This window comes from Manis pentadactyla, chromosome 10 (assembly GCF_030020395.1).
Source record: "Manis pentadactyla isolate mManPen7 chromosome 10, mManPen7.hap1, whole genome shotgun sequence".
In the NCBI taxonomy this organism is placed as follows: domain Eukaryota; kingdom Metazoa; phylum Chordata; class Mammalia; order Pholidota; family Manidae; genus Manis; species Manis pentadactyla.
In genome coordinates, this window is record NC_080028.1 from 74,713,838 (window position 1) to 74,930,874 (window position 217,037).

Consider the following 217,037-nt stretch of genomic DNA (forward strand, 5'->3'; position numbering starts at 1 on the left):
TTCATCCCTCCTTGCATGGCTAAGGCCCCAGGCACTCAGCAGATGTTAGGAAGAAGTGCTATGTAGCCAAACCTGGGTTGGAAAAGAAAGCCCTGGAATCCTCTAACATAGCATATTTGTGAGGATCGAAGGAGGGAAAATATGGCTTCCTCAAGAGAATTCCTCAAGAGAGCTCCCCAGCTGGTCAGAGACTCTTTAAAAAGATGTGCTAGGCCATTGGCTCTGAAATTTTCTTCAAAATAACAGGGGCCAGACCTCTCTGGTTTTTTTTTTTTTTAATAGCTAGAGTGCTGTGTTTACTTATTTTTATTTTTTATTTATTTTTATTTTGGTATCATTAATCTACAATTACATGAGGAACATTGTTTACTAGACTCCCCCCATCACCAAGTTCCCCCCCACATACCCCATTACAGTCACTGTCCATCAACATAGTAAGATGCTGTAGAATCACTACTTTTCTTCTCTGTGTTGTACGGCCCTCCCTGTGCCCCCCCACATTATACATGCTAATCATAATGTCCCCTTTTTTCCCCAACCACACTTATCCCTCCCTTCCCACTCATCCTCTCCAGTCCCTTTCCCTTTGGTAACTGTTAGTCCACTCTTGGGTTCTGTGAGTTTGCTGCTGTTTTATTCCTTCAGTTTTTTTCTTTGTTCTTATACTCCACAGATGAGTGAAATCATTTGATACTTGTCTTTCTCTGCCTGGCTTATTTCACTGAGCATAATACCCTCTACCTCTATCCATGTTGTTGCAAATAGTAGGATTTGTTTTCTTCTTATGACTGAATAAGATTCCATTGTGTATATGTACCACATCATCTTTATTCATTCATCTACTGATGGACACTTAGGTTGCTTCCATTTCTTGGCTATTGTAAATAGTACTGTGATAAACATGGGGGTGCATATGTCTTTTTCAAACTGGGCTCATGCATTCTTAGGGTAAATTCCTAGGAGTGGAATTCCTGGGTCAAATGGTATTTCTATTTTGAGCATTTTGAGGAACCTCCATACTGCTTTCCACAATGGTTGAACTAATTTACATTCCCACCAGCAGCATAGGAGGGTTCCCCTTTCTCCACAACCTCATCAACATTTGTTGTTGTTTGTCTTTTGGATGGTGGCGATCCTTACAGGTGTGAGGTGATATCTCATTGTGGTTTTAATTTGCATTTATCTGATGACTAGCAATGTGGAGCATCTTTTCATGTGTCTGTTGGCCATCTGAATTTCTTCTTTGGAGAAAGTCTGTTCAGCTCCTCTGCCCATTTTTTAATTGGCTTATTTGCTTTTTGTTTATTGAGGTGAGTGAGCTCTTTATATATTTTGGATGTCAACCCTTTATCGGATCTGTCATTTATGAATATATTCTCCCATACTGTAGGATGCCTTTTTGTTCTATTGGTGGTGTCCTTTGCTGTACAGAAGCTTTTCAGCTTGATATAGTCCCACTTGTTCATTTTTGCTTTTGTTTTCCTTGCCCGGGGACATATGTTCATGAAGAAGTTGGTCATGTTTATGTCCAAGAGATTTTTGCCTATGTTTTTTTCTAGCTGTTTTATGGTTTCATAACTTACGTTCAGGCCTTTAATCCATTTCAAATTTACTTTTGTGTATGGGGTTAGACAGTGATCCAGTTTCATTCTCTTACATGTAGCTGTCCAGTTTTGCCTACACCAGCTGTTGAAGAGGCTGTCATTTCCCCATTGTATGTCCATGGCTCCTTTATCATATATTAATTGACCATATATGTTTGGGTTAATACCTGGACTCTCTATTCTGTTCCACTGGTCTGTGGGTCTGTTCTTGTGCCAGTACCAAATTGTCTTCATTACTGTGGCTTTGTAGTAGAACTTGAAGTTGGGAAGCAAGATTCTCCCCCTGCTTTATTCTTCTGTCTCAGGATTACTTTGTCTATTCAGGGTCTTTTGTGGTTCCATATGAACTTTAAAACTATTTGTTGAAGTTCATTGAAGAATGCTGTTGGTATTTTGATAGGGATTGCATTGAATCTGTAGATTGCTTTAGGCAGGATGGCCATTTTAACAATATTAATTCCTCCTAGCCAAGAGCATGGGATGAGTTTCTATCTGTTAGTGTCCTTCTTAATTTCTCTTAAGAGTGTCTTGTAGTGTACAGGGTATAGGTCTTTTACTTAGCAGAAAGAGAAATCAGGAAAACAATTCCATTCACAATTGCATCAAAAAGAATAAAATACCTAGGAATAAACCTAGCCAAGGAGTTCATCATTGGTGTATAGGAAAGCAAGAGATTTCTGTGTGTTAATTTTGAATCCTGCAACTTTGCTGAATTCAGATATTTGTTCTTGTAGTTTTGGAGTGGAGTCTTTAGGGTTTTTTGTGTACAATATCATGTCATCTGCAAATAATGACAGTTTGATTTCTTCTTTACCAATTTGGATGCCTTGTATTTCTTTGTTTTGTCTGATTGCCATGGCTAGGACCTCCAGGACTATGTTGAATAACAGTGGGGAGAGTGGGCATCCCTGTCTTGTTCCCGATCTTAGAGGAAAAGTTTTCAGCTTCTTGCTGTTAAGTATGATGTTGGCTGTGGGTTTATCATATATGGCCTTTATTATGTTGAGGCATTTGCCCTCTATACCCATTTTGTTGAGAGTTTTTATCATGAATGGATGTTGAATTTCGTCGAATGCTTTTTCAGCATCTATGGAGACGATCATGTGGTTTTTGTCCTTTTTGTTGGTGTGGGGGATGATGTTGATGGAGTTTCAAATGTTGTGCCATCCTTGCATCCCTGGGATGAATCCCACTTGATCATGGTGTATGATCCTCTCGATGTATTTTTGAATTCGGTTCGCTAATGTTTTGTTGAGTATTTTTGCATCCATGTTCATCAGGGATATTGATCTGTAATTTTCTTTTTTGGTGGGGTCTTTGCCTGGTTTTGGTTTTAGAGTGATGCTGGCTTCATAGAATGAGTTTGGGAGTATTCCCTCTTCTTCTATTTTTTGGAAAACTTTAAGGAGAAAGGGTATTATGTCTTCTCTATATGTCTGATAAAATTCAGTGGTGAACCCATCTTCTAGATTTTCCAGCTTGTTAGCATATAGATTTTCATAGCCTCTCTGGTTTTTAATATTACTATTCTTACCTTCCAATTTGGCAAACCATTTAACGGTGCCCCACCTGACATCTCCTGATTCTCTTCTGCAGTGCTACAGAGGACATCCTACTTCTTAGGAGCTGAGTCCAGGAACAAATACCCCTCCAAGGACTTCCCATGGGGGTGAGATGCATTCTTGCTCTTCTCTGAGACGGCTGCCCTGAGGCTGCAGTTAGCCTTCCGTGCTTTCAACTGCCTCCTCGGTTTGAGATTTGCAGGTTGCGCCTCACTGTCTTCTTGTACTAGAGATATTTTGTTTTGTCTTCAATACAGCCTCCACCAGCTGTCTTTTGATAAAACATCACTTCCAACTTACTTTTGGGAAACCATCATAAAAGCCAGGATGCTCAGTCAATTTTGCCCCTAGTAGTAGGAGGTCTCTGAGGTGCCTCCACATATTCATACCCAGAAGACAGTCCGCTAGTAAAAGGCCAGTAGTCAGTAAGTGGCTGGTGGGATTATGGGAGTTACAGACACACAGACACACACACACACTTTGTATATGTTTTTGTAGTCCACATGCATGTTTTATAATGAAAAAAGTAATCCTATTTTTAAAATGGGCATACATTTTGAATGAATAATTCTACTTCTAGGAATATATCCTCAAGAAAACATTTGGACTTGTGTACAGAGATGCTTATCACTGTATCTGTAATAGTGAAAAATCAGATGCAATTAAAAAAACTAACAATTGGAGAAAGGTTAAATAGATTGGATGCATCCACACAATGGGATCCTATGTTTCATTTACAAAGACTGTATGGGTGATACATACTTTTATGGTTGGTATATATATTTATTGTCTTTCAACTATCTAACATCTAGATCTCTAAAAATATCTATCATTTCCAACCATCCATCTTTGCATCCACGTACCCATGCACCTATCATTTATTATTTATCTATCATTTGTCATTCATCCATCACCTATCATCTATCTATTCCATTCCCCCTCTTTCTCTCTTTTTCTTTCTCTGTCTCCCCCTCTGTCTCTTTCTCCCCTACCCTCCCCCACCCTCTTGGATTATTATCAGCCTTGGTTGCCTGGCTTCCCTGCCCACAGTATCTCAGCAGTAACAATCTAGAAAATATGGGGGATTCTGTGGGCTGTCAGAGACTGGCACAGTGACACCCAGACATGATGACAGGGGACAAAAATACCTGAAATAGATGCAGCCCACATGACCCTGAATCATCAAGAAAAGATTAATACCCTTGAGTATCATCTGTTTAAGGAAGCAGAGAAATGTATAACACAGTTTAGAGAGAATTACATCCCAAGTGAAAAAAATAGAGATAGTTACAATGCTTGAGGGATGAGTTTTAGTTTTCTGGGAAAGTCACCTATGCAGAACTCATTTCCCAAACCTGCCTGATAAATCACAGAGTGTGAAGGGACTGTATCTCTGTTTCACAAAGGTGAAAACTGAAACTCAGAGAAGTTAAGCCACTTCCATGAGGTCACAGGATAAGTGGAAGTAGTAGAATTTGAACCCATATAACCTTTTGGATTCCAGATCTGGTACCATGAAGATGCACCATCCACGTCACTTGTCAAGGAAGAGGACAGAAGGGCGACAGCTATACACAAAGTCACACCCTTTCTAAGGAAACCCACATCAGTGACTGAGTCAAGTATGGGTCTGAAGGCCAGGCCATTTTAAGCCCTATGTAATTCACAATGATAGCCAATATTTGCCCAGGATCTCCCTGCCAGTTTGGCTGATAATTTGCCATGCCCCATCTCAGTTCAACTCCTTCCTCTGCCTTCCCTTCACAGGTATTGACTCCTGATAAACACCTTCTACTCTAAACTCTGTCTCAGTGTTGCTTCCAGAGAACCTAATCTAGAACCACTGATACCAGGAGCAGTCTGAGAAAGCAGGTGACACGATAGGGCTTAGGAACAAGACTGCTTCCCTCCAGGCTGGCAATCAGTGGTTATAAGTAGAACATAGACAGCCCCTGGCACAAGGTGATATTCAATTGTTCAAACTTTCATGGGATGATGTTATTATACATAGAAAGGCCTAAAGACTCCACTGAAAAGCTATTAGAACCAATAACTGGATTCAGCAAAGTTGCAGGATACAAAATTAATACACAGAAATCTGTTGCGTTCCTCAAAACAGCAGCTGACTCACAGACTCCAAGAAGGGACTAGTGGTTACCAAAGGGAAGGGAAAGACCAAAATGTAAGACTTGAAACCATAAACAGTAAACTAGGGAGGGTAGGTGGGGAGGGAGGGAGAAGGGGATTAAGGGGCATTATGATTAACACACATAATGTAGAGGGGTCAGGGGAAGGCAGTATAGCATGGAGAAGACAAATAGAGACCCAATAGAATCTTAGTATGCCGATGGACAGTGATTACATTGGGGTGTGGTGGGGGACTTGATAATATGGGTGAATGTTGTAACCACAATGTTGCTCATGTGAAACCTTCATAAGATTGTATATTAATAATACCTTAACAAACAAAACAAAAGATCTGTTGTGTTCCTGTATACTAACAATGAACTATCAGAAAGAGAAATCAGGAAAACTATTCCATTTACAATTGCATCAAAAAGAATAAAATTCCTAAGAAAAAACCTAATTAAGGAAGTGAAAGACCCATATTCTGAAAACTACAAGACATTCATGAGAGAAACTAAAGAATACACCAATAAATGGAAATACATCCCGTACTCAGGGATAGGAAGAATTAATATTGTCAAAATGGCCATCCTGCCCAAAGCAATTTATAGATTCAATGTAATCCCTATCAAAATACCAACAGCATTCTTCAGTGAACTAGAGCAATAACCCTAAAATTCATATGGAACCACAAAAGACCCTGAATAGCCAAAACAACACTGAGAAAGAAGAACAAACAAAGCTGGGGGGATTACACTCCCTGACTTCAAGCTCTACTACAAAGCTACAGTAATCAAAATAATTTGGTTCTGACAAAAGAACAGACCCATAGATCAATGCAACAGAATAGAGAGTCCAGATATAAAGCCACACATATATGGCCAATTAATACACGATAAAGGACCCAAGGACATACAATTGGGAAATGACAGCCTCTTCCACAACTGGTATTGGCAAAACTGGACAGCTACATGTAAGAGAATGAAACTGGATTATTTTCTAACTCCATACACAAAAGTAAACTACAAATGTATCAAAGACCAAAATGTAAGACTTGAAACCATAAAACTCTTAGAAGAAAACAGGTAAAAATCTCTTGAGCATAAGTATGATCAATTTTTTCCTGGACACATCTCCTCAGACAAGGAAAAAAAATGAAAAATGAACAAATGGGACTATGTCAAACTAAAAAGCTTCTGTACAGAAAAGGACACCATCAGCACAACAAAAAGGTAACCTAGAATATGGGAGAATACATTTGGAAACAATTTATCTAATAAGGGCTTAACACCAAAATATATAAAGAATCATATGCCTCAACACCAAAAAATTAAAATTAAAAAAATGAACAGAGGACCTGAACTGACATTTCTCCAAAAAAGACATACAGATGGCCAGCAGGCATGTAAAAAGATGCTTCACATCACGAATCATCAGGGAAATGCAAATCAAACCCACAGTAAGATATCACCTCACACCAGTTAGGATAGATACTACCTAAAAAATGAGAAATAACAAATGTTGGCAAGAATGCAGAGAAACGGGAACCCTCTTACACTGTTGGTGGGAATGTAAATTGGTGCAATTGCTGTGGAAAGCAATATGGAGGTTCCTCAAAAAACTAAAAATAGAAATACCATTCGATCTATTAATTCCACTTCTAGGAATTTACTCAAAGAAAACGAAATCCATAATTTGAAAAGATATATGCACCCCTATGTTTATTGCTGTACTGTTTGCAATAGCCAAGATATGGAAGCAACCTAAGTGTCCATCAATAGATGAATGGATAAAGAAGATGTGATACATATATACAATGGAATATTATTCAGCCATAAAAAGAAAAGAAATTCTGTTATTTGCAACAACATGGATGGGGCTAGAGGATATTATGCTCAGTGAAATAAGCCAGGCAGAGAAAGAAAAATATCACTTATTTGTGGAGTATAACAACAAAACAGAACTGAAAGAACAAAACAGCAGTAGCTCATAGACCCTGACAAGTGACTGGTGATTACTGCAGAGGTGGGGTTGGGGTGTGTGAATGGAGAGAGTGAGAGGGATAAAGAGGCACAAAAATTCTCAATCATAATATAAGTTGGTCACAGGGATAGTAGTGCAGCATGGAGAATATCATTAGTGATTCTGTAACATTTTCCTATGTTGACCAACAGTAACTGCAGTAGAGGGGCAAGGATTTAATAATATGGCTATTAAACTACTGTGTTGTATATCTGAAACCAATATAAGATTGTACATCAATGATACTTCAGTTAAAAAGAAAAACTTTCATGGGATGAACTGGGAGGGTGTACCAGGGGAAGGAATACACGGGCAGGTGGGTGATGAACAGAGAAAAATAAGACTCAGCAATGAAGTGAGATGGGCTGGCTATTGCTACATGGCTTGGTTGCTCTACAGAAAAATAAACAGCCAAGGACAAGCAACAGGCACTTGCTCCAGGAGGGAAAGCCAAAGAGCTTCTTGTTTGTAGACAAAGAAGTTCTCACCTCTTGCAGCAGGAGGGCAGACCAAGCTCGGGCCTCGGAGTGACAGAACTTCAAAGGCAGTTAAGTTTCCAAGCAGGGTAGTGCCTCATCCTACAATCAGGGACCCTCACACGTGGTATGAGCTCATCTGGGTGGTGTCCCCAAAGATATTTCCACTTTTTGGACTCCTACGAATAATGCCGCTCTCACCATTCATATTTGAATACCTGTTTTCAATGTTCTTGAGTATACACCCAGGACTGGGATTGCAGGGTCCTATGGTATTTCTATCTTAACTTTTGAGGAAGCACCAAACTGTTTTTCAGAATGGCTTCCCCATTTTACATTCCCACCGGCAACCTAGGAGTTTGGTGGTGTTTGCTTTCCTTCGGGGAACCACCCTCATCTTCGGGCCTGTGTGGTTCTGATGCCAGCAACGCGCATCCAAGCAGGGTCCAGCCAATCAGCATATGCCAAGATTACTGCTTCGGGAATAGGCATGTGACCTGAGCCAGGCCAGTGAAATTCAACCTTGAATCTAGAACAACCCCTGGACTTCTGTTACTTGTGCCAGTAAATCCACCACCCCTTTTCATTTATTAAGCCAGTCTGAGTTGGTTTTCCTATCACTTACGACCAACTGACCACACTCTGCATTATTAAGATTTGCTTGCTTAAAATCTCTGTCTGGGAGATTTATCTCCTCTGTGTTTTACATTTATTGAGTGTCAACTCTCCACTAGGTACAACTTCACACCAGACAGTTTTGGAGTTGTGCTCACTCTGAGAGGGCAGGACTGATCAATAAATTGTCAGAGATGTGATCTTGCTGACAAAGGGGAACTTTCAGGTGTCATCATTTTATGACCTCAGAGCTGTGAGGGGAAGCAGAGAATCTGGGTGAAGGCCCACCCATCACAGTAAAAGTAACACTACCACCCCACTGGAGTAAAAGCCCTCTCCAGCAGGCCTCTTGTCAACTGGCATCCCTTCCTTGCTGACGCTTGATGAGGCTGCTGCCCAGCCTTACTCTCTCTAAGGCTGTCTCTGACTTGCCACTGTGGAGCATAGGACAAACTTCACCCAGAGGCTTGGCCCGGCTCTGGCTACCAGGCTCCAGGATGGCCCCTGGGATAGCAAGTCACTGTTATGACCCTCCCTCTCCTAATCAGGAAAAGAAAAAGGAGCAAAGGGAAAGTAGCAGTTGAGTGCTTGGATCTGGAGTTCTGTAGATCTAAGTTTGAAACCCAGCCTCGCTACTTGCTGGCTGTGTGACCTGGAGGAACCACTTAACTTCTCTGAGCCTGGTTGTCTCATCAGCAAACTGGGAATATTAATAGTTTTTACTTCCCAAAGCTGGTGTGAGGAGTGCTGAGGTTGTGAATGATGATGGTAGTGAGTGCTAGCAGCCCATGTGAACCACTGCATCCACTCTAGGTATGTGACCTTCTTTTTCCTTCACGTCAACCTTGTGAGTTAAGTAACATTAGCCCCATTTTGCAGATGAAAAATTGGAGGTACCAAGAGGTTAAGGTGTTTACCTTGAGTTACGTAATTAATAAGGGGTGGAGCTGGGCTCTGACAAGGGCATTCAGCTCCAGAGTTGCCACTGTACTGTATCAACTGTGCACCCTTTAATCCGGAGGATAGCCCTGAGGGTAGGAAATGATGATTAAATCCATTTTACAGAAGGTGAAATGGACTCTGGGAGAGAATAGGTGATTCCCTACACGGACACAGGCCAGGATTTGAACCTCTGTGTACTCTTTTCATTGCTGACACCTCGGTGCTGGCCCAGGAGCATAAGCCTAGGGTACAGACTTGAATTTTGGTGTACCAGGTTGCTGATACAGAAGCAATGTCCTTTGCAAAGAAAAAAAGTCCTCTTTTTCCCCATGCTTCTACCTCTAATGTCTTTTCATCCAAATCATAATCTGTGTGTCAACAAGGCACCATTAAATACTGTTTAAAATGTATCCACTAAGAAAAAAAAAAAATGTATCCACTAAGGAGAACGGGAAAGCCCCTTATGTCTACAGTGACCTAATTCACCAGTCTCTGGTGATGCCTGGCATCTCCCCAGCACCCATGCAGGAGCCTTGGTCTCAGGGACCCTCACTTCTGGTGGGTCGGTACCATATCTGCACACAGTTCTCCTCTTCTGGGTCTGCACAGACACTGTCATCTGGCCAGCTCGCATCCCAGTAGCTGTAGTCATAGGATGAGCTGGCAGCCCATTCAAACTGCCCTTTGGTTCCATCCTGAGGCAAGGAAACAAGCCAGGGAGAGAAGGAGTGGGCATCTGGGCCCGCTCCAGCTCAGGGATACTATTCTAACACCTCCACATCCAACGGTGCAGAAGTCCTTGCTTTTAATCTGATATGCTGCTATTATTAGCACCATCACTAGGTGCCATTTGCTGAAGGCTTATTATGTGCCACGCCAGGTACTTTACTCATTTTCTCCTCACTATTCTACAGTGAAGGCACATCAACTCCATTTCAAAGATGATAAAACTGAGATGCAGACTGGTCTGCCAAATTCACAGAGCTAATGAAGCATTGTACTTGATTTAAACCCAGGTCTGTCCGACTCCAGTACCCAACACCCCAGCTATGACTTTTTTTTTTTTAATCCACCAGTGGATGGGAGTCACCCTTCATCTCTTTTTCTTTTTTGTCCAAATACTGTGTATTTTTCTTGCCTGATGTGGAACTCCTCTATCCAATTGCAAGAAAAGTCCTGTTGGGAATTTGACTGGTGTTGCAATAAATGTGCAAATTAACTGGGCAAAGAACTACATCTTTGTAATGTCCTGGAACAAAAGCCATTTCTCCATTAATTCAAGTTTTTAGAAAAGTCTCCCCAGAGCACTGATAATTATGGAGGCCACGTCATATAAAGGAGACAGCATGCTACTTCTGACAGAGACTGGAGCTTCAGATTCTAGCTCCATGCAATTCTTGCTTTGCAATCTAGACAGGTTACTTAACCTCTCTGAGCTAATGGAGCTAATATCTCTCCCAGAGAGCTATTGTGAGGTTTGAATTTATTAAAGATTGCAAAGGACTAAGCTAGTGCCTGGAACATTGTGCCAAGTGCTGAAAAGAAAATTTCAAAAACCAGCCCTTTACTGTATTGTCTGTTATGATTAGCCTTAGGTCTTACTATACAAGTTCCTTAAACTCATATTAAGTATTCATAATTCAACTTTAAAGTTACTATTATAAATGAAAATTTTGTGCTTAAAAAATTTTTGTATTACAACTTCTATATGGGTTTTTGCCAGGTGAATTCTGTTGATTCAAAAAACAGACCTATACTGAGTCTGGCCACTACTGATAATTCAACTTCTACTGCCCTTAATGAGCTCTCACAGTGTGCCAAGCACCAAGTTAAGCCCTTTACATATATTAGCTCATGTATTTTTTATTAGGCACTACTATTATCATCCCCAATTAACAGTTGAGGAGACTGAAGCTAAGAGGGGTAAAAAATAAATTACCCAAAGTCGCCTACCACCCAGTAAGTGGAGGAATAGGAGCTGGAACTTGGCAGTTCCCTGCAGTGCTCTGAGGCAGGCCTGGTAGCACCTCTGCAAAACAAAGACACTATGCGGTTTGCCCAGGGAAAGTTTGGGGACAGAATCTCCAGGTGGAGTCGGCTGCGATATCCCAGGTATGAGATCTGTTCCATGCTGTCCTCTTTGGTCTTCTTCTTCCTGATATTCCACCTACCCCTGCCCCACTCTGCATCCCAGATACACTGGTCTTTAATGTCCTTGAATGTGCCTCGATCTCTCCACTTCAGGATTTTTTGCCCATACTGTTCCCTCTACCTGGAATGCTCTTCCTCTGGATAACTCCTAGTTATCCATTAGATTAAATGTCTGTAGCCCAGGAGGCCATGGTAGCCATGGATGTACACTGCTTAGAGCTCTCTCCGGAGGACCAGCTGCAGGGAGCACAGCTGAGGGGCAGCCTTGGCTCCCCCGCCCCTTTCCCAGTGAGACCGTGCCTCCTCCAGGCTGGGCCCAGTCAGTGACTCAGCAAGCCGGGGGTACTAGCGCCGGCCCATTCCTGCCCGGTACAGGATCCTGTAATGGGCATCCTGTGCCTGGGCTTCCCACTCACCTAGCCAAAACTTTCTAGAGCTATCCTGTGACCTGAGGCTCTTCCTACCCAGTCCTGCCTTCCGCTCCCCTTTCACGGGTCTCAGACCCACATCATTGTCTAAAGACCTGTCCTGCCTGCTTGTGGCCCTGCCTCCTGTTTCCTTCACAGATGTTTCCCCTCAGACATCTCTAATCATGTTTTCTTGCCTGCTTTTTGGATCACCCAAATCCAAATTAGAGGCCTTCCCTAGCCATACTGTATGTCCCCACCATATCCTCTGTAACTGCATGTACCATATTCTAACTGGGGCAACTGGGGTCTGATTTCTCTCAGAATGCTGGGCACACAGCAGTGAGCTGACATGTAGGTTCCATGTGAAAGGCTGGTGAAATTGAAATGGAATAGTGGCTGGAGATTCCAAGGGCGCCTGATGGCCACTGCTTCCTTACCTATGTATGATCGCGGAGTCCTGTCCAGATGTCAGCTGGAATCCCAAGAACACAGCTGTTCACATGGTCACGCACAAAGACGTTCCTCCTACCACTATGAATATAAGAAACACAGTGGCTTGTTACTTGTTACGTCTTTCAAAGGATAAAGTCGAAAATGGAAAGCAACCCTTATTACCCTTCCTGGACCAAAGTAAAAAGAGGGTATGATGAAATCTTTTTTCCTCTTTTTCTTTGTTAACCAGGCCACCCATATGCAGCTGTCCTTCCATGGCACCTTTGGATTTGTTCCATGCCAGGTCAAAGCAGATCTCAGCACTGCTATTCATCCTAAAAATTCAAATCTACCTCAAAAATGCTAGCAAAAAAAGGTGGATTATATTGCAGGTATCATGAAGAGACAAAGAAAGGGGTTTACATGACATTGCACACATCAGATAACTTACTCAAAATCTCCACCAGACATTTTTGTTCTCTTTCAAAAGTCCTCCTTAGCTGCCAGTCCTGTACATCCTCCTTTCTCACACACGATTTATAATGTCTTTTTTTTTTTCCCTGGAGAATTAATCTCTGGGCTTGAACTTAAACTGTCCACTCAGCAAAATCAAACACTGCAGCTAACAGATCACCCTCCTTAGAAAGTATCCTAGTCTGTTCAGGCTGCTGTAACAAAATGCCACAGACGGAGTGGCTTATAAACAACAGAAACGTATTTCTCATTGTTCTTCAGGTGGGAAGTTCAAGATCAGGGTGCCAGCATGGTGGGGTGAGGGCCCTCTTCCAGGTCTCAGACTTCTTGCTGTGTCCCCGTGTGGTAGAAGGGGCTGGGGGGCTCTGTGGGGTGGCACTGACCCCATTCATGAAGGCTTCACCTCCCAAATGTCCCACCTTCTGATACCATCACAGGGACATCAGGATTTCAACATGAGTTTGGTGGGGAGCACACAAATATTCAAACCATAGTAGAAGGCACTGGTGTTTTCTTGGGGGCTTCTCACCTCCTATTTCAACTCGCTGATAAAATAGTTCATTTAACAAAAGAAACCAATGGAGGACTCTGAAGGCAGTCTGCTGCCAAAAACAACAAAGAAATAGAGATGGACAGATGGACAGCCACATAAACAGACACACAAGAGATTTCTGGGAGGTCATTAAAATGTTCCCTGAGCACTGATTCCATGCCAGATACCATACTGTTTTGCACACATGACCTCATCTCATCTTTACATCACACAGGCACTGGGACAGACACTACTGGTGGCCTACTCCACAGCCATTTCTAACCCCTTTGCCTGTTGCTTACATTAGAATTTAGGAGAGTCAGATTTCACTCTCCCAGACTCCTTTGTAGCTAACACTGGCCAAATGGCCCAGTTCAGCCAATTGGATGTTAGGGGAAGTTTACATGGAAATATTCTCCTCCCTGGAGAGAGGTGTGTAGAAGAGGCCCCAGTTTCTACAACTGCCTTTCCTCCTTAGGTTATAGTTGTGTCTGTGAACATGATACTTGGAGCTGCTACATTAAAGACCACAGAGGAAGATACCTGCTCAGCCAGGGCCCTGATATCAATGAGCCTGGAAAATGTCATTTGCAGAGGTTAGAAGAGTGGGCAAGGGTTGTGAGAACAAATGGACAAATAAATATTATATAAATGAAGATTCACTCTCCTTAATTGTGTTTGTGGGAGACATTACTAATCCAGAAACACTCAGAATTCTGGCACTCAGAATCCTTCTCAACACAGTGCTCTAGGCAGTTACATGAAGGCAGTTGCTTGAGAGATACCGTTATGGACTAAATTTTGTGTCTTTCCCCAAATTCATGTTGAAATCCTAATCCTCAGTGTGATAGTATTAAGAGATAAGGCCTTTGGGAGGCGATTCATTTGTAAGGGTGGAGCCCTCATGAATGGGATTAGTGCCCTTATAAAAGAGACCCTGGCGACTCTCTCACCCCTTGCATCATGTAAGGATGCGGTGTGAAGATGGCCATCTGTGAGCCAGGGAGCCAGCCCTTACGAAGGGCCTGACCATAGTGGCCCCTTGACCTCAGACTTACAGCCTCCAAAACTGTGAGAAATAAATTTCTGTTCCTTATCAGCCACCCAGTCTGGTGTTTTTATTACAGCAGCCTGAACGGACTAAGACAGATACTACTGAAGGAAACGGAGAGGAAAGAGGGTGAGTGAGGCAAGGAATGCTTATCCTCAGGAAGAGGATCAGACATGGGGATGGTAAGTAAGAATTGATCTCCTAGAGATACCTAGAATTATAATCAATAAAAATATTAACAGTTCCCAACTGAGCATTGAGATAGCAAAGCTTTGTGTAAGAACTTCAGATACATGATCACCCTTGAAGCCCCATGAATTTAAAAGGCTAGTGCAACTATTGCTGTTACCCACTTGAGGACTCTTTGGCTTGGAGAGTTTACGTTTCTTGGTCAAGGTAGGAAGTGGTGGAGCCAGAACTAGCCTAGGACTGTCTGACTCTAATGCCTTTAGTCAATGCACATAAAACCTCCCAAGGCTTCTTCATTTGGAACATCAAGATCCTGATCCAGGACCAGTTCTTCCAGGAAGCCTTCCATGAGCACCCTTTGTCCAATCCTTGACCACCTGAAGCACAAAGTTTCTGTTCTTCCAGGAGCTGGCTGGTTGATTTAGCTCTCTACTTCTCCAGGTCTGGTCCACCCCAAAAGGGCTGCAAAGGACCACACAGACCAACATCACCTCTTATTTCTTTTGACATCTTCTCTCATGCCATCACCAAGATCTATTCAATGTTGATGATCTAAGAGTATGTATTCTATCAATGAGAGTGGTATCATTTCTGAGAACAAAGTGTTCTTCAGTCCAATGAGTCTCTGAACTTGGTCCTACCCCAGTGAATAAGCACTGACACCCCTGAATGCTACCTCACATGCTGAACATGCATTTTGAGCAGTCATCCAATGGAGTGGATGCCTCGGCATTTTAGTGCTACCACCATCTCTGTTCCACAGTACCTGCTTTGGAAACTATTTTGATATTTTATTGCATTTTCCTCCTATATGGTCAAAATAAGGAAAATAGGAAGGCCTAAAGTGCTACTGCAAGTGATAAGGAGCAGAATTCAGATGAACTTGATTCAACTGTCACTTGAAACAAAGAGGGAGATTATGAGGCAAGTTGAAAGTATGAGAATCTTAAATGTGAATCAGATGCTCCATGGATATAAGCTGATTGAGCATTTTACTGTGAAGGAAAAGAATAAAATTAGAAAGCATGAAGAAAATACCAGAAATATAAAGTTGGGTTGTGTCTCAAAGACAAGATATAATTGGAGATTTTATATAGTGCCTAGCTTTATGGGAACTGAACCTCAGTTATAATAAATTTATTGTCCCAACTCAACTTTTCCACATGTTTTCAGAAAAGTATTATTTGCTAAAGTAGAAAACCATGCATGAGAGTGGAAGGGAGAGAATGTTAGTATTAAAGAGGAAAAGAGGGACATCAGGAGCATGGAAGGGAGAGAGAAGCCAGGGTATTTCTTTCCTCTTTGCCTGGGAGTTGTTGACAGGAGCTGAGACCCTACCACTGAGAATATAGTGGGTGCTCACTGTATCTGCTGGATGAATACATGGGAGGATTCAAGATTCCTCTGGAAGCTAAGATAGAAGACCCCTTCTCTGTTCTTAACAAAACTCAGTGACTCTAAAGCATAAGGAACAAATTATCTTTCTAACTTCAGGCCTGAGATTCTTCAAAAACAGAGGCAAGATTGTGAATTTGTAGTTTGGGCACCAATGCAACATATCACATCTGGCTTCACGGCACTGCCAAATCAGCAAGGAAGTTGTATGTGAAAACAAATAATTTATTGGGATGTAGGAAGTGCTCTAGGAGAGGTGGGTGAGTGCAGTTAGGGGGCCATGGAGTCAGGGCAACTTCAGTGGAGAGATATCAGAGCTGTGTCTTAAAGGCTGGGGAGGTATCTACCTGGAGAAAATATGGATGGGCCTGCCAGTGAGGGAACAGAATGTGCAAAGGTATGGAAGAGTGAAAAGGCTGCACCATATTGGAGAACTTTGACATGGCCAGTGTGACTGGGGCTTAGGAGGCACAGAGGAACACAAGGAGGCCTTGGTGGGTGGGCTACTGAATTCCACTGCTCAAGTTCAAATCCTAGCACCTCCACTTGATAGCTCTGTAACTTTGAGCAAGTTACTTACCTCCTTGGTGCCTCAGGCTCTGTACCGGGAAAGTAAGTATAACTCCCCTAATATGGTTTGATGGAGCTTTCATATGATGATGCGTATAAGCACTTAGCAAATCAATGTCAGTTATAGTTCCTTATATTATATTCTTCATATGTATATTATATGAGTCAAACTCCCTGAAATATGGAGCAGGGCACAGCACAAGATTGGCACTTGTAAAGATGGATCTTGAGCATGCTATTTGCTACTCTTGCTAAATGCCTTGCTTTCTACTGCCAAGGACAGTTTCGGCGAGAAACTGGGCTGGATAAAAGTTAGTTTCAGTTACCAAAAAGAAACCCCTTTCCAAAGTGGGTGCTTGGTTGCATGATGGAGGACCAGGGAGTCCACTCACCTTGGACGGAGGCCAGTTTGGCAGACTTCCTGCCAGTGGAGAACTCAGAACAGTAGAAGTCAGCTGTGGCCTTTGAACTCTACCCGGAACAGTGGAGCAGCTCGGACACGGCTGCGGACAGAGAGAAAACAGATTGGGAGGAAAGGTGGCAGTACAAACATTGTGTCTGTAGCTCCTGACATCTTTTCAAGAGTGAAATCAAAACATGCCTTTTTATGATTAATGCAATTCTATACCTGAAGCCCAAAAAAACACAGGTATACCTAAAACTTCCAAAATAAAAAAGTAATAATGCTCCAAATAGAACACTTGGAAAATGTTACTACTGCTGGTGTGTCTTTCTTTATGTCATGCATGACTGCAGTGATTTTTTTCAAAATGCAATTATTATTGTACTATACACACCTGTCAGTATTCTGCTTTCTAAATGTTAGAATATAAGTATCTTCCCCACGTCATTATAAATTTCTGTAAACATTGTTTCAGATAGCTCTTGAATACTCCAGAGTGCCCCCCCTAGAGTTTAATCATTCCCCTATTTAAGGATAATTACATTGCTTCCCTTTTTAAAAAAAAATTACACATGATGCTGAGAGGAACAGCCCTGTGCATAAAGCTTTTTCAGCATTTCTGATGATTTTCTGAGGAGAGATTTTTTTTTAGGGCTTTGGTACAATTTGTGAAATTGCCTCCTGAAAGCAATTTATCCTCCCACGGGATCATCTGGGAGTGCCCATCTCATGGTGCCCTTGCCAGCGCTGAGTTTCCCCTTTAATGATGATCTTTGCAAATTTTATAAGCAAAAAAAAAACCCCAAACAAATGCTATCTTGTTGCACTTGGCAGTTCTGGGCTCTCTGGCAGGGGTGGACATTTTCCCACTTCTTTACTGACAAGCTATAGCTAAGAATATGTATGTCGTGAGCCCATCAAAACTACTGGGGTTCAGGATTTGTTCCTAATTCTGAAAAGGCACACATGAAAACCCATGCTGGCTGGGGGAGGAGAGCCTTCCCTGAACTAGGCTCGGGGGGGCTTGAACAGGTGAACTTGGTCGGACTGGAGTCAGGAAGCCTGGGTCCCTGCCGCCAGTTCTGCGCCTGACATGCCTGTGATGATGGCACATTCTTCCCTTCTCAGCTGTCAAACTGACTGACCTTTGGGGTCCCTTTTGTGGCCACCCACAGGAATGGAATCTTGCCTTGTGAGCTGCTATACTAGCTGGCTGATAAAGTAACAGGCAACATTTATTGGGCATTTATGACATGCTAAGCACATTTAGGGAAACTGAAGCTTGGACAGTTTAAATGACTTGTTCAAGGTCATCCTGCCAGTAAGGGGCAGAACAGGAATTTGAATTCAGACCTCCAGACACCAAAGCCTGATGGAAGGGTCCACATGATCCTTCATCGTGGGAAATCAACAGGACTGAGAATGGTTAATAGTCTTTGAGCACCTACTTTATAAGGTTGGTAGGCCAACAAATTAGACCAAATTCATTGAGCGCTTGGTACACAAGGATTGTTCTGCAATAGTGTAATTAATGATGATGAGCTCAGGGTTTCATAACCAGGGTTGATGGGCTTTCAGGGGTTCAGTGAATTCCCTGAAATTAAAGGCAAAATCCAAAGTGTGTATGTCTACAGATGTTCACACTTGCACCTCTGTGCATTTTTCTGGGGAAAGAAAGGGACAGTTGCTTTGATCAAGGTTGCTATGCTAAGCAGGCAGGTTCCAGGCCATGCTTCCTGTCACGGACCAGAGCCACTGGGCTTTTGCGTTTGTCCAGACCAGCTCTTCCCTGACCCCAGGCAGGCGTACTGATCGGTCCAGGTCAACTGCCTTTCAAGGTTGGCCGTGTCCAAACTGATTCAGGATTTGCTCCCGGAACTCTCCTCTTTATGGCAACGAAGGAGCTCTGCTTGAAGAGTTAGTTGGTCTGTGGGCTCAGGATCCTTGGCCCCATGCTGCAGCTCCCCCGTTTTCAGTTGAGAGCATTGGTCTAGGTGGACACTGCCTTGATGCCGATGGGGCTGAGGGTTCCCTGGCCATGCCGGGTTCCGCTGAGCTCTCTGTGGGAGCTTTGGCACTACATTCTACCCAGACATTAATTAAATGGGGGCCCAGGAGGGGAGAGAAGGGGCCTTTGGCTTCTTGGGCCAAGGCCTCTCCTGGGTCCTAAAGCCTGTCCTTTGTGGAGAACAGGCCCTCTGAGGTGGGGCCTCCGCAGAGCTGTTTATTCCCCATCCTCTCCTCTCCCGGACCTTTTGATTTTCTCCACTGAGCAAAGGGCGGTTAAGGATGCCTGGGTGGACTGTGCCAGAAAATGGGGCTGGGCTTGGTCACTGTTCAATTACTCCCCTTTCCACCTAGGCAGGCAAAGTCCTTTAATTGGGAGGATCTGAGAGGCAAAAGGAACCCGTGCCTGCACTGGGATGATAATGACCTCCACCCTGTCTAGCATCTCCCACCCCGTTTCCTCTGAAATTTTAGAAACTGGGATGAGGAGGATCCCAGGGGCCTTTCAAACCCCAAAGTAGCCTTTGCTAATCTGGGTCTACTACTGAGTTGCACTATTAATTCATTTATATTGAATTGATGAATTGATTCAACTGAATGGAATAAAAATTCATTTAGTCTTTATACACCCTGCAAGGCAGATAAATACTACAATCTATCTACCCACTTTACAGATGTAGAAACCAAAGCACAGAGAGGTCCAGTAACTTGTCCAAGATCACACAGCTCCTAAGTGGAAGAAGTGGCTGTGAAGCTAGGCTGTACAGCTCTAGAACTAATTTAGAGATTCCTGCTGCACTGAAGCTCATTTCCTTTTGTCTTGGTCTCGAAGGTCTGGTCCTTCCTTCATTCCCTTATTCATTCAACAAGTCCTATTTGAACATGTCCTTGGTCTCAGGCTACATGCTGGAGATACGGTGGCAAACTGCACAGAGGTGGCTTCTGACCTCATGAGTCTCATCATCAATGTAAGTCTATGTTGGTGGAGACCAACATTAAGAAAAAGGAGCACTGAAGTAATGTCATTCATAGGTAATTTGTGGATGTGTATCATGCTGACAAAAACTTGAAGGAGTAGCCCCCAAATTATTTTGGAAGCTATTTTCCCCCTTTATCTCCCTAGTTGAACTGGTAACCACCCCAACTTGTCTTCAAGGATCCCACAAGTGATTATGATAGGGCACCAGAGTCCCCTTCCTAGGCGGAGGAAATACGGGGTATTGCCACAACACCTAAAAATGGCACATAACCCTGATGGGAGATTCCAGAGGCTTTCTGGAGAGGATGATATCTCAACTGAGATCAGAAGGATAAATAAGAGTCAGATAAAGTGTTCAAGGTGGAGGGAAAGCATGTCCAAAGGCCCAGAGGTGTGACAAAGAATGGAGCATTTAGAGAATTGCAGATGGTTCAGTCTGGCTGGGAATCTGAGAAGAGAAGGAGGCACAGGAGGAGGTCAGAGGTGATGAAGGGAGGTGGGAAAGAGAAGGGGGAAGAGATGCACAAAGGAGCTTGTTGCTTGGAAACCAGGAGGCCAAACTGCATGGTCTTCAATTAGCCGCACCAAAGGCCCCCCCCAGGGTCTCCCAGCTGGGGTGGGAGTCAAAGCCTTTGGGGGCCCTGAGCTTATTAAGGAAAGAGAACACATTAGTGGAGTTCAGGGCTCATTTTCTCCCCCTCTCTTTTTAAAAGAATAAGTTGTCACCTTCCCACGCAATCTGGCTGCTCAATCCCCTGGCCGCAATCCAGCCAACCACAAATGCACCACCCTGCCGCCGCCTCCTGCCCAGATCAGCCTTGGGAGCCAGCCAGGGGAGGAGGTTGTTAACGCTCAGGGTCACATCTGTCTTACCCCGCAGCCCCCCAACCCCACCCCAAATGCTACTAGGCCCAGGATGTCCCAGGGTATTGAAAGTTGGTGTCTCCTAGTTACCCTCATGGCCTTTGCTTCCTGCTGCCTTTGTCAGTCGCATTGCCAGACCGGCCTCCCTCCCAGTGGGACCTGGCCTTGGTGAGCTGACTGGAAGCCCCCGGCATCTCATGCTGAGCTTTGCTTTCCCTTCTCTGGGCTGCTCTTGTGGCCAATATCTTATATTGCGAATAACAGTGGGCATTCATAGGGCGGCTGGCATGCAACTGTTGAGACCAACCTGTGAGGGGGGGTATCAGTATCACCCCCATTACAGATGAGGAAACTGAGGCTCAGTTAAATCACTTGCTCCCATGGCTAGCAAATGGCTCTGGGGTCAAGATGTGACTCAGGTCTATGGACTTGGAGATTCCTAAGCACTATGGTGCCTCCAGAAAACATCTTTATCTGGTGTTGGTGTTCTCATTTGTAAGATAAATATATTAAACACCAAATGTAATAGTTACAGACAGAATATTTACATCTCCCCTGTGAGAAACACACTCACTGGTCCAAATTCAGTAAGTGGACACAGAGACAAAGGGAACAGCGGAGTGAGGCTTTATTGACGGTCTTGTAAGATCGGGTGTCTGGTGGGCAGGCACACCTGGGGAGTTTGGTACCAAAAATTTGTCTCCTAGTGCGAGAGTCCCTCCCCTGGTTCTTCATTGGCTGAGTACTACAGGGTTCACATTCTTTCCCTTACATTTGTCTTAATCTCATTCGTAGGTTTAAAAAAACTCAAATCAAACAGGTATAGCCAGGCTCTTACCAATTCCCTCACCACCACCCCCACTCTCAGTCTGAGCATCTTCCTCCATGTGGCCCTTTGCTAATACTTTACTGTTAAAATGTTTAAACATCCTGGTGGGAATAAATCACATCTAGGTTTTATGCTCTTCCTAACAGTTCCCCCTCTTTTTATTTAAGGATTTCTAATTTTATTCCAAATGTATTTTAATTCACGCTTGATCTTTTCTCAAACTTCTCTTAATAGATTTTTACTCTTCTTTATGTAAGGCTGGAGGTACCGGAGGAAGAAGGGAGAGGACAATGCTGGCAGAGCAGAGACAGCACCAAGTAGCTCTGTGCCCTATGGGGAAGGAACGGACAACTCTTTCTGGATTCCAGTCCCATGACATGCCGACAAACCCTGGATGCAGACCCCCTCCATCTGGAAGGAGGAGACCTCTGGCTGTCCATCACCCGACCCTGAGCCAATAAAAATTCCCAACATACCCTTAGCATGGCCCACTTCCCCCTCACTTCCCTGTTCTCTTAAAAACTCCCACCTCCCCTCCTGGGCGCGACTCCCCAGCCTGTGTTACAGACTGGTGAACCTTGACCGGGAATTGCACTCAAATAAACTGCCTGGCCCTTTGTTGCCTCTCGTCGCCTGCTTATTTCAGTTAGAATTTATCTTACATTTGGTGCTGAAACCCGGGAAGGAGCGTGAGCATGGGGCCCCAACCAGCCACCGGCGGCCCTGCCCCCTCCTTCCCCAACCCAGGACCTCAGCCTGATCTCTGCTGCATGGACTATTTTCCGGTGAGTCCCTCAGTTTCTCCTGGTCTGTTTCCCTTCCTAACCTGTTTTCACCTGGTCTGTTCGAAATTGTACCTACGCCCAGGTTGGGGCATCCAGCCCGCCCCTGGCCCTGCAGTGCAGGAGACGTCCCTAACCCAGGCCCTAGGATGTCTGCGGTCATCCAGCCTGCCCCTGGCCCTGCTGTGTGGGAGACATCCCTCACCCAGGCTCCCAGAATGTCTCCCCTAACTTGGCACGCTTGGGACGCTGGGTGCTCCTCTCAGTGGGATTAGTTGGGGAGGTGACGCAGACAAGGGGAACCATCCCTCAAAAGTGGAGGTTCAGACCCCGTTTCGGTGTCTCATTTCTAATTTGGCTACTCTATATTTGTCCTGGGAAGTTCGCAAACGGAAGCTGGTCTTTCTTTGCTCTAAGGCCTGGCCTCAGTATCTCTTGGACAATCAATCTCACTGGCCCCTTGAGGGAATTTTCTATTTTGGCCTCCTCACCAACTTGACTAATTATTGCCACCGGAGCGGAGAGTGGAGTGAAATCCCATATGTGCAGGCTTTTTGGACTTTGTGTGCCTGCCCAGATCTGTGTGTTAAGTGTACTCCTTCCCAAGTTTTGTTAGCCCAGGCCTCCGCCAAGGACTGCCGATCTCTACCACTCCTATTACTCGGAGGCTCTTCTCTGACGGACTTTGTAGAGGATCTCAGCTACCCCCTTTCCCGCTACTCCAGGCCCACTACGGGGGCCAGCTCCCTTCCTCATTGTTCATGTCCTCCTTCTTGTTCCCCTTCTGGTCTCTGCACCACCTTGTTCCCCTTCTCTTCCAGTCTCTCCACCATCTTGTTCCCCTTCTCTTCCGGTCTCTCCACCATCTTGTTCCCATTCTCTTCTGGTCTCTCCAACATCTTGTTCCCCCTCTCTTCTGGTCATGCCACTGCCTTGCTCCACAGGTGCCGACTCCACTTTGGCTAGAATGGATAAAACTCCCCTATATCTTAGTCCCCAGCCTTCAGGTTCCGCATCGATTCCCAGGTTGTATCCCCCGCTACCAGTGTCGCCTCCTCCAGCCCCTCCTTCAAACCCGCCACCATCCTACTCGCCGCAGCTGGCACCCAAATGGTCTAGCCCTCCCGTAACCCGCTCTAAGTCACAGTGGTCTCAAGCTCATGTGATAGCTCCTCTGAGGGAGGTGTCAGGGGCTGAAGGGGTGGTCCAAGTTCACATTCCCTTTTCCCTGGCAGACTTGTCCCAAGTAGAACAGTGATTAGGGTCCTTCTCCTCCAACCCCATAATGTTCACTAAACAATTTAAATATCTCACTCGAGCTTACAAGCTCACCTGGCACAATGTACATGTAGTCCTCCAATCCACTCTAACCCCAGAGGAATATGACCATGTCACGGTGGCGGCACAGCACTGTGCCAATGAGGCTCACACCACAGATGAACAGGAACCGATGGGCAGCGAGGCTGTACCTCTACAGGAACCCCTGTGGGATTATAATTCTCCCGAGGGTGAGGTGTGCCAGGATCACATGGTTCGCTACTTGTTAGCAGGTATGAATTCAACCACCCAAAAGGCCATCAATTACAATAAGCTTAGAGAAATTACCCAGAGGCCTGATGAAAACCCATCAGAATTCCTCAAGTGCCTGAAAGAAACCCTAGGGGCTTTTACTAAGATTGGCCCGGTCTCCGCATTGGGTTCCTCTCTCCTGGCCATGCATTTTATAACTCAGTCGGCTCCCGACATCAGGCACAAACTTAAAAAAGCTGAAGATGGTCCTCAGACCCCTCTAGGAGACCTGGTAGATATGGCATTTAAGGTTTTTCATGCCCAAGAGGACAAGAGTGAGAAGAGGTCAGCTGCCCAAATGGCGGAACAGACTCATGCCATAACAGCTGCTCTGCGACCGGCTCGTGGGGATCGTCAGGGTGACCCCGAAGATTGACTAGAACCTCTGGGCCCTTGCTTTCAGTGCAGTGAAGAAGGGCACTGGGCACGGAAGTGCCCCAACCAACCACGCAGACCAACCAGACCATGCCCCAGCTGCGGTAAGTGAGGTCATTGGAAAGTAGACTGTCCACTAGGGGGTGGTCCTCTTCTGGCGGCAGAGCCCTGCGGGAGTGGACACCCTTGAAAGACTACCCTTCAGACCTACTGGGCATCCTCGAAGACTGAAGTTGCCTGGACACGGACACCCCGGTCACCCTCGCTGAGCCCAGGGCCAAGCTGTGGGTAGCAGGTAAGCCCATCTCCTTCTTAGTGGACACGGGAGCTACCTACGCTGTTCTCCCCTCCTTTAATGGGCTTTTATACCCTCCAGGGTCTCCGTAATTGTGGTCATGGGAACCCTCTACAGGCCTTTAGAGATGGGTCTGGTGGTCTGCACCTTTCAAGGCATCCCATTTACCCATTCCTTTCTGGTCATGCCTTCCTGTCCTACCCCTCTGTTAGGACAGGATCTGCTCTATAAGTTAGAAGCCCCTATTTCCCTCCCACCTTTTGAACGCTTAGGTTCCCTCATTGCTTTAGTCGGCAAAGGAGGGTTGGACGACAGAGACCTGAGTCTCCCAACTCCCTGGACTGCTGTCAATCCAGTCGTGTGGGACATCTCCAGCCCTGTAGTGGCAACCCACCACACCCTGGTTTTAATACAACTTAAAGACCCATCCCACTTCCCTTCTTGGCCTCAATTTCCTATTTTGCAGGCTCACCTAAGGGGACTACAGCCTATAGTTAATCGTCTGCTCTCACAGGGGCTTTTAGTGCCTGCTAACTCTCCATGCAATACTCCCATCTTGCCGGTAAAAAGCCTTCTGGAGCGTATCGCCTCGTTCAAGACCTCTGAATAATTAATGAGGCTGTTATTCCCTTACACCCAGTAGTGCCTAACCCATATACTCTTCTGTCTCGAGTCCCTTATGGTACCTCTCATTTTACTGTACTGGACCTTAAAGATGCCTTTTTCATTATACCTCTCCACTCAGACTCACAGCCGCTATTTGCCGTCATGTGGGAGGACCCTGACACCTGCTGATCTAGACAGTTGACCTGGACAGTTCTACCTCAAGGTTTTAGAGATAGCCCCCATCTTTTCCGACAGGCCCTGGCGGAGGACCTCTCACAACATTCAATGGGCGAGAGTACTCTCCTTCAATATGTAGATGATCTTTTACTTTGCAGCCCCTCAAAGGAGGTCAGTTCTAGACACCACATCTCTTCTTAATTTCCTGGCAGACATGGGATACAGAGTATCCCCTGCCAAAGCACAGCTGTCTCTACCCCAAGTTACATACTTCGGGCTAACTCTAACTCTCCCACCACTAAAGCCCTAACAGTGGACCGAGCAGCTGCAATTAAAGCTCTCTTGCCACCTACTTGAGGAGCCGAGATACTATCCTTTCTAGGATTGGTAGAGTTTTTCAGACACTGGGTGCCTAACTTTGCCCTTCTGGTCAGACTACTTTATGCGGCTGCCACAGAGACTCCTACTGGGCCGCTAACTTCACCCACTGAGGTGGCTTCTGCTTTCAGTCAATTGCAGGATGCGTTGCTCTCATCCCCCCCATTAATGCTCCCTGACTTAACTGAGCCCTTTACCTTATATACAGCAGAGAGGGCAGGGGTGGAAACCAGAGTGCTGGTACAGCCAGTGGAGCCAGGGTACCGTCCCATTGCCTTTCTCTCCAAACAGTTGGATACCACCACCAGGGGGTGGCAGCCTTGCCTCCAAGCCCTGGCAGCTGCAGGAAGTCTGGCCCAAGAAGCCCTGAAATTAACTCTCCAACAGCCCATTACTGTGTATTCCCCACACTGGTTACAAGATCTTTTGAGTCATAAATCCCTAGCCTCCTTGAGTCCTTCAAGGGTACAGGAATTTCATCTTCTGTTCATTGAACATCCACAGGTAACCCTACAAGTCTCTCCACCCCTTAACCTAGCCTCCTTGCTTCCCATCAGCGATCAGGCAGATCAGCCCACTCATTCCTGTGTAGAAGTTGTAGAGGCTCTTAGAAAACCAGAGAGGGCCTACAAGATGTGCCCCTCAAAGACCCTGACTTGACTTTTTTCATGGGTGGAAGCTCGGTGAAGGGGAGTGACTGGGTGCGAAGGGCGGCCTATGCAGTGGTGACTCTGTCACAGGTGACAGAAGCAAACTTACTCCCATCTGGGACCACCTCCAAGAAAGCCAAATTAGTGGCTCTTACCCGAGCATTACAGCTGGCAGCCGGGAAGAGGGCCACAATTTATACTGATTCTAAATATGCCTTCCTAATTACACACACTCATGCTGTGATTTGGAAGGAAAGGGGCTTCCTTACCACTAAGGGAACCCTGATCATCAATGGCAGGGCTATCAGCCACCTGCTACAGGCCCTACAAGACCCCAAGGAAGTGGCCATCGTGCATTGTAAGGGACATCAGACTGGAAACGATCCAGTAACCAGGGATAATGCACTAGCAGATGCCACAGCCCGACAGTTAACATCCGGGTCTAGACAACCCTCTGTGCTGTTTCTTTCCCCCTCTCAATTGCCCCAATACCCTGATGATGCACAGCAGCTACTTCTACATCAAGAGGGCACGTTGAGAGATCAGGGATGGATATACCTCAGGGGATGAATTGCACTCCCCCAAGCCCAAGGCAGAGATATCATATCCAAAGTTCATCAGTTTCTACACATTGGGCCGGAGGCCATGCACCAGTTTCTCTCCCCCATATTTGCCCCTTATGGTCTCTGCAAGGCAATAGATCAGGTGCACCAGACCTGCACTACTTGTCATCACGTCTCATCTCAAGGTGCTCTGAAGACCTGGATGGTCTTCCACCAGATGAGGGGAATGATCCCCGGACAGGACTGGCAGGTCGATTTCACCCATATGCCTAGGCATAAAAAGCTCCGGTATTTACTGGTTCTGGTTGATACCTTTTTAGGGTGGATCGAGGCCTTCCCCACCTACCGGGAGACTGCATCAGTGGTGGTGCAGGTGCTGGTGGAACACATCGTTCCTCGTTTCAGACTCCCCACTTCACTCCAATCCGATAACGAACCTGCCTTCATCTCCCGGGTCACTCAGCTAACAGCCAGGGCTCTCAATATCACCTGTAACTCCATATACCCTATCACCCACAATCGTCAGGTAAGGTTGAAAGGGCTAACGGTCTCCTAAAGGACCAACTAACTAAGCTGTCTCTGGAGGTAAAGCTCTCCTGGCCCGATCTTCTTCCCATCGCTCTCGCTCAGCTGCATGCTGCCTCCCAGGGACTGGCTGGACTAAGCGCATTTGAGCTAATGTATGGCAGGCCATTCTTACTGAATACAGGCCTGCCTGCTACCTCTTTCTTTAGCCTCCTACCTTCCTTACTTTTCACTGTTGAGACTTCTCACGGAACATGCAGACCAGCTCCTACCCTAACTACGTCATCCAACAACCCAGGAGACGCAGTGATCCTTCAGCCAGGGGATGAGGTACTTCTAAGAGAACTCCAGCCAAAATCTCTCCAACCCTGCTGGACAGGGCCTTATACAGTAATCCTCACTATGCCCTCAGCAGTCAAACTACACAGGCACTCTTCCTGGTATCACCTTTCTAGGGTCAAATGGGCGCCCAGACACGATGATTGGGTGTCTTGTGAGGTGGGTCCTCTTAAGCTGTGGGTTAGTCATGTCAAGTGCAACCAGCCAGATGAATAGCCCAGTGGTCTCCAGGCAGAGCTACTCTGCATGGAAGTTTAAGCTCCAACTAGCTCTTCCTCATGGAACCAAAGCCTGAGAAGTAGGCACCCAAAGTTGCCCTCGTGTGAGTTGTCAGACACCGGTTCAAATACCAGTACACACAGACATCTTAAACACCTTCTCAAACCCAATGCTGTGCTTCCCATATGACCAAACCTCTCCTACATGTACTTTCCAGTCCAACATGTATGGGGGATGTCATCCTGAATTAGACACATGTAGGGTTCATGCAGTAGGAGATACAGCAAGAGGAGTCTCTGACACCATGTTCGTCAGAATACAAGATAGGCTATACATTACCATTAGTGACTCATGGGATCAACACTGGGAGAAAGGAGTACAGGGCAAGCTATATGATAGTTACCAAGCCCAGCCACAGGGCACAGTATACATCAAGAGGGAATGGACCACTGTGAATCCCACTCTCACGGAGGTTCTAAACACCCAGGTACAGGTATCAAGTAATATTCTACAGACAGAACAGGCACTAAAACAGAGGATTCAGTCGGACACCTACCTCCACTCCTCACGACCAGCAGAAGCACCACTTTCCTGGGCCAGAGTCATTGGAGAAACAGTGCAGTTTTTTAATGCTTCACATATCCTCAGCAATGTGTCTGATTGTTTCCTCTGCCCCTTCCTCCAACACCCCCTGGTGGTGGTGGTCCCCATTAGTTTCTTTCAGGCTCAGCCAGTAAACTCCTCTGAAAAGGACCATGGCCTCCTTTTGAGCAAGATACCGATGTGGAAGATGAGCCTCGAGCCCAGGGCTCGACATAACTCTGGGGCCACCAAAAAATGGCACGAAGAATCATCGTCCCCGCTGACCTGCTACCTGACCCAGCATTCCACCATCTCGGGACTGTCAATGAGAAGCCAATGCCGACAACGAGTGACCATAGACACTCTAATTTCCCTTCAAGGGGGCGGGTTTTTCTGGTGCAACAACACACTTACCCAGTGTATCAGCAGCACCATGGTAGGACCCTGCTTTTCAGTGATGCTAGTTCCCCAATTGACGCTATACAACAAACCTGAGGTAAAACAGGTGCTAGATGGATGGTCTATGTATCCGAGAGCTAGGAAAAAGAGGGCTGTCTTCCTACCTGTACTAGTAGGAGTAAGTCTAGTCACCATAGTAGCTGTGGCCGCCACAGGAGCAGGGGCGTTAGGCCATAGCCTAGTCAGCTCTCAAGGTCTCACAAGTCAACTGGTAGCATTACATGATAGAGTAGCCTGATCCTGGGAGAAACCTCAACCGCTCTTATTTCCCTCCAGTAGCAACTTACTTCCCTTCTCCAAGTCACCCTTCAAAATAGGTGGGCTTTAGATCTGCTTACCACAGAAAACGGCAGAACCTGTATTTTCCTACAAGAATGCTGTTACTATATCAATGAATCTGGGACCATAGAACAAAGCATTAAAAAATTATAAGAACTACAAAAAGACCTCCACAAAACACAAGTACCTGAAGGCAGCCCTTATGGGTGGCTTCAGTCCCCCATGATAGCCTGGCTAATGCCTCTACTGGGCCCCTTAATAACGGTTTGTGGTTTATTCTTAATTGCCCCTTGTATCTTCAAGTTCCTCCAACAGAAGCTAACTGAGATGACCTGGGTCACCACTAATCAGATGTTGCTCCATTGTTATGCACCTCTCCCCACTAAACCCTCTCCTTCGGCCTAATACCAGCCTCAACCCCCCCCCCACAACACCCCTTGTCAGCCAGAAGTAGCCAGATCGAGTCATTGCCCATTGTGACCAAAAGGCTGGAATGTAAGGCTGGAGGTACTGGAGGGGGAAGGGCAAGGACAATGCTGGTGGAGCAGAGACAGCACCAAGTAGCTCTGTGCCCTATGGGGAAGGAACGGACAGCTCTGCCTGGATTCTAGTCCCATGATGTGCCGACAAACCCCGGATGCAGACCCCTCCATCCAGAAGAAGACCTCTGGCTGTCCATCACCTGACCCTGAGTCAATAAAAATTCCCCACATACCCTTAGCATGGCTCACTTTCCCCTCACTTCCCTGTTCTCTTAAAAACTCCCTGCCTCCCCTGCTAGGTGCAACTTCCCCAGCCTGTGTTACAGACTGGTGAACCTCACCCAGGAATTGCGCTCAAATAAACTGCCTGGCTCTTTGTTGCCTCTCATCGCCTGCTTATTTTGGTTAGAATTTATCTTACACTTTACAGTTCAATTTATATTTTAATAACATAAGATTATCTTGGGTGTAGGTCACAGGTATTTGTTTATTGCCCTCTCTATAAGCCTCTGAGTCAGGACTCTCACACAAGGGACGATACAGCATCCTACAGCAGTTACAACTACCGCAACTGTAACAAGGGATATTAAAACAGAGGCGACCATACATTTCTATTTTCCAAACCATCCTTCCAACCAGTCTGTAAAAGGGTCACTGATGCTAGAGGATTCAGCTAATTCATTAGCTAAAGTGGTGAGTCCCTGTAGAGCTTTAGTAATAGTACCCGTCAGGGGCAGTGTTATTTGGGACAAAAATCCAACATTTTCCTCTCATATAAGACTCCTCCTTTTTCCTGCTAACATCACATCTAATGCTATCCTATTTTCCCAGGCCATCCTGCTGGTAGGGTTCCAATTGGCTAGCTACTCCTTGAAGTGTATGCCTGGCATAGTTAATAAATCTTTGATTATAGTAAATACAACTGACCAAATTTACCTTTTTGTTGATGGTGGACCACCAAAATAGTGCTGATTTAAACCTTACAGCTATTTCGTTTCTAGCTTTAAATTAATTAGGGACTCCCCTAGGGACTCCTATTGAGTCAATGAATACATTTGAATCAAAGGATCTTTGTAATGATCTGCAATTTTCATGAAAAATTTTTTTGTTGGGTGTGGAGAGAAATGCCAGGGTAAATGGAAAGGCCAATTGGACTAAAGCACAAGTCCCAGTCCAGTTGGGTGGCAACAAGTAGTGCAGGTTCCCCTTTCCACAGTACCACCAAACCATCTGCTCAGGGGATTTGTAATTTCAAGAAATTGCCCTCTTTGGAGACATTTAGGATTTGGATACAAGTCAGTAAGTTCCCCACAGGAGTTGTGAAACCTTCCCCTTACCTAGAGAGGCATGAGGAGTGATTCATCTTCCCTATGGAAAAAGAGGGGACTGCCCTCAGGTCTGACTTCTTTAATGCATGAAAGAGTAAAGACAAGCCCTTGCAAGTCTCATTTCCCCAAGCATCATTGTCCTGATACAGGGCCAACATGCAGTTCATTCCAGTGGCGTCTGTGTCCCAGGCGAGAGGGAACAGGAACACCTGCACCTATGGCCATCTAGCAGCACATGCATAACAATCACTTTTATTTAAAGCTAGTACTGAAAATGCAACCCATTATACTTGTAAGATAAATTCCAACCAAAATAAGCAGGCAACGAGAAGCAACAAAGGGCCAGGCAGTTTATTTGAGTGCAATCCCGGGCGAGATTCACCAGTCTGAGTTAATACAGGCTGGGGAAGTCGCACGCAACCAGACAGGTAGGGAGTTTTTAAAGAAGGTAGGGGGAGGCAGAGCACAGATTTACAGTGGTGCGAGGATTGGCTAGCTTAAGGCACATTTTTCAGGTTGGGAGGGGGCAGCAGCCGGGGACTTCAGCACATCATCAGTGTCAGACGTGCTCACCCTTCCCTCCGGTGCCTCCAACCTTACATTCCAGCCTTTTGGTTATAATGGGTGCTGACTTGATCTGGCTACTTCTGGCTGAGGAGGGGTGGTGCAGGTAGGCTTGAGGCTGGTGGGAGGCCAGAGGAGGCTTGGAGGGAAGGGGTGAGTACTGATGTACCCACATGGTCTTGTTCACTTCTATTGTCTGACCTCTCTATTGGTGGCCAGAGTTTCTAGCAGATATGTTGTCTTCGTCTCTCAGGACAGAAATCTAGCATGATCACTCAGGCTTTGCCCTATCTAGTACTGTAGTCCGGACAATGAGAGACAGACTGAGGCTTGTTCGTAGCAGGCAGCCTGGACGAAAGAATGGAAAGACGAGCATTGGGCAGGACAAGGGGGTATCTTTCTTAGGAGTGAGAAGTAAGGTAGGTAGGAGAAGTGTCCAGGGGAACTTGAGATAAGAGAGTATAAGGGTTAGGGACAACTGGGTGAAGAGGGACTACAGCTTCTTTGATTATCTGCAGGTCTTGAACAAGCTGGTAGGCCCCTGATGGCTTCTTGACTAGAAGGATTGGAGTGTTACAAGGAGAATTAGTTGGTACCAGAAGCCTTTGGGAAAGAAGATGGTTAATGATAGATTGGATGCCCTTGCGATGGGCTTGGGAAATAGGAAATTGGGGTCTAGAAGGAGAGGAGGATGGGTCTTTGAGGTGGATGAGGACTGGAGCATGATGGCTCGACACTACAGGAGTGGAGGTGTCTCAGACTATCAGGTTAACACCAGCCGATGGTACAGGAGGGTCTGTGGAGGCCTCAGGGCTACAACTAATATTCGCTAAGATGATGAGTGAGCTCGGTTGGGGATGACTAAGAGGCAGGGAGATAGAGGCATTAAGCTTGGAGAGGAGATCTCTCCCTAACAAAGGGAAGGGACAGGACGGGATGACTAGAAATGAGTGGGTAAGAAGATGGCTCTCAAACATGTAGGCTACCGGACCTGTCTCTAGAGGCTTAGAGGGGGTTCCCGTGACACCCACAACCAAGACCTGGAAAGGATGTAAATGCCCATGAAAGGAAGGTAAAACAGAGTAGGCAGCCTGTGTCCACTAAAAGGAGATGGACTTACCAGCTACCCACAGTGTGGCCCTGGGCTTGGTAAGGGTGACAGGGGTGTTTGAGTCTAGGCATCTTCAGTATTTGAGTAGGTTCAGCATCCCTCAGGGGGGCCTGCCTCCCAAGAGACTCTGTCACAGGAGGATGACTTTCCCCAACTGGGCACTCTACTTTCCAATGACCTCTCTTACCACAAACTGGGCAGGGTTTAGTTGGCTTTTTGGTCAGGTTGGAGCATCTCTTTGCCCAGTGGTCTTGGCCACACTGGAAGCAGGGTCCCAGAGGCTCACGAGCTCCGGACTGGTCTTTGGTGTGATGAGACCCCTGTCCTGCCGGCCACAGGGCTGCCGTGAAGGCTCGGGTTTGGGACACTGTCCTCCTCTCATGTTCTTCATCACGGGTATTAAAAACTTTGAAGGCCATGATTACCTGGTCACGGAGTGGAGTCTGGGGTCCCTCTTCTGCCCTTTTAACTTACTTCTTATGTAACTAATACTTGTTCTGGTGAAATCTAGTTCTTTACTAGTTTGGGAGTAATAAAAATGTGACTATAAATGACAAAAGACTTACAAATGACAATGGTTAAAGATCTGATGAGAGCTTACTGCAAGACAGTTGACATAAGGAAATTTGGATATTTCTCCAACACAAAACATTCAGTAACAAAGTTTAGCATTATTTTCTTTGACAGTGCTTTCTAGGTAATTAAGCAGGTAATTTTATATCAGATAAATAAGGTAAACTGGCTAAATACTTTCTATAATGAGAAAAAAGTTCTTCTGACATGTTCCAGGGGCCCTCTGGAAAATATCAGAGTTAACTAGAGGTAAAAGCACCTTTTTGAATTTGATTTTGGGAAGCTGTTAAAGTTTTTTTAAGGCATTTGTCTAAATAGAATCATAAGTTACTATGAAACAATACTTTCTATTTAACCAGAATGACAATAAAAGATTTTAAAGGCAAATACAGAAGGTTACAGTTATTAGCAAAGCTTAGCTTTCAGTTTTTTTCATATTAAGATCTTATTATCTTAAATATTCAGACAACTCATTGAGACTTTAAGCATGAGAAACTGTTTTGATAAAACAATTAGAGAACTCTGCAATCTTTCAACATTAAGAGCAGACTAACAGTTAAGAAAACTTTCTTTTTAACTGAAAACAATTTTAATTTTGCTGTGTACTTGATACTGAGATTCATTTGCTTTAATTTTATGTAGCATGACCATATTAAATTCTTCCACAAGGTTTCTACAACTTTCCTTTTACATTCAGTGTTCTCCCTCTTTAAATAAATAGCTGTACTTTAGAACAATTAACTTCTTTAACCCTTAACAAAATGAGTTTCTATTCTTTATACTTTCTCTTATTAAAACACACACCTTTTTAGCAAGTAGAGATGTTTTCTTCTTTAAATAGCTTTAATTAGACCTCAAAACCATTAGGAACTTTAATTTTCAGTGAACACTAAGAAGTGGGCTATTGTAAACCATTGCACTAGCATTCTTTAGATTAACAAATTCATGAACACACTTTATAATTCCTGACACCATGTGCTTTACAGCATAACCTCTAAGCACAAAAATATGTCTACTTAACTTAGCAAAACCTTAAGACTAGGTCACCACAAAAAACTTTCAAGCTGCAGGCAGGCACACACACTGCAATACACAATCACTAAGATGTTCACTTGCTACACCTAGCTCACCCACTCCCAACCATGCCAGACCACTTACAAAATGGTGGGTGTGGGGTGTAGGGTTGGGAGAGAAAGGAGGCAGGTCTGTGCTGGGAGGAGTCTTGTCCATGGCTTCCAGAACAGGAGGGCGGGAGGAGCGCGTTCCGGTGGGGTAAGAGGACGGTGAAGGCAGAAGGAGAGGGGGAGGGGTGGTGCAGCCACCGGAAGAGGAGAGGAGCAGGAAGACGGCATGGTTGAGAATGTAGGACTTTTAAGATGGCAGCAACACAGGGGATGACAAAGAACTTAAAGATGGTAGCGGAGAGGGGTGGGGTAGCGAGCTGAGAGAGGTGGGAGACCAAGGTTCTCCAGTGGATCTGAAAAGGAGGAAGGACTGGGCAGAGTAAGAGTAAGAGGCTGACAATCTTTAACTGGAGATCGGGCCAGGAGAACCTGAGTCATTGAACACTTAACATAAAGGTCTGGGTGGGAGCACAAAGTCCAAAAAGCCTGCACACATGGGATTTCACCCCACTCTGCGCTCCGGTGGCAATAATTAGTCAAGTCGGTGAGGAGGCCAAAATCGAAAGTTCCCTCAGGGGGCCAGCGAGATTGATTGTCCAAGGGATACTGAGGTCTGGCCTCAGAGCAAAGAAAGACTAGCTTCCATTTGCAAACTACCTGGGACAAATATACAGTAGCCAAATTAGAAATGAGACACCGCAGAGGGGTCAGAGCCGCTACTTTCGAGGGCTGGTTCCCCATGTCTGCACCACTTCCCAACTAATCCTGCTGAGAGGAGCGCCCAGTGTCCCAAGCGCGCCAAGTCAGGGGAGACGGCCTGGGAGCCTGGGTGAGGGATATCTCCCACACTACAGGGACAGGGGTGGGTATCCCGGATGCCCACAGCGGATGGGCCGGATGCCCAAACCTGGATGTAGCTACGATTTCGGATGGACCACATGAAACGGAGTTAGGAAGGGAAACAGACTGGGGGAAACTGAGGGACTCACCAGAAAATAGTCTACACAGCAGAGAGCAGGCTGAGGTCCTGGGTCAGGGAAGGAGGGGGGCAGGGCTGCCGATGGCCAGTCAGGGCCCCGCGCTCATGCTCCTTCCCAGGTTTTTTCAGCACCAAATGTTAAGATAAATTCTAACCAAAATAAACAGACAACAAGAGGCAACAAAGGGCCAGTTTATTTGAGTGCAATCCTGGGTGAGGTTCACCAGTCTGCATTAATACAGGCTGGGGAAGTAGTGTGCAACCAGACAGGTGGGGAGTTTTTAAAGAAGGTAGGGGGAGGCAGAGCACAGATTTACAGTGGCACGAGGATTGGCTAGTTTAGATCTGTTTTAGATCTTTTATCTGTTACAGTAACTAGTCTAGGGTCATTATGGGGAAGCTCTGGCTCATTATTTCCCTCAGGATCAGGGGTGGCCACTATGGGTGAAGTCTTGTCTTTGATTAAATTAAGACCAAACCTTCCTACAGGATTTACTCCAACGACATCTGCACTGAGTCCGTAAACACAAGGAGCAATCACAGGGTCTAAGTTTTGAGGTTTATGTATAGTTAATAAGAGGGGGTTACACTGTTTGTCCTGGAAATTATCAGGAGGAATTCCTTTAGCTAAGTGGAGCTTTCTTTTTAAAGATTTTTCTGCTGCATGAAGGGCTGTCCACCCTTGAAACTGGGTACTCCACCAAACATTGCTCCACCCCGGACATGGGGGCCCACTTGCCTTTTTTATTCTGTTAACATTTGTCCATTCAGAACAGATATACTTATTATCTCCAGAAAGCTGTCTGTGGTCATTTCGATCACCACAAGAGAGAACCTGACAAGCATCAAACCTAGTGGTTTGGAGGCTTGATGTTTCAGTAATATTGATTACCAGTTTGACAGGATAATCAGGAGTTCCTTTCCATTCTAGGGCTCCCTGTGACTTGCCTGTGAAATACTGAATTAGAAGGATAATAGTTAACATTTTAGGTTACTTTTAGTTTCAGCCGTAAAGGTTGGTTAGCCACCTGGGACACTGGCCAATTTTCTGTTTTGTCCCCAGATCCCTCAGTTTCTTTACTCTGGTGTAATGAGTCCAACCCTTTTCAGCCATCCTCACTTCAGTCTCTGTGGTCAGGAGCACTTGATAGGTGCCTTCCCAGCTGGGCTGGAGTCCATCTTTCCAGGACTTTACTAACACCAAGTCTCCAAGCTGGAAGCAGGGAGCGAAGAACTCAAGTGGGGGAGTCTGGGTGAGGAGTCCTTTCAGCCTGAGAAGATAAGGTAGAAGACATGGCCAGCACATATTCCCTCAAAAATTGATTTTTTGTTTCCATAGTGTGCAAATCTGTTGCTCTTCTCAGATATGGTAGCCCATATAATAATTATTCCCTCTAGTACTTTTGAAGTAAAATGACTCACGTTATCTGAATCAACATTTTTTTATTAACCTAAATCTAGGAATTACTTGCTCTAAAAGTATCACTGATCCTGATGTTGCAGTTGTTAATGGGTGGGCCTCCACCCATCCAGTGAGATGGTCAACAATCACTAATAAATATTTAAGCCCCCCCACTTTTGGCATCTCAGTAAAGTCAATTTGGATACTTTGGAACGGTCTTATTCCTGGGGTTGGTGGGGGTGTCTTTCTCCAGGTACTGGCTTTTTCATACACTTCTTAATTCTTTGGCACATTACTCAACTCCTACAAACCTTTTTAGCAATGGTGTCAAAGCATTAAACATTGCCTGGGGACCCCAGTGGCTCCCTCTAAGACATGTTCATCAGCTCTCTCATAAGTCAGCTGATCATTTGTCTCCCATCTGGTAAAGTCCACCTCTCTTTCTCATCTCAAGATGCCCCCACCTCCTGTAGCTTCTTAATTTCCTTTTTTTTTTTTTAGAAAACTTTGGGATAAAGGAAATTTTAGGGATATTAGGTGTGAGATTTAAAAGTCTAATTTCATCTTCAGATGTAGCCTCTTTAGTGGCTGCATCAGCAATTCTATTACCTGTTGCTTCATAAGAATTTCCTTTCTGGTGACCATTCACATGCATTATAGATATTTCAGCTGTAAGTAAAAGATTTTCTAGAACCTCCTTGATTAATTCCCTATGAATTAATTCCTTTCCTTTACTGTTTATGAGACCTCTTTCTGTCCAAATTTTTCCAAAGGCATGGATTACTCCAAGTCTGATATTCTATGAGGTCTATGTAACTATGGCTCAATTCTTATTGGCCTTCAGCCTCCCCTGCACATAGGAAGCTGCTCAGATTGAGACAGGTGTCTGTGGTTAAGATCAGGTCATCTTTTTCAAGTAAACTTGCTTATTTAAAAATTTGAGAATCTACTAGCCAGTGCCCAGCCCACTGATTAAGTATGACCCGAATCTGGTGAGGAGTACTGACTGTGAGGGTTCCTCCAAGTTAGTTTCCTGCTCTCTTCTACCAGTTAAGGCCGTGGCTGCGATGGCCTGAACGCATTCAGTCCATCCTCGAGAGACAGGGTCCAATAGTTTAGGCATAAAGGCCAATGGTTGTTTCTTTCCTCCCCAGGCTTAGGTCAAAACCCCTACAGGGAACCTTGTTCAACAGTAACAAACTAATGAAATGGCTTCTCTAAAGATGGGAGTGCCAGGACTGGGGTGGTGACTAAGGATTGCTTTCAATTCCTCTAGAATTTGCAGTTCTCCTGGGGTCCATTGGAGAGGGTCTGGCTCTCCCTCTAACAATTTGAAATACAAGCTTCTAGCCTCTCTTCTAACAAACGCTTTTTGAGCTTCTCTCAGTAATTCCTCTATAGGTTTCTCATTCCATCCATCTAAATTTTGTAATTTCTTAGCAATATCTGGCCAATTTTTGGTTACAAAATTGACTTTTAAAAGATCCTGTCTACCTGAGCTTCTGTGCCAAGTCCTGAATACTTTCTCATCTGGTCTCTGAGTCTCTGTGAAAATGCAGTTGGGGTCTCTTCCTTTTCCTGTTGGACTTCAAACACCTTAGAAACATTTTGAGATCTTGGGACCAATTCCATAATTCCCTTTATAATTAGCCCTCGAAGATCCTGCATTTTAGTTCTATCCCCTCGATTACGATTATCCCATCTAGGATCTACATTTGGGAACTTATGTTCCGCTGGCTGGACATCCTGGCCCAGTGGGTGTTTTTGTTCCTAAATGGACACAGCAGCTCTCCTGATCACCCCCCTCTCACCACCAGGGAATGGGATATTCATGATGGACATTGGTTCAACCTAAGTATATATATTAGGACCCAGGAATTGATTTAGTTGGTCCACTAGGCCAAGTGGACCTTCTAGCAATGCTTAAAATTTCTCACCTCAGGGCGTGTGAGGGGAGCATTAACAAATTTCCGGTTGTCCCAGTGGGATCTCTCTCAATGGAAACATCTTGGGATTCCTGGTGGCCTCCCCAGAAGGCATGGGGAAACTCTAAGTCCTTCTTACATTGTTAAGTCTGGGGAGAGAAAATCCTGGGGCAAAATACTTCTAAAAACTGAAATCAGTCAAAGGGAGAAATAAAGTTTAAAATATATTTTGCTCACAAGCTGCAGTCTGGAGCTGTTTCTCTCTTTCAGATTCTAGCATCAGCCAAAAACCAGCCCTCCCCCTCACCTCTCAGGTACAGAATAGCCCTCTGTTGCCCAGGTAATTACACATTGATATGGAGATGAACTTCTCTCCACCCGTGAGGAAAGATGCAAATACACTAAAGCCATACTTCCGTCCACCTTTGAACGCCTGTTGATATGCAGACGTACCAAAGCCAGGTGAGATATTCTGGAAATGTTACAATTTTACCCACAGGAAGGGAGACAAGAAAGTGGGTCCCAATGTTAAATAGATATGAGTGGGGTGGAAAGAGAAAAAGACCAGGAAAATCCACTAAAAAGACCCAGAATTAATTAACTAAAGGTCAAAAAGACAGGAGCAACTTGGCCTGGAGTGTTTGAATACTCCTCAGATAAAGGAGGTACCTCAGCATAGTCTGTATTATGTTAATCATACAGTACCAGCTTCTTCTTTTTTTTTTTTTAATAACTTTACCTGTGTTATTTTTTTCTTTTCTTTTTTTTTCCTCCGACCCCAATCAAATAGTCTGCAATCCAGGCAGTCAATTCAGCACGCAGACGTAACCGTAAACAACATAGCAGAAGGCAGGAAGGATTCCACCCCAAAGATTGCATTTTAATACCCAGGAGGTCAAGAAGCAAGACTCTCAACTTACTCCTTAGCAAACAGACAATAACTCTGCGCCCCCCCCCCCCCCCCGGAAGAAGGGCAGACAGTCCTGGTAAGCTTCCAAACCAGGAAGCTGCTATCCTGGGAGGGGACTAAAAGCAGTAAATTTCTTGTGTTAAGCTAATTTTGAAGAATTATCTAGAGGACTAATAAGAAATTTAATGTCTCATCAAAGATACTTGAGACCACCTAATAAGTCTACACCCCCAGCCCCCGGCCACACTTCAAAAGAATCCTTAAAAAGGGGAACCCCAACCCCTGAGGTGCTCCTCTCTCCAAGGCCACCGGCACCCTCAAAGTACACAACCTTTTAACTTCAAACTTCCTGTCTCCAACCTCCCTGGATGCCCCTCTCTGCTGAGGCGGCCCCACTTTGTCTCTCCCCAAGTAACTCCAAACAAAATTCTTACTCCGCCTCACCGCCATGTCCCCACCCCTCAACTCTCGCAGCGGCGGCGGGGACAAGGACCGAGGAAAACACACAACGCCCCCCCAACACCAGGGCTTGTTGTCCTGGGAAGTCTCTTGTAGTTAGTTCCTCCTCCTTCGCTTTCTCTTCTCTGGTGTTGACGGGAAATACGGGAAGCGCCCTTGGTAACTAACAGATTTCTCAGGTGAGCTGGAGGCTTTATTACTTATCAAAAAAAAATAACTTAAACCTGGCAAAGCTAGTTTTCATCTGACCGAACTTTAATCCAGACAGAACAGCAAAATTTGATTATTTTCTGTTTGTCCTTAACCCGGTAGGCTATCTAGGGGAATTCCAAGGGAGCTCGTCCGGTTCCCTTTCCCTGGTTCCCTGGGCCTAGAATTTGAATTTCCCATCTTCAGGCGGTCCCTGTGTCTGAGTCCCCCGTGTACTCAACCCCCCATAATGGAAGTTTCTTGTACACACCCCGAGATTCACTTCGTTTGTCTCCGGCCATTTCCCTCGCGGGAGACCAGAACCGCGGATCGGGCTTTCATACTCGCTTCATATCTAGGACACATCTCAGCCACACACACTCTACCTCCAAAAGATGCCAAACCACCAAGGCAGTACTTACAGCCCAATTTTCCTACCTTGGCTCGTGCACGGGGTTGCCTGGTTGCTGCGGTGCCTGCATTTTCTCCCCTGCGTCGGTCACGCTGTCTCCGTACAACAATCTCTGGCCTTCTCTCGGCTTCCCTGTGAAGGCGAGAAGCGCAAACAGAGCGGGCCGCCCAAAGCCGGGCAGGACGCGTCTTCTCACTCCACTTGGGCCCCCACCTCACACAGGCAAGAGGATCCTGGATGAGCCCCCAAATTGTGAGAAACACACTCACTGGTCCAAACTCAGTAAGTGGACACGGAGACAAAAAGAACAGCGGAGCGAGGCTTTAATAACGGCCTTGCAAGATCGGGTGTCTGGTGAGCAGGCACACCTGGGGAGTTCGGCGCCAATAATTTATCTCCTAGTGCGTGAGTTCCTCCCCTGGTTCCTCATTGGCTGAGTACTACAGGGTTCACATTCTTTCCTGGACGTCACCTAAGCCAGTTATATCTTTCCCTTACATTTGTCTTAATCTCATTGGTAGGTTTAAAAAAACTCAAATCAAACAGGTATAGCCAGACTCTTACCAATTCCCTCACCATCACCCCCACTCTCAGCCTGAGCATCTTCCACCACGTGGCCCTTTGTTAATACTTTACTGTTAAAATGTTTAAACATCCTGGTGGGAATAAATCACATCTAGGTTTTATGCTCTTTCCTAACATCCCCCACCCCTGCAAATTCACATGTTGGAGCCTTAACCCCCAGTGTGATGGTGTTTGGGGGTGGGGCCTTTGGGAAGTAATTAGGCTTAGGTTAGGTCAAGAGGGTGGGTGCCCTATGACAGGATTAGTACCCTTATACGATGAGGAAGAGACCAGAGCCCTCTCTCTGTCATGGGAGGACACTGCAACAAGGGGGCCATCTGCAAGCCAGTAAGAGTTCTCGCCAGGAACCAAACTGGTCGGCCCTTGATCTTGGACTTTTCTGTCTCTAGAGCTGTGAGAAATAAATGTCTGTTGTTTAAGCCTCCTAGTCTGTGGTATTTTGTAATAGCACCCTGAGCTAAGACTAGCAGTTAATTAAGCAAACAATTCAACATTTCCTGGGTGCCTCTGTGGCTTGAGGTCTGTGCCTTCAAGTTGCTCACAGTCTGAAGGGAGGAACACATAACACACACAGCAGTAGATCCTCATATATTGAGATATTCTAGAAGTATGCAGACGGCTCTGTGACCATTGAGGAGGGGTGGGGAATGGGCCAGAGTGTCCAAGGGCCACTCTAGGATCTGACTCTATGAACTGGACTCTGAGGTATCTTCCAGGAAATAGACACATCCAGTTGTCCAGGCCTCTGTGCTCCAGCTTAAGAGCTTGGACCCTGGAGTCAAATGGCCCTAGTTGGAAACTCAGCTCTTTGTGCCTCAGTTTCTTCATCTGTAAAATGGGCATGACAATAATGCCTACTTCACAGGAAAGCCACTGGCTGCCTCATAGTAGGCATTCCAATGAACATTAGATATTCCTATAGCAGAAACAGCCTGGGCCTTGGAACTGTCCTGGAGCTGAGAGTGCAATGCCAACTTCTTGGAGGGGAGAGGAAGAGGCTACGGAACTTGACTGACTCCCCCTCCTCTCCCATCCTCCCCTCTGATACCCACCTTTGCAGAAGCAGGCCCTTGAAAGGGTATCTCACCGTGACCCTCTTTCCCCCAAACAACTCAGGTGACACAGGCCCACACAAGAGATTTTATTATCTGAAAGAGAAAATGGCTGCCCCCAGACAGTGGGAGCAGCAGCTGGTGGGTGAGGAAGCACGTTTTTAAGGAGTAGGGGTAGGGTGTGTTCTGTGTTGGTGATTGGATCTTAAGGGATGGGCGACCATCTGGTCTGTGGTGATTGGATCTTAAGGGGTGGGGGGTCTTAGCGCGCCAGAATTTGCCTTCAGTCCTGAGCTTCAAAACGCTTTGCTAGAATTTCCTTTGCTGCAGAGAGTTCTTGGGCTCAGGAGCCTGGGAAAGGAAACTTTCGTTGGTTATGGTGGAAGAATCATAATAGTAAATATTTATGCAGCTCTTACTAGGTGCCAGGCACAGCTCTAAACACTATACTCATTAATCCACTTAAACAATGTAATTAAAGCCAGGTTAGAGAAAAGGTTTTGGGGAAATGCTCTAGTCTGGCTAAATCCTACCTGCTCTCTCAGCATCTAAAGGGCTTTTCCCAAAGCAAATCTAGGGGTGCAGCTGAGTTGCACTATTTACATATATTTGCATGTTCAAGGAAGGTCAGAGCAGTGCGATGATGATGGAATGACCCACGCTCTGTTCTGCTTTGCACCTAAAGTCTGGGGGTATCCAGAAGGCCATGGTCCACAAACCCGTCCCTCTCTCAGTGAGGGCTTTCGGCTGTGCACCCAACTTCATGGTGTGCAAGAGCCCCCCAAGACCCTGGATAAGCTCTCCCTAGTCACACTTCAACGTGCACACCATGCTCAAACACACACCCAGTGAAACACACGCACACACCCTTACACTGATGCATTCTCCTCTGGGTTCAAATCACTTTCCTCTGGAGGACCTGTCTGCTCAAACTCAAGCTGGGTTTTCTGCAGGGCTGGGAGCCTGGGGAGCAGGGCTAACACTTGGACAGATGACCCTGGCCAGGCCCTTTGGCTCTGCAGGGCTGTTTCCACAGGTATAATACAGAAGGTCTGGGCCAAATGGATTTCCAGGACCCTTCTTCCAGCTACAAACTCTGAGCTTACCAAGGCTGCTGGGTTTGAAGTGATCTCAGTCCCTTTACTGTAGAGGGGAGATGAGGCATGGGAATATACCTCAAAGTTCTCTTCTACAATGGAGGCTTTTTGTCAATCAGAGAACTGTGACTCCTGGCCAATTCTATCACTGACATCAACAACCGCTGTGGCAGAAGTGGTAATAGTATTAACTTTCACTTTCCAGGTCCTAAGCACTTCATCTGCATGAGCTCATGGAAGATCCCCAAAAGGTCTGGTAGGCACCATTTCTGTCCCCACTTTCCAGGGGAGGAAATTTGAGACTCTGAGAGAGGTCCTGTGGTTATGAGCTAGTAAGAGAGAAGACTCTCCTGGTCGTCCCCAATCGCACACTCAGCCTCAGGCCCTTCCCACACACACTGGGCAGAAAGGCAAGACTGTGGGTTATACCAGCTAGTCTGCAGGGATATTCCAGCCTTCTCTCTCCTGCCTGCCCATTGCACAGATAAAGAACTGAGACTTAAGAGCAAGGATGCAAGATGCTTTTATGGACTGAATGTGTGCCCCTGAAGTCACATGTTGAAGCCTTAAGCCCCAATGTGATGGTATTTGGACTGGGGCTTTCGAGAGGTAACTAGGGTTAGAAGAGGTATGAGGGTGGTGCCTCCATGATGGGATTAGTGTCCTCACAGGAAGAGGAAGAGAAACCAGAGCTCGCTCACTCTCTGCCATGTGTGGAAGCAGCAGGGTGGTGTCTGCAAACCAGGAAGTCAGGGAACCAAATCAGGCAGCACCTTGATCTTAGACCTCCCAGCTTCCAGAACTATGAGGAATAAATGCCTGTTGTTGAAGCCAAGCTAAGTTGCTCAGAGTTTCTGCAGAACCAGATGGAGCTCCTGACACTTGCCTGAATGAACTAAGACTACCACTCATTCCCCACCACTAGGTTTGTCAGATTTGGACAAAAAAAAGGATACCCAGTTAAATCTGAATACTAGATAAACAACAGATAATTTTTAGCCTAAGGACATCTCATGCAATAAACATACTTACACTAGAAAATGATTGTTTATCTGAAATTCAAATTTACCTGGGTATCAGGTATTTTATCTGGCAGCCCTATCACCCCACTGTTTAAATTCACCCGAACACTGTGACAGCCCAATAGTGTGACCCTAAAGGGAATCTTACAGGTATTTCATTATCAGTTTTAAAGGGGATAAAAATAGTAGCTCTGCCATAGAGTTACTGTGAGGATTAAATGAATTTATTTATGAATTTATATATGAAAAGTACTTAAAACTGCATGGTGCATAGGGAGGGCTATGCAAATCTTATATTGTTGCTACTGGTATTATGATTATATTTTTTAAACAATGTTTGGAAAGAACCTTTAAGGTAGAGGTGACAGGCAATATCCTCAGCCATGAGGAGATTGCAAGATTCAGGATTCCGCTCAACTAGACAGGGTACCCCAGAGTTAGCAGCCTTGCCTCCCCACTGCAAAAAGGAAGAAATTGAGCCCATTTGAAACCCCGAGCCTTCCAAGTGGCTGATGGGACCCAAACCCTGGGGACACAGAAAACCCACAGAGCCAGTTGTTGCTAGGCCAGGCTGCCAGGGAGGTCACTAGAGGGACACCTGTGTCCTCCTGCATGGCCAACCTCTGGTGGAGCAGCAGCAGGTCTGTAAGCTCCCTGGGAATGGCTGTCACAGTCAAGATAGGGGTTGGAAGCCCAGATGCTAAGTCCCTAACAAAAGTACCATTTTAAATCTTCTGTGGTGCCAAGCACTGTGCACTGAGCACTCTCCCATGTAATCTCATCTCCCTGTACAGTAGCCACAGAGGGTGCCACTGTGACCACCATTTCTCAAAGGAAGCTGAGGTTCAGAGAAGTTAAGAAACTCAGGCCAGGTCACATAGTTTCTTAAGTTGAAGGATTTAAAACCGGGACTCTTTGGGTCTGACCCTAGGACAGTGCCCATGAAGTTGTGGCAGGGAGAGGAGCTGTCAGGAGGTTCCTTGGCTCAGGCAGGCCTGCGGCCCTGGCAGCCAGGCCTCATGGATAGAACCTCAAGTGTCTGTGGGGCATCCTTGCTCCTGGGTCCAGGCCCCTGTGCTTACCTGGGCTGATGTTGGTGTTGGTCCATGGAAGGGCCTATGGAGAGAGGAGGGTCAGGACAGCCATGGCTGGTGGAGGAGAGATGCCCTTCCACGGAGCTCTCCAGGGAGCAGACAGGGCCTCCAGGAGCTCAGGACACAGTGGGCAGACCCCAGTCTCCTCCTCCTCCCCTCCCTTCTCCCCTCCCTTCTCTCCGCACCACTGGACAGCTCAGAGTGACAGCTGGAAAGCTGCCCTGGGCCAGCCCCCTTTGGAGAACTGAAACTGCAGCCCTCTTCTGAGCTGCTGTGTGGCCTTGGCCATGTGCTCCCTTCTCTGCCTCAGTTTCCTCCTCTTTAAAATGGGATAATAATAGGGCTCCATCCTGGCCTGCCACAGGACATAAAGCATCTTAGCCCTTCAGAGGAAATATGTCCCAGAAGGCAAAAATACAAGTCAGTGCTGAGCGCAGAGCCAAGCCAGCTCCCCCGTGGATGTGATTTGTTGGGTCCATGCCATGCTTTAAAAAATTTTTTAAATTTGTTGCCAGGGAATAAAATCATAGTTTTAGGTGTTAAGTCCAAATTTCTTCCTTCTGTTGGAAATGTGAAGATCTGACAAGACTTAGGCCTCCTTTGCATGTGGGAACAATTGCAAGTGGAGCCTCAGGTGTATCCTGCCCACTTGGACTGACCCGGCCTCCACCCTACCTGCCTGGTCCCAGAGGCTGAGGACAAACCGAGAAAGGGTAGGTGGGTGGGCCTCCTCCCCTTTCCCTTCATCTTCAGGGTCTCTTAGGGGTTAAAGGAGGCACTGGTAGAAGATTCTCAACACAGAAAGTATTAAAGTGAAGCAAATGTTATCATTAGTCCAAATGGGTGGTTTGCTCAGACTTAAATGTTTTAAAATCTACTGTGCTTCATTGGGATCTCATTGTATTTATGAATTAATTATCTGTAGAAATTGGAGTCTTTCTGTCTCCCGCTTTGTGTCCTTTGCCTCTCTGAGCCTCAGTTTCTTCCTTTATTTAACAGAGGATAACAGTAGAACCGACCTCACACAGGTTAAATGAAGTAATTTGCTTATAATTCTTAGCATAGATGCTGGCAAGTCATAGATGTTCAACAAATGATAGCAAATTTGCTGATTATCGGTGATCCTGGCATCCCCTGCACGCTCCCCAATTTGCCTCTCCCAAAATGCTCAGTCAAGTGCCCTGACACTGTGTGTGGCTGGCATTCACAGGGAGGCCTCCAACTTGTCCTAGTCACTCATTTTCTCTCTGCAACAGCTCCAACTATGCCTGCGAGAAATCACTTAACTTGTGCCACAGTGTGCATTACCCTGATGGCACTGGGCCAAGACTGACTCAGGCTACAGGCTACAAGCACAACTCAGGAACAGTTTCTGCCTGCAGCATGCCTGATGTCTACCAGTTGCCTCAAAACTCTTGTGGTGCACACCCTAGAGCATGCACATTTATTCATTTGTAAGTGACATACATTATGTGAGTGATGTGCATGAATATGTCCTGTACTAATCTATCATGTCTGCTATAAATATCCCTCTTCCAAATTGACGTTTTTAAAAAAGTTGATACAAAAATACATAGGAGAAAGTTTGGATATTTTCTCCCCATGCCCCATCATCTGGTGCACTGCACTTTGGGGCATCCTGCAGTCATGGAAATCAAACCCCCTCTGGGTATGAATGTACTGAGAGGGGAGAAAGAGGCCACTGGAAATCCTTTTGAAAAGTGGAGGATCCTTTGATTTGGCAAATAAGCCTCCTAAATGATGTGTTGGTAGTGTGTTCATATGTGATGGCTGAAGGTTTTGGTAAATGCGTTCATGCCCTGCTCTGATGGAAAGACACAGAGTATTTGTTACAGGCTCAATCTCAGATATGGTTTGTGGACCAACAGCACCAGCATGTCCTGGGACTTGTTAAAAATGCAGAATCTCATGTCCTACTCCAAACACCCCGAATCAGAATCTGCACTTTGAGTAGATCCCCAGGGTATCATGTGGGCATTAAAGTAAATGAAGCATTACTCTAGACAGGGGTAGGCAAACTTTAAAAAAAAGTTGTTTTTAATAATAAAAATTATATATATTTAAGGTGTACAACATGATAATTTGATATATATACACACACACACACACATAGTGAGATGCTACTACAGAAAGCTAATTAATGTATCGTCTCCTCATGTGGCTACCTTTTTTTGGTAATGAGAGTGCCTGAAATCTACTTTCCTAGCAAACTTCCAGTATTCAGTACAGTATTAACTACAGTCATCATGCCACATATTAGATCTCTGGATTTATTCATCCCACATCACTGCAACTTACACTTGTTCTCTAAAAGCCAGGGAGTAAATAGTTTATGCTACTCAACTCCACCCAAGGCCATAGGAATGGGCCCAGCTAGGTTCCAGTAAAACTTTATTTACAGAAATAAGGAGTGGGTTGGATTTGGCTCAAGGGACAGTTTACCAACATCTGCTTGATACTTCACATTTACCAGCCAGAAAGGAGACAACTTTTTCAGTTTCTTTGCTAGCATTTGGAGGTTGTAGCGGTATCTTCCTAACAGTATGTTTTCTGGCTTCCTTATGTATACTTAGCATGTGATGGCATGACCCTCCCCCCACCCCACCTACCTCATACACATGCACACACTCCCCACACACGCTGTGCTCATGGTAGCACGGTGGTTCAGTGATCTAGTCTGCCTATCCATCATCTACTTATCAATCATCTCCTTTAGGTTCTTAGCTTTTTAGAAATGTCTTTCATTTACCAATAAAACAAAGTCCCCTGCCCCCTTGACACCATTATAAGGGACAGTGGAGGCTAGTTCATTTAGTAGCTTTCAATTCAGGCACCTGTATTCAAATTCCAGACCTGCTGCTGTGTGACCACACAAGGGTTATTTAACCCCTCTAAGCCTCTGTTTCTCCATCTGCAAAATGGGAAGAAATTAATATTTCCCGTCTACAAGTGCGCAGAACAATGCCTGACACATGATAAGCACTTAATATGTCAGCTACCATTGAATCACAGTGGAACCTTTGAAAGTATTGTTTGTATAGAGATAAAATTGACAGCTCAGAGGTTCGCCCCCTCCACCCTCCAGGGCATTTATCTTTCAGTCATTTTTTTAAATGTGTTTTTAGTTTTTACTTAGTGGTGGTCAATCCTGAATTATTTTGAATGGTATTTTTGGACATGAAAAAGGGCAGGTGTCCCATCGGCAGGGGACAGGCCACCAGGAAGGAAAGGAACCCTTCCTTCCCCACTCTGATTCCCAGCTTGCCAGGAGTGACATATCAGTGCCCCAAATAGCTGTTCCTGAACATGGCTGGGCAGAGGTCATAGCTTCTGCCAAACCCTGGGGGTGGGGGGGACTAGGATCCTGAGGGGTTCCGGGGTCCCCAGAGACGGGAGGACTCAAAGATTGGCCCTGGGAAAACAGATGCAGCTTGAAAACTTCAGACACTGCTCCAACTTTCCCTCCTTCCTTTGCACCTGGGTCCCAGACCCCAAAGAGGGTGTACAGGTGGCTCAGGCATCTCCTTTCCCACCTCTCAGCTGAGAAGGAGGAGGATGCTAATTAAAAGCATGGGTAGGCTCTTTACCTAGATGTTGCCTGATCAGAGAGGCCCTCCCTGACCACCCCATTTTCCCTGCTTTGTTTTTCCTTCCATCTCTTACTGGCGTTATAGTCTGTATTTTTCAGTTCATTTCTTGCCTGCTTCCTTCCTCTAGAATCTCAATTGTGAAGGCAGGGGACTTCTGTTTCATTCTCTGCTGTATCCTTGGCACCTTGAAAAGCCTTGAGATTTTTGCTATGGATCGTCTGCTGGGCAGACCTCTTCTACTCTTTCTGGGAAAGAAGTTGGGGCAAGTTCCTGGCCCCAGTGTTTCTGGTCAGCCCAACCCTCTTGGGCGTCACCATGGTGCTTGCTACCTTTTTAATTCAGCTTGAGAGGAAGAAGGAAGTCCAGTCCTCAGGGATCATGCTCACTTTCTCGCTTATAGTCCTACTGTGTGCCCTTGTCAACCTGAGATCCAAAATCATGATTGTCTTAAAAGAGGATTCTGGAGTCCATGTGTTTCGTGATGTCACTTTCTACATATATTTTTCCTTGTGCTGATTCAACTCGTGTTGTCCTGCTTCTCAGATCGGTCACCCCTGTTCTCTGAAAGCATCAAGGACCCCAATAGAGACCAGAGGACACAGGACAACATCCAGACCACATCCACACCTGCGAGAACCCAGCGCCTCACGAAGGGGGTGGCGATAATTGTACAACAAGTTATTCCATATAACTGTTTGAAGACAAATACTTCAGAGAGATCTCTGCGTGTTTGAGTTGTTGTGATATGAGTATGGATTCATAAGAAAAAGTGACTGGAAGTGGATCACTGCAGAAACCTCCCATCAAGAATCTCTGACAGGACACAGATTCGTAAAAAATAAAAATAAGGTATTGAATAAGAGCCCCATTCACATTGCCAGAGGACTGAGACAAGTGAGGTCAAGAACAAACCCCTTTGGCAATACTTACTCTGCTCCAGGGAAACACCAACAAATCCCTCCAACACACACCCTGGGTTTCAGGGGAGCCAAGAGTGAAGTCTACCCCCATCTGTCATGAAAGAGACTGTGAACAATGCTGTACAAAGTGACCTTCCATCCTACCACTCCCCAGGCCTATGGAAGCAAGTGTGGTAAGTTTCAATCTCCACTCAAGTGATTTTGGTGAGGCCAAACAGGAAACCAGTCTTTCTTCCTCAGTTTGGCAAATTAGAATGTACTCCAATTACCCCACCAGGTTAATTTGGGTGATGTCCAGTTGCAAGATAATCTTCTCCCACACTTAGCAACAATGAGACTTTACAGGTGGTACAAGGTGAGGTTAGTCACCACTAGACCTCCCCTCCCCCTCCCCCACCCAATATGTCAGTAGGACCTAACAGAGAGTTGGGCCTCCACCCACGTGCAGCATTAAAAGAGACTGAACACAGATATGTAATTTGGAGCTTATAAAAACTTCACTTTCTCCCCACTACTGGTGTTAAACAGGTCCAATCTGGAATTTAACTTATATACCCACCTGCCACCTAGTCAAAGAGACAGAAAGATGTACTGGGAAGATGTCATAGTGACACTCTCTGCTCCCCCTTATAGTTAACAAATTGATCAGTTCCACTAGGAACAGATTTCCCCACTTCCTATAGCAACAAAATGGAATAAACTATCCCTCATCACTCCCTTCCCTGGTGATGGTGAGGCCCAGCTGGGAGGTGATCATAAGACTCTACGATCAGAGGCAGTGAAGCTATGTGAGTCACTCTCCATCTTTCACTGGGGTGGTGTCAGTGAAGCTGAGGTGGTACCTGATATTCCTCTCCACACATCTGCAGTGAGGCAATATGATTTCAGTGCACAATTTTATCAGGTTGGTGTTGGCAGAGCTGAACGTGAAGCTGACCATGAACATCCACCCAGTCCTCATGCTAAACCTCAACAAAGTGCCTTTTTAAAAAAGAATATTAAAATGGATCTAGAGTCTTATAATATAATATCCATTGTGTCCAGGATATAATAAAAAAATCACTTGTCATAGGGATAACAAGGAAATCACAACACACATGTGAAGAGGCAACAAATATAACATTAGGATGAATCTGTAAAAATGGGATTTATGTGACAAGGATTTTTAAAAGCTGTAATAAAATGCTTCAACAGGCAATAACAAATTCTCTGGAAACAAACATACACACATAATCTCTCCACAAGGAAAAAGAGATTATTTTTAAAAATCAAATTTGATTATAGTATTGTAAGTAAATAGCCAAGTTAAAAAAAAACTTGTTTATGGGCTTAATAGTAGAATAGATGATCACATGGGAAAGAATAGGTGAGTTCAAGTATACGGTTACTCAGTTTGAAAACCAGAAAGAAAATAGAGAACTAAATGAGGAGAATTTCAGAGACCATTTGGACAATAACAGTTAATATCCCATAATCAGATTTCCAAGAGAGGAGAGTGAGTGGGAATTTGAAAAGTGTATTTGTAGAAATAATGGCTGAAAAATTCCCCAAGTTGGCAAAAGACATGGTATTATAATTACACTCTTAATTACTGTAAAGATTATGTTACCAACAAACCTGCCCTTAAAGAATGTTCCCAGATTTAAAAAGAATACTAGAAAATGTATAGCTAATAGAACTGCCCCACAAGAAACACTGAAGAGAGACCTTGGGAATGAAGGGAAAGGACACTAACAATAACTTCAATCCACACAAATTAAGAGCACCAATAATAGTAAATACATAATATATAAAGGACAATGTAAATTATGTTTCTTTTTGTAACACTTTTTTTGCCATCTGATTTAAGGCAATTGCATAAAGCAATAATAAAATTGTGTTGCTGAGCTTAAAAAAAAAAAAAGAAAAAGCATGGGTAGCCCACGCCAGGGCACCTTAGGCCCAGGTTTCTATAGAAACAAAGTCATTCCGCCACCTTTCAACACACTTCCCATATCTCCTGACAAACTGTCCCTGGACTCGCGGACGGCTCTGACATCTGCCCTGGTACTTGTTCCCTGTAGTCAGCCAGCAAACATCACCTGATGTGTGCCTGGTAGGAATAGCCACAAGGGCTGGGTGCTAGGACTCGCGGGCATTGCTCCAGCTAGTCCTCACATCAGTCGCACGGGGTAAGAACTGTCACCCTATTTTCAGATGAGATGGCCAGCAGAGCAGTTAGTCACACCCACTCTGTATTAGCTTCCTAGGGCTGCCAAAAGGTGCCACAGACTGGGTGGCTTAAACAACAGAAATACATCATCCCACAGTTCTGGAGGCCCGAAGTCTGAAATCCTTCTGAGGGCTGTAAGGGGAGAGTCTGCTCCAAGCCTCTCTTTTTGGCTTGTAGATGGTCTCCTCCCTTGTCCACACTTCATCTTCCCTGTGAATGACTGTCTCTGGGCCCTAATTTCCCCTTTTTATGAGGACACCAGTCATATTGGATTAGGGCCCAGCCTGATGAACTCCCTTCGACTAGATTGCCTCTGTAAAGACCCTACCTCCAAATAGGGCACGTTCTGAGGTCCTGGGAGTTAGGACCATCTTTTCTGAGAGGGACACAATTCAGCCCACAACAGCCTCTAGAATCAGGCCTGGGCTGGTATTCTAGTTCTATTGCTTACTGGCCGCTTAGTCTCATTAAACCCTGGTGTTCTTTGTGAAGGAGAAATAACACCCCCACGGGGGTTTCTGTGTGAGGACTAAATGAGATGCTTGGCACTGCATGGGGGCTCAGCCAGCTCTCTCATTACTGAGGGTACCAGACACTGGGGATGCCCCAGCTCATAGCCTCAGTCCACCTGGGCTCCCCTGCGACTGCAGTGGGCCAGCCATGCATGTAGCCAGCTTACCTGGTCCAGCACCTTATTCTCTGCCCAGGGGATTTCTTGGTGCTACCGAAGCTTGCTCAGCCCACAAAGGACAGTTCTAAAGTGCCAAACACTTAATGTCTCTTAAAGGATAAGGGTCAGCAGTTAAATACTCCAGCCTCCCCAGAATGATAATTTTTAAGTGTATTCTACAGTCCCCAGCATGACTGAGCCCATCGCCCACAATGCTAGTAAATGCAGCCTTTCTCTGCTTTCCTCCTTATTAACTTCTTCCATTTATACTTCCTGGGGTCACCTCCCAAACCTACCTGCACCCAAGTCTTTGCCTCAAGGTCTGTTTTTCAGGCATTCCAACTAATGAGGAGACCAAGGTGCAGAGAAGTTATGCAGCTTGTGCAAACATACACAATAAGGGACCAGTGGGCCTGGGGTTTGAACTATGGCTTCTTTGGCCCCAATCACTGTATTACCTCATCTCTAGTCCTGAATGCCTGTTAGGTACGAGTCTTCCCTCATTCTGTTTATCCCTCGTGTTTTTATCCTCCTCTGTACAACCATGGCAAGGAAGCCATTTTATAGAGAAAGCATATGCCTTCTTTCCTCTCCTGAGAAACCTAGCCTAACCGAGCCGTCCTGCTTCCCCCAAGGCCTCCACGCCGCATCAGTGCTTTGAGTGGCTGGGATGGTTTGTTACGCAGTAGTAGTAACCAAAACACCCTCACATCCTCTATGCTCTGCGTTCATGAAGAAAGGATAACTCGAATGCATGGCACTAATAATCTTTAATTTAAATAATAGCTCCCCATGATGTCAGACAATATGCTGTGGGAAAAGATACAGAAGCATCCAACAGAGAAAGATCTATTCTAACTGCACTAATTCCTTAGCACAAGGAAAACGACTTTGGTTCAACACACACACACAGAAAGATCTCAGAGTATGACAAGGAAGGGATTGTCTTGAACAGGGGTGCCAGGTGTGGCGGCCACTTTAACCCACATAAATGTCTTTTGTGGGTCTTCCGTGAGTCACAATCACCACAATTTGGTCAAAAACTGTCACGTTGCTCTATGGTATTCTATTTACTTGACATCATGCTACTGTTACTGAAGGTGGGGTCCTAACAGACAAGAGGACGCTGGGTGGAATTACTTAGATGGGAGAGGCAGAGAGGAGGGAGTGCTCAGGATCGAGGTCCTGGCCCGCCACCTTGCTCGCCTGGACGGAGGCACACACACGTTCACCCATAAGGGTACACGCATGAGAACATCAGCATCCACACCTACAGGGTCCCTGGGAACGAGCAAACACAAGGCAAAGTCAGTGAGGCCAGCGGACGTTTCTTACACTGGACTCTTTGTTGCCATTGGGTTTCTCCAAATAGTCTTACCTATTTATCACATCCACTAATGAGTAGACAAAGTACTTACGCTTTTGGGGAAAGGTATCACGTTTGAAGAACCTCAGGGAACAGTGGCCCATTCAGAAGTCACCCCGTGGGTAAGTGTTTTGAGCTTGGGAGTTGGGCCTCCACCCACAAGAGTCTTTCCCAGACTCTTGGAAAATTTCATCTCAGTGGAGGTTGGCAACCCCAGGAGGCCCTTTCTCTGGCCTGAGGGTTGAAAGGTGCATTTTGGGGCAGGGGTGTCAATGAGACCAAGCACTGCCTCTATGTCTCACAGCAGAGCCCACTCAGCGCGTGACGTATGGATGGGGCTTTGGGAAAGTCCTCAGGCCTTGCTCACTGAGGGTGGTCATTTTGTGATCAATACACAGCTTGCTCTCCATTTTCAGAGGATTTTGGGGTAGGGGACACAGGGGATTGTGTATGCAGGTGTAGACATAATAGGTACGTGACACATTTTTTCTGTCTTTCATTTTCTTCCATTTTTTTTTTTCCTCAAACAAATGAAAGCCGCCTTCCCTACGGCCCTCAGGTGACCTCCAGCGAGGCAGGAGACACGCGGTCACATTCAGCCCGCGACCTCAGGCTGTGCCACTGCTCCACGGCCGTGCGGTGAGCGTCGAGCACCCGCCGCCAGTGGTTGGATTCAGAGGGCCCCGAGGAGTACTGGCCGATGACGATCCTTCCGATGAAGTCATTGCTGCTCTTCATGTTGTGGCCAAACACTAGGGAATCAGAGGGGCCAGGGTAGGTGGGGAGGAGGCAGGAGGAAGCGGGGCGATGGAACAGGGAGGCGGGAACAAGACAGAGGCCATCAGTCTACATATTCCTCAACCACAGACAAGAATCCTCGTTTTTAGGATGTTGTCTGTTCCTTGTAAATGGTGAGAATCCCCTCATCTCCTCCTCCCCGGGGTCCTCTGCTCCAGTTGCACAAGGCTTCCTGCTTCCCTCACCATGCCAGGCACGTGCCTGCCTCCCAGCCTTTGTACTGGCTGTTCTTTCTGCCAGACAGCTGCAACCCTGCATATGCTTATGTCACGTCGCCACATCACACTGCCTAGAGAACATGACAACTGGGTAGGTCTACTGGAACTGTCAGCCACCACGGGAGTCCAGTCTAGTGGTTACACACCAGTGTTTCTCAGTCTCGGCACTGTTGACATTTGGGGGCTGTACTGGGCTTTGCAGAATATTGGCAGCATCTCAAGCCTCTATCCACTAGATACCAGTTGTCACAACCCAAAATGTCTTAGACATGGCCCAGTATTCCCTGGGGAGGCCAGTTCAACCTGGATAAGAGTCTAAGTTAACCTTTGGGCCATGGGGCCAAATATCCAAGGTGAGTCCTGGCTCTGCCCTTTGACAACTCTGGGACCCTGAGACGATGAAGCAACCTCTCTGTGACTCAGTTTCCAACTTGGTTAAGGAGGAGTCTTAGTAGTATTTTACCTCGTAAGTCATCATGAGGTTTCAATGAGATGATGTGTCTAAGGCTCTCAGCACACAGTGCCTCGCACTTGATGACTGCTCTATGAATGCTATACTGCTATTTCAATCCCAAATTTCTGTCTGTTGATCTTTTACGAAAGAGACCTCATGTTTCCTCTGTTCCAGGAAATGGAGGTTCTCAGGAAATTCCAAGTTTCCTGAGAAAAACGGCTCTGGTGATTTCTTCCCTCCCTTATTCTACTGCATGTGTCTTTGGAAGGCTTCTCCGTTAATTCCGATGCGAGCTTAATTTGCGTCTTTCAAGCCTAATGAGATGGTTAGCTAGATTTATCTTACCAGCCAAGTTCCGCCTAATTCTTTATCTGCATGTGGGTAGTCCAGGCATGCCATCTCGCTAACGGGAAAGCAGGCTGTGTCTGTGTTATAAACGAAGGACTACAGAATGGGAAATATCACAGATTCCCCCAGCGTGAGCCCAGCAAAGACAGCCTAGATCCCAGGAGGGATACTGATTATCACATAAACCAGCTAAAACATGCAGCCCAAAATAGAGTTTGAATGCTAATAAGCCTCTGTTCTCCCCTGTGGGGTTCACATCAAGAATTCCAAATGATAAAAGTGGGGTAAAAAAAAGAAAAGTGGATAAACAAAAACCCTACGTATTGTCTAGAAACCAAAAAGACCCAGGGTGAACTAGTCTATGTGAAATGCTGTGCTGTCTCAGTTAAGCGTCCAGTACCTGTCAGCTCCATGGGCAAACACTGACCCATGTATATTTCTTGCATAATTGGTAAAGTACTCAGTATGCATATGTGGACCTCATTTACCTGTTCTGAAAATCCCTTACAGAAGGGAAAAATTAGGAATAGAATCTTTGCTTAATGAAGGAAATTGCCAAGGGGCTCTCTGATGCATTGAAGTTTTCCTTGACTAGGTAACACTCAGGACTCTTTTGAACCACACCTCGTGGGCAATATAAGGTTTGATCTCACCAGATGAGAACAAATTACTACAGTCCCCTTCTCTGTGGGCCTCAAATCTAAAGAAGATACTATCCTGAGGCCATTTCAGGCCCCATTTGGTTTTCTTGCTTGGGAGCAAAATGTTCTATCTTCCTCTGCCTTTTCAAAGCTCAAGAATGAAAATGTAGAAACATCCCAGTATATGAATATAGGTTTTACTTCCTTGGGAAAGGAGTTTTAAGAAAGGAAATCTCAAATATTCCCAAGTACTCTTGGTGAAAGAGGAACTTGTTTCAACTTTTGGGAGAGGTTCACAGCATCTGTTTAAAATAAAAATGTCATAACTCATGATTCAGCAATTCTACTTCTAGGAATTTACCCCATAGAATTACCGGCACAAATGGCCAAAGATACACATATGAAGATATTTTCTACAGCACGGGTCAGCAAACTAGATCTTCCAAGCCACATTCTGGCCTGCCACCTGTTTTCTTATACATCAAGTTTTATTGGAACCCAAACATACTTGTTTACATAATGTCTGTGGCTGCTTTTGCACCGTGGCAACAGAGCTGAGTAGTTGCAAGAGACTGTGTGGCCCACAAAGTTGAAAATGTTTACTATCTGGCCCTTTATGGAGAAGTTTGCTGACTCCTGCTTTAGAACAGTGGTTGTAAGAACAAAAAATGGAAGTGAAAAAATGTCCATGAAGTAAGTACACCTGGAGGGGACCCACAGCTTCTGCAGATAGTGTCCTACCTTGAGCACCCACATGTCTCTGCCGAGGCCACACTAGGCTATGCTAACTGTGGGATGGGTGGTGGGCTCTTGGGTCACTCAACAGCAGTGTGACCTCCGAAGGGGCTGGAGACTAGCATCAGCCACACAGCCAGGCAGCCGTGCCTGTGTGACTGGTTCTCAGTCAATATCCCAGGCACCAAGGCTTAAGGGGGCTTCCTTGGCTGGCAGTGTTTCGAGTATGTGGCCACACATTGTCACTGGGAAAATGAGGTGCTGTCTGTTCAACTCCAGTGGGGGAGGACAGCTGGAAGCTCATGCTTGACTCTCTTGGACTCGACCCCACGTGCCTCTTCCCTTTGCTGATTTTAGTCTGCATCCTTTTTCCATAATAAACTGTAGCCATGAGTGTAACAGCCTTTCTGGGTCTGTTGAGTCCTTCCAGCAAATCACTAAACCTGATTGATGGTCTTAGGGACCACCGAAGCTGCAGTTACCCACTCATCAAACATCCCTGATTGGCTTGCCCCCCTTTCCTGTCTCAATTGCTCACCGTCTTATCAGTGCTTCCTGGGATCACCTCCCTTGTAACCAAGTTGCATCCAAGTCACTGTCTTGGGTCAGCTTTGGGAAGCACCCAGACTAAGACTGGAGGGGACTAATTCAATAATTTCTGATGTAATAATGCCATGAAAACCAATGTTGCTGCTAAAAATGAGAGAGACCTATATATATGAAATGGAAAAACCTCCAAGACATATTGCTAGGAGACAAGAGCAAGCTGCAAAACAGTATATGGTATATGTAAACACAATCTCTTTTTGTTAAAAAAAGAAAAGTTAATATATCGAATAGAAAACAGTATCTGGAGGCATGTTCACTGAACTGCTAAGAGTGGCTCTCTCTAGGGAGGGGAATTGGGGAACTTTCTGCTCTCTGTATTATGTAAGTATGTACAGTTTAAACTTACAAGTACATATTATTTTGGAAAGAAAACAAGAGACAAAAACAAGTTGTTATTAGAGAATCCGTATCTAAATTGCCAGAAGGGGAAGAGGACAAAAAGGAAATCTAACATCCTACTTCCTTATCCCAAACTGCAAAGTAAATTGGCTTGGTGAATCACTTGGCCCTCAAACGGTGGGAGCTTCAAAGTGACTCAGCCTTTCGGCTGGGAAGCAGTCGCTGTTATGGACATCTGAGTTAACTGGCAGGCTTTGGCACTTGCAAATCTCTTGGTAAAGTTATGGTAATCTTAACAGTCTTTTAAACACCAAACATTTAAAATGCAAATTATAATAAGCTGAAGCTGAATAAAACTAATGACGTCTATTATAAAAGTTGCCTGGGAGAATATCAAGATTTGCCATCACTGTAAATTCTAGGCAGTGTGTTGATGGAGACAATAGGGAATTCAGACTGGGTACTTAACACAATCCAGAAAGGGGCTCAGAGACAGTGGGCCAGATATCCCTGTGCCCTCCACTTTACAGAGAAGGCGACAAAGTCACTGAGCTACAGGGTGATAAAACTCACAGTATTCGTAGCAAATAATCTGTAAAGGAAGCCAATTCCTCAGAACGAGATCCCTACATTTCCTCCTCTTTAGAAACAGTCACCGCTAGAAAGTATATTGTAAAGCACCCCCCACAAATATTCCCCCTTACTGTTATGGGGACTTATTCAACTGCAGTCACCAGTGTAGTACTGGACAATGTATATACCCCAGTGTACCCCAGTCACCTGGAAGCAACTTCCAGAGAGTGAAAGCATCTGAATAGTCAGAAGAGATGTCACAAAGTCACTAGCCAAAACCCCTGAACAGCTCTTCACATTTTTTCCAAGAACCTATTTTCTATTCATGGATTTAGACATATTTTGAGTAAACTCAGTTGTCTGGTCTCCCCATCTACAGTAATTCAAATTAACTTAGTGGATTATGACTACCAGACAGAATTAAGTAGAACGGGGCCATTTGGTGAAGTGGCAAACATTCTCTACTCCTTCACAGACCAAGGGATATTCACTGTGAGCATTTATTTTTACAATGATGACTGAATCAGTAAGGAAGCTCTGTTCCAGTTAATGGGTCAAAGGAGGTGTGAAAAGTGCTCTATCAAACAGTCAAAAATTTAAGGCCTTTTTCAAAGCTTAAGGGGAAAGTGTTCAGCAAGTGGAAAATTTACTCACAAAATCTCTTCGAGGCCCCTGCCCACTGGTCATGGACTAGAGCAACCACCTTGCATGGGGACGCACTCTGTTACTTGTCACACTGCGCTCTCTCCCCAACCTCAACAGATCTCAAGCACCCTGCTGACGACAGTCTCGGAGGACAGCCCGCTGTGCAGACAGGAGCACCACCAACATCGAGTTCCATCTGCAGACAAGCCATGGACACACCTGGCGTATCCCACTTTCTAGGATTTTGGACTCAACTTCTCTCTAAAGAATGACCCACTTATCTGCTGTTTCTGTGGAGCCACCAACTGCCATGGAAATTCAGGTTAGGGAAACACACTGGCAAACCGGAAGAGTGATGAGGCACCCACTGAGCCCAAGGATCAGGCTTTGAGGGGGCCTGGAGGCTAGTACTGCCTCACCGAGCACCTACCGTACAGACGGCCCGGGGCTAAGCATGTCGTGTGGATGAACTCACCCTATCTGCACACCCGCCAGAGCGGGGATTTCTCACTCTCAGCACTACCGACGTTTGGGGCTTAATCGCTCTATGTGTTGGGGGCTCTTCTGAGCATTGCGCCTCTGCCCACTAGATGCTATTAGCAGTCCTCTCCCAACTGTGGCAACCTAAAGTATCTACTGACATTGCCAAACATCCCCTAGGAGCATAATCTATGCCTGCCCACTAAATGAGAACCACTGCTCTAAGTTGCTTTCACTGGCCCATTTTGCAGCTGGGGAGCCTGAGGCCCAGGGAGACAAAATCCAGGTTCCCTGAGTGAGTCAGAGGCAAGCTGAGGCTTTCACATGTTGATATTTGATGCAAAAATGAATTTTTTCTTTCCTGCAAGAGTTACACTCTCTGGCTGCTAATTTAGTTTTGCCAAGACAGACGGTTCTGGAAGGGAAGCTGGATGACTTAGAGTGTGGGTGTGATACACACTGCAAATTGAAAGGAAAAAAAATCATCTCGATCTTTACCAACAGGAGCAAATGTGACAGCTCCCCATTCTGCATGTTTGGTTCACAAGGTGCTGCGCCCATATGGAGCATTGAGCCTGACAGCACAGCACAGCGGTGCCCCCAGGTCATGGCTAGAAGCCCCTGTCATCACTGTCCCCCACAATCAACCTCTTGGGAACTGCACTGAGTTGTTCCTCCACTTCTGAAAAAGTGCATGAAGCCAGTAAAACCCACCCTGGGCTTTCACAGTCCCCCCAGTTCCTCGGCAGGGAGGAGCCCTACATTTCATCAGGATGTTCAACTCACCCTTGGAGCCCCAGCGCAGTCTCCACATCCCTGTTTTCTCTCTCCTTCCTCCCCAGGGCCACCTCTGACACATCCCAACAGAGGTACCCATTTGCTTTCCAACTTTCTTAAAACTTCTTCTGACTACAGCATTCCCTCTTTCTCCTTTTTCTCTCTGAAGCCTAGAAGCTGTTTCAAGTTTTTCTTCAAAACAAGGTAAATCATATCCCTTCCCTGAGCCTGTTTTCCCATTCATACAATGGGTGGGTACACATAAGTTTTAAGGCCCCTTTCAGCTATGGGACATTTCTTTGCTTCTAAGAAGTTTTATCCATGACTTAAGGGGGATGTTTTTCAAGCTTTCTTGGCTTGTTTTGTGATTCATAGCAGCTGCTCAGGCAGAACTTTTTTCCCCATGTTTTTCTTTGCAACAGTCATAATGATAATTTAGATAACAGTATCATAATAATTAAAAATCACCAATACCAAATCCTGAGTTCAGTATCCTAGGCACTGAGCAATGTACCTTATATGCATTTTTGACCAATTCACACCACAATCCTATTAGGGAAGGTACTACTTACATCCCCATTTTGCAAATGGGGAATTAGAGGCTCAGAGGGCACCGGCTGAGTGCCAAGGTCACTTAGCCAGCAGTAGGAACTGAAACTAGAAGCTTGGCATTGTTTATCCTTCTCCCATCTCAGACAGGAAAGTCTCACCCATTCCCCCTTCCACTGACCCTGACATATGACAAGGACAAGATTAGGAGTAGAAATATTTTGTGTATGTGTATGTGTGTGAAGGAGAGCTAGGTCCTCAAGCCACCATGTGGCTCAACAGGTGTGCTTAGCACCTCAGGGCAACAGGTGCTAAGGGTCAGAATGGCCCTGGGAAACTGCCATGCTGGAGACTTTCTCACCATCTCTCTGGGGTCCAGCAGTCAGCTTTGTCTCCAACACCTGAGTGGATGGCTGCTTCCTTGGATAAGCAGCAGGAAAGGAAGTGGTCTTATGTTTAGAGATTATTGATATGAAAACTCTTAACAATGGCACCTAACACTTATATGGTGCTTACTATGCATGTGTCAGCCCCCATCTATGGATTTTCAATACAATAAATGACTTAATCCACACACTTTTACTTACAAGGTAAGTACCATTATTATCTCCTTGCGTCTAGAGGTCACACACTGGTATCATGGCCTGCTTTCCTGAGGATGGACCAGAGAGAGCCCTTGAGTAGGCCTGGAAAAAGGCTTGGGCCATTCAGGTAGGAAATTCTGGGATCCCAGTATTTGGTGACCTAGGAAGGAAGGTGTGGGCTCCAGCTGGCATGTCACCTTGACTGCAGACTCCTTACCTGCAAGACCCCTCACTCATTTTAAAGCATGAAGCCCAGGGGAGAGGCCACTTTCACCCAGATTTACAGGAAATACCAGCTTAGTGTGAATTGTTGAATCCTTTAATGCAGTGGTTCTCAGCTAGGCCAATTGTGCCCACTGAATTTGGCAACATTAGGTGACATTTGGACTGTCACAGTCAGGGAAGGGATGCTGCTAAAAATACTGCAATACTCAGGCGAGCCCCACAACCAAGAATGACGTGGCCCAAAATGTCAACCAGGGGGTTAAGAAGCCCTGCCTCAAGGGAAAAGCGTGAGTCTAGGGGTTTCCCTTCATCAATCTGCCCCCACAACCTGGGCAGCGGAGACAGAGGCTTCTGAGAAACTGTTGCTGTAGCTTACGAACTAGATCTCCTTCTCCTTCCTCAAGGAGTAGAAGTCAAGATTGAAATTCCTTTTACAATTCCTTGGACCACTGCTGGACATGTCTTTACTCCTCTGTGTGTGTGGAAACAGAGCCATGTGGAGCCTGCATTTATGAAGGCGACATATGGGCTGAAGATTCACTTTCAGATCTGTGTGTGAATCACATTGTCTAGGAGGAAGCATTTAAAGTGTGACTATAATGTAATGTGCTTGTTTTTACATGAACCACCAAAATATATACATCTGAAAGAGGATCATCTTTGTACATTTGTTTCTGAAATGCAGACATTGCTCTGGGGGAGATGTTCGCTACAAACTCCAAATGTTCAGAGGCAGGTATAAGATGCCTGCTGAAGCTTTAGGGGGCTAATTAACAAAACCGTTCCTCCTCCATCTTCTAAAATACTCAAGAAATAATTGAGAAAATAAAGGAGAGATATCAAAGCATGCCAGTCCCTTGGAAGGCTTTTAAAAAATACCAGATTGCGTTGATTGGTTTGGGGGTGGGGGACTGGATGCCAGTCGTTTTCCAATGCTCCCCAGGTGGTGCTCATGTGCGGTCAGTTTAGATACACTGTGTTAGATGCAGATGTCCAACTGGTGTCTTAACCGATTGTAGAAAGGGGCTTGACCCTCCTATTTGCCCTCTTTCCTGACCAGAAACCATGGAGGTTTTGTCCCTGGAGGGTTCAGTCTGACCAGCAGGCTCACTGAAAGAAAGAATTACATAGAATGCTGCCTGTTGTGGGTGGGTAGGTCCCAGAGATAGAAGGAAAGCCAATTCTTCTCTGGGGGGAGTACATAAGAAAGGGAATAAATGAAATAATAAAAGGAATAAAAGAGAGCCAGAGGTGTTACTTTAGGGTGATGGTAGGCAAACCTTTCCCATAAAGGGACAGACAGCAAATATTTTAGACTTCAGGGACCACCTACAGATTCTGTGGAGACTACTGTTTTTGTAGCAGAAAGCAGTCACAGACCACATGTAAGTGAAGGGGCACAGCTGTTTGACACAGTAAAAATTTCTATTTGGTCTCTGCCCCCGCTTCTTGACACAGAGCTCCTTAAAGCCTTGTAATTTCCTGAGTGGTAAGGCTGATGGGAGCATTTTTGTTATAATATTTGGTCTTAGTCCCAGGTTTGTGACATAAGTGCTTCTAAGAATCCTGGAATCTTGGAGTGATAAGAGGGTCTTCCTGTATGCTAATGAGATGACTGGGGGCTGGGGGCTCCAGACGGTTTCAGGTGGGAGCTGGTTGCCAGAAAGACCGGGGTATGATTAGATGGTCGGAACTTTCAGGCCTCCCCCACCAACCCTCCAGTGATTGACTTAATCACCAATGGCCAATGATTTCATCGATCACACCTATGTGATTTTTCTTTTTTTTAGGATCTTTCACTTTTTATTCTACTCTCTCCTGTATGGTTGTACTATACATACATATACACACACATATATGTGTGTGTAAATATGCATCTTCTATAAAGGTATTTAAGAGCCATCAGCTTTCCTTTTCCCATGATAGCACTTCAAGTCACCCAGTGGAGGTGATGTGCACCCATGAGCCACACGGTGGGTAGGAATAGAGACCTGATTCACAAACACTCCACTCATCTGCCCAAGAAGGCTCCCCATCCCATCTCTTGCTGAGCCAGGCAGCGGTCCATCTGCCCAGGCCACACCACCTGGGAATGGGGCTTGTGTGCTGAGCAAGATGTTTCTGTCTGCCCCTATTTTTATGAGTGGACACAGGGAGGCCAACTGAAATATCTGCATAGATGAGCACGAATTCACTCAACAGGCTCTGCCCAGAATTCTTCACACTCAGGCATCTAAAGAGAAACCCTGGGGAATGAGGAGAGGTTAAAATGCCATAAGTAAGATAAGCATGCCTCAAACGGGGCATCAGGGAACGGACTGGCTCACAGCCCACACCAGCCTTACCACTGCTCCTGGTGGAAGTCATCGCCCCACCCCACAAACCCCAAGGCCAGCAGATACACCGCTGTAGCTCAGGGGGTGTCACCCTCAGCACCCTGACACTCTCTGTTGGGTCGGCTGTCCATGCACATAGGATGTTTAGCAGCATCCCTGTCCTCTACCCACCAAATGTCAATAGCATCCTCCAAGCTGTGACAACCGAAAATGCTTCCAGACATTGCCAAATGTCTCCTGGGGAACAAAATCAGCCCAGCTGAGGCCCACTAACTGCTTTTCTACATCAGCAGGCGCCTGGGGCATGGCTGCCAAAAGGTATTTGATTCGCTGTTCATGTCAGGCTGAATTCCCAGAGCTTGGGATTTGGTGGCAACGGATGCCCATGTTGACACTGACTGGGAACCCAGAGGCAGCAGGTGCTCAGGGAGGCAGTGGGTCGGGCTTGCTCAGGGCCCATTGGGGTCCCTGTGGCCAAGATGGCTGTGAGGTCCCCAGAGCCTCTTCCTGGACAAGCAGCTTGATTACCTTCCCCAATCTCCCCTGCAGGGCACTGTAGCCAATACAGTCTACCTGGAAGTAAGTGATATTCATAACTTCCAGGCCTGGCCTACTAAAACTTCCCACGCAATCCTCAACTCCCTCTCCCAACTACCAGCTGGAAACAAAACCCTCCAAGACCTGAGAAGACAGCAGAGCCACAAGGTAGAAGGGGCCTGGGTCACTGAATTGCCTCGCAGAGGTCACTCATGAAAGGACTCACAAAGGAGCAATGTGCAAGCGAGAAATAAACTTCTGTTCTGTTAAACCATAAAACCTTGGCAGCTGACCCGTTATGGTGGCCAGCCTTACCTTAACTGTAACAATGGTGGCTTGCAGCACGTCCCTGGAGCTCTCCAAGCTTCAGTTTCCTCCTCTGTGGAATGGGGATAATATTAATACCCACCTCATTTGGTTGTTGTGAGGGTCAATTGCCATCAAGCTTGGCACAGTGCCCAGAAGGTAGGAAGCCTTAATAAAGGTTGGCTATTATTATTAGTGGGAAGAGGAGGAGCTACCCCTGAATTCCTACCATTGCCTTTTGTGTCTTCTTTTCTGATAACCTGGAAAAGAATGATTTACCCCATTCCTCAAATGCCTAAGGGACACATTAGGTTTTAGGGATACAACTTGGAATGAGGCTGGGGACCCTTATTTTATCACATGGATGTCTAGACATCTTTGCCAAAGAGGCCACTGAGAAGCCAAGGTAACCCTCCACAAGGATGGAGAGGACCCCGCCCACAAATCATCCATATGTGCCTCTTCTCTGCTTCTTTAGCCCCCATGAGATTAAACAGAACACAACCTGAAAGCAGACACATAATGGGAACTTTGGCGTCAAGCCAGTGGACATACTTCTAGGCCTGCTCTGTGACTCATGATCCTAAAGGGAGCAGCTGAGAGTTGAGTCCTGAAGATCCTCCCTCCCCTGGCCAGTGCGACAGTGGGGAGGCTGGGCCCTTTGCTCACTCTGCTTCTTCTTCGTCTACCTGTTTGTTTTGTTTTTTTCAGGTAAATAATGCCCTTGCCTAAGGTCATCTGTAGAAATGACTGCCATTAGAAGCTAAATACATTCTGTCCTGCCTTAATGCAGGGGGTGAAGGTTACGCAGAAACCCAGGGGAACAGTTTTCATGTCAACTTATAAGCAGAGAAAGACAGAAAATCACACTCACTGAGCATCTGCCATGTGTTGTGCCCCTGTGCGCATGTCACCTATCCCACCCTTCCTGAGGGAGGAGTCATATTTGTTTTGTTCACTTGTTTCTCCAGTGACTAACAGTCATAGGCACACAGTTGGTGCTCAATAAATACTTATCCTGTAAGCTTACCATGGACCCTGCTTATTGCATAATTCACCCCCCTTGTTAACTATGCTCTGGCTACTTTCACCACCTTTCTCTTCTTTGAACAAAACAAGCTTATTCTTGCCGCAGGGCCTTTGCACTTGCCATTTCCCTTGCCTAGAATGTTCCTCTCCCCCCTCTTTGCTGGCCCTTTCTCACCTTATTATTACTCAGCTTAAAATAATGCTCCTGGCCCTCTCTGTTACCTTACTCTATTATTAATTTAGGTATTTATTTCTTGTGTGTCTCACCCAACTAGCAGGCCAGCAACAAGAAAAGACAAATTATTTCTGTCTTTCTGCTATTTCTCCAGCAACTAGTACAGCCTCTCAACATTTTGGGACTTGGTAAGTATTTGAGACTGTGTAACCCAGTGACTGAGGGCCAAGATTCTGTATCTGGTCTCCAGGATCTCAGGCAAGCTACTTACCCTATCACTGCCTATTTCTTCACTCATAAAATGATAATGATTCCTACGTCACAGTGTTACCATGGGGATGAAATGAGTTGATTCATGTAAAACACTCAGAGCCATGCCTGGCATGTAGGAACTGCTGTACACATGTTTGCCATTACTATTATTAAAAACTGAACAAACAGCCTCAAGGCAGATTTTATACATGTCTGAACGATGGAAAACAGAGGCTGAAAGATATTAAAAAGATCCTGCTTGAGATTATACGGCAACCAAGCTCTGGGGATCTGGCTTTTTGATTTCTAAGCCAAAACTGTTTTCACTACAGCAACAGGTTTTCTTGAACAGCAGGGAGACCAGTGACATTACAGCTTGTGTCCTGCCAGCCTTAGCATTTTAAAGGTTAAGTCTTCTCCCGCTGACTGGAAGCTCTGGGTTGGTGAAGTTAAGACAAGGCGATGGACAGAGGGGATGTCAGGGAAAGGTTATTCTTGGTTTCTGATTTTACTCCATGCACAAGCCTTCATCTTGCACCTACCCAGGTGCTGGCCTCAGCTGCTGAGCCCAGTTGCTTGTAGCCAGCACTAAGGCCCAAGGCGAGGCTGAATCTGACCCTTACTGGCTCCCCTTTCCCACTGCATCTAGCTCAGGCTCTGCAGGGACATGGATGGATGGATAAAGTCCCAGCCCCCTGATACTTTCCCCATGGGGATTTGCCTGGAATGAGGCTCCCTCCAAAGGCACCAAAATCATTAAACAGCCATGCAAATGGAATAAAAATCCCCAGGAGCCCTGGCAGCCGGCCTGATCTTGAAGGCTTCCATTGGAGCCCAGAATGAATGTTTAAGATCCAGCCAAGTTTTACCACCTGCGTGGACTTTGGCAGGGGCAAGAAGGAAAAGGTGCTCCTGCAGGTGGGGCTCCACTTCCATCTCCTCACTGCTTGGCTGGACCTCTGCCTCTGCCCACCTCTAGGCTCAGTGCTGTGATCCACAGAGCCCTCCCTGTGTGCCAAGCACTGTGCTCAGCACATTATAGACATCATTTCTTTTTGTCCCCAGAATCTCCTTGTGCTGGGGATTGAGATCTACAGACAAGGAAATCCTGGTTCAGAGGAGGTAACCTGCCAAAGTAGGGAATGGTCCTTTACATCTAATCCACCCGCACATTCTGTTAACTCTGCCTCCAATATTTATGTCCACTGAGTTACTTCTCTGAAACTCTTCTGCCAGCTTCCTGGTTGATGCCATCATCACCTCTCCCCAGGGTAAGAACTGTACGGCCCTCCTTCTTGCTTTCATACAACTCATTTTCCACTCAACAGCTGCAATGATAGTTTAAAATGTCATACAGATCATATCACTTCCTTGGTCAAGACCCTCCAAAGGCTTCTCAATGCAGTCTGGAAAAAAATACAAGCTTCTTATCCTACAGGCTCTCTTGATCTTCCCTCTGCTATTTCTCCAAACTCACACTGACTTCTGTGTTCTGGATGTATTGGGGTAACATGCAAGAACATGAGAGAGGAAGGGTCTTCTTGCTATTTAAGTGTGGTCCTCAGCCAGCATTGGTGTTACCCAGAGCTTATTAGAAATACAGATGCTCAAATACCAACAGCACTCTTCAACAAGCTGGAACAAACAGTTCTAAAATTCATATGGAACCACAAAAGACCATGAAGAGCCAAAGCAATCCTGAGAAGGAAGAATAAAGCTGGGGGGATTACACTCCCCAACTTCAAGATCTACTACAAAGCCACAGTAATCAAGACAATTTGGTACTGGCACAAGAACAGACCCATAGACCAATGGAACAGACTAGAGAGCCCAGATATAAACTCAAGCATGTATGGTCAATTAATATACAATAAAAGAGCCATGGATATACAATGGGGAAATGACAGCCTCTTCAACAACTGGTATTGGCAAAACTGGACAGCTACATGTAAGAGAATGAAACTGGATTATTGTCTAACTCCATACACAGAAGTAAATTTGAAATGGATCAAAGACCTGAATGTAAGATATGAAACCATAAAACTCTTAGAAGAAAACACAGGCAAAAATCTCTTGAATATAAACATGAGCAACTTTTCCCTGAATATATCTCCTTGGGCAAGGGAAACAAAAGCAAAAAGGAACAAATGGGATTACATCATGCTAAAAAGCTTCTGTACAGCAAAGGACACCATGAGCAGAACAAAAATGCACCCTACAGTATGGGAGAATACATTTGTAAATGACATATCTGACAAGGGGTTAACACTCAAAATATATAAAGAACTCACATGCCTCAACACCCAAAAGGCAAATAACCCTATTAAAAAATGGGTGGAGGATATGAACAGACAGTTCTCCAAAGAAGAAATTCAGATGGCTAATAGGCACATGAAAAGAAGCTCCCCATCACTAATTATCAGGGAAATGCAAATTAAAGCCACAATGAAATATCACCTCACACCAGTTAGGATGGCCAACATCGAAAAGACTAGGAACAACAAGTGCTGGTGAGGATGTGGAGAAAGGGGAACCCTCCTACACTGTTGGTGGGAATGTGAGCTAGTTCAACCACTATGGAAAGCAATATGGAGGTTCCTCAAAAAACTAAAAATAGAAATACCATTTGATCCAGGAATTTCACTCCTAGGAGTTTACCCAAAGAAACACATTCTCAGATTCAAAAAGACATATGCACCCCTATGTTTATTGCAGCACTATTTACAATAGCCAAGATATGGAAGCAACCTAAGTGTCCATCAGTAGATGAATGGATAAAGAAGAGGTGGTACATATACACAATAGAATACTACTCAGCCATAAGAAAGAAACAAATCTTACCATTTGCAACAACATGGACAGACCTAGAGGGTATTATGCTCAGTGAAATAAGTCAGGCTGAGAATGACAAATACCACATGATTTCCCTCATTTGTGGAGTATAACAATGAAGCAAAATTGAGGGAACAAAATAGCAGCAAACTCACAGACTCCAAGAAGGCACTAGCAGTTACCAAAGGGGAAGGGTGGGGTAGGGCTGGTGGGGAGGGAGGGAGAAGGGGATTGTGGGGTATCATGATTAGTGCACATGGTGTGTGTGGAATCACAGTGAAGACAGTGTAGCACAGAGAAGACAAATAGTGACTCTGTGGCATCTTACTACCCTGATGGACAGTGACCGCAATGGGGTATGGGGGTGGGACTCCATAATAAAGTTGAATGTAGTAACCACATTGTTTTTCTTGTGAAACCTTCATAAGAGTGTGTATCAATGATACCTTAATAAAAGAAAGAAAGAAAGAAAGAATAAATAAATAAATACAGATGCTCAGCCCCTCCCAGATTTACTGATTCAGAATCTGCATTTAACAAGATTCATATACACCTCAAGGTGTAGTGGTTAAGAGTGAGGAAGGCTTTGGAACCAATCAGCTTGGGTTGGAAGCCTGGCTCAACCACTCACCTGGATGACTTGGCACAGGTGACTAGTTACTGGTTGGTGAAGAACTCACCTTACCCAAAGAGAGATCTGGTCTATGCCCTTGGCTCCTGGGAGGTGATCTTTAGGTCTCTGGAATGTCCTGCAGAATGTATGTTTGCAAGAGGGCTCTAGTCATTGGACAGTCTAACAATGTAATTTACAATGGGAGATTTGGGGCCATGCACTATCAGTTCAGACCCCTAGAGAAACTGATGACTAAAGGTATTTAGCTGGACTTCGAGGTGGTGCTGGAGGCTGGAGGTCAACAACAGGAGAGTATGTGATTGAGCCCCACTAAAAATTCTGGACAGGAGAGGCTGAACAATCTCCCATTTGGCAACTTTCTGTGTACATTGTTACACTTCATGACGAGAAGGTGGTAACACCATCCATGATTCCAAGAAGACTGGAAGCTCGGATCTGGACCCCTTCTAGTCTCTGCCCTGTTTGTCTTTCCTGGATTGATTTTCATTTGTATCCTTCTGCCATCATAAAACTGTAGACACAAGTAGTGCTTTCCTTAGTTCTGTGAGCTGTTCTAGTGAATTACTGAACCTTAGGGTGGTTACAAAGACCCCAAGTGTGTAGCCAACTGGTCTGAAGTAAGGGCAGTCTTGTGAGAGAGCCTTTCTCTCAGACTGCAGTTGCTCAGCTCATTGCAATTCCCTTCTCTGAGCTTCAGCTTCCCCATGTGAGAAATGGTCATAAATTAGATCAAACCTTACATGTTTGGGGATTGGATGAGATAATGAACACACAGGAGATTCATGATAAATGTAAGTACTATTGTCCCCATCTGCATTGTTCAAAGAAACTGAAGCTCAGAAAGTTAAGACAGCTTGCCCACAGCCACACAGAGTCTGAAGCCAGGTCTGGCTGACTTTAACCACAGTGCAATACTGCCTCCTCATGACTTTTTAATGCTTTCTGGAAATGGAAGGTCCATACAGGTTCTGCTGAGCTGGAAGCCCAACAACCTGGTAAGGAATTCAGGAGTCCTCGGAGGGGGGATGAATTGCCCATCCTCCATTCCAATTCTCTCCACTGCTTCTCTCTTTCTAGGATTCACATGACATGAATATTACACTTTCTTATATTGTGTCATAGTCTCTTTTTTCTCCTTCTGTTCCTCTTTCTCCCCAATCTTCTTACTCTGTTGCTCAAACTACATAATTTCTCTTAATCTGTCTTCAAGTTCACTAACTCTTTCCTCTGTCACCTCCATTCTGCTATAGAGCCCATCCAGTGAATATCTATTTCAGTCACTGTACATTTCTATTCTAAAATTTCCATTTGGTTCTTTTTTATGTCTTATGTTTCTCTGTTGATCTGTTGATATTCTCTGCCTTACATTCTTTTTGAAGAGGGTTCACCCTTATTTCTTGGAGCACGGTTGTAGTAACTACTCTAAGTCTTTCATCATTCCAATATCTGGGTCATCTTGTGGTTGGTGTCTGCTCATTTTATTTCCTCTAAGAATTTGCCAGATTTTGATGGTTCTTCACAAATCAGGTAATTTTAGATTGTATCCTGGACATTTTGAATTTTATGTAATGAGAGTCTAGGTCTTATTTAAATCTTATTGAATATGTTAACTTTTTAGTTGTAGCAGGCAATTGATTAGGTTAGGTTCAGACCACATGTTCTACCCTGCATTCTGTGTGCTGTTATTCCAACATCAACTCAGTTCCAAAGTTGTTGCAGTCTTACTCATATCTGTGCCTCACATGTGTCCCCCAGAAGCCAGTTTGGGACCTTCATGGCAGTCTACCCTGTAGTCCATTCTCGAAATCTCTCACATACTGTTTAGGGTCATGTCTGCTCATGTGCAGTATGGGGCTGAACCCAGGAGTCCATGTGTAAGTTTATGGGGCCTACTAGAGCTGCCTTCTCTCTGCAATGTTTCCCACACTCCAGCTCCCAGGGCCCTGCTTTCATGACTACCTGGCTAGAAATTGGAGGCTTTACCCTCCCCTCTCTGCTGCTCATTTCCTGTGACTGGGTCTGGAGCCAAGTGCCTGCTGCCAGCTCCTCTCACACACCGCCAACCCTAGGGCACTGCACAGAACACACACCAGTTGGGTTCTGTGGCTGACAGCCAGGTCAACCCCTGGCTCCTGGACACTGTACCAATTGGCAGCCTTGGGGTGATGGTGACTAGGTGAGTGAGGTGCTGAGCAGACAACCACAGGCAGCTGGGCTGATCTACTGACCTCAAAGTGCCAGCATGTCAACCTTCACATACACTGCAACTATTAGAACAACAGGTATGAGTTTCCAAGTGGCCACTTCTGGGGTGGATGGGTTCCATGTTGATCATAGGAATGATACAGTATTTTTTAGACAAGAGAAAGTTGGGGTTCAGAGAGGTGAAGTCATTTGCTTGAAGTCACACAGCTGGTTAACAGTTTGGCCAAGATTCAAATCCAAGTCTGTATATTTCCAGAGTCTGCTTCTTTATGGCAGGGGCCATCAATATCATCATTATCATCATCATCCATCATCATCTTTGTATATGGTATTCATTGGGCACTAACTATATAAAAGGATAAAGCTTTTTATATGAGGCTTTGAGACTGGAAGATTATAACAGAGGAGAAAACTGAGGTTCAGGGGATCAAAGGGATTTGATTTACCGACACATTTGCTGAGTGTTAAAGATGACATTTGGACCAAATTGTGTCTCACTCTAATCCACACTCAGAATGGCTGTACAATGGTTTCTCTAGGAGGCAGAGCTAGGCCTGGTGCCCAGTAAGTCGGGCTGGGAGGGGAGAAGACAGAAGCTGCTGGGAAGTGCCGAGAGGTGGTGTGGCAGAGGAAGGCTGAGGCCAGATGCTGGGGAACATCTGTGTTTTGGAACAAACCCAAGGGATCTTCTGGTTCTTGCAGAATGTCTATACCCCTCTCAGCTTGGCTTCATCTTCTGGCCTCTGCCAGAGACCCTCAGCTTTTCCAATGCTCTGTTTTCCAAACCCCAGCACTTTTTCATCATGACCTCTGGTGCCCATTCAAACCTGAGGTCTTCCCAGGCAAGAGGGTAGCAGCACTGTGCTCCAGACCTCCCATCTCATTCTGTGCCATGCCTCCCCACATATCTCATCTCACCAGCAGACTCAATTAACCAATTTGATGCTACAGCTGCAGAAAGCCAAGCAATTATGGAAAACAGATCAGGTGCCTTGGAACTCACTCTCACAGAGGAGCCTGGGTGGCCTTGAAGCAGACAGCAGGGTGGGCAGGGAGGGAGAACAGTACAGCAAATGCATGTCAACTCAGGCTGCACAAGAGAACCACCTAAGGAGCTTTGAAAAACACCTCTCCCCAAATACAGATGTCCTGGCTGATACAGTTACTCTGGGCTGGGGCCTTGGCATCTGGATTTTTTTTAAGTCCCCATGTCATACTAATGTACAGACAGGGTTATGAAGTCTAATGGTGCAGGGGTAAGGATCACTGCCTGAGTTTGATTCTTTCTAACACATGGGGAATGGCTGTCACTCACCCTGATGCATATCCTGGGTCTTCTATATATTTGCTCCCCAAAATGTAGTCTGCAGACCCACAGCATCAGCATCACTGGGGTGCTGATAAAAATGCAGAATCTGATTACTGGATTAAAGATGGCAGAATAGAAGGCAAGATGGAAACCTCCTCCCAAAAACACACAAAAGAGGAAAATACAGCAAATTCAACTAGCTCTGAAAACAGCCTGGAGACTGCGGAACAGACCCCCTACACCTGAGGAAGAGGAGAGACTACACAGAAAAGGGTGAGGTGGCAAAGCCAAAACTGAGTAAGACCCAAGCCCTCCCCCAATTCTGACCTATGGATGGGAGAAAGAGGAACAGAGCAGGGAGTAGGAGCCTAGGAGTGCTGCACACCTGGCCCTGGAGATTTGCTCTGGGAGCATGAGCCCACATTACACTGGGTTCTGGTGATTATCTGGACACCAGGGGCAGGTGGGACACTCTGGGAGGCTGAGACTCCAGCCGATGTGGAGGGCAGGCATGCTCCACCAGTCCTGAGACCCAAAGCAGAGGCAGCAGCTTGAAAGACTTGCCAGCAGTGGGAGGGGTACCAGAGGTGAAAAGGGTTGATGGAGCTCTCTCCTCAGGAGAAAGGGCAGGTGGAGCCTATCTCCCTAGCCCTCCTCCGCCCAACAGATTAGGAGCTCCAGACCTCCATCCCCTTGCTGGCAATGGAGCCCTCAGGCTCCTCACTGCATGTTGCTGGGAACAACCCACTTTGCCCAGCACCAGCATCAGACTTTGCTGCCTGGCAGGTAGAGGGAGACTTTCCCAGCTTGCCTGGCTCCATTTCAGCCCAACCAGAAATGTGCCTGGAGGAGCCAGCCCCAAGAGCTTCTTCCTACCTGTGGGTGTCCCAACCCAGTGCTGTGCATCTGGCTGGGGCACACTGGTCCACCCACCTCATTAACCCTGCAGCCCCACCATAGCTGCAGGCCAGGCAGAGGGTGTCCTCACACACAGCAAACTCAACAGAGATTCCTGAGCTGACCACAAAGGCAGCAACTCAATCAAACTTCCCACACACACTTAGATGACTACAGAAGCCAGACAGAAAGGCACAATACCCATGGCATGCCAACAACTGGGGCCCCCCAAAAATAGAACCAGGCACTAGAGAGTAAAGAATCTTGAGCTTCTGGGCACCAGAGCACACCTTCTTCATAAAGCTACTACCCTTTAGACCAGAAAGCATAGCAGAAGCATCTAATACAAAGGAAGAAACACAGAATCCCCAATAAAATGAGCAGGCAGAGGAATCTGATCCAATTAAAACTATGAGACAAAACCCCAGAAAGAGGGCTAAATGAAACAGAGATCACCAATATTCTTGATAAAGATCTCAAAATAAAAGTCATAAACATGCTCACAGATTTACAGAAAAGTATTCAAGATCTCAGGGGTCTTCAACAAAGAGACAGAAAACTTGAAGAGGGGCCACTCAGAGCTGAAGAATACAGTCTCTGAAATGAAACATACAATGGAGGGATTTAAGAGTAGATTAGATCATATAGAAGAGAGAGTAAATGAAAAGAAATGAAAGAACAGTAAAACAAAGAAGCTGAGTAACACAGAGAAAAAAGGATCTCTAGGAATGAAAGAATAAGAGAGCTATGTGAGCAATCCAAATGAAACAATATTTGCTTAATAGGGGTACCATAAAGAGAAGATAAAGACAAAGGAACAGAAAGTTTCTTTAAGGAAATAATTGTTGAAAACTTTCCCAATTTGGGGAAGGAAATAGACACTCATGTCATGGAAGCACAGAGATTCCCTAACAAAAGGGACCCCACCAAGACAACAGCAAGACATGTAATTTAAAAAATGGCAAAAATCAAGGATAAGGAGAAAGTGTTAAAAGAAGCCAGAGAGAGAAAAAAGATTACTTATAAAGGAAATCCCATCAGGCTACCAGCAGACTTCTCAACAGAAACTCTTCAAGACAGAGGGAGTGACATGATATATTTAATGTATTGAAACAGAAGGACCTCCAACCAAGAATCCTCTACCAGGAGAGATTATCACTTAAATTTGAAGCAGGGATTAAACAATTTCCAGATAAACAAAAGCTAAAGGAATTGCCACTACTAAGCCAGTCTTACACAATATGCTAAAAGGATTACTGTAGATAGAAATGACCCTAAGGCTAAATAGCTTTCATCAGTGAAAATAAACCCACAGTAAAGGTTTATTTTCCAACTAATTACCAAGCAAGTACAAAATTAAAACAAAACCAAAGAAGCAAAATCAACTATACACAAAATCAGTCAAGGGATAGACAAAAAGTGCAGGTTATGACATCAAATATGAAAAATGTGGAGGAGGAAGAAGAAGGAAAAAAATTACCTTTAGACTGTTTGAAATAGAGTAATCAGCAATTTAAGATAGACTATTACATAGTAAAGAAGCTATCCTTGAATCTTTGATAACCACAAAACTAAAGCCGACAATAAATTCTCACACACAAAAATAAATTTTAAAGAGAGAAATCCAATTACAACACTAAAGAAAACTATAAATTACAAAAGAAGAATATGAGAGGAAGAAAGGAACAGAGAGGAGATATAAAAAACAGCAGAAAACAATTAATAAAATGGCAATAAGTACATATCTATCAATAATCACCCTAAATGTAAACAGACTGAATGTGCCAATCAAAAGACATAGAGTGGCAGGATGGATACGGAAACATGACCCTCTATATGCTACCCATCCTTCTAAAGCATTCCAAAAAGTAGAAAAGGAGGGAATACTTTCAAACTTATTCTATGAGCCCAACCTCATTCTAATACCAAAACCAGACAAAGACACCACAAAAAAATTACATACTCGTATCCCTGATGAACAGAGATGTAAAAATCCACAACAAAATATTAGCAAACTGAATTCAAAAATACATCAGCAAGATCATCCACCATGTCCAAGTGGGATTTATTCTAGGGCTGCAAAGGACAGCACAATATTCAAAAATCCATCAATATCATACACCACATTAACAAAAAAAAAGGATAAAATCCACATGATCTTCTCAATAGATGCTGAAAAAGCAGTTGACAAAATTCAACATCCATTCATCATAAAAAACTTTCAACAAAACAGGTATAGAGGGCATGTACCTCAACATAATAAAGGCCATATACAACAAACCCTCTAAGATTGGAACAAGACAAAGATGCCCACTCTCACCACTTTTATTCAACATAGTCCTAGAGGTCCTGAAGACTCCTCTAAAAAACTACTAGAACTAATAACTGAATTCAGCAAAGTTGCAGGATATAAAATTAATACACAGAAATCTGTTCCATTCCTAAATACTAACAATGAACGAGCAGAAAGCAAAATCAGGAAAACAACTCCATTTACAATTGCAGCAAAAAGAATAAAATACCTAGGAATAAATCTAACCAAGGAGGTGAAAGACCTATACTCTGAAAACTACATGACACTTTTGAGAGAAAAAAGAAGACACCAATAAATGGAAATACCTCCTGTGCTCATGGATAGAAAGAATTAATATTGTCAAAATGGCCACCCTGCACAAAGCAATTTACAGATTCAATGCAATCCCTATCAAAATACCAACAGCACTCTTCAATGAACTAGAACAAATAGTTCTAAAATTCGTATGGAACCACAGAAGACCCTGAATAGTCAAAGCAATCCTGAGAAAGAAGAACAAAGCTGGAGGAATTACACTCTTGACTTCAAGCTCTACTATAAAGCCAAAGGAATCAAAACAATTTGGTACTGGCACAAGAACAGACCCACAGATCAATGGAACAGTATAGAAATCCCAAATATAAACCCATGTATTTATGGTCAATTAATATATGAAAATGGAGCCATGAATATACAACGGGGAAATGACAGCCTCTTCAACAACTGGTGTTGGCAAAAGTGGACAGTTACATGTAAGAGAATGAAACTGGATTATTGTCTAACTCCATACACAAAAGTAAATTTTAAATGGATCGAAGAAGACCTGAATGTAAGTCATGAAACCATAAAACTCATAGAAGAAAACATAGGCAAAAATCTTAAATATAAACACGAGCAACTAGTTCCTGAACACATCTCCTCAGGCAAGAGAAACAAAATAAAAAATGAACAAGTGGGACCACATCAAACTAAAAAGCTTCTGTATAGCAAAGGACACCATCAGCAGAACAAAAAGGCATCCTACAGCATGGGAAAATATATTCGTAAACGATTTATCTGATAAGGGGTTAACATCCAAAATATATAAAGAACTCACATGCCTCAACATCCAAAATACAAATAACCTGATAAAAAAATGGGCAGAGGACCTGAACAGACACTTCTCCAGAGAAGACATACAGAGAGTGCCAACAGGCACATGAAAAGATGCCCCACATCGCTAATCATCAGGGAAATGCAAATTAATACCACAATGAGATATCACCTCACACCAGTTAGAATGGCCACTATCCAAAAGACAAAAGTGCTGGCAAGGATTCAGAGAAATAGGAACCCTCCTACACTGCTGGTGGGACTGCAAATTGGTGCCAACCGCTGTGGAAAGCAGCATAGAGGTTCCTCAAAAACTAAAAATAGAAATACCATTTGACCCAGTAAATCCACTCTTTGGAATTTACCCAAAGAAAACAAAATCTCTCATTCAAAAAGATACAGGCACCCCTATGTTTACTGCTATACTGTTTGCAAGAGCCAAGATATGGAAGCAACCTAAGTGTCTATCAATAGATGACTGGATAAAGAAGATGTGGTACATATACACAATGGAATATTTTTCAGTCATAAAAAGAAAGGAAATCTATTATTTGCAACAACATGGATGGGGCTAGAGGGTATTATGCTCAGTGAACTAAGCCAGGAAGAGAAAGCCAAATGCCATATGATTTCACTTATTTGTGAAATATAAAAATAAAGTAAAACAGAAGACACAATACAGCATTAGATTCATAGACATTAAGAAGTGGCTAGTGGTTACCAAGGGGGAGAGAAGTGCTGGGGTTGGGGGGAGGGGGACTGTTGAACCACTGTGATGTGTATTTGATAAAATAAAATAAAAATAAAAATAAAAAAGAAATGCAGAATCCCAGGTCCCACCCCAGACTGACTGAGTCAGAATCTGCATTTTAACAAGTCCCTGGAAGATACCTCTACATGTTAAAGTTTGAGACACCACGTTCTCTAGTCCTAGCTAGAGATACTAAGAGTTGGCACAAAGCTAGGTATGTTGGTTATTGCCTGGTTTTGGTTTCCCTTCTCAGGTGTTTTGCAGCCACCTGACCCTGGTTATCACTGATGGGCTCCCTTCTAAGCCTGCAGTCGCTGCCTTGAGAAACTCAAACAGGACAGGTGGGCAGCAGGGCATGGGTCTTCCATGCTGACCACCAGTAGCCCTTTAGTTCCCAGGCTTAAAAGTGTGAAGTAAGCCTCCATTTCTCTTCCAGACCTCAGTTTCCCTTCTGGGCTGGAGCTCTGCCTGATCTCTCTTCACCCCCTGCAACCTTCAGCTCCCAGTTTGCATGTCACCTTCTCACCCCACCTGACTAGGTCCAGCACACTGCAATACACCCTGCTTTCTTCCTTCATAACCCTTCGACCAATTCACATTTGAACTGTCATTGGTGTGGCATTTAGTTAAAGTCTGTCTATCTTCGTGCTGGAATTAAGCTCCATAAGCATATGTGTCATGAACGTCTGGTTCTCTATTAAATACACAGCATCTAGTACAGTGCCAGGCACATAGTAGGTGTTCCAAAAAAAATTCAGTCTGGGGGATTGACACCTGGTCGGCTCCTGCCCGTGACAGCTGATCACAACCCCCTCCCGTTCTGCCATCAGAGGCTACCTCTGCAGACAGCGTGCCCCACCCCTGCTTCCTCCAGGCACTGAGAATATTTCCTGAGCCAAGCACCTCTTGACTGAGTTCACCAGATGAGTCAGAGGCTTGAACACTTTTCAGAAAGCCAGGAAGCTCAGGGTCCTGAGGGGAAAACAAGGCAGCTACAGGACTAGAGGGGCATCACATAATATTTAGTTCCTTCTAACCCAGTGATTTCCCCAAAACCTCACCTCCAAGCAGACAAAAGGGCCTTGCTCTGATGTTGGGAGGGAGGGCGACAGAAGATAAGATGATACCCACCATGGTAAGTCTGTAAAACAAGTTTTTCCTTCCCTTTTTGGGCTTTCCACAGAATCTCAGGCTCAGAGTAGACAAAGTGAGTAGAATGCATTACTTATCTATGTGTATTTGCCCTGCGCACTTTCAGAAAAGCCTCAGTGTGGCATCTGGCCACATAAATTCGGTCTTTCAAGCAATCATAATAACTCATACTTAGGAGCATGAACATGCTCTCTGAGCCAAGCACCACTGTAAGACGTTACATATGTTAACCCATTTTGGACTTGGCAACACTCTACCAAAGTAAGGACCATTATTCCCAGCTTACAGCTGAGGACACTGAAGCAAAGAGAGGCCAAGGAAAGTACCAAGATCACATAGTGAACCCTGGGTATCTGGTTCAAGGGTCTGGCCTGTAACCATGACACTTAGCCCCTCAGAGTGGCAATGCAAGGAAGGTGACTTTTCTCCAGGAGGATAATAGTCTACAAGGGCCCAGGCTTAACGTCCCAGTCACTGCCTGCTTGGGTTCTGCAGAACCCAGACTCCATTTCTTTTCTTTTTCTTTCTTTTGAAAAAAAAAACTGTGGTACAATGCATGTAATCTATGTGACCATTTTAACCATTTTTAGGCATACAACCCAGTGGCATTAATTCACATTATTGTGCAAACGTCACCACTATCCATCACCAGAATATTTTGATCTTCCCAAACCAAACCACTGCCCATGAAACAATAACTCCTCATTCTCCCTTCCCCTTGGCCCCTGATTACTTCTATTCCACTTTCTGGCTCTATCAATTTGACTACTGTAGGCACCTCATACAAATGGAGTCATACAGTGTTTGTCCTTCCATACCTGTCTTATTTCACTTAGCATAATGACCTTGAGGTTCATCCATGTTAGAAGCATGGTCACAATCTCCTTCCTTTTAAGGCTGAGTAACATGCCATTGTATGTATAGACCACATGCCATTGCGCGTGGAGACCACATTTTGTTTATCCATTGAGGGAGACTAGGGTTGCTTCCACCTTTCCGCCTTTGTGAATAATGCTGCTATGAACATGGGCATACAGATGTCTGTTTGAGCCCTGCTTTCAATTCTTTCAGGTGTATACCCAGAAGTAGAATAGCTGGATCATATGGTGATTCTATTTTTAATTTTATGAATGGCTACCATCAAGCTGTACTTTTTTTTCTTTTTCTCTTCCCCACCCCTCCTCCCAATAACAGCACAATAACCACAGTGGCCAACTCTGCTTTACTTTCCCAGGAGGCCTCTGGACCACATGTTGCTATCTTAGGAGTCAAAAAGCAATTTACCCCTTTTCTCTTTTAAGCTTCTGCTGCAAAATTCACCTGACTGAAAACTGCAGAAGAACCCTCATTCCACACATGAATGGAACTACTCAGAAAGCCCAGCCCACCATCTAATTACAGGCTTTTACCAGAATTCTCAGCAAATGCTTAAATTGCATATCAACCTTACTTTTGTTATGAAGTGTTTGGAAACAAGCTAATGTGCTGGGTTTCAGATCCTTAGCCTGGAGATGACAGCTCCTTCCCCCAGCTGATAAATACAGCAAGTTAGAACCTCACAGATTGGAATTCAGGAGAACTGTAGCTTTGCCTAGATCTATACCAGTTCCATCTACATTTCTTCCATTATTCCAGCCCATGCTCCCTGGTTGGGATTTCCACTTGCAGCTGTGGTTCTGAGCCCTGATGACTGATCATTAGAAATATCTGGGGTACTTTAAAAATACAGATGTATATATAGAGGCCAGGACTCCAGTTTAGTCCAGCTGACTCAGCGTGATGGGGAGTGGGGTCTGGCGACTAGCAGCATGGGCTCAGCTGATTTTGAAGCACAGCCGGGGTTGTGAATCCCTTACTTAAGTGAGCAAGGAGGTCTGTAATCCTTCCTTCTCTATAAAGAATATATTTCAATGAGCTTTTAACCTGAAGAGAGGAACTCTTGAACTAGGGGTCCAAACCCTCACCACTGAAACAAAAGAAGCAGGTCTTCCATGCATGGACACAGCACAGGCCTGATGGGTACAGCTGACCTGCCACTTGAGGCGTGGTGGGTGGAATGAGAGATGTTTGGGGGGTATGTGGGGCTGGGAGTGCCCCTCCAGTTTGAGGCTTCTGCCTTATGAGATTCACACATGGAATTCAAGAGGCTCAAAAAAAAACCCTTTGAACTGTATGCAGAATTTTCTGTCCTTTTGTATATTTTTCTGGGGAGGGTCTTATCACTCTCTCTGAAGCTCTGTTACAATCCCCTCACCCTCCTGAATGAATAACAAAACTCTACTTTAATCATAGTACTCCAAAGGATGGCATATAATGCAGTTATTAAAAATAAAGATCTAGGTCCATTCGTATTTGCACTGACCTACAGGAATTGGACACATGCATCATTAATGAAACAAAAACAAGTTTCAGAGTGATCTCTACAGAATGGTCCAGAACCCACAAGAGCAGGAATTGTCTGTTTTGTCCACTGCTACATTCGTACCATTTGGAAACTGTGTCTGGCACAGGGAAGGTACTTCATACACACTTCTTGCATTAATGAATAACTTTTTAAAGGAACTAAATCTCCTCTATGTGGATGATGTTCATGTGAACAAGGACAAGAGTGTGAAATGACACACACTGAGATGGTAAAGGGTGCTGACTTCAGAGAGAAGGGACTGGAATGGGGATGAGGAAGAGAACAAAATTTCCTTGTATAAGAGTTAACAGTTATTGAGTGCTTGCTACATGCTGGGTGGTGCCAGGCACTGATCACGTGTTGCTCTCATATACTCCACCACGATCCCTTGAGGTGTCCTTGTGTGGTTATCCCCACTGTACAGAACAGAAACACCTAAGCACACAGATCTTGCCCGAGGCCACACAGCCAGTACCTAGGCCCTGGCTCCACAGCCCATGTGTTTAACCTCCGCTCTTCTGATTTTCTGTCCATACACATCTTGTGCTGCTCATTGTAACAAGCATGTGCTACTTTGGTCATAAAATGTTAAGTAAAATATCAGAGGATCAGGCTTTCCATATGGGCTCTCAATGCCCCCTGGGGTCCTCTCCTGACCTAAAGTGGGGGCCCTGCACAGCAGCTACCACAGGCTGCATCAGATGGGATCATTACGTCTGCTGAGGGTGGGCATCCCCAGATTGGATGCAGACTCTCTGGGTGACAGGACCTGAGGAAGCCCGGGGCCAGCCTGCCTCGCAGGGGTCTGAGAGCAGGAGCATTCCTGGTGATGAGAGGCAATAAGCCTATGCAGAGAAAGCCCTGCAGGCACAGGTTTTTCAGCCACAGCCTTTTCTCTTGGGAGCCCTACAGCGAAGGATTTTTAGACTAGCTCTAAACAGATGACAGCTTCCAGTTACTCAGGAGCAGGATTCCTCAAAGTGTGCTGCCAGTCCCCAGTGCCTGCACTGCCTGGATGCTTGAGGAAATGCAGATCCCTTGATCTTTGGAATAAGCAAGACCACAGCTTGAATCCTGACTACCAGGATTTGAGCCTCTGGCTACATTGCTTAGGTGTTAAGCTTCAGTCCCTAGCCCTGTCAGCTGACGAGGACGATACTGACCTGACGGGACGGGTTATGAAGAATATGAGCAATAACACAGGTGCAGCCCTGGCTGTGGATAGGATGCAGGGAATAACACTCATTACTTCTATTAACTCTCTGTTGTGGTGGGCAGCTTCTAAGAGAGCTCCCAATGAGCCCACCTCCCAGTATTCATCCCTTGGGTAATCCCCTCTTCTTGAAAGTGAGTGGGACCTACTAAGTTGCTTCTAATGAACAGAATATGGAAAAAGTGATAGGATGTCATTTCCAAGATTAGGTGACAAAAAGACTCTGGCTTCCACCTTGCTCATCCTCTCTTGCTCCCTTAATTGCCCACTCCAGCAGAAGCCCTATGCCATGCTGGGAAATGCCCTATGGAGAAGCCATGTAGGGAGGAACAGAGGAAGGCCACTGGCCAACACCCAGAAATGAACTGCGGCCCCAAGCCCAACAGCTTGTGAGGAACTGCATCCTGCCAACAATTATGTAGGTGAGTTTGAAATCAGAGCCTCTCCTTGTTGAGTCTTTAGATGAGTCTACAAGACCCAGGCAATAATACCTTGATGGCAGCCTTGCCAGAGAACTTCAGCCAGAAGCACTGAGCAAAGCTATGATTGGATTCTTGACCCACAGGAACTATGAGATAATAAATGGAGCATTGTTTTAAGTCACTAAATTTTGGGGTGATTTGTTATGTAGCAATAGATAACTAATACATCCTGGAAACAACAGATTAAATTACGCACTGGGAACAAGAGATTAAATTCAACCACAGAGTGGCACATGAAGACTTACTTAAACACTATGTCCTCTCAGAAGTCATCAAAAGCTGCTTCTCTGAGTTAGGTGATTCTAGTTTCTCATGTTTTTCTATAAGCTACTTGAGTCATTATAGCATCAAAATTAACATAGTGACTTATTATTTCAAAGTCATAAGTCATTTAATCTTCTCAACAAATCTATGTAGCAAGCATTACTCTCGCCCATGTTTTATACATGAAGAAACTGAGGTTCAGAGAGGCCAAATAACTTGCCCTAAATGTTTTAGTAATTATGTGGAAGTATCAGGAAATCTGGCACCTAAGTTTACATTTGTAACAATTATGCTTTATGGTTCTACGAATCTTGCCCAAGTTCACAAATGGTAAGTGTTTTCAAACCCAGGTAGCTGAATACCAGGCGTAAAGTTCTTAGACATCACCTGGTCTAGAGGCCTTCTTTCTCTAGGACAGTTTAGTGGAATATGCCTCACCTGGGGTTCATGAGGGTCTTGAATGCTACCTACCTGTAAACACTAGGCTGGCGTTTTCCAGTTCTTCTTGGGGAACTTTGAAGCTGAAGGATTCATTATAGAAAGGATCAATTGTGCCTCTTAAGAAGGACGTTTTCTTTGTTTTCACAAGTTTTAGTCCATGTACCAGCTGGATTTTCACAAAGGGGTCTGAGAATTGGACACAAGAGTCACAGAATGTTGGAGATCATGAAACCCAATCCATCCACCCATTCATCCATTCAGCTTCCCATCTACCCATCCTTTACTCATCCAACCATCCATCCATCTGTTCACCCATCCACCCTCATTTCACCATCCTTTTATGTATCCATTCTTTCATCCATCCATCCATTCATCCATCTTCCCATCTGACAGCTCAACTATTCTGTTTCTATATACTCTCCCCTTCACCTTTCTATTCTTCCATCAATCCAACCACCTTTCCATCCATCAGTTCAGGCATCCACTCCTCCTTTCATTCATCCATATTTCTGTCCATCCATTATCCATTTCTCCTTTTCTCCCAATTCAGCTGCTAATCAGCTCCTCCTTTTTTCTCTTCTTCCAGGCATCCAAAATTTATTGAGCTCCTCACATGTGTTAGGCATTGTGTTCATTTTATAAAGAAACTGAGGAGTCAAGATAGGAAATGAGTTGCTTAAATCAGGCCATGGAAGGAGAGCAAGACCCAGGACCTCTCCCGGTGCGTCCCTAGAAAATCATCATCATGTCAGTGAGCCCTCAGCTCATACACAGGAGAACAGAGATGGCAGAATTATAACTGTCATTCTTAGATCACTTTATAGCTTACAAAGAGATTCATGTACATTACCTAATTTTTGTTTAGACAACCTAATGAGACAAATACTGTTATTACCTCAACTTTTTGGACGGAGAAATTGAGGCTTTTAGAGGTTGAACAGCTTCTCCAAGGCCACATTATTAAGCAGTACAACCAGGATTTGCTTCCAGGCAGTCTGACTCTGGACCCCTCAGTCATTTCATCATACTGACTCTCCCACTGTGGTAAGTCTTAAACTTCCCAGCACTGATATCATTCCCTCCACTGGCCCCTTTAAAAACCTCTATTTTTATAATGTGGTTTTTGAGAGTGCAAGGTCTTCTAAATTCAGCTATCACCTTATAGCAAAAGTAATTTATTTTAGCTAGTGCACTTAGAGAAGACAGCATTTCCACTATTGAATTGAAGAGATCCCAGTGACCATGGCTGTTTTCATGATAATATTTTTTGCTATCATGGGAGAAGCTACATACAGATGGAAAGCAGTCTGTTCCTTTCATTAAAAGTCATTTTTGAATTGGTTTGCTAAAGTAGATGCTTTACATGAACAGTCTTTTCAGAGCTGGGATTTATAAAGGTCTACAGTATACTTGAAATGAGCTGGGAAGAAACTCTCAGGGTGTGTCCGCCACTCTCTCGCTGAAGAGAATGCACGGTCAATACGCACTACCACCACCTAGAGCATGGTGTCTTCATTGCAGGCATAGCCTCTGGAAAAGCAAGTCATTTCCTTGGGGCTGCATGTGTATAAAGAGGATCTCGTGTTCAGGAGTTACCACACTTGGTCTCCATCAAGTCCCAATTCAAATGGGGTTAGTGAAATGGCATTGCTTACCTGCCTCATCTTAAGAGATATCCAATCATTTTATTTTCTCTCTTGAACTAATATCTTAGTTCTGATTGCTATTTACCCTCATAGGGTCTTATTAATAGTGTCGGAGATCCAGAAAAAAGGTGGGTCCCTTGTATCAAACAAACATGGCTCATTAAAGAAATGGGAGGGGAAGAGGATTGCACTCTACCTGAACCTTGGCTCACATCCGTCTGAAGAAGTTGCTTGGCTCGAATGACATCGACATTCAGTCTCCCAGCACTTGGGAGATAATTCAGTGACAGAAGCAGCTCCCCCAGTTCTACTTCATTCTGAGGAGGAAGGTAATGGTCAGAAAGTTGCTTTTTTCTTATATTCCTTTTACACCTACTAGGCAGGAAATTGATTCTAGCAGCTCACGAATGGGTTTCTGTGGGTGGATCAGCTGACAGTGGGTGCCTCTTTCTTTGACTTCTTATTAGTTTCTGCCTCTAATTAGTTTTTTTCTGCCTCTAATTAGTTTTTTTCTATCTATCTCGGTAAGTTCTTTCTGCTCTTACAACACTTAATAGCAGCAACAGCACAGTAACAAATGTATCAATAATGATAATAAATAAAAGCTATATACCAAGCACCGTGCTAAGCACTTGACATGTAATTACTTCAATCTTCATAATGACTCTGTGAGATATTATTACTCCCATCTGATAGATGAGCAAAGTGAGGCTCAGAGGGGTTAAATAACATTTAATATTTAAACAGCATAACAGCTGGTGTAGAAGTGCTGACATTTGGACCCAGAGAGGCCAATTCCAGATCCTCTGACCACTATACTATTCAGCATCCCAGCATATTCAGCCTCCCAGCAGGATACCTGGGAGGCAGAGTATCCTACAGAGCAACTATCTGGGTGACAAATCTGTTCTCAACCTGTAGTCCACAACAGAGCTCATGCTTCTAGCCTCACCATGGCAACACTTGCCTGTGACATCCCTTGTTAAAGAGTACCCATTCCCAACTTCTCTACCCATTCCTCTCACTTCTCTATCCATTCCCCTCACTACCCTACACATTCCCCTCACTTTTCTACCTATCCCCCCCATGTCTCTGTCCCTTAAAAATTTTTTTTTACTGTAGAAAATTTCAACCACATATACAAATGAAGTAGGCCAGTATAATGAATCTCCACATCTATCATCCAGTTAGAATAATTATCAACATTTTGCTGAAGGACGCATCATTTTTTACTGTCATCCATCCAGGCTGCTACAACAAAACACCACAAACTGGGTACTTTACATTCTGGAGGCAGGAAGTTAGAGATCGGGGGGCCAGCACAGGTGGGTGAGGGCCCTCTTGCTATGTCCTCACACAGTGGAAGGGGCGGGGGCTCTCGGGGGCCTCTTTCATATGACACTAACCCCATTCATGGGGGGATCTACCTTCATGACTTAACTCCCAAAGACCCCCATCTTCAAATACCATTACATTAGGCAGTAGGGTTCCAACATGTGAATTTGGGGGGGACAAAAAACACTCAGACCATAACACATCTACACCTTGACTTGTAAAAAATTTTAGCTCATATTTTAAACCAAGTCCCTGACATAATGTCATTTTACCTGTATATCTTCTCAAGTGCATCTCTAACTAGTAAGGACATTAAAACAAATATTTTTAATATGGGAAATTTCCAATCACATTCAAAAGAAGACAGAAGATAAGGAATATAAGGAATCTCCTCATATCCACCATCACTCAGCTTCAACAATTATCATCTCATGGCCAATCTTGATTTATCTATACCCTTATTCAACTCCCCATATTATTCTATAGTAATTCCCAGACACTATATTATTTTATCTGTAATATTTGAGTAAGTATCTCTAAAAGATCAGACCGATCTGTTTATCTGTCTGTCCATCCATTCTCTATTCATCCCATTCACCATCCATCCATCCACCCATCTGCCTCTTTACCCCACAATCTCTATCCCTTCAGATGTCAGTCATTTAAGCAAACTAATATCAAGTGGCAGCTCTAGAACAAAGCTTGGCACACAGTTGATACTCAATAAACATTTGTTGACTGGATGAACATTCCAACAAAAAGATTTCCATATTTTGTACTGAGTGAGTTAGTCCCCAGACAAGAAATAACTGGCACATTAACCCAGAGGTTACAAACTGGCAGCCTACAGATGCATTTTGTTAGGCCCACATCATGTTTAAACAAGTAACTACCTGCTAATTATTATAAAACTCAAAAATTAAGTTATTTCAGATTCTTTAAAAATCTGGATTTCTTGCCTTTCTTGAAAAAGAGGAAGGTCTGGCAAGTCTAGGCCCATATAGGCACCTGGCAACATCTGGCCACAGTGTAGTGCACCCCACCCCACCCACATGGGACCTGCCCCCTTCATTTCACTAGGTCCCTACCTGTCTTCCCCTTTACATTCCTGCTGTCCCATCCTGGGCATACAAGCTTGCAGAATTTTCACAAAAGGAATGGCCAACCCAGTGTCCTGAGTAATCAAATAAGTGCAGAGGCCTTTCACATTCTTGCCGGGGGTTCCTTCTTGTTCTCAAAGGCCCAGAACATGCAGCATCCCCAGGAGCCTGCAGATATGTTTATCCTCAGGCAAGGAATGCTGAGAGTTCCGATGGTGCCCAGGCCAGGGAGAAGCCATTCAATGTCCTTGTGGACTTTACCCCTCCTGGGTTTATACATCAGAGCACAGCTGCTGCCCCACCACCCCCACCACCCCCACCCCATGCGCAAATGAAGAATAATACAGCCCAGAATGGCAGCGGTGCTGAGGTTGGAAAACACTGAACAGACAAGAGAAACAGGATAGACGTCTTTTTCACAACAGAAAAAGTAAACGTCCTGTGACTCAATAGTTCTAGTTTCCAGGAACTTACCCCATAGATGTCCTCACATACACATGTCAAGATGTGTGCCCAAGGATAATGAATATAATCTCACGACTTTTGTTAGAGTAGGTAGATGGCCAGAAATGAGCAGGGAGTGGGTTGGAGACTTTGGCTGGTGTTTACATTCAGTTAGATGCTTGTTTGTGTTCTAAACATTACCTGTAAACAGTTCTTGAAGGATGTGGGGAGGATGGGTATAGACAGCAGACCTGCCAAAACTGGCTGGTTCCAACATGGAGAAGTGGACCCAGACCTCACCTCACCTAAATACATTACACGCTCACTAGCATACCAAACACCCTTCCCCTTGGATCCGTGGCAGTTTGGAGGCAGACCATCTAAGGACTAAAAGAGAGCATCACCCTATTTCCCAGAAATTCCCTCCCAATTCCAAGAAACCCCACCTCTCCCGATGACTATTCCACCCCTGCTTAAACTCCATCTGTAAGACCACCCAACCTGAATCCCACCATGCTGCTCACCTCTCAAGCGGGCCCACACTCCCTCCTGGAATGTGTACTGTCACCTCCTTAAACTGCTCTTTGCCTGTACCTGCTTGACCAGCTCACGAATTCTTTTTCAGAGTCAAGAACCCTCTCCCAGGTTGAGGTCTCACCTAGAGCACAGGGAGATCTCCCCCTATTGGATTGCCCGACAGCACTTTGATAGGCTGATTATGGGCCTACTATTTGGCAGCACTGGGGAGCAAGACACTGTCCCTACCTTCATCGAACACACATTCTGGTGGGGGAGACAGACAATAAGCAGACTAAAAATGATACCAAGGAGGTAATTTCAGAAAATGGTGAATACCAGGAAGACAAACCTGGCAGGTAAGGGAGATGAGGGGCCTTTCTGGGGTGATGGAAATACTCTGTATCTTGATTATGGTGGCAGTCACCCAGATGCATTTGCCCCAAATCAACAAACTATATATTTTAAACGTGCACATTTGTTTTATGTTAATTATACCTCAATAAAATTGATTAAAAGTGGGGGGCATCTGCAGTGAGCAAATACGGCAGAATATTAGCACTTGTCAAATATGGGAGATCTGCAAGAAAATCAGAAAACTTAGGCAGGGGGAGGGAATGGCAACTGGCAGGGTAAGTGGGAGATCAGACAAGGCCTCTGAGAGGTGAGGCTTGAGGAGGCCTGAAGGATGTAAAGGAGGGAGCCCTGTGAGGTGGGGAGGGGAACACACCAGGCAGATGGAGCAACAAGAGCAAGGGCTGGGGTAGGAAGAGGGAGAATCAACCTGGCGTGTTCCAGAAGCACAGGGAAGGCCAGTGTGCCTAGAGTGTGCTAAGAGATGGATTCTGGAAAGATCCACGGGATCCATTAAAGAAAGCTGCACAGTGGCTGGTCCTGCCAGAGCCTGCCCACCCACCACTGGCCTCTACAGAAAATGGAAGGAGGAGCGAGGTGGGTCAAGGGCACTCATCACCCAAGAGGCAGAGCAAGCTGAGCCTGCTTTCCCTCTCCAGGGGGTCGCTGAGCAACAGGGCAGCTTCTCAGAGTCCTCCCCTCTCTAAGAAGGTTATTTTCATCTCAAAATAAGCAAAGCTCTTTTATTTCTCCCTCCCTTTGTAGGATACAAGCTTGCCGCCCTCTCCTAGCCCACCCCTCCCCAAACACACATTTACCAAGGTTTTCACATAGTGCTTTTCCAGGGAAGCGTTCCCAATGATTCAGCCACTCTCTCTCTGCCTCGCCTTGGGAGTGATCAATTTATAAGAGGGTCATCTGGATTTAGGGGTATATTTGGTTGAAATCAAAAAGGGGGCTAACCAAGCAATATCAAAGGGTTCATTAACTTATTTAACAAACATTTATTCAATAGTTACTGAGTCCTAGGCATCTGGACGTCAGGTCATGATAATTATAGCAAACCTTTATTGAGAAATCATGCTGGGCCAGGCACTGACCCCCAACATACCAATGTTAAATCTCATTTCCTCCCCACAACAGCCCTAAAAGTTCCCATTTTACAGATGAAAGGATTCAGGCTCAGAGAGGCTAAGTGACAAACTCAAGATCACATCCTAAGCAAACATGGGATACAAGCTCAGCCCATGTATTAACTCTTACATCATGTTACTGGAAATTAAAGCACAATCCCAGCCATTGAGAGTTCAGCCTATTGGGAGAGAACAGAGAAAATGGAAAAACAACCCCAAATTCCAAGAGCCTCACACGTACTAGGATGGCTATAAAAAAAATAGAAAATAACAAGTGTTGCTGCAGATATGGAGAAACTGGAACCCTTTACACTGCTGCTGGGAATGTAAAGTGGAGCAGCCACTGTGCTAAAATGCCTGGCATCCCCTCAAAAGGTTAAACATAGAGTTACCCCCTGACCCAGCAATTCCACTCCTTGAAGAACCTGAACACAAATGTTCACAGTTGTACTATTCACAATAGCCAAAGGTAAAAAACAGCCCAAATGTCCATCAATGGATGAATGGGTAAACAAAATGTGGTCTGTTCACACCAGAGAAAGTTACTCAGTCATAAAAAGGAATTAGGTACTGATACATGCTACAATATTGTATAGATGAACCTTAAAACATTATGCTAGGTCAAAGAAGCCAGAGACAAAGTCACATATTGTATGATTCCATTTATGAGATGTCCAGAATAGGTAAATCCATAGAGACAGAAAGCAGAGTAGCGGTTGCCAGGATCTGAGAAGAGGAGGAAATGGGAAGTGACTGCTAAATGGGTACAGGGTCTCCTTTGGAATGATGAAAACGTTCTAGAATTAGAGGTGATGGCTACCCAACATTGAGAATGTACTAAATTGTATACTTTAAAATGTTTTAATTGGTGTTATATAAATTTCACCCCAATTTTAAAAAAATTATAAGTCCTAAGTGTTAATGAGTAATATGAACCAGACTTATATAAGACTTGACTGAAGCACAGCACACTCTTGGAGGAGCATGGTCAGGGAAGGCTTCATGGAGGAGGCATTTGAGTTAAGCCTTGAAAATAGAATAGATAAGCTAACCTTATCATGCCAGTCACTTCAAAATATATACATGGATCAAATCATCTTGTGTACACCTTAAACTTACACAATATTATATGTCAAATACATCTCAAAGCTAGGAAAAAAGAAAGTTAGGATTTTGTTCAGCAAATATCACAGGGAAGGGGACTCCATGTATAGGGAACAGAATGAGGGAAACCCATCTTATGACGGAATATTCTGCAGCCTGTTAACCCTTTGTTGCTCTGGTTCTGAGTTCTTGATTTCATAACATGAAGTCCTGTGTAACTTGCTATTAATAATAAAGTAGCCAGAGATGGTTAACAATTTGCATTTCTAAAATAAATTAGTGAGCAGTCTCCTTAAAAATAACATTACCTTCAGATTAAGCAAGATGGTGGTGTGAGAAGTAAGGTAGAAACCTACTCCTCAAATCTCACATAACATGAAAATACAGGAAATACAACTAATCCTGAAAAAGAAACCAGAAAGATGACTGTAACAGGTGGCCTACACCTGGGGAAAAGAGAAGACCTCATGGAAAAGAATAAAGTAGCAAAGCCAGGACCCAGCAGAACCCAAGCCCTTCCCCCACCCCAGCTCACCAGTGGGAGAAAGAGAAATGGAGCTAAGAGGGAGTGGAAGCCCAGGACTGCTAAACACCCATACCTGGAGATTTGCTCCAGTAGCACTAACCCACATTACATGGTGCTCTGGAGATTAGGGGGGTTGAGAAGCAAAGACAGGCAGACTGAGATTCCAGTTGCTTGTGGAGAACAGGCACGCACAACCAGCTGCTCCAGAACAAAAGAAAGGTGGACACTTTGAAAGACTTCCCAACAGCTAGAGGGCTGCAAAAGGGGCAAGGATTACACAGAATTTCCTGCTCAGGAGAAAGGAGAGGTGGACAAAATCATCTGGGCACACTCACCCCAGCAGGTTGGGAACTTCCAAGAGCTTCATGCACTCGATTCCCTTGGCTGGCAATGCAGCACCGAGGCCCTCCACCACTGATACACAGCCTGCCGCTCCTTCCTTCTGGCCAGCACCTGCTCACAAACCTGCTGCTCCTGCCATTGAGCCAGGCCAGCTGGAGGGCAACCCTGCCTATGGCACCAACAAGGACATAGCACAGAGGCTCCTCCCTGTGCACTCGGCCCACTGATCCTGGCAGCGGAGGCAGGCACTACAGCTGAGAAGCAGGAAATAGCTCTTTCCTCCTGGAAGGCACTGGTGCCAAATGCCTGAGACCCCTGCCACTGCTCCAGTGGCTGGGCAGCTCCAGAGAGTAGAGCTTCTGAGCACCAGATGGCACCATCTACACAAAGTTATTATTCCATAGTAATCATTAGAAATATGAAATGGCAGAAGAACCTGGTACAAACCAAAATCCCTCAAACACCAGAAAGAGGGCTAAATGAAACTGAAATCACAAATCTTCCTGATAAATATTTCAAAATAAAAATCATAAACATGCTCACAGAGCTACAGAAAAATATTCAAGAACTCAGGGAGGACTTCAAGAAAGAGTAGAAACTTTGAAAAAAACAGTATCCAAAATGAAACATACAACAGAGGGATTTAAAAGCAGATTAGATGAGGTAGAGGAGACTGTAAATGAAACAGAAATTAGAGAAGAGGAATACAAAGAAGCTGAGGCATGGAGAGAAAAAAGGATCTCCAGGAATAAAAGAATATTAAGAAAATTGTGTGACTGATCCAAAGCAAACAATATTCACATTATAGGGGTACCAGAAGAAGAAGAAGAGAGAAAAAGGGATAGAAAGTGTCTTTCAGGAAATAATTGCTGAAAACTTCCCCAATCTGGGGAAGAAAATAGTCAGTCTCTCAGGCCATGGAAGTGCACAGATCTCCCAACACAAGGGACCAAAGGAAGACAATACCAAGACATATAATAATTAAAATGGCAAAGATCAAGGATAAGGACAGAGTATTAAAAGCAGCCAGAGAGACAAAAAGATCACACGCAAAGGAAAACCCATCAGGCTATCATCAGATTTCTCAGCAGAAACCTTACAGGCCAGAAGGGAGTGGCATGATAGTTAATGCAATGAAACAGAAGGGCCTAAAACCAAGACTACTCTACCCAGCAAGATTATCATTTAAATTTGAAGCAAGGGTTAAACAATTTCCAGATAAGCAAAAGTTGAGGGAATTTACCTCCCATAAACCATCTCTACAGTATACTTCAGAGGGTCTGCTATAGATGAAAGTGCTCCTAAGGCTAATAGCTGTCACCATAGAAAATAAAACCACAGTAAAGGAAGTAGACCAATTAATTACCAAGCAAATGCAAAATTAAATCAACTACCCACAAAGTCAGTCAAGGGATACAAAAAGAGTACAGAATATGACATCTAACATATAAAGAGTGGAGGAAGAAGAAAAACAAGGGAGGAAAAAAAACAATCTTTAGATTGTGTTTGAAATAGTGTAATAAGTTAAGTTAGACTCTTAGATAGTAAAGAAGCTACCCTTGAACCTTTAGTAACCACAATCTAAAGCCTGCAGTGGCAGTAAGTACATATCTATTGATAATCACCCTAAATGTAAATGGTCTGAATGCACTAATCAAAAGACATGGAGTTACAGAATGGATAAAAAAACAAGACACATCTATATACTGCCTGCAAGAGACTCACTTCAAACCAAAAGACATACACAAACTAAAAGTAAAGGGATGGAAAAATATACTTCAGGCAAATAATAGGGAGAAAAAAGCTGGAGTTGCAATACTTGTATCAGATAAAACAGATTTCAAAACAAACAAAGTAAAAAGAGACAAAGAAGGATGTTACATAGTGATAAAGGTGTCAGTCCAACAAGATGATGTAACGATTATAAATATCTATGCACCCAACACAGGAGCACCTACATATGTGAAACAAATACTAACAGAATTAAATGGGGAAATAGAATGCAATGCATTCATTTTAGGAGACTTCAACACACCACTCACTCCAAAGGACAGATCAACCAGACAGAAAATAAGTAAGGACACAGAGGCACTGAACTTTTTTTTCTGATCCTTCATTAGAACAGATGGACCTAACAGACATCTACAGAACTCTACACCAAAAAGCAGCAGGATACACATTCTTCTCAAGTGCACATGGAACATTTTCCAGAATAGATCACACAGTAGGCCACAAAAAGAGCCTCAGTAAATTCAGAAGGATTGAAATTGTACCAACCAGCTTCTCAGATCACAAGGGTATGAAACTAGAAATAAATTATGCAAAGAAAACAAAAAAGCTCACAAACACATGGAGGATTAACAACATGCTCCTAAATAACCAATGGATCAACAACCAAATAAAAACAGAGATCAAGCAATATATGGAGACAAATGAAAACAACAATTCAACACCCCAAAATCTGTGGGAAACAGGAAAGGCAGTTCTAAGAGGAAAGTACACAGCAATACAGGCTTACCTCAATTAAGAAGAACAATCCAAATGAATAGTCTAAACTCACTTAATGAAACTAGAAAAAGAAGAACAAATGAAACCCAAAGTCAATAGAAGGGGGGACATAATAAAGATCAGAGCAGAAATAAATAAACTTGAGAAGAATAAAACAATAGAAAGAATCAATGAGCTGGTTCCTCAAGAAAATAAACAAAATAGATAAACCCCTAGCCAGATATATTAAGAAAAAAAGAGAGTCTACACACATAAACAGAATCAGAAAAGAGAAAGAAAAAATCACTTCAGACACCACAGAAATACAAAGAATTATTAAAAAATACTATGAAAATACTAACAAATTGGGTAACCTAGAAGAAATGGAGAACTTTCTAGAAAAATACAATCTTTCAAGACTGACCCAGGAAGAAACAGAGAATCTGAACAGACCAATTACCAGCAATGAAATTGAAGTGGTAATCAAAAAACTACCTAAGAACAAAACTCCTGGACCAGATGGCTTCACTGCTGAATTTTTTTTTTTTTTGAGAGGGCATCTCTCATATTTATTGATCAAATGGTTGTGAACAACAATAAAATTCTATATAGGGGACTCAATGCACAGTCATTAATCAACCCCAAGCCTATATCTCAACAGTCTCCAATCTTCTGAAGCATAACAAACAAGTTCTTACATGGTGAACAAGGTCTTACATAGTGAATAAGTTCTTACATGGTGAACAGTGCAAGGGAAGTCATATCACAGAAACTTTCAGTTTTGATCACGCATCATGAACTATAAACAATCAAGTCAGATATGATTATTCGTTTGATTTTTATACTTGATTTATATGTGAATTCCACATTTCTCCCTTATTATTATTATTATTTTTTTAATAAAATGCTGAAGTGGTAGGTAGATGTAAGATAAAGGTAGAAAACATAATTTAGTGCTATAAGAGGGCAAATGTAGATGATCAGGTCTGTGCCTATAGACTAAGTATTAATCCAAGCATTAAACGAAACATCCACGGATGCAGAAGATTTCTCTAAAAATAGGGGGGGTGAGGTTCTAAGCCTCCCCTCTGTTGGTCCCCAGTTTCTCTCCTGACGGTCCCCCTGCAACTGTGCCTATCTTAGGTTGTTCCTCCCTTGAGGAATCTTACCCATCTCTGGCTAACCAGTCATCTTCCGGGGCCATACAGGGAAATGTAAAGTTGGTAAGTGAGAGAGAAGCAATATTCTTTGAAAAGGTTAGCTTTTTACTTCTTTGCAGATTTATGCCGTGTGGCTTCTATGCCCAGCATTTGTCTTGGGGTATCTTTATCACTTGGAAGAATTATGATACTCGGTAATTTTCGATATGAGGCACTAATTCTACTAAAGGGTTGTATTTAGGAAGGAAGAAGAAAAGCTATAGAAGTAGCAGGCGGAAGAAAACATGGGACGATTGATTATTTCTTTGACATATCTTCTTGTAGAGTAACTTCAGCATGTATAGGTTTTAAACTACTAATTAAGTTGCACACATACATTATAACATAATAGGAATACAGCTACATAACAAAAGCAGACCTACAATTACCAGCCATATCCAGTGAAACCAAGAAAACCAGTTAGGTACCCTAGGCATTTGTGAAAACTTATCAATGATATGATGGATATTGTCTAACTGAATTTGAATAGTTTGAGAAAAATCAGACAGATTAAAACAAGACATTCCTGGGAACTGTTCACATCCCATGTGTTCTTTTAACAGTAGATAGTCTATAGTCGCACGATTTTGGGGCACTGCAACTTGCACTTCTCCTAATTCTTGGTTGAGTTCCGACAGTATAGATCCAGTCAAATTTGTTGTTTTACTGTATGCACAAGCCAGCTTAGATATCTCCTTCTTCATTCCAATGGCAAGTCCAGGAACCGGTGGGATGACTGCAGCTAGAACTGCAGCAGCGCCAGGATCTTTGTTGAAGTTTTTTGATGATCATCTTCTGGAATGACTCTTCCAGAGGATGTTGATGTTGGAAGTTCTTCTTCATATCGTATCTTAATTCGTTTTCTGGGTAGCCAAATTAGGCTTTGATCCTCTGTATAAACACAAACAAACCCTTTGCCCACACTTTGATATGACCTTTATACCATTGTGAAGAACCTATTGGAGATCACCACACAGGAACTTTTTTTTTTTAAGAGAAAGGAATATTATCAGATTCACTGCTGAATTTTATCAAACATTTAGAGAAGACCTAATACGCATCCTTATTAAAGTTTTTCAAAAAAAAGTAGAAGAGGAAGGTAAACTTGAAATGGATCAAAGACCTGAATGTAAGTCATGAAACCATAAAACTCTTAGAAAAAAACATAGGCAAAAATCTCTTGGACATAAACAGGAACAACTTCTTCATGAACATATCTCCTTGGGCAAGGGAAACAAAAGCAAAAATGAACAAGTGGGACTATAACAAGCTGAAAAGCTTCTGTACAGCAAAGGACACCATCAATAGAACAAAAAGGTACCCTACAGTATGGGAGAACATATTCATAAATGACATATCTGATAAAGGGTTGACATCCAAAATATATAAAGAGCTCACACACCTCAACAAACAAAAAGCAAATAAGCCAATTAAAAAATGGGCAGAGGATTTGAACAGGCAATTCTCCAAAGAAATTCAGATGGCCAAGAGACACATGAAAAGATGCTCCACATCGCTAGTCATCAGAGAAATGCAAATTAAAACCGCAATGAGATATCACCTCACACCAGTAAGGATCGCCACCATCCAAAAGACAAACAGCAACACATATTGGCAAGGTTGTGGAGAAAGGGGAACCCTCCTACACTGCTGGTGGGAGTGTAAATTAGTTCAACCATTGTGGAAAGCAGTATGGAGGTTCCTCAAAAAGCTCAAAATAGAAATACCATTTGACCCAGGAATTCCACTTCTAGGAATTAACCCTAAGAATGCAGCAGCCCAGTTTGAAAAAGACAGATGCACTCCTATGTTTATCGCAGCACTATTTACAATAGCCAAGAAATGGAAGCAATCTGTGTGTCCATTGGTAGATGAATGGATAAAGAAGATGTGGTTACATATACACAATAGAATATTATTCAGCCATAAGAAGAAAACCAATCCTACCATTTGCAACAACATGAATGGAGCTAGAGGGTATTATGTTCAGTGAAATAAGCCAGGAGGAGAAAGAAAAGTACCAAATGATTTTCCTCATTTGTAGAGTATAACAACAAAGCAAAACTGAAGGAACAAAACAGCAGCAGACTCACAGACTCCAAGAAGGGACTAGCAGTTACCAAAGGGGAGGGGATGAGGATGGTGGTTGGGGAGGGAGGGAGTAGGGGATTAAGGGGCATATGAATAGCACACATAATGTAGGGGCCTTATGGGGAAGGTAGTATAGAACACAGAGGAAACAAGTAGTGACTCTATAGCATCTTACTATGCTGATGGACAGTGACCACAATGGGGTGTGGGGTAGGGGGACTTGATAATATGGGTGAATGTAATAACCACAATGTTGCTCATGTAAAACCTTTAAAAGATTATATATCAATGATACCTTAATAAATAAATAAATATAGATGTAGATATATATATAGATATAGATATACACCAAAAAAAATAACATTACCTTCACTCATTTGCAGCCTTAGTTTTTGTTGTTTTTTAAATGGGAAAGACAATGCTAGCTTCCTCATTAGGCAGAACAGGTGTGTGCTCTGAGTCTCCTAGAAGCAGGGGTTGCCCCCCCACATTTCTTCAAATAAAAAAGAAATACATTTTGGGGCAAGAATTTGATATTTGATATTTCAGAAATAATCCTCAAGCAATTGCTATGGAGAAATTAGAACACTGCTGAGAATTACAGTTGAGAATTATTATCTTGAACGACATATGATGAGAGGCTCCATAATTTTCAGGGCTTGGCATCTCAAGGTCATATCTGAACCCAGCCCTGGAGAAGGTGGAGGGTCTTTATTATATATGAACAACAGCATCTGCTTGGACATCAAAAGCTGCAGCTCTAAACAAACCGAGGGCAAACATGTTCCTGGACGGTTCCAGAAGCTGGTGTCTTCTTAACCCCTCTTCCCTCCAAGTATCTGATGGTAAATATAAAAGCTGACCAGCGGCCAGCTGGTAAGGACCTTAGACTGGGAACAGAAAAAGGAGGAGAACTAGTTCAGTAGCTCCCCAAACCGCACCCTTTCCCCTGAAGGTCCACGGCATTTACGGTGATCTTTGTGAATACCCGTGAAAATATTGGCACATTAAACTTACATCAACCTGGGGTAATTCTGCCCTCTCCCCCCGCCTTAAGGGACATTTGGCAATATCTGGAGATGTTTTTCGTTGTCACACTGGGGAGGGGGCTGCCACTGACATCTAGTGGGTGGAGGCCACACATGCTGCTGAACATCCTAGAAAGCACAGGGCCTTTCCTCCCGGTACAGGATGGCCTGGCCCAAAACACCAATAGTGCTGAGGATGACAAATCTTAACTAAACCTATGAACCTTGGGCTTGTTCAGATTCTTCTCTTACAGATGGTTGTAGCCTGAACAAAAGTTAACAGCAACCAAAGACTGAATTTTCCTTCAAAAGATTTGAGTAAAGTCCACTTGCTACCTCAGCTGAGCCTGTGTTGAGTCTTCTCCAGACCCGTAGAAGCCTAAGCACCAGCTGCAGGCCAAAGGTCAAGCTACGATTTCCGCCCTTCTGCTACTTCCTTAGGCTTTCATCTCCTCTGGGAGCAGAGACCCAAGCCCCCATACAAAGCTCCTCCCAGGAAGTGGGCTCAGCCATCCCAAGGAGAATGGATTGCTTTTTCTGGGAGGGGCTCCGACTCTGTGAAGTCTCCCTTTTGTGCAAATATAGTCACACAAGGTTGGAGTAATCTGGCCCAATACTCTAGGTTTACATAAGAAAACTGAACCAGGCCATTCTCTCACTTTCCTGCTTAAAATTCTCCACTACTCTCAGAATGAAATCCAAAAACCCTAGTCTATTCTACAGCAGGATTTGTCAACATTTGGCACTCCTGCCATTTGGAGCTGGGTCATTCTGCATTGTGGGGCCATCCTGTGCACTGTAGGATCAACAGCATCCGTGGCCTCTACCCACTCGATGCCAACAGCATACACCCCGATTGTGACAATCCAAAAGGCGTCCAGACATTGCCAAATATCCTGTGAGGACAAAACTGCCCGGTGGAGAGCCACTGGTCTACCAGGATCTAAATAACTTGACCCCTGCTTACATCTCAGACTTTATCCACCAGCCACATCCGCCTTCTCTCTATTGCTTGAAAACACAAGACCATTCTTACCCCTGCTGCTCCCTCAGCCTGGGAATCTCAACTCAGATGTCACCTCCTCGTCTCAGTTTTCCATGACTACCCAACTGAAACCTGTCCCCTGCCTCCACTGTTTTCAGTCATACCATCTTGTTTTATTTATTTCATGGCACTTTGTTTTTATCTGATATTTTGCTGTTCTCCACAAAGGTAAGGACAGTGTCCATCTGTCTCCATTATATTCAGAGCACCCAGAAGAACTTCAATCCAGATGACCCTGAGAACAAGCCACACAGCCCCCAACGTGGAGGCTCACGGCTGCCACATCATGGTCCGAGAGGGGTCATTCGCATGACGTCTGTCACCTCCCGTTCAACCTCAAGAGAATGGAAGCTGTGCTGGGAGAAGGTCCTGGGGCTGGTGCCACTTCTGCATTTGCCTATTTCAAGGCGATGTCACAAACAGGCCTCCGTTTCCTTTGCTGAGTCTGATGAACTGAATTTGGTTGAGCCCCATGGGGTGGGCTTGGAAGAACCGAAATAGACCATCTGTAAATTACTCAAATGAATCCAGAAGGCTCTCTGCAAGCCCCTAGCAGCTGGCTTGTACAAATGCTGCTCCGCTCTACCCAGACAAAATTCTCTCCTTGCAGCTAAATTCTAATCGATAAAAAGGAAATCAAAGAAAACCATTTGGAACAAAAGACACTTTCTGGGGAAAACAACAGCCTAGCTCTCCTGACACACTTCCTTTGAAGTGCTTCTAAATGGCATTCTTGCTCTCTTTCACCTAGCAGAGGGTTTCAAATGTGTGCACACAACTTCTAACGATGTTCAAACACAGCTGCTCTGCGCTCCCCTGCCTTTGTTCTCATGGGCTGGGAGAAACCTTTTGTCTCTTAATTTACTGCACAAAGAACATTAAAAGAGGAACGGATTTTTTAAAAAGCAAAATCCAACCACAATCTCATCACTTTACACATTTCATCAAATGCTTTCTTTTCTCCAACCCCTCTCACTTCCCCTACCCCTTGCCACCCCACTTTCGGGCTCTTTTCCACTTCCTTGTCAGTACACCAAAATGATATTCACATAGCTGCACTGAAAACAGGCCAGTTCTGAAATCTTCCCCCTTTAAATAACTAGATATACACATTTTCTATGGGACTATGTAAATATCTTAAGTATCAATTTTAATATCTATAGAGAATATTTCCTTAGACTGAAGTGCTATATTTTAACCATTTTCCCATTGCTAGGTACGTAGGTTATTGTGGACAGCCTAAAATTGGTCACTTTGACATTTTTTCTTCTTTTAGATTACATCCTTGTAATAAAAGCCAGGCGTCAGATTGCTGGGTCAAAGAACATATCAGGATATGTTTTTAAATGTCCATTATGTTTTTTTGCTGCTCAATATGAATTACCAGACCATTTGTCAAAAGGGCTGAGCTTCACAGCCACCAGTAGAAGTTGAGGACAGAAGTTTCTTCACAACTTCACCAGCACTGAGTATTAACATTTTGATGAATGGATGTGGGATCAGTGTCATTGCTAAAATAATTTGTTTGCATTTCTTTGACTGAATATCTAGTCATATATGCATTTAATTGTGCTTCCTTTTTTGCATGGAAATGGAAATGTTGACTTTGTGTTTCTCTGAGTTCAGTGCCCCTCCTTCATACGTCCACAGCATGGCTGGCAATACACATTCTACACTGGACTGTATTTGTCTGCCACTTTTAGGCTTTCTAATCACTGCTGTACACTGGATATCTTACAGATTTCGCTTGTATTTCCCTGACTGCTAAAAACTTTGAGATATTTTCATCAGCTATTTATACTTTCTCATCTACAAAAACCCTGTTCCTTTCTTTTTGCCCATTTTTCTACTGGGTGTTTGTCTTTCTCTTAATAATTTATAAAAAGGCCTTTAAATTTTATGGGTACTGAATTGTTTACCAGTTATGTGTTGCAGTAGCTTGAATTGTGTCCCTCCCCCCAAATTCATGTTGAAGTTCCAACCCCCAGTATGCCAGAATGAGAACTTATTTGAAAATAGGGCCACTGCAGATGTAATTAGCTAAGATGAGGCCATAATGGAGTCAGGTGGGCCTCTAACCCAATATGACTGTTGTCCTTATGAAATGTGGAGACTGGGACACAGACATGCACACAGGGGGAATGCCATGTAAAGACTGGAGTTATGCAGCTACAAGCCTAGAAACTAGCAGAAGCAAGAGAGGGCTGGAATTGATCCTTCCTAGAACCTTCAGAAGGAACACAGTTGACATCTGGATCTGGGACTTCCAGCCCTACAACTGTGAGACAGTAAATTTCTGTTGTTTAAGGCCCTTAGCTTGTGGTACTTTGTCACAACATCCTAGCAAACTACTATACTATGTATAACAAAATTATTTTTTCAGTTTGTGGCTCACCTTTTAACTTCTTTTTACCATACTTTCTGATGAGTACAGTGCATAATTTTAATAGAATACGTCCATCTTTCTCTTCTATGGCTCACAGTTCATGTTTTTTTTTAAATGCTATACTACTCTAAGGTTTAAAGATACTCTTTTCTTCCTTCTAAATCTTAAAAGTTTGGCCTCTCAGATATAAGTCCTTGGTTTTGGTGTGTGGTGTGAGGTAAGGATCCATTTTTATTTTGGGGGTATCTTTTCTCCTGTCTTTCTGCCCCATGGAGCTGTGAGCTCATTGAGGGTAGTGATTTTACGCTAATTCTGCTCATTCCCCCCAGGCACAGGGCAGACCCTTGGGGAGTTGGCCAAGAGAAATGTTTGTTTATATCCTATGTATGAAGCTGATCCTTCCAGCTGGGGGAGAAGCTCACTCTTTGGATGTCTGACAGTGTATGTCTAGGACTCGATGACTATCCAAATTACACCAACCTACTTCAGATCCACTCAAGCATCTTGAAAGAGTGAGACATTGACACTATTCTAAATTTGGCTCCCAGTGAGCATCTTTTAGCAGACACAGCTGTTCCAGCACAGAGAGCTCCAGAATACACAACACTGTCAACCCAAACCCGAAATGACAGGCACCAAGCCTTGTTCCAGCTACCTAGTGTCCATAACGAAGGACCGACAATGGACAGAATTATGTTAGGGAGCATCCCCCTCAAGTAGAAGCAGCAGCAGCCAGGATGGGCCAGGGCACTGGCAGGAAGTGGCTGGGAGAAGCTATGCCAGCTAAAGGAGGGCTTTTGAGCCAGCAGGGTGCGGGCCCCAGGCCCTTCTTCCATCTGCTCATTCCATCTGAGTAGAAAGCCCTCCTCTGCTTCTCTGTGTCTCCCCAACACCTACCCAACCTCAGATCCAGCCCAGCCACCCAGTCAGCAGATTTTTTATAGAGGATCTACCACATGTCGGGCACAGGGCTAGTATATAGTAGGTGCTCAATAATTATCCATCGACTGGTCAACTGTACTAGACACAAAGGACACAGCAGTGAGCAAGACACTCAAGGTCTCTGTAATGTTGCTCCTGATAGCAAACATTATTTAACTAATTATTACATGCAACTAATTAATTATGAGACAATTTAATTAGCACTGTGGTGTGTGCTGAGGAACAGTAGGATGCTGTGGGAACTGACCTTCCTAAGACTCCCCTGCAGAAGTAGGAACAGGAGTTAGAGGGCCAAGGAGCAGGCACACTGAGCAACTAAAAAGGCCAATTTTTAGTGGACAAGTGATGGGAAGTGGGTAGGGCCAAGATAAGGTGTAGAGCTGAGGCTGGGGGAGAAGACAGGTCAGCTCATGCCTTGCTGCCTGGCAGGGAGTTTGGACTCATTCAGAGAAATTGGGAACCACAGAAGGTTTCAGGCTGAGAGCCACCTATTTAGACATGAGTTTTTAAAAGATCTCTCTGGCTGCACCTCCTTCTTCCTCCAGTGTTTCTAGCCATCTCTCCTTCTGACTCCCTCATGCAGTCACATAATTATGTACTTCTCTTAACAAACTGTTATTTTTATGAGGCTATTTTACTTCCCATATACTATAATTTCTGTGAGGAGGAGGGACTGCATCTTCTATGTTCTTGCCCACCTCTCTTTCCTGCCTTAGTATTTGAAGGTGGGGTAGTTGCTGTGTTGTGTCCTTCAGAAAGATATGGTGAAATCCTAACCCTTAATACCTGTAAATATGACCTTATGTGGACATGGGGATTTTGCAGATGTCATCTAGTTAAGATGAGGTCACACTGATGTAGGGTGGGCCCTAAATCCAATACGACTGGTGTCCTCACAGGAACAGGAGAGCGAACACCATGTGAAGACAGCGGCAGCGATCCAGGTGACACACCTACAGGCCATGGGACACCAAGGCTTTCCGCTGCACTGGAAGTCAGGAGAAGGGCATGAAGTGCACCTCCCTCAGAGCTTCCAGGAGGAACCAACCCTGCTGATACCCTGATTTCAGACTTCCAGCCTCCAGGACTGTGAGACAATAAACTCCAGTTGTTTAAAGCCACCTGGTTTGTGGCAATTTGTTACGGCAGCCCCAGGAAGCTAATACAGTGGAGGGGTTAAGTGAAACTGAGTCACAGACCCACGTTCCACACCAGCTCTACCTCGTACTGACTGTGTGGCCTCAGACATGCTGCCGAACCCCGAGCCTCATTTTCCTTCCTTCTGGAGAAAACCGGGGCCATAATATACACCTCACACACAGTTCTAGTGGAGAAAAGCTCCTCTTGAAATTCTTCTGCTGGCTCACATGACAGTGCTCTCTCCCAGCCTGCCTCCTACCTTCCAGCTTGTTTCTTGATCTTATAGCTCTTGTTCCCTTCCCCCTGCCCTTAAACGTGGTGTTCTCTGGAGTTCAACCCCTGGGCACCTTTTCTTTTACATTATGAATTTCCTGGCAATTTAGCTGATGCCTAGGGTTTCAATGATCACATTTGCTGTGTGACCCAAACTTGCTGATTTTTCTGCATTCTAGTCCTGCCTAAGTGTTTCATGTTTTCTTTCTTCTTTCTCCTTTCCTTTCTTCGTTCCCTCCCATAAATATTTTTATTGAACTTGTATTATGTGCCAGGCACTGGGGGACCCAGTAGTGAACAAGACAGAAAAAAAATCCCCCTCCTCTTGAAGCTTACATTGTAGTAGAAGAAACAGATAATAAAGAAATCAGTTTGTAATGTCTGATAATGGTAAGTGTCACAAAGGGAAAAAAAAAAAGCTGCCTGAGGGGACAGAAAGCGATGGGGATGCTCTTTAAGAGGGAAATCAAAGGCCTCTCTGGAATGGTGACACTGAGGCCAGACCTGAATGAACAAAGGAGGGAGCCATGCAGGTATCTGGAGGAAGAGCATTACAGGCAGACAGCAAGTGCAAAGGCCCCGAGGCAGGCTGGTGCTTGGCATGCTTAAGAAACCCAGTGAAGTTGATATGGCTGGAGAAGAGTGAAGGAGGGCACCAACAGTGGGATAAAGGTTGGAGAGTGAAGGGATGGGGTCTTGTTTAGATTTTATCTTGAATGAGATGGGAAACCACTGGAAACTTAAAAGCAGGAGAAAGGCATGAGCTGATATCCATTTTGATTCCCCTGGTTGCTGCATTGAGACTACACTGAGGGGAGCAAAGGGATGAGGCAGGGACAACCATAAGGAGGGTAATAATGATCCAGGTGAGAGGTGATGGTGGCTTGGACCAGGCTTTAGGAGTGAGGGGACTGAAAGGAGCTGGAGGGCTGACATGAATCCCTGACGGGTGCAGGGTAAGATTCTGAGGTTTGGGGTAAAGGGAGGTGCTGCTAATGAACACAGGGGAACGTGTGGAGGAGCAATCTAGGGAGAAATCAACAGTCCAGCCTTAAATGTTATGAGTGAGGTGTGGGGCAGCCATCCACGCAGGGGACAGACCTAGGCTTGTAGAGTTCAGTGTTTCCAAGCCTGCCTTCATAGAAGTGTCACCTAGGGGTGCTTGTAAAACAGACTCTTGGGACCTCCCCAGAAACTTGATCAGGTTCTTCAGAAGAGGGGCTTAGGAATTGGTATTTTAAATAAATACCCCAGAAATACAGATAACACGGGTGTTTCAAGGGATGGGATCAGATAAGATCATGTAGGGACCTTTAGTTCACTGGACTCTCCCCATGGAAGCTCCAGGGTCATCCTCAACACCCCAAACTGAACTACTTATTGACACTCCTACCCCACCCCTATCCCTCCTGCTCCTCCCACCTCACTGTCCGGCACCCCCAACCAGGAGCCCCTCAACATGGAAAACTGCACGAGATGCTGGAGGCCTCCTTCATTCCTCTTCCTTGTGTCACTTCCAACAAAACATCCTTGCCTCTGAACCCACCTCCTGTCTTCAGTCACACTGGGCACCTCAGCCACCAGTCAAAGGTCACCTACCTCTGTTTTCCTGTTATCTCTCAACCAGGGTATCAAGCTGGCTACTACACCCCCCCCCAGGGACATACCTGGTTGTCACAACTAGTGGGGGGGTGCTGGAAGGGGGGTGCCATGGGCATCTAGTGGGTATAGGCCAGGGATGCTGCTAACACTCCTGCAGTGCACAGGACAGCCTCTCCCAAAACAGAATAATCTGACCCAAGATGTCAACAGTGCCAAGGGTGAGATCAAACTTACCTGGTCTCAACTCAACTCATATACTGCCCCAGGAGCAACCTAAAATGCAAACCTGCCAGGCAAGTGGAACACTCCAGACCACCCAACCTTTCTCCTGTTCCCACTCCACCCACAAGTAGGCACAGGTACCCCTCCCATGTGCTCCCACAGGCCTCAGACTCAACCTTAGAGGAAATGCTACCAATAGGTCATTCATTCCACATCAGAAGCTCTACTCTGAACCTGGTACTGGCATAGCACTGGGCATAGAGTGGTGACTGCATCCCTAAGGAACCCCATTCCAGGGAGGGATCAGTGTAGGGCACAACTCAGGACTTTGGGTTCTAACTGACACCTGTCTAAACTATGAGCCCACACTAGAGCTTGCACATGGGAAACCCTAACATGTTCACTAAATAAATGAAGAACCACAGCAGAAAATATTGACTGAGTACTTCTGTACCACACATGGGGCTAGGCATTTGGCATGGTTTATCTTATTCAATACTCAAAAGAACTCTTTGGTAACAATGATGATAATGGTGATTATGCTGCTGCTGATGACAGTGATGGTGATGATGGATGATGGTGATGATGGTGATGGTGATGATGATGACAGTGGCGATGGTGATGGTGATGATGATGGTGGTGACAGTGATGGTGATGATGGTGACGATGGTGCCGGTGACTGTGATGATGGTGGTGATGATGGTGATGGTGATAACAGTGATGGTGGTGATGATGGTGATGGTGAGGATGATGATGATGATGGTGATGATAATGATAATGATAATGGTGATGATATGATTTGAAGAAAGCAACATTACTGAGAGCCAAAAAATTCTAAGTGTTCTCCTTTATTTTCCCATTTAATCTTCACTACGACCCTCTGGGAGAGGAACTAGTATTATCCTCATTGTACATATGAGTAAACTGAGGCCTTGCCATGTGCCGGGCCTGTGTGAACACCATAGGCATTATCATATGCACCCTAAGCACAGTGCTTGAGGTCAGGGTTGCTTTTCCTGCCATTTCCAAAGAAGGAAGCTGAGCGTTAGTGAGACAGGGTGGAGGCCCAGATTAGATGCTGGGATTGGAAAGTTGGCTCCTCCATTCACTAACTGCATGGCCTTGGGCAAGCTATTTGAACCTTCTGTGCCTCAGTTTTTTAACTGCAAGATGGGGATAATGATAGACCGTGGGTGGTTTCAAACTTACATGGAAAGCCCCAGAACAGTAGTTGGTCTATAGGAAGCACTCAGGAAGAGTCAGCAGTTACCATTAATATCAGTGACATGGAGTTACTGCCCAAAGTCACACCCCTGGAAGTGGTTGGACTGACTTTGGCCTGAGGATCATGGCACTGCAGGGCTGTGTTCTTGACCATGACATGGCATCACTGTATACATGTGTCAGGTGCTGTGCTTTGAACGTCACATAAACGAGCCTTCTGGTGGGCCAGGAAAACCCTCTAAAGCAAGTACTATTATGATCAGTGGTGTGCTAAAGATGTTTAACTCTCCAAGAGGGGACAAAGCTCTGATTTGTAGCATTTGCAAATTTCATACATAATGGCTGATTTCAGTATGAAGTCAGCTGGCTTGCAAAATTCCTAAAAATGTAACAATTGGCTCTGTGAGTCAGTGCAAGCTAGCTCCAACACACTATATGATCCCCATTTTACAGATGAAGAAACTGAAGCTTAGAGATGATAAATTAATTCTCTCGGGCTTACAGCTCCAGGGGATGGCAAAGCCAGGACTTAATCCCAGTCTGTAGGACTCCAGGGCCTGTGCTTTTAGCCACCATAGATCTCTTCCCTTGTAGGGTAAAACAGCATAGTGCCATGGCAAGACCTCCTGCCTAGAAGACAGGCAACCTAACTCTGGTTTCACGTCTGTCACTGAGAGCTGTGTGACCTTGGGCAAGTCACTCAACTTCTCTATGCTACAATTTTCTCATCTGTAAAATAGTGTTGGTCTAAATCATCTCCAGTTCCCCTTCTAATTCACACTGTAACTAGGAATCAAAAACTCATGTTGTGGTCTGAAATGTAAACTCCATTTCTGTTTTAGGAGGTGGAAAACAAGAAGGTCCACATGTAAAGAAACCTCTAGTTGATGCTGCCTTGTAAGGCTCTGACTGGCCCCAGCCCTGGCTGCACAGTTTTGCCAACACACTGCTTTTTACCAAACCTGGGCAAGAAACCCTTTTCATACATACACAGAGGCAAGGATTCTAGAAAGGGGGTCAAGGCTGACAGCAGCTCAGGGCAAGTGAAAGAGGGATTCTCACTTTAAAAATGCCATTTGCCTTGTCAAGGGCCTCACCTGTTACTGCAAGAGGTAGCGGGTGAGTGATCTCAAAATACAATATGCAGTCAGGAGAGGCTGGGGCGCATATCACCCCAGGCAGTTTACAGGTACTTGGCCCAACAGCACATAACTTGGCTTAGATTCAGCAACTCTTTTTCCTTTTAAAAAAATGTCCAAAATTCTTTCTATCTCCAACTGCCTGGGGCATGGAGAAGACCAAAGTAGCACATACTGAAACACAAATTGGATCCCAGTGCCAATTCCTCAGGCCCCAACCTCAACCTCTCCTCCTCTTTTTGGCATCCTCCCTTCTCCTTCCTGGAGTCTGAATACATATTCAGGGTATGTTATATGCTAGGTACTTTACCTGTATGATCTTGGCTTACCAGGAGGCAGACGAATGAGTGGAATGGATAAAAGCATGGCCCTTGAAGCTGGACAGCCTGGGTTCGAATCCCAGTTCTGTGGGCTTGGGCATATTACTTAATGCATGCCTCAGTTCCCCCAGCAATAAATGGTTTGATGACAACAGTTAATACAACAGAAGCACTTAGCCTGGCATACAGTGAGTGCAATGGCAGAGTCAGCCATCACTATTATTATCTTTACAATACTCCCCAAGTCCCCAGGCAGCAAGCATTATCTCTAATTTGTCAGGGAGGAGTCAGACTCAAGTTCACACGGCTGGTAAATGGCAACTCCGGGTTCCTTAACCAGGTTAGTCTAATTCAAAAGCTTAATCTCTTTACACAATCATATTTATTCAATTCAAAAAATATCTACTGAGTTCCTTCTAAGTGCCACAGATACTGAGAATAAATAACAACAAAAGCTTATGGAGAGTTTGGCCAAGCCCTTAGCTACATATCCACAGGACATGCAAGGGACTTTTCCTGTGACCCCAGAGCTGGCTGCGTGGTCCCAAAGCTGCAGATGAGACAGAAGTACCAAGGCGCTGGCAACAGCTAGGCCCCAGGACCTCCCACTCTGGGGTTTTTAAAAGGCAGAGACCAGGTCCTGCAATATTCAAAATCATCCCCATTCCCTGCCTCTATAAGCAGAAGGGGAGGCACTGGCCAAGCGGGAAGAGCTGAGGACCATCCCCGCTCATTCACCCAAAGGCCAAGAGAGATGGCTGGCAATAAGCCATCCACAAAGATCAGACACCTCTCCTGGAAGTGAGGAGGACACCTTCTCTGTGGACATCTACTTAGCCAAAGGTTTGGCTCATCTGCTTTGCACCTTCCCGATGAAAGGAGAGGAGAAATGGAGAGAGGTGGCCAGCAAGGAGAAGGGGGAACATGAGAGATCCTGCATGCCGAACCCGTGAGGTGGCAAGAGTAAGCGTGGGAATGCTGAAGGTGCCGCCCCAGCCCCCGGGTCCTGCCCCCAGCCCCGCCTCATCACTGCAGAGACCACTGCACTCCCTACTGCCAGCCCTGCATCTTCTCCTGGGGAGTCCTCTGTCCTCATGTGCGTGGTGCAGGCTGGAGGAGCCTGGGGAATTAAGGGCTTTTGGCAGCATCCCTCAGCTTATGACTACTGGAAGCTGGTTAATAAATGCCCTAGTGCCCTCACCAAGTGCCTGGGAGGATCCCAACCCAGGTGCCCACTGTGGTTAACTTGCCTGGGGGGTAACACTCCCTTTATCAGTCCCCCCTTCCCTTATGGTTCCTCTTGGCATCACCTCCCAAATAAAACACTTGCACTCAAATCTTGGTCTCAGAGTCTGTTTCTAGGAGGGCCCAACCCAGGACCCTAGATGACTTTCCCACAGGTCAGTCAGCCCCAGAGAAGGTAGCTGGGATTGGGCCATCGGACGAGGCCCATCCTCAAGGGATGCTCCTCTAGTGAAGGATCCCAAAAGCAAGAGGCTGTGGGATCCACTCCCAGGGCCAGGACAGCCCCCCTCCACTGCCAGGACCTTCCCAATAGTTGACAAATGCCTGCCACCAGGGCCAGCTCTTGAACCCCTGCCTGCCAAGGTCCTTCAGCAGAAGGAAGCAAGATATATATTGATATAAAAACGTGAGTATACAGTGAGAAATAAGTCTTATCATGCTCAAGTTACATGGGGTAGGTCAACTTCCAAAGTTCTCAGTTAGGACTTTCTCCTAAATAGATTGCTTCACATTGGATGTGGGCGTGGACTTGGAGTCAGTCCCAGGGTCAAGCCTCTGCTCCAGCTGCGCAACGTTGGGTAAGTTCCTTAGCTTCTCTGAGCCTCAGGGTCCCCATCTATAAAGTACAGGTGCCACTACTACTGCCCTATACATCTGGCAGGGTAATGTAAGTACTGCTCCCAACTCAGGGTCTGGTGGTGGTAAGTACCCAGAACACATTTATTGCTCCCATCTCTGAATCTCACTTGGCAAAGGCAACATGCACAGACTTCACTTCCTAAGCCCCAGGGCCCTGAATTCTAGGCAAGGAAGATCTCAGAGGCATTCCTTCAGACAGATCTCAGGCTAAAGCAATTTTCAGAAACATAAATACCCAGCATTCCAACAGGCAAATGTCACTGTTAACTAAATGTGTTTTCTTCTTCGGTGCTCAAGTCAAACATTCCTCCTCAGTGGGAAAACTGGCTTTGTAATAGCGATGCTACACTCAGAATCAGCCCCAAGACCGTCAAAGGGCACTTGCACCTGAGTCTGCTCCTCCCCGAATGGTTCCGTAGCACATAACCCTTCAGGCAGCCCATCCATCCTCAGCTGCCACGCCAGCTCAGCCAACTGTCACAACAGACTGCTGAGTGGCACAGCCACACTTCAGGCCCATCTGTCCAGCTCAAATAGCCAAACCCTTTCTGCCGTCTCCCGGCCACCCAGTGTTTCTCAGAATGAGGTCATCCACAGTAGATTTGCCTGTGGTAGGACCTCCTGGCACACTGTGCAATTCACCCGAGATTTGGGGAATTGGAATCTGTGAGGCCGAGGTGTGGGCACCTCCACTGCTTCTGATGTATGTGAAAAAAAGAACAGCATGATAGTAAAATTCCCACTGGCTTGCAGCCCTTGTTTATAGCACCCCTGAAGCTGAGGTTTAATGCCTAAGGGCTGATCCTGGACATCAAAGACCCTGCCTTCAAATCATTTCCCAGCCTGGCCACTTATCCACCTGCCTAGAAAAACACAGCAAATTTTTCCTAACTGGTGCCTTTGCTTCCTTCTCTCTTTTGCTCCCCAACATTTTATTATGAACATTATCAAAAGCAGAAAAGCTGAAAGAACTATACAGTGAATCCCTTATACACATCAGCTAGAATCTAGAATGAAGTTATTAATATTAATAATTCTATGATTAATATTTTTTAAATGTGCTGTATTTGCTTTATCACATGCCTAATGAATTTTGAATGCATTTTAAAGGAAGTTGCAGACATTAGAACACTTTCCTCTAAACATGGCAGTAAGCATATCACCACTGTTCAGTTTGTTAATGGCTTTTTTTCCAGATTAAACTTAACTTATATACAAAAAATGCACAAACCTTAAGTGTACTAGGTGAATTTGACAAATGCACAACACACCTGTGTATCACAAAGCCCTATCACGATGCAGAACATCACTGTTAGTCCAGAAAAGTCCCTCTTGCCCCTTTCCAGTCACTCCCTTTCCCCATGACCCCAGCCACTACCACTGTTTAGATTTTTTCACTGTAGCTTAGTTTTGTCTGTTCTCGAACTTCATATAAATGCACTCATACGTATGTGCTCTCTTGGGTATGGCATCTTAGTGTAATGGTTGCTTGGCACAGTGTTCTAGTGACATTCATCCATGCTGTTGTGTGTATGGGTACTCTGTTCCTTCTTACTGCTAAATAATGCTCCACTATGTGAATATACCACAGTGTCACTCTTTATCCTGGTGACAGACACCTGGTCATTTCCACACTGGGGCTACTATGTGTAAAGCTGCTATGAATATTTGTATATACATTTTTGGGCAGATATAACACTTTCATTTATCTTAGGTAAATACCTAAGAGTGGTACTGCTGGACCACGGGTTAGAAAAATGTATAGTTTTATAAGAAATTACTAGAACTTCTTTCTGCCTAACTCATTTTATATCCCCACAGTGCAGTCTGAGAGACATTGGTGTTGTCAGTCTTTGTAATTTTATATGTTCCGGTAGGTGGGTGTGTAGTATCTGCATTTCTTCAATGGATAATGATATTAAGTGCCTTTCCATGTGCTTATAGACCATTTGTAGGCATCTTTTGTGTAGCATCTGCTCAAACATGCTGCCCATTTGTGAAATGGGGCTTATTTATTTGCTTGCTTATTTATTTATTTATTTGCTTGCTTGCTTATTTATTTGCTTGCTTATTTATTCATCCATCCATCCATCCATCCATTTATTTGTTTATTTACTTACTTACTTACTTATTTATGGTATCATTAATCTACAATTACATGAGGAACATTCTATTTACTAGGTTCCCCCTTCACCAAGTCCCCCCCACAAACCACCTTACAGTCACTGTCCATCAACATAGTAAGATGCTGTAGAGTCACTACTTGTCTTCTGTGTGTAGCCTAGCCCTCCCCTTGCCTCCCCCCACATTATACATGCTAATTGTAATGACCCCTTTCTCCCCACCACCCCATTATCCCTCTCTTCCCACCCATCCTCCCCAGTCTTTTTTTTTATTTTTGAGTCATTGGAGTTCTTTATAAATTTTGGATATAAGTACCTTGTCCTTCCCAACCCCGTGAGTTCCCCAGTGATTCTCTCCAGGGCAGCCTGAGTGGCTCACTCCTACTTGTCAAAAGTCTACAGAACTTCCCATCATACTCAGGAGTAAAATCCAAGTCTTTACCTCAGCCTACAAGCCCAATGTAAAGCTACTTTTTAAACCAATCCAACCCCATCTCTACTCTTTTCCCTATCAATTACTATACTCCAGCCATCAACATGCTGAGCCAGTTCTGCCTCAGGGCCTTTGCACTTCCTATAATCACTATTTGGAATGTTCTTCCTCCAGAAATCCTCCAAGCTCACTCCCCATTCCATCCAGCTCTTTATTTAAATGCCATCTCCTTCCCCAGCCCTCCTACCCCACTCTCACCACCAGCCATACCTCTCCAGCTCCTCGGCTTGCTTCATCTTTGCTCTTGGCACAGACATGCCAACACACATTATTTTTTAACTCAGTTGTTTGCTGTGTATATCCCTCCACCAACATATAATCTCCCTGAGGGCAAGGACTTTGTTTTGCTTGCTGTAGAGAACCAGGCTATGTGGGTATGCCACATCATTTTAAAGCCTCAGTCCTTCCACTTAGGAGCATGGACACGTTACTTATCTCTGCCCGGTTTCCCTCTTTGTAAAATGGGCTCTTGTGAGAATAAGTGAGTTGGCACATGTAAGTCATGGGTAACTGCTATGTTCACAGTAGACACACTCACTCACTGAGAGCTAGATCAGCAGTCCCAGCCCCTAGAACATGAAAAGCATCTACCAAGTATTCATTGAGTAAATACATAATTTCTATAGATAACAATATTTTTATTGTGCATTTACTGGGTATATTTATAATTTGTATTAAGTCTCCACTGGATGGGAACAAACCAAGACCCACCAGGTTCTATGACTCCAGCCAAGCAGGAACAAGAATGCTGGTCCCTCCTCATGCTCTGTGAGCCTCTGGTGCATCCACAGTGCATCAGCTCTCTCCAACTGCCCTTGCCCTTCCTCCCGAGTCACAAGAAGATAAGTACTGAATGAGTCCACTTATGTGAGGGACTTAGAACAGTCAAACATATGGAGACACAAAGAATGGTGATTGCAGTGGCTGGGGGGATGGGGAGCTCTCTTTAACCAGAGTTTCATTTTTGCAAGGACATGGATGGTGGTGATGGTTGCTAAGAATGTGAATGTACTTCATACCACCGAACTGTATGCTTAAAAATGGATACAATGGTAAATTTTATGTACTGTGTGTTTGTCACAAGTATTGATTCTTTTAAAAAACAGTTGAGTCTACACAGAATTTTGCCTCGCAGCATCAATTCACATCAGTCCACTTGGATGAGAATTTTCCTGAGCAGCCAGAGTAACCCCATCCCTATTCGGTCACCCCACATGCTCCAAATTTCTGTCCTCATTTTCATTATCTTCTAGTCAAACCTTATCAACAAGACCACAACGTCTGTAGAAGCTCCATCAGCTGCTAATTTCCTGAATGCCAAGATCAAAGACACACTATTCAACAGCACAAAACAGTTGGGATGTTCTGCCTGGAACCAGAGGATGCCTGCCCGCGGCCCTACCCACCATCCATCCCCACAGGCTCTCCAAGGCAGAAGATGCAGAACCAGCAGTAAGAGTTGCTCTGACCCTGCACACCACGGATCAGGCTGGGGATGAACAGCGGCAGAGGTCTGGCTCCCACCCAGCCACACAACTGCAGCTCTCCCACCCGACCCACCTGCAAGTGCCCTGGGGAAGGCAGACCTCGGCCTCCAATGGGCCTCGGCATTGAGCAAGGACTCTGTCTCCAGTGAGGGCCTGATTTGCTTAATGTTCAGAACCAGTATCTCCCCCACACATAGAAGAAAAAGCAAAGCAGTTCCCTGGGTGTCTGCCCCTCACCACCCCCAGCAGCTGCCTCTCCCGGAAACTCCTCTCACCCTGCAGGGGCCGGTCACACTCTCACCCTGCCTGGCATGGCAGCCCCTGCCGCTGTCCCCCAGCCTCTGTTCTCCGCCTCTCTCACAGCAGGATCTCTCACTCCACACTGCTGCTGGTTTTCGCCGGCTCCGTCTCCATGGTGGGATGTCCTGGGCCCTGCAGGATGTTCAGCAGCACCCCTGGTCTCCCCACAACTGGATGCCAGGAGCCCCTCCCTTCCACCAAACCCAAGTCTCCCAGCACTGCCAAATGTCCCGAGGCAAAAAGTCCCTGGCTCAGAACCACTGTTCTGTAGTCTAGGAACTTTGGGTAGACCCATGGCTGCCCTGCTGAGAATCAGATTCCCCAGGGTGGTCCCAGCCAATGACCCACCAATGTGGGAAGACCCAAGGCTGCCTCCCTGCCTGAAGGAGCACAAGGCTGCGGTGCGGTCCCATGGTCCCATGTCCCCTCCCCAGCACAGACCAGGCCAAGGCTCTGCCTGACTTGGGACCACACCTTTGCTAGGCTGTCATCTTTTACCCAGACTGCTTCATTCACTCCCAGGCAGGGTTTTCTCTTGCATCCTGTTTTGGGCTGAAGTGTGCCTCCCAAAAAGATATGCGGACATCCTAACCCCAAGTACCTCAGAATGTGACCTTGTTTGGAAATAGGGTTGTTGCAGATTTATTTAAAATGAGGTCACAGTGGAGTAGGGGGGCCCCTAACCAATTTTCTGGTGTCCTTAGAAGAATAGACAACAGACACACACACGCAGAGAAGGCCATGCAGTGACTGAGGCAGAGATCAGAGTGATGTGCTGAGGAACACCAAGCATTGCCAGCAAACACCAGAGGGCAGAAAGGGGCAAGAAAGGACTCCCCTGTAGGCTTTTCAGAGGGAGCATGGCCCAGCCAACACCTGGATCTTAGACTTCTAATCCTCCAACTGTGACACAATAAATTTCTGTAGTTTAAGCAACCCGATTTGTGGTGCTTTGTCAGGCAACTAATACAACCCAAATCCCTGTCTCAAGCTCTGCTTCTAGTGAACCTGACCCCAGACAACTGGCCTTTCCTCTCAGAGAGCATCAACTCCAGAGCAAGCCTGAGATGGGAAAGAGGAGCCTGTTCTTCCCTCAGTTTCCATGAGCCTTTCTTTGAGTGAGAAGGAAGGAGGTGGGTGAGGGAGAGAGAACAAAGAAAAGCAAGAAGTTCCCTTTGGGAAGGCCTTTCTTCTTTCCATTCTTCATTCATTCAACAAATTATTACTGAGTGCTGCATTCCAGGCACTGTGCTAGTAGCATGGGATAGAGATGTGAACAAAACAGACAAAAACCTGTCCTCAAGGGGTTCGCATACTAGCAGGGGAGGCAGACCATGGGCTGTGTGGTCTATGGGATGACAGAAAATGCCACGGAGGAAGTAAAGCAGGGGAGGGGCAGTGGAGTACCCGGGTGGGGGCTGCCACGTAAATAGGGTGATGCAGCGATGCAGCCTCCATTGGCAGCAACAGAGGCTCCCACAGTCTCATCTGGGTGTGGTCTCAGCTCAGGCAGCACACCTGGCCTCTCTTTTTGATCCCAGCCCTTCTGTAAGGCTGTGGGGGCCCACCTGGCCAGTGTGCAAGGGTGCAGTCCACCGCACCCCATGACTAGGATGGCGACCTTAAGCACCACCACTGACTGCTGATGTCCCCTCCTTCCCTGTGTCCACCCCCTCACCCCTGCTCCCTGAGATTGCCTCTGAAATAAACCATCTGCACCTAGGTTCCTGCCTTGACCTCAGTTTTCAGGAGAACCAAACGAGGGCAGATGTGCCAGGAAGGTTTTGCTAAAAAGGTGACATTTCAGCCCAGACCTAAAGGAGCCAGGTATGTAGACATGCAGATTCTCTGTATGTTCAGGTCTTCCCTGATGTGAAGAACAGAGTAGCAATATAGTGTGTCACATGGGTCTCTCTCCGTCAACTGTCAATTTCCGGATGACTGAAAGCCCAGTGATAGCAAATACTGAGGAGGATGCATGGAAGGCACCCATTATCTCCTGATCATATAACAGGAAGGAGGATTTGGATTTTAGGAGATATTGCCAACCCCTGCCCACCATCTCCTGGCCCTGACCATTTCAGCACACATGAGCTTGCATCCAGCTGCCTGCTCCTGTACTGTGTTTGCATCTGTGGGTATCAAAGGTCTCTTCATCTGCCAGGGTAAAAGGCTAGAAATGCCAGGGAAGGAACCTCCCCATCCCCCAAAGCCCTCACCCCACGGCTGGTAGGAATTGGTGTATAAACACCCCAGCTCCCTCACCTCTCAGGTGGAAAGACTCAGGTGTACATCTAACACTGGATCCCAGTTTCCTGAGCAGCCTCTTTAATCCTCATATTTAAAACCTGCACCCCAAATGTGATGCGGGATCACCAAATCCTGACCAGTAGAGCTCAGTTTTGGAAGCACCCTGGTGTGCTGGATGCAAAATAATCCCGCCTGCATTACATAGACAGTCACACACAGTGTGGACAGGCTAGGCCAGCCTCCCACTGGCTGGGTGTTTGCCTTCCCCTGCCCTCCCACCTCGTCCTTGCACCCACTGAGGGTGCACTGTCATTCTCCAGTCCACAGAATGCCCAAGGAAAGGACTCTAATAGCCCACTGGGGACAGAGCCTGGTCTGTGGGTGGCTTCTAGAGCAGCCAATTGCATGTCCGTGGGCTGGTAGGGGGAAGGAAGCCAATCTCACAATTTGCCTGAAAAACATCCATATATCATCCTGTTCTTCAGCCCTCATTTTATTTTTTCCCAAATCAATTTCTGAAAGTCAAAATGACTGATACCTTCATATCCCAGGCAATCATTCTCCTTATTAAATAACTCAGCATCAATGACAAAAGAGCTCCCCGGGTGGTGGTGGTTACACAAATCTATACATGTGATAAAATCTCATAGAACTCCACACACACACAGCAGTGCCTGTGAAAACTGAAATCAGGTCATGGTTTAGCTGCCAACATCAATTTCCTGGGATTGCTAATGTACTCTGGTTGTATGAGATTTACCATTGAGGATGTTGGGTGAAGAGTACACAGGAATTCTCTGTACTATGTTTGCAACTTCTTGTACGTCAAAAATTATTTCAGAATAAAAAATTTTTAAATGCAAAAATAAAAGTTTAAATAATAAAACAAAAATCACCTTTTTTCTTTTTTTCATTCTTTTTTCGAGCTCCCAGATGGAAACACCACAAACCCACCCCTTACCTGAGAACTGGGAATCAGTGCCTTCCACCAGTGCCCGCCTTTCACCAGGTCAACCTCACACAAAGGCACGGAAACCTTCCCAATGACACAGTGCCGGGAGAACTTATCAAAATCCACCACGGTGAGGAGCAGGGTCCTCCTCTGCGCTTCTAGGAAGGGGATCTCGAAGGTGTAGCGCTCCTCAAACACGGGCCTCTGGGTCTTGCGTTTGACCCCTGTCTGCTTAGAGTTTTTCTGGTCCGGCAGGAGGCAGATCTTGACATAGGGATTTGAGTGCGCCATGTCCTGGCGTGAGCCGTCGTGGGAGATGGGGGGTGGCAGGTCCCTGGCCTCGATCACCCTCACCGTCAGGTGATTGTGCAGCAGGTCGTACTGGGTGCTGAAATGCAGCATGCCCAGCTGGTACTTGGACAAGATCTCCTCATCTGTCAGAAAGTCTACATCGTCACTGTTGGAGTCGAGGGAGTACAGCCGGGGCTCGAACTTTCTGAAATAGTCGTCCGGGGTATAGGTCCGTCTGAGCACCGAGGGCTGGATAGGCTCCTTCTTGGCACTGAGAATGCCAAACTCGATGGGTTTAATATCGATGAGTGGGGAGCTGGGTCGTCTGGACTCAAGACCTAAACAGCCGCCAGAAATAACAATTACCACAACCTGGTATGGGGCCAGACCTGGGCCACTTCATGAGATCAGCATTTCCCAGGTTCTCACTCTGTCCACCTGCTTCATAATGCTCTTTGCCATCTGCTCTACACACCTGGAAATCCTCTTATTTATTCTGTGAGAGGCAGCATGGCAGCAGCATGAGCTCCATCACCATCATCACAGCAACTAAGCACCAAATGCTGTTCTAAATGCATTGCATGTATAATCTTCACAAGGTATCAGATAATGGTTACTATCCCCATTTTACAGATGAGGATACAGAAACTTTAAGTAACTCACTGAAGGTCACATACTACTAATAGGAAGAGGGAGGAAAGCGAGGAGTCAAGCCCAAGCCTGGTCTGTCTGGCCCCAGATGCTCGGTTCTGACCATTACCCTACACTGCCTGCTTTTAGAGGGGACTTTGAAGCCAAAGTCCTGGGTCAAATTCCAACTCAGCCACTTGCGAGTGAGTCCTGTGACCCACCAGTAATGAGCCATGTGACTCTGGGCACATCCTTTGGGCTCCCTGAGACTCAGTTTCCCCATCTGTAAAATAGAGTCAATAGCAACACCTACCTCAAAGATTGCGGCAAAGACTCACTGAGCCAGTGAGTGGAAAGGGCGCAGCATGGAACATGTGCATGGTAAGAATTCATTAGATGGTAACTCGTGCACTTCCTCAAGGATCATATTCAGACTTGTTTATGAGGTGCCTCCCCCATCCCCATCACCCAGCAGAGATCACTGCTTCCAAGTCCATCATTCTAATTTTGCCCATCCTTCAATTCTAGCAGTGAACTCAGGGCACTCTCTTTTTGCATGATTAATATACAAAAAGCTGGGCATATTTAATGTATACAACCCGATGAGTTTGGAGATAAGTATGCACTCAAGAAACCATCACCACATCTATGCCATAAACATATCCATCACCTCCAAACATCTCTAGAACTTACTCATCTTGCATAAATCTCTCCAGTGCCCCTCCCCCAGTCCCTGGTAATCACATTCTTCTCCCTTGAGTTTAACTACTAGATTCTTCATATAAGTGGAGGCATATAATATTTATTCTTTCAAGACATTCTTGTTAATTGCCCAAACACCAGTCTTGCTGGCAAAAACTACAAGACTTTTGCCTAGAGCACGGTTGATATTCTGATAACTGTGTGCTAAATGGAAATCATCTGTGTATAGAGCTGGGCACAGGACTTAGGCACCATGTAGACTGGCGCTATCCAAGAGAAATACAATGGGAGCCAGAAATACAAGCTACACAGGTAACTTAAAGTTTTCAAGTTGTGCCCCAATTTTTTAAAAGTGCCAAGAAACAGGTGAAATTAATTTTAATATTTATCTAACCCAATATATCCAAAATGTTATAATTTTGACATGTAATCAATATAGAAACATTTTAGTGAGACACTTTAAATTCTCATTTTTTCATATTGGCTTCAAAATTCACATGCACAGCACATCTCGATCTGGCCTAGTCCTTCTTAAATGCTCACCGACCACACGCAGCTGGTGGCCTGTATTAGCACAGATCGTGACCAGCCCTCTCATTTTAGAGATGGGATGACAGGCCTAGAGGAGTCCAATATCCCCTGCTTCACTATTTCATGTCCTTAAACTTTCCTCTACTTGCTTTTTCTCCCCCATTTACTCCCTGGAAAGATTAGACACCCATCATTTCCATCTGAGTGAACTGATTTTATGAATTTTAAGTTTTACCCCACTGCTAAGAGAATTTCAGACATTGGCTGAAGGAGCTAGCAGAGACACTTTTGGGGAGAGAAAAGAGATTGGGAATCTTTGCTCTTTATCTTCCTTTCTCCTCCTCACCCAAATCATGCCATTTGGTCAGACACTTACCCTATACATCACAGCAGACAAACTGGGTGGCCTGTGGGCCCAATTTGACCCATAGATATGTGTTTTTTAAGTTTAAAAGCGAGGAAGTTTCATATAAAAACCCAGATTGCTAGTTTTTCTTTAGAAATGTCAGGCAATATTAAGACCCACAATCCACATAGCTAGAGCTGAGTATCAGCTGCTCTTTCAAAGGGGCATTTGCTTCCCAATTACCCCAGTCCCCACCCTGCCCTTAAGTGGCTCTCAAGGCTGTGAGTCAGCTGCCATTTGTCACTGCATTAGAGTGATATTTACCTCTATCCAATCCCTCTGTACTCAGTCACTGACACAATCTGCCTGGCCTCTTAAGTCCCTTGAATTTGCAAGCCCTGTTGTATAACATGGTAACACTTGCCTTTCAGGGTCTGAAATGTTATCTGCTGACAATGTCAGTCAACTGAGCCAAGTCAATGAAACTTAGGATGAGTAAAAACAAAAATCAATCAAAATGATTGCTTCTCACTAAACAGTAGAAGTCAAGTGCAATACACTCCTGTCACATTGTCATTATTCCTGTCACCTTGTCTTCTGGACCGTCATCCCACTCTGCCCCCTCCCCAGAGACACCCGTCCTTCATATATATTTCCATGGGGATGCTGCTGAGTGGTTGGGAAAGTCAGCTCTCTGCCTTTGTCCTGGGGACCCAGCTAATGGGATTTTAATTTGTGAACTCCGAACAGAAACTGAACAGCTCAGGAGTGCTCAAACCAGGACTCCCAGACAGTCATGGCAGAAATGCTTACTTGAAATCCTCCGGGTCAGGCTGTACGTAGACTTAGATGTGTCTGAGGATGAGCACCTCCGATCTGGGGAGTCGGTCCGTGGGGTCAGCGGGACGTCACTGGCTGTGTGGACAGAGTCCCTGTCCTTGTCACTACTCCGGCTGGCCATCCTATAGGAGCAAAGAGGTCTCAGTGGTTGTCAAAGCATCCCCAGGGACTGGCATCTCTGTTCTTCAGAGGATGAACTCATAATGAAACAGCTCTCAGACCCGGTTTATGCCACTTGAAATAACACAGAGTTGAAATAACCCTTAACTCTCAATAACGTGTTGCTTCTTGTACAAACGTGAAGGGATATGAATGGATATTTCCCAATTTAGAACAATCTGTCGAGAATTTGCATCATTTCAAAGCTGGCGCTGGCAGGGTGGGATATGGAAATGCACTCGGGATATTGCCACATGGTGGCGCCACTTTGTCTAAATCAAGATCAGACCTGTCAAATCTAAGAGTCTGGAAGGAACCATGTGGCTGTTTATTTGCATCCCAACTTCTGCAAGTGGCTTTTGGTGAGAAATGCCCTGCTATTTCAATAGTCACTGTGTCTATAATTCAACATCTTTTAAAAATATCCTATAACAATGTCACTCAAGGGTTCTTTGAGCGGCAGGGTTACAGCTAAAAAATGGCCCTGAGAATCAATGATTTAAGAATAGTTGGATGTGAAAAAACAGCTATGAATTAGCAGCAATCACGATTCAATGTGCTCTCAATGAGGATGAGAAATGCTGAAAAAACTGAAAAGTACTTGGGCTGGAGGGAGTTGGGGAGATACAGGGAAGTAATGAAGAGCACAGCTCAGTTTGAACCCTGGCTGGTGACCTTAGGCAAGTCCTCTCTATGCTTCTATCTCCCCATCTGTAAAATGGGAATAATAATAATAGTGCCCACCTTGTATGGTTGCTGTGCATACAAAATGCTTATAACAGTGTTGGTATGTAATAGGTATGTGCTCAATACAGTTTAGCTGGTATTACAAAAGGGGTGGCTTTACAATGCCCAATACTCACAAAGCTAGGTATGGGTGCTGGGGGAAAGAAAAGAAGAGCAAAAAGCTGGTGACGTGGCCGTGAGATTGATGCTGCTAATAACAAGCCCCTGAGCTATCATGGCTGTAGCTGGATACCTTCTAAGAGTGCATCCCCCCCAACTTGACATTTAAGTCTGCAGGAAAACAAGTCTTGACAGATGCAAGTTTCAAATTCTATGAGGTCTTTAGATGCATCCTGTGCTTGAAATGAGACTGATTTGATGTTCTTCCAAAGCAATATAAGTAAGGGTCACAGCCAGGACAAGACCAGGCAATGCCCACTCCTTACCCTCTGCTCCTGGTCTGTAAAAGGTGAATGTAGCAGATGAAACGGCGGGGTGGAAGGGAGTAGGGGAGGGCACAGAAATGGGATCATATTGTATCAATCAATCATTCTCTCTCTCTCCCTTCAATGAAAGCTGCAGCATTTCCCAAAGAAGACAGGACCAAAATGTTACAGCTCTGTGTGCATGGCCTGTTTCCCTAGCTGCCACACCACACTGCCCCAGCCACCTCTACCTGGGAAGTCCCAGATGGTCTTCAGGATCAGCTTAACTGCCATAGCCCCCTGCAGCTGTGTCTTAGGCACAGTACCAGTGCATGCAAGGGCCTAGGCATCCTCTGCAACCTCCAAGCCTCCTGCCCTTCTCCAACACACTGAGCCATGCTGGCCCCTCTACCTAGAATGCTCTTCCCACCCCCATCACCTGTCTGGTTCCTTCTCATCATTCAGGGCTCAGCACCAACAGCACCTCCTCAGAGAGGCCCCATCCTGTCCCTGTCACCTCCTCCTAACCCCCTACCCTCACCAGCCTTTATCCCTGCACTTTTTTTCCTCTCTTCCACAATGCATGTAACTCACCTTTAGCTGTGGCCTGATTGCTTATCTTGCGTGTCTGACTCTAAGCTCTTGCTGAATGCAGACAGGGGCAGCGTGTGTCTTATTCACCACTGTGGATCCTACCGTAGCACCAAATCTGGCATGTTCGGGGTGTTCCACACTTATTTTCTCAGTGAATGAATGAATATACTCTTCTCATGGTTCTTATATGATTTATCTTAAGTCACAGTGATCTGAGTGCACATCTCATTACCCTTCCCATTGCAGGGTACACTTCTTAGGGGTAGGATCTCTGGTCATCACGATCAAAGGTACCAGGTGCTGAGCACCTAGTAAGTGCCAAGCACTGTGCTAAATGCTCTGTACGAACCATCACATTTCATCTGTAAAACAATCTAGGAGTTCCTAGTTATTAACAACTCTTGCCCCCTTTACAGATGGGAAGGATAATGAATTTGCACCACTGTTAAATGGTATAGCCCAGCAGCCAGCAATACCAGACCCCAGATCTCATGCTCCACACAATTGAGCTGGGCATCATCTGCAAGGCCTGTGAGAACCTTGCACACAGTAGATGCTCAACACATGCTTGTTGGAAAAAGAAATGACCTGACTTTAATTCATTCTTCAATGGGGGTCTTTCTGGTATTGCCCCAAGAGGAGCCAGTCGGATTGTACTTCTCCTGACCTTTACCAGCCCAGCCCAGCTGAGGTAAGCTAGGGCACCTAAATGACAGAAGCATGTGACAAGGTTGTATCCCCCAAAATCACACACAGAGGGACAGTTTGTCTGCCATATACCACCCCACAGAGAAGCATGTCCTGTGGTTCTTGACTCAAATGTCACAGTAGGAACAGTGTGTAAAGCCTGTGCACTTGACATTCCTACTCCTTGCCTGTTTGATAACATGCAGCTGCCTGCTTGGTAAATAAATCTGGAGAAAGCACAAGCTGTAAATTTGCTTTTTGAATGACTTAACCCGCCTCCCCTTTACAGATTTCTCTTAACATTTTGCACTACACTGTGTGCCAAAAATGCACTAAGCTGCTGCCCAGGATTCAAAGAAAACCTGGTTCATCCTGGGAAACATGAAGGTCATATATGGGCTATTCAGGCTCTAGGCTGCACAGCTCTAGGTGGTATCAGTCATAAAGACCACTCTGTGAATGGCACCTTCTGGAGTTGTGTGTTGGCTCTGCTGGGAAGGTTCCAGCCCACTTACCTGCTTGTGGCAAAACCAAAATATGTCTTCCTGGAGAGTCCCAACCCCTTGCTTCCAAAAAGAGCTCTCCACTGGCACACAGGGTCAGCAGCCATGGTAATGCACAACTGTCTTCCCACTCAGTGCTAGAACCTAGGCCACGCATCTGTAACACTCAATATCTGGGTAACTAGGAGCCAACAGGGGCCTGACTGTGATTTACAATGTCTGTCAGGGGTCTCTGCTGGTTCAGAAGAAAATCCAAATTTCTTAATCTGGCATTCAAGATCCTACACAACCGGAGCATACAGGTTCCTTTTGTGTGATTTCCCCAACTATGCCTAGATGTCATGCCCATTTGTGATGTTTGCCTGTCTTGAGTCCATTCTCTCCTTTCTGGTCACAGTACCCAAACTGTCTATTACAAAGGTCCAGCAAATTACAGGGCCAAATCTGCTGCATGACTTTATAAGTGAAGTGTTACTAGAACACAGCCACAACCATTAATGTACTGTGTATGGCTGCTTTCACACTACAACGACAGAAGTGAACAGCTGCAACAGAAACTAAGCCCATGAGACTAAGACATTTACTATCTGGTCTTTTACATGAGAAGTTTGCCAATCCCTCCTCTACCAGCTTAGTCCATGCATTTCAGGTGGGAATGACCCTTCCCTTGATTTCAGGATGGTCAGGCAATCCAGGGACAATCCTAGCACCATTTCCTCCAGGTAAAAGTGATTGGCTCACTGGCAGAGAACCCAAACCAGAGCAGTGAGAATCTTTCCTGATCGTTTTTGCTGCTGTTAAGAATGAGGCAAAGAAGAATGCAAGCTTAAGAATGAGGCCATTACTGAAGAAACAGAAAGAGAGAGGGAGTGAGAGTGAGAGAAAGAGGGAAAGAAGTATCCCCATGACATCATTTGAGCCCCTGGATCCAGCTATACCCGAAGGTACTTCCCCTGGATTTTTTTTTTCCCCACAGGACTGTCAGATGGATGTGCAGGGTGTGAATGCACAATTATAGGGAGCAAGTGGACTTATGTACCTGCCTTATCTTCTATACTAGATTTAAAATCCCCTGATACAATAATGGATCTCTATCTAGCCTTGGGAATTTCACAGTGCCTGGCATACAGGGGATCCTTGAAAAATAACTACCAAAGAAACCGAGATTAGCTTTTCAGCTAATGACTGGCACTTTCAGGATTCAATTTCTGCATAGAGGTGAATCAGCTGGTCAATAACTAGTTTTTGAACAAGACAAAAACCCTGCCCTCATGGAGCTGGCATTCTTCTGAGCACATCTTTAAAGACACCAGATGGGCTGAGCCAACCTCCACCACATGGGGCACTGGAAAAGGGGAATGATCTCTGGATTAATGAACAGGTTTCACCAAATATCTCAACCTACACACTGCTGCAGGATTCAAGCCACAACCTATGACTAATGGAAGAATCCTCCACATCAGTTTAAAGAATTATCAATACCTAATAATGATAGAAATGAATACTTACTACTATGTAAGCACATTAAGTGCCTGTCTCATTAAATCCTGATAACAACCCCGTAAAGTAAATTCTATTACTGTTCCCACTTTACAGATGAGGAAACTGAGAACAAAACAGAGTAGGAAGAGTCATGTACATTTATGATTTGCCAAAAAGATGTCAAGCATTCTTAAGTACTTTCCCACATACTAACTCACGCAATCACCATAACAACCCTAGAAGATAAATACTGTTATTTTTATCATCCCCCTTTTATGGGTAGAAAATTAAGGCACAGGGAGATTAAGCAACTTTCCCAAAGTCACAGAACCAGAAAAAAGGTCAGAGAAACAGGATTTGAATTCACAGAGCCTGACACTGAGCCATTTTGCTGTGGAAATATTATACTTGCATCTCAGAAGATAAAATGAGGGGACTGAGGCAAGACCCAAAAGTTGGAGGGAAAGAGGAGACACCAGAGACTTCTAGAATCTCAGCTCAAAGATTTAGCAGGGGCAGCCCTGGGTCCCCACTGAGGCTCCCACAGTGGACCCTGCAATCTCTCCCTCCCTCCCTGGGCCTCCCGCTCTGGATCATGAGAAGTTGCACTCAGTGATGCTCGGGCCCTTCACAGCTCTGGTCCTCTAGATCAACCCAGACTCTCTGGGCACGTTCCTCTTCCAGCCACAGAGAGGTGGACCAGACACGTGGCTGAGAAGCTTCAAAACTGTGTTCCCAAAATATCTAAGCGACTGGCAGATGGAGATGTTGTATGCAGGCGCGGGAGGAGAACGAATTGGAAATAAAATGAAAGATGCCAGAGAACATAAACAGCGTTGGAGGACAGGATGGAGCCTGGATGGTGCTTTTCTGCTTCTCTGTTTCTGAAGTCCTTGTTAAGACCAGCAAAAAGGCACCTGTTTGATCAATCCACCTATCCATGCAAAAATTTTTATTGAGCATCAACTATGTGCCAAGCACTGGGCCAGTGCTAGGACCATTTGTTATGCTGACTTGGAGAAAAACCTCTAGAATTTTTACACCCCTTGCAGACTATAAATGTGCTCACATATCTCTTTTTCCACTTACGACAACATTCAATGTGATTAAAAGTGCCCACTTGCTTAGCATTACACAGTCCGTATCTCAGAATGCCCAAAGAGAAACTTGCTGAATTAAAGCCCCACCACCAGCCGGTCTCACCAGTTTGCCAGACAAAATGAGAGGCACACAGCATGTCCCCATCAGCAGCGAAGAGGTCAATGGAAATAGCCTTTCCCTCTTTCATACCCCAAATCCTCCTGCCCAGACGCCCTCTCAGGAACTGAGAAAAAGAGAGGTCTTGGGCTTGCTTTCCAGGAAGTTCAGAGCAGTTTTACTTACAGCCAGGGAGGAGTCTGGGCAGGGAAAGGTCCCAGAATTTCAACTTCATCCTCACTTGACTGGCAACAGCTGGACTCATAGCACTTCTGACAGCAGTGCCTGCAAGTCCATCTGCACAGCAGCAGATCGGAGATTCTAGAAAGAAAACCCTGAGGCCATTGGGGGAGGTGGGCAGTGGAGAGGGGGAAAGGGAAAATGGAAAGGGTGGAGAGGAGGAAAAGGAAAAACACGCGAAATTACAAGCAGCTGAGCCCTGATGAGAAATAGCGACATTCAGGAGGTCTGTCCCCACTGCTGAACACTTAGAACAAAATGTTTTCCATTTCTATTTACCAACTGCAGGCACAAATATGGCAAACACCAACTTGCTGGAGCCATTAATAGCGAGCAAAACATTCGCAGGTATTTTCTTTTGTAATTTATGTGGACGCCTTTCTTGACATGTGGGTGGTTTACACAACATCATGAGGCTATACAATATGTTCTCGAAACACAAAGAATATTACTCTGTCTTCTTGAAAGCAAAGCAAAAACATTTTTAAAAAATCTCAGTGACATGAAAGTAAACAGATACAATCAAACAACTAGGGGGTGGGGAAGGAATCCTATCTGGTCAACTAGTGTCTTTTCACGGGGATCTCCCTCCCTTCTCACATCAAAGCTGTGCTGTTAACATCCGATTATTAATATTCAATATCCCCACAGCCCCACATGTGACTCCAAAATGAAAGGCGAGCCTCTCTTGATCAGAAACCAGACCGAAGAAATCATTGCATTAACCCACCTCGTTTAAAGGTTCCAACTGCCCTTTTAGAGATCCAGGATGAAGCCAAGGGGCACAGAGGGGGAGAGGGTTACAAAAAGAGAGAGACAAGACCAGTTTAGCAATATTCCAGCAACTCAAAAAAGAAAAAAGAAAAACAAGAAAAAGCCCTGCATCTTTCCACTTACCATCCTGGGAAGGGAGCTGACTTCCTAACAAGGTGTTGCTATCTTCAGGGCTGCTGGTAGCCTCCTGGCTAACCAACACCGAATAAATGGGAAACTTTAGCATTTCGATTTGATTTGCACCGTATGCTGTTATGAATCAGAGCGGGTGGATAGATAGTCATGCTATCCAATGCAGCCACACTTCAGGAGAAGAGCAAACCTTCCTATACAGAAATAGCCATGAAGCCAACCCAAAAGGACATGATTAGCTAACATGCCGGCAGGCACAGAATGGATGCGACTTGGCTCCCCCGCCTGCCGGAGGACCTACCTTCCAATTCTGCTCCAATGGTGATGGTGGGGAGCTTCCTTCATATGACCACCCACAAATAGAGGGAGCCGAAAGGGAAGCCATAATCTGGTCCTGGAGAGGGGGCGGGAGGAGGGACTGCCTCCCTTTTTTGGCCCCACCCCATCTTCTCACAGGTTCCCGAGGCGCAGACACCCTCCCCCTCTTCCAAAAGGGCCAAGTAAACCAGGTAGGCAGGAGGAACCCTGCACCCCAGCCTGGGACACAGCCCGAGACAAACTCAAACTCAGAACTTTGACTCAGGCGGTAGAAAGTTACTGCCTGTTTTCAACTCTCTCTCAAGAAGGTCTCAGTTTGGTACCACTGCGTGTTAACATCTTTCGAACACTTGCAAATCTCCCCTACCCTTTTTAAACACAAAGCAGACCCCAGCTGAGAGCCTTAGAGACGACCCTCAACCAGCGGGAATCTAGTAATGTGACTTTATTCTCATGGTTTATTTTTCCGGCTGCCTTCTGTTTATCTCAAGTGATCCTGGTTTTCAGTTATGGCAGTGACATAAAATTTCCTTTTCATATGATTTTTTTCTAAGTAAAAATTAAAAAGTCCACTTATAGAAAAAACATATTAATAATAATAGTACAGATGGTACACAGCTCATGAAAAATTCTAAATCCTGTAAGTGGTAAGGGAATGATTGTAGCTTGGGAAACAGTCTCAGGCACTAATCACAAACTCTTCCAGAAGCAAAACTCGAGCCATACACAGAGCAAGACCTGAAGGCGCTGAGGGCCACGCAAACAGCTGAGTGGAGACAGTGCAGCAAGTCCTGGCCTCCCCGCCAGTCATCATGTGACTTGGGTAACACAGGGGGCCACCTGGAGTCTCCACTGCTTCTTCTATTTAGTGAAGATCTAAGCTAGAGTACTGACTGTGGAAATGCTTCTGTGCTGCCCCCCTGTAAAATATCTGCACCCTTTCTGTGGCTTACAACAAGGTGGTTTGTCAAGACCAACTGGAACCCACCAAGCGCCAAGAACTGTCCTCGCCAATACGGCGGTGAACAGAGCAGCAAAATGCTATGCCTCCACGAGACTTAATGCGGAAAGTGCTTTAAAATGCTTACTACGAAGTGCCAGGGATGCTTTGTCACAACACTCCTGGGTAAGTGGTGATCAAGAGAACCATTTATAAAACCATGACCAGCAGGGACAAGGCCACCACAGGGTCCCTGCTGAGAAACAATCACCCAGATTTCTCAAATCCCAGGTACAACATGCAAAGAGAAACCAGAGAAGATGAAAAGAGAAAGGATGTTCTGAGGCTCCTAGGCAGGCTGCATTTTTCCTCACATTGGGTCCACTGTGTTCACGTGCTTGACCTAATGGAGAATTGTCTCCAGCCAGAAAGAAACAGGAGGAGAACACAGACATTCTAGAACAGGGGTCTCAAGCTCTGATTCAAGCAAACCAAACCCGGCCTCCCGCCTGTTCCTCTACAGCCCCCCAGCTAAGAATGGTTGAAAAAAATCCAAAGATGAGCACTTCTTGACTCATACAAAGTACATGAAATCCAAATATCAGTGTCCACAAATAAAGTTTTATTGGAACACAGTCACACCCGTGCATGGACTACTGTCTATGGCTGGTCAGTGCCACAGTCCAAACTGAACAGTTGTGACACACATCAAGTAGTCCTCCAAGAAAAAAATATTTACAATCTGGCCTTCTACAGAGAAGTTTAACACATTGTTCTAGAAGAAAAGTCAACATAACCAGGCCATCCTCATACTAGATTTAACAATTGCCCCACCTATCCCTGCCATCCCCCCATTTAGATCCCATGACTCCTAAGCAGCTGTGTGGCCCTGAGCAAGTCACTTAATTTCTCTGTGCTGAAGGTGTTCATTAAAAACCACAGGAGGGTGTTCTAATGTTGTTTCTCACTAGATTGTGCATACTGAGGGGTAGAAACTGTGCTGTGTCCACAGTGCCCACACAAAGTAGGTGACCACTCAAGTGTTTGTTGAGTGACTATTGAATAGCAGCCCCCCCACATCCAGCACACAGTAGGTGTACAGTAAATGTGACCTTCATTGAATGAACTTGAAAAAGGACCTATGGATTCTATGTAAGGGAAGCCAGTGGGATCTAAGCCACAAGAGGGATGGGGGGTCTACACCAAGTGACAAAGGAAAGAGTTCCTGGCAGGATGGTAAGTCTGAGGACAAGATGAGGGGATGTGTGAGCCAGAGGGGACCTACAGGACTAGCAGCCTCCTAGCTGTAGCTAAGGGAGGAGAAGTGAGCCTTGATGCACCCAGAATGTGGAAGCCTCCTCTGCTGGGCTCTTAGGAGCCAATCCCCAGAAGCAAGCAGCTCAACGGATCTGATTGCATGACCTTGGCGCCGACCTGTCGCCACTTCCCTCCTTGTATTGAAGGGAAAGGTCTCTTAATCAAGCAGGATCCCCTCCCCCCACCTCTACCCTCAAAAAAAAAATGCTTGCAAATTATTTCAGTTTTAGGATTCTTCTGGGAGTTTCCCCACGGTGGAGGGGAGGGTCCACAACTTCCAGACCCCAAAGCAATGGCCTAAAGTAATCGGTGGCTCCCCCACGGCCCCACTAGCAGCACGCCTCCGGTGTGTCCCCCACCCCTCACCAGCCAATGCCCGGGGAGAAGACGTCCTTGTCCCTCCTGGCCAGAACAGCTGCCTCAGGCTCACCCGGCCGGCCAATTAGCCGGAGCCGTCACCACGGCAACGGCAGCTGGCCGGTCCCGGGCGGCCTTCCCCGCTGCCCCTCCCCTGGGGTGGGGCACGAGAAGGGGGGAGGGGGAGAGGGGCGGGGGTGCAGAAAAGTCCGCCCCCCCCTTTCCTCTTCCCCCAGGAGGCGAGGGCGCGCGTGCGGAGTCCACCTGGGCCCTTCATCCCAGGGTGTTGGGGTCCCCAGCCTCTTCTCCTGGGGCGCACCCGCACAGCTACACAGGTGGTCTGCGCTCGGGCACCCTGGTTGTCTAGGCAAGTTCGTGGGAGCCCAGCAGCGTGCCCTCCCTCTAGCGCGCTGGCAGCGGAGGGGGCGCGGCCCCCCGCCCCCCACACGCGGACCTTGCCCCCCAGCCCCAGCCCTACCTGGATGTACGCCATTTTCGCCCGCGCGTACTCACTCCCGCCCGGGCATGGCGCCGCCACGGCCACTTTGCCCTCGCCAACAGGGGAGGGGGGAAGCGAGGGGGAAAAGGAAGAAAGGCAGCCGGGTGGCCCCAGACGTGACTGGCGTGGCTGATGAGCGGCGCCCGCCGCCCCGTCCTTGCCCGTCCCTGCGTGCCGGCTCCGGGAGTGGGGGCCGCCTCCCAGGCTGGGCGAGCTGGGGCGCCCAGGGCCCCCCCTCGGCCTTCCTCGTTGCCCCGCGCTCCCCCGGAGGCGCTCCCCAGCCTGGAATGGGGCCGGGGCGCCTGGGGAGCGAGCCCGGGGCAGCCACGGGCGGGGACTGCAGCGACCCCGGCGCAGGCGGGGCCGAAGACGCCGGGGCCCGAGCGCGCCGGAGGCGGGGGAGGGGATGGGGGCCGAGGCAGGTGGGAGGGGACGGCGCGCGGGGCAGCCCCTCGGTCAGCACGGGGCTGGCACCCACCCAGAGCAGAGCCCCCGGGCCCCCTGGAGCCCGCCCCTCCCTATCAGCCCTCTCCCAGACCAGGTGGGAAAACTTTATTCCCGCCCCGCCCCACGCGCCCAGAACTGATGGGGTGGGGAACGCAGAGGCCAACTGAATGGGAGCTCCAGGTTAAGGGCGTAGGGCGCCCCGAGGTGGGTGCTGCGGCCCGGGCCAAGTGGACAGAGCCGAGCGCCCCCGTACCCTAAACCTGCCGGAGTTGCGCCCTGGGCTCAACAGGTCTGGCGCGGGGCGACCCGGCAGCGCCACCCAGCGTCTCGCCCGGGGGACGTGCACGCCTCTGTCCGTTGGAAGCTCCGCGCTTGAGAGCGTGCGCCCCGAGGCGTGTCCACCCCGCAGCCGGCCTACCCGGCGGCTGGGGCACCCTGGGCCTAGAGGCCTCCGCCGAACCCACTCTCCCACCCCAGGTCCACAGGGCTGAATCTGGCTCTCCGTTGAGGGACGTGAGATGGAACATTGCCCTCCACTGCCCGGCCATCTCTCATTGCCAGTCACCAGTTATCAACCTAACCTCCCACAGCACCTCAGCACCTCTGTCTTTTCATCGGTAAAAATGGCATAAAATCTTTGCCCTGTATATCCTCCAGGTCTATTTTGCAGCAATCAGTGAGGAAATGAGTGTGAAAGTAAAAAGCAAAAGATGTAATAAACACATGTATATGTATTTGTGTAAAAACCTACCACGTGTACATTTCTTAGTATGATATAATATTTCATTTATAGTACACGGTGTGAAACATGCTGAATGCTTATAATTCGCCAGGCATTGTGCTCAACACTTCACGAGCCTGTCATCCTCCTCGGCCTTGCTCACTCTGTACATCTAGCAGTGACCAGAGTAGATGCTCAGTCAGTGGTTTTTCTGTTGTTAACCCCTGAACATTTTTGAGGGTGGTGCTGCAATTGTCCCACAGATAAGGAAGTTGGGGTGCAGGGAGACAAAGTCATTCTACAGAGGCATGACAGATGGCACGTGGTGTCCCTGGCATTAGCCCCTACATCTGCACTCCTAAACGCTTTATGCTATCTATCCACAATGTTTCTGCAGCACTGGCGGAAGGGACGTTTGGTGGGGACAGGGTTTCCTAGAGGAGGGGTGCCTGGTGGGCTGGGTGCTCCTTGGCGGAACTTGGAGGAGGTGGAGGAGTTTGTCAGGTGCTCCCATAGTGAATAGCTAACGTTTCCGAGACTGTGTGCCAGGCTCTGCTTTAAACCTTCTACACAAATTCAATTTTTAAATTCTCTGATAACTATGAGGTGGGTACTTTACTATCCCACTTGAGAGGGAAGAAAAGGAGGCTTAAAGCAGTAAAGTAACTTGCCCAGAGAGTATGCAGTGTAGAGGAGATGGGATTCAAACCTAGACAGCCTACACCAGAATCCTTGCCCTAGCCATGCACCATGTTGCTGCACAAGGCTAGATATTGGGGAAGGGGAATGAAATCCTTAGAGTTAATCTGGTACCTTAGAGACTTAAATCTGAGAACACCAAGCATCTCATCCAGTGAAGGAGGTTATTTTAAATGGGGATGATAGAACCTGTCTCTGGGGTAATCAAACACTTTCATATATGTAAAGCGTCTGGCATACAATAGGTGCTTAATAAATTCTTGCTGAATGAATAGATGGATGGTAATAATAGCTAATACAGATGCTTCCAACCCTTGAGTCATTACTTTTGATTGAGGCTGAGGGCTTCACATGCATTCTTATTTAATCCTCCCCAGAGCCCTGCAAGGTGGTTACTAGCAGCATCCCATGTTACAGGTGAGGAAGCTGAAGCTCTAAGAGGGCAGTAAATTGCCCAAGGCAAACAGGTAAAAAGTGATAGGGACAGGATAAAAATGCATATCTCTGTAGCTCTAAAACCCCAGCGCTTCAGGGCTGCACCACCTGCCTGCAATGAAAGAATGAGCAGCAAGGCAGTTCTGAGCAATTCATTCAAGGGGAGTGTCAGATGTCACTCCCAGACTGGATCTCAGGGTTCCTGGCTCTGTGAGCCTCTGCTGGCCCTTCACAGGGACCCATAGTCCACCTCTACCCTATACTCAGGTATAACCTGGGCCTGTATAGACAAGGCAGCTGGCACTTCCACAGGTCTCAGTGGAGGAGCCCCCAGTCCAGGGGACTGATGAAAACATTACATGGCATGTGACCTGTGGTGTGAGTTAAGGGATGCCCAGGAGTCTTTGCGGGGACAGAGGAGGGGCCCTGTCTTGCCTGAGGGTTTCAACCTCCAGCAAGTTCACTATGGATTCAGCGAGATCAAGAAATGAAAATAAAACATTTTTAGGGTAAAAGGGTTTATGCCTGGCTTTATTCCCACAACAGTAGGTCACACACTGGAATCACGTCTGCATCCAGCAGTCTGCAGGTGCATAATCCACCTCTGTCTCTGCCTCTGCTTAGAGCACTGGGCGGAGCTCTTTATATAGTGACTCAGGCAATAATAGCTTATTGCCTGTGGGTGTGGGAGCAGTAGCCTAGCAGCAGGCCAATTACATCATCAAGTAATTTAGGGTCAGATGAGGATCCTGGCCATAGGCACCTGCATTTTCCCCACAAGCCCCAAACTAGTGTGTGAGGGCCAGGGAAGGCTTTCTGGATGGAGTGGCAGTAACCTGAGTACTGAAGATGGGGAGATTATTTTGTAGAACCTAGCTGTGTTCAACTGCAGGGGTAGTCCATGGAAAGAATTCTGGGGGTGGGGTTCCTCCTTTCCTTAGAATGGAAAAAAATTACATCTCCACTGTCACCAACCTCTACCTGAAAGTCACCAACTCCTTTCATTAGGAATGCAGGCAACACAAACTGCAACAATATTAACACTTACCTGGGACTTTGTCACCAATAATGAGGGTTGTTGCAAATGACTTGAAATTTCATTTACACTCTTTACTGCTTGAAAATGACAACAGTTACTAGGCCCACCACCAGATCTATCTATTTAATGCATTGATGAAGAAGCACATACATTGCCATATTTAAACTGGTTTTAATATTTTTGTAAGTATATATCACCATAATTATAATTTCATTATAATCCTATGTATTCTATGTGACGATTTAAATGATGTTATTCTGACATGGTGTCTACAGGCTTCAACAGACTGGCAGGGTGTCCATGGCATAGAAAGGATAAAGAATCCCTGAAAGTAGCATTTGCATTAGCTTAGAGATGACAGTGGGAGTGCCAAGTGGTTCTCTGGCTGGAGTGAGGGGAGGGCAGTACCAGGTGAGGTTCAACAGGTCGGGGGGGCCAAATGTCAGGCAGTCTCATAAGTTACCCCATAGGAGAGCAAGAAGGGTCAGGCTCAGAAAGATTTTGGCAGGTGTGTGTCTATCTGTCTGTGTGGGCACAGAGTAGACAAGCCTGGAGGCAGCAATCCAGGTGAGAAGTGATACAAGCCTGAACTAAGTTCATGACAATGAATCAATGACTGTAACTGAATGAGGGATGAGGTTGCAAAAGGCTGGTGTCTTGCCAACAGTTTTTAGCCCTGGGCAAGTTCACTATGGATTCAATGTGACCAAAGAAATGACATTAGAACGTTCTTGGGGTGAAAGGGTTATACCCAACTTTATTTCCATGGTGACATATCACTAAAATCCCATTCACTCAGAGCAAGTCTGCCTGCAGCAAGCTGGTCTCTGCTTCTGGGCTTCTCTGCCCCTGCAGCCGTCTCAGTCTCTGTCCTCGGTGCTGCCACCACTCCAGTCTCGTCTCTGCTCTCCTACAGCCTTGCAGCCATGCCACCGTTTTCATGCAGAGCACTGGGCGGAGCTCTTTATATAGAGTCAATAACAACATATTGCCCACATGTGTGTAGTGAGCTAGCCAACCAAGGTCAGGTGAGAATTCTGGTCACAGGAACCTTCACTTTATCCACAGCTGAGAAGCTGGAGGAGGGCAGGTTTGCTGGTGGAGGAGTGGGGCTTTTGTGTTTGGATATGTTGAATCTCATGTGTATATATTATCTACAGTTCCTGAAAGAAATTCAATTCCATCCAGCTTGAGCAAAAAACCTTATGGGCTCATTAACTGGGAAGTCCAAGGGCAAATCCTACAGTCATGACTGGATAAAGGGATGCGATTGAAGCCATAAACACTTACCCTCTCTCTTCATATCTTATCTCTTCTCAGCTTTTCTCTGAACTTTGTATTTCTTCTAGAGTAGGTTTTTTCACATGGCAGAAAAATGACCACTAGTGATCATGAGCTTATATTTCAACAGTTTATGCTCCAAAAGTAAGACAGACTTTTTATGGAACCATAAGGAAGAACTCAAAGTGGTCCTGCTTAGGTCACGTGCCTACCTTTGGACCAAGCATTGTGTCCAGATGGCCCAGCACTCTGCTTGAGTCTGCCTGGACGGGGTGACCAGAGATGTGTAGACACCATGAGCCATAATCCCACAAAGACCACATGGAGGGAGGAGCAGGTTCTTTAAGAAAGAGATTCTGGGGGACAAAATTGACATGCCCATGATTATGTGGCAATGGAACATTCACACAGAGTTGTCCAATGGCAGATGAGACCGTTCCAAGGAACTCAGTACCTTCTAATGCAGACGGACACTCCGAGTTGATCAGGTGATGAGGCTTCAGTCACCTCTAGGTGGCACTTGTGGCCTCATCTCAGCCTACAGCTTCAAAAAGGAACCTGACTTCTCACATTCTCCCCTTGAAGACCTGGGTGGCAGACACAGGCACATAATAATAATAACTTTCTTTTCAGGATCCTAAAGAAGGTAGTTGGAAGTGGCAGTGCAAACCACAGACCTCAGGATACCTATTATAATTAAAAAGCACCAGAATGGCAAAAGCAGTTGCTGGCATCCACATGGAAGCACACATTCTGGTTTGGTGACTTCTATTTCTGCCTTACAGCTTCCTGAACACGCCATTTAGATCCTGTTTTTTTTTTTAATTTTATTTTGGTATCATTAATCTACAATTACATGAAGGACATTATGTTCACTAGGCTCCCCCCTCACCAAGTCCCCCCCACATACCCCTTCACAGTCACTGTCCATCTGCGTAGTAAGATGCTGTAAAATCACTACTTGTCTTCTCTGTGTTGCACAGCCCTCCCCTTGCCCCCCCCACACTATACATGTTAATCGTAATGCTTCCTTTCTTTTTTCCTGCCCTTATCCCTCCCTTCCCACCTGTCCTCCCCAGTCCCTTTCCCTTTGGTAACTGTTAGTCCATTCTAGGGTTCTGTGCTTCTGCTGCTGTTTTGTTCCTTCAGTTTTCTTTTGTTCTTATACTCCACATATGAGTGAAATCATTTGGTACTTGTCTTTCTCCACTTGGCTTATTTCACTGAACCTAATACCCTCTAGCTCCATCCGTGTTGTTGCAAATGGTAGGATCTGTTTTTTTCTTATAGCTGAGTAATATTCCATTGTGTATATGTACCACATCTTTTTTATCCATTCATCTGCTGATGGACATTTAGGTCGCTTCCATATCTTGGCTATTGTAAATAGTGCAGCAATAAACATAGGGGTGCATTTGTCTTTTTCAAACTGGAGTGCTGCATTCTTGGGGTAAATTCCTAGAAGTGGAATTCCTGGGTCAAATGGTATTTCTATTTTGAGCATTTTGAGGAACCTCCATACTGCTTTTCATAGATCCTGTTTTAAATGTGCCCGTAACCCTGAACTGTGCTTCTGAATGCTGGAAGTAGGAAGGTTCTGGGCTAATTAAACAGCTGGTCTGGAAATATGAAGGGCAGCTACCTGTTAAGTATGATCCCTAGGGCTGTCACAACCAAGTAACCCTACATAGGAGTCAGATCCCCTTCATCTCCATCCTCAACCATGGGCAGTGTGGTTTGGAAGCAAGAAAGCTGGCCTCTAGTCCAGTCTTGCCTGCATGATAGCTGAATGGCCCCAGGCAAGTCACTTAATTCCCAGGAGCCTCAGTTTTGCTCACCTGCAGAATATGTATAATACTGCCCTTCTAAGGCTGCTGTGAGGTAAGGCAAATGAGAACAATGCATGTGAAGCATTAGTGCATAGTTCACAATTGGTGGGGCTCTGCTTCTATCCCATATAATGTACATTTAATCTGTGGCCACAGTGCCTCTCATTTCTATTTTATAGTTGGAAGGAATACACATATCACAAAGCAGGAGAAGACAACGTGGAGGTTAAATCCTGACCTCCAGGATCAGCCAGGCCTGGGTCTAAGTCTTGCTGCCTGCCACTTAGCAGCTGTGAGCTTCAGACATGTCCCTCTGCACCTCAGTGCCCTCCTCAGTGAATAGGATACTAACAGCCACTATTTCCTAGAGGAGAGGATTCACAAGCCAATCTATATTCAATCCTTAGCCCAATGTCTGCCACAAAGGAGGTACTCAAGAAATGCTAGCTATTCCTTTTTTCATTGCCAAACTCTAAACACGACACACAGACAAGCTCACTATTATTACTAGAAACTGTACCAGGTGCTTTAATGCCCTGAAGGGTTTTCCTCTTTTGTCTGTGGCCAAGCCTGAGAAGAGAAAGAGCCAAATCACACACTAGCACAGTCACTCTCAGACTTGATGGCTCACAGGAGGCGCTGGGGTGGCAGGGAGGTTGGGGGTGGGGTGGGGGGTCTTATTAATTCCCTGCTCTTAAGCTCCTCACCCAGAGATTCTGATGCAGTAGGATTAGTAGTGGAGTCTGGAGACCTCAGAGGCCTCTCAGAAGATGCTGATACAGGTGGCCCATAGTTTGACCTTAACCTCCTTGGCACTCTAGGGTATCGTCTTTGTGATGTTACACATTCCCTACACACCACCAGCCAGGCTGCCCCACGAGTGCCATTCGGTAGGCTGGAATGGATCAGGATGGGAGACTGTGCAGAGGCAAAGGAGGGCCTAATGGTGCCCATAATTCCTGGAGGTGTTTGACTCACCGGTGAGCCGTCACCTACAGCTGACCTCTGCACCCTGCCAGTCATCTTGTCTTGCCTGCCGCCTGCTGGCATCATGTCTAAGGATCCAGCTTAGGTGAAGACTAACAGTCTAGCCTTTGAAGCCCCCGCCCTGTCTTCCCTCCAGCCCCCCACACTGATTTAAGAATTTCCATCACAAATGATCCTGTCTGAGGTTGGTAGCTACAGTCAGCTAAACCTTCTCCACCCTATGACTCAGAAAAGGGTAGCTAATTATTTAATCTTCAAAAAGGAAAATCAGGGGGCGATTTAATAATGGGCTGCAAACATATGAGGAATTATTAGCAGGGAGCTGGTGACCACCTGTCCCCTCTCTTTGCAACAGCTAGAAGAAGCAGAGATGGGATTTAACTGCAGAAATAGAACAGAGCAACAGGGTAGGCATGAACATGACAGCGCTCATGTGCTTTCAAGGGGCAGGACATGAAATCTACCTTCCCAGGATTTATGACAAGGAAAGAGCTTTGGATCTGATGTGTCTCCCCCAGAGGCCAGGAGAAGGGTCTGATGCTGTGAGAACCTTCACAACAGGGATTGTTGTCTTACCCAGTCCTCATCTCTGGTACCAGGCACACCGTAGACCAGCGGTTCTCAGATGAGGGTCCCTGGACCAGCAGTATTGGCAGCATCTGGGACCTCATTATAAATGAGGATTCTCTGGCCCCACCCCACACCTACTGAATCAGAAACTCTGTTGGGTAGGCAGGACCAGCAACCTGTTTCAACAAACCCCCCAGGTGATTCTGATGCTGCTAAGTTTCCAACTTAATGTGCATTCCACTCATCTGGGATCTTGTTAAATACAGTTTCTGATTCAGTTGGTCTGACTGGGGCCTGAGGCTCTGCATTTCTAACAAGTTTGAAGTGACCTGTGTGAGAGATCCTGAAGCAGAGGAGCCAACTAAGTCACACCCAGACTCCTGACCCACAGAAGCTCTGAGATAACACGTGTGTGTTGTTTTAAGTAGCTAAGTCTGTGATAATTTTGTTAGCATTAGATGGTACAGCCTCCTGCAGGTTTTACTAAATGTCACCTCAATCTGATCTCCAACTTTCCTCTTTAAAATAGCAACCTCTCCCAGGAACTCCCTACTCCCTTCCCCTGCTTAATTTTTCTCCATAATATAGATCCCCATGTGACATTTTCTTACATTTTTCCTACTTTTTATGGTCTATCTCCCTAAGCAGAAGTGAGCTCTGTGAGCTCAGGGTTTTTGGGGTTCTTTTGTCTGTTTCTCCCACACCTTTACCCCTAATAACCAGAACAGCGCCTAGCATGTAGAAGGCACTCAATAACATTGTTAAAGGAATCAATAACCCTGCTGACAGTCTCCTTCTACATAGTGGACGAGTGTCACTAGGGGGCGCCACCTTTACATTTCTCAGCATGTAACCCCACTGAGAAAAAATTTTTCTAGGCATCCATGTATATCAATGCAGGGACAGGATTAGGTGGCCCCACCTGGATCTTGTCCCACCTTGTTAAGAGAAATATGGGGAGATCCCCTGTACAGGGCCTGAGACCTTCTGACACCCCCTGTGACAGTTTTGCCCTCTCAGGTGTAGGAGATGAATTGTCACATTTTCACCATTATTCTCCAGCAAGGTTCACCAAGGCCTATGTACTCTTCCAAGAAAGAGCTTGTTTCTCTGTGATGAAGAAGAACCTGGCATTGTCTAAAAAGCCGTTGCTCTGCATGAAGACGTTTCTGCGAACAGTCACAGTAGCATTATTCATAACTGTCCTAAAGTGGAAACAGTCCAAAGGTCCATCTATGGGTGAGTGGATAAAGAAAATGTGATATAGCCATACAATGGAATAACTTACAGCAATAACAAGAAAGAAGCTATTGATTGATACTAGCTGCAACATGAACAATCTCAAAAACATTTTACTGAGTGAAAGAAGACAAACCAAAAAGATCACATATTAAATGACTATTTATATGAGATGTCCAGAAGAGCAAGTCTGTAGAGACAGAAAGGAGATTAACCGTTGCCCAGGGCTTAGGGTGAGAATAGGGAATGAATGCAGAGAGGCACAAGAGATCTTGGAGTGGGGGGCCGGGTGATGGAAAGGTTCTAAAACTATGTTGTAGTGATGTTTGCACGACTCTGTCAATTACTGGAAATCATTGATTTGTCCACTAAAAATGGCCGAATTTTATGGTATGTAAATTATATGTCAATAGAGCTGTTTTTGAAACAAAAAGAAAATGAAAAGTTAAGGTTTTATTTTTTTGGTTCTGTGTCTGAAGGATTTCATCTCAAATTCTCTGAGAATTAGGCTTCCTCACTTTTTAGGTATCTATTTCTATGGAAGATAATGAAAAGCACCCATCAATGTCCCAAATAATATAAATGAAGGTTATAAATAAATAGGCCTTATTACTGCTCTGTGTAAGTCAATAAAAGGGGTCATAAACATTCTGACCTTTAGAATTTGTTTTCTGATCATGTTTGCAAACCATTTGTTGCCTCACCCCATCACTAACTGAACTGCACCAGCTCCAGGGATCTGCACCCATCAGAGCAATGATGAATCCCACATTCATGTAGAGAACAGGACCCCGAAGAGAAAAATCTTGCACTGTAATTACAGGGGCTTGAGAAGAGTGAAATACTCTGATGAGTCTGTCTCTTGGTGACCTGCAATTTCCATCTCGGTGCAATCAGAGAATGAAGGTAGCTTCAACTTTGGTAGCCCCTGCCACCCTGGATCAATTGCAGATATGCGTGGTGGGGGGGCAGGGGCAGGAGGGGGAAAGTAGCACTATCATTGGCACAGCCTGAATCACATGCCCATGCCTGCAGCTGGGGACAGCAAGCTGTGATTGGCAGCCCTACTGTAAACCCATGGAAAAAAGAAGGGCGGTTCCCGAAAGAGGAAAATGTAGAAACATCAGGCAGCCATTATATTACTCCCATGTGCAGAAAAATCATAATAGAGCAAGATGTGGGCCAGGGCAGCCAGTGTGGACTTCAGAGCACAGGTGACAGTCTAATAGTCGCTCATAGGAAAATGACTTCCATAGGAAAATGCCTCACTGGTTATATCAAATCCACCTTGATAGGGGCAACAAGATTTTCCCTTCTTAAATCCAGCCCAATACACATCCAAGTCCTCTCTGTCTATCAAGAGGACATGTAAGTGTTAAGGATTTTGAGAAAGCACGTGGTTCAAAGATAATTGTCGCTGAATGAGCTACTGAGCATCCGCTGAGTCCCTTCCACTCCTCTCTCTAATACTGATGCAGGACTGGCTAGGCATGATTTTCAGGCCTCTGCACAAAATAAAAATGCAGGGCCCTTTGTTCAAAATTATTAATAATTTCAAGACAGCAATGACAACAGAGCATCAAACTGTCCTCATGACACAAATTCCTTCTTCCTTGTCCCACCTGGAAGACTCCAGTACCTCCTCTCCTTCTCAGAGTCACTCCTGTACTGGTCTCCCTTTGCCATAGCCACATTCTTATCCAGTATTGAAAACTAAAAAAACAAAACTGAACAAAAACAGAACAAACAAAAACTCCCACCTCCCCTAACAGGCTTAAATCCAAGTATCTCTGAGGCCAGAGAGCTCTGCTAGAAGTAAGAGATTCTCATATTAAGACTTTCATCCTTAAGGCATGTCTCATGGTATTTACCTTCATTCTTGCCCAGAAGCAGCCCCAGATTTTTCCTGGGCCTTGGGTTATACATGCTGAGTAGTTTCCTGAATGGGGTCCCAATCACCAGGGCTGTACCACTTGATGGTGTTTAATAGTAACCAGTCCATTTTTTGAGCCTTTACTATGTGACTGAGCCCTGTCCCAAATACTTTAACACATGTACTCCATTCCATCTTCACAACAACTCTATAAACCATGCACAGAGGCAGTAACCACTTTTCAAGAAAAATCTGAGGCTGAGACATATTTAGCAAAAAATACCAGGTCAGACAGCTAATAAATTATCCAGGTCTGACAATGAGCAGATTTCCTGCATCTTCTGCTACACCAAATAACATTTGATTGTTCCATTTCTAACCCCACGAGTCCTGGGGACTGGACGTAGGGCAAATGAAGGCATTACATCTCAGATGCCTTTTGATGCCTTTTGCAGTACTCAAATCCCATTAGAATTGATCAGCTTTGAAGGTTAGTTATCATGGAAAAAAAATCAAAGACAGGCCAAGCAAAGTGCTTTTGGTGAGAATCAATGCCAAACCCTTCTAGACTACCCATTGTTTTAGATTATTTTGAGTTCCAAGTTAAGATCTTTGAAGCCTGAGCTGCTAATCTTCCTGAATAAACCAAACGGGTGATCAGTGAAAATGAGTAAGTGCAAACCCTCCTGCATGAAAGGATGGGCGGGTGATTGCTTTAGAGCCCTGGAGAAGAGGCTAAACTAGTGGAAACTCTTACGTAGTCCTTCCTGAAACACTGCTTGGATCATTTATTCCACCAAATGTATTGAGCACAAATTTCTATGAGCCAGGCCCTGTCTGGGGTAGGAGGTATGGGGAATACAAGGCCTGCCAGTGCTCAGCTCCAAGGCCTTCCATGGCCTCCATTGCCTGCAGGATAAATACTAACCCCTTGGCCTGGCATTCAAGGCGTTCCCTAACCGGAGTTCATTCTGTCTTGAAGAGGGAATACATACAGCTCATGGAAAACTGGAGAAGGGGTTGTGGGGTGGGGCATGGATTGTGCAGGGGCTGCTGAATGAAAAGAGTAAGGTCAGGCATTAAGAAGGGGGAAGTATCTCCTGACTGTCACATATTGGTTAACAGTGGCTCCTCTTTGTGGCTGGGCTGGCTTCACTGTCTAGGGGACCACATTCTGCCTCTCTGACCATCACAGCCACAGAGGCCCCTGCCAAGGGTATCAGGTGCCCTGACATAGTTTCGAATGGATGACATCTGGCACCCGGGCCTGTACCCCTTGTATGGGAATAAGTTCAGTCTCTAACTCCAGGCCTTTCCCTGGATCCACCATGGCCCAGAGACCATCCCTGCCCATCAGGACCCCTCCTTCTCCCAAGAAAGTGCTGCTGAGCAAGTAACCATAAATTTTCTGTTAATTTTCAGGTGATAATTTTCCGCTTGATTCCAGACCTGCCCTCTCACTGTCGGTCCAGTGAGTTTCTCACAGGGAGGCACAGTTACCCACCCCTGGCTCCCCTCATCAGATCTCACACGGATCCCCGTTAGGCAAGTCTAAGCCTCCTTCCAGGCCCCTCACCCAAGCGTCATAAGGCTCAAACCCTTTCTTGTCTCAGACACATCTTCATTTATCAAAACCTTCTCCTGCCACTTATGTCGACTGTGAAATACCTGAGGCAAACCTGACAACTTATATATTCAGGGGTGCAAAATGAGCCCATTTCCTTTTTTCCCATCATTCTCCTCATCTGGTCTGAAACTCCCTCCCTGACTCAGGAAACTTACCCATTACAGATAAGCCTGTCTCCTCTGATTTGAAACAGTCTTCTTCCAGGACGTCGAGTGAATAGAGCTCTTTTTCTCAGCCCAAGGGGTGTTCCCTACTCTGACTCCCGAAACGGATGCAGGGAACAGGTAAGAATCCCAACAGCATTCTGGGAAGACTTGAGTCTGTGGGACCTTAGTTTGGGCAGTGGAGGGTCTCATCCCACTTGTCTCTGTGTGGGTACTGGGGTAGGTGAGTGCTCACCCCGCGTTACATGCTTAGCTTGCTGGGCCCTAGTCCCGACCCTCTGTGCACTTCAGCCTCGGTTCTTGCTGCGCTGTGCTGGGGTAGCTGGGCTATGCTGCGCTGGCGCTTGGATTTCATGCTGGAATCCGTTACCAGTGCAATGGTGCCGTTCCTACTTTCATCCACCTGTCCCTGTGATTGCTTCTCATGGTCCAGTAACCTTTGTGCCCCGGGGAGGGGGCGTGCTGTTGTAAACCTCCGGGGGAGGTCTGGACTGGGAGGCTACGCTCACCCCAGGGCTTCCGCAGTCTGTCAATCTACCATCCCCACGCCACAGAGGTGTGCTACCCTGCCACAGCACGTTTCCCTAAGAGCTCTGCAACCTCTCTAGGCTGTGGTGTGGAAAGCCCGACACTCCACCTCTCAGATCCCCCAAAATCTTTCAAGATTCCTACATCTCATTGGCCTACTTCCTCCAGGAAGTCAGAGTGGGGACTCTTAAATCTAACATCTTATCTCACTTCCTCTCTCTCTCTCCTCCTTCTCCCAGCCCAGATGGACATTCTACTTCCCCTTGATGTCTGGCAAGAACCCCCTTTCATTATGATGTTATAACTGTTTTCTTCCTGCTCTGTAGTTCCCAAAGACTGGTCTCAGACCACCCAGCAGTATCAGCATCATCCAGGATCTTGTAAAAAAAAAGCAAAATCTTAGGGCCTAACCCAACCTTCTGAATTGGAAATTCTGGCTTTGGGGGTGGGAGACGGGATGGTCTAGCAATCTGTTTTGATAAGCCCTCCAGGGATTCTGATGATGCTCAAGTTTGAGAACTCCTGCTTTAGGGTCCGACTCAATGGTTCTCCACCCTGACTGCATTAGGGTCACCTAGGGAGCTTTTAAAATGTATTGATTTAAGCCCCATCGCAGACCAATTAAACGTGAGACCCACAAAGAGGCACTGTTGAAGTCCGCCCAGCCAGGTCTAGATTAGCGGAACTTCCCTAGTGACATGCCCATGCCCACAGACATGTAAATATAGCTGTTGTTTTAAGTGACTTAAGTTTTGGGGTAGTTTGTTGTGCAGCAGTAGCTAACTGAAACACAGCACATCTACGAATGTCTGATGCAATAGTGATTGTTCTCCTTACTTCCTCAAACCCAGCGCTCGGTGCTGCCCCATGCCTGATCTCCCAGGCTGCTCCAGCCACTGGGCAAATGCCCTGGTATAGGTGCCCAGGTAAGACTTTCCCCCTGACTCTACCCTAGCCTCAGCAAGGGAATCAATCAGGAGCAGATGGAGGCTCCAAACCAGTGCTGGCCAACAGAGATGTAATGTGAGTCACATACTTGATTTGAAATACTCTACCTGCCACATTAAAAAAAAAAAAAAGAAACAGTGAAAATAATTTTAACAATATATCTTGTTACATCTTTTATTATATATATCTTTTGAATGGGGCATATCCAAAATATTGTCATTTCAACATGTGGTACTAGACACATGGCAAGTGTTGACATGTGGCTAGTGGTGACAAATTGTGCAGAGCAGCTCCATGCAGATCTGTACACATGTCCCTTCCAAAGCAATGACAGCAGGAGCGAGTATGAAACAGAAGAAGCAGGAGGAGCTGAGCCTCTGCCAACCCCATGTCACACCAAGTTTTGACCCAAGAGTAATTAGGCCCAGCATGCCAGTTGTAAGACATCGGCTTGTACTGTCTTCCTGACTTATACATCTTTGCATTCTGTGTGACTCAGCTCAAATGTCACCACCTCCATGAAGCCTTCCTTGAAGGCCATAGCACTAATTTCAGAATTCTAAAATAGTTCTTAAGGTCCTATTCCAATAATAGCTGCCATGTATCATGTACTTACTGTGGGCTGAGTGCTTAACCTGAATTATACCATTTGATGCTGACACAATACCATGAGATAGGAATTATTATCCTCATTATAAAGATGTGAAAACTGAGGTTCAGAGAGGTAAAGAAGATTCTCTAAGCCCACTCAGTAAGTGGAGGAGTCGGGATTTGAACCCAGGGTTGTCAGGTTCCAGAGCTTCCTGTGCCTGACTCCTTGCTAATCAACGTGTGGTCCTTGAACCAAGGGTATCAACATTACTGGGCTCTATCCCAAATCTGCTCAGAATATGTTTAAGCATCCCCAGGTGGTTCATGGGCATATTAAACTGTGAGAAATGCCGCCCGAGGCTAGCCTGTATTTCAGTTCCTTGTCTGTGGGTCTGTTTACCTCTAGGCCACTACCCCCTCAAGGGCAAGGACCACCACACCTTTTTCACCTCTCTGTTTCTTGAACACAATAAACTGCAGGGAATGGTTGTTGAACTGAGCTCTTTTTATAAAATCCATTGGAGTTCATGGAAACTAACCATTCCTCTTTCCTCCCGCCCCCCTCCTTCCTTCCCTTTTTCATTTGCTTTAAATCCTGACTGGAATTTAAAAATTAAGAATTAAGAAAAAGAATACACTGTGCATGCCCAGTGTAAAACATAAATAAAGACTCAATTTAAAAACATCTGCCTGGATCCTCAACAATAGCCTGTTCCACGTTACAATTGCAAGGCATGACAATGCCCTGGGGTTCCTGGTGCCTCAGATAAATGGCCTCATTTATAGAGCTAACCCCCAAAAGCTGCTGGAAGCCAGAGCCCGGACCTGCCTGTGCCATCTGATGTTTCCTTTTCAGGAAAGTATTTTCTCTCAATGGAACCTATTCTGCTATTTTAGGAAAGGTAAATCTTTGGGGGCTATGCAGCAGAGGTAGCCCCAGAATTTTTTTTTATGCAGGGAGGGGCTTGGAGTTGAGTCTCAGGTAGGAAGAAGGACTTGAAGACTAGGGAGCCATGTGCAAGAAACAGCAGTTAGATTAGAATCAAGATACTTCTCTATTAATAGTTGAACCTGTACCAATGTAGAACTCCCTAAAAAAAAGTTAAATTAGAACACTTAGTTTAAGTTCTAGACTAAAATAGGCTTCCTGATCTTTTGCCCACCATTCATACATATAAATCTTGAGGTATTACCAAGCTTAATACAGAACCCAACCCAATAACCACTGTGTGTGGGAATGTGCAAGGGCTTAGACAGGCATTAGATCAGGGCCCTGCCCAGCCTCATGAAGTGACAGTGGAGGCAGAGCTGAGCTCAGCCACTGCCACACAGTGAGCCCTTCCTCTAGTAACACACAGCCCAGGGAGCGTCCTGGACTCTTCCTAGAGAGCCAACTAATAACTTCCCCTCGGAGAGGAGCTGAAGGGGTGATGAGCAGTGGGTGGCCAGGCACGAGGTCTGAAGAGTCCACTTGCCTATATAAATGAATAGATAAATAACCTCTCAGGCACATCCAACACCCTTCATTTTATATGGGAAAACTAAGAACCCCAACGGAAAAGCGGCTAGCCCAGGGTTGCACAACAGGACCTCTAGTACAGCTGGAGTGAGAACATGGGTTTCTGATCTCTAACTCAGAGCTTGGTGGATGGATTCTCTTCCAAGCTGGACACAGCCTTCAAGACCTATCAACTCTGTAAAAGAGTGAAAGGGACTCAAGTGTAATCAAAGCCCCTGGAAATAAAAGCAACACCTCCCATTGGGCAGAACAGGATCACATGGCTAGCTCTAGCTGCAAAGGAGTCTGGGAAAGTTACCCCACTGATTGCTTAGTGGCCAACCATGATTCATTGTCTAACGTGAGCCCACTCCTACCTGGAACAGATTCAGAGCAGGCAAAGAAGGCAGGGGGGAATGGGTAATTTGTAGGCAACATCATCCAACCCAGTGATAGTATTATGTTCATATTACAAATGAAGAGCCTGATATTAGAGAGTGAAAGTGATTTGCCTAAGATCACAGCTAATCAATGGTCAAATTACATTTCTTCCTTTATTCCCGAGTCTGAGCTCTTAGCTGTAATGAAATATTGACTCTCAGAAAGAAGACAAAAATACAAGACTCTTCAAAAATTTGAGAATCATAGTTTACAAAGCTGTGCTAATCTTCTTGAAATCATCTCCCTTGAAAACACTTGAAATTTATACATATTTTTTATTCAAAGCAACAAGAGATCATTTTTTCTTCACAATGGAAGCATATAGGACAAACCACACAGTCTTCTAAATTGTGCTAGCCACAACCTGCCTAGTCACAGATACTAAAGCATGTTAAATTTAACGTGTCTGTATCCAGTTTCCTCATCTACAAATTGAGCTGGTTGCTCTGGAATGATTCTGAGATCCCTTGTGAGACCCTATGATACTGTGGCAGACCACGTGTATTCACACCTGAGAATAATAAATAGGCAAGAACATGAGGTGTCTTTTGCTTTCCTAGGAAGCCTTGGTATTACTTTGCCAAAGGGAAGGAGAGAGATGGTTCCAAAATTCCGCCCATTGCCCATAATACATCCTTTCTGGTTGTAAAACACCTCTGTCAACAATCCAGAACTCACTGGAGCTTAATTTATTGGAAACAAAGTATGCGCTTACAGTCACATAAAAGTGTTCCCTCTTCCTCATCAGGCTAACTGGTGGTAAAAACACCCTTGTTAACAATCCAGAACGCCCTGGAGCTTAATTTATCACAAATATATACTTACGGGACAGTACACACATTACATAATACATAAAAGTATTCCCTTTTCTTTGTCAGACTGACAGCAAATAGGGCACTGATCCTTGAAGGACACTACTTATGGGCATCGTGCCAGCTATGAATTGGTATGACCTTTTTTCTTCATCTCTCTTCAGTCCCTGGAGGGATAGGCCCTCTTATTACATTTTCCCAGCCTGACTTGAGCTCCACAGGCTACCTCCTGTCATTTGTTTGTCCAATGGGTATTATTTCTCCTAAGAATCTAATTAGGATCTTTTAAAGCGTTCAGCCTGGGAGTGAGGGAATTAAATACAATTCAGAGCGTGTGCTTCCCAAAGCCAGGCGAAAGTGAGGTGATCGTTCATTTGACTTACTTATGCATTATTCAGTCCACGAGCCTTGAGTGCCCCGTTTTTGTGCCCACCAATGCCGGGAGTTAGGCAAGTGGATACAAATGGGCAAACCCTTCCTACCTTGGAGTTGTTTAGTTCCCTATCACAAGGATGCTCCACTTAATGGAAGTAATTAAACCATTGCACACAGTGCCATGTGTCCACAAGTCCCCTTTCATTTCTCTGTTTTTTTGGGTCAAAGATTACATTCCACAGATACCCTGCAGCCAGGTGAGGCCATGTCACTAGTCCCAACCAAACAGACGTCTCAGGGTGACCAGTGTGTCTAAAAGCAGGTGCCAGCTTCATTCCTCTCTTACCCCATAGAAGGAGCTATTATGTAGTGCTGGATGTCTAGTTTCAGTTCAGTATGGGGAACAGATTTGGGTTCCCTGGCACTGTGGGGCCCCAGCACAGTGCCTGGCATGAAATCATAGCTCAGATACTGTTAATTGGTTGAATGGAAACACTACCTCATTCGTTCAAGATACATTTATTGAGCATTTACTGTGCCCAAGGCAAGGAGGTTGCAGCTGAGAACAAAAGACAACAAATCTCAGCCCTTGTTGGGTTTAAATGCCAGCATGAGGGTGGGGGGTCATAAACACATAAACAAGCAAATATATGGATTCTCAGATAGTGGTAAGTGCTACAGAGAAAAATGAAGCAGAGAAGGGAAGTAGGAGACGTGAGACAAGAGGAAATGGGGTTGCAGTTTTAAAGAGAGTAGCCAGGAAGCCTCACTGGGGACAGTTCAGCAAAGATGTGCAATAGGGGAAATGTTTATGGAAATGGGAATGAAGGAATAATGAGTAGATTAGTCTGCTCGGGGCTCCAATACCACAGACTGGGGGTGGGGCTCTAACAACAGAATTTCTTCCTCAAAGTTCTAGAAGTCCAAGATCAAGGTGTCAGCAGGTTTGGTCTCTCCTGAGGCCCCTCTTCTTAGCTTGCGGATGGCTGCCTTCTCGCTGGCTTCTCCCGCAGTTCCCTCTCCATCTATGTGTTGCTGAGACAGGGACCATAGATGTAGTCAGAGCAGGGTGAGGGCCTCCGGAGGGGGCAGGGCAGGATATCTGCAGTCAGAGCAATGTAACTACATGCAAGGAAAACCCCCTGCTAAAACTCTATGTTAAACATTGAGCTCTGGAATCATTCTTCAGTGAAATCAGTTAATGTTCCCCAGATAAAGAAGAGTAACACATGTTTTATTATGCTAATCAGTTGTAACCATGTGTAAGATTCACTTTAGCATGCTAAAAGGCCCAGGACTATGTGCTGTCTTTCCTCCTTCAGATCTGACCAGGTGATTCTGCAAACTGAGCAACTAACTTAGCAGGCAGACCCAGCTGTAGACGACAGGGTAAAAGGCAGGAAGAATTCCATCTTAAAGTTAAAATTGCATTTTAACACCCAGGAAGTTCAAGAGGCAGGATTCTTTAGCAAGTAGACAGTACCTCAGCCCACCTTGGGGGCTGGGCAGGCAGCCTTTTGATGTGCTCCCAGACCAAGGTGCCTGTGTCCCAGAGAGAAATCAAGGCAGGAAATTCGTTATGTTAAGTTAATTTTTAATATTCAGGGAGCACTTAACAAGTCCACACCCCTAAACTCTTTTTCACGTTCTCGAAAAATCCTCAACTGCCTATAAACCCCCTAGACAACGCACCACCACGGACTCTCTTGTCTCCTCCTGGCGTGAGCCGGGAGCTCTGTCCTCTCACTTTATCTCTAAATAAAAGCCTGTACCTTGCTCTCCTACCTTGACTGTTTGTGAAGCTCATTCTTCGGCTCCGCAAACAAGAACCCCGGCATCATTGCCTTAATCCTAATCTCCTTTTCCTGGAAGGACATCAGTTGTATTGGATCAGGGCCCACTCATATGACCTCACTGTACCTTAATAACCTTCTTAAAGACCCAATCTCTAAATACAGTCACACTCTGAAGTCCTGGGGGTTAGGGCTTCCACATATGAATTTTGTGGAAACAATTCAGTCCATAAATGTGAGTGAATGAATGGATGAATAAACAAATAAACCAGTCTGCTGCTTTGCTTCTGGTTGGGAGAATGAAGGTGGTCAGAGAAACACGAGGACTGGAGGAGAGACAAGGGAGAAGCAGCCCCATTAGGAGAAAAGCCAGGGATATGACATGTGTTGTTTTTCAAATCTCTCTTGACCATTTCAAAATGTATATTTTTCTGACTCTGGCTCTTAAATGGTTTATTAACTGCTGGCTGATAGCAGGATATGGTAGAGGAAAGCCCTGAACTTGCATCCAGAAGAGCTGGATTCTGTGTCTATGCTACTGGGTGACCTTTCAGGAAGTCACTTAAGCTTTCAGAGCCTCTTTTGCTTCATCTATAAAATGGAGATGAGAATCCTGCACCTTCATAGAGCTGCCAGAAAAGTGATATGAGGCAAGCAATGGGCAGATGAGGGCGTGTAACGATAGGGCTTCGTAAACAGGGAAATGAAATATAAATAAAAACAAGGTATTACTGCAAAGCTTGCTGTGAAAACCACTGCAGACAGCTCACAGCTGGGGCCTTCTGACCATTTCAAAGGGAGCTTATTTATTAAACTCCAGCCCCTGTCCCGGTTGCCTCCCCTCAGTTCCCTGGGGCACTCAGAGACAGGGGGCTGTGCAGGGCTAGGGAGAAGAAAGGCTCATAAAAAAGGGGAGAGAGGTTGATCCCACCTGCAGAGCAGCCTCATCAAGGATTCTCTATAACATACATATACACAGAAAGCTGTAGCTATTTAATGTATACAACTTGATGTATTTGGAGATAAATATACTCCTGCGAAGCCATTACCATACCTATGCCATAAACACATCTCCAAAAGTTTCCTCCCACACGATTTTTTTTTGTGTGTGTGGTAAGAACATGTAACATAAGATATACCCTCTTGGCACATTTTTAAATAATACAGTATTGTTAAGGATGGGCTCTCTTGTACAATAGATCTCTAGAACATATTTCTTTTGCATAACTGAAACTGAATGAATTTGAAAAACATCTCCCCATTTCTCCCCAGAGCTGGCAACCATCATTCTACTCTCTGCTTCTATGGGTTTGACTATGTCAGACTCCACATAAAGTGAGGTTATGCAGTGTCTAACCTTCTGGGTCTAGCTTATTCACTTAGCATAATGTTCCCCAGGTCCAGTCATGTTGTTTCCAATGGCAGGATTTCTTTCTTTTTTAAGGATGAATAATATTCCATCACATATATAACAAGTTTTCTTTATCATCAAGGGTTCTTGGTATCAAGAGCTGACTTTGATGGGCACCCTCCTTGCCAGATTCTATGCTGAACCCTTCCTAGGCAGCAGTTTGCTGAACCTTCACAACATCCCCTGAGGCTGAGGCTATTATCTACCCATTTTTCAGATGAAGAAACTGAGGCTCAAAGGGGTTAAATAATTTCCCAGTCGTATGGCTTTTAAGAGGCAGACTTAGCTAAACCAGCCACTCTCTTCACTTCTAATCACACCCCTTCACAACTACACAAAATGCCCTAAGGTTGCCTGGCACTTAGTAAGTGCTAAAGTTATTTAGGATGTCTAAATTCTCCTGTTTCAATCCCAGTGTTCTGGCATTTCCTAGCTGTGTGACCTTAGACAAGTTGTTTACCTTTACAGAGGACCACCCTGCCTTCTGTCAGCATCACTGTTGGCCAAGTGTGAGTTGGGGGTTGTTCCTTAACCTCTCTGAGCCTCAGTTCCCTTAGCTGTACAATGGGTATAATGGCAACCCATATCCTGAGTGTAAAGCACTTAGCCCAGTACTTCAAAGCTATCATTTTTATGATAGCAACATTACACTTATACCCCATCCAGGGTGAGGAAGAAAAGCAGAGACAGAAACAGACTTAAAGAAATAATTTAAAATTTCACATCTTACTCCTATCAAAATTTAGGATCATGAAAATAATTCTCTCTGCTAAAGATGTGCCATTTTCCTTTGATTAGAAAATAAGAAATTGTGTGATGTACTGTTCCCCTTTTTGCTTTGGCTGCCATGAAGCTCAGAGCTAAATTTAATTCTTATTAATAGTAACCGGATGAATCTGGGCTTAGTCTTCCTTTATGTGATGCGCATTTAAAAATTTCTGTTCTATTGACTTTATTTTTCCTGTAACATTTAGAGTTACCATTTTAAAAATTGCTAATCTGACCACTTGAAAAATAGGTAAGGTAAAAATGATCAACATATTATGTAGTCAGAGTTGAAAGCAGAGCATTTGAAATCAAAGCTTTACTCATTACTTGAATTTTAGACAAAGATAAAGGCACTGAGATACTAAGGATTAATTTCAAAGTGGAATTAGTTCAGACAAAGCATTTAGGGGAAAGAAATATTGTAAATCATCCCTAGAACTGGTCAGCCCTATTTTCAGGCAGAGGAAGTTCAGCTCTAGGTCCTGGGGGCTCCACCCGGGGAATGGCACTCAGCTTTTTCAAGGGTCAGCTCTCAGGGGAGCAGGGGCCTGCCCCTTTTTCCCATGCCCCGAGGGGTTTCCTGTTTATCTTTCCAGGCTGTGTGTCCACTTGCACAAGATGTGAATCTGTGGCAGAAGCCAGGATGACAGGAGCTATTTCTATAAGTCAGTCGAATGTTAAATATGCTGGGGTGAAGGAAATTTACATTTAAATTAAGCTCCGATCATGTTCCCACCGTCTGGAGTCTCCAGAAAGAGTAACTGTGTGTTTGTGAGAGAGAGTACATGTGTTTATGGCCAAATACGACATCCTCACTAAACGGATTGTCACAAGGCTTCCCATTCTGGTGTAATGAGCAAAGAATTGGAAACAATATAAAGTTAATCAATGGGAACTGGTGAAATGATATGCCCACATGATGGGAAAGGATGCAACCATCAATAAAGGAACACAAACCCTTTGGAAAATCATTTGGGAGTATCTAATCTGAACATTCACCTGACTCAGGATCTCATACCCTCCATCACTCTCAGAATAAAATCCAAAGTCCTTCAGGCTTTCTCAAATCAGCACTACTGACATTTGAGGCCAGACATTCTCTGTTATAGGGGCTGTAAGGTGTAGAATGTGTAGCCACGTCTCTTGACCCTACCTCCTAGATGCCAGTAGCATGGCTTCCACCCCACTTCCTGCAAACTGTGACAACCACAAACGCCTCCAGACATTGCCAAAAGCTTGCTACATGCAACAGCATGGATACCACTCACAACCCTAATGTTTAGCCAAAGAAGCTAAACACACAGACAAAAAGGATACATATTATTTAATAACCCATTTGGGTTGGGAGAGGGGAGGAGGGAAACGGGGCTTCTGGGATGAGGGTGACATTCTGTTTCTGGATTTAAGTAATGATTACTCAGGTGTTTTTCACCCTGAAAATCCATCATGCCGTGCGCTTTTCTATGTTTATGTTATGATTCAAAGAAAATGTTTGTTTTTTTTTAAAATAAGGCCTATCTAGATCTCCATTGCACATGGTAAATGAACAAAAGCAAATCGAAGAATGTGCATATCAGGGTTCTGTTTGTAATGGATATCCAGGAGTCTGGGGACAGCACCCACACTACGGATGGGAGTATCAATTGTTGATTGCTGCAGAGCACCGCTGACCCTCATTAATAACACTGAAGTTGCCCACAACCTGTGACTCAGCATGTCTAGACCCCAGGGATGTGCTCTAGAGAAACTCCTGCCGATAGCCCAAGGAGACACAGACAGGAATGCTCTCAACAGGGATTCTGGGGTTGCAGGACTGAGGCTCAGAAGGGCTAAGTAACTTGCTGAAGATCACACAGCGTGTGAATCAGAAAGCCAGGATCTGATCCCAGTGACTGAGGGCTGCTGTGGGGGCTCTAACTCTCTGGCACTTCATGCTGGTCCTGCACTGGGTGGGGTGCCTTGCCAGAGCTGGCTGGAAGTCCTGAGCCTGAGCTGCAGCCAATTCTCAGGAAGTAGCCTTCACAAGGAGGTGAGTGCAGCATGACCACACATGCTGAAGGTGGCCTCTGCCAGCATGTCCCCCAGACCCCAGAATGTGACAAGTGTGTCTGTCTCCATCCCAGCCTTGAGTTACACCACAAAATGCTCCCCTTTTTTTGCTTTGTCTTTGGGAGATACAAGCCTCTGGAAAGTGATGGAACAAAGGAAAGAACCCACTGTCCCCTTTTCTGTGGGCTAACCTGGGAATCCCCACTCCCCAGTGGGCCTGGCAGCCCTTCGTCAGCCCCAGCCCAGTGGAGGAGTAAGGGCAGACAGGCCCAGGCTTGCCAGACCCTGTGTGAGGTCGCCAAGGGTGGCTCTTGCCTTTGGGAAGGAAGAACTGTGAGTTGATTGGTGAGATCAAAGGCAGTGCCATCCTTTATAAAAGCAATAGATGAGCTTAAGAGAGAAACAAACAGGAAACCCCTGGGCTGGAAATCTGCAGGCCCGATCATATGTACCCTAGAAACTCTTACTGGAGTCTGAGCTGTTCACCTGCTTTCTCTTCTTGTTTGGGGTCATCTACCAAAAGGTGGCACATCAAGAGCTAGAGTTGAGGAAACCTGATACGAAGGGCCAGCTTGAAGGCAGATGGCCCTAAACTTCTTTCCTGGCACTTCTTCTCATTAGTGGTATGACCCTGGGCAAGTCACTCAGCCTCTCAGAGCCCTGATTTCTTCATTTATCTAATGAGGATTCAAAATACAACAACCCCATATGGCCATGCTGAGCATCATATCAGCTTATTGATGAAGAGCATAGGGCACTGGAACCAGGTGCCTGTCCTGGCTCTGCAGTTTACCAGCTGTGTGACCTTGGGCAAGTTGCTTTCCCTCTCTGAGCTTACTTCCTTTTCTATAAGAAGGGTATAGTAGTACCTAACTGCTAGGGTAGTTGATGAGTTAATTCACCTTTTGAGTGATGTCTGGTGCATTGTGAGTATTTAATCAAAATCATTATTATTAGTCACTCTGGGGACAGCTCTGGACACAAGCTAAATTGGTCGTTCCCAGGGGCCTTGATAAGGGGCAAGTCCCAGCTCCAGGCCAAGCCCTTTCCAACTAGACTGATGTCAGAATTCTAAATTGGAAGTCTACATCCTGCCATTGTCCCACAGCAGCACAGAGCGATGATATCATGGGAACTGATGTTTTTGTTCTGGAGGGATGGACAGCTCTCTCTCACTCCTGGGTGTGAATGGGGAAGCTTGGACCTGAGGCTCTAGGGGTGTCCAAAGAACTTCATTTCTTTCTCATATGCTTTTGCATTATGTAAACTTTTTACAGTGAGCATATATTACATGTATGATCACAAACAAGAAAGCTATTTTCATTCTGAAAAAACAATCCAAAGCCACTTTGTATCCTTCTAGATTCCCAGGGTTGGTTTCTGAGCTATCTGGGTCACTTGCTCTGTGGGCTGGCTTCCTGTGAAAATAATTTAATGGAACCAGGAGGCTCTCTGGTTCCTACGACTGCAGACTACTCCGACTCTAAAATGGAAATGGGAACACTAGGTACCTCCTAGGCCCAAACAAGTCATAGTCTGAGAAGTATTTAGCACATAATGAGCACTCCATCAATGACACCCTTAGTATTCATGAATGTTAAGTATGTTCTGTGCCATATACTTTGTATGCTTTATATTTAACCCACATGAGGACCCAAAATGGAGGTTCCCATTTTACAAATGAGGAAATCGAAGCTCCGAGAGATAAAGGGACTTCTCCAAAGTTCCTAAATAAAAACTACACTGAAGTGTGAATTCAGGCCAACGTCATTTTATTGGATGGCTTGCCTCACCTGCTCCTTTCCCGATGGTCCCTCCAGAAGTGAATTCTCTCTCACCTTGCTGAGGGCTCTTTGCACCTGCCTTCATGTTGGAATCATGTGGGGAGCTTTAAAAAATCCAATTCCACAGCTTCATAAGATCAGTTACATCAGTATTTCTGGGTGTGATAGTAAGTAATTTGGGGAGTATAATGGGCATAATAAGGGGGGCCCAGTAGTAATATTTATTAAATCATCCAGGAGATCCCAATGTGTGGCTGAGATCAAGAACAGGTGCTTTAGAGTGAACAGTGGGCCTCTCTTCCCTGCCTTATAAGAAGGGCCAAAGTAGTTGACTAACTGTCCAGTGTGCCCAGGACGAGGGGGCTCCTGGGATGTAAGACTTTCAGAGCTAAAACCTGGAAGGCCCTGGACGAATCAAGATGTGTGGGTCACCTTGGCCAAAGCCAGATCCCATTAGCAGCAAATCTGAATTGCTCTAGGTGCCAGGCCAGTAACTAAACGTATGAAGTTGCCAGTGGAAGGTGATAAGAAATGGCGTTTGAGAGACATGTGTTGAAGGGAGCATGTCCTGCCTGGAACCTTCACATTCAATTGAAATAAACATAGCAAACAGAGCTGCTCTGTCAAACCAGACCCACTTGTTTAAAACTCCCAACAACTTTCAACTTCTACTCTAGAGCCATCAGACGAATCTTCTTCCTGCACTAGGATCTCAGTCAACCAGTAGTTCTCAAGTCCACATGAGAATCACCTGGGACATCTTTAAAAAAATACAGATGCATGGACCTCAGCCCAGAACAGCTGAGTCATAGTCTTTGGGGGTGGGACCCAGGCATCAGTATTTTTTATAACCTCCCTTGGTCACTGTAATATTAGTCTAGGACTAAACATGGCTGCAATGGATGATCCAGATAATGGAGGAAAGGTAGGTATTTCTCCTCTACATTTGACATCCTTGGTATCAGACTCATAAGGTTTGGGGACCATTTGTGTTCTATCTACTTTCTACAGCCACTAGTAAAAATGAATCATGAAGCAACCAAGATGTCCTTCAGTAGGTGAATGGATAAATCACCTGTGACACATCCAGATGATGGAATATTATTTTGCACTAAAAAGAAATGAGTTATTAACCGTGAAAAGACATAGAGGAACCTGAAATGCATATTTCTAAGTGAAAGAAGTCTTAGCCTGCAATACTGTATGATTCCAAGTACATGACATTATGGAAAAGGCAAAACAGTGGAGATAGCAAAATGACCAGTGGTTGCCAGAGGCTGGAGGGAGGGAGGGATGCATAGACAAAACAGGATTTTTAGGGCAGTGAAACTACCCTCTATGATACTATAATGGTGGATACATGTCATTATACATTCGTCCAAACTGGTAGAATAAACAACCCAAACGTGAACCCTCACATAAACTATGGATTGTGGATGATAACGATGTGTCAATGCAGATTCATCAATTGTAACAGATGTCCTATCTGGTGGGGGGTATTGAAAATGGGGGAGACTGTGTGTGGTGGGGAGAAGGGAGCAGGACGTATATGGGAAGTCTCTGTACCTTCCACCCAATTTTGCTATGAACCTAAAAGTACTTCTAAAAGAATAAAGTCTTTTTTAAAAATCCATACTGAACAAGTGCTTCCAACTCATTCATTCATTGGGCACCACTGAGTCCACAGCACCTGGTCCAGCTGAATGAGGTCAGTGTGCTCTGCTAGCTCAGTGTCTTCTGCTGTGTGACACTGGGCAACATACTTAACTTTCCTGTGCTGCAATTATTTCTTCACATCTAACATCAACAGAAGCATGTGGGTCTCATGTCCTCTGGCCATTCCAAGTGGGACCAGGCTCCAGGGTCCCAGGCCTATGGGCTTCTTGTGGTAGAGAAGAACTGCACAGTGGAGGGAAGGCAGCAGGGTTTTCTGGCCTCAGGAGAACACCTTATATAGAAAAGAGGAAGAAAATGTCTTCTGAGTCACTGGAGGGAATTATTCTTGTCAGTGAAGAGGGAGGAAACCGTGTACATTTGTGTGTTCCTATATGTGACTATGTGAGTATGTATGATTGTGTATATGAGTGGAGGTGGGATCTGTGAGGGTGTACATGCCAGGAGTGTGTGTGTGTGTGTGTGTGTGTGTGTGTGTGTGTGTGCATGCATGAGGTAGAGGGTGTATATGTGAATGCTTATGTTCAAATATGAATGCATTTATATATGCACTTGTGTGAGGATTCGGTGTCTATATGAGGATGTGAACATGGGACTATATACATGTATATATGTAAGTACATACCATGGTGGATTACAGGTGGCTGCCAATTCTTTGCCACTCCTACTGTTGATAGCTGGAATCAATATCACTTTACCTTGAACCTGGGCTGGACTTGCTGATTTATTCTGACCACTAAAATCTGGGCCTTAAGAGACCCGCAGTTCTGCATATGCACACATGGAACACTACTGCTTGGAACTCAGCAGCCAAGCTGTGAGATGCTAGATCCAAAAGGTGAGGCCACATGGAGGGAAACTGAGGCATGCCAGTTGTCAACACCAGCTAAGCATCCAGCCCACAGTAGCACCAACTGCCTGCTATGGGAGTGGAGCCCTCCAGGATGGGACTGTGGTTCCAGCTGACACTGTGAGGAACCAAACTGCCAGAAGAGCTCAGTTAACACACATAATCATGAGAGATATGAGAGATAATAATGGTGGTGGTTGCTTTTAAGCCATTAAGTTTTAGGATGGTTAGGTATGCAGCATATAGCTAACTGATACCTCACAGAGTTTTTCTTCTCGATTTTATTTATTTATGCTCTAATCTTTATTATGTCCCTCCTTCTACTGACTTTGGGCCTCATTTGTTCTTCTTTTTTTAGTTTCATTAATTGTGAGTTAAGACTGCTTATATGGGATTGTTCTTCTTTCCTGAGGCAGGCCTCTATTGCAATATCCTTTCCTCTTAGCACGGCCTTGGCTGCGTCCCACAGATTTTGCAGTGTTAAATTATTATTGTCATTTGTCTCCATATATTGCTTGATCTCTGTTTTTATTTGGTCATTGATCCATTGGTTATTTAGGAGCATGTTGTGAAGCCTCCATGTGTTTGTGGGAGTTTTCATTTTCTTTGTGTAATTTATTTCTTGTTTCATACCTTTGTGGTCTGAGAAACTGGTTGGTACAATTTCAATCTTTTTGAATTTACTGAGGCTCTTTTTTGTGGCCTAGTATATGATCTATTCTTGAAAATGTTCCATGTGCACTTGAGAAGAATGTGTATTCTGCTGCTTTTGGGTGTAGAGTTCTGTAGATGTCTGTTAGGTTCATCTGTTCTAATGTGTTGTTCAGTGCCTCTGTGTCCTTACTTATTTTCTGTCTGGTTCATCTGTCCTTTGGAGTGAGTGGAGTGTTGAAGTCTCCTAGAATGAATGCATTGCACTCTATTTCCTCTTTTAATTCAGTTAGTATTTGTTTCACATAGGTAGGTGCTCCTGTGTTGGGAGCATAGATATTTATAATGGTTATATCTTCTTGTTGGATTGACCCCTTTATCATTATATAATGTCCTTCTTTATCTCTTGTGACTTTGTTTTGAAGTCTATTTTGTCTGATGTAAGTGCTGCAACTCCTGCTTTTTTCTCTCTATTAGTTGCTTGAAATATCTTTTACCATCCCTTCCTTTAAGTCTGTGTATGTCTTTGGGTTTAAAGTGAGTCTCTTGTAGGCAGCATATATAGATGGGTCTTGTTATTTTATCCATTCAGTGACTCTATGCTTTTTATTGGTGCATTCACTCCATTTACATTTAGGGTGATTATCGATAGGTATGTACTTATTGCCATTGCAGACTTTAGATTCGTGGTTACCAAAGGTTCAAGGTTAACTTCCTTACTAAGAGTCTAACTTAACTCACTTAATATGCTATTACAAACATAATCTAAGGGTTCTTTTTTCTCCTCCTTTTTCTTCCTCCTCCATTCTTTATATATTAGGTATCATATTCTGTACTCTTTGTCTACCCCTTGATTGACTTTGGGGATAGTTAATTTAATTTTGCATTTGCTTAGTAATTAGCTGTTCTACTTACTTTACTGTGATTTTATTACCTCTGGTGACAGCTATTAAACCTTAGGAACACTTCCATCTATAGCAGGCCCTCCAAAATAGACTGTAGAGATGGTTTGTGGGAGGTAAATTCTCTCAGCTTTTGCTTATCTGGAAATTGTTTAATCCCTCCTTCAAATTTAGATGATAGTCTTGCCAAATAAAGTAATCTTGGTTCCAGGCCCTTCTGCTTCATTGGATTAAATACATCATGCCACTCCTTTCTGGCCTGTAAGGTTTCTGCTGAGAAGTCTGATTTTAGCCTAATGGGCTTTCCTTTGTATGTGATCTTATTTTTCTCTCTGGCTGCTTTTAGCAGTCTGTCCTTATTCTTGATCTTTGCCATTTTAATTACTATATGTCTTGGTGTTGTCTTCCTTGGGTCCCTTGTGTTGGGAGATCTGTGGATCTCCATGGCCTGAGAGACTATTTCCTTCCCCAGATTGGGGAAGTTTTCAGCAATTACCTCCTCAAAGACACTTTCTATTCCTTTCTCTCTCTTCTTGTTCTTCTGGTACCCCTATAATGCAAATATTGTTCCATTTGGATTGGTCACACAGTTCTCTCAATATTCTTTCATTCTTAGAGATCGGTTTTTCTGTCTGTGCCTCAGCATCTTTGTATTCCTCTTCTCTAGTTTGTATTTCATTTATTATCTTCTCCACTGTATCCAATCTGCTTTTAATACCCTCCATTGTGCTCTTCAATGATTGGATCTCCGACAGGAATTAATTCCTGAGTTCTTGAATATCTTTCTGTACCTCCATTAGCATGTTAATGATTTTTATTTTGAACTCCCTTTCAGGAATAGTCATGAGGTCCATGTCATCTTTCTCAGGGGTTATAATAATTTTACTTTGTACCAGGTTTCTTTGGCGTTTCATATTTGTATATGGCGCCATAAGCTCTACTCTCTGGAGCTGCTCAGCCCCTGAAGCAACATCGCGGGTTGCAGAGGAGTGGGATTAATGCCTGGGGGGAGGAAAGAGCTGTTTCCTGCTTCTTGGCTGCTATGCCTGTCTTCACTGCCTGAACCAGTGGGCCAAGCACACAGGTATAAGCTTTTGTCCCAGAACAACCAGATATGGATCGCTGCTTTCCACAAGCAGCTGGAATCTCAGCCTCTCCTGGAATTCTGCCTGTCTTAGCTTTCCAACCCTGTAATCATGAGAGTATCATGAAAGCACCATGAAATGTAGACCTCACAGAGTTTTTAAGCCCTTAGGAGTTAGCAAACTTTTCCTGTAAAGGGCCAGGTGGTAAATTTTTCAGGTTTTGTGGGCCATGTCATCACTGTCACAGCTATTGAATTCTGATGTGTAGTGCAAAAGTAGCTACAGATAATGCATTCATGAATGAGTGTGGCTGTAGTCCAATAAAACTTTATTTACACAAACAGGTGGCAGACTGGATTTAGCCCACAGGCAGTGGTTTGCCCAATCCTAGAAAACCACCAGGAACATGGCAAGTGCTTTAAAGTATTAGTTATGAGTATATGTATTAGAGTTTAAGAGTATATATCCATGCACACATATGCATACATGCATGTCTGCATGTGAAGCATGTGTCTGAATGAGTGTAAATGTGTCTATGTGCAGAATCTGTTTAGCGCTTCTGTAAAAACAAAAGGACAAGCTCATACCAGCCTGTGTTTCAATGCAGCTACCCCAGGCCTTCCTGCTTCTATTCTGAGGAGAAAGAGAAGCATCATAGAAATCCAAGAGAAGAAAGAGCTGGTGTGTTCCTGTCTTTTCCATCTGGGTTAAGTTTGGAGCAAAGTCATCGTCAGTCCGTGGCTGGGCTACTGTAGGGCCGGCAGCCCATGCCTTCCCATTTGCTGAAAAGAGGATGAAGTCAGTCCTCTGGGGGGACGAGAAGGGGACCCTATAAAAATGAAATGGGAACACTGGAGATTTTAAGGAGGGGCTTTTAAGGAGAAAGCTGCCCTTCTCCTGAGGTGGGTGGCTTTGCAAGCAACTTGTAAACATCTGCCTGCTGGTTTCATTTTGATCTCCCACTGTGGGATTCCTGAAGGGCAGCTTCCTGCATGACTAATCGCCTTGGCTCTGTTTACAAGGGCCTGAAATGCAGCAAGTGTTAGTTTTGGAACCAGCAGGTATGGATTCAAATCCCCATCTGCACTTACTTACTAAGTGGCCTTGGAGCATGTGGCTTTATTTGCTGATGCTGTTTCCTCACCTGTAAAATGTGAATGATATTAGTGCCACCTCCTAGGACTGTTGCAAAGATCAAGTGAGGATGGTGTGGGTCAAGCATTTGGCATGGAACATTGCACACAGTAAGTGTTCTGCAAGATGACAGACCCCATGGTTAGTGTCCTGGGCAGCAAGATTTCAAGGAAGTCTTCCCTAATACCTGGGGGCTGCTGTACGGTCCTTCTGATTTTCAGTGTCATAGAAACCTGCTTCTTTCCTTCACCTTTGTTAGTTACTCAGTTTTCATTGGCCTGCTTCTTGGCAGGTATGTCTCCTCCAGCAAATTGAGGCAAAAATGAGATGGTGTCTGTTTGGCTAACCAGTCTATATGCCCGGGGCCTGCACATGGCCTAGCACATAGTTGACACTCAATCATTATTTACTGAATGAATGAAAGGAAATGGGGTACATCATAATTTGGAAGTTCCTGGGGCCCTAGGAAAGAGCATCTTCTCCCCATCTCTGTATGAATACATGAATCTGAGGTGCTTTCAATGGGATCTACCAAAATGGGGTCATGAGAGGAGCCCTCTTCACCATCCTGGTGTATTAGTTAGGTTAGGCTGGGCTACTCTGCGTAACAAAGAGCACCAGTGTTTCGTTTCAGAGGTTCAACAAAGATTTATTGCTCACTCATGCCAAGGCTAGTCTGAATTAGGTGATTGTCAAGGGCAGCTGTTGTCTTCACAATGACTCAGTTCCATCTTGTGATGCCTGCCATAGTCACAGGCAGCCATCGTCACCTCTGCAGCATTATGTGCAAGACCCTTATGCTGCCTGCCCATTGGTCAGAACTAGTCACATGGCCCTGCCTAACTGCATGTGGCTGGGAGCTACAGGGTTACTCGAGGATATTCAGCAAGCAGAAGTGTTTCTGCCACATGTGGGAAAGGCTCAGACTTCTTGGCTGGTCTCATGGGTCTGGGTTTAGAGAGGACAGTCAAGCACATTTTTGAAGACTTGGAAAGTGGAAATCCCTACTAATTAGACTGCTTTTGAAAAGGAGGTATTTATCAGTGGAAAAATAATCATTATAAATCCTTTGCTTAAAATATGGAGCAATGTTTCAGCCTGCAGGGTTTTTTTTGCCATGCAAGACCCTGACAGCCCCCATCTCCAAATGCCATGACCATTTTTCTCCACAACGGATATACATTTTAATGGTTACATTTTGATAAGGATCAGCAGTTGCCCGTCAGAGGCTTAGCTCCTAAATCAAGGAGACCAATGATTAAATAAACCATGAAGATAAAAATCTTTTAAAGAGATAAGGTCCTTAAAAGCTTTTAGTTTGAATCTGGTAGACAGTAGGACTCCTAATTTTGTTTTTTCTTGGCTTCACTGGAAGGTGCCTTGATGGACTTTAATTTTTTTTTTTTAAGTGCTCAAAGTCAGTGCATCTAAGATGGCAGTGGAGGGAGGTCAAGACACACAGTACGAGCAAAACTACTGAATATTCATGAAAAGAGCCAGCATCTTGTGAAGACAGGCGATGTATAATGTATGTTCTGTCCAGGCTTGATGTCTAAATGAATGAGAGCACTGTCCTTCTGAGCAGAGAGCCTTCCCTTTGCTGAGAAGTTTCAGAATGACTCTGATTTTTTAAATTTTTTCCATCTCTCTGTGTTTGGAGAAAAAGGTAGCTGCCCTTGGGATTAAATCTTGTGCCTGCTTAGCAATATTTTGCCCCGCATCTCTCAGCTGAGAGCTCTGTCCTAGGATTTTATTCCACCACCAACACCACCACCCTTCAGCTGTCTGTCTCTGCCACAAAGCAAACCCCACCCACTAGCTGGTGGTTTCATAGCTACTGGTGGGGAAATCACAGGTTCTTTACCGAAAGGTTCCAGAAGGGCCATCTGACCTAAATCAGTGGCTCACAATCGTGGCTGCATTCTAGAATCATCCAGGGAGCTGTAGAAGTACCCAGGCCTAGGCTGCAACCCCTGAGTTTCTGACCCCATAAGGCCAGGGTGGAGTCCTGAGGGTGGATAATTTTACAAGGCTGCTCAAGTATTGTTACAGGACCAGGACTGATAACCACTAGCCTAAGTTTTCTGCCCAGGAGTCAAGCAATGAAAATCAAATTTCACTTGAGAAATGAAATGGGGAAGAAGCTTATAAGAAGATGATGCAATTCAGAAGAAAGAGACATGGGGGTGGTCAATCCTCTCACTCGATGTCCTCCCTCCTGGGAACATGTATACAACAAGTATTCATAACTGCAGACTCACTCACAATCCCACGGCAAAGAAGTCTGGCAGCAAGGAGGCGCTGAGCAGAGTGCCTGAGGGTGCCCCCCTCTTAAGAAATGGATTCACCTTCCTGTTGTTCCAAAGATTTGGATACACTGCTCATAAGAGACCACAGCTGACATCTGGATGGCACTTCTCAATCTCACATGCACTGTGCTTTGATTCTCCCATCCAATTTATAGAAGGAGGGATTATCACACTCATTTTGCAAATGACAGCATCTGACTGAAATATATGTCCAGACAAGTTAAAGTTAACTGACTTGACCAAAAGATTACAGCCAGTGAGTGGTGTGGCTGGGACTTCAAACTTAACATTTATGGTGCACTTCCTATATCCTAGGACTCAGGTAAGTGTAAATTACATAATTATGGAATTATAAATGCCGTAATTCCTACTTTTTTGCCACAATCTTCTGCTATTTCTTTTTAGCAGTTTTGTGGCCGTAGTTTATTTACCCTCTGATACCCATTCTTCTTTCATATTTTACTTGGGGCCTCTGTATCCCAGCTTCCCTTGCAGGTCGGAGTGGTCATGTGACACCGTTCTGGCCAATGAGATGTAAGAAGGAGTCTACTGCATTCCCTAATCCATTCTCCCTCTGCCTTCCTCCCTGCCTTAAACAAAGTCAAAATGTCTAGAACTGCAGTAGCCACTATGGGATCCTGGCGTGGCAAACATGAGGATAAACACGAAAATACCCATAATGGCAAAGCAAAAAGATGCCTGGATCCCTGATTCATCTCTGGATGCTGGCTGCCTACCTCCAGGCTTCTGGCTGATGAGGAAAAATAAGCCCCTTATTTGTTCACGTCACCATAAGGTTCTCTTTTTATAAGGTGTGGATAAATGTATTCCTGTTACCATTTCCTTTATGCTCTTCATCACTGTTGCTCTTCTTTTCCTTTGCAACTGCTCACACCACCCACCAGCTCAACACCAGCCAGCATCTGACTGAAGCTGAAACTTAGCCATGCTGGGTACACTGAATCAGTGTCTTCGTTGTATTACCTTTGAGACCGGGGGCATTTTGTCATCTGAATCAGCACTTTCATTTTCCCAGCGCCCATTTGGTTTTACAAGATAAGGGCAAATGCTTGTTTTTACAAGATATTTGCCAAATAGTCAAAGAGCTGTCTAAACAAGTCTCACAGACATGACACACCCATAGCTCCGCTATTTAATGGTAGGCCAACACCCCTCTCTCTGTGCTTTCCCGGGAGGAGGGAAACCTGGATTCACTATGGGGAAGGTGGTTTGGGGAGTCGTCAAACACTTAAATCAAAGTCTGGCTGTCTGAAAGTCAAACGTGGGGAAGTTGAGGACAGCCTGTATGTGCTCCAGTGGCAACCCTTGTAGGCCATATATTTTTTAAGCTTCTAGAACAATTAGCTATTGCTGAGCATCAAACTACCACGAACTCAGTGGCTTGAAATAATGTCTAATGTCTGTTACTGCTCAGAGTCTGTGGGCCCGCTGAGGGGTTCTTCTCATCTGGGCCAAGGTTGGCTGGACTTGGCCGGACTCACTCAAGTGTTTCAATCAGTCTGTGGCCAGGTCAGCACAACCTCAGTTAATCCTTAATCACTCCCATGAGGGAGGTTCTATTATGAATCCCATTTTACAGATGAGGGAACCAAGGTTCAGAGAAACCAGGTAATTTGCACAAAGACACACAAATGAGAAGTGTAGGGCACAAGACTTAAAGACAGGTCTCTTGGTTTTAAAGTGCCACCCTAACTATGACACTGTTCTGCCTCTAGGGTCACCTGTCTACTTGTCTCTCTGTCCCCATCTCAGGACCCTCTCCAGTCCTGGACAGCATCTGATGACTTCCAGTCTGATTATTAACAGCCAACTCTTTCGGTAAAGTGCCATTGAGTAAATATTTTCAGCATGGTGTTGCAATTACTCAATCTGCTGGTCTAGGGTGAGTTGAGCCAGAGACAATATATAAACAAAGGGGCATGGCTGTGCTCCCATCAAACTTTATTTACAAAAATAAATAAATCGCCAACCCCTGCTTAATCCATTCTCCACCTTGCAGCCAGTGTGAGCCAAACCAAATGCGACCCTGACATTCCTTGCCTGAAGTGGTTCACCTGTTACCCTCTGGATCAGTCCCAACTTTCAGTGTGGTTTACAACCTGATGATCAAAATGTGGCCCCTGGACCATCGGTGTCACCATCACCCGGTGAGACAGGGACCCATGGATGTAGTCAGAATAGAGTGAGGACCTCTGGAGGGGGCAGGGCGGGATATTTGCTGTCAGAGCAATGTAACTACATGCAAGGAAACGCCCCCTGCTAAAACTCTATGTTAAACATTGAGCTCTAGAATCATCCTTCAGTGAGATCAGTTAATGTTCCCCAGATAAAGAAGGGTAGCACATTTTATTATGCTAATCATTTGTAACCATGTGTAAAATTCACTTTAGCATACTAAAAGGCCCAGGCCTATGTGCTGTCTTTCCTCCTTCAGATCTGACAAGGTGATTTTGCAAACTGAGCAACTAACTTAGCATGCAGACCCAGCTGTAGACGGCATGGTAAAAGGCAAGAAGAATTCCATCTTAAAGATAAGATTGCATTTTAACACCCAGGAAGTTCAAGAGGCAAGATTCTTTAGCAAGCAGGCAATACTTCGGCCCACCTTGGGGGCTGGGCAGGCAGCCTTTTGATGTGCTCCCAGACCAAGGCGCCGGTGTCCCAGAGAGAAATCAAGGCAGGAAATTCCTTACAGTTAAGTTAATTTTAATATTCAGGGCCCACTTAACAAGTCCCCACCCCTAAGTTTTTTCATGTTCTCAAAAAATCCTCAACTGCCTATAAAACCCCCTAGACAACGCACCACTACGGACTCTCTTGTCCCCTCCTGGCATGAGCTGGGAGCTCTGTCCCTTCACTGTATCTCTAAATAAAAGCCTGTACCTTGCTCTCCTACCTTGACTGTGAAGCTCATTCTTCGGATCGGCAAACGAGAACCCCGGCATCACCCGGAGCTGGTTAGAGAAGCAGTCAGGTCCCACTCCAGGCCTGCTGAATGAGAATACGCATTCTAACATGACTCCCAGGTAACTTGCATGTCTGGTTTGAGATGCTCTGGCTTCAAGACCCCTTGTGTCTGGCACCTTCCTACCTCTCCCACTTCATCCTGTGCCACTGGCCCCCCTTCCTCCCTTCCCCCCACTTTCCAGCCACCTGGAGGTGTGTCTTGTACCTCTGTGCTTGACACATTCTTCTCCAGTGCAACTCCCTTCACTTAGCAAATTCCTTCCTATTTCTGTCTCAACTGATAGACATCACTTCTTCCAAGCAGACCTCCTGAAAGCCCCTGAACTGAATGAGGTACCACTCTTCCGTGTTTCCATAACCCTTGCCTACCCCAGCACCCACCACACTGTATGGAAACTTCTTTAAAAGCCTGCCTCTCACAATTAGTATGTGAGCTCCTGTGAGAGAGAGGCCACATCTGTTTTGGTCACCTCTGCGTGTGTCCTTAATGCCCAGGGACAGTAGTCACTCAGTAATTACTGTTTGAAAACTAAACAAAACACTCCCCACCACCTTTCCCCTGGGCAAGTACCCTACACGGTTACTTAGATTACCCTAAACTTCTACCTGGCTCCAAGGCTTTGATTCCTTCCTGGTTTCCAAGATTCCTTCTTTCACTAAGCCTGGTGTTTTTCATATTAGCAAATGTTCACCAATTTGAGAGGGCCTGAGGGCCTCAGAAATTTCTGGGCAAAACTCTTGGGCTAGAAATGAGCTCCAGGCCAAGACTTGAATTGTTTTTAGGGGTGTGTGTGGAGTGGAGCAGAGGGGAATGGAGGTGGATGGGGAGGCAGACAGGAGGGGCAGGGGCAGAAGGTTCTAGACAAAGAGAAAGACTTGAAGGCAGGACCCCAGGGGGCAAGCCTATGGAGCTATGACGTGGCATCCTTTCCCACCTGTGTACGGTGTTCATTCTGTACAGTTATCCCAGCTTTGCAGCATGAGTAGACATTCCCACATCCAAACGTTGAAAGCGGGTGAGGCCTGTGTGTAAGGAACCATAAGCCAGTACAGCCACAGGCTGCCCTCTGGGAAGATGAGCACCCCCACCCCAAATCTGACATTTAGACCAGAGGTTTCTACAGTTCCTTTATTAACAAAGCAAAGTATAAAAGAACAAGGCCCCCAAAAGACCTATATGATTAAAAGTGCAAATTTACTCCAACCTGAAATAGAAAACAAATAGCAGGCCTCGACTGTTTGGGCCATGGAAATTTGGTGTGATTAAAACACCTTTTAATCACACAACGGTAGCAGCTGAACCATATTTGATTAACTCTTTGGTCTCTGTTATTGGAAGAAAAACTTAAGTTTATGACTGCAATTGACAGTCTGCACCATAATACACAGTTTGGGGTCAGAATAGACATTGAAAATAACAACAAAATAAGAGGCATGTTTTAATGTCAAGTCACTGAATCAAGGCATATGTTTTTAAGAAAAGGTGCTAAAAATATTCCTGAATATCTGATACTTCAAAAACCAGATTTTATATAATTTAGCTGCACATTTTAGTTTTTTCTCTCTCTATAGATGATCGCATATATCTTCGCCCTCTCCCAACTTATACTTGCTTCATGCCCCCAAAATCATGTGCTATGTAGGTATAAAAAAACAAAGAAACAGTAGTGTCTATGTTAACAGACATGCAATTAAAAAAAAAATTAACAAACTACCAAGATGATAACACCGAACTTTTTTATTCCCTCCCAGGGACACTGGACATGTTAATGAGGCTCATTTTTCCCACCACTGGGGAGGGAGGTAATAGCCACGTAGGTAATTCCTCCACGTAGGTAGGAATAAATTAAATCTTCATCATCAAGGTCAAAAGCCACATTTTACAGAGAAAGTGGCTTACTCCATGAGGTTAAAAGAGACCTCATGTTAGGTCGACTCATTCAGAAAGCTAGGATGTCAGTTTCGTTGGGAGCTGCCCAGTTAGAAAATGAGAGAAACATCTGATCAGAACAGTGTTCTTGGCAGTGGAAATCATGACAATCCTAAGCAGCTTGGCCTGAAGACCCAGCACTGTTTTTTCTGGTGTTCCCCGCCTCCAACCCTCATTGCTAAGCCACAGGCTAGGATACTAATAAAAAATAATTAATTTAAAAGCAAGACTAAAACACAAATAAAAAAGAAGCCAGTTATTCACAATCCTTCCCGATTACTCATCTGCAAACTCCCCCAAGGCCAAGGACTTTAGCCCCAGTTCACCAGGAAGGAAATGTCAAGAACTGGCCCCCAGGGGTTTGATGGGGAGGATCGATCTGATTTGTGAAGAGCAGCTCCAGGATAAGACCCAGAGGCCCTCTGGGAATTGTGAGTTAAGTGTTATCTGTGGCAGCGTTAATTTTTTTGGTTTGTTTCTACAATAAAGGTTAGTTCTGAGAGATAGAGCCTACTTGAAATATCACACCCCCAACTTACATATACATCATACCCATAACAAATATAACCTTATACATACTTTGGGAGGCAGGGGAGTTAACTGGGTAAGGCAGGGGTTGCAAACTGGTAGCTTCCAGGCTCAACTCTTTTGGCCCACGTGGTGTTTTGGACATTTTTAAATTATTTTCTTTGAAAAACATCAAGTTTCAGTTAAGAAAAAAGTCCTGATTTTCAGCCCCTCCCTACCCCTTTTCCTGCATGGAGCTGAGCAATGAATGACCCCCTCCAAGACAGGCAATATCCCCACCCCGCAGCCACCCCTCCATTTCTGTCCCTCTCTGGCTCCTGTAGGCTGCTGAGTTTGCGACCCCTGGTTTGAAATAGCACATACCTAGAAGTGTGTTTCCCGACCCAAACCTCTCCTGTACTCATATGATTTCCACCCCGCCTCCCTTCTCCCCATTTTTTCCTTTCATTTCCATCTTAAGTCCTTCTTCCTGAATTCTTCAGATTTCTCTTGGTTCACTCACATTCTCCTTTCTTTCAGCTTCCGTTTCTTTTTGTGGAAAAAAAGAAAAAATTCTTTTCCCAGCCATGAGCATACCAGGACGGATCCCAAAGACTGGTCAGTAGGAGTTCCTGAAGGGTGTCTCGTGGCAAAACGGCTGAGTCATCTTCCCCACAGCTTTTTCTCTGGGCCCTGGCTGGGAAATGAATCTTTCCTTATTGTTAACACAAACAATTTTGAGCCTTCTTGTATAAGAATAGTTGCATATATGAATCTCCAGTACCAAGTATACACCAAAAATGCGTACATTGCTGATCAAGGACATGTCAGAGCCCTACTTAAATACAGAATTGAGCTTAAGTGCTTTGGGCAACCATCACACTTGGCTGATATGCCATATTATTTCATTTGTACACAGTACGTGTTTGGGATTACTCCATACTGATCAAAACTGATCTAAAGCTCTGAGTTTTGGTTACCATGTACAAAGAACAATAGTTCAGCATGGCATTTAAATTAAATATTAGTATCTTTAAAATTCACAAACACAATGCCCACTCCATTAATTTAAAAAAATAGTTAAATTTTAAAATCTTGAGGATGGATGAGGCTGTGGGTAATTAACCAGAACAGTAACAACACTACAAGAAGAGTATGTTAACCAGATTTAAACTTCAAAATGTTAATAAGATAAAAAAAAGGAGTCTATTAATTCAGCTAGAAATATTTGGAAAATTCAGCTTTTAAAGCTTTATAATCCCTCTAATAAGCCTTGCTATTCCCCACTTTAGTCTACTTAATGACTACAGGGGAAATTGTGGCTGAGTATGAAAACATTATAAATATATATATATGTACACATATATATCTACTTACTCTTGGCATTTATTTTTAAAAGTAATTTTACAGAACACTGTGCAGTTTATATCTTTGCAGGAAGTTTGGAGACTGATGCCTTTGCTAAATGTAGTACCTTATGACTTAATACTGACCTCAAAGGCTAGCAACAATCTTTGTGGTATCAAGGGGAACTGTCCCCCAAACAACCTCAAAAGGAAAGCGCACCATTTGGAACTGTTTGTCTGACAGTCCAAGGAGGCAAAGGATATAAGAGTTCTCTACAGCTCTGATGAGGATTCCCTGTAAATTATTAACAATGATTTTCTGCAGAAGTCAAGTAGGTCTCCTGAAGAAAGCTTCAAGTTCCCTCAAAATAACTCAGAAATTAAACAATGGCCCTATTCAGTTGGCTGTTTCTGTCTTCTAAATTTTACCTTTAAGAATCTAAGGAAGTAACATGTCTTTGTTTATTAAAAAAAAGTTCCAAAGTATAACACAGGACTGGCTGCGTTTTCTATTAGGCAAGCAGATGATGGACGATTCTAACACCGAGTTTTATATCGACTGATACAATTGAAAGTTGTTAGAAATTTGGGAGAACAAGGAAAGATTTTAGAATGGGTTCCTCTTGGCTGCAACATACATCCAACCTGGTGATATTTATGTCCAAATAGAAAAAAGAGCAGGCTGATGACAAGGGCTGTCTCCCTTAACCTCCTACTGACTTGTTCCGGGAGTCACTGATCTTTTAGCGCAGAGCCCAAGACACTGAACTTACCTAAGTGAAATGCCTTGTAGGACCTGTGCTGAATCAACCACTCCTCAAAGTTGGCCTCAGGACCACATAAAGGCTGCTTGGGCAATGGGAGAAAAACTATAACCACTAACGATCACTGACCATTGACTGAGACAGCTAACTACATGCTAGACATTGCTGCTGGCATTTCCTCTTCATTTTCCCATTAAACTCAGGAAGAAATCAAGCAAAGGAGTTTACCAAAAAGCCTTAGAACAAAAAGGTTTCTGTCTCCAGTCAGCAGCAAGCCCTGGCGAGACACCTTGATAGGCAAAGACACATACATCTTCCTCGAGACCCAATGTGTTTTATGCCTTTATGTGTTGTCTTAAACAATATTTTTCTTTTTTCCCTCTTTGTTATTTTGCACTGGGCCTGGCTCACAGTAGGCACTCAGTGAATGGGTGTTGCCTGGTACACTTCGCAGCTTGTGCCTGGAGGAATGTTAAACAAGGCTGCTTTTCAAGATGGCACATTTCTTAATGATAAATGCAATTGGCCTCCCTTTCAGAAGCAACACTTGGCACTAGCAATTACCACAAAATGAAAGAATTTATCAAAATAAAGTGCTATTTGCTCTGGAAGTTTCTCTAACTCTTGACTGCTTCTCAACACGTGTGACTTAATGCTTCACAATCCTGTCAAACACTATGATTCCACCATTTGAAAAAATACACTAAGATTAATTTGAATAGTTGAAACTATGCTCCTCACAACGGTAGCTTGTAGATTAGGACTTCAATTCCAATTGTAATTAAAGATTCTAATTTAAAAAAAAAAGACAATCAGGAACCCAGGACCTAGCAAGCAGTTACATCAAAAAAACATTAACTTCTTTAAATTTGGACACCAGAAGAGATGTCTCAAAAACCATAGGGAACTTTTTCCTACAGCTAGTTCTTGCTTCCTTTACTGGATTTCCCTAAAAGTCTGATCCTTCTACAGAATCATTCCACACAAATCATTTGGACCAACCAGTAGCTGCAGCCCTTGCATGTCTTTCCATTGTTTGGTGGGCGTGATGAAGGTGGCATTACTATACTGGATTGTGGAGCGAGAGGTGATGGTTAAACCATTAAATGTCGTCCTCCGAATTTCCAACACCTGAAAGCTCATGCTCCTTGCGTTAAACTGGCTTCATTGCCATCCCCACCCCCATCCGGTAGGAAAGGCTTTGGGAGCTTTAAGGCTAGTAAGCGGCGCTGTCAGGGTTTACGGTTCATCTTCAGGGAAGCCCTGGACGCGCGGACCCCGGGGTTGGGGGCACCTGGCCAGGTAGCGGGGACCCCCATAGGCTCGGAGAAGCTGGGGCAGCCTTCTCCACGTGGACAGCAATCGCGCGGCCGCAAGTTCCCGCGCCTGCCGATCGAAAGCAGCCAGGAGGTCAACTGGGGCAGCTTCACGCAGTACCTTGGGCAGTGGGCCCACCTCAGCGGCAGCCCCACCAGGGCCCAGCACGCAGTGGAAGAGGGTCTGGCGTCGCAGCAGGCAGTCCCTAAGGAACTGCACTAACTCTTCCAAGCGCTCGCCCAGGTGCACCTCAGTCCAGCCTTGTGCAGGAGGCCCCTCGTGCTGCAGCCCTGCCAGCACTACGCTCTTGAGCGTGTATGAGGACAGGATTCGCCCCCACTGCGTGGCTGCCGTTGGGTCCAGCCCGCGGGCACCGAGGTCTCGCAGAGCTTTCAGCAGCTGCAGGCACTTGAGGTAGCAGGCACCAGGAGGAGCCCGTTCCTGCAGGCAGCCCAGCAGTTTCTGCTCCTGGCGTGCTGTGTTCACGCCCCACAGTGCGTCCGCCCGGAGGCCTCCGGGGAGCTCCGACAGGGGCCCGATTGGCAAGGGTGACGGTGGTGGCGCCACAAGAAAGACACCGTCGCCCACATGGACCGCAGGGATGAGACGCACGGCCATGGAAAGGCGGCAGCAGCCGTAATCGGTGCGGCAGGGCAGAATGTGCAGGGTGGGCGGCTGCTCCAGGCCCCCGGGGGTCAGGCTGACTCGACAGCGCCCCTCCAGGCTGTAGCGCACAGTGGCCAGGGAGCGCTGCAGGTGCGACTGAAACCAGCGCAGCACCAGTGTGGCGGAGAGATGGCGCCGCCCGCGCACGTCCACGCAGAAGCCGTCGGTGAAGGGTTTGCAGTCCCGGAGCCAGGGACCCCCGGAGGCTCCGGGAGGCACCTTGAGTGCGCACACGAAGCAGCCATGGAAGGCGGGGGCCAGCGCGGGCTCGGCACCCAGGCTCCGCGGCTCCAGCGCCACCAGCGGTGGGAGGCGCAACGGCACCAGTACGTCGAAGCCGTCTGGTCGGCGGATTTTATGTTGCTCGTAGGCGCTGCCCACCTGGATGAAGTCTCCTCGGAAGGCCAAGGCCAGCGCTCCACCGGGGATGGGGCCTGGGGACACCCGGACGCGGCCAGCCCGCACCAGCTCGCCCACTATACGGCTCACGTGTGCCTTGCTGTGGCCTAGCACGTGTGGTGACAGACGCACCTCGTGCTCGTAGTAACTCTCCAGCAAGATGCCAAGGCTTGGCTCTCGGAAGTGTCTAGGAGAGAAGGTAGAGTGCCTCCCCAGACGCGGAGACGCGGGCAGGAAACGCTGCCGGACAGCGTGGCGACAGCGCAGAAGGATGTAGCCGAGGAGAAGCAAGACAGCCACCTTGAGCAGCGGGAAGCCTCCGTCCGCACCGTCGGGGGTCTCGGCCCGGGCTCCCCCGCTTCCTCGCAGGACATGGTAGAGGCACACGAGGGCAGTGCACAGGCCGGTCACCAGAGGCCAGAAGACGCGCAGATTGAGGGTGTAATGCCCTGACATGCCGGGCGCCCTGGGCAGCGGCGGCCGGGCAGCCCAGGGCGCGAGCCCCGGCGGCGCCCCCCGCCCAGCATGCGCGCAGCGCCCCGGCGGCCCCGCTGTCCCGGGTTCCTTCGCCTCCGCGGCGACTCCCCCCTCGCAGGGCCGGGGGCAGCCGCCCTCCAGCTCAGCCTCCTCTCCCAGCTCAAGTTTTCCTTCCAGCTGCGGCCCGCCCTGCACTCCTGGGCTCCGGGCCGCGCCGTGCGCCAGCTGAGCGCCGCGTCCGGCCGGGCGCCCCTACCCGCCCGGCGCCCCAGTGCGCTGCCCGCGGCCAGCTTCTGGCCCTACCGGGCTCGCCTCCTACCGTGGCCGGCCCTCCTGGTGCCGCGGGCCCTCCGGCTCCTCCGCGCTGGTTCCCGTTCCTCAGGCCCCAGGAGTTTCCTCTTCCGAGGGGAGGCGAAGCCGCGCCAGCTGGCTGGGAGGAAATGCCGGAGTCTGAGCCGCGCGCGGGGCCGGCGGGCGGGGTCGGCCCCTTCTGGGCCTCCGCCTTAAAGCAACGCGGCGCGGCGGGAGGGACTTCAGGACGAGCTTGGAACTGGTCTCCGGAGAGCCACCCCCATCTCCCCTCCCCTAAGGCAGAACCGGGAAAGCCCTGATCCCGGTGCGGTGGCCTTGTTCAAGGGCCTCTGGAGTTAATGCTCACATAAAGTTGTCCTGGGAAGCTGAGCTGGAGGAAGAAAGGGAAGGCACACTCCGGGCTGCTCCTCCCTGCCTCTGTCTACCCTGCAAGTCAGGGATGGAAGCGGCCCCTGCGTGTGTGCTGCCAGCTTTATTCCAACCCGTATGCACTGAGCACCTACTATGTGCCTGGCAGGAGGCAAGGTGCGAGGGAAAGAGCAGTAACAAGATCAGGCGAGGTTTCTGCCCTTCGTAAAGCCTAACAGCCACTTTAAAAAAGGAAACCAAAGAAGAAAGGATCCCATAGTAGAAAATGCTCTGAAAGTAACAAAGCTGCAACAGAGTGAGAAGGTGGGGGCCGCTCCGTGGGAACTGGAGGCTCCCGCTGGGATGACATTCGTTTTGAGATTTGAATGAGGAGGAGTCAGCCTTGGGAATAACAACAGCCCTTACAGAGGACATACTCGGTGCCAGTCCTAATCACGTTGCACGCAGACACTCATGTTAGTCCTGTGAAATGGACACTACTATTTTCCCCATTTTTCAGATGAGGAAACTGGCAGGTAGGTACCTCAGCCTGCCCAAGGTCACACAGCTTTACCAGAGCTTTGCCTTGAACACAGGCATCTGGCTCCAGGGGGCAGGACAGGATGGGGTAGGGGGCCAGGTGGGAATCGTTATGGGAGTCTCTTCCTCAACTGCTGGGAATTAGTCAGTGTCTTTTGTCACCACCTATACACTAGGGGCTCAGCCTGGGGAACCTTTGTTTTGGTTTATAATGGAGTGCTCCCTGAAATAATCTGGGTTTACTTAATTATCTGGATTTATTACATTCACGGCACCTTCCAGGCTTCCACCATCAATTAAGAGAGCAAGGGTGAATGCATTAAAAATGTCAGAACCCAGCTGCCATCTGGTTATCAAGACTCAGAGGATGGCTCCTGGGTTAAACCCTGAGATTATATCCAGGATATCCTGAGTTGAGCCTCTTAGAGCTAAGCAAGCCTGCTTTCAGATCCTATCTCTACTACTCTTAGCCATGAGACCATAGTCTATTAGTCAGGACTCTGGGTTGCAAGTGACAGAAACACAGCTCAAAAATAACTTATTACATCATGTTTACCAAGATGCCCAGGGGATCCTGCTTCCTGACAGCTGGATCTAGGCACTGTGCATCTGCTTCTTATCTCTGCATTCTTCAAAGTTGGCTGCACTCTCTGCCAGGCCCTCTCCAGATGCCTTTGGCTGCTTTAGGGGTAAATTTTCTTCAGTGAAGAAGAAAAAGGAGCTGTGTTTGCTTGAATGTTACGGTAAAATGCCATGCTTAGGCATAGCCTTGGGTCATATGCTAAAAGTGACCAAGTTAGAGAATGCACTGATTAGCCTGGCCTGGGGTAGTGGTGTGGACTGAATTATGTCTCCTAAATATTCGTGTGTTAAAGCTCTCATCCACAGTGGGACTGTACTTGGAAACCAGACTTTTAGGAGGTACTTGGGGTGGCTTGAGACAACAGGAGTCTAACAGGGCTCTGCTCCTTCTGAAGACTTTAATGGACGACCTCTCCTTGCCTCCTCCAGCTTCTGGTGGCTTGTGGCTGCAAGGCTCTAATCTCTGCCTCTATCTGCCTGTGTCCTTCTCTTCTGTGTCTGTATCCTCCTTTTCTTTAAGGACACTTACCATTGGGTTTAGGGCCCCAGGGTAATCCCATTGGTCTCATCTGGAGGTCCTTGAGTATGTCTGCAAAGACCCTTCTTCCAAGGTCACCTTCAGAGGTTCCAAGAGTTAGGAAGTGGACATATCTTTTGGGGGGCATATATTGCAAAACCTAAGTTTTCTCTCCTGTGACTCTCCTTTATTACATAGCACACTTCACTTCTGACACTTCTGGTCACCAAATGTGTGGGGGTTTTCCCCCACAGTAAACAATTTTCTGCATACCGGCTGGGTGTCCTGAAATTTAACTCAATTCTGAGACTGTCCACAAGACTGCCTCCACCCTACTGCAGATGCCAATTACAAGTAGTAAGCCCCCAGATGTCCCACAACTTCTGTCCAACTTGGCTCCAAATCAGAGGTTCCCAGAGCCCCCTCCTTGGGTTTGATTAGTTTGCTAGAGTTGCTCACAGAACTCAGGGAAACATGTTTACCAGTTTATTAAAGGGTATGATAAAGATAGTTCTGTCCCCGTGGGGTTAGGGTGCATTACCTTCCCAGTACATGGATGTATTCACTAGCCTGGAAGCTCCCTAAACCTCATACTACTGGGATTTTAGGGAGGCTTTCTCACGAGGCATGAACAATTATTAATTCCATTTCCAGCTCCTCTCCCCTCTCTGGATAAGTGGTGGGGTGGGGGTGGGGGTTGAGAATTCCTAGCTTCTGATCATGGTTTGGTCTTTCTGGTAACAGCCCCCATCTAGGAGCCATCCAGGAGCCCACCCAGAGTCACCTCATTAGAAGAAAAGATGCTCCTAGCACTCTTATCACTTAAGAAAACCTGTAAGAATTTTAGGAGCTCTGTTCCAGGAACCAGGGCAGACACCAATATATAGATTTTCTACTGTCTCACAGGGGCCACAATTTACCCCCACTACACTGACTAGATGATATATCACTGTTGCTGTTTGTCCTGCCTGCAATCAGTTTCCATAGCTCATTTCCTCCAAAGAGTTCAAGGTACAAGCCTCAGAACTTTGCACTTGAAAAATCTCCCATATGTATCAGGGCAAATACAAATTCATTTCATCATTAATTAATACCCACCTTTGTGGGTCCTGGCCCTGTGTCAGGCAGAGGAGAATGCAAAGGAAAGCAGTCAGGGTGCTCTGAGCTTAAGAAACAAAAAGAACATAGTATGGGTGGATTCAGAAAGCTGCCGCTGTTTCATTGTATTTTGATAATAATTTCATTTAAAAAAACCTCCTTTAATGTTTAATATTTGATAAAGGCCAACTTCTGTGTGTGTGTTTTTTTATGGCTCAGTAAATATATAAACACAGCCCTCCCAGCATTTCTGATACCCCAGAGGTGTGTCCCATGGAAGAAGAATGGCCACACTGATGAGATGTGACTCATTTCCCATGGTAGGCTGCTGGGAGGTTCACAGGGAGGGGACTTATGATCAAGCTTTGAAGGATGGGAAAGAACAGTACATTTGCTAGATATCATGTGCCTCTTGAATGTGGCTTGTCCCATGCAGTATCTCCTGAAAAGCTCAGAACAAGTCCAGTGAGGTAGGTGCTGTTATCAATGGGAAAAGAGAGGCTGAGAGAGGGTAAGTAACTTACCCAAAGCGCACAGCTGACAGGTCTGATTCTAGAGCGGGGTTCTCAACCCTGGTGCTTTACTCCCCTGCACACTGTAAAGAGTTTTATAGCCCATAAGGGGGGCATTCTGGGAAGGTAGATTGATTTATGTTTCTGTCACCCTAACCAGGTAATGAAGTTCTTGGAGCCAGAGACTTTGACGTATTCATCTTGGTATCCCCAGCACCCAGCAGCATGCCTGGAACTTTATAGAGGCTTATCGAATGAATGAATAAGATTTTGAACAGCAGAAATTCAGGGAGGACATTCCAGGTAATGGAAACAAAATGTGCAAATGCACAAAGGTCAAGGAGCATGTGATGGTTGTGGGGAACAGGCCATTGGTTCTGCTGTTGCAGAAGTTGAGTTGGAGGCATTCATTGGCCATCCATTCCAGCCTTCTTCCAGCAAGCCTTCTTCTGCAGCTGGGACTGGAAGTTAAACACATTCTCATATTCCTGAGCACAGGGACAGGAGCTGCCCAAGGTACCTGCTTTGCTAGGGCTGCTGGTGGCAAAGGTGGGGTGCTTCTGAAACCCATAACAGGGTCTTGATTCCATAGGCAGAAAACTGGCAGGGGCAGAGGCATCTTGACAGCCCAGTTCTGATGTGTGGCTTCGGAATCTTCTGGAAGCTGGGAGCAGAGCCCTTTCCTGCAGATTTCCCAGGGCTTCTCAGACTGTCTCTGACAATTGATCTGTTGCTGTTTCTTTAAAAATTTCTCTTGGTTCGACTATGTATGACTAGATATATATTACACAGCTCATGTTACATGCAACTTAGACCACCACACTGATCTATCCTCTATTCAGAGGGACCAGCCCATAAATCACACTTCTATGGATGTCACAGCAATGCCAAGTTGATGCAGATGTTTCTAAATACTTAATCTCAAATGACTGGACCAGGACAGCCACTAACAAAGGGGGCCTGACCCACAACTTTGCCGGCAATGCCACCCAGTACCACCTGGTAGCCAAGGGACCCAAACCTGTCTTCCCTCCTGAGGAGTCTGAATGGGACACAGAAGCCGTGAAGAAGCAGAATTCAGAATTAAGCAGAAGTTATGGGATAGGTAGAGGCCCTAAGGAAAGAGAAGCCATGGCAGAGCAAGGGAGGGTAGGAGGAAGTAAGGAGAGCAGCAGCTGACCCAAGGATGGTGGGCATCGGAGTTGATGTCAGGGCACGGAAGCTGCCCTGTGCCTGGATGCTGTTACAGATCTTATTCGTGTTTGAGTGAGCAGCTGCTGCCTCAGTGTCCTTTGGGTCCTTATAATAATCTCCACTGAGTCTGAGATCATGTAAGTGTGTGTCTCTTTCCTGCAACCCAGACTTAGGGTGGTGGTGGCATGAGGTGGGGAGGCATTCTAGCTTAACTCTCTAGAAAACAGAACCTAAGGGCATGGATCGCATATGAATATATAATTGGGGTGCAAACCCAGGGAAGCAAGAGTGAGGGCAGTGGGGAAATGAAACTGGGAAGGACGGAGAGCATGTACATTGTGGTGCATGGCTGAGCTGGCCACAGCTTTGCGGCAAACATAGCAGGTTCCTGTCACCAGAAATCTCCAAAGACGCAGCACAGAGCCTCTTCATCCCTCAACAGCAGTGGCAAAAAAGGGCAACCAATTCAGAGGTGGTTCCTTCCCATCTCCTGTCCTTCCTTCCAAGTATGTCCACGGGGCATTAGCTGCTGCACTTACAGTGCACATCAGGTGGAGGGGAAAACCAGAGTCTGCAAGTATAGCCCAGTCTGTGCAGTGTTGGGCATTCTCTCCTTTGGGCTTCTGCAAAGGAAGTACCTGGTGCTCTGCAGTGACAGCAGCCAGCGCTTTCCAACTGTGACAGGAGTGAGTCATCACCAGGGCCGCTCTGGGCAAGAAACAATGCAAATAGCATAGGCCCAGGTATGCAGGTATTAATTAGGATGTAAGTTCTGCTATTGTTACAGAAACCTGAGATTACAGTGGCAGAAACAAAGTAGCAGTTTGTCTTTCATGAAACAGAACAGTGTCAGGAGCCTAGGCTCCTTCCATCTCATTGTTCCACTGGGCCTAGGTTCTGCCCTGATGTTAATGGTGCAAGAGGGTGCACCATCCCCCCTGCATTCCAGCCCGTGGGAAGAAGTGAATGGACACAGGACAGGCATGACAGGGACTCATACATTCCACGTCTACGCATTACATTGGCCAGAGCTTACTCACATGGTGTGATGTTGTGATTTATAATAAGAAATATGTATTTGGTCTTTATCCCTGTTCCTGGCACAGAGCTCCAAATCCCTTGGGATTTATGGCAAGGAGAACACTAACATGTCTTTTATTATGTTAATGAGGTGACTTTTGGATCTGAGGATGGAGTCTGGTTGTCAGAAGAATGTGATTAGAGGGTTGGAACTTTGAGCCTCACTCCTTGACCTCCAGGGAGGAGAGGAGCTCAATCCCTGATAGCCAACGATTTAATCAATCATGCCCATGTAATGAAGCCTCCATAGACCCCAAAAGGTCAGGGTTCTGAGTTTCCAGTTGGTGAACATGGGGAGATGCTGAGCTCAGAGAGAGTGTGGAAGCTCTGTGCTCTTTCCCTGTACTTTGCCCTATGCATCTCTTCCATCTAGCTGTACCTGAGCTAAATCCTTTTATAATGAACCAGTAATCTAGTAAGGAAATGTTCTCTGGTTCTGTCAGCCACTGTAGCATATTAATCAGACCCAAGGAGGGGGGTGGTCGCTGGAACCTCCCATTGATAGTCGGTTGGTCAGTACAGGTGACACTTGGACTTGTTATTGAAGCTTGACATGAGGGTGGGGAGCGTTTTGTAGGACTGAACTCTTAACCTGTGGAAACTGATGCTATCTCCAGGTAGTTTGTGTCAGAATTGAGTTGAATTGTAGGATTCAATTTAGCTGGTGTCCAAGAATTGCTTGGTGATATGGGAAGACCCCACTCTATACATTGGAATTGGTCCTAGAATTGTACATGGTTATAAGCAACAGCAAGGGAAGCTAGGAAATGTAGTCATTATCCTAGATAGCATATATCCTGTCAAAACTGAGTGTTTTCACTATCAGCAGAACAAAAAGGCATCCTACAATATGGGAGAATATATTTGTAAATGACATATCTGACAAGGAGTTAACATTCAAAATATATAAAGAACTCACATGCCTCAACATCCAAAAAGGAAATAACCCTATTAAAAAATGGACAGGGGATATGAACAGACAATTCTCCAAAGAAGAAATTCAGATGGCCAACAGGCACACGAAAAATGCTCCACATTGCTAATTATCAGGGAAATGCAAATTAAAACCACAGTGAGATACCACCTCACACCAGTTAGGATGGCCAACATAGAAAAGACTAGGAACAACAAATGCTGGTGAGGATGCAAAGGAAGGGGAACCCTCCTACACTGCTGGTGGGAATGTAAACTATTTCAACCATTGTGGAAAGCAGTATGGATGTTTCTCAAAAACCTAAAAACAGAAATACCATTTGACCCAGGAATTCCATTCCTAGGAATTTACCCTAAGAATGCAGGGTCCCAGTTTGAAAAAGACACATGCACCCCTATGTTTATCACAGCACTATTTACAATAGTCAAGAAATGGAAGCAACCTAAGTGTCCATCAGTAGATGAATGGATAAAGACAATGTGGTACATATACAAAATGGAATATTATTCACCCATAAGAAGAAAACAAATCCTACCATTTGCAACAAAATGGATGGAGCTAGAAGATATTATGCTCAGTAAAATAAGCCAGGCAGAGAAAGACAAGTGCCAAATGATTTCACTTATCTGTGGAACATAAAAACAAAGCAAAAACTAAAGGAACAAAACAGCAGCAGACTCACAGAACCCAAGAATGGACTAATAGTTGCCAAAGGGAAAGGAACTGGGGGTGGTGGGTGGGAAGGGAGGGAGAAGGGGGATAAGGGGCATTACAATTAGCACACATAATGTAGTGGGGGACACGGGGAAGGCAGTACAGCACAGAGAAGACAAGTAGTGACTCTACAGCATCTTACTATGCTGATGGACAGTGACTGTAATGGGGTAGGTGGTGGGAACTTGATAATGGGGGGAATCTAGTAACCACAATATTGCTCATGTAATTGTATATTAATGATACCAAAATAATAAATAAATAAATGAGTGTTTTATTACTATGAAAAGAAAGAATAAATATTAGGGCACAATCACCAGCCTTTGCCGTAGTGAGCAACCAACAGTGTCTGCTACATGGCTGCTGTTGAATCAGTCCTGTTCTAATTGGGATTCACTATTTATGTGATTGCTTATTAAATGTTTCTATTCCTAAATGTAAGATTTTTTGCAAGCAGAGACCATATCTGTCTTGTGAAAGCTCAATTACTAATTGTTGAATGGCTGACTAAATGAAAGAATGAATCATATTTCAGAAGCTCTGCAAAGTAGCCCTATATTAACAAGGAGCTTTTCACTAGAAAATGTTCTTCCCTGAGCTCCATTTTCGAAGTCACTGTTTATATAAGTCATGAACAATGAAACTAACATCAGTCAAAGGGAAGCTTTGGTCTGGCAGAGATGAAGGGCCAAGAGAGAGCTAAAGAGTCTGTAATGCAATTTGGTGCCAATAAAATGGTACGATATTAAATTCAAGGCCATGAGATTTACACTAAAACCCAACACAATTAGAGAGTAAGAATGATTCCGCACCTGCTCCAGTTCTTCTACTGTGAGTCATTTTATGGACCCAGACTTCCCGCTGGCATTGTCTGATGATGTCATGGTGAGAATTTTGACAGTCGCTTTATTTCTGGCTGGAGGGCCAATGGTGCCAAAGAGAGTCACACTGATGGAACATAAAATCACCAAGTTCAGAAAGCCACTGTCTACAAAGTTAATGAGTCAGAAATGAGCCCCACCCTCCTCCCGCTTTCCTGTCTCCTACTATCAGCGTGGTGGTAAGGGTCAGCCTGTCTTAAGTGTTTACTACCAGTCAGGCAATGTTCTAATTAAGCACTTTGCATGATTTAACTCATTCAGCCCTCACCACACAGAATTACCTATCTTTACCTCCATTTTGTAGATGGAGAAACTGAGGTGTATAGGCAGGGTACCTACTTTGCTATGGGTCATATAACTAGGAAGTGGCAGAGCTGTAATTCGAACTCACACCTCACAAGCTGGTACCTCTAAGAACTGCCTTGAGCCAGTTGTTTCCAAATAGGTGTCTGTTTTCCAGGATTTGGGGCAAAAGAGCAAAATAAGACATAGGAAAGGAATTTTTCATAAAGCCCAATTTATAGTGGAGTCTCATCTTACAGAATAAGGACATTTCAAAGTCAAAGTCAGCATATAGCAAAAGAAAATTATATTTAGTTCAAATTACCCTCGATAGATTAGCATAGAGGTTTGGATTACGCATTTGTCAAAACTCATTGAATGGTCCACTTCAAACTTGTGCATATCACTCTAAGTTTTACCTCAAAAAATCGTAAATGCATATTGGTTTCTAGTGTGTGATATTCATGCTGAAGTCTTTAGGGGTGGTGGGTACTGGTGTCAGCCATTGCCTTTGAAATGTATCACAAAATAAGAGGGACTGGTAAGTAGAGAGGAATAAATAAATGGATAGGTGTATGATAAAGCAAGTCAAGTTAAACTTTAATGGTGGAATCTAAGTGGTGGGTATATGGTGTCCTCTGTAAAATTTGTTTGATTTCTCTGTGCACTTGTTAAATATTTTTAATGTCATATGGAGAGAAAAACATGCATTTGAAAATCTGTTAGCAAGTCGCTATTTTCAAAACTGATACCCTGTCTCTCATTGGCCATCATAATCAGATTTTTTTCTCAGCACTGAGACCAAAGTTTCACGGGTTGAGCACCTGATGACGTAGTTGGTTTGAGTTTATGTGCCACATGTACAAATAATACAGTATGTGTCTTTAAGCACTCAGCATGACGAGTGAGCTATAGTGAGACAGGACAGTGGCCAACAACATGAGACCAGATGTTTAAGTAAAGTGATACGACATTGTCCACACTATGTAATCTCTCCCACACCCCAGAACATTTTAATTTTTGTAGCTGAATCCCAACAACTTAAATTTACATAAGTTTCTAATAGAGTCATTTAAAAAAGAGAACCTATCCTTTAGGAGGATGCCCTTCTACTCTGTTGCAGGCTAAAATAACCATTTTTTTCCTAAGGAGAAACTGATAGTTATGTTTCTATCATATACAATACAAATTATGGGAGGTTTGTTTCTGTCCTTAAGTCCTAATTTAGCAAAATGAAAAGTTGGTGAGCCTAGGTCAGTCTCCCAAATCACTTACCTCTGCCACTCAAATGTGGGCAGGGCGTCTCTCTGCTTTATGCCTTGTTATCTCTCCAGGGCACAAGAGTCACTCAAGAAATAAATATTTGTTGAATTTTTTTATGCAGACACATGACTGTGAAGTTGAAAGGGATGGGGAGAAGAAAACCAGCACCAAGGCGAAACCATCACCAAGACGTCATTAGTGAACCCACAGGTCTCTAGATAGGAGTGCCTGCACGAGGGCCCGGCCCACACAGATGTCCTGTGATCATTGGTCTAAGGACATAGTCATCAAGGCATTTCGGCTGGCAGGAATAGAACCACAGCCTGGCCAGGATCCCCTCAGTGGAACTCCTGCTCCATACATTTTTCCCACAAGGAGGGAAAGCATTGCCCTTTTATGTGCCTCAAAAGCAGGAGGACCTTGAAAGTTTTGACACACATAAAAGGATCATTTAGGGTTTGCATCTCTCTGGTAAAGAAGGAAGACAAGAGACTTGGACAACACAGCATAGAGGAGCCCTGTAACTCACATTTGGGTGGCATATTTCCTTGCAAACTAGGTGGTCACAGTGGGAAATTCCGCCACTTGCTCAGCAAGACCTGGTTTCTTGGCATCTGGATGCATCTAAATCCATGATTATCCAAGTTCTTGAGCTCCTATGTGTCCAGCACTGTGCTTTCTCTCTGTATGACCACTAATGCTCATGGCCAACTTTTAAGGTAGACATTCATATCATCTCCCATGTTACAGACAGGGAAACAAATTCAGAGGGATTACAAAACTTGTCCAAGGCCATCCAGCTAAGAGCAGACAGAAGCAAAAATTAACTCCATCTGACTCCCACACTGTTACTACATGATGACAACACTTTGAATTAAATGTCAAAGAGGCAGTGACATCCTTGGGGTCATGCTGTAAATGAGATATAGAATTGAGGCCATAAATGAAAGTTCCCGTGATGTAGGCCTGTCTGAGAGTACAGTATTTCCCTGTTCACTGTGTGATCCATGGTGGGAAGGTGATCCAAGTTGATCCATAAGTATCAGTTAGCTTTTGCTGCATAACAAATACTTCCAACCTTAAAGGCAGAAATAACATGGTTCTTCACAACTCTGTGGGCTGGCAGGGTGGTTCTTCTGGTCTGGGCCAGGTCAGCTTATCTCTGTGGTCTCTTGGTGGCTTGGCTGGAGCTGAATGGGCCAGGATGGCCTCAATCACGTGTCTAGCGGTTGGTCTAGGGAAAGCTAGAGCTGCATGTCTCTGCTCCATGTAATTTCTCATTCTTCAGTAGGTTATTCTAAGCTTGTTTATGTGACAGTAGCATTCAAAGAGAGAGCAAAGATTGAAAAGCATATTAAGCCTTAGACTTGGAACTTATACCATCAGTTTTACATTCTAGTGGTCAAAACAAGTTAAAAACCCAGCCCAAATTCAGGAAATTGAGTAACAAATTTCACCTCTTGATGAAAGGAGTTGCAAATAATCTGAAGCCATTGCAATTTACGTCAGAGTCAATCTTGGGACTTTGAATGGAAATTGGGAAAGAGAAGCCCTTTTCCATCAGAGGGGCTGGTCCATTAGGCTGTAAGCCTGGAAATGATGGTAGGGATGTTGCCACGACAGGGAAAAGGCTTCCTGGAGAGGAAATGACCACAGAGACTAGAGACAGAAATTCTTAATGGCTGCATTTGAGTTCCTGGATCCAACCATGCCTGAAGTTAGTTTTTTAAATATTTAGTTTGGTTTGAGTCTCTCCTCTAAGGGATTGGAAATGAGGGAAAGAAGGGCTTCCTTCCTTCTGAATACCTTCCTCATATTCCCAGAGCATCCCAAAGCCCGTCTCTGGAATGGTTGCAGCAGCTGTCTTCCACAATTGGATGCTGTCTGTCTTAGTCTCTTTGAGTGCTATAACAGAATGCCATAGACTGGGTGGCTTATAAACAGCAGAAATTTATTTTTCACAGTTCTGGGGGCTGGGACATTGAAATTAAGGCCCTGGCAGATTCGGTGTCTGGTGAGAGCTTACCAGTCCATAGGTGGTCATCTTCTCACTGTGTCCTCACATGGCTGAAGAGGCAAGGGAGCCCTCTGGGCTCCCTTTTACAAAGGTACTAACCCAATTTGCGAGGACTCCACCCTCATGACCTGATCACGCCTCAAAGGCCCCATCTCCTAACACTGTCACATGGGGGATTAGATATCAACATAGGAATTGGGGTGGGGAGGCCACAAACATTCCATCTGTAGCACTGTCTCTTGGATTCTACTTGAGCTCCTGGCCTATCTTTTGTTATCCTTCTACTGAACTAAATGATGTCCATGGAGATGGGAATGAGGGACAGATTGGTAAAGAAGACAGCCCTGGTGGGTTTCACATAAGCATTTGTTTTGACCTCAACAGAGACGAGGTAAGTTTGCAGGGATTTTCAGAAAAGAGGCCAGGAATGTTGTAACATACTAGTTGAATGATGAGCAGGTCTGTTGGAATCCTTTGACCTGGAAAAGGGGTCTGGTTTGAATACTGGCCTCTTCTTCTGGTGGTATCTTAATCTCACCATGGGCATCCATATCTCCACCACTTAAAGTTTTCCTGTTAGGGTCAAACAGAGAAGCCCCATCCCTAAAGTGATCCATGCAATGTTGGCAAGCCAGTGATTTGTACCTCTAAGACCTTTCAGAAGAAAATACTTGGAAAAGAAGTTGGAACCTATGGAAAGAGATGAATATTGTTGAGGTCTGGAAAACAATAGCACTTTTAGTGAATGTGAAGTTGATGGGAAGTATGTGGCAAAAAGACAGAAGAGTGGGGAATGGAGAGAGAGAGAAAGAGAGAGAGGCAGGGAATATGAGAGTCACAAGGTAAACATTTATTGCAGGATGACCACGATCTACTGTTGACTCTATTGAGCACATGGCTCATGGTGAGTGTGAGAAGGAGCTGGAAATTTGCTGTTGTTGCCTTGTCTATATAGTTCCCATCTGCTGGGTGTGACTAATATTTAAAGATTGCTCTTTCCCTTCCACATGGTCCCAAGAAACAGCTTCTTACAGAGTTCAACCAGGGAAACACAGTGACAGGCTCCAGCCCTGGAAAAAAATGAACTTGGTATATGGAGACAGTACAAGGCTGCATACTCTAGGAATTGAAGAAATCATTTCAAGGGTATCTTTGACAATATGTGCTCTTTACCATCCCTGTTGACTTGGAATCTCCCCTGCCCCATCCCCGCACTGGAAGGGATGGGGAGAAGGAACAGGTAGCCCACTTTCCTGAAACCTTCAGCAGCTCTCATCCTTTGGAATGTTTTAATCCATTGCAGTTTCAAATACTCCCACTGGAGGGGACGAGACCCTTCCCCCAACCCACTGTGCCCATCCCCAGTGGAGATGTGATTTCTAAGCCCATGAGAGCTCGCTTCACCAGGGATCTTGGGCTCCTGGCTCTGGTCCTTGAGCAGCCTTCCCCAGACGCCGCCCCAGCCCCAGCTGGATTGGTGCAGGAGGGTTAGCTTGAAAGTGAGCTTGAAAGCTGACAGCCTCACTGCTGGGCACCTCATTTGTTGCTTGGTGCTCTGGCCACTGGCTTGACAAATACAAATGCCGAGTTACCTTTGTGAGCCTTTCACTTGAACACAGGGGCCCTTCACTCTCCTCCTTTGTTAATGGTGCATTGGGAGGAACGAAGGAGTGAATTCAGCTTTTTATAGCCCTCTCTAAAGGTCAGGCTTTCTTCTGTGGCTGGAAGTGGCCCACAACACACTGTGTGCATAAAAGGGATGGATTACCAGCCCTGCCTTCATTGGGGGCTGTGCTGAGCACATAACCTACCTTTCCTTCCTTTGGCAAAGCCACCCAGGGCTTGATTCAATGTGCTTAATTTCTGACCCTGTGTGAGGGCCCCCCCACCCCAGTCCACACTCCCATCCTTTAATGCCAGAACAATCCTCACCTAGTTCCCCTGGGATGTGCAACCAGGGCCATACTCAGTATGAAGCAGGTGTTAGATTGGCGTGAATACAAACCCAAACCCAAACTAGGCACAAGTTGCAGGAACTGGAGAGAGGGACCAAGAGCCAGGCATCCATGTGTGCTCAGAAGTAGGTTAACAGATCAAACATCCCACTGTGTGGCTTTTGTTCACCTCACAGGGACCCGTGTAGATTATTGATAATTCACTCAATACTCACTGATTGTACACATACTTACTGACCACCTACCATGGGGCACACTCTCTTCTAGGTGCTTGGAACCCAATGAACAAAATAAAGATCTCCGCCCTCGCCGAACTGTCATTTGACACCTTGTACAAGATCGTGGGAGCCATTGCATTTATTGCCCAAACTCAGAATTCTGGAGAGGGAAAGTGGTTGCCGTGGAGAAGCAAAGCCGGACCAAGGCATCGACCAGGACTGTCCCGGGAAAGCCACAGCGAGGACTGCAGTGGCCCAAGAGCTTCCCTTGCAGTGGATACAGTTCAATAGGTAGGTGCTTCTGTAATGCACTTTAGAGGGAAGCATCCATGGGTTCCAGTCCCAGCTCAGCAACTTACGAACAGTGTCACTGACTATTCTTCCCTGTATTCTGATCTTCAAGTTGCCTGGGTAATAACAAGGATTAGGTGAAGTCACACATGGAAAGCATCTACCCCACAGGGTTAATGAATATTGGTTTCCCATCTTTCCACTCAATGCCAACTCCCCCTGACACACCCCCACACCACACATACAGCCTGTAGAGTTACTAGAAGCTACTCTTTAGCATCTAAACAATTTGCTTGGATTTGCAAAAACTTATTTTGGTTAAGTAGCTACAGGAAAGTTTCCACTGGGGGAAAAGAGGAATAAGATCAGTGAGAAAATCATGATGATTACTACATTTATTATGGGTTTACTCTAACTGTTAAATAGTTGTTATGTTTGCTGTGTTCCACGATCCTTGCAATATCTGTGAAGCAAGTTGTGTTTTTGTCAACCCATTTCAAACATAATGAGAGAAAGGCCTAGGTCAGGAGTCAGCAAATATGATCTGTAAAGGGCCAGTAAGTACTATCTTAGGTTTTGCAAGCCATATGGATTCTGTTGCAACTATTCAAGTCTGCCTTTGTAGTGGGGAATCAACCATAGACATGTACACAAAGGGCATGGCTGTGTTCCAACAAGAATTTATTTACAACAGCTGTATTTGGCTCCCTGACCATAGATTGCTGACCTGTGACCTAGAGATATAAACCTAGCTCAAGTTCATCAAATGAGTGGAGTGGTTTAGCTGGGATTTGAGCTATACATATACACACTGTTCTGCATCTGGGTTTTCTGTAAGTCTTGGAGATTTTTTTCCAGATTACAACAAAGCCACCTCATTCTTCTTAATGACTACAGAGTAATCCTTGTTATGGCTGAATCCTAAATTGTTTAGCTGGTCCCCTTCTAGCAGGTACTGAGGTCTGTTATAATCTTCTGCTATCACAAATAATGCTGCAGCAAATATCCTGTACATGTGTCATTTTGCCTGTGTCAAAATGTATCTTCAGAATGGATGCTGGAGTTCCAGCCATCATATCTATGTCCCAGGCTGGGAGTAAGACATGGGGAAAGGCAAAAAGAACTGTTTGCAGCTGTCTGTCCCATGTCTCAGAAGCTTTCCTGTAAGTCCCAGCTAAGAACTTCCCTTTCTATTTCACTGACCTAAATGTAATCACATGGACATATCCGGTTGCAGTGTGAAGGGAGACCGCACTGGCTTCATAGAGCCCAACTGGAGATTGTGGCATCTGGTAAGAGCTGATGGTGGCCAATACTGGAGAAGGGGCCATGAGCATGCAGAGAAAATGGCATGGGCTTGAATTTTTTAAAACCTGATAGAACTTCCACATAATTTCCAGTTTTGCTCAAGGCTATTTAGGAATCAATACCCAAAGCAGAGTCTTACAAGCATTTCATTCCTTCCGTCACCTCCGGTCATCTAGAAAAAGAGAAGGGGAATGGGGAAAGGGGAGGGAGAAAAGGCTTCCTGCTATTGGACTCTTGCTGTGGGGAATGGACAACCCACCACCCCACCTCACGAAGATGATCTGACAGCCTGAGTGCCTCTTTTGGTCTCCCATGGAAGTGGTGGATAAGCACAGTGCCCCCAGGTAACTCTAAGGAGGGGGTTTGGTCCACGCTGTCCCTCACTGCTATGGCTTTAAGGTTTCATTCCCTCAAATGGGGATAAAGTGTGAAGTGTTAAGTAACCCTCAGACTCTCAGCCTTAGCTGTCACCCAGGAGGTGTGTGGTTTTATTCCCTGTCTGGAAATGGCTTCTCTCACCATCCCATCCTTCCTCCGCTCTGGGCCCAATTTTAGCAAATGACATTTTATAGAAAAATTGGAGATAATTTTTCTTTAGACATGATCTCATCCCCCCAAAATACCACTTAACATTATTAGTAACACCCCTCATTATCACCTTAATACAGAATTGTGAAATAGACTTTATGTCCACATACTTTGATCAACACCAATGACTTGCTCTTTTCTAATTTCACAAACAATAACTTCAAATGCCTCAAATATATCCATGGTCCTCCTGAACCCTAAAGTGAAATCATTAAAAAATGCTGTAGATCTAATAGGACAGGGGGTGGTGATTTAATGAAAGATCTTAAGATTAATTTGATGTTGAGAGTGAGACTAAAGATAGTCAGGGATGGATCTGGATTCTAATTTAGGCAACTGCTTGGTTCTTTTAATCCCCAGTGGCTGGCACTCTTCTGGCACAGAGCAGATGCTAAATAAGCACTTGAGAATGAAAAAAACTTCTCCCCAACTTCACCTCCCTTGGTTTGATTTCCTTACTTCTCTCTTACATTTTGACCGTTCTCCTAGTCATTCGGTTTGAAACCACCATTGACTCATCTTTCCTTTAGGTCCTGTATAAGGATCCTCCAGAGAAACAGAACCAATGGATGTGTATATAGGGAAAGACACTTACATGATTAGGGAGGCTGGTGAGTTTCAAGATATACAGTCAGCAAGCTGGAGACCCAGGGAAGTTGCAGTCAGAAAGCTGGCAACTCTGGACCCCCAAAGAGCCAATGAATGTTTCAGCTCACGTCTGAAGGCAGGAAACATTGATGTCCCAGCCCAGCAGTCAGGCAGGAGGAGCTCCCTCTTACTTTCAGGAGGGTCAGCCCTTTTGTTCTATTTAGACCTTCAACTGATTGCATAAGGCCTCCCATGCCAGGGAGGGCAATCTGCTTTACTCATTCTACTGATTCAAATACTAATTTCATCCAAAAACACCCTCGCAGAAACACCCAGAATAATGTTTCACCAAATGTTGGGACATCTTGCATAAAATGGACCATCACAAGACCCTTCTGATTAGCCAGCAAGTCCTGCTATTCTTCTGGAGAGGTGCCTTCTATGCAGTCAAAACGTCTCCCCAAACCAGTCACTTCCCTTGGTTTGATTTCCTTATTTCTCTCTTACATTTCGACCATTTTCCTAGTCATTTGACCTGAAACCACCATTGACTCATCTTTCCTTTAGGTCCTGTATTAGTCAGGGCTCTCCAGCGAAACAGAATCAAGAGGATGTATGTACAGGGAAAGAGCAGGAAAAGATATTCTGAGCAGGAAAGAGAGACACGCTCAAAAGGGGGTAATGAGGGTAGTTTAATGACAGGACTATTCAGAATGGTGAGGGCGGGATGGAGGAACTTCAGCTTGAGGATCTGTGAAGCCCCCAGGGGCCTGTGGAGTCAGGAGCTGCTCTGACCTCCAGGCCCGATGGGGCAGGTGGAGGGGACGTGCTGGGCACTGTTCAAAGCACTTGATACATATTACCTTTTAAAAAAACAGCTTTAGTGAGACATAATTCACATACCATACAATTTACTGATTTAAGGGGTATAATTCATTGGCTTTTAGTCTAGTCAGAGTTGTGCAACCATCACCACAGTCAATTTTAAAACATTTTCATCATCCCCCCCAAAGAAGCCCTGAGCCCCTTAGTTCTCACCCCCCATCCCCCAAACCTACACAGTCACTAATCTATTTTCTGTCTCTATAGATTTGCCTATGCTAGACATTTTCCGTAAATGGACTCATATAATCTGTGGTCCTTTGTGATTGGCTCCTTCCACTTTGCACATTATTTTTAGGTTCACCCATGACAACCCAGGTGCCATCATTTTACAAGTAGGGAAATTAAGGCACAGAGAGGTTAGGTAATACCTGGTAAGTGTCAGAGCAAGAATCCACACCTGGATGGTATAGACCCTCATGCTATGCTGCCTGTCACCATAGAGCCCTCACCCAGGTCCTCACCCACCCTTAAGGGGGGCACTACAATAACGTCCCCCTTGGTCTCTGTCTTCCCTGCTCCAGCCCATCCTGAACCCACCACCCCATTTATATCCACTCAAGTTCCATCTCGGTCACACTTCCTACACTCAGGGGACATCAGGCCTGTTTACCTGCTCAACATTTGTTCTCCCCCGTCCTGGTGAAGGCACTCTGGCTTCCTTTTCAGGAGCCACCCTTACTCTACTCTCTGCCACATGGCTTGGGTGGAGTTATCCCTACCCCACCTGCTTGGGAGCAACCACATGACAAAGCCTGGCCAATGAGAGCATCACAATCCCCTGGGCTGCAGTGATTGGCTGAGAGCCAGGAATGTGACCTGATTGGAGAAGAATGAGGGTAGAGATGGGGGTGTGTGTGCTGTTGATTCTGGGAAAGCAAAGTTTTCTCCTCTGCAGAAGCTAGAAGAGACCATTACCCTTCTTGTGGATGGAGGAGTGTTAGGAGGTGATGTTATGGAAGCGCTACGGTGATTCTGCTGGCATAGGTGAGGAGGGTCACTGGGGGGCATGGTGAGCCTCATATCACACTGTGGAAAGCAGAGAGGTGAGAGACAAAAGCCAAATATTTGGTTTGAGGTCCTGGATCAAACCATTCCTGAAGAAAACATCCTCTGGATTTAGCAAAACTCCTAAGTTCCTATTAAAGCAAAGGTAAGATGTTTTGAGTCTCTTTTAAATGATATAAGAAAGGAGCTTGACTTTCACATTCTAAAATTCTTTTATTCCACAGCACCTGGAATAATATGCTCCTTTCAAGCAGCCAAATAAGTAACTGAGCTCATTATTCTTTTAATGCCCAAATTGTCTTATCCAAACACACACACACAGAGCATCAGCAAATAAGTGCAACAGGTGGCATCTCCATATGCCTTTTTATTGTTTTAATTAAGCCAGTTGGAAGTCAGGCATGGAAAATACTAGAAAGGCTGCCTTCCCCAGCAGAATAGGGAGCATTGCTGTTCACTATTGTTTCCACCTGATGCAGACAACTTGGTGTGGCACATGTTTCCAGCTGTCACAGTACTGAATTGTCTGGAGAAGACTGGAACAACAAGTCACATTTTAGCAGAAAACAGTGCAGGAAAGTGGGGACAGAATAGAAATCCTGAATCAGCCCAGAAAAGGAGGATATAAAACAGGGGGAGCATCTACTTGGTGGCAGATCTAAAATAAAGCCCTGGTGGAATTTAACCACTGATTCTTAGCCAGGGTTGCACATCAGAGCCCCTGTGTGCTTTTTTAAAACTTATTCACCCTTTAGGCCCATACATTCTGCTTCAGTAGAACTGGGTAGAGCAAGAACATTGGTAGAATTTTTTTAAATCTCAAGAGTTTATTCTGATGTGCATACCCAAGTAAGAACTCCAGGATTAAGAATTTAGGAAATTCTGTATAACCCTGGAAATACAATTGAAAAAGTTTCAGAAAAGAAACAAGTATCTTGGTGAGAAAGTCTCAACAACCAAACATAGGAACAATAACTAAAAAGCATTTCTAGGAAGAATAGTTGAGACATAATCACAGGATAAAAGTTTGCCGGGCTCATGCTGGGTTTGGGGTGCAGATGAATGAGAGGCCCGAAGGACATTCACAAGGTTGACCCACTTAATGCTTTCATCCAGAAGTTTCTAGTGGTGTCCAAATGGAGATCAGGACGGTCACTTGTCATTACTCATAATTATTTGTGTCAATTCATTCTGTTCCATTCTATGAATCTGCAAGATTTTCTTTTTTTAAAGCTTGATTAGTGTATCTAACTTTGGTTGAGGGCCTGCTAAGCTCGCTCGAGCCAGGTTGAGTGATGGTAGAAAACAGAGAAACAACCAGGCAATCATAGAATGCCACACCAACGCAGGAAGCTGAGGGATGGAGGGATGAGGGAGAGAGGGTGGGATGACTTCACCTAAGAGACAGGGGTTTGAAAGGGCAAAGAGCCTTTAGCAGGAAAAGGGCAGAGCTTGCAGAGGGGAAGAAGACGTGTGTGAGTAAGGTGTGTCCGGGAGCCTTTTGAACTAGTGCTTAAACGTTCAGTGTGGCCACTGTTTGATGCTTGAAGCTGGTTTCTTCATGTGGCACCCTAGGCAGAGACTAATCGCCTCCCGTTGGTTATTCTCTCTCCCTTTTCTGGAAAAGAAAATGCATCCTCCCTGATAAGGACACTCAAATCTGGGCCAGTGCAGACGGGACAGCCAGCTAAGCCCTCTGCATCCTGCTTGTGCGAATGTGACACCCCACGCCCGTTCAACAGCGAAGATCGGATTGGAACCAGATTACCACAACACGTAGCAATCACCTCCTCTGCTCTCCAGGCGTTGTTCCTATGACCTTCTGGAAATGACTTGCGGGGTTGGCTGCGGGCCCGCGGGACTCACAACGCCGGGGCGAGTGCGCCCTCTGGTGGCCAGCGCGGAGCGTGCGCCCTTCCTCGCCCTTGGGGCCCCCGGGAGCTGAACTTCCTCAACCTGCGGGATCAGAGGCCCACCGGGCTGTCGCAGACCAGCAGGGCTGCCTTTTAAGGCGGTAGGAGTGGGAGGGAGCCCGTCCCCGAAGGCAAGAGCAGCCTTTTGAACCCTTGAAAACCTATTAAGGAGAAACGTGCTTTGTGCTCCCGCAGGGCTAGGAAAGAGCGTTTTGAGGCAAAGGTTCCTTTGTTCACCTCAGTTGGGAAAGGTCAGTTTTTCTTTTTCAAATCTCCAGGATTTAGAAGTCTTAAGGAGGCCCTTAAGGGGGTCCTGGGATGAGGTAGGGAGTTGTTAGCACGTTCTCAAAGAAGTATGAGATCTCCAAAAGGGTAATGAACCCCGAGGGTTTCCTCCTCCTGCAATTACATAGACTATGTTCAAAGGTGGTCGCTGAAGCATGAAATGTCCCCAGATTCTGTGTCATTAATAACCCAAGTGTCCACTGGTAGGGGCAGAGAGGAATCAAGAGGCTGAGTGGCCCTGTAGTCAAGTCCAAGCCTCTCCAGCATCTAGAGGACCCTGCCTGCATGTAAGTGAAGAAGACAAAATGCACAGTATTATTCCATCTAGGGAATGAAACAGACCCAATTGTGTGCTTGTATGGATAAAAGATCTTTTTAAAGAGTATGGAAAGGTACACAATTATTATTAATAGTGGTTATTATGTCTAGGGAATAAGTTTGGAGGTGGTGCTTTCATTGTGTGTTTATGTTGTTTGATTTTGAGACAAGTATTACTTTTGGAAGTAGGGGGAAAAAACAAAGAAAAATACATACTGTCTTGTGTGGCAGATTGCCGATAGTTAATCACAAGTAAAGCAAGTGGTCCATCTCCTGGTAATCAACCGGCAGACTACAGGGGGATGTCCTTGTCTCTGTACATTCCTTTTAGCCCTGTTGTAATATTTTACTAGGTGTATATATGCATTATTGCAAAAAGATTTAATTTTTTAGAAACTGGGCAATTTACCTGTGTATTTAGTCCAACCAATGCTTACTGGGTGGTAGGCACTGTGCTAAGCTTAGAAGATAAGGAAATGACCGAAATGGTGTCTGTCTTCCATGAGTTCATAGTGTAGTTCAGTGCTTCTCAAGCTTTCATGTGTTTCCAAATCACGTGGATGTGTTGCATATTGGTTATCTATTGCGGTGTAACAAATCACCCCCAAACTCAGCAGCTGAAAACAACAAACATTTATTATCTAGCATAGTTAATGAAAGCCAGGAATTGAGGAGTGACTTAGCTGGGTGATTCTGGCCCTGGCTCTCTCATGAAGTTGCAGTCAAAACATTGGGTACAGTCATCTGAAGGCTGGACTGGGGCTGAAGGATTCACTTCCAGGATGGTGCACAAACATGGCTTTCGGCAGGGGGCCTCAGTTCTCAGCCATGTGACCCTCTCCACAGATTAACTGCTTTAGTGTCCTCACTGCATGGCACCTGGCTTCCCCAGCAGTCAGTGATCCTCGACAGAAAGGTGCTAGTTGCAATATCTTTTATGACCTGGCAACCTTGGCAGTCACACACCAACATTTCCATTATATTCTGTTTGTTAGAAACCAGTAGCTAAGTATAGCCCACACTCAAGGCAAGGGGTCTTAGGCTCCACTGACTACAGGAGTATCAAGGAATCTGTAGACATACTATAAATACCACCACTTCTTGTTAACATGCAGATTCTGATTCAGTAAGTCTGGGGAGGAGCCTCACATTCTGCATTTCTAACACACTCCTGCATGGTACCACCACTTTGGTCTGTGGGCCACACCTTGAGTAGTGAGGGAATCAAACACATGCAAAGAACTGGTCAGATGGTCTCTTTGGAATGCTACTGCTTGCAAGAATAACATCCTTTGTCATCCTGGCATCATCTCTGGATGGTGTCCAATTTTACAATCAGATTTACCCTGAAAGGTCAGAGCAGTAAACTAAGGGAAGGACAAGATTACCTTGCTAATGCGTAAGGACAAACTGTAATGGAATTAAGAACAAGCGAAGGGGGGATTCAGAAAATCTCTCTGGTCTTGTTATGGAATTTCTTGGAGCATAAAACATCAGCTATCAATTCTGAAGGGGATGCTAAACAAACAGCAGCAAATCTGGGCTTTTAATAAAGACTGTGCCTTCATATGACTAAGACTCCTGACTGTAATACTTACAAAATTAGCTTGGATGCAGAAGGGCAAGAAGTAGCACCAGAATCTCAGATCAAAGCTTCTACATGCTCTGCAGGCTTGAAGGGTAGTGTGTTAAAAAAATCGTGTCCCCATCCAACAGCCTGAGTTGAAATTTGCTTTAAAATGCAGCATACATCCAGTATTTTTTTTTTAATAGTTATTTTTTATTGAAGGGTAGTTGACGCACAGTATTACATTACATTAGTTTCAAGTGTACAACACAGTGATAAAACATTTATATACATAATTCTAGGTTCCAGCTATCACCCTACCAAGCTGTTACAATATCTTGACTATATTCCTTATGCTATACATTACATCCCAGTTACTTATTTATTTTACCATTGGAAGTCTGTCCTTTTTTTTTTTTTGTGAGGGCATCTCTCATATTTATTGATCAAATGGTTCTTAACAACAATAAAATTCTGTATAGGGGAGTCAATGCTCAATGCACAATCATTAATCCACCCCAAGCCTAATTTTCGTCAGTCTCCTATCTTCTGAGGCATAACAAACAAGTTCTTACATGGAGAACGAATTCTTACATAATGAATAAGTTACATAGTGAACAGTACAAGGGCAGTCATCACAGAAGCTTTCGGTTTTGCTCATGCATTATGAACTATAAACAGTTCAAATATGAATACTCATTTGGTTTTTATACTTGATTTATATGTGGATACCACATTTCTCTCTTTATTATTATTATTTTTAATAAAATGCTGAAGTGGTAGGTAGATACAAGATAAAGGTAGAAAACATAGGTTAGTGTTGTAAGAGAGCAAATGTAGATGATCAGGTGTGTGCCTGTAGACTATGTGTTAATCCAAGCTAGACAAGGGCAATAAAACATCCACGGATGCAGAAGATTTCTCTCAGAACGGGGGGGTGAGGTTCTAAGCCTCACCTCTGTTGATCCCCAATTTCTCACCTGATAGCCCCCCTGCGACTGTGCCTGTCTTAGGTTGTTCCTCCCTTGAGGAATCTTACCCGTCTCTGGCTAACCAGTCATCTTCCGGGGCCATACAGGGAAATGTAAAGTTGGTAAGTGAGAGAGAAGCCTTATTGTTTGAAATGGTTAGCTTTTTATTTCTTTGCATATTTATGCCCTGTAGCTTCTATGCCCAGCATTTGTCTTGAGGTATCTTTACCCCTTGGAAGAATTATGATACTCGGTAAATTTGATATGAGGCACGAGTTCTATTTAAGGGTTGTAATTAGGAAGGAAGAAGAAAAGCTATAGAAGTAGCAGGCGGAAGAAAACATGGGAAGATTGATTATTTCTTTGACATATCTTCTTGTAGAGTAACTTCAGCATGTATAGGTTTTAAGCTACTACTTAAATTGCGCACACACATTAACATAATAGGAGTATAGTTACATAACCAAAGCATATCTGTAATTACCAGCCATCTCCAGTGAAACCAAGAAAACCAGTTAGGCACCTTAGGCATTTGTGAAAACTTATCTATGATATGGTGGATATTGTCCAACTGAACTTGAACAGTCTGAGAAAAATCCTACAAATTAAAACAACCCATTCCTGGGGAATGTTCACATCCCTTATGTTCTTTTAACAGTAAATAGTCTGTAGTTGTAAGATTTTGGAGCGCTACAATTTGCACTTCTCCTACTTCTTGGTTGAGTTCCAACAGTATAGATCCAGTCAAATTTGTTGTTTTACTGTATGCACAGGCCAGCTTAGATATCTCCTTCCTCATTCCCATGGCAAGTCCAGGAACTGGTGGGATGAGTGCATCTACAGCTGCAGCAGTGCGTGGAACTTTGTTGGGGTTTTTTGATGATCATCTTCTGGCATGAGTCTTCCAGAGAGTGCTGATGTTGGAAGTTCTCTTTCATATCGTATCTTAGTTCATTTTTGGGGTAGCCCAATTAGGCTTTGATATTCTGTATAAACGCAAACAGACCCTTTGCCTACACTTTTATATGCCCTTTATACCCTTGTGTAGAACTCATTGGAGGTTACCACACAGGAACAGCCCCCCCTTTTTTCTTTTTTTTGTTTTTGGTATCACTAATCTACACTTACATGACAAATATTATGTTTACTAGGCTCTCCCCTATACCACGTCTCCCCTATAAACCCCTTTACAGTCACTGTTCATCAGCATAGCAAAATGTTGTAGAATCACTACTTGCCTTCTCTGTGTTGTACAGCCCTCCCTTTTCTCCTACCCCCCCATGCATGTTAATCTTAATACCCCCCTACTTCTCCCCCCCCTTATCCCTCCCTACCCACCCATCTCCCCCAGTCCCTTTCCCTTTGGTACCTGTTAGTCCATTCTTGAGTTCTGTGATTCTGGTGCTGTTTTGTTCCTTCAGTTTTTCCTTTGTTCTGATGTTCCACAGATAAGTGAAATCATTTGGTATTTCTCTTTCTCCGCTTGGCTTGTTTCACTGAGCATAATACCCTCCAGCTCCATCCATGTTGCTGCAAATGGTTGGATTTGCCCTTTTCTTATGGCTGAGTAGTATTCCATTGTGTATATGTACCACATCTTCCTTATCCATTCATCTATCGATGGACATTTAGGTTGCTTCCAGTTCTTGGCTATTGTAAATAGTGCTGCCATAAACGTAGGGGTGCATTGGTCTTTCTCATACTTGATTGCTGCATTCTTAGGGTAAATTCCTAGGAGTGCAATTCCTGGGTCAAATGGTAAGTCTGTTTTGAGCATTTTGATGTACCTCCATACTGCTTTCCACAATGGTTGAACTAACTTACATTCCCACCAGCAGTGTAGGAGGGTTCCCCTTTCTCCACAGCCTCGCCAACATTTGTTGTTGTTTGTCTTTTGGATGGCAGCCATCCTTACTGGTGTGAGGTGATACCTCATTGTAGTTTTAATTTGCATTTCTCTGATAATTAGCGATGTGGAGCATCTTTTCATGTGTCTGTTGGCCATCTGTATTTCTTTTTTGGAGAACTGTCTGTTCAGTTCCTCTGCCCATTTTTTAATTGGGTTATTTGTTTTTTGTTTGTTGAGGCGTGTGAGCTCTTTATATATTCTGGACGTCAAGCCTTTATCTGATGTGTCATTTTCAAATATATTCTCCCATACTGTAGGGATCCTTTTTGTTCTATTGATGGTGTCTTTTGCTGTACAGAAGCTTTTCAGCTTAATATAGTCCCACTTATTCATTTTTGCTGTTGTTTTCCTTGCCCGGGGAGATATGTTCAAGAAGAGGTCCCTCATGTTTATGTCTAAGAGGTTTTTGCCTATGTTTTCTTCCAAGAGTTTAATGGTTTCATGACTTAAATTCAGGTCTTTGATCCATTTTGAGTTTACTTTTGTATATGGGGTTAGACAATGGTCCAGTTTCATTCTCCTACATGTAGCTGTCCAGTTTTGCCAGCACCACCTGTTGAAGACCCTGTCATTTCGCCATTGTATGTCCATGGCTCCTTTATCAAATATTAATTGACCATATATGTCTGGGTTAATGTCTGGATTCTCTAGTCTGTTCCATTGGTCTGTGGCTCTGTTCTTGTGCCAGTACCAAATTGTCTTGATTACTATGGCTTTATAGTAGAAGAATGTATATCCTGTTGCTTTTGGATGTAGAGTTCTATAGATGTCTATTAGGTCCATCTGCTCTACTGTGTTGTTCAGTGCTTCCGTGTCCTTACTTATTTTCTGCCCAGTGGATCTATCCTTTGGGGTGAGTGGTGTGTTGAAGTCTCCTAGAATGAATGCATTGCAGTCTATATCCCCCTTTAGTTCTGTTAGTATTTGTTTCACATATGTTGGTGCTCCTGTGTTGGGTGCATATATATTTAGAATGGTTATATCCTCTTGTTGGACTGAGCCCTTTATCATTATGTAGTGTCCTTCTTTATCTCTTGTTACTTTCTTTGTTTTGAAGTCTATTTTGTCTGATATTAGTACTGCAACCCCTGCTTTCTTCTCGCTGTTGTTTGCTTGAAATATGTTTTTCCATCCCTTGACTTTTAGTCTGTACATGTCTTTGGGTTTGAGGTTTCTTGTAAGCAGCATATAGATGGGTCTTGCTTTTTTATCCATTCTGTTACTCTGTGTCTTTTGATTGGTGCATTCAACTCATTAACATTTAGGCTGACTATTGAAAGATATGCACTTATTGCCATTGCAGGCGTTAAATTCGTGGTTACCAAAGGTTCAAGGTTAGCCTCTTTAGTATCTTACTGCCTAACTTAGCTCGCTTATTGAGCTGTTATATACACTGTCTGGAGATTCTTTTCTTCTCTCCCTTCTTGTTCCTCCTCCTCGATTCTTCATATGTTGGGTGTTTTGTGCTGTGCTCTTTCTAGGAGTGCTCCCATCTAGAGCAGTCCCTGTAAGATGTTCTGTAGAGGTGGTTTGTGGAAAGCAAATTCCCTCAGCTTTTGTTTGTCTGGGAATTGTTTAATCCCACTGTCATATTTGAATGATAGTCGTGCTGGATACAGTATCCTTGGTTCAAGTCCCTTCTGTTTCATTGTATTAAATATATCATGCCATTCTCTTCTGGCCTGTAGGGTTTCTGTTGAGAAATCTGATGTTAGCCTGATGGGTTTCCCTTTATAGGTGACCTTTTTCTCTCTAGCTGCCTTTAACACTCTTTCCTTGTCCTTGATCTTTGCCATTTTAATTATTATGTGTCTTGGTGTTGTCCTTCTTGGATCCTTTCTGTTGGGGGTTCTGTGTATTTCCATGGTCTGTTCGATTATTTCCTCCCCCAGTTTGGGGAAGTTTTCAGCAATTATTTCTTCTAAGATACTTTCCATGTCTTTTCCTCTCTCTCTTCTTCTTCTGGGACCCCTATAATACGGATATTGTTCCTTTTGGATTGGTCACACAGTTCTCTTAATATTGTTTCATTCCTGGAGATCCTTTTGTCTCTCTCTATGTCAGCTTCTATGCGTTCCTGTTCTCTGATTTCAATTCCATCAATGGCCTCTTGCATCCTATCCATTCTGCTTATAAACCCTTCCAGAGTTTGTTTCATTTCTGCGATCTCCTTTCTGGCATCTGTGATCTCCCTCCGGACTTCATCCCATTTCTCTTGCGTATTTCTCTGCATCTCTGTCAGCATGTTTATGATTCTTATTTTGAATTCTTTGTGAGGAAGACTGGTTAGGTCTGTCTCCTCTGGTGTTGTCTCTGTGATCTTTGTCTGCCTGTAGCTTTGCCTTTTCATGGTGATAGGAATAGTTTGCAGAGCTGGGACGAGTGACGGCTGGAAGGACTTCCTTTCTTGTTCGTTTGTGGCCCTCCTCTCCTGGGAGAACAGCGACCTCTAGTGGCTTGTGCTGCGCAGCTGCGCACAGACAGGGTTTCTGCTTCCTGCCCGGCTGCTATGGAGTTAATCTCCGCTGTTGCTGTGGGCGTGGCCTGGCTCGGGCAGCTACTCCAAAATGGTGGAGTCGTGTTGGAGCAGGAGCGGCTGGGAGGCTATTTATCTCCGTAGGGGGCCTCCCTTCTCCCTGCAGCCCAGGGGTTAGGGTGCCCAGAGATCCCCGGATTCCCCACCTCTGGATTAAGTGTCCCGCCCTGCCCCTTTAAGACTTCCAAAAAGCACCCGCCAAAACAAAACAACGACCACCAAAAAAAAAAAATTTTTTTTAATTAAAAAAAAAAGAAGTTTTTTTTGATAAAAAAAAAAAAGTGGTTGCTCGTTTTTCTTTATTCTCTGGTGCCAGCCTCTGGCCTTTGCTCACTGGTCTTGCTGCCGTGTTTCCCTAGTATTGGGGTCCCTATCCCTTTAAGACTTCCAAAAAGTGCTCGCCAAAACAAAACAGCAAAAAAGCAAAAAAAAAAAAAAATGGTCGCGCCCTTTTCTTTTGTCCTCCGACACCCGGCCTCCAATGCCCGCTCACTGTTCTTGCTGCCCTGTTTCCCTAGTATCCAGGGCCCCCTGGGCACATACTGTGTCTGCACTCTGGTCCGGATGGCTGGGGCTGGGTGTTCGGCAGTCCTGGGCTCCATCTCCCTCCCGCTCTGCCTATTCTTCTCCCGCCGGGAGCTGGGGGGATGGGCGCTTGGCTCCCGCCTGGCTGGGGCTTGTATCTTACCCCCTTCGCGAGGTGCTGGGTTCTCTCAGGTGCCGATGTGGTCTGGATATTGTCCTGTGTCCTCTGGTCTTTATTCTAGGAAGGGTTGTCTTTGTTATATTTTCATAGATATATGGTGTTTGGGGAGGAGATTTCTGCTGCTCTACTCACGCCGCCATCTTCTGCCCCTCACATCCAGTATTTTTTATTGCTATGACTCACATACTATATAATTCCCCCATTTTAGAGTGTACAATTCAGTGGTTTTTAGTATATTCCCAAGATTGTCAACCATCACCACCAGCTAATTCTAGAACATTCATCACCCCCCAAACTTGTATCCATTAGCAGTTACTCCCTATTCCCCCGGTCCCTGCAGCCTGAATCTATGGATTTGCATATTCTGGATATTTCAGACAATATGAAGCTTCCTTCACTAAGCATACTTTTTTAAAAACTACAGTCCAATATACATAAATTTTACAATTTTAACCATTTTTATGTGTAGAGTTCAGTGGCATTAAGGACCTTCACACTGTCGTGCAGCCACCACCACCCTTCTCTGGAACTCTTTCATCTTCCCATGTTGAAACTCTGTATCGAAACATCATGTTTGTAAGGCTCATCAATGTTAGAGTATGTATCAGTAGATGTATTCATTCCTTTTTTAAAAGTATTTATTTATTTATTTTTATTTTGGTATCATTAATCTACAATTACATGATGAACATTGTTTACTAGACTCTCCCCCATCACCAAGTCCCCCCCACATACCCCATTGCAGTCATTGTCCATCAGTGTAGTAAGATGCTGTAGAATCACTACTTGTCTTCTCTGTGTTGTACAGCCTTCCCTGTGCCACCCCCCATGTTATACATGATAATCATAAGGCCCCCTTTCCCCCCCTTATCCCTCCCTTCCCACCCATTCTCCCCAGTCCCGTTCTCTTTGGTAACTGTTACTCCATTCTTGGGTTCTGTGAGTCTGCTGCTGTTTCGCTCCTTCAGTTTTTTCTTTGTTCTTATACTCCACAGATGAGTGAAATCTTTTGATACTTGTCTTCCTCTGTCTGGCTTATTTCACTGAGCATAATACCCTCTAGCTCCATCCATTTTGTTGCAAATGGTAGGATTTGTTTTCTTCTTATGGCTGAATAATATTCCATTGTGTGTATGTACCACCTCTTCTTTATCCGTTCATCTACTGATGGACACTTAGGTTGCTTCCCATTCTTGGCTATTGTAAATAATGCTGCGATAAACATAGGGGTGCATATGTCTTTTTCAAACTGGGCTGCTGCATTCTTAGGGTAAATTCCTAGAAGTGGAATTACTGGGTCAAATGGTATTTCTATTTTGAGTTTTTTGAGGAACCTCCATACTGCTTTCCACAATGGTTGAACTAATTTACATTCCCACCAGCAGTGTAGGAGGGTGCCCCTTTCTCCACAATCTCACCAACATTTGTTGTTGTTTGTCTTTTGGATGGTGGAGATCCTTGCTGGTGTGAGGTGATATCTCATTGTGGTTTTGATTTGCATTTCTCTGATGACTAGCAATGTGGAGCATCTTTTCATGTGTCTGTTGGCCATCTGAATTTCTTCTTTGGAGAACTGTCTGTTCAGCTCCTTTTACCATTTTTTTATTGGATTATTTGCTTTTTGTTTGTTGAGGTGTGTGAGCTCTTTATATATTTTGGATGTCAATCCTTTATCGGATCTGTCACTTATGAATATATTCTCCCATATTGTGGGATGCCTCTTTGTTCTATTGATGGTGCCCTTTGCTGTACAGAAGCTTTTCAGCTTGATATAGTCCCACTTGTTCATTTTTGCCTTTGTTTCCCTTGCCCCGGGAGATATGTTCATGAAGAAGTCACTCATGTTTATGTTCAGGAGATTTTTGTCTATGTTTTTTTCTAAGAGTTTTATGGTTTCATGACTTACATTCAGGTCTTTGATCCATTTCAAATTTACTTTTGTGTATGGGGTTAGACAATGATCCAGTTTCATTCTCTTACATGTAGCTGTCCAGTTTTGCCAGCACCATCTGTTGAAGAGGCTGCCATTTCCCCATTGTATGTCCATGGCTCCTTTATCGTATATTAATTGTCCATATATGTTTGGGTTAATAACTGGACTCTCTATCCTGTTCCACTGGTCTGTGGGTCTGTTCCTGTGCCAGTACCAAATTGTCTTGATTACTGTGGCTTTGTAGTAGAGCTTGAAGTTGGGAAGCGAGACTCCCCTGCTTTATTCTTCCTTCTCAGGATTGCTTTGGCTATTCAGGGTCTTTTGAGGTTCCATATGAATGTTGAAACTATTTGTTCTAGTTCGTTGAAGAATGCTATTGGTATTTTGACAGGCATTGCATTGAATCTGTAGATTGCTTTAGGCAGGATGGCCATTTTGACAATATTAATTCTTCCTAGCCAAGAGCATGGGATGAGTTTCCATTTGTTAATGGCCTCTTTAATTTCTCTTAAGAGTGTTTTGTAGTGTTCAGGGTACAGGTCTTTCATTTCCTTGGTTAGGTTTATTCCTAGGTATTTTATTCTTTTTGATTCAATTGTGAATGGAATTGTTTTCCTGATTTCTCTTTCTGCTAGTTCATCATTAGTGTATAGGAAAGCAACAGATTTCTGTGTGTTAATTTTGAATCCTGCAACTTTGCTGAATTCAGATATTTGTTCTAGTAGTTTTGGAGTGGAGTCTTTAGGGTTTTTTATGTACAATATCATGTCATCTGCAAATAATGACAGTTTGACCTTCTTCTTTACCAATCTGGATGCCTTGTATTTCTTTGTTTTGTCTGATTGCCATGGCTAGGACCTCCAGTACTATGTTGAATAACAATGGGGAGAGTGGGCATCCCTGTCTTGTTCCCTATCTCAGAGGAAAAGCTTTCAGCTTCTCTCTATTAAGTATGATGTTGGCTGGGGGTTTGTCATATATGGCCTTTATTATGTTGAGGTACTTGCCCTCTATACCCATTTTGTTGAGAGTCTTTACCATGAATGGATGTTGAATTTTGTCGAATGCTTTCCCCGCATCTATAGAGATGATCATGTGGTTTTTGTCCTTCTTTTTGTTGATGTGGTGGATGATGTTGATGGATTTTTGAATGCTGTACCATTCTTGCATCCCTGAGATGAATGCCACTTGATCATCGTGTATGATCTTCTTGACATATTTTTGAATTCAGTTTGCTAATATTTTGTTGAGTATTTTTGCATCTATGTTCATCAGGGATATTGGTTTGTAATTTTCTTTTCTTGTGGTGTCTTTGCCTGGTTTTGGTATTAGAGTGATGCTGGCTTCATAGAATGAGTTTGGAAGTATTCCCTCCTCTTTTATTTTTTGGAAAACTTTAAGGAGAATGGATATTATGTCTTCTCTATATGTCTGATAAAATTCAGTGGTAAATCCATCTGGCCTGGGAGTTTTGTTCTTGGGTCGTTTTTTGATTGCCGATTCAATTTTGTTGCTGGTAATTGTTCTGTTAAATTTTCCGTTTCTTCCTTGGTCAGCCTTGGAAGGTTGTGTTTTTCTAGGAAGTTGTACATTTCTTCTAGGATTTCCAGCTTGTTAGCATATATATTCTCATAGTATTCTCTAATAATTCTTTTTATTTCTGTGGGGTCTGTCATGATTTTTCCTTTCTCATTTCTGATTCTGTTGATGTGTGTAGATTCTCTTTTTCTCTTAATAAGTCTGGCTAGGGGCTGATCTATTTTGTTTATTTTCTCAAAGAAACAGCTCTTGGTTTCATTGATTTTTTTCTATTGTTTTATTCATCTCAATTTTATTTCTTCTCTGATTTTTATTATGTCCCTCCTTCTGCTGACTTTGGACCTCATTTGTTCTTCTTTTTCCAATCTCAATAATTGTGACTTAGGCTATTCATTTGGGATTGTTCTTCCTTCTTTAAATAGGCCTGAAAAAAAAATAGGCCTGGATTGCTATATACTTTCCTCTAAGAACTGCCTTTACTGTATCCCACAGAAGTTGGGGCTTTGTGCTGTTGTTGTCATTTGTCTCCATATATTGCTTTATCTCTATTTTAATTTGGTCATTGATCCATTGATTATTTAGCAGCATGTTGTTAAGCCTCCATGTGTTTGTGAGCCTTTTGTTTTCTCTGTACAATTTATTTCTACTTTTATACCTTTGTGGTCTGAGAAGTTAGTTGGTAGAATTTCAATCTTTTGGAATTTACTGAGGCTCTTTTTGTGGCCTAGTATGTGGTCTATTCTGGAAAATGTTCCATGTGCACTTGAGAAGAATGTGTATAGTGCTGCTTTGGGGTGTAGAGTTCTGTAGATGTCTATTAGGTCCATCTGTTCTAGTATGTTGTTCAGTGCCTCTGTGTCCTTATTTATTTTCTGTCTGCTGGATCTGTCCTTTGAAGTGAGTGGTGTGTTGAAGTCTCCTAGAATGAATGCATTGCATTCTATTTCCTCCTTAAATTCTGTTAGTATTTCTTTCACATATGTTGATGCTCCTGTATTGGGTGCATATATATTTATAATGGTTATATCCTCTTGTTGGACTGAGCCCTTTATCATTATGTAATGTCCTTCTTTATCTCTTGTTACTTTCTTTGTTTTGAAGTCTATTTTGTCCGATACAAGTACTGCAACACCTGCTTTTTTCTCCCTATTGTTTGCATGAAATATCTTTTTCCATTCCTTGACTTTTAGTCTGTGTGTGTCTTTGGGTATGAGGTGAGTCCCTTTAAGCAGCATATAGATGGGTCTTTCTTTTTTATCCATTCTATTACTCTGTGTCTTTTGATTGGTGCATTCAGTCCATTTACATTTATGGTGATCATTGAAAGATATGTACTTATTGCCATTGCAGGCTTTAGATTCGTGGTTACCAAAGGTGCAAGGTTAGCTTCTTTACTGTCTAATCATCTAACTTAACTTGCTTATTAAGCTATTATAGACACAGTCTAATGATTCTTTATTTCTCTCTCTTCTTATTTCTTCTCTTCCATTCTTTATATGGTAGGTGTTTTAATCTATACTCTTTTGTGTTTCCTTTGACTGCTTTTGTGAATAGTTGATTTTATTTTTTTGCCTTTAGTTAGTATTTGGTTGGTCTGCTTTCTTTGCTGTGATTTTATTTTCTCTGGCGACATCTATTTAGCCTTAAGAGTGCTTCCATCTAGAGAAGTCCCTTTAAAATACCCTGTAGAGGTGGTTTGTGGGAGGCAAATTCCCTCAGCTTTTCCTTGTCTGGGAATCGTTTAATCCCTCTTTCATACTTAAATGATAATCGTGCTGGATACAGTGTCCTTGGTTCAAGGCCGTCTGTTTCATTATACTAAATATATCATGCCATTCTCTTCTGGCCTGTAAGGTTTCTGTTGAGAAGTCTGATGATAGCCTGATGGGTTTTTCTTTGTGGGTGACCTTTTTTTCTCTCTCTGGCTGCCTTTAATACTCTGTCTTTGTCTTTAATCTTTCCCATTTTAATTATTATATGTCTTGGTGTTGTCCTCCTTGGGTCCCTTGTGTTGGGAGATCTGTTGGCTTCCATGGTCTGAGAGACTATTTCCTCCCCTAGTTTGGGGAAGTTTTCAGCAATTATTTCTTCAAAGATACTTTCTATCCCCTTTTCTCTCTCTTCTTCTTCTGGTACCCCTATAACGCAGATATTGTTCCCTTTGGATTGGTCACACAGTTCTCTTAGTATTCTTTCATTCCTAGAGATCCTTTTATCTCTCTCTGCCTCAGCTTCTCTCTATTCCTATTCTCTGATTTCTATTGTTAATGACCTCTTGCACCTCATCCAGTCTTCTCTTAAATCCTTCCAGAGATTGTTTTATTTCTGTATTCTCCCTCCCAACTTGATTCTTTAGCTCTTGCATATTTCTCTGCAGGTCCATCAGCATGGTTATGACCTTTATTTTGAATTCTTTTTTAGGAAGTTTGGTTATATCTATCTACCCAGGTCTTCTCTCAGGGGTTGTCTTGGTGATTCTGGACTGGACCAAATTCTTCTGCCTTTTCATGGCAATAGAGGTAGTTGTAGGCAGGTAGCATGTGTGTTAGGTGGGAGAACAAAGTCCCTTCCTGCTTTCTGGTTGCCATGCCCTTCTCCGCTGCCTGTGCTGATTACCCGCACACTGGGAGCAGTCTCTGGGTTAGTTTCCTGAGCCTCGGTGGGCAGGGCAGCCCAGAGCCCTGTGGGGAGTGACAGGTGTGCTGGGTGTGCTCTCCTGCAAGAACGGTGCCCCTTCACTCCCTGCCCCGGCTTCCTCTGCCTGCACTGGGCAGTTGCACACCGGCACTGGTTCCAGGTCTGGCCCATGTGGCTCTGTGCTGGGAGGAGGCTCTGGGCGGCTTCTGTGGGTGCAGTCGCTCTCAGGCTGCTCTGCCAGGGCCGCACGGGAGGGGGAATGAATGGCAGGCTGTTTATCACTGTGAGGGGCTTCAGAGCTGTGTTCCCACCCCGGGGGTTAGGGCACCTGAAGTTCCCCGGGATTCCCAGCTGCTGGGCTGAGTATGCCATGACGATTCCATTCAGATGTGAGGCCTCTGTCCCTTTAAGACTTTCAAAAAGCACTCACTTTTCTTTTGTCCCAGGAGAGCTGGCTGCGGGGACCAGCTTGCAGGTTTTACTTTTCCGTTTCCCTAATATCCAGCACACCACGCAATGTGTGTCTGTGCTCGTGGTGCAGATGACTAGGGCTGGGTATTACGCAGTCCTGGGCTTCCACTCCCTCCCTGTTCCAACTCCTCTCCTCCCGCTGGGGTGGGGGGAGTGCTCGGGTCCTGCCCGGCTGTGGCTTGTATCTTACCCCCTTCATGAGGTTTTGTGTTCTTGCAGATGTAGATGTAGCCTGGCTGTTGTACTGTATCCTCTGGTCTCTCTGTTAGGCATAGTTTTATTTGTTGTATTTTCAAAAATAGGTATGGTTTTGGGAAGAGATTTCTGCTGCCCTACTCATGCCGCCATCTTCCCAAAATCTTCATTCCTTTTTATGACAGAGTAATATGCCACTATACAGATAGACTATGTATAGCTTATCTTTTCAACTGATGGATGTTTGTATTGTTTCCACTTTTTAGTTATTATGAATAATGTTGCTATGAACATTCATGTACAAGTATTTGCTTGGACATATATTTTCATTTCTTTTGGGTTTATACCTAGGAGAGGTATTACTCTATTATCTGCTAATTCTGTATTTAACTGAGGAACTTCTAGACTGTTTTCCAAAGGAGTTTCACCATTTTACATTCCCACCAGCATAGTATAAGGATCCAATTTCCCCACATCCTCACTAACACCTGTTATTTTCCATCTTTTTTATAATAGCCATACTAGTAGTAGTATCTCATTTGTGGTTTTACCTGATGACTAATAACGTTAAACATCTTTTCAAATGCTTATTGGCCATGTATGTATCTTATTTGGAGACCCCTTTATTCAAATCCTTTCCCTATTTTTAACTGGGTTGTTTGTCTTACTGTTGTTGTAAGGGTTCTTTATATATTCTACATACAAATCCCTTTTCAGATATATGACTTACAAGTTATTCTCTCCTGTTCTGTGAGTTGTGTTTTCACCTTCTCGATAGTGTTCTTTGAAAGCTCAAAAGGTTTTATGTTGATGGGGAGTCAAATCTATTTTTTCTTGTTAATGTAGGTGTCATATCTAAGAAACTGTTCCCTAATCCAAGGTCACACAGACGTATCCTTGTGTTTTCTTCTAAGACCCTTAGAGTTGTAGCATTACCATTTAAAGTTTTACTCCATCTGAGTTAATTTTTACATATGCTGTGAAATAGGGTCCAAGTCATTCTTTTGCATATGCCTATCCAGTCTGTATATATATATTTTAAATCACCAGTAAGAAGCACAGGAAATAGCGGTGCTTTAGTTTCCTGGTAGCATTTTTCCCCCTTTGGCTAGATTTTGAGTTTTGTAGCAAACCATATTCTACAGACCTGGAACCCGGGGCCCAGCCTGGCTTGGTAGCATCTTTTCAATAAATCTCCACTAAATTTTGCTGAGGACTATGCATAGGAGTATTCTGGAATTACTAGTTATGTGAAAATCACTTCTAATAAGGTATAGCAACCTTCAGTTCCATCAACAACTATTTATAGAGCATCTATTATGTGTCAGTAGTTAAAATAAAAATTCCTGTCCTACAGAGCTTACATTCTTGCAGAGAGAAACAGATAAGAAACATAGTAAGTACATTATATAATGTGCTTGAAGGTGGTAAGTGCAGGAGAGGGAAAAAGCAGAGCTGAGCAAGGGGGATGAGGCATGTAGTGGGGTGGGGTTTGCCATTTTGAAAAAAGTGGTCAGGTGGGCCTCCTTTAAAATGTGGCATTTGAGCAATAACTTGGGGAATTGGTGAGGGATTCGCACATGTGTGTATCTGGGAAAGAGCCTTCCAGGCAGAGAACAGCCATTGCAAAGACCACAAGGCTGGCTCATGACTGACATTTTAACTCCTAAGAGGCTGGTGTGGCTACAGCAGAGTGAGCAAAGGAGGGAGTGGTCCCATCATGTAGGATCTTTACACCATTTTAAGGACTTGACTTTTATTTGGAAGGAACTGGGGAAATGGAAGGAAGACAGTCTGGCTCAAGGTTCAAAGGATCACTCCAGCTGCTGGGTTGCAAACGGATCATGGGAGGACAGGGCAAGACAGGAAGGATAGTTAGGAGCCTTCTAAAATAATCCAGGCCCCCGAGTGGCAGCAATGGAAGCAGTGAAAAGGATTTAGAAGAGCCCACAGAATGTGCTAGCTGATTGGATGGGGGTGGGATAGAGGCAGGTGTCAGAGGTCACTCCAGACATTTTGGCCTAAGAATCAGAAGGGTGCAGTTGGTATTAACTGTGATGAGGAAGCCCTAATGGGGGGGTGGGGAGGTGAGGAGTGCAGTTTGGGGCATGCAGAGCTTGAGACTGTCTTTGACTTCCAAGGGGAGGGGACAGGCAGGCAGT

The 217,037-nt window shown here is 45.0% G+C and overlaps 3 protein-coding genes and 2 long non-coding RNA genes across 12 annotated transcripts; 1 reads left to right on the forward strand and 4 right to left on the reverse strand.

Annotated features, from left to right (window-relative positions):
* Window positions 1-8,583: 8,583 nt before the first annotated feature.
* On the reverse strand, window positions 8,584-23,501 carry CLEC19A (C-type lectin domain containing 19A). The gene is given in 6 exon segments (XM_036916865.2): window positions 8,584-8,657; window positions 9,902-10,043; window positions 12,347-12,434; window positions 16,764-16,777; window positions 16,952-17,023; window positions 23,460-23,501. Coding segments are annotated over 6 exon segments (432 nt in total).
* A 12,269-nt stretch (window positions 23,502-35,770) lies between these two features.
* LOC130679132 (uncharacterized) lies at window positions 35,771-41,583 on the reverse strand. Its single transcript, XR_008992123.1, has 2 exons — window positions 40,917-41,583; window positions 35,771-36,864 (listed from the first exon to the last, which is right to left on the reverse strand). It is a non-coding gene; the product is annotated as an uncharacterized LOC130679132 (long non-coding RNA).
* Window positions 40,089-55,188, forward strand: LOC130679133 (uncharacterized). The gene is made up of 3 exons (XR_008992124.1): window positions 40,089-40,468; window positions 49,895-50,444; window positions 55,057-55,188. It is a non-coding gene; the product is annotated as an uncharacterized LOC130679133 (long non-coding RNA).
* On the reverse strand, window positions 53,907-134,236 carry SYT17 (synaptotagmin 17). 6 transcript variants are annotated; one of them, XM_036917097.2, is made up of 8 exons: window positions 133,855-134,236; window positions 130,269-130,286; window positions 129,485-129,633; window positions 123,499-123,647; window positions 120,195-120,814; window positions 86,941-87,061; window positions 85,129-85,284; window positions 53,907-55,271 (listed from the first exon to the last, which is right to left on the reverse strand). In XM_036917097.2, the coding sequence occupies exons 1-8, from the start codon at window positions 133,867-133,869 to the stop codon at window positions 55,075-55,077; spliced, it is 1,425 nt and encodes a 474-aa protein (XP_036772992.1). In that variant the 5' UTR covers window positions 133,870-134,236; the 3' UTR covers window positions 53,907-55,074. The 6 variants fall into 6 exon arrangements, with proteins under 6 accessions (XP_036772992.1, XP_036772991.1, XP_036772993.1 ...); XM_036917096.2 differs by lacking the exon at window positions 133,855-134,236 and adding an exon at window positions 130,436-130,828 and having other exon boundaries at window positions 130,269-130,291; XM_036917098.2 differs by lacking the exon at window positions 133,855-134,236 and adding an exon at window positions 130,436-130,523.
* A 26,719-nt stretch (window positions 134,237-160,955) lies between these two features.
* Window positions 160,956-178,770, reverse strand: ITPRIPL2 (ITPRIP like 2). Of its 3 annotated transcripts, none has more exons than XM_036917094.2 (2): window positions 177,380-178,770; window positions 160,956-161,732 (listed from the first exon to the last, which is right to left on the reverse strand). In XM_036917094.2, the coding sequence occupies exons 1-2, from the start codon at window positions 178,760-178,762 to the stop codon at window positions 161,721-161,723; spliced, it is 1,395 nt and encodes a 464-aa protein (XP_036772989.1). In that variant the 5' UTR covers window positions 178,763-178,770; the 3' UTR covers window positions 160,956-161,720. The 3 variants fall into 3 exon arrangements, with proteins under 3 accessions (XP_036772989.1, XP_036772988.1, XP_057342963.1); XM_036917093.2 differs by lacking the exon at window positions 160,956-161,732 and adding an exon at window positions 172,492-174,511; XM_057486980.1 differs by lacking the exon at window positions 160,956-161,732 and having other exon boundaries at window positions 172,492-178,770.
* Window positions 178,771-217,037: the final 38,267 nt, after the last annotated feature.

Bases quoted from the DNA above. Each gene is read 5' to 3' on its own strand.
- SYT17 (XM_036917096.2), bottom strand. From the start codon at position 130,538: ATGCTAAAGTTTCCCATTTATTCGGTGTTGGTTAGCCAGGAGGCTACC. The intron at 123,648-129,484 runs GTAAGTAAAACT...TTGCTCCTATAG, and splicing joins GCCCAGACTCCTCCCTGGCT to GATGGCCAGCCGGAGTAGTG. The intron at 55,272-85,128 runs GTAGGTAGCATT...CTGATTCCCTAG, and splicing joins CGCCAGCCTAGTGTTTACAG to TGTTTGGCCACAACATGAAG.
- ITPRIPL2 (XM_057486980.1), bottom strand. From the start codon at position 178,762: ATGTCAGGGCATTACACCCTCAATCTGCGCGTCTTCTGGCCTCTGGTG.